Source organism: Peromyscus leucopus, chromosome 11, assembly GCF_004664715.2.
Source record: "Peromyscus leucopus breed LL Stock chromosome 11, UCI_PerLeu_2.1, whole genome shotgun sequence".
NCBI classification, from domain to species: Eukaryota; Metazoa; Chordata; class Mammalia; order Rodentia; family Cricetidae; genus Peromyscus; species Peromyscus leucopus.
Window position 1 is genome coordinate 19,643,115 of NC_051072.1, and position 260,992 is coordinate 19,904,106.

Sequence of the window (260,992 nt, forward strand, 5' to 3'; positions counted from 1 at the left end):
GATAGTGCAATTCTATCACTAAGTAATATTCACTGTGTGAGCATACCAAATTCATCCATTCACCTACTAAAGAACATCACAGCTGCTTACAAATTGTAGACATTATGAATAAAGCTTCACAAGAGAGATTTTTAAAAATCCATCTCTACATCTCCCTTTCAAAGGAGCCTAAGTTTCCAGAAAAAAATGCTTTCCAAAAAAATTTGAACCATCATAAAGAAAAAGAAACCAGTGGCTTTGCTTTCCGAGAACACACACACAGGGAATTGTCTGGGGTGAGTTTCTGACCCCCATCCACACATGCATGACCAGCTCTACACCTCTAGTTCAAGAACCACTTTTGCCTGGTGAGTGTCTGATCCCCATCCTTTATTGTGCCATCACCACACTTGTAGACCATTGCAAAAAGCCAGGTCAAAATGCAGAGAATAACGGACCACGGGGTGCTGGGTCCCAGTTGATACATCGACAACCCAACCCCTACACCTAAGGCTCAGGAAACATCTAGGGGGAAATGTAGAGACTAGTAGAGCCTGAGGATGGTTTTCTAAATATGACAGGGAAACTACACCCAGGAAATCTCACAGTATGGTCACCTAAACAATGGTGAGACCAGTTGGCATGCCAACATGGAAGGGGAACATCTCACAGAGCCTCCAACCCTAGATGAAGATCTGTAGGCCAATGAATAATTTCTGAGAGGACACCCAGTCTTCCTCAGAGGGGAGCTCCCTGATAGGTTATCCAATCCCAAACACATACTAAATGAACTCAGCAGGCTGTATTTACAAATTAATGTGTATATTTGAAACAAGAATAACTGAAGACTAAGAGGCTATAAACTTAAGAAGTGAAGGGTTATGGGTGAAGCTGAAGTGAGGAGGGAATGCTAAAAATATAGTATTCATATGAAATTTTCAAAAATTAAAAAAAAGTTTAATTATGAGAAAGTTGACTATTTATTTATATTTAAATATTATTAGAATGCCCCAGGCAACTAATTTTCTTTTTTCTCATGAAATTTATAATGATGCTGCATAAACTCTAATGACATTCTGTATTTACACACATGTTCATGTCACACACACATACACACACACACACACACACATATATATATAATTTTACTATAAATGCAAAGTTTTCTGTTTGTAAGAAGAGAAAGGTATTTTTCTCTAACATTCTACCTGTTTTTGTTTGTTTGTTTTTGGGCGGGGGAGAATAATAAAATCTACTTGATTTTGCACAATTTGCCATTTTTTTTCACAACTTACGTCAATATCTAAAATTGGAATTCAAGCTAACAACTGTGGATAATTAAATTTTCACTTAAACCCATTGATAGCCTCAATTTTTGTCGCTCAAAGAAGTTCAAACGAAGGTCTCATTATCTGTTATGGATAGCTGTCAATAAGATAACATAATTTTATCTTGTAAAGTCTTCTATTGACTTTTAACCCAATATCAGCGGCATTCGAAGCAAAAGCACTAAGCGAAGCTGACAAGTCATGGCCTGCCCAATGAACACAAAATAAAGTGAGAGAAACATAACCAGGAGTGCGGCTGGCACACACGTGCATGGTGTCTTGACTACACCAGGCCCAGGGCAGCTGCACTGCTTCTAACTGGATGCCTCATCAAACACCCGAAGCCTTTAAACTTCCACCACGTTATGCAAGCCCGGGTCCCAGGTTAGCCCTGCAGTCTAGAGAGCATTCTCCAGGCTCCCGCAATGACAAGTTGCTAGGCTCAGCCCCACTCGCCACCATGCCTTTCTGCACATGTGTCCCCTGAGCCCGGATCCAAATGCCTCCGAAAACTTTAGGTCACACTGCTTCCAGCTTAACGTCCAGGTAATTTTATTTTATTGACTTTTTTTTTTTTTTTTGAGACATGTGTAACAGTCCTGGCTGTCCTGGAACTCGCTTTATAAAGGAGGCTGGCTTCAAATTCACAGAGATCCACCTGCCTCTGCCTCCCAAGTGCTGGGATTAAAGGTGTGTGCCAGCATCACCCTCCTTGTCTGAGTGATTTTATTAATAAATCACATAGAAATCATCTTTGTCCCAAGTCCACCCAGTGGTATCACCTGATTATTATTCCAATAATTCTGAGCCTTTGTCCCCTCTTGATTTCAGAACCAAAAATTTGTCACTTGTCTACTTCCACAGCTAGTCAATGACTTTCCTGCCTAGAGTCTGAATGACTGGTTCTAAATCTCATGAATTTACCCCTGAGTGTGCCTTTAGTAGCTAATTTTCATCCCCCTGTATAAAATTCTTACACAAATATCTATCGAGGGGAATGTCTTTTGAAATATGCCTTGATTTTTTTTAACCTTAGAATTTTTACTTTTTTAATCTGCATATTCCATTCTACCTTAAAATTTTGTAATTTATACTGTGTGTGTGTGTGTGTGTGTGAGAGAGAGAGAGAGAGAGAGAGAGAGAGAGAGAGAGAGAGAGAGAGAGAGAGAGAGAGACATAGTAATGGAAGTCAGACGACGTCTTACAGAAGACAGTTCTCTCCTTCCACCAGGTGAGTCCCATAGACCAAACTCAGGTGGTTAGATCTGAGAGCAAGTACCTTTGTGTGCTAAGACATTGCTTGGCCCTTGTTAATTTTTTGAAGATAGTTTTGTAAATGTATACGTGTGTGTGTGTGTGTGTGTGTGTGTGCGCGCGCGCGCGCGCGCGCGTACCCATGGAGTAACAGGCGTCTGATATGGGTGCTGGATGCAGAACCCAGGTCGTCTAGGAGATCAATAAGCATGCCTAACCACTGAGCCATATCTCAAGCTCTGCTCCCTTGGTAGCTTTTTATGCCTATTTGTCTCTTCTTAAAGGACATATCAAATCTATTAGTGTCACAGGAATCATTTCCCTTGTGATTTCTCCTTAAACAATAAGTGAGTTTTTTAAAGACTCGTCTTGGCACAGGTAGATGCTGCCTCTACCCCTGCAGGATACATAGGAAAGTCACCAGAGTGTAGAGAAGGGCAACACAATGTTTCATTTTGTTTTATAAAGCTCAGGAGGTGCTAATGAATTAAAACATTCAATAACTTCGAGTAACAGATCGGTGAGTCGAAAGCAACGCTCGGAGAAATGGATTTTCATAATTTCTTCTCTCTGAAGTTTTATTACAAGCTTAGTCTTGGGTAAACACCATGTTCGCTCACCATCACTAATCCCTTAAATTAAGATTTTACTTAGGATTTCCTCGTATAAGAACAAAAGTGTCTCTCGGAAGAAATGACAACAGAGAGCTGTGATATAAACAAAAGAGGAATTTACACACTCTGCCAAGGAAACATCTCCCACGTGACAGACACGTTGATGCCATAACCATAGATTAAGCTGCCAGTTATGATACTACTATTGTTGGAATAGAGAAGCATGGTAGGTGAGTTCTGCACAAACACAAGGAACAAAGCCGTTCCGAAAGCCAATGACTGAGAAAACGTTCTGGGAAAACAGAAGGAAGAACTGGAGTACTTGGAGGAAACAGGCTCCAAAGCAATTTTGTGCTTTGGAAACAAACCCCTTACCCAGGAAATCAAAAGACAAATGTTCGTGCTGCATCATAAAAAACGGTAAGCAGGAAGGAGAAGTTTTGCATTTTAGTAATTAAAAGTTTTTCTACGATGCTTCATTTTGCTATTTCTTTTTTTTTTTTTGGGGGGGGGGGTGCAGAAATTCTCTCCTCGATTCAAATGCCAGTTTACAACATAAACTACAAACATTATTTACAAGAGAAACTGAAATGTTTAAAGGTTTTTTTGAAAAAATGAAAGGATATTCTTTGTATTTAAAACCTTGGCAAATCGTTCACACACTGAGTGCAAAAAATCCTACAGTTTTCCAGGTTCTCTCAGCCCACAGTCACGTCACAGACTTGATATTTACTGAGGGTTATTTTATGGTCAGCACTATGTGTTAACAAGAGAAGGAGTCAGAAGCACAGAGGTCTGAAATTAGGCCTTAGTGATAGGAATGCAAAAATTGTCCCAGAAGACACTGAATGGTCCCACTCTTCCCAAGCTTCTCACCATGGGGCTTCCTGCACAGTGTCATGGCGCTGGAAGGCTCCTGGACACCTGGGCCACAGCAAGCAGGCTGTGTCCCACTGGCCAGTCCTCCCTCATCAGACAACTGGTCAACGGCGAGACAAAAACAATCCATCCTTGAAACAGCATCACTTTGAAAAGGGAAAGACTTGCCCTTGGAACAAGTTTCATCTCCCAGCTATTTTTAACCAACTGTTAAAAGATTTTTGTCAAGATTTTTCTGACTGTCAACAAACAGATACTCACACAAACATTAAAGAACTACAGCACTTTACACTTTTCCCACTCTAAATAGCACACCGATACCGATGCGAGTCATGACACGTGACTCGGAGTGCAGGGTTGTGTCTCTGTTGCTGTGATAAATGCCATGACCAAAAGCAATGTAGGCAAGGAAAGGGAATAGGAAGGTCATTTTCCTGCCACAGACCATCGCACAGACACAGAGCATTTTCAGTTTTCTTTGTATTGTCCCAGTCTGATAGTCAAAAGAGAGTATGCGGGTCTTTATCTCCATTCCTTTAATTAATATTTAGACTGAGCAATGCTTTCTGTTTAACAGTCATTTGTAGTTTGTTAGCTAGAGTGTTTGTTTGTATTATTTGTTCGCTTTTCTGAGTGATTAAAGAATTTAGTGCATTGGAGAAGCTCAAATATTAGAAATACTTGCCACACAAACATAATATATGGTACAAGTATTTTCACATTAGCTGTCTGTATTTCACATAGTGTGTCTGTATGAGTTCACATAGAAGCCAGGGGAATATTTCAGGTGTCTTCCTGTACCCCTCTTTGCTAATTATTTTGGGGATACAGTGTGAAGGAATAGCCTAATTTCATGTTCTTCTTTAAATACCCCATTGTCCAAATAATGTCAATGATTTGAAATATGCTGCTCAAAAATGTTAAGTCCCTTATGTTGGGATGCATTCTGTCTGGTTAAGGAGCACTGACTACCTAGCTTTCTTCCAGACCATTATTCTTTCTTTCTTACTTATTTGTGTTGTTGTTGTTGTTGTTGTTTACATCCCAGCCACAGTTTTCGCTCCCTCCTCTCCTCCCAATTCCTCCCTGCTCCCCACTCCTCCTCTGTTTCTCTTCAGAAAAGGGCAGGCCTCCCATGGGTATTAACCAGCATGGCATATCAGGTGGCAGTGAGACTAGGCACCTCCTCTCCTGTTAAGGCTGGAGGTAAGAGGAAAGGGTCCCAGAAGCAGGTAACAGAGTCAGTCCCACAAGACGACCAAGCTACACAACTGTAACATACATGCACAAGGCCTAGGTCAGTCCGATGCACAAGGCCTATAGGTCAGTCCAATGCATGTTCCCTGGTTGTCGGTTCAGTCTCTGTGAGTCCCTGTGAGCCCAGGTTAGTTGATTCTATGGTTTTTCATGTGGTGTCCTCGACCTCTCAGGCTCCTACAACCCTTCCTCCCCCTCTTCCACAGGATTTCCCGAGGTCTGCCTAATGTTTGGCTGTGGGTCTCTGCATCTGTTTCTGTCTGTTGCTGGGTGAAGCCCAGCCCATTATTCTTTTCATTTCTTTTCTTTTTTTCTGGTTTTTCAAGACAAGGTTTCTCTGCATAACATTCCTGGCTATCCTGGAACTCACTTTTTTAGACCAGGATGGCCTCAGACTCAGAGTTCCACCTGCCTCTGCCTCTCGAGTACTGGGATTAAAGGCATGCGCCACCACTGTCTAGTTCAGCCCACTATGCTTAATACAGAAAATCTTTTGTCTCTTTCACTATTGTTGTGCATACCTACTTTATTAATAAGTATGTTTTCCGTACATATTTCAATATAAACATTCTGGATATTGGTTAGTATTGAATTATTATTATTTTTTTTACTAAATTAGTAAAAATGAGCATCTTCATTCTTCTCACCTAAGAATTTAGTCAAAATTCTTTCTAGATAGTCTCTACAAATGACAAAAATGTTTGCAGTGTGTGTGTGTGTATGTGTGTGTGTGTGTGTGTAAATGTCCATGTGCATGTATGCATAGGCCAGAGAACAATCTCAAGTTTCCTTCCACTTTTCTTTTGAGACAAGATGTATCATTGGCCTGGAAATGCCCAATAGGCTAGACTAGCTGGCCAGTGGATTCCAGGAATCTGCCAGTCTCTGCCTCCTACCTCACCACTGTTGGACTTACATGCACAACCCACCATCCCAACATTCTAGAAGGCTTCCTCAGGTTGACCTTGAATGTCCGTGCTTACATGGGAAGTACTGCACCAACGGAGCCACCTCCCCAGCCCAGGGACAACATTGTTTTTAAAAAGCATTCTTATAAATCCTAAGGTCACGACCCCGATTAGAGTCTCTTTGAAGTTAACTCTTGCACACAGCAGAATGTAATTATAATAGACATTGGCACTAACCCCACTTTTCACTCAAGACTTCGCTCTTAGGAGGAGGTACCGCCACCCTCTTCAGGACCCTCTGTTTTTTCTAACACTGCTTTTCCTTTTGTCCCCCGAGGGGTGGAAATGTTATACGAAATGCTGTACGCGTCAACACATCTGGTGACAGAGGCAATCAAGAGAATTGAAGACTTGGTAGCTAAGACAGGGTCGGTTTAGCATGGGTCACTGTGAGGAAGGGTCGCCTTCTCTCTGCCCAGCTGATGAGATGACCTGGTGCAGTGCGCTCAGTGAGCAACCAACAGTACAGAAAGACGGAGCTTCCTGCCCCCCTCGGTGTGGCCTCTTGGACCCTGTCTCTGAGACTATCAGCCAGGGAGACAATTAGTACCAGTTGCGTTCTAGTCCTGTGGACAACTACTCATGAGCAAAGAGACCAATTCATTTCATCCAGGCCACTGAGCAGCCACTGGATCAGAAAGACTTTTAGTCACTGCCAAAGTGAACTCCATTTGAACCACCAGACCTGATCGCGTGAGTCCATCTGTCACTGCCAGGCCAACCGGTCACCCATGCAGACATTGCACTAGATGCAACGGCCTCCAAGATGATTTATATGTTCCACTCCAAACATAGATCTCTGTCTTGGATATGGAAAACACATTACAGAAAAAGGAGGTGTGGGTAGTTTTTATGTCTCCTATCTCTTCATTCTAATTTGTCTTATTGGGTTTATCATTAGTTACTGTACACAGTTATAAAGCTCAAATCACAGATAATTCTTACTTCTCCTCTATCTCAATTTTTCTTAGCCCTTCTACTAGATTTTGCTTCACATGGATAGAAGGTAGTGGAAGGAAAAAGGATTCAGAGCTTAAACAGTGTCTTCCAACAGACGGAGCTTTTGGTATATCTGAAGGCCCAAGCGACAAGGACTTCAGCAATTGGTCTCTTTTTCTCTTCTTCGGACCTAGATAAAAGTTCAGCAAAGCAGTGTCCATCTAAAGTAGACAATAAAATATGGTGACTGTATAAAGTACTAGGCACCTTAACCTGAAGTCTCAGACACTATGTAGGGTTGGCAGAGTGTATAGTCTGGATACTGGCCATGCTTCTAAATAAGAGATGAGTTCTCAATGGGATAAATTTTCCAATCCATTCCTGAGATAGATCTGCCAGTGTTTCTTCATGGGCACTGGCTTTTATTGCCAAGCAACATAAATGAAGCTAAATAGTCCTCTAGGTAAAAGAAGAAAAAATCTGGTGTTTTGTTTTGTTGTTGGCCAGTTCTATCAGAGAGCAATTTCTGTTGTTGGGTATAAATGTTTATCATGTATCTTTATTAGCACTTCCTCAAAATAATTTTATTTTTAAAATCAAAACTAATTTTAAGGGGGGTTGAGACATGGCTGGGCAGTTAAGAGCACTCACTGCTTTTGCAGAGGGATGGAATTCAATTCCTAGCTCCCACATCTAGCAGTTGGAGAGCTCCAGCCCCAGTGGATGCACCTCTCTCTTCTGACCTCCCTGGGACTGAACTCACACTCACTCACATGTCCTTACACCTCCCCCACCCCCACCCCCACCCCCACCCCCCACACTCACACACAGACACAAAGACATAAACACTCACAGACACACACTGGCACACACACAAACACACAGAGACAACATATCCAGAGACACACACAAAGCCATATACACAGATACACACAAGGAGACACACAGACACACACTCACAGACACACACTCAAACACACATTCACACAGACACACACAGACAACACATACAGAGACACACAGACACACATGCAGAGGCACACAAACACACCACACACAGAGAGACACCCACAAAGATACACACAGAGACACAGACACACACACAGATAGCACATACAGAGGCACACAGACACATAGATACACACACAGAGAAACACATACACACAGAGAGACACACGGACACATACATACACAAATATCTTTTGAAATTTAATTTTAGCTAGGGAATTAAGAGAGATTCCTGTACTTGGTGAAAGCACCAAGAGAACTCACACTTGGTTTTCTGACCGCCCTCGAGGATGCTACAGGAGAGCAAGCATCTGGTCTGTTACCAGATGACAACATGCCCTCCAAAGAAGCCCAAATATGCATGAAAGGATCCTGTCTTCAACGTCTCCTCTTGAGCATTCAGAATTATAACTATTAAAGCTCATAGAGGAGAAGAGAAGGGACTCTCGGCTTCCCAAGCCAGAAGCACTGTGATAAATTCAGTGTGCAGCCAGAGACGATCACCAGAGACCTCATTTCTTCCATTACATTCTCAGTTTTATAACAAATCACCCATTTATTATGTTTATTTTTTCATTAGTTCATCTCAGTGGACTCCTCTGAGATAACTGTTATAACCCAATTCATCTTCCAGGAGAAAAATAATAAATAATCAGTCAGCAACAAGAAAGCTTAAATTTGTGATTAGAGTCATGAAATCCAACTCAGCCATGCTGTATTTTTTTTTAAATAAAAAAAAAAATCAAGTTCAAAGAAACTACTGCAAGTTGCCCTATGTGGGAAGAATATCTGTAAAGACTACACAAATAAACAGCACCGTGTGTAAAACTGAGGCTTCCAAAGTTTGAAAATACTGCTCCACAGGGCCTCTGTGGAGGCACGAGCAAGTTAGCAGGAAACAAGCTTGCCGTTGTATATCAGGACCACACTACACGGGCATGAAACATGGTCTTTAGTTACCATTGCTCAGAACACGGTGCAGCACCTACTGAAAAGAGCACAGGATTTATATCATAAATAACATGCAAAGCCTCAGATACAAAGCAGTGAGAGCCAGGGACTAATTTTGCCTGTTTAAAGGGAAGAATACTCAGGTCGTTCATTGTTTTTACTCTGGCTTCCTCTCCACTGGATACATCGCCAAGTTTGTGTTCCTGTCCCAAGAGGGAGATATGAACATTCCATTCCCCTCAGTGCCTGCTCAGTTCAGTTTTCATCTTCCCTGATGTAAGAATAAATGCATAAAATGGAAAGGGACTTGAATATGACACATGATTGAGAAGAATGATTTGTAACTGCCAGGCAAAAAGAGCAACACTGTACTAATATGCCAAATTAACTTCACACACTACATGAGGCGCCTTGCTTTCATGACCTAGGTTTTCAAATAAAAACTAAAGAAGGAGTTTTAGAAATTACAACTAAACCCAGGTAATGAAAATAGCATTTGAACATTAATTTCAGGTATAAAAAATAGTGTGTAGGGCCAGAGTAAGACACAAAACAGTTAAGCAAGCTTTTTGTCAGGCAAGAATAAACCAGAGTGAAACTTGTTACCAGTTGTTTATCTATGACCTATCAAGGTTAGGTCAGGTACTACATTCGGTGTCCGGTGACTAAGATGGGCAACTGGGAGAGAGAACAAAGCTGGCAAGCTCAGAACACATGTGAAGAAAAGATTGAGAGACATATTTTCCCTTCCAAACCCCAATGGGGTTGATAGTCAGCAGTGAAGGACTCAAAACACACTAGCGTCTTACCTCTCAACTAGTTCAGAAGTTCTGGGAAAGCTGAAACAATGTTTTCCTGGCCTGTGATCCCCAACACAAACCGAGATTTGCTCTGTAAAGGCTGGCTTATTAACACGAATATGAGAAGTGAGGAGTGTGGTAGTTTGAATGTAATTGGCCCCCATAAGCTCATAGGGAGTGGTATGATAGGAAGGTGTGGCTTTGTTGGAGTAGGTGTGGCCTTGTTGGAGGAAGTGTGCCATCGTGGGGGTGGACTTTGAGGTCTCCTTTGTTCAAGCTATGATCAGCGTGACACTCAGATCACTTTCTGTTGCCTTCGGATCAAGATGTAGAATTCTCAGCTACTTCTCCAGCACCATGTCTGCCTACATGCTGCCATGTCCCACCATGATGATAATGGTTTAAACCTCTGAACTGTAAGCCACCCATGAAATGTGTTCCTTTATAAGAGCTGCTGTGGTCATGGTGTCTATTCACAGCAACAGAAACCCTAACTAAGACGAGGAGAGTCTTGATACACTTGAATAATGAAGGCGCAAGACATTTTAAGTGTGAAAAGATGACCTATGGGAGTTTTAGCCACTTCAGATACAGGATTTATCTTCAGCTGTAAAGAAGGTAAACTCCTCCACATGGTAGACCTGAACTCGCTCCAAGTGAGGCAAATAAAGAGCGAGAATCTATAAGAAGCTACCCCACAGTGGTGAGAGAGATAAGAACAACCACCAAAAAAAGAGAGAAAATAGCTGTGGTGGCACACATTTATTTTTGTGAGAGTTTTCTAGCTCATCCGTATGCACATCATAGAAGAACTATCGCTTTAAAAGACCAAATATATAAGAACTACTGAGATCTTGCTGGGACATCTAGGTTTGTTCATAATGTAATAATACCCACAACATCTATGCAACTAGAGTGAGAAGAAGACGGTCTAATCACAGACATATAAATATAGATATAGTCATATAATGCCACAGAGCAGACTGAGAGAAATTCAAGCCTCAGTATCGATTGCGAATCGATGTATTGAGCTGAAAGAATATACTAGTAATCTCGCTGGCTTGTCACGAGACTTTAGATAGAGTGGTAAGTCCGGAGATACACTAGCCAATTAGTCTTGATACACATGTCGAAGCTTAGGAAATGGCCTTGAAAAAGTCTCTCAGCGAATTAATGATATGTCCACACCACACAACAGCGAAGGAGCGTGGGAAGGGAGAGATCTCCGAAGAAGCCACCACCACCAGAGTATATAACTCGACAAGAGCGCACCTGGGTGAGCAACTAAGCTGCCTGGTTGTAAGATGGTATACCTCCCAACTCTTTATCACGCGCTGCATCTCCTGTTACACCCAGTCGAATATCTCTTGCAACCACTCTCCAATCGTCTATCAGACCTTATGGGTCTCGTATTGTGGCTCCACGCTACGCTCAGCATCCTTGCTCTCAAGTTTACAGTGAAGAACCAAGACAAAGAGTCATTTATAGAGACTTTTGCTTGACCAAACCATGAGGTCGCACAAGCGTGCGATCATAACAGTACAGAGACCGACAGAGAACTTATCAGCATCAAGGCAGTTGAGAGTCACTTGTTAGAGAATGAATACCGAGATCTTGTTAATATTCAGGCTACTGAATCCTGCGCTTGCACTAGACTATGAGTGCATATGTGAGATATTAACTATACATACTCCAATAATACACTACTCATCCTTCACAATTACGTCTTACAAGAAGCTCTCTATGCTACCTGATGACACCAACAGATGTATTTATAATGTGATGAAGAACTTCTCGCCTCCATTTAACGAAGTAGCGAATGAGGTAGTCAGAACACGTCGGGGAAATGTTAAACATCAGAAATCATACTCATATTTCTGTGCATGTGTAATCTGCACTCAATTAAAAATGACATTATATCAACGAGCAAAACGGAAGCCCACTAAAATAAGCATCAACAGAAACTATCAGGAAAGTGAGCAAATGTCGTGAGCATCCAATATATCAAGTTCTCCTAATAAAGTGCGATACTAAACAATTACACTATGTACTATCCAGTTTTCAAGAGTTGCTGATCCACCACAAATCGTACTTTATGCTCCTGGACCTTTGCCGCGCTTTTGTTTATGTATACACGAACTGTTTCTGCATCAACAATATACGACCCAATCTATGTTCTCTAACACTCCTGCTAGTAGGAACAAGTACTCCAGAGAGCTTGTGCAGTACCTCAAAAGTCACATCTCTCCTATCTATACTTTTACAATTTCTGCTCTTCCAAAACCCCGCCTAGAATCATCATAGCATAGATGCTTAATTAACTGGTAGAATTACTGGTGCCGAGTCTGACCTTGACCTGAATAAGGATTTAATTAAAGAAGTGATGAGCATCTAGGCTCCTTATAGTGCTCAGGAGCCGAGTCCCAGTAATCAATATTTAGTCGGCCCACAGTGGTCCACGTGTGTATCGCGCCCTATTACATCATGAGAGTGTAGAGCCTCTTGCATCGATCTGTGCTTTAAATCTAACCCCAAACCCCTAGTCCTCAATCACCATATTTCATACTGGAAGGTCAAATCCAACTTCACACTGTCCATCATCAAGTAACTGAACTTGGATCGAAAACAATATAGCGAAGAAATAACCAAAAAATACTATTACAAAGTCAGCCAATATTCCTATAATAACATTACGAATCTCCAAGCTCCACTCTCCTAAGTCTGCACCTCTTCCTATTCTCACAATTCATGGCCCACACCCATGGTATTCGCATTTTACGAACCATATCTTTCCTACCAGCAGCTATGATTGTCGTCATTCCACCCAATGTGAGACGGATCCCCCGATGAATGATCTGTTAATATACTTCAATCTCATATGCTAATTATATCGCTCTGAGCTGAGGTGGACTAATTTAATACTCAATGGTTACAGAAAATAAATACACAAAAATAAGGAAAAGGTTAAACTGAGACAATGTAACAAAGATCACATAGACAGATTGTCACCACTAAACACGCAATATACTATGAAAGGTGAAAAACCTTGAGTGTGACGTGTAGAACCTATACCCCAAGGAGAACTCTGAAAACCTTACCTGTGTATTAACATTGACCTTGTCAATCCTTGAGCAAGTGACCAATAACAAGTCGCTCACAGACCATCAATTCCTAACCTCAACACACAATCCCTAGCTAATGAACAGCTACATAGCGATAAGAGAGATGCACAGAGTTTAGCCATTGATAATAAGCGAGTGCGATAATGAAAAGGAAGTAGCTAGGGATATTTGAATCAACTGACCAGAAACAACCTCGCAGACAACCAGCAGAGTGCTTGTAGTGCAAGATCACTGAAATGGACAAGCGTTTATGCGCTGATGTTGAGTGATAGTAAGAGATCAGCCACCTGAGAATGAGAACGCGAGCTCTAACTCAACCCACCAATAGAGACTTATTGAAAAATTCTGGAAGTGTTTCTGGGGCTCATTCAGTAAAGAGTATAATAAATTTTACTGTCCACTGTAAGCTCTCGCATCGTCTAATGGCCAACCAAAAAGGTACAGAAGAAAAATACTGAGAGCAGAATAAGCAGTTCTTAGCTCTTCCATAAAGATGATCTCCCAACGTCTAACGATGATATGGAGCGAGAGATTGCGGTGACCAGCACTGGTGATATTCTTCGAACGCACAATCACACGAAATGCTTGCCTCACACGTGTGAGAAGAGCCCCTCGAAGACTAGTTGCGAGGAAAGTGAAGTTCAATCACTTCTCCTATCTTCCGATATTAGGTATCTTTCCAGTATATCCCTCCATCTGTGCTACACATAGGCTGCTGTGTGTTCAACACCCAACATCCATGTCATTGATATTAAAAGCGTCAAGCACACACAGAACAAGCTATGTATACATTCTTCTACTCGAGCTTTCACCATTGCGGAAACCTAGTTTTTGTCTTGTTATTGTCATAAGCATCCACATGCCGCATGAAGCAATATATTATGCAGAATAGCTTCTCAATAATAAATACACATACAGAATGGCGAAGTGTATTTCCACATTGATGTAAGTGATCTTTAATCAGTTTGCACTGTGTCGTGAGACTTGCTGTTGCGCTCATGTTTTTCTCATATTATAAACCTAAGTATGCGGATAATCATATGTACTCGAGACATACTGCCAAGTATGCGTGAGTCCTAGGTTGTTTCAGAAGTACCGGGCGTGAGAAACATGGAGCACGCCCTCGTAAAGGGCCAAAAGTCTCATACCTGGTGACACACTCTATGTTCAATTCGATCGAGGTGGTAATAGAACTTGCGATTCAATCTGTTCCTTTCCCTCTCCTGTCTCAGCACAATTGTATTGAGCAGAGATGTCCACTTCCCGACTGGTACCTATATGTTAACTCCTAAAGAAGCTTCCTCCTAAGCCAGAGGCACATTATTCCGACAACTAACTCATATCATATTCCCAAGGTATACTGTGATTCCTACTAATTCGGATTCAGTGTAAATCACACATCCCTCCTCTATCTCTGAGTCACTTGGTAAGCGCTGAGATGGTATTTCTCTAATACAGCTCGGAGTTCTCAACCTCATACCATCGCATGTGACCTAAATAACTAGTTCTTCATGTTGTAGTGATTCACTGTCCCCCGACCTCCACCATTTACAATATTCATTGCATAATTTATAAATAATGCTGCATCACATTTTGGCTGAGGGTTATAAATCATAATGTAAAGTATCATGTATATTGTCATTGGAATGGTTCTTAAGGCTACCCCTGTAGTAAAGAGGGTGATTGTTTACCCCCCCATAGTTAGGATCATCAACCCACATGACATGAAGCCAACTGATACATAGCTCAGGCTAACAGATATAAGCCCTCAATTAAGACAATAAATATGTGTATTATCTGGACCCATTGGCGACCATTCCTTCTAATATGAGGCGATAGTGACGTAGAATATGATCTTATCGAACACATTTCTTGCTTAAAACACTGCGTAAGCGCGAACCCTCTGCTCCCTCGCTGTATACTTCGACCAGACCTATGCCATTATTGCACACTCCCAACTAGAGGCACAGTTTTCTCCTTCAACCTGACTAGCTAGCTCCCAAATTATCTTAACTACAGACAATTATTCACATCATGCATGACAACGTGTGCGTGCCCAGTTATTATGAAGATCATAGTATGTGAAATAACCAAAGTGTAATGCAATATTAAATCTACATTAATTTATCATATTTTCACTCTGTAATCAAGACACAATCTCACCGACATGTCATTATTTAAACACTCAATTTCATCTGATGATGTACTGCGTATAGTGTGAGCGACAAGCGACAAGTACATATCCAAATAATCTTTACATATATAAAAATTCTTGCAGCAGGTATGTAATATATATACTTTGCACAGAACTGATTTAAACTGCGTCAGCTAGTTCAGCGTACGTGAAAAGTGCTCAATAACTCCAAGACCAACGTATAGTGCTACGATGCTGCAAGTAGAGTTGACTCAACCAAACTATAGATCACTGCCACACAACACACGTCATTATGAGGGAAGTCTAGAGCGAGCTACTCAAATGCTCTATGGAGAGGAATACTATCAGTACACCTTCCAATCCGTAAAGCACGGTATAGCAAATGAATGAGCTAGAAAATATATCTGCGTTCCTCTATCAAGTGGAAAAGCAAGACATAGGGATTAGAGATATATACTAGCTCCGCTTCATACACGACCTTCCACTCACTCTCTCAAGAGCCAGAGAGGATGTGAATTTACAGTCTAAGAAATTAGTACATTAGGGAAGCACTTACACAACCTCTGTTAAGTGTACAAGACAACAACAAGTATTCTCAGTAATGTTCACGAGTGAAATTGCTGAGCAATATATAATGCCACAAGCCGAAGGCCTCTACCACGCTTGACTTGAAAGATTAGGCCGTAAACGCAGGTATTTCTCTACTAGAAGTGATTAAAAACCATGTCACATCTAATTGTATGAACGTATAGGGCTTAAGACAGTAAGAGAGGTAGTGTTGTAGAAACAAGGATCAATAATTTAAGACGACAATGGTAAATATCAGCTCATCAAATGAGCAAGTGAATGGCCCTGACAAAGGAGACGCCACAAAGCTAGAGAGCCGCCTAAAGGTGCAGGTGATGATATACACATCGATCCCCAGCTCATGACAAGGGAAGCTAGCTTATCGACAGGAAGGAAACATTTGGCAAGGAACAAAGAGAGCTGTTCAGGAAGAAGCTCCTTAAAACTGACCAGATTCATTAGCAGCGAGACACCTCCCCGTAAGAGTTACTATGATATCAAGAGCTCAGATTGCTAAAACGAGTTGCGGCTCTCAGACACAAAACCAATGCTGAACTCTGAGCAAAGAAACCACGTACTTACACAAGCTAAAGCTATATCCTAACAACCACTGCATGTTAACGACCCACACCTGACACCCTATATTCCATGTGACTCAAGATATTCGCATATCGGTGTTACTGATCCCTGCACCCCCATTAGCTAGGGTTGACTTTGGTGATTTAGGCTGTGTTCTTGAAGTTTTATCTGCTTGCCTTATGAGTATGACCTATCACTGCGTTATACGGCCTATAAAACACTCATAATATCTCATTATATTGGTTACTCAGTTAGACTTTGCGTAAGTACCAATACAAAAATTCTATCGTTTTCTCAAAGAAAAGGTAATTCCAATATGTTCATCAGTAGTTGCGTCCTAAGTCTCAGAGTAGAAGAGTAACCTATGTTCTATTGTATACATGTGTCTTCTCTTCTCACGCAGCGATATCTTATTTTACCAGTAGTTTTTGTTTAAATGAGAGTGCCCTACAATGTTAATACAGCGCTGGTGTAAAAGAATAGTTTCATGAATATCCTCATGAGAGACCACTCGACACAGTCATACACACTGAAAGTTCAAATATAGTAGCTGCAAACATAGAATAAGAGTATCTAAAATCTAAGGTAATTCTGTAATCCCAACTGAAGAGTGATCATCAATAGCGACATCAAAATACATTGCACTGAACTTGAAAATCACAATCTTGCTCCAGCACAAGCACTAAACCCAATTGCAATAATTGATCAAATAGTTGACCCACACCTTAAAACCAAGGTGATTCATATATGACCTAATACTTTATCTTCACTCTCACACTCCTTCAGTACTCAGTCCCCTCCTAAATAATACATCATGACAGACCTGTGCAGCAACCGGTTACTGATCTGTGATATAAATCTCTAAAAATCTATATATCACACGTTTTGTCATGGGTGTACAGAGAGCTAAATGAGCACAGACTATGCAACATAGAAGGCGAGTTCTGTTAAAAATTATCACACTCAACACTGGCTGCGACACCCCCTCCCACACCATAGATACTAAAGTGTATGAGGCGAAAAATCATAAGTGCAAGTTCTGGTACGTTTAGATGTACAGGTATCTTGTATCCCTCAGGTAATTATCTTGTCTCTATTTAATATTATATAGGACCATGATAATACACACAAATAGTCAAAGTTACTTTTACGTATCCTACAACTCACCAATTATGAGATGGGATGCACCAGACGCTAACAAAAACAGATTCACCTGGCAGGTTCTAGTAGAAGTGACTGAGCTCGAGCCGATACTCCTCCACTAGAATTCTCTTGAACTGGCAGAAACGACACGAATCCTGCTAGAGGAGCTGGAACGTCCACCGTATCTTTCGCTTGACAACTAACTACATATCGCACGTGTGCACTGAATATAATCCGTCTGAGCTGTTGTCTCCCCTCTATACCAATTCTAAATGGTCAGCTGTTACATTTTTGAGTTAGTTCCCTGATGAATAGATTCATAATCCATCTCACTCTCACTCCTATGTCATTCTCACTAGTTAACTGCTCAAAACTAGCGCACTAAGTGAGATCATAAGAGGTGAGGATTAAGAATGGCCGAGAATTAATACGTAAACTAAAGAGTGGGCGTTACTATCAGTGACAACAGCAGTACTGCTTGAGACTACCAGGGTCCTGCTTTTCTTACTTTAGGATTTCACAACGATTAGAGATGTACGATGGTAGTATGGAAGGGACTCTTTTCTTCTTCTTTTGAGAGCCCCCATCTCATCTGACAAGTGACATACATCAGCTACACTCTAGGTGTCCTCTCTGCTAGCCATTTACCCTCAGCTGATAAGAAGAACGTTTTTGATTGAGTCTGCTCGTCGTTTTCTCGGCTCTCTCTTATAACTCATCTCAGCGCCTTTAGCCTTCTTCTTCAGATCAGAGCACCTATCTCTCTATCTATATCTTACAGTGCCCACTGTAATTAGATATCCTATTACTCAGCGCACAGCTCGCTTCTTGCGCTCTCCTTCTCATAAAATTTAATCCTCATATGAATCTTCATCATGACAATAATTAACATGTCTAATCTACCAACAGTAGTGTAAGCAAACAAACAAACAAATAAAAAAATCCATTTTCAAACTTGTGTCCTCTAAAACAAAACAACAACAACAAAAATACTGCAGACCACAAATCATGTCTGCTCTTACTGGGCTTCGAGACTGAAAGAAAAATGAGCAAGAGATGGTGCCGGGGACCACCATCCTAACCTCATGATACAAATCTTAGAATCCTTCTGCGTGAAACAAAATCATCTCAATTCCCTAATGGTGGAATAGTGGGCAGCCCTGAATTTCCCTTCTCTGTGGCTTATCACGAAAACAGCATCACTGGGAGTCCAGAACACTAACCAGAACAAAACAATGATTGGCACTTCTCCTGGCTGAATCACACAGATCACAGGACTCATCCCGATAAACTTGCCTGCCGCAGTCATTTCTCCCCACCTCCACAGACCTCAATGTCATCAGCAAAACAAAGCAGAGCACAGAAGTAATTACCTGGCTAATTCAAACAGAAATAAATGTCCCTGGTTTGGGCTGTGTTATTGGAAGAATCCAGGCGGAAGTCTCTGCTCCCTGGATTATCTAAGCAATTACCTCAAACTTCCACTCCCTCCTCAATCCTGTCAGAGCCCATGCCCCCTTCAAATTTATAAACAATAGTATCTGTAAGCAAATGACTGAGGTAACATTTAAATCCAGCTGCCGATCCCTCCAAGGAGAAATCCATAGCATTTTATTCTACAGCCAGCTAGGCAGAGAAAGGAAATGGCTGAGAGACACAGAAAAATCCCAAGTACAAATTTGCTATAGAATTAATATCACAATTTGTCACTGATAATGAAAGTGTATAAAACAGGTCCTGACAGCATGTTATTTCTGTAGCAGATCATTCTTTATAAAATCCAAGCGAGGGTATTTTTTTTCCCTTGCAACTGTGGAAATTATTTTCCCCAAATTCATAAAGCAAAATAATATTAATATTGTGGTTAGTAGCCATCTGCTTCATGAGAATTCTGTGCAGTCATTAGTCTAAACTGATGGCATGGTGGCAAGCTGCCATGTCCCAAGAGGCCAGCCTCTGAAACTCATCAACATCTTTGAATCAGTCTCCAGTCCAACAGGGTGAACCACAAAACAGGAGAACCTATCAGGAAACTGGATACACAATCTATCCAAAATGCTATCCCACCCCAGTCTACATTCAGTGCTATGCATCCAACCAGCAGTCAGATGGAATTGCCAGCCAGCAAGGAATAAACATGTAGCATTTAGGTCGACTGCCAGATCCAACAGAGCAACCGGCGACCTGTGTTCTACTCAACAACAGTGGTTTTCACTACAAAGTCAGGAAAGGGTCAAGCTGTGAGGAGTTCACTTATCAGAAAATCTCAGTGAAGTCACTGCAACTTTTTAAAAGAGGAAAGAAAAAAAAAGGGCCACAGATGCAGCAGCATGCAGAGGGATCCAAAGGAGGTGTGAACTAAGTAATATTTTTCATGCAGTTCCCACCATAAAACTTTGCACCAACATTTTCTGGATTTGAGTGCTTCAAATCTGATTTTTTTAAAAAAAACCTCTTACCATTTTTAATAGGTTTTTCTAATGATTTTTATTCAGTAAAGCAGAGGAGTGTTGTATTTTTAAATGTCTTATCAATCCTCAGGAACTCTGTACATTTGGAATCATGGCCCATATGAATGCTAGTGGAATAAGGTACATGCCCAGAGATGCCTTAGCAAGACACATAGTAACTGCTTCAACCTGGTACATTACCATCGCATCATAATTTCCCTTTGGGGATACCTAGATGCTCCAAGCAAGGAGTTGAAAAATTGAAGATGTAGTAAGGAATGGAGAAGTCAATCTAGAAGATCGTGGTCAAAGATAGACTTGGAGTTGCTTAGAATCGTTGTTCAGATCATGGAATTCCCAGGAATCATCTTGCTTCACTGAAAATTTCATGGGAAACCTTGACAGCAGAACAGCTTGTGATGGGTTTGTGGTCTAGTCATACACATGAGAAAAGACACAATCTATAAATACCTACTAGTGTTCAGTGCAAAAGGAAACGGTGCTTTTTAAAATAAAACTTAGGTGAATGGTACACATATTTATAAACAAATGCAGAAATAAAAATTTCAACTGAAGCTACTGTCTTTATGCACACAATAAAACTTATGTGCCCTCATCCAAAGCCCTCATGGACAAACTGTCACAGATTAAAAAAAAAACATCACCAGGAAAAAACAAGGCAGTGGAGGGACATATACTATTGCGTCATTGCTTGGGCTAACGTTATGCATGCCACCAGTTATTTCAAATGAAAGCCTGAAGAAGGAATGTCATCGCTTTCATTTTAAACTGCCATGTGCTCTTATGAAGCCTTCCTCCCTGTTCAGTGGTGTCTCAGAGACACTAAAGGAGACTAAAGAGGCAAGAGGCTTCATGTTCTACCGTGGCAAAGAAACACTGTATAAAATGAGAAGGAAGTAAGGCAAATACTGAGCAAAGCTAAGCTGCCAGGGTCAGACAGGAGACAAGAAGAGCCCCCTTTCATTGTTGTGGGGAGGTGACACTCTAACGGAATAGCATCATCTTCTCTCTATCACCCATGGGTCGATCTTTTTACCCCATTTTGTTCTACACCAGGATAACTCTGCCCTTATCTGTTACCACAGAAAGGTCGTATTTTGTAAAATGAACAGCACGCCAGCAGAATCCTTAACCTCCTTTTCTATTTTCTAATAGAAATGCTTCTAATATTTTAGAAATATTATAGAAATGTATTTCTATAATAGAAATATAGTAATACATATATTTATTTACATAAATAATAAATATAATGGAAATATTTCTATTAGAAGTATTCCTAATTTCTCACCTTCACATAAGCCATAGGGCTTCTACCTGCCCAGCTGCAATTTAGTTTCTTACTCATATGTAAGAATAGAATGTGTCATCACGACCATTTCAAACCAGTGTGACACCTTGAGCCTCATTAAGTTTGAGTTGTACTTAAGATTTGAGTTCCACTCTGGCCAATTACTGGCTGTGTGACTTTGAAGAAGTAATTGAATCTCCCTGAGATATAAGCCCTTCATCAGCAAAATGAGATGGATGTTGACCTTAGAATGTTGTTCTAGGGATGACGAGAAGCAACTTATAACATGCTGATTATAGTTCTGAGTCTATGACAGGTACGTGATAGGCAGGTGACTGCAGTCATTCAAAAACTTGGGGTCGCAACTTTGATGTTTTTAAGTTAGAAGCAACCAGACTGTCAGCATATGCCTTTCAAAACCAAGAGGTAGAGATGGAGGAATTTGTACCCCATCTCCAGATTCTGGTACTAATAGTAGAAGGTAAGACATTCATGCTTCAGGGCCTATTCTGTCTAACTCCAGACTACATTTGATCTTAGACTACAGGTCAAGGAGTCATGTTCAACTTCAAGCTAAGGATTCTTGCTCAGGGCTCTTAACCTGTTTGAGTTTGCTTGCCCATGACTGAAGAAGACTATAGTAGTCAGGCAAAGCAGTAATGAACACAAAGCAGGTGATAATCTGGAGAGCGCTGTGTCACATAGGCTGTATAACACCTGTGGTAACATACTTGGAGAATAAAAGTATGTCACTGCTGATGTGCAGGTGGCTGGGGTCAATGATCCTCTCAGCAAACAGCCAACAATGCCAGAAGGCATAGAAACCAAGTTCTAAGTGTCTGTTCACTCATGTGCTTGATGAGAACATGCATGGTCCTGCATATCTATAATCCCAGCTCTTGGTTGCATAAAAAGTTCTTGGCTATCCAGGGCTATACAAAATAATATCTCATATAGACAAATTTCTAAGTGGTCTTATTAAATAAAAAATATGGAGCCAAACATAGGGGTGAAAACCTTAGAGATCAGGGAAATAGGAATAGCCGCCAGTTAACCTTACTTCACCACACCCCACATTGGGCGCCAGATATGAGGTGAACGCTGAAAAATCAGAGAAACAGAAGAAGCCACAGCTAACCTCACCTCACCAGTTCCTCGGCTGATCTTGTTTCCTCAAACTAGAAGCCTCTGTGTCCTCATACAAATGAATCTCAGCTGAACTGCTGCTAAAAGCCTAAAAGCTTGACAAACTTGGTTCCTGGTCCTCATGACTTATATACCTTTCTGCTTCCTGCCATCACTTCCTGAGATTAAAGGTATATGTCACCATGTCTGGCAGTTTCCAGTGTGGTCTTGAACTCACAGAGATCCAGATGTATCTCTGCCTTCCAAGTGATAGGATTAAAGGTGTGTGTGCCACCATTTTCTGGCCTCTATGTCTGTCTAGGTGGCTGTTCTGTTTTCTGACCCCAGATAAGTTTACTCTGGTATGCAATATATTGGGGGACACAATGTCACTACAGTCTCAAGAAAATAAATAATATAAATAAATAAGTGAAGTAATCTCAGAGATGTTAAAGGGACTGGGAAGATGGTTCGGTACATAAAATGTTTGTGGAACGTACTTTACATGTTACTATCTACATCCTCTTTTTCAAGGAAGGCAGAGTTTATTCAGATCATGTTAAGAGCGCAGGTCATCGTGGTGGGGAAGGTATGGTAGCAGGAGCTTGAGGAGGTAGATGGTCACATCCCAACTTTATGCCTTCTCTCCCCCTTTTTTAAATCCACTGAGACCAATGTGATGCCCATGTATTCACAGACGTGGGACCACACTGGAGCTACCAGAAGGCATACCCTTAAAGCAAAAAATGACTATCCTGCCCAGAAGCCACCAACTTCCAATAGCATGGTGGGCTCGTGAGTCTTTCTGTTCTGGTGTTGGAGTATTAACTGACATTATCTGTGAGGGTCTTGTGCAGGAATTCACAGCTGGTATGAGTTCATGAGTGCCATGGTCTTTTCAGGTCCAGAAGATACTGCCTCACTCCGGTCTTCCCTAACTCCCGGCTCTTAAAATCTTTCTGCCCCCTTTTCCTCAGTGTCCCACTGAAGGCTGAAAATCCCATGGGCACTTACTCTCTGCACTTTGACCAGTTGTGAGTTTCTACACTAACCACCATCCACTGTACAAAGAAAATGCCTCTGTGCCTCTTATAGACTCTGAGAGTTGTGCCAATCTACAAGTACAGAGATGCGGATTTAGAGGGCAGAGTGATACAGTGTCTATTTGGCAAAATAGCAGCAGTATGTTCAACCCTAGGGCCTATGTGCTCCCCAGCCATGGGTTCTTGGGCAGATTTACAGTCTAGGCAAGTGTTTCCTCCTGTGGAATGGGCCCTAAATCCAGTCAGCAAGCAGTTGGTTACTCCCATGACATTTGTTCGACTCTTGTACAGATGGGCATATTTTGCTGACTTTTGTAGTGCTCCGTAGGGTTCACAGATGAATAAGACTATTGATGGTCTCTCTCCCTCAGCAGCCTCTGTAGCACTTCTGGGTACTGGCCAGCAGGGAGGAAGCTTCCCAGTCAGTATGAACTTGATTTCTCCATGTCCTTTGAACAAAATATGTGGTGTCCTCAGCAAAAGGTTTTTACCATCAAGTTCTGGAGAGCAACCAAGAGCAGTGGCGACAGTCTAGATTGTTTGGTGGTAACCATAGGATATGCCTGACCAACAACATGTAGGAAGTATCCCACACCTGACACTGGGGTTTTTACTTGGCAACACATGTCTTCTGAAAAGAGCATAATCCCTTACTTATTTATCTCCATTCTTAAAGCATTGTGGTTTGTGATATCTTTGAAAGAATCCTGCTGACCTGTATTCTTAGTGGCTTATTGAACCCTCCTCCTTGGTAATTCTCTTGGAGACACACGATTGTGCTTTCCAAAGACTTCATTGGCAAAGAGATAGTAATAATCACTTTTCTCAAATCCTCAAATTTTACAGAGGTGCCAGGTCATATCACAGTTTAATAACAGTTAATAAAAGCCATTTTAAAATGTTCACTATCTCATTAACAAAAATCAGCTTTCCCTGCAGTTGTTCTTCTAGACTTTCATTCTGAATCGGTAATGGACTACAGCAACGGTTTACAGAGAAAGAGCTTGCCTTTGTCCCCCTAGTGGCCACACAAAAAATAGCAAGTGCAGATAAGATTCAATAAATGACCACAAGGGTGAAAACTTACTCCACTGTATTCCTTGTTTTACAGGTAAAGAAAATGGACTGAAAGATGAAGACTTGGTCAGTACGACACAATTTTTTAGTAAGTCATCAGCACATCGAAAGGGTTTTGTTCTATTCTCAACATTACCATGTCTGGATAAGTACTAAGAATTGGATGTAAGACTTTAACGATGTTTCTTATCAACTAATGCTCAAATGTACTTCCATTTCCTTCTTACTTCTAGAGGAATTTTTTTATATGAAACAGTTTCCTCTGGATTAAAACATTCCCTTTAGGAAAGGACTGGGGAGGCTCAAAAGAATCAGAGAGTAAACAAACCTCACATGTCTGGGAGCGTTGGCACCCAAAAGATTTGTGAGAGGCCCTCCCCAAAGTTATGAAAGCAGTGAACAGGTGTGAACGGAGAAGGCTGTGAGCAGTCGACTTGCCTTTAGGAGATCTGCCGTCCAGTTCCACTGGCAGCAAGTCATGCAGTGTGCTCCAGGGTTCCAGCTTTCGTGGGCTGTCACTTACAATGGGGTAGGCTTTTAGTGACCCATTTCTTCTCCTGTAAGTAACCTGTCACCCATACTCCTCTAAGTAATCTAAATAAAGCCCATTGGTTCACCATGGTGGACTTTGGTGACTGACATCCATATTTTGATCTATTGTGGGCTTCCTATCTGGGTTAGATGTGTGTGTCATGCCTCCCCAGGAAAAGACTCCAGCACTAGAATTGTAAGTAAATTTTCCAAGGGGTATAGGGAAGACCTCAGCTGTGACTCAGAGCTCTTCCTGACCCTCTAGGAAGGATTCCATCCTAAGGAATCAAGACTTCCCCTGAAGGTCAAGAAACGCTGAGGCAGCTGTCGAAAAGCCAGTGAGAGTCAACACACCTTTGTAGATGGTGAAGTACATGGAGTAAGTGGAAAATGGGGGTCAAGAATGGATTCTAACTCTGCTTAAAAGGAGCAGAAATGAGCTGACACTGGCTTTTCTCAGTTTTAGAGAATCCTTACGTAGGAAACATTGGAAGCAGGTGGTATACATCAACCACATAATAAAGCTAAGTTTTCTTGATTTGAAAGAAAAAGTTATGTTGCTTATTCACTGGCCCTTAAATTGAGCAAAAGTATGGTTTGGACACAATTTTTTTTTGGACAGCAAAAATATGGTTTGGAAATAAATCCATTAGAAAACTGAAACCATTATCCAGATATTTTGAGGCAAATAATATACAAGACAGTCGTGTAACACTCAAAACATGTTTATCTTAGAACCAGACATTTCAGACCTTGGCAGGTTCTAATTTTCACATCATGGCACATAGGCTCAGCAGTGAGTTCTGTAGGTCTGGAAACACCTGCAGGAGCTCACTTCAAAGTGTAGGCTTGCACCTCAGCTGCAAGTCTTTACCTTGTGTGACCTTGAGCAACGTGCCTCCCATTCCTCGCTTCCCTGATCTGAAAAGGAGGAGGTAGCGATATCTGGTGCACAGATTGTCAGAAAGACTAGATAAGGTCATGTACATAAAGAACAAGTGCCTGGTGGGCTGGAGAGATGAGTCTGCAGTTGGGAGCACTCACTGCTCATGTCTAGAGAATCTGAGTTCAGTTCTGAGCACCCACCTTGAGTGAGTTGGAACTGCCCATAACTCCAGCCCCTGGGCATCTGATGCTCTCTTCTGGACGCCTTGAGTACTTGCATTCACACGTACACATGCAACACACACATGAAATTAAAAATTAAAAAGAACAGGTTCCTTTTGAACACAGTGCATGTTACTGTTCTTATGAAAATAGTGATGTGCCCATTTTCTGTGCTTTAAGCCTATACTGAAAGCAAGAATAGACAGTGAATGAAAGAAATTTAAGGTTGAAAAATGAGAATCATTTTGTGTCCAGTTCCTCTAACTGTAGTAAGATATGGCGTTGGATTTGACATGAGTGATACTTGTTTCCTCATCTAAAAAAAATAAAAAGCTTGTATGTAAATTCATTAAAATCATGTGCATCATCAAATTTGATAAAGATGTGCAGAATTATTCATGACAAGGGTCGTCCTGAACATGACAAAATGTCTTCAGAGGTGGGACTCATCTCTGCCTCAAGTTGCTAGCATTTCTCATCTTGAACCATAGAAAATTTGAAAGCTCTCTGTGTGTTGAGCTAAAATCAACCATGCCCTTTCATCATTTGATCAGATTTAAAATGCCAATGGTAGGAAGCAGTGACATTATTTTATGTGTCACTGAGAAAAAGAAAGGACCAGCCAATTAAACCATGATGTCATACTTTCTTAGCTTACCAGTTATCACAGGCACATACAGATATTTTTGTGAGGTCAAAATATGAAAATAGGGGTGTTATAGAATCAACAAAATATGACATTGTCTAGTGGCTGAAGCTTCTGACACATTAAAACCAGTCTGAAGACTGGAAATGTAGCTCAGTGATAGACTGCTTGTCTAACATGTGTAAGGCCATAGGTTCAATACCTGGCAATGGAAGAAAAGGAAAGAAAAAGAAAAGGCCAATTTAATCATTCCATAGGACAGTTGTCCAAGGACAGGAATCCTCTCTTTTTCAGTCTTATTGCCATTAACTCGTAAGCATGATCTTAAACCTATCTCCACTTTCCATCCACTGAATCCACTCTCATTCGTCTGAATTTCTGCTTATTCGTTCATATAAACACCAAGCGTTTTCTCCAGCATCAGAGATAAAATGATAACTAAAACAAACAAATGCTGTAACTTCCATAATTCAGTGTAAATATAAATAGCAGAGGAAACAGAATATGTAAGCAATGAAGTCTAGCCAGAGCACTAAGGGTGTCTTGGGATGTGCAAGAGAAGATAAGAAACCAAGAAGAAAGGGGAGACTAAACATGGTACCCAAAGAGGTACTGAGGGTCTGTTATAGGCAGAGTACTTATACACACAATAATTTGTCTTTTTCCCATCTCTCACCTTCATCTTTGCCTTCTTTTTGACAGCCATGATACACTGCGAAATTTGATGTTCTCACTATCTATAAAATCCCAAAATATTTTTGAACATATGCTATTATATTGTCTTCCCCCACTTCAGCCTGTCATTCTTCCTAATCAAGTGTTGCTAAAATTGGGAGGTGGGTTGGTGTGAGAGGAGAAAATTTTTTTTGCTTTTTTGGAGGAAAATGTAGGGTTTTGTGTTTATTTTGGTATATACCACTTATTTAAAAGAACACACTAAGTCAGTAATGGTGATGCATGCCTTTAATCCCAGCACTTGGGAGGCAGAGGCAAGTGGATCTCTGAGCTCAAGGCCAGCCTGGTCTTCTGGGTTCCAGGACAGCCAGGGCTACATAGAGAAACCTTTATCTAGAAAAATAAACAAACAAAAAAAAAGAAGTGGAGCTTTTGCCTAGCACCTGCAAAGGCTCTGAATTTGACCCCCAACACTACAAACAGGATTAAAGTAAAAGAACATACTAGCATGTTAAATTTCTTCTTAATAGTCAGTCTGTCCTGAACAAAAGCCTGTCCCTTCATTAAAATAGTGCAGGTTTGGTTACCAGTCTACTAGACTTGAGTTGTACATATATGAATAGACAAATTTATAATCTTCAACAGGGCAGTGAATAAAATGTAAAAAAAAAAAAAAGAAGAAGAAAAAGAAATAAATCCATTCTATCGATCCTGAAATGCCCGTAGTATTAAAGGTATCTCGTGTAGGTCAATGGCATTTGCTGCTATATAGTTATCTCATTGGGAAGTCTCCTGGCTTGCTGTAATCTACCTGTGGTAATGAGTGAAATATAATGATCAAGAGGGAAATATCTTAATGCAATCAGGGATCCAATCCACTTTAGATATCATGTTGGAAGCTCTCCCAGGGCTGGGAACCTATAGAAGCGCATGCAGTTTGTATGGATTTGTTTGAGCTCACATTGAGATGTCTACAGTGCTTACAAAAATGGAAATTCCATGGAGAGTTCCTGTCTCCTTTGTTTCACTTCAATAGCCCTTAGAAGTCACTAAAATTCCCTCCTACTCTTTTAATCATGTTCCCGGCTTTCACTGACACATTGAAGTGTGTGTGCACTCAAACATACAGAGCAGGTGTGGGGGAAGGGCATTTTGTGCCTCAGTGAACTCTCCTCACCAGTATTCACCAGAGTGACGAAGCTGCAAGCAATTTGAAGTGTGCTTTTCTGAACAGGAGCACATTTAGGGTGAATTTTACCCCCGAGTGTCAGATTCCCTGCAACTGCAGTGACAGACAATTATAAGCCACCATGTGGTGATGAGAATCAAACCTGGGTCCTCTGCAAGAGCAATCAGTGCTCTTAACCACTGAGCCATCATTTCAGCCCCCAGGATTATTTATTTATATGTATCCCTATTGCAGGGATAAGATAGTCTATTAATCATTTGAAGACAGACTTAGGAGAAATCAGAACACTCTTCATCAAAATTAATACCCTGGGCTGAGGAGATGGGTCAGTGGGTAAAATACTTGATACACAGGCGCGAGAACCTGAGTTCAGATCCTTAGAATCCGTGTAAAAGCTGACTCTTGTGGTACAGCTGTAATCTCAGTGCTGAGGGGTAGAGACAGGCAGGGCTGTGTATGTCACTGGCCAGCCAGTCTAGCCAACCCTTGACTTCACATTCAGTGGGACACACTGTCTCAAAAACAAATAATTAAAGTGAAAAGCAATAGAGAAAGGTACCTGACTTTGACATCTGGCTTGCCTTCATATAAGGACACACACACACACACACACACACACACACACACACACACACACACAAAATCCCTAGTCATGGTCTCTGAAGGAGAGACTTTTTTTAAATGAAACTTTACAAAAACAGGTGGGAGACGTCAAGTAATGTTGGCTACCATGTACACATAAAACAATGACATGCCCTGACCCTATTTCAAGGTCACCAACCTATCAAAGAAAACAGGAGAATGTGCCAAGTGAGGGCTTTTCTAGATTGTCTTCCCAGCATCCAAGGACACGCCCTAAGTGTGCCTGTTCGCTTTGGTTCTAGAAAAGCCAGGGTAGCCCTCGTGAATGTGCCCTCTACTCCCTTCCCAGCCCCAGCTCCCTACCCATCTTCAAGAAATTAAACGGAGAGGGAAAACAAAGAGAGAAGCCTGTCTTGCCTTTCCAAAACAGGCAAGCTTCTGGAACTAGCCACGGGTGGTGCTGTTTGCCTTGTGGACTTCAGGGCAGAGGGGGGCAGAGAGATAAAGGGACAGCACAAAGAAAGGAAGGAGAATAACTCAAAGCAGAACGTTGATGCCTTCTCAACACCTGCTTCTAGACCTTTCCAGCGGCCCTGCAGAATCCCACTCTTGGGCTCATTACAAAACCCCATGCCATGATAAGGATTGCCACATTTTTTCAGCACTCTCTGACTAGTTTCCGTGGCTTGTCAAGGTGTTCCAGGGTGCCAAAGAGCGGTGTACCGCAGGACTTAGCAGTAGTGAGCAATGGTCAGTCCACTGCCTCTGAAAGAATGAGCTAACCCTGGGTATTTTTTTTATCAATATCATAATTGAACAATAATAGTCACTGTGTTAAATGTCAGTTGGAAGTTCCAAGAATCACATAAAGTCCTTTAGTATGATATCCTGGGGTTACAAACTCCTTAATGTCACTTAATGCTGCCACGTGAAACTGTTCAGGAGCAAGCTGATTGTCCACCCTTAATAAAATGAGGTTGTTTTAACTACCTTTGATGTGTGGCTAATGGAGTTTGAAGGGTAATACATCACAAATAATTAAGAGATTTCCTTTGTGAGATATTAACTGGTTCGATGGATAGAAAATCTATTTCACTATCATCCTTCATATAGCATAAAATCAGTTAATTTATACATCTGTCTGCTAGAGGCAATCTTACACAATGTATTTTTATTAACATACTTGCATATGCTCCTGTATTCATTTATTATCACACATGCTAATAAATTATATAGGCACACAGACTTTGTGGACACCCTGGTTGGCATATACACACCAAAGTTTTTCATCTCTTGTTCTTCCTGACTTTATTACCTTAGTCAGGGTTCTTAACCTCTACCTTGCCTTTAGCAATCTCTTTCCTCTGTCCTTTTAGGAAAAAAAAAAAATCACATCATATTGATAAAAGAATGCCATCAAATGGTCTCTAAGAATACGTTGTGAGCTGTAAAAGACTATACAGACGTACCAAGATAGTCTTTCAAATTAAGAAGTATGTAACCTGAGGGATGAGTGCATGTGAAGCAGCTGTCCGCTCCCTTAACCCTTCTCCACAGCAGTTCAAATGGCCACATGAGGGGAACATGTTCAGCCTCCTGTCTGCAAACTGAAGGCAGCTCCTCATCCCAGGGATGTCTTTTCAAGTCTTTCCACCATCCATGTGCAGAACATCTGTGCTAAGACCGTTCCACATACAATTCTTTGAAGCATCGGCTGCCTGGAAGAAATACTTTGATTTGGGCTTCATTAAAATGCCTGAACTTCTATTAGGGACACAAAAGATTTTCTAGTAAGAGCTCTCTTGGGAAGAAGACCAACCTCTAGCTAGTTAAATCACTCAGAAACCAAGTGGCTGGAATGTCTTTAGAGCACCAGGCAATGGAAATCTTGCTGAGAGCTTGCAGCATGCACAAACAGCTGGCTTGGGATGTGACTGACCTGGGGTGAAACCATTGTGGTAATTAGATTTAATTTTCTTAATCCAACAGTGCCTGGCTGCAACGTGTCTATATCTTCTATGCAGAAAAGTCGTGATTCTCCTTTAACAATGCTTTGACGTAGTTAAGATTTCTGCAGCTTAGTCCCTTCATAGAAGTCGTTTCTTGGCAAGTATAAGGATAGCCTTCCAGACAGCTATGTGAACCAAGGAGTTTAACATAGACGTTATCTGACTTCAGTAACTTCCCAGAAAGATCTCAAAACATTAAACAAGTCTTAAATACCAATATACACCTTAATCTGCAAGTGCAGTGTATCCTGGTATCAGCTCATTTAGAAAGACGGATCAACCATTGGTGAGCCTGAGAGGTTTGCATTTGAACCGCTTCTATGCTCTCGGGGACATATGGCTTCATGCTACAGCACTCTGGAGTTACCCACTCCAAAACAGAACCAGAGCTCCTGAAGCTAAAAAAAATAAATAAATAAAAACCCGTGTTCTTGAAATGAAAGAAGCAAAGACATTCATGAATCTGTCTGCTCGCGTCTGTTTATGCTATAAAGAACAGCCGTCGGTATTGTTACCTCAGGAGACCGGGGTTATTTTATTCGCGTGCATGTTGTGCGTGCTGTCTCCCCCAAACTGGCCCACAGCGCCACGCGGTACCATGTCCCCGGGAATCTTAATTGCCTGGTCTATTAGAAAAGAACATCCGACCGTTGCCGGTAATTGAACACGGTGCATTTTGATAGCATAAAAGAAAGATCAGATAGAGTCACACAAGTTCTCAGTATGTCTTAAGCCGTCCCCTAAAAAAATATATAAGAAAAAAAGAGGAAGAGGAAGCCTGGGGCTGCAGGAGTGTTCCAGAGAGCGAACTGCTCCGGACTTCAAACACTGGGAGTCATTCTGTCAAGGGGAGGGGGCGGGCGGGGGCAGGCACTGGGCCTCTGTAACAAAGTCCTCCTCTCTTTGCGCCCTCCCACTTCATTCACTTGCAAATCAGTGTGTGCCCACAAGAGCCAGCTCTCCCGAGCCATAACCTTCCCATCCCGAGAGCTGCAGTTCCAGTCACAGCAGCAAGAAGCACAGAGCGGGCGACCGTGGCGGAGGCAGGAGCATCCTGGGCTAGTTGCAGGGTGTCCCCAGGATCCGGAAGGCGAACAGAGGTGGGTTCGGTCTCCGTTGGTAATGCGGGAGCTTGTGCGTACGTTTTCTGTCTGTCTTTCCTTCTCTTTCTTCTTTATATACACATGTCTTTAAATCAGTAGCGTTGATGGAAGCCAATCAGAGGAAGAGAGCGGTCCTCTGCGCCGGGTGTGTGCGGTGCGCGGAGTTGGGAGGGATGCTCAGCTGCGAGCTGGAGTGCGGGCGGGCGCGCGGGTCGGGCTGCTTGGTGGCGCTGCTGCCCCTGCCCAGGACCAGCGCCGCTTCCCGGGGAGCCTGGGCGCCTCTTCTCCGCCGCCTGGTAAGACCGAGCCGCCTAGGGGTTTGTGGGGGGTGGCAGGGAACAGTGCGGACTAGAGGAAGCTGCCGACGTCCTCTCCGTGGGGCTGGCAGAGGCGGCCAGCCGAGCTCCAGCTTTGCAAAGTTGGCTGGTCAATTACCAAGGGCGCTAGTACGTGCAGGAGCGGTGGAGCCGTTTGGGGCTTGATTTATTTCCACCTACCCAACAATACAAGGGTCTGTGTGGTAAACGCTTGGGCCGAGTTACGTTTTTGGCTTCGAGAGTAACGCAGAAATTAATTCAGGTAGTCTGAAAACTCTGGAATGCTCCCAATAAGGAAAACTTACAGAGATGGTTTGGCTGAGAGAATGAGCTAAAGGAAACTGTTAGCTTGCATGTTCGGAGCAATGCCTGCAGGCTGCTATAGGACAGAAATGCTTAGGCTGCAAGGCAAGTCCGACACTGGACTTCGAAAATGGAGCACACTGTCCAGGGAAAAGTCATGTGGAAGACGCCGCTCTCCAGAGCTCTTCCACGGCTGTACGCGCGCACACACACACACACACACACACACACACACACATCTGGGAGAGAATGCCTTCCTCTGACTGGAAAGCAGATCTGGTGCGTCTGATTTTAGGTATCAAATGCAGGAGCGGAGTTTCCAATGCGTTCATGTGGAATTTAATCCAGCCTCCTATACTGCAGCAGAGCTGGGGTCACTTCCTCCGTAGTTATTCGCCTGCCAAGAGTTACGGTCCATCTCGAGATGGGAGATGCTGGCGAGGTCAACGTGGTACTGAGGAATGTTGTCGCTGCTGCAATAAAATCCATATTTTATGGGAAGTTACACGCAGGTCTCTGTTTGCAAGGGGCTGGTAACCTAACTTAAGTGCTACTGAGAACATTCAAGAACCAGGAAGTTTAATCATGTGGAATGTTCACACATTTCTCTCTCCCACTCATTTTTTTTTCTATGAAGACACTTTCTTAGGATAGTCACTGCAAGCTGTATCAGCCCGTGTCTCTTCACTTTCACTTACTGAAGTCACACACTGTGGACCAGAAAAGATATTTCCTTTAACAGTGTGGCTGGGGTGTACTTATGTGTCTGGGGTGGGAGATGAATGCTAATTGTGAGCTTTCTCAGTGGTTAATTATCCAGGGGGTGCAAACTCCTCCCTGTGGTGCTTACGGAGCCAGAGATGTGGCTAGTTAATGGACAACTCCTCTCAGAGAATAAGTAACAGCCATGTGAATGATGGCCAAAGCTGGCTTATTTTCCTTCTTTTCTTGCTGACGGTTTTACCTGAAACTGGAAAACCCTCGGGATTCTTCCTGCTTTTGGGGGAGTTCCGGGGGCGGATGGACAAACACCCTTCCCAATTTAGCTTGAGCGCAGTCCTTTGTGTGAGAGCCCTTGCCAGACTCTGGGTTGGGCATTTTGGAGAATCCAAAAGCCAGTTGTGACCAGAAAGGGGATATGATAAAGCAGATGGCTTCATGATGTCATGAAGAGGGCAAAGTGCATGCCAGGGGCCATATTTTCGTCGCGGCGCTAAGAAACTTAAATCCAACGGAGAACGGTGCCTCACTCCCCTTTTCCCTTCAGTGTGTTATAATTAACAAAGTGTTGGGGTGAAATAAAAGGTAGCTCTCTTCCTACCTGGTCTCATGGGTGGTGCCATACTTTGGAAGCAGAGGAAGTAATCAATGTCTTCAGGAAATACAAGGTAACAGTACATTTTGGAGAGAAAAATGCAATGATATAACTGCACTGTATTTGTCCACAATTATCTTTTGCTGCCATTAGGAGGAAGGGACAGGCTGGTGTCTTCAGAGGTATTTCCAGTCCCTCTCCTAGTTGGCTTTTATGTCAATTTATTGCAATTACATTCCTCAGTGCTAACTCTGCAAAGATAATATATGGAACAAAAGCATTTCCTATCAATTTGTCTACTGCCAAAAAACTTGTGCCTTGGCTCCTCCGCTCACCACCTTCCACCAGCTTTGCAAGGAAAAACTTGCTGTGAAACATCCTCCTCTCTCAGGGACAAAACTCTCCTGCAGAGTGCTTGAGACACTTGCTAACAGCTGGCAGGTCTAGAAATCACATCGTGAGGGATCACATGCCCCTTTACTGAAGCAACAAGTTAGAACAATGACTTTGGCCTGTCTAATTAGTGGTAATGGGACGACTGCCCCATCCAAGGATTAAAAACGGAGATAAACCGTGGAAAGCACCCACCTTCCTTGGGAATTTTTGTGTGGGCTCCCTTCCTGGCTCTACCTGCTTTGTAGTTGTGGATGACAATGTATTATTAAGGCTTCATCTTTCCAGCTCCCGCAACTTTCTTGTTTAATTGGGAGGGACCTGTAGTGGACCACTCCAGGCCTCTGCCGTGCAGTCCAATTGCAACATAGATCTTACGAGGGTAATAAGAGCTTGTCTGCTTTTTCTTCATAGACAAGTTATTCTCCAAGCAGAACCTTTATACATGTCTCAGGTCAAAACCATTGTCTGCCATTTCTCTAGTTCTCTTCATTAAAGGGACTTCTGGGGTATTTTCATCATTTTCTAAGTATCTTTCGGTTATTCAAAAGTCTACATATGGTTCCAAATCAAAGCAATAGCCAATTAATCATGAGCCTACCACTATCAAAATTATACAAGATTTTCCTTATATATTTTCCTAGAACCTTGCCAAGGCTCTGCTTCCTAAATACCATCTTACCAACTTCTAAGAATGAGCTTATAGTTATGATTACAACCACTAAAGACTCTCACCACTAAAGAAATGTTTGGGGGGAGGAAAAAACAGTAACTCATTTAGGGATCCATAAACATGCAGGTCTTGTGCTGAAAGAGAGGCATCTGAGGGCAAGAAGTCCCCATTCAAATAAACATAAGTTCCAAAGCGGTTAAGATACACATGATGCCCTTGTTCTGATTGTTATGTGTTATAATTGTTCTCTATGTTCTTTTAGGTAACTTCTTTTGAAAAAAATATTTATTACATTTTTTTTCTTTTGTGTGTGTGTGTGTGTGTGTGTGTGTGTGTGTGTGTGTGTGTGTGTTATACACACATGCCATGGCACCTGTGTAACTCTGACAGCTTGTAGGAGTAGGTTCTCTGCTTCCACCATGTGGATTCCCAGGATCAAAGGCAAGTCATTAGGCTTGGCTGCAAATGCCTTTACCCACTGAGCCATCCTACTGGCCCTAGATAACCCCCCTCTTTAAAGACTTCTCCTGGAGCTTGGAGTTAGATAAGTTCCGGAGCGGGGAGGGGGAGGTGAATCAGCTTTTTCAGCTGACAATCTTCAGCTTTCGACTTCCAATTGAAAAATCCATTCTGAAGTTTGAAATGTGTTGCAAATGAGATAACACCCTGAAGAAGCCCACGTGGCCTTGGCCTTGCTTAGTCACTGCAGCCATTCATCAGGGCCCATCAGAATTAGGGTCTCATTTATGACAATGACAAGCAATGACTCAGTCTGAATTGCATTTTTCATAGCGCCTGCACCTAACCAGTGTCTACCGAGGAGGAGCCTACCTCATTTGCTTCACACAAAGGTGAGAATGCAGATAATCAAACTTTCGGGGGCTCCACTTGTTTCTGAATAATGATTCTTTAATTCAAAGACTCAAGAACATTATGGAAATAGGTGAGCTGCAGACAAAAAGAAAGTTAAACATGCATGTCCACAGGGGAGAGGAGAGAGAGAGAGAGAGAGAGAGAGAGAGAGAGAGAGAGAGAGAGAGAGAGAGCCCATTTGTGAAAATGTTCTACAAACTAGGGAATAAATGCAGAAATGTGGGTTGATCTTGTTCTATTTTATCTTTATGTCTCCATAGGGATATCTGTCTGCATCTTAAGATAAATGGGAGATGTGGACATGTTCTTGGATATAAACAGTAATGGTTTTGTTTGAACTTGCTCTTGTAAAAATTAATTTGCCTATAGTTTTAAAAGTTCCTCTTTAGGGGAAAGGTTCCTATTTTCAAAGCAGTCCTATGAGGAACTTCAGATTTCCCCTAACTATTGAACTAACTGAATATGGTCCTTGGAACACTATCAACCACAAAGTAGGAACATAAGGAACATGGGAGAAAGTGTAAGTAATCTTTCAGAAAGTTGGTTCATTTACTAGATGAAAAACAGTCAGATTGTTTAAGCCAAAACAGTTTGGCCCGAGGGAAGCAACTTCAGCCAGTAGTCTAGCTGCTCAAGACTAGACTATTCAGGGAACTTCCAAGACTTCCAGTAAAAACACCTGCTATATGAGGATTATCTCAAGAGCACCTTCATAAATGTTTCATAGATGTGTGTGCAGAGGGCCTTGTCTCCCATCCACACAGATTTCTAGAAATCATTCCACTTTGTTTCATTAATATCTTGACATAAACACTGTTGAGTACCCAATTTCTTTAGCAGTCACACCACCTTGCTGAGATTTATAAGAAGGGTTTAATTAAAATCACAATGTTACTATTAAAATTTGATTTGCAATATTTGGCAGCATGGGTCAAAAGCTTCTAGCAGCAGATAGGCAGTGCTCTCATGGAAGAGAACAGTTTTTGAAGATGAAGATCATAATGCTAGCATGCCATGGGGTCTAATTTATCTTCACAACTCATCATTTGAGAACACACCATGTCTTTCTATAATTTCCTAAATAAGTAGGTCTGACCAAAGATGTTCAAGAAACCTAATAAGTTACAGGAATAAAAAACAGAAATGAGAAAAGTTAAGCTGAGGACATGGCCAAGACAGAAACAGATAGAGGTGAATTCCATGGATGTTGGAACACAAGAATCAAAATAGAATGAAGTGTGCCTGTTTCACAAGGGAGCTACTTCTTCCTCATAAGCATAGTGCTTTAAGCACAATTGCACCCTTAGCATGTTCATACACACTGCTGGTCTCCACTGTGGAATGCAAACCTGAAAATCAACCTTTAAAAAATTACCACCTAAAGAGATGATCATGGCTTGGTTATAAATTAACCAGATGAGTATTTTTTTTAATGTGGTCAGATATTCATCAGAATCAAGAAAGAGTTTTCTTAGTACTTTAAAGACTAGTAACTCTTCCCCTCCTCATCTCTTTATTCTCCTACAAGCCAGACAGGTGAAAATGTGTAGTCTTTGGAGGCCTGCAAGCCAAGAATAAAATAGTGATTCAGACAAAAATACTCGTTCCCCATTGTGTATGGTATAGTGAACAAAAGACTGAGAAGGTGGCTCCCCCAATACCTCCACAATTGGTATGGAGGACTTTTAAATCTACAGTGTTGTAATTTATATGTATGGGGAAGAGGATTTAAACACATATAGAAAGAGAGAGGTTCAGAATTTCTACTTATTTTATGTATTGGAATATTCTCTCTCTCTCTCTCTCTCTCTCTCTCTCTCTCTCTCTGTGTGTGTGTGTATGTGTGTGTGTGTGTGTGTGTGTGTGTGTGTGTGTGTGTGTGTGTGTGTAACACATGCATGCCTGGTGCCTGCAGAGGTCAAATAAAGACATCCAAACCCCTGGAACTGGAGTGATGGATGGCTATGAGCTGCCATGTGGGTCTGAATTCAGGTTCTCTGCCACAGCAACAGGGGCTCCTTAACGGTCGAACCACACTCTCCAGTCATTGAGTTCAGAATTTGTATGTGTCCAAGTAATTAGAACTAAGCTTTACTGAACTTTTCTATAAAGTTAGGCAATGTTTTGTTTGTTTTGTGAGTTTGTCTTTTTGAGACAGAATATCACTCTGTCACCCACGTTGTACTGGAACTCACTATATAGCCCAGGATGGTCCATAGCAACCAGCTAAACTTGGCCTATCTTGTACTAGGACTACAGGCAGGAGCCAGCGTGCCTGGCTAAAATATCAGTCCGGGGGTTTTTGTTCTGTTTGGTGGTGTGGAGTTTAAACCTAGGACCTTCTACATGTCAGGTAAATCTACCTCTGAGACATCTCCCCAGTTTTATGGTGTATTTTGCATCATAACAATCAGACAGTAAATCAAAAGGGAAATCTAATGTGTGTTTCCTCTTTACTCAGCCCTTTCTTCATTTGAATTTCCAGGGAATTTCCCTTTGAGCCAAGCACTTAATGAATGTGCTGTTAGCAAACACTTGTGATGTCTTAGAAGTGAAAGTGTGACTCTCTCTGAGAAATACTGAGCAGCCGAGGGCATGGGAATGATTGGATTATTTTGACCAGAGCAAGGCAAAGTTTAAGGCTAAGGAAAATGTTTCTAGGTTACTCGATTTTTTAAACTGCATTTGTAATCATATATTAGCATTTATAAACAGTAAAAAATCATATTTGTGTGAACATAATTATCTTCTCCTGCCATGAGAGATAGTTTCATTGGTGGAGGGAGCACTTTGAGAAAGTAGCTAAAACTGAAAACCATTCATTTCACTGATGGCAAGAAACAGCCCAATTTCATAGTACCTCTAAGCACATCTGTCCCATATCTTAACAATAACAACTCAGTATGCCCAAGGCAATTAAGATGCTGAATAGAGCTGAGTAAGAATGGATTGATAGGGTTGAGATGGTCAATTTGGTAAGGAAAGTGCTTGCTGTACACCCATGAGGACCCACATTCGATCTCCACCATCAGCACCCATATAAAAAGCTATGCATGATCGGGACTGTGATCCCAGCACTGGGAGGAGACAATCTGATCCCTAGATCTCACTGGTCAGCCAATGAAGCCTTATCAAAGAGGTCCAGATCCAAGATCTCAGTGAACAGACACAGTAATGACATCCAAGGTGGCCCTCCACCATCCCCAAGTTCACACACTGAAGGAATGTATTTCTATCCTCCCCCATGTGATAAGAGAAGTTATTTGCTTCTTCTATAAACACATTTTCATTACTTTATTACTATCACTGCATAATATTTGCTCTGAATAACTTAAGAAGTGGGGGGGGGGGTGTCTTCCATAGCCCTGGCTGGACTTAAAAGCCCCATGTATCTAGGGGCTGCCTTGAACTCCTTCTCTTCCTGCCCCTACCTCCCAAGTGATGGGGATTACAGAAGGCATGCATAAGGCCTAGCTCTGATGGATTCTTCTCAAAGTAAAATTTCATATGCTTTGTACACACATAGATCCACAAAGAGCAAAGAAAGAGAAAAAAAATAGTGTGAGAGAGGGAGAAAGAAGCCCTCTTAACAACCTGGTCATTGTATGTACTGACAGAGATGGGCCACCATTATCCTTTATTCTCTCTACCATCACTTTTAAAAAGTCATGTAGTTCATCCAGCCTCCAAAGGAAGTTTGATAATTAGACATATAATCAGATAATGTGAGGCATGAGAAGGCTCTTGGAGACTTCATCCCAGACTGGCCATTTCCATATGAGATAAGTGATAAGCAGGGAGATGCACTGTGACTTATCTGTGGATGTACTACATTCATTTTGTTCTTTAATCTCTCTCCCTCTTCTATATCTTGGGATCTAGTCACTGGATTTCATTGCTCTTTGTCATTTCTACTTAATTCTGACATTAAAAATTAAACAGGAAATACATCTATGGGATTGTTGTTTGTATTCGGTGGAGGTGCTGGCGTGGAAACTTACCGATAAAAATAAAGATACAGGCTTCTTGCAGATTTTTGTGTTTCGACATCTTTTTCAAACTATTGCAAAGAAAATATTTAATATCTCCTTCAAAGTTTTATTCCTGTTTGGGTGCTGGTGATACGCTTTGAGATTTGGTTTATTTGTAACAACCTGATGGCAGTTTTTGAATGATCCTTATCCAAATAAATGACTCTTGCAGATACTCAAAGTCAAGTGTCCATCTTTCAAAAGTAAATTTGCTGGTTAGTGATCAGATATGAAAATTAAATGGCAACCTTTTCATAAACCTCCATTCATTCTATTTTAAGAACTCTGACAATGACCTTCCTTTGGAGTTGGAATGTCAGTTCTTTCATGGGAGTGGATGTATGGATAAATTATGCTGGGTTTTACCTTGGCAAGATTAAAATCTGGCAAGCAATTCAATGTCAACTCTTCCCCCTTTTAAAAAATAAAACTGTTAATGTTCCATGAAATCCAAAAGCCTTATGACCAATGGGTTGTATAATGAATGTCTTCATATTGAAAAATGAAGCCTCGCTTGCTTCCTTCTTATATGGATGAGCAAAAAAATAAAGGCAACTTTTAATTATAGAAGAGGCAAAAAGACAAACTATACAAAACCATTGAACCAACAGGTATCCTTGGGTCCTATAATTACATCATACATGGGGATAGAGCTCAGTGGCATCGCATGTGAGCAAAGCCCTAGGTTCAATCTCTAGTCCTGGAAAAAAATAAGCCTATAGATACTAATTCTAATATTTGGAACCAAAGTGATCTTTGACTACATTAACATGTCCTCTAAAAATGTGCTTTTCCAAGTTGATGGCCAGAATGTGTCGCAAACAATTAATTTTCCCCATTTGATTATATAATGGATTGTTCAGCAAGCAATGACAAGTTTTAAATCTATGTCTAATCTAATACACAAGAGCAAACACATCTCATCTTAACAAAATAAATAATAAAAGAGATGTCTTTTTTCCATAAAAATAAACTTCATATACTTGTGGACAAACAAAAAAAAATCTCTAAAGTGTTGATTTGTATTTTAATGTATGCATTTTTACTTTTAAAAGTGACAGTTCTCTAGGGTATAATATAGCTTTCATCCATGAAAGCAAGTGTATCATGCTTTTAACTGCAGGAATAAAAAAGAATTTTATTAATCTATCATCTACCTTGTAAAATGTTTGAAACTGCTCAATTTCACATTCAAATGAAATATTCTGAGTTCTCCTTAGCAACATGTCCTAATTCAATACTGATCAGAGCAGTGTGTGGTCAGACTAAGAAATCACCAATGCAAAATGACAGAGCTCACCATGACTACTACATCGCTGATGAACCCTAATGTGGACCACATCAAGCTACTGTATCTCCTAGCAATTATCCTCAAATTAAGCTGCTTGCTTAAAAGTACCTAGTTGGGATTTTGCTAGTGTTTCATAAAGAATTAATTCTACAGGGGAGCCTTCTGATACATCAATGCCAATTTCATCCACTGACTTCACTCCTTTTATCAAAACAAGAGATGTTTGGAGCAGGTCCTGGTTAAACTAGCCGAAGGAAGTAGGACCACTTAGAGTTACTCTCCTCAAGAGAAGGAGGCTCTCCTCCATCACCCCCATATACCAAAGTACCAGCTGTGCTGCACATCTTACCAGCTGAAGGAAATGCAAACATGCCAAACACAGCTCCTAGACCTGCATTTTTTTTAAAAAAAAAAATGTATGCCATATATCTTAATCGTGTTTCCCCTCCCCCAACTCCCCCTACCTCCTAACTCCCCTAAGTTTATCTTTATGTTCTTTCTCTTTCTCTTTAGAAAACAGACACAAGCAAACAAAAACAGGAAGCACACAAGCAAATAAATTCTTCAAAAACACAAAAAGGAAATTCAAAATAAACAAGTTAAAGACCTATAAGACAAAATGCCCTAACAAAGCAAAATGAAACAAAAAGTCTACAAAAATACCATTGAGTTTGTTTTGTGTTGACCAATTTCCCCTAGGAATGGGAGCTGCCCCGAGGTGTGGTTAATATACCCAGTGACCATCCTTTGGAGAAAACTGATATTTTTTCCTTTGCCAATGATATCAATTGTGGATGCTATACTCCTAAATATCTTTAGAAAGAGCACAGTAGTTTATAAATCAAACCAACAAATGAAAACCTTGCCAGCTTTTGAATTGAATTTAAATGAACATATACTTGGTTTTTTGTTGTTGTTGTTGTTTTGTCCTGAAAAATAATGAAATCATTTCAGAGATGGCCACAAACAAGTACTGGGCAGTGTGCAGCATGAATGTTGATAATCAAAATGACCACTTTCTCCCCAAACAGAATACTAAATGGGGACAGTGGCTTTATTTAAATATGTAGATTAGAGCTACCTAGGAAAATAAAAGGCTCTCAAGCAACTCAATTTAATGTGATCTCACGAAAGAGTTTAATATGATGGACACAAAGAGGAGAAATTATTGCAAGATTGGGCTAGATGAACTGGGTACCCTAGAGCCAAGGGTGGATTCGCACCCTGATCTTCCAAGCACTAATAGACCATAGGTTGGCTTCCCCATTTGTCACTACACTAAAATGAGACTTTTAAATGACTTACTTCCTCCTTCTTTCACGATATCATGATCTTTTCATCATAGTTGATTAGAAATACCAGTCACCGAAGACAAGGGCCTAAGTTTCCCTGTTTAATAATTAAGGAACGTGTGCTAACATTCACGATGTTATGAAAAAGTGCTTTAAAACCAGGAGTGAATTTTGGACTGTGCTAAACTCAACAATTCAGAGACACAGCCACAAGGCTCTGTATGCTAAGGAGATGCTGTGCTTGTCACACACTTTCCAATTTAGGTTTTACCTGATTGACAAGTGTTCTTAGGAATGATATTCAGCTGAGAGTTTTGGGAAAATTCATTATTTGACTCTTTGCACAGCAAAAGCCCTTCTGATACAAATAGAAGATGCTCTATGGAATAGATAAATCTAGGTTGGGGGGAATGAGAAAATGGCTTTAAAATATCGCTTTCCAGTCACAAGGTCAGAATTTTAGGACAACAGCAGCAGTGGTGACCGAACAGAGTAAGGGCACACACAGGAAGTGCTTGCTGGGTGAAAATCACTCCCAAGCTACAAAAAATTCTCTCGAAGAAATGTTTTTCAGATGTATTTTCTTTAAAGCCCATTCATGCTCGTGAAAAATATCATTTGTCTAGCCTGTGCTGATGACTTGATTCTTAATAACTGACTCATTTAAAGGGAGTCTATTTCAAAGTGAACTCTGGCAATGGTATCCTGAGAGCCAGAGGGCCTGAGGTTAACAGGCTGCCTAGCCTTCAAAACGAAGCCACCTGACCTTCTCCTTCCTCCGGGCAGACTTCATACCAAAGTTGATCTTAAGCATTGTAGCCTGGAGCCTGATTAACAATTTATGCTTTCCTAAGCAGATTACAGAGTCTGTCATTTTGGTTTCTTTAATTCTTAACTTGTGTTTGGAGACAGAACATACTCCTAAGTTTATGCTTTCCATATATTTTTATATTGAGAAGTCAAACATAATTTAAATGTTGTCCTCCTGAGAATTTTTACCTTTACAATTTTAGTGTCCGTGTGTAGACTCAGATCCCCTCTGATAGACTACTTGGTGGGTACATGACGTTTTGCCTCTTGTTGAAATGACCCTGTGTTCCCTGCTTCTTAGGAAGAAAGACGACTGGAGGGAACAAAGTAGCATCATAACCACAAACTGTCACTCAGAGAGCATTCACAAAACTTTAGGCACATTCTAAAGATCATTCTAGAAATGTAAATTTGGTCTTCTCAACAAGACCCTGAAGTAAATAACCATCAGGCTCCCCGGTTTACAAGATAAAACTGGAGAACAAAACACATCTCTGCCTTGCTCCAAAGCCCCACTGCTAGTCCTTGGAAGGCAAAAAGCATTGCTGTGCTGTTTGAACTATGCATTATTGTACCCATTATGCTTTATATGTAAGAATATACATACATGTGCGCATTATGCATTCAAATAATGAGTGGGTATATAATAAATTAGATAGATGATAGGTGGTGATGATAAATGTAGGTAGATTGATTCACATGTGTGTATCTCAAATACAAAAGTAACAGGTATACAGATTATATATATACACACACACACATACACACACACACACACACACACACACACACACACACACACACACACACCACATTTATTCCTCATGACCCAGAAACATAGTAAGAAACTTCCTCCTTCCTTCTCATCCCTCAATCCCTCAGTTTGTACACTGGTCTTGTCTGTTCTAAGTTAGGTCAACTAATCATAACCCAAATCCACAGATTTCAGCCTCAAGAAATCCTTTTCACTTTAGACCCAGCTCTTCAGTTTAATTTGAATCAATCTTTTAATCACTTATCGTTGTTCCCAAGGGAAAGCTGGCAAGAGTGTTTGGAAGGTTCAGATTCATCGTTCATTAGTTAATTTATTCCATAATATTTATTGAGAGTCCCTGTGCTTGGATCTGGAGAGACAGGCAGAAATAATACAACATGCATCAGCTATGTGGGGTAAATGGGCTTTATTTCTCACTCACTATCCAAGGTCAACAGTACATGCTTCCCATGGAAAGTCTAGGATGTTATGAGTTATGTTGTTCATGCTCCCTACATTTACATCCTGGGAATACAAAATTAGCATTGAGTCTTGAGTGACGTTAACAGTGATTCTATTTGTTTTCAAGTTTGTCTTTTGACATCCTGCCCAGTTCAAAAATAACATTGCATCCATCTTCACCACCAAGACTCTAATATGTTTTAGATTTCTGACAGTATGTCTCAGAATATTTTCATAGTCTTTCTGTCTCTACTCTCTTCAGTAACTATTTAATGAACATTTTTATGCAAAGGGTGGTTGTAAGAATGATAAGCGACTCTGGTTACCGGCGATGGTTACTGCATGGAAAGGTCACGGCCATGACAAAACCCAGTATCAGTATCAGAGCTTTATTGGGGGAGGGAGACAGAAGAACCAGGCCTGGGAGAGACACACATGCAGAGAGAGAAAGAGAAAGATGGTGGGGGAAGAGAGAACAGAGCAGAGAAAGAGGGTGGGGTCTGTGTCTGGCTCTTTAAGGCACAGGTGGGCTTACAGAGCTACTCCACACATGGGCAGATTGCATGACCACATATGTAATCACCAGTACACACTGATGATGCAAGATCCCTTGTCTAGCTCCTGAACTGTGCATGTGCGGTCATGCGGCTGCAGCTCGGCAGAATCCCAACAGTGGTAGCACCATGTGCTTTGACATTAGGTTGGTTTCAGCAGGTATTCAGTATTCAAGATGACTTCTAAGTCTTTTGGGACAACTGAGTAATATATAGACTAAAATTGTGTAGGGAATGAATGGATCAGTTTTGCTTTCGGAATGGGATGGGGTGGAGACAAAATCTAACTATGTAACTCAGGCTGATCTGGTACTAAATATGCAGCCCAGGCTAGTCTTGAACTCACCATCATCTTCCTGCCTCAGCCTCTGAGTGCTGGGATTGCAATGGGCTTGAACTGGGTCTTTTAGTCAAGAAGGAGATTAGGATGACCATTGCCAAATGTGCAGTTAAATACATTGAACACAACTTGGTGCATGTTCAGCCAGAATAACTGGTACAGATGTCCTAATTGTTCACTCCCCGGGGTCCTCACTCATCCTCATTTGGTTAGATATTTCGCCAGAGAAAAGGTCATGAATCTGTTTCTTCTCAGAGCTTCCAAGCCTCCCCCAACCACCACCCTCCTATTCATTTCTCGCTGCTAGATCATGTCATTGCCTATCCTTATTCTCAGTGCAGCTGTCCCACACCCTTCTCAGAAGTCTCTGCAGGCCTATCTCAGTCAGTCTCACCTACTGTACCTTGAGAAAGAGGCCACCGGGTCATATTTCTAGCTCTTAAGATCTAGCAGTGCTTTTGACAAACAGCAAGAACTCATTAAATGTTGTTTGAAAGAACAAATGGAAACTGCTCATTATGGAACTTTGGGCTACATTTATACACTTCTACATTATTCATGTTGGTTGTTAGCTTCTTTTCTAGTAATCTGATTTCCTTCAGATGCACTGAGAGGCAGGTCCATGCCAGTCTCCTGAACTGTCCATAGAGTTACTCATCAGGATAGAAATCTCCCTCCTTTCCATCCCCACCTCTCTCCCTCCCCCTCTTCCCTCTCTCTTCTCTTTCTTGGTGCCTTTGACCAAATATCTGAAAAACAGTTATAGATCCTAAGTGAAGCATCTGATAACAGAATAATGGAATGTCTTCTCTGAAAGTTGGTATTTCATTGGTCAGCCAACACCAAGGTGTGAAATTGTTATAGTTCTTCATTTCTGTGCTCATGTTGGAAACTGGCTATATGGTTTTTCTTATAGGCACAGACTAGCATGATAAACCTTGGTTATCTTGTGGTTTATTATCTATCCATAGTCATACATTAAACCGAATCTTACAAAAGAATCTATAGGAGACTCTTGGGTGTGTGTCTTATGAACATGATCATTTTTTTTCCAATTCCTACCTCAAAGATATTTCTTGAGGTTCTATAGGAGGTTAAATATTAGCTTCTATATACTTTGTTGTAACCTTGATTGTAGCTGTACAAAAGAGACTGAATTAAACTTGTCTGATTATGTAGTCCTGTTTCATTCCTTAAGTGGCAGTCAATGCATAGAATAGGATCCTCATGAATATTGCTTGGCAGTGAATATACAGCTCAGCCCAACTCCATCTCAACATGTCAAATGTTTCATAAGGATATGAGATGAAGTGAAGGAGATTTGGATGGTTTTCCTTTATACTTCTGCTAAATGTGCTGTCCATCAACCTGAAGGCAAAGGTACATAAACAATTTTAAACTTACTAGACACTGAAGCAGAAATTAGTTTATTTTATATTCACAGACTTCCAGGATGAAATTAGGTACTAGATTCCCTTCAAGCAAATATTTCAATTGTATCTGACAGCTGTGGAAAATTTTAACTTTCAAGAAAAAGCCATAGAAACCTTGGTGCAGGGACACTGGGACAGCCATTCCTGGTGCTGGTTTTTGTCCCTTCGCCTTTCCATTGATTGACACTTTCAATTATTAGTACTTCTCATTAGCACATGTCATACAAACCCATTTAGTGAACTCTTCTCCCACACCTCACCTCCCAACTTCAGAAAAATAAGGGAGTTAAAGGATTTGGGGACGCGACTGAATTAGTGGGAAGTTGAAGAGGAGGCCAGGGAGTACCACTCTGAGCAGGGAAGACTTCAGAAAAGAGAGCTCACTCAGGCTCAGCATCTGAAGAGCTGATTATTCCCCAGTCCCTTGCGCTCTGTGTTGTCAGCCTGTGTTTCTGGGGATGATGTGAACCCTGGGTAGGAGAAAATCTTGTCTCAGACTTAAGAATAAGTCAAATCATGATTTTGATTTCCCACAGGGGAGAGTCTGAGTGGCATAGGCTCCGAGATGAGCAGCAGAAGCATAAGTCCAGCGTCATTCTGCCTCCGTCCTGCTCAATGCAGCATCCGAGTCACTCACCCAGTGATGTCCTTCAGAGTCCTGGTCTTCCTGAAGGAGTTGAGGGCAGGGAGATGTCTCACAATGAAAGGTTACGGGGAGTGCCCCTAGGTCCCACGTGACCTTCAGGTCACATGCCAACCACTCCCCAATACAGTATTAATTTCTGAGATTTTTCTAGGTGCTATTTGACTTGCGGACTAAAGATTCCACATTTGGAAATCAAGTCCTCCGTGAGTTGTGTATGTGTGTATCTGTGTTGGAAAGAGCGCTCTTGAATAAAACTAGAATTCTATGAGGAAGGAAGAAAAGGTGAGAAAGGGCTGCTGGGGTAGCCAGCAGCTCCATCTGCCACAATTTAGCCAGAACCTGCGTTTCTATATGTGAAAATGCCATCATTATGTAAGTGGGGGAATCAGCGGCAGCAGGTTTGACAAACCAGCCCACCTCCCCTTTCCCGCCGAGTGGAGGTTACCTGCAAAATGGCAATTTATAGCAACACTTGGCCATGTGAGTGATCTCTGCTCCTATCTTTTATTTTAGTCAGTGCCTGAAATGGGTTTCTGCTGTGTTTGTTTTGGGAATAGACTGACTAGAAATACATCACTGTCCAAAAGGAAAACATTTTTTTTTTCATCTAGGGATTTGAGGCTTAACTAGCTGGAAGGGAAATATAATTTCAGTTCGTTCTCATCGTCTCATCTAGAAAACAGCCTAAAGAGATTCAAAGGACACCCTGCCACGTAAGCACTTCCTTCTCTTGGGGCCTTCAGCTTGGGCTTTTGCTTTTTTCCAGCATGTTCTAGAGGGTTTTCTTAAGCGATGTTTTTGCCTTGAGCTCTGTACTAACCACTGAAGCTTTGAGAAACTTTCAAAAGGTGCCCTTTAAAAATAGCACCCGTGCCAGGAGTGTCTTTAAACCCAGGACTCAGGAGGCAGAGGCAGACCAATCTCTTAGTTCAAGGCCAGCCTAGCCTGAGGAGTGAGTTCCAGAACAGTCAGGGCTACACAGAGGGAAAAAAACCACCAGCAAACAGTATTCTTTTTTTTTTCTCTCTCTTACTATAAATATCCCAAATCCATCTTAAGAAGGCTTTTTTTCCCCTTCCACCCTTTGGGCTTTCATTTGAAAGACAAATAAGCTGAAATGTAGATGTTTATCTGAATCCAAATCGAAACACAGTGAGAAATAATTATAAAATATAAAATGAAAGGGCACTGAGTTCTGTCCCTGTTGTACTGAGTAATTCTGGGCAGAAGTGGGGTTCTCGGGTTACTCTTTGCTAATGTGTTTATAGGAAGGTAATGTATGCCACACAAAAGGGTGCTCCTGAAAGGGGTGACATCGCAAGAGAAACTCTTGATCTCATTTGAATTCCTGAGAGTCATCTCTCCGAAATAATGTGAGTTTGCTGCTGTGCAAATGTAGCTCAAACAAAATGTTCGGGCTTCGGTTTTTCAGCAAATTTTATGGCAGAGTTAAGAAACTACGCCCATCAACGGTTCTTAGTAAGTCAAAAGATGAGCTGTTTGGAAATCTGGAGATGGGAGGGGCATCTTTATCAGAGTGCTCTGAAGTCCTTTTTGTGTGACAAAGCAAGTCCTAGGTAGACTGTGTAGGTACAGGGACTACCCTGCAGATAGGAGCCCTGTGTTGTGAGGAATAACTGAGACAATGTAGGAAAGAATTTCAGCTTGGTCGGCTAGGAAGGTGGCACCGTCATTAAGGTGCATGTCATTGAAGCAGGGAGATGTGAGTCCAGATCACCCAGAAAACCCTCCACACTGGGGGAGAAGGGACAGGGGGATGGCAAGGGCTCACTTGCAAGCCAGTCTAGCCGGATTGGCTCGCTCCAGGCTTGATGAGAGACCTGCCCCATCTCAAGAATAAGGTGGAGGATGAGTGAGGAAAATAACCCAATGAACACACACACACACACACACACAGAGAGAGAGAGAAAGAGAGAGAGAGAGACAGAGAGACTTCAGCATTGTAACTAGCATCTAAGAAACACCTGTACCCCACTGTCAGCTGTTTATTTTGCTACCACGGTTACCATTGTTTTTTTTTTTTTTTTTCAAAATTTTCCAATCAATGTGGGATATTTTTTAAAAACCATTTTTCAGGCTTTTAAAAATATACCACTCCCTGGAGTGTACCATCACATTTTTTTTTTTTATGTTACAAGTGAAATGTGCCACTGGGGGCAAGATGCCCACAATTCTACTCCCTGAAATGTGTTGTGGCTGACACAGTCATGTGCCAAATGTGGCTTCAATGCAGAATTTCCTCAGAGCATCTTCTGCACTGTTCCCTGGAAATCTACGACCCAAGCTGAGCTTCTCATCTGGGCTTGCGGAGGTGTGAACCAGCCACAGCCGATGTAACACAAGAATGGAAGATGCAGATTCTGTTGTCGAGTTTGTTACCTGTGATAGTACTCTGGCCTGTACCTCTTGATCACAGTGGCAGCATAAAAAGTACATGGCATTCACCATGAGCTGAACATGCACACACACATCATCACCACCACCACCACCACCATCACCACCACCACAACCAACGCCACCATGACCACCACCACCACACCAACTTTATTACCAAAGATATCACCAACAAAGTGGAAAAGGTGCTATCATTCTAGAAATGAATACTATGGCAGTCTGGGGCTGTCTTTCTAACCCAATTCTATGGCCCTGGATAGCCTTCGCTCACTATAATGTTTATTTTTCAATATTTTTCGCTCGTTCCTTTATGATTCATTCATTCACTCCAGTCTTATTTTCAGATACTTGTTGCTTGCTCACTATGTGTATGGGGGGGGGATGGTTTTAGCAATGAACCTAATTTCTGTTCCCTCCACAAGAGCTTTATGTCTCCAGGAGAAATTCTCAAAGGGAATAAACATTCTGAATGCATCATCCTGAAATCAGAAAACACAGGAGATGATGGCTGATGGGAAAGGACGTTAGAACACAAACAGTAAAACCATAAAACGAAGGTTGCAATGCACCTATCGGAAAAATCTCGCAATAAACCCAGGTTGCAAATTTTCAAAACGTGAGGCAGGAGCGCATTTGCTGCAAAGAGGAAGGACCTAAAATTAAAACTATATCCCCCAGTCCACACTCAAGGGAATTAGCTGTTAGAAAACATACCCTTGCTCAGCTCTGCAGGTGAGGAGCGCTGGAGTGGGCGGGGCTGGTACCTTGGTGGGTAAGGAAACCAGCAGACCGTTAAAGAAGCAGTTCAGTCTGTGCAATAAACGCTGCTTAAACAGGTTTTACGCAGGATGTGAGTGTAAGTCTTTTTAACAGCCTCTAAAAGTCTCTGCTGAAAGCTGTTGAGGAAGTACTTTCCTTTCTTCCTATTGGACTGTCAGTTGGCAGATGTCTCCGGGACAGGGGCCTACTTTTTAAAACACTCTTAAATAACGTGGGTTAAAAATCACCTTTAAAACTATCTGCCAAATGGCACCTCGCCCTCTGCATCCCGCCCTCCCTAGCCCTATCTCATTTGCCAATTACTTCCTGCAGGAATCTCCCGAATTCTCTGACACCCGTGCTGACATAACATCCCTTCCTGGCAGGGAACTGCCAATTCTCATTGAAAAATGATCGCTAAACATTTCAGCACCAGCTCCGAGGAAGAGCTCCCTTCTCTGCCCATAGCACAACAGAAACCACCCTTGTTTCTCAGCATCATGGGTCCAGGCCCTCTGCATCGTACCTCCACCCCTGTGGCCGTGGTGGGTTCTGGAATAGCACAAGGAGGAGTGGGTACCGTTGAGAGTCCGTGGCCCTGGGGATTAGAAAGATGCGTAGGAAAGAATCTTTGCCAAAGGGGAGGTGGGGGAGGGGAACCTGGCCCGCAGGCTGGGAAAAAGCCAAACACACAGTGCAGCCAATTCAGAAAGAGGTCATGGGAGCATGTCAAACAACGCAGCCATTCTTGTTTTAAACATTTTTCAGGATTAAATTCTGCAGGCCATTTTCATACATCCTAAGGAGAACAAAATATCATCTACATACTTTTTAAAGGCATTAATTAAGTTTAGCCCTGACACTAAAGAGTAATGGTCTCTGACCTAAGCCCCAACCTCCAACTGGGGAATTTGGATGAGGCTAATGGCTGTCGTACAATCAGATCTGTGTCACATATTGAATATAGGTCAAAGGACGACTGCTCCCTGCAGAAAACAAAAATAACCTTTCGAAGACACCGTTTTATATTAGCATAAGCCCATATGCTTGGGCTCAGACAGGCATTCTGTTGTATCTAAGAGGAAATCATATTAGGAGAAAAGCACATTTGAAGCCAAGGTATTTGGTGATACAACTGCACTTCCTTAAGCCTTTATTTACTGTTTCGGAATAAATCTTGACCTGAAATTAATGAAACACTGTGAGCATGTCCTGATAAAGCTTTAGAAACTCATATGAATTTGAATCATTCTTTTGGCTTACTATCTAATGTTTAGCTTCAAAATGTTTAAGATACTAAAAAAAAGGGGGGGTAGGCAGGGGACATAGCAATTCTTGTTAGACCCTCCAGGAAATCCAGTCGGACTGGATCAAGTCACAGATATGAATGGCTAGATTTAATTTCTTTTATCCATTTGTTACTGTACTGCTGCTGTTCAGGAGGTCTCTCAGCCCATTTGAGATAAACCAGCAAATCTTTCCCACTGTAATTCTCATTGAGTAGTCTCTCAGAGGATGAGAACCAACTTTAATATATTTTCAACTATAATTGTAAGTAAAGTCCTTTCATAAACACCTGTCGGCTACTTAATGATGCTGTGTATATCGCTTCCTTCTTTTTTGGAACTACTTGATGAATTTTTAAAGCCTTTAAATGCATAGAATTATATCCTGAGTGAGCCATAATAAATTTGCACTGCCATAAATTCTGTTCAACCAGTACTCCAGTCTAGTTGAAAGTTGAAGCCTTGAAATAACTCATAGCATTTGATTCCTTGTTTTGACTAACCATGAGTTTAAAGATGCAGGGCAGAGAGTAGGTTATGGGCTGCCATATCTACTCAGGGAAGAGAAAATGTAAAACTAAACAGCTTGGGTACAATTCAGTTCTTAAGTGAGATAAATGGATTTAGGTCATATCAATGCTTTGACAGAGATGCCTAATATATTGAAACTCTGATAAAGTTAGGTAAATTGAGAATCTAGGTATGGTGTGCAGAAGACTCTCACTTGTCCCACAATGGGGGTTTCAGTGTTTGCATGTGTAAAGAGGTGTGTGTGTGTGTGTGTGTGTGTGTGTGTGTGTGTGTGTGTGTGTGCTGGCTCAGTGGCAACTAAGTTTAGGAATCAGTGGCCTCATCTGCATACTCACTAGTGGGTTAGCTTTATGATGTCATCCAAATCCTCCTTCTTCAGAGTCCTCCCTCCTTAAATTATTGTGAAGGTTATGAGGTTTGAGGTAAAGCCTTCACATCGTTTATAGCTTATGGTTGAGTCTCAGTATAGCTTAGCTGTTTTGATTGTTATTCCCAACCTAAACATATGTATAAGGGAAAAAAATGTGATTCTCTCAGAGTACCACATACTTTTCATGAAGACAGAAAGAGGGGGAGGCAGGAGAGGAAGAGGGGGATAGAAAGACGAGGAGGAGGAGACAGAGCCACTTATAGGAAAACTAGCCAGCTTTGTCACAGGATCAAACTCATTCCCCTGGCTCACACTGAGCAGAGATGTTCTACACACGTTCTACAAACTGTACTTCCTGACAGTGGTGGTGTTCAGGAAGACACAGTTGCTACTGTGCAGCAGGAGGGGGCTCTGACTTCCACACCATAAGCAGACAGGGTCCAACCATGTCTTCACGTTCCACCAGATACTCTCTTATGCTCTTTAAAGTATTCGGTCATGCTCACATTCAATATGCTTTTAGAACTTCTCATATACCTAACGTTAAAAAGGACTTAAATTTTTAAAAAGTAATCATTTCTGAGCTTAAGAAATTTGCAACACTATGCTAGTTTTGTAAATTAGGACATATGCAAATATCACATTATACTTCTTTGAGGGGAATTCTAATATAGAAGTCCAAAATCTCTGTCTGTCAGGTCACATCTGGCCACTGTTAAGTTTTGTATGACCCACAAGTTAAGAATGTGTTTTACATCTGTGTGCGTGTGTGATTCTGTGCACATGTGTGCGTGTATGTGTGCAGGTGATAGGACACCTGCGGGTGTTGATCTTTGAAAGCTGTCCACCTTTATTTTGAGGCATGGTCTCTCACAAGCCTGGAATTCACCACATAGAATGGGCTGGCTGACTAGCAAGTCCCAGGAACTCCCCAGCACCTTGCTCTGCTTTTTTTAAAAAATGGGTATTAGAGACTTCAATTCCTCTCCTTATATTTGCATGGCAAGCACTTTACCAACTGAACCATCTCTCCAGCCCCTGCTTTTTAATGGTTGAGAAAAATAAGAATATTACTTAATGATATTACTTAATGAATATTACTTAATGAAGATATCATACATTATAATCTTAAATGTTACATAAAATACAAACTTTAGTACCCATAAATAAAGATTTATTGAAACAAAACATTTATATATTACAAGATGGAGTCCATACCCAATACTGCTTGAGTAACCAAGAGCCAGAAACTATATAGTCCAGGAACCTAGGATAAAAGCAATTACTACCAGTCCAAAAAAATGTGATAAAATGATTCCCAATGATATTCTGCTATACTCATAGACTTGTGCCTTCTTTAGCCACCATCAGGGAAGCTTCCTCCTGAGGTAGATGGGAGTAAAAACAGAGACCCACAGCCAGACATTACACACAGAGAAATAGACATTGGAACACCCTGCCCTCCGTGAGATGTCTTCATCAAATCCCTTCCCTCAGGGCTCAGGAAACCCTGTAGAAGAGAGAGCAGAAAGAGTATAAGAGTCAGAGGGAATAACAGACACCAAAACACCAAGGCTCGCTAAATCAGCACACGCACAGTTCTCACGAGCTCACGGAGACTGAAGCAGCAAGCACAGGTCTACATGGGTCTGTACCAGGCCCTCTGCGCTTATATTGTGGCTACCAGTTTAGTGATTCCATGGGATTCCTGAGTGTGTGGATGAGTGGGTCTCTGATTCTTATGCCTTCTCTTGGGCTCTTTTTCTCCTGTTTTTCTTGCCCTACTTCAAAGTGGTAGGGTTTTTTGTTTGTTTGTTTGTTTGTTTCATACCATTATATTTTGTTTTGTTATATTTCATTATTATCTCTTAGAAGCCTGTTCTTTTCTAATAGGAGACAGAAAGGGAGTGGATCCAGATGAGAGGGGAGGTGAGGAGGAACTGAGGGGAGGAGAAGGAGGCGAACCATAATCAGGATATATTACGTGAGAAAAGAATCTCTTTTCAATGAAAGGATAAAAATCAATTAAGTGATTGCATCCCAAATTGTACATGCGTCATGAAGCCCAGATCATGTCTGTCTGATTCCTGCACTAATATAGCAAACCACAAACACACAGAGGGGTTGGAAGAGGGCATGAGCAACATCCAATTTAGGATCAGGTTTTATCCAAAAATTCATCTGGAAGTCAGATATTCACAGAAACAAGATTCACAGCTTGATTCCTGAGCTAGTCCATGATTCCTTGGCCAGCCTGTATAATTTGTTGTGACTGTAGGAATGAGAGTCTGAGATACAAAGTGCTAGGGTTTGGCGTGTCCCCCACAGCCTGCTATTGGGAGGTAGTGGGAATTCTAGGAAGCAGGGCCTAATGGAGGGGCGTTCGAACATTGGAGACAGGCTCTTGAAGGAAGTTTGGGACACTGGTCTCTTGCTCTTTCTTTTGCCTCCCAGCTTCCCTGAGGTGAACAGCTTGGCTCCACCCTGTGTTCCATCCCCACAGGCCAACCAACATGTGTAGAAACCTCTGAGACGCTGAGCCAAGACGAATCTATCATCCTGCTAAGTTGATTTAACTCAGGTATTTGTCACAGTGATAGAGAGGTGGCTAGCACCTGAGGCCTGGCAGTCGGTGGCTGTTAAGTCACAGAAACGAGGGGAAGATATTTACATAGACCTGCCCTCGGTGGAAAGACTGTAGACCTGTGTGCGGCCTTAGGGTCCTTTACCATGAATATTCTCACATTCTTCGAGGGAATAAAAGGCATTTTTATTTTCCTCTCAACACTTAGCCAAGGCCATTTGTAAGCACACAATTTAAACCCACAAAGAAAAGCAACATCTTCTTGGTTCTGTGTTAAATATGCTCAGTGTTTAGTGTGCCCTCGGTTTTCCCATCTAGTCTTACTGTCTCTTTATAGGAACATTTTTTCCCCAGATATTTAGGTTCTCTTTTTAATTGAAGAAAGAAAATAAGATCACTTCAGGCAAGGGCCCCCACCCCCATCCCCAGTCACAGAGAAGGAATGTAAGAGTCCAAGGAGAGCCAATGATCAGATTAGCACTGCTCTCAGCCTCGGTCAGACAAGCTTCTGTTTGCAGTGGGTGACAGTTAATGGACTGACTCACACCTGGTCATAGTGCTGAGTGCTAATCCCAATGGGACATCTGTATCTGCCCGCCCCCCAACCCCCCACTGCAATGTCCAGCTCCTCTGCAATGTCCCAAAAAGCTCAGGGGATATTGCAGAGGAGCCGGAAGGGAATGGGTGGGGAGGAATGCTGTGAAACACTGTCTTTTGGACATAGCATAGCTGCCGCGCCCATGAACTCACAGCATTAAGACTGGGCCCATCTACATTCTATGCCCCATCCCTCCCTGAGGAGCCATAAACAGCGAATGGTTGTAGAGGTAGAAAGAGTCAAATTCTTCAGTGGTGTAACCACTGGTGAATTACCCTTCCTCAAGTAAAATAGCCCATCACCCATGTCCATGCAAGCAACCCTAGTTAAACACAATGGACCACACAGAAACACCCAGCATGGAAGGAAAACAGGGGGATGGTACAGAAGAAGGGACTTGGTGGGCGGGGACAATGAGAGGATGTTATCAAAGTACAGTGTGTGTGTGTTGGTGTGTGTGAAATTGCGAAAGAAGAAACACATTTTCAAAAGGTAAAAATAAATTTAAAAGTTTCCAAGCCAAGAAAAAAAGAAAAGAACATTTTAACCTTAAAACCTATACCAGTAGTTTTCAGCTATTTTTGACCACAAATTACTCTAAAAAATACACTTTCCCTTACAGTCTGATGCATTATAACTAGAACAAAAAGTTAACCAAAGAAAAACCCTGCAAAGCTCCTGACATGTAAAATTCTCTCTTCTGTTATATTCTGTCCCATGGAACGATGGCTAAACTCACATCAGAATTGCTGATTTAGTCGCAGACAAATGGGTCATAGTCTACGGTTTGAAAAGCTGCATCTATGTATTTAAAGATAAACAGCTGTATACTCACAAGTGAGCTAATTGGATCAGTTATTTCAGAATTATTAATTGAGCAAGTTACGAAGGCCTATCTCAGTCCCCGTGCCAGAGGCTGAGATGCCAGGGTTTGCAGTGTGCCCTCCCTGAGCACTGAGGACCGAGAGCTGAAGGCTTTGGCAGAGAGGTAAAAGAGGCAGCCAGCGGAGAGAAGAGGCACTCTGCTCAGCTCAGCCCCAGGGGTACACAGGACACAGAACCACGTCTCAGGCTCGGTTCACCTCCATTTAACTAAGGTTCATTAGCCTGGTGATTAGCACATGGCTTCTGGGTCTGCTCTCTGGACCTAAATACTCCCCCAAATTTGAGGTTTTGCGAGTTGAAAGCACTTTATAATCCATACTCAACTTAGATCCAAAGATGATTTGAGCCTAAGTATAGTTGAAGCTAGGAGCAAGTGTTTATCAGTTTACTTAAGTAGAAAAGGTACTTTGCTGTTTTCACCAGCGTGAGCTTTTGTTCATTTGATAACTAAATTATGAAATAATGATATTATTATTATGCTACATGAGAAATTGAAGAGCATAAATAATCATGTAAATACCAACTTGAAAATACACCTGAAATGTCTTCTTGCAGCCCTTGCTATTTTAAACTCAATTATAATATATTATCCAATGAAGCAATTAGATACTTTATAAGTAGAGAAATTCACAAAGACAACACAAAGGGACACAATGCTCAATTGTTGTATTTAAAATTATAGCCAAAAGAAAACTGTGCCTGAACGAGGTTTATCTCACATGTCTCCAAGATTTATAGTTAATTAAAGTAAAACATGGGTAGGTAATTCCAACTGTACTGCAATTTCATCCATTTAACAAAGAACTTATGTTACCAGTTTGAATTACAGATTTGAGAAAGCACAGGGATTTTGCAGTTGTTTTTAAAGAAATTATGCCCATGCCTACTTATTCTGATAGAAAATCCCTTGGTGCGTTCCTCCCACTCTCTCCATCTTTTTTAAGACAGGGAACATGCCTGAGACCTCTTCTATCAGGCCCTCCTTCAATCCATGGGAGCCCAGTCCAATCTGCTTCCTAGACAGCCCCACCATCCATCTCCTTTCTCTTATCTTCTCTTTCAGACCCAGAATCCAAACCACAATTGGGTCTTGCCCACAGTCCCACAGATGCCTGGTGTGGTTCCTTCTTCCCCAGGCTCTCCTTACAGAAAGTGGCCAGAAAGATTTATCTAAATCAGAGCAAGTTTTAGAGAAGCACTCCTCAACGCCTCAGAAATACCTTGCCCTCCCAACTACCAACCCTTCCTCTCCATGTATCCTGCCCCACTGTCCCAGCCCGACAGCTAATTTTGTGTGTCAACCCAATATACTGGACAAACGTTCTTTCGAATGTTTCCATGAAGGTAAAACTGTAGATGAAATTAATATCAAAACTGATGGATTTTGAGTAAAACATTACCTTCCATGATTGGATGGGCCTCTTCCAAAAGATTAGAGAGATCACTAATGAACAGAGCACATCAAACACACACATATGTATGTATGGGTATGCACACACACACACACATAGGGATGGATGGATATGCACATACATCATGTACACACACATGTACACACACAAAGGCATGAGTGCATGCACTTGCACACACATGCACACATGTGCATACACACATGGCCCACAAAATAAAACTTACAGCAGTTTCTTAAGACTCGATCCTGCTTGTGCCTATCTCTTCAGGCTCTCTGTCTCTGTCTGTCTGTCTCTCATTCTCTCTTTCTCTCACTCTCTCTCTCTGTCTCTGTCTGTCTCTCTGTCTCTCTCACTCTCTCTGTCTCTGTCTCTCTCTGTCTCTGTCTCTCTGTGTCTGTCTGTCTCTCTCTCTTTCTCTCTCTCTCTCTCTCTCTCTCTCTCTCTCTCTCTCTCTCTCTCTGACACTGACTCACTATGCAGCGCAGGTTGTCCTGAAACTTGTGGTAATCCTCCTGCCTCAGCTATGTGAGTGCTGGAATTACTCTTGACTCCCTTCAGATCTATGTATAAGGCAATTTCTTAAAATCTCAATCTCTTTCTCTCTCTGTCTCTCCATATATATATATATATATATATTATGAATATATTAACATGTATATGTGCACATGTATACACATTTGTAAACTTCTTTAAACCTATGTATTTACTTATTCATAAATTAATTTAAATATATATATATATGTCCATAAGTTATTATGGATCTATATATAAAGAGAGACATGGATCAGGGAGGAGAGAGATGGAGATCCTTTGACAAACACTCAACCACAGCAGACCATCCACACCTCCTCTGTGACAACACCTTGGCTCTTGCTGTCACCTGTTTCTGGAACTCCCTTCTCAGGATCAGCAGAGATATGCCGCCCTCCTTCACCTCATTCATGTTGAGGTTTACAGTAGCTCCCTGTAGGTACTTCACATATCCTCTTCATCCTGAGTGACTCCTGTTCATTTGGTTATTCTTTTGCCCCTGATGGATCCCAAGTTCCAAGCAGGTAAAGATTGAGACAATGCCTGAGATATAATGAATATTCATAAGATAGTTATCAACTAAATGAATAAACAAACCATTTAAAAGTGTGTAGCTAAAGTTTGGGTGATTTCCTGTGTACTGTCCACAGTCAGAATTTGTTTAGTCTAGTATGCAATTCTCCATCTCAAATCCACACAAGGAAAAGGCAGCTAGATGATTTATGAGAATGTCAAATGCCCTCTTAACTCCCCCACACACAACCATGATACTGATACTCAAGTGTATACAAAAAAAAAGTCTTAAAAACCTCTCTTTTTGCATAGTTTATTCTAACAAGACCCTTGCAGAGATCAGAGGAAGGGTATTAGTGTTTCCTAATAAAGTATCATGGTTTAAAAAAACTGTTCTTGTATCATCCTGTAAAAACTGTTCTTGTATCTTCCCCCACTGGGGACCACCATAAGGACCTACGTTCAAAGATTATATCTACTAACCAGTTTCTTTTTGAATTAACGAGATAATATTGTCTGTATTGCCAAAAATCAAAGCAAAATACTTTTCTTTTCTTAATGTGAAAACTCAGGAAGCATGACTCACTCCAACAGATATGCTAAATCCATCTACAGAGTGTTTGGAATATTTTTACTTCCTACTCACATTATATCACGCTGCTGGGATTACCCCTTATTATTATTCTTAAGAACTGGTTTAAGTTATTAAAGGAGGGGTTCATTTTTCTGGACATTTACAGATCAATGCATCTGTTCGTTTATTTCATTTTGAGATGCCGTAGAAACCAAGGACTGAGATAAAGGGCCAGTGCACACTAGGGAACTAAACAGACTTGTGTCTGTCTGACTTTGAGATAAAATGGGAATAAACCGGTAAGTCAATCGCCAGTCTATTGTCCTGGAACTATAATGCATATTATAAAGAGATGGACCTTAGTCCTAGGGGAGAGGATGAGTAGAGGAGTATGCCCTGCTGGGGAAGTCATGAAAGGCCACCGTGAAGCAATATTGTGTCCCACACTCAAGGATGAAAAGAAAAAAGCCAAGAGAGAAACTGGGAAGGAAATATGGGGATAGCAGCACCTGTAAGGATGGAAGGGAGGAAAGTGCATCATCCAGTCGATAAAAGAAAAGGTCATTTTCCAAAAGCTGTCCTCCCCAACATCTGGATTTTGCCTTTCCTTTAGCCTTTGGCTTTGATCTCACTCTCCTGTCTGAATTCCCACTCTATGCTGGACACTGAGAGAAGACATTTAAAAAACAACAACACACAAATGAAGTTTCCTGAACAGAATTCAGATGCCCACTTGTTCACTGGGCAAGTTCAACCAAGTGGCACATTGATGAAGTCCTTTGTCAATTGTGGCTACTCCATTATTCCACATCACTCCTTGCTCACTAGTCAAGTCTCTAGCTCATGGCTATAACACTCAAGAGAGAAAAACACTTCTGATTGGACACATGGGATTGATTGCCCTTTGCCTTACATACTTAAGGCACTGATTTTGTAAGCCGAAGTCCAAAGTCTACGTTTGTCTTATGCTCAATCCCATGAATCTAAGACACTTCAGGTCTGCTTTAATTCTGACTTCAATATATTAATGCTAGCACCACTATGGCAGAAAGTCTTAGAATTAAGTGGGGAGTAAGTCTCTGGATTTTATCCACTGTTTTTCAATGACGTTTAATCAGCATTTTATTGAATATAACCCAAAGAAGAGTGTCATCAAGGGTTGACGACTCATGGAAGGAACTGGAAGAAATCAGAAACTCTGACTTGAAATCCCAGGAGAGCTTAGTGACTGTGAGCGTGGTGTGAATGCTTGTGTGATTTGCAATTGATTTCTCTCATTCGTCATTTGCATGACACCGTGAAATAATGGAATACTGTCTCTCTAATGAAAGGCATGTGTCAACAGAGTTAGACATGTTACCCAGTTAATCACCACAAATGCTGGTTGAAATATAAATGTTGGATACAGTGTTAAAGGGAAAGTTGTCGAAGAAAAAAGAGTATGCTGTGTGTGGTAGGCAAGCTTGGGTTGCAGAAAATTATAACTGAAATTAAAAATTCCAATTTGGCCATCGCTGGTCATGAGCAATGTCTAAAGTAGACAGCACCTCCCATTCTTCAAAGTTCAGTTTTCTCATCTATTAAAACAGAGATAGAAACTACTAGCTGTGTTTCTTAATTAGGGTGACTGTTGCTGTGGCAAACACCATGACCAAAAGCAACTTGAGGAGGGTTTATTTGACTTACATACCCTTAATCACAGTTCACTGAGGGAAGCCAAAGAGGGAACTCAAACCAGGCAGGAACCTGAAGGCAGGACCAAAGGCCATGGAGGGGTGATGCTTACTGCCTTGTTTTTCATGGCTTGCTCAGCCTGCTTTCTTATAGAACCCAGGACCACCAGCCCAGGGTGGCACCACTCACAATGGACTGGACTCTCCCACATCAATCACTAATTAAGAAAATGCCCTATAAGATTGCCTACAGCCCAATTTTATAGAGGTATTTTCTCAACTGGGGCTCCTTCCTCTTAAATAACTCTAGCTTGTATCAATTTAACATAAAACTCGGAGCACTGGGTTACACAGATTATGTGGCAAACAGTATATAAAAACCATGAAGGATGCTCTCTCCAACTGTGACCTCTAGGTTTACCTCCATTTACCTTTCTTTTACTTACTAGCAACTTCAATAAAACTATACAAATGCCTTTCTTCTATTCTAGTTTTAAGTACAGACAAGGCTTCCCAAACCAGATTGTCTATAAAACTCCTATCATGGAAATAAATCTTAAAATGACCCAAGGAACTTCATTCTTTTGGAATGGAAATCTTCACTACCTCTAGGGAAGTATTCCTACTTGGGATATATAGCTCCTAACACATGATATACAGTAACCAGACTCTGACAATCCTGTGAACATTCTTCAGTACCAATTTTTCTTTACTCTAAGAATGTAATCCTGCCATCTTGTAAAAGTGATTGATACAGATATAAAAGTTAGTCCTGCATATAAATCAGAGAGAATGAGTCACATAGAACTATGCTAAGTCCCTTATTTTTCTATTTGTCACACACATCAAAGTTTATGCATTTCTATTTTGCCTGGGATAATGCTATGGAAAGTTTTTAATTAAAAAAAAAAAAACTTTCCAGAAGAATATATTAGGATGAGCTTAAGATGAAAGTGTTTTCTTCTGATGATTCAGATACCAACACAATAAGTCACATACTGACTGGAAGCTGAGATCAATGCTAAGACTTTAGCTTGCTTAAACCTCTCAATATATGTAACATTTATATATATACATAGATTCGTTATGCAGGTGAGACTATGAAAATTCAGGCAAAGTAAGAAAATACTTAAGGTGGAAAAATCAGTTGCTAATGATATTGGAACCTAAATCATGAAATCTGACTAATTCTACACAACTATGATTCATACACTGCAAACAGCAAAAATAAAATAATAAAACCAACCCAATATAAATATTAGTAATTTGTTATTTTTATTATTTTGTGCATTATTCATAAATGGTCATTAGTTTTATATTTTCTTGTAAACTCATTTTATGGATGATGGACTCCTCTGCTTTTACAAAACATGCACATGCACACACCAGCACACAGTGCTTTGTGGCAGATCTTTCTTACTTCCAATGATAAACTATCTTTTAGTACCTAACAACATTGCCTCCCAGTTTCTTTCCCAGTTGACTCATATGCAAGCTCCTTGCTGCCACCTTTATCTTTTGAGCAGGGGAGATTTGCTTAGAAACTCTTTGGAAAACACCCAGATTCTAAGGACATCGTTTAGTAGTGAAGGATAAGCTTCCCTCTTAAGGCTTGCCCAATGCATTTTCATCTCCCTTTCTTGAACTGCTCTGCTCACATGGCTCTGGCTTAGTATATATTTCTCCTTGCAGAATGTGTTGTCTCAAAAATTAATTACTTTGCTGCTAATAAAATTAGGATTCCAGAAGAACTGAAGCTAGGTAACATCATCCCTCCTTCTGGGAGGCATATCTGTGCTCTCTAGTGCAGGATGAAGGATTTTTATAAATCAACTGCTTTGTGTAGATAGTTTAATAATACTCTTGTTTTGTTCTTTTTTGGTAACTCTTTGTAGAATATGCAGCTCTCAGTGTTTTAATTCTTTAAAAAAAAAAAAAACTAACTAGTGATGTTGGGGTGATTTGTCTCCTGTCTCTGTGAACCTTCACCTGATTGTGGTGGTTTTTGTTGCTGTGGGTTTCCTGTGGGTATCAATGGATGGAATCCATATTTAACTGTACAAATCCAATCACTGCTAATAAAGGAAGGAGTCAAAAGGGAAAAAAGCATCAATATTTTGATGAGTCTGTCATTGAGGGAGGCTGAAATGAGAAATTCTATAAAAGAAACTGTTTTTACTGTGGAGATGCACTTTTTTTTTCTCGAGACAGGGTTTCTTTGTGTAGCTTTGCGCCTTTTCCTGGAACTCGCTTTGGAGACCAGGCTGGCCTCGGAACTCACAGAGATCCGCCTGCCTCTGCCTCCCAAGTGCTGGGATTAAAGGCGTGTGCCACCACCGCCCGGCTCAGAGATGCATTCTTATCGAGGATGCTGGGCTGCTGCATGGGGCAGAGGTCTGGGGGAGGACTGTGAGGGCCACAAGTAGTCTAGCCAACAATGAGGAAGGAGTTAGTATTTGCTATGTGCACCCAGGACCGAGGATTTATCTCTTTCAGTCTTCACAAGGACTCTACGAGGCATGAGGCATGTGTGGTTTTCATCCCCGTGCTCCTCACAATGAGAGAAGATAAACATTGTGTGGTTAAACAAATGGTTTCAAGTTCAATGACGAGAGATAAACTCTAAGCCTTCAGAAGCAAACGTTCAGCCACTGGCACTCTCATTTTCAGCCTCAGAATATTTATGTCTCACAGCCCAGCCTTGAGCATTGCTGTGTTTTCTGTTTACTTTGGTTTTGGAGTGTGTGTGTGTGTGTGTGTGTGTGTGTGTGTGCGGTCTTGTTGTTTTGTATTATTGTTGCTCTTTTGTTTGTGCACTGCACGGAACTGAACCCAGGGTATCATGCATGCTGGGCAAATGCTGTCCTAACTATGTCAATGGTCCCTCAAAAACTGTTTGAGTCGTAATTTTAAGACAATGTTTCCCAACAAGAGGCACTGCCCTGCCCAGGAAACATTTGACAATATTTGGAGGCATCAAGGACTGTTACAGACGGGGGTTGCCACTGGCATCTAAGTGGGCAGCAGCTGAGCATGATGGGAGACACCACACGGTGCAAGGGGTAGTACGGTGTGGAGGAAGCAGCGCTGATGTGAAGCCCTGCTTCTGCGGCTGTCCAATGAAAGGTTTTTCTGGCACTCATGCCTTTATATGGCTTGATTTCAATTCCCACTGTTCTGTTTGGTGCATAAATGACTCCAGGCTTTGTGTCTGTCAGAGAGACTGCACAAAAGCAGAAAGCTAACATCATTCCTCAGAGCCTCTGGGAGTGGAGGTCATGCATCCTTTGGGCATGAGCCATGACAACGAGAGCGGCAGACACAATAAGAAAGCAGACTCTAGACTTATACTGCCCTGCCATACCCCATGTGCAAATATTCGCAACACTGTGGAGGTGCTATTTACCTCAAATTGTGGGTGAGTAACCTGAGAAGTGCAGAGGTTAAGTAACTTTCCGAAAATTGCATAGCTAATAAATATATTCTGATCCCTATGCAGACTCTGTTCAACCCACCCCAGATATAATTAGTGTGAGAGAAGTGTGGAGTCCTGGTTCTACCTTAATCCTTTCTTGAACTAAAATTGGGGTTTTCCTGGCGTAAATGAAGCACTTTTCCGCTTAAATTTTTATCAGCTTAGATTTAATTGAGTAGCCAGCCCATTTTAAAAGGGTGTGCTCAGTCCACAGAAAAATAGATCCCAGGATCTCACAACGGGTGTGTAATAGGGATGCTGATGTAGGGGTAAATGAATGATAATTTCTTCTCATTTGCTGCTGTCTTTTCTCAGATGAGGAAACCCAGGCACAGGGAGGTTGTACAACTCAACCATGTTCGAACAGGGAGTTAGGGAACATCTGTAAGCAGAGTCCAGTCGCTTCTTCCTTCCCACAGTGCCCACCTCCTCCCGGCTGCCTGGAGGAGAGCAGCTGCTTTATCCTCCTCTTGAATGAAATGCTTTTACAAATTATGTACATAAAATTCATTATCTTTGTTATTCTCAGAAATTGTTTAGGACAGAAATACGTGGTGAAAAATTAGGCTTTTGAGGAAGAAGAAAGATGAGACAATGAAATCCCACAATCCTCATTATTATGCAATCAAATCACTCTGTGAAACTAATTAAGGATGTAGAGGGGTTTTTTTTATGCCTCTCAGAATCAAATGGGGAAAAAATAAAAGCCATGATTTCATGACTTTCATAAGAACATGGTGAGGGTGTTCACACTGTGCAGTCTAGTGCCTTGGAGGTGCTCCTCAAAATAGGAGTCCCCTCCCCTGTCCAGAGGCCACTTTAACATGGGCAAGCTCCCTGGGAAGTGGGGTACATCATGCACTTAGCATGTGTGAGGCCTTGCTTTAGGGAGAGAGCATCAGAAAGGGAGAAAGGAGGAAAGGGATAGACAGAGAGAGGCAGAGAGTGGTTCCTCAAACTTCAGGGTGCAGTGGCCCCTCCTTCCCACTTTACCCCACTCGAGTCTCATCTTTCTTGCTGTGATAAATGCCCTGACCAGAACCACCATAGGAGAGGGCAGGGTTTATTGGGCTCTCATCACTGAGGCACGTGAAGAAAGGAACTCAAGCAGATCACACATCGTTTTGCATCTACAACCAAGAGTAGAGAAAAATGAATGGATCCTTTCTCCTTATCTAGTCAGGGCCATCTATCTGCCTAGAGAGTGGTGCCACCCAAAGTGGGCTGGGTCTTCCTATATCAGTGAGTGCTCAAGGCAACACACCACAGGCCAACATGATCTGGATAATTCCTCATTAAGACTCTCAAGTGATTCTAGCTTACAGCAAGTTGATAATGAAAAGTAACTGCCACATCTGCCTTTATGAAATTTAATTGGCAAAAAAGGGGGGATATTAAGATAGAGAAGCATCACATTTTCCAGAACCTGCTTGACTTTCTTCAGCACTCTGTCATCCCACACATGTGCCAACACTGTGGCTTGGGGGGGGGGGGGAAGAAAATAGCAGAAGTTTTATAGACATATTAAGCATTCATGATCTGAAAACCTGAAATCCACAATACTCCAAAATCTGAAATCCTTTCAGTTTCAACATAACATAAGTGGAAAATAACACACCATCCATCGACCTATTTTATACACAAAATTATAAAAATTTTTCCCATCTCCTAGGAGAAGGGAGTCTACCTTAGCTACCTTAGCTACATATGAGCAAGCAAAACTGGAGAGCCCTAGAAAAGACAGAGATCCAGTTGTTTGCTTCTTCCTGATCTAATACAAGCTTGGCTTAAAATAATACAGGTTTATCCTTATAAACACTTATAGATCATAAATCTCAGGTGGGGGACTCAGGAGGAACTGGAGGATTAGAGGGAGGGATGGAAATGATGGAAATATAGTACTTATGCTGGAATTCTCTAAAAAGTAGAAAAATAAAAACAAACAAAAAGTTTATGTGGCTAAAATCAACCTGCCACCTGCAAGGTAAATCCATGTCCTGGTCTTTTCCCGCTTCTATAGGCTACCTGCAATTTTTGGCTTATGGCCTCTTCCTCCACCATCAAAACCAATAGTATAGCATCTCCAGAACCTTTTTCTCTGTCTGGACTTGTTTCTCATCCTCACATCTTCTCAGATACACTGCCCTCTTAGGATGACTTATGTGATTACAGAGGTCCTCTGTGTGATTCAGGATGATCTCCCTAGCTCTCCCTGTTCTCAGTTTCATCCTCAGCATCCCTTGAGATGTGGATGATAACACAGGTTTCTAGAGACTGGGGATGACTTAATTAAGAGAGTCTTATTCCTTCCACCACAGATCCCCCAAGCTCTGGAGATGAATCAAACCCTGGGGGATAAAACCAAAGGCTAATCCCAGAGCCAGACATGGGATTCTGGTCCAGCTTAGCCAGTAACAGAATTATATGTTTTGGGGGTATTTTTGTTTGTTTGTTTGTTTGTTTGTTTGTTATCTCTCTGACTTCATTTTCTCTTCTGTAGCATGGAGAAAAATTATGCCTCACCTATAGTATATTAAGAAAAAAAAACACCTAGTATAATGACAGGTGTTCATTCCTGGTTAGTTCTTTCTTGTACTATGCTTCTCTCTCAAACTAACGAGAACTATGTGGAACTTCTAAGTTTCCCAGCTGCCCATCTCTTGACCTATGCAGTGTCCTGAGCTCCAGCTATCCTCCAAAACAGAGTGTGATCAAGCTAGAGTGAGCAATGGGATAGGGGCAAGGTCGGCACTAGAGTTGAGTGTTTGGACTCCAAATCCCATGCGTGTCTCACTTGCCCAGAGATCCTGTACTGGCTCTGGTCACCACACTGGGTAGACTTTAACTGTCTGGCCCAAATAGGCTGGTGTGTGGGAAATGGTGCACATCGCCTTTTATCTTTGTGAAGTTTGCAGATGAGCAAAGCAGAATCAGGAACCGTAGGCTGGAGGAAATATTTTCTCTCTGGAGCTGGGAGGCACCTGTTACAAGTTGTGAAAGCAGTTTGGCTGTTGCGACTCCATGGCTGCTGCCAATTTGGAAGCCCTTACAGGTCTCTAGTTCCCCAGATATTATTGGTGAAACCAATAACTGTGCTTAATTTTTTATGTAAAAAGCATTACCACTCTGAAAGAATGTGTGAGAAACCATTGACTCCCACCTAAGGATTTCTTAGTGAAGAATTTATTATGACAGAGAGATCCTTTTTGTCTATGATCACAGTGACTGCGTAAATGTTTTTCCAGGCCTTAAATCTGCAAAAGAAAGGAAGTTGCTTCTTTGTGTTTCCATTGTGGTTCCTAATTCGGATTATTAAGGAGCAGTGTAATTATGGCCAGAGGCTTTTTGCCCTTGGTGAATGACGTAAGGGACCCTGCTCTCCATTCTCCTGGCTGGTGATTAACAGGCCAATGAGTTGGATCCTGGCACAACAATTAAGATTGAGTGGTGTCATCTGTTTCATAATTAAAGTCTATCTTCCATATCCTTTGAACACTGCATTGATGTTTAATTGGCTGATCTGCTGCCTCTGGTTCTGCTGCTGGCCCCCACAATGACATCAAGATAATCATGATTCTACTCAACATAGAATACACCAGTGTGTGTGTGTGTGGGGGGGGACTTGCTTTCGCTTTGGCACAGAAAGAACCCTGAAGTTCTAATTTAGAAGCAGGACATGAGCAGCCTGGGGCCTTTCTGCTCCTCCAGGTTCTCAGGGTGTTGTTTCGAGTCTAAAATTAAAAGTTAAACTCAACACATACAGGAAAAATATCATCCCTGTCCAGTAGCTAATTCCTCCAAAGACACACGGAACTCGCTAAGGAATGGTGGATACTATATGGAGAGGCTGTTCATAGGCTTCTCTGTGCAGCATCACAATGGTTTTCAAGAAGAAAAGAAAAAAGAAGGAGAAAGAAAGCCTGGTTCATTTCATTCACTTGCCAAACAGCCTCTCTGATTATGTTAAACTCTCCTGTTAAACACCATTAAAATAAGCTTCCAATGTGTTTCTTAGCAGAGACAATGGAAGCATTGGGCTTTCTCTACTCCTACTGACTTATCTTCTTGTCTCATCTTTAAGTCACTGGCACCCAGGGATGTAGCTCTGTGGTGAAGTATTTGCCTAGCATGTGAAAGATCTTAGGTTCAATCCCTACCATGGGAAAAGGGAGATAGAGAGAAGTCTCTTCAGGTGTTTAATGCCAATGCCACAAGGTAATGTACCTTATAAAAATGGGAGAAGGAAACTTATTAGGAAAAGAAGAAATAAATCCTACATGAGAAAAATGGAATTTTAGGGCCGGAGAGGTAGCTAGGTAAATGCATCTTTTGCTTTGCGAGCATGAGGAACCCATGGAATGCTGGGCATGGTAGCACGAGTCTGTAATTCCTGTGCTCCTGTGACATACTGAGAGGAAGGAACAAGAGAGTCCCTGGAAGTCTGAAGGCCAGCTAGCTTGGTATACACAGCAACAAACAAAAGCCCCGATCCTAAACAAGACAGGCCAGGACCTACACCAATGGTTATCCTCTAATCTGATCCCTATACACCCACTGTACCATGCACTCATGTGAACTCACCCACACCAGGAGGACATACACAAAGCCTGAAGAAGAAGAAAAAAAGGAGAAGAAAGAAAAACAGAATTTTTTCAAAAAGAAAGAAATCTGGTTCATTCCATTCACTTGCCAGACAAACAGCCTTTGTATTAAATTCTTCATGTTAAACACCGTTAGAATACATTTCCAACTTGTTCCTTAACAGAACACACACACTTTTAAAACAAGAAAGAAGTAGGTTTTTTTTTTCTCAAAAAACCACAACACAGTTATTTACGATTAAAATACCATTTGCAAGATAATCCTGAGTCTGTTCTCAGTAGAACAACACGTCCATTCAGCTTAAGTCAAAATCAAAATAATGCTGAAGAGAAACTGGAGATTCGCACAAAAGACACGTAACAGCACAGTTTCTCATCCAGGATCCAAAGTATGTTAATTAATAAACAAACACCCTGGGGAGATCTCCTGAGCTGTGAGTAGAAGGATCAGCAGGAATCTTGGGCAAAAAGCTAGAAGCCATGTTAGGATGAACACCTTAAAATTTAATTTCTGAGCACATGAACAGCACAGGAAACCCAGTACACTCATTTTCAATTTCCTTCAGTCACGTGATTATCTTCATTATCATTCTTATTTGTTGATGGTGTCTTCACTTATGGCACCTCCCTGTCCTGGCCCGAAGCAGCTGCCACCTCAGTCCATCTTCAGATGACTCAAGTGTGCACTGATTTAGGGGCCAAATGTTCAAACTCTTATTAACAGATCACTCACGATACAATTAAATTAAAACACATTCATGAAGTTGACATTTTAATCAAGTTGCCATGGATCTGTATGTTGCTTTGGAAATGCAGGAAGAGTGGCCTGGAAGCCCCAGGGCTGTGTCCACTTGGTCCTTGGGAATTTCTTCCCCATTGGTACCTTCACTTGATGGTGGTTGGGGGTGGAAGATGTGGAATTCCCATCAAATATGCTTGAAAATGATTCGAGCTCATTTGGAATCTTGTGTAGATATTTCCTTTGTGGCTTAGCCATGGAGACAAATGGTGTCAATGTCCAGTTTTAGGACTCTGTGGAGGGAAAATGTTCATTTCTAAAGGAGCACAGTCTACTTGTCTTTGTCATACTTCTACAGTCATTCTGACTGGTCCTTCTGTTCCTCTAGGGTCTGTGTCTTCTCAGTTGCCCTCCAAGTCAAATGCCTTTTTCACACTTGGCGACTTCGTCATTAGCTTTTAACTTTGGCTCCTGTTCATACACTAGTTGGTTTGCAACTCTTTAATTAGAAATGGTTAATTTGACTTCTTGTCTTAAGGCAAGGAGAAAATGAGTCTTAAACAGTATTAAGCTCCCATAAATATTTCACTTCATGCTAATTCTCATGCTTCCAGCTGAGCTGTTTGAAGGTCTCAGAAAAGTGTTGATGTTCCCCTCGATTAAATATATAACTGGAAAACACTAAAATAATGATCAAAATTGCTGCCCCAGACTTTTTCTCCAAAAGTTTTATTCTGGACCTTTTGAATTTTCTTCCCTGATTGATGTCATTCAAGACAAGCACCCAGTGCCCATTCCAGGGTTAGGCAGCCCCTAACCCAGGGTTTTGAAGAAATCTTAGAGTGCCCTCCAGTGGACAGATGTTTAATTCACCCTTAACCTTTAGAAGGGACATTGGCTGCACTATCAATCCAGAACAGAAACATTCAGTTGACCCAAGTCTACAAGCAGAGAAGTTCCCTCTTTGAGTTAGAAATGCCCCAAAATTCAATAAAAGTTCTCCAGTCAAATGAATTTGTGGACTGTGGGGAGGGGATATGATTGTTTTTTTTTCTTATGCAAGTATAAGTTCCAATAAATATTTACAATATATTTTCAATTCACTTGTATAAAATGGTGTTTGTTGAATACATTGTGAAAGCAATATTTGTAATTATTGAGCTATATGCCACAGTGTTCAAGAGGTTTTTTTTATTTATATTGATTCATTTCATCTTCATCCCATTGGTATTCTAGTGCTCAGAGAAAGAAATGGAAACACAGATGTTAAACAACTTTTTAAAGGTCACAGAGCTAGAAAATCAAATAAGCATGGCTAAGTCTATACAGTAATACCTTTACATATATGTACAACTCATAATATATACACACATATATATTACAAAGAACATGTAGTAGTACATATTATAAGGAGCGTATTTGGGGAGGTGGAGAGAGAGCTCAATGGTAAAGAGAACTAGTTGCTCTTCCAGAGGCTTTGGACTCAATTCCCAACACCCACATGGCAGTTCACAACTGGCTGTAACCCCAGTTCCAAAGATCGGATTCCCTCTTATGGCCTCTGCATCACTGGACTCACATAGCACACAGAAATACATGCAGGCAAACACTCATACACATAAAATAAAAATAAATAAAAATTTTAAAAAGTAAAGAAGCATGTTTTACACCAAAAACTCTTTTATGTCATAAAAGGCATAAGAGGAAAATTGTAAGCTAAAAACACCTTAACTACCAAACTTGATTCATCACTTGTCCTTATCATTATTTACTATTACCCATTGTAGTTAGGAGTCATCTCACCTTAAACTTCCCACTGGCTACTCTACTCTTGCTTCATTCAGACCACTGCAAGTTCGGTTCCCCATGTGGCTGTTCACTTGCTGTTCACTGTACTCTGTAGACCTCCACCAGTTATCTCACAGCTGACTCAGAGACATGGTCCTAGTGTCTTCACAGAGAAATTTTTCTTGACCTGTAAAATACCGCTTCAGTCTCTGCTATCCAGAATCCTTTTACCCTGTCCATTCGGTTTTCATAGGTCTTATCTGTGATGTGAACCCACACGACCTTCCGGTCCTTCATCTTCTTACAGCCTCCTTGTGTTAGTTACCTTCTCTGTTGCTGTGATGAAACACCCTGACAAGAGCAGCTTGAGGAACTGGCTAAGAGTTTAAGGTTCAGTCCATCACAATCACGTCAAGGTGGCATGAGTTCGAAGGAGGTATTTACATCTTACCCTACTCAGGATGTACAGAGAGAGATGAATGATGTCCTCAACTCACCATCTCTTTACATAGTCTATGATCCCAGCACAGGGAATGATGCCCCCCATGGTGGAAGGGTCTCCCAATTGCAGTTACCAGGATAATTCTAACAGGCATGTTCAGAAGCCCTTCTCCCAGGCAACTTTAGTTCTCATTCTGCTGACAATTGGTAACCATCACATGTTTCTGTTAGAATATAAACCACAATAGAGAGGATATGGTGTCTGGGAAATATTAGGAAATCAAAATGTAATTCTTAGTGAATTATTGAATTATTATACTTTTCATTCTGATGGGTTTTGGATGAATTGAGATGAGGTTCAAAATCCCAAATTGCCTCTTCCCCAATGTAATTCTTTTTAAAGCATATTCTTATATTTCTATACCATATTTACATTCCTGCCATACTAATAAATTGATTTAAGGGTCTATTTTTGTCCCAGTAACCAGAGCTTAAGATACACTACTTTTTAAATATATGCAAGAAAAACAGTATGTTAAAAAATTATTTGGGCCAGGTAGTGGTTAGGAGGAAAGGCAGGCAGATCTCTGTGAGTTCAAGGCCAGCCTGGTCTACAGAGTGAGTTCCAGGACAGCCAGGGTTTCATAGAAATCCTGTCTCAAAAAGATGATTTGGAAATTCCTATGGATGAGGGTAGAACTCAAAAGTCATCTTTCTGTTGGTAGTAATGGACTGGGTCTTGACTTTAGAGCCTTATCACATATATTGCATCTGTATGTGTCCCTGGTGAGGCCATGGCCTGAGCTTCAGCCAATCTGTCAAGGGTTGGAAATGGAAAGGCATGCCTGGGAGAGCAGCACTAAAAGAGAGTTAGAAATAACTAGATGCTGTTTTTCTAGGCTCTGCCATTCAGAACCCTATAAACCAGGAAGGAGGGAGAAAGTGGATGGGGAGACCCATCCTTACTGCACCCCTGAGTTCTCACAGCAAGCCACTGACCATTCATATTCCCTAACACACACACACACACACACGCACACGCACACGCACACGCACATGCACGCACACGCACACGCACACGCATACACACACACACACACATACATACACACACATACACACACACACACACACACATACACACACACACACACACACACACACACACACACAGGCTAAACCTTATGTGTAATACCCTCCTCATGCATATAACTGGAGTTTATGTAGCCCTGTCTTCTAGGACACAGGCCTTCTTTCTTCTAAGGTCTCTATCACTATAAGGATCAGCTCAAATCCTGTATAGGCACAGAAGTGTGTATACATGTGTGCATAGAGCTATCTATGTACATAAATTTACACACACTTATTTATTCTTAGGTATCGGGGGCTACTTTGAAAAGTTATGAACATGCTCTCCTAGCCCATCTCAAAGTACCTTCTACTCAAGTGTCAAACTACCCACACACATGCAGTGTGAAGCCATCTATTTATTGTGCCCGTGACAGGAGTCTAGGCCTGTGCTTGGAAGGCTTCTCCGTGCCCATATATTTGTAAAGAAATTCTGCGTGCCACCATCAGGGCACATTCCGTTTCCCCCATTTGATTTCCACTCCTCTCCCTCTTCTGTCCCCAGTATTTTTAAGGACAGTGGAAACTAAGCACTCATCTAATTTCTCTGCAAGCAACTACCAGACTAACTGGGGGGGGGGGGGGAACAGCAAAGCGTGTGCATGGCTAGCTGCATAAACCCTTTATTTTAGGGAAACAAGCCCCCAAATGAGTCGCTTATTTATAGCAATGAAAACTAAACGAGTAATTTCTTCTTTTCAAGGAACAAATGAAAGACAAACTCATTTCCAAATGTGTTTTCTGGTTTTTTAATCCAAAATGAAAGGTCAAAAACAGATTATATTTTAATGCATGCAAGAAGCAATACTCTTGTCACATTTTAGAATATGAATCAAGAAAATGATGAAATTCAAATTTATCACAAAAGAACTTTTGCAGGGTTTTTTTGTATTTTGTTGATCAGCAGAGAATTGTAGGCATTTTGAGACACTGGTTAGCTTATTTGTATTAATTTATGCCTATTGTTTGTACTAACATGACTGATATTTGCATTTTTATTTGCTTTTAATTGCTAGAAATTTACTCCTTTTGCCATTCTTTTTTTTTTGAGTGATAAAAAACATTTGTCAGCTTTTTTGAATAAGAACCAGATGTCTGCAAATATGTAACAATTTATTATGAAGTATAAGTTTTTATTAATGGATTAAGTGTAAATAGCAATTTTATACTTTGCCAAGTGATTTTTTTATGCTCTCTATATTCAATGGGCTAAATGTAAGTAATTTTGTTTAATCACGGGAAAATTAATGGGAAAATCTGAAGACATCACTAAATAATGAGAACGTCCCTCCAATTATCCCCATTGTATTTTCTTGTTTACTAATAACCGTCTCAATCAAGGTGTCTTTCACCAAAACCAATCACTCAACTTTATTTCAGTTGTAGCTTATAATGACCCATTGAAGTATCATAAAACACTCCCCTAATTAAGAAGTGACAGGAACACACTATGAATGCCAGGGAATGTGGAGGAAACAGGAGGCAAATTTCTACACTATCTCCTCTCTAGCGGGTTCTCCGAGGTACACAGCCCTCTCCTGGCAAAGCCACGTGGCAAAACCTGGCTGTGTCCATGTCCACATGCTCCATCCTGCCGTATCATTGGACTCTCTCAAGCTTCCCTCTGGCTGGTACTACTGAGTCAATCTACTGGAACCCTAGAGAGGATCCGAAGAAAGGCTCCACTTAGAGCAGTGATTCTCAACCTGTGGCTCCTGACCCCACTGGGGTCCTGTATCGGATATCCTGCACATCAGATGTTTACATTACAGCTCATGACAGTAACAAAATTACAGTAATGAAGTAGCAACAAAATAACTTTATGGTTGGGTATCCCCACAGCATGAGGAACTGTATTAAAGGGTCACAGCATCAGGAAGGTTGAGAGCCACTGGCTTAGAGGAATTCCCCCATCCCCACCCCATCTCTGTCTTTTGTCCTCTAGTAGGATTTGAGTGTGCTAGCTATGAACCTGCTTTGAGCGGCAAAATTTTAAAAATCTGCTCCCTTGTGCAGAAACCTAGTGTCAATATTTGTACCCAACATCTGAATGGAGAAGTGGGTTCCCATGCACACGCTTCTCCTCCAAATGCCTTTCATCACAGTTACTTCCTTATTCGATGTGATTTCTGATGTTTGGGGAATACTGTGGAATCATGCTGATAAGATGGCAAAGAGCAAAATTTATCTCATTTCAGAAGGAAATCCACATAGATTTGTACACTTAAGAATACATTGCCATTTAGCCGGCTTACTTTTTTTTTTTTTTTTTTTTTAATGTGCAGGGGGGGAAAATAGCTTTTCGGGAAGAGAGGATGTTTAAGAATGAATGAACCCAGTTTGTTTATTTAAAGCTTGTGTTGTTCCGGGGAGGATTTAAAGCAGCTGAACAAGACAGGTAAGCATATGGGATGATGTCTAATAAATGGTTAGCCACTGGAGATAAGTCGTTTAGAGAGGAATAAATCAGGCACTGAGGATAGGATCCATGCTATCACAAAGCCTGAAGGAGCTCTCTGTGGTCCTTAAAGATGCTGAACGGCCTGAACAAATCTGTGCCCCCAATGGATGGAGATGTCAGACGATGGTGGGAGCCTCATGATTTCCCACCAGCCATCAGCACACTAGATTACAAGGCATGCACTTTGACCACATTCTCCATAGCTGTCTATATATTTATTGTCCAGAGCGATCATGGCTTACATCCAGGTTGGGGCAGATTTGAGGCAAGGAGATTCTAGTCCTTTGTGTCCTAACAGGAGGAGGATAATTCTTCACAAACAGTAATAAATCTGAGTGCCTCTCCATATTTAACCTCCAGCCCTCAAGTCAGCATTTTTGATAGGGTGGCTCGCAGATAATCTTACCCATGTGATTAAAAATTGACTTTTCAGTTGTGACATAGAGAGAAAAGAATGGATTTGCCCTTATCTCCCGCAGGATTTCTTTGTGTGTGAAATTGGTTTCCCATCCTCAATTCTCTGTTGCCAGACCATGTTCTTCCTCTCGTGTTTTCTTCTGGAAGACCAAACAGGAGACACAGCAGGGCAAAGTGCGCTTCTCAGTTGAAGATACTAAATCCATTTCTGACCCTTGTACACTCATGTTACAGCCCTGTGAGTTCTTTGTCCAGCTTCTTGGAACCGTGGAATCTTGGTTTCTGCATCATTCAATGGAAATTATAATGTTCAACCCTAGACAGGACTGTGTGATAGCTAAGCATCCAGAGGTCTCCAGACAGGACTGTGTGATAGCTAAGCATCCAGAGGTCTCCAGACAGGACTGTGCGATAGCTAAGCATCCAGAGGTCTCCAGACAGGACTGTGTGATAGCTAAGCATCCAGAGGTCTCCAGACAGGACTGTGTGATAGCTAAGCACCTAGAGGTCTCCAGACAGGACTGTGTGATAGCTAAGCATCCAGAGGTCTCCTGACTTCTTCTGTAATTGACTGCTAGTGCACAGACCACACTAGGTGAATGGTAATTACTTTTTCATTTTTAGACTCATTGGAAATTTGGATAAGAAAGGGTATACACTGTGAAATTCAGGCTTAAGTTCTTATATTTTCATGTTTGGTTATTTATAGGTAACAAATTAAATTTTTTATATTTCCTAAACTTTACACATAAAGTTTTTTCAGTTTTGGATATAACCATCAAACAATGGCTGCTGAAAAACATCCAAATATGAGGTATGTTTTGAAGTTTGGAAACAGGGCCCAGTGATGCCTGGCTGAAAACTGACAGGTACTCTCTGCAAAGTCTTGTTTCAAAGATAGGAAAGGCATGCACAGGAGGGAGTCTTTGTTCCCCTTCACTTCACATATCCTCTCACCCCAACCCCAAGTTAAGCTCTTGGGGTTCATCTTTCCCCTTAAAAGTATACAGAATGAACTATCATTTAAGTTCTTTATTTTCCTTGTTTATGCTGTTGTCATTCAAGACAGTTACTGTAGTTGGAAGTTTTCCTGTGTTCCAGCCACTGGCGGTTGGGACAAATCTCTCCCACTTGTGTTGCCCAAGTAAGCACACAAAGGCTTATATTATATTATAACTACTTGGCCATTAGGTCAGGCTTATTAGTGACTAGCTCTTACACTTAATTTAACCCATAATTCTTATCTATGTTTAGCCACGTGGCTTGGTACCTTTCCTCAGTTCTGTCTTGTCATCTTGCTTTCTCCGTGTCTGGCTGGTGACTCTTGACTCAGCCTTCCTCTTCTCACCTATACTGGGAAATCTGCTCGCCCCACCTATGCTTCCTGCCTGGCTTCTGGTCTATCAGCGTTTTATCAAACCAGTCTACAAAAGCATTATCCCACAGCAAGTTACTGCAAACATAGCAGTAAGAAATTAGGAGTCAACCTTGCAACTTAAAGACTGTGAGAACCTTAAATTTAAAAGTAAAAATGGATGTAAAGAAAAGGTTTTTAAATGTTTACACATGCCCCTGAAGTTTCCATCCACCACTGTTACTCCTCTGACTTACAGAATTGACTCAAGCATGAGCAGTTGAACCACTCCTCTTGATTTATTTTGCTAAATTGCTATTACTTCAACAGTGTTGTTTTCTACTATTTTCATTATATACATTAAATAAGCCAGACATGATGGCACAAACCCATAATCCCATCACTCAAGAGAACTGACACAGGTTCAAGACTAGCTGGACCACATAGACCAGGACCACCAGAGGCATGTAGCAAGATTTTGTTTCAAAAGAGGAAAGGAAGGAAGGGAGGGAGGGAGGGAGGAAGGAAGGAGGAAGAGGAAGGAAGAAAGGAAGGAAGGGGGAGGAAGGAAAGCAGACAGGCAGGCAAAAAAGAAAAGAAAGTTAAATGAACCCTAAAGCTTAACTGGGAAACTAATCTTTTATAATTGTTCAATATAGATTGTTTATATTGATTCTATGTTAAAAAAAATTAGGAGCTGAGACCTATGGATGCCTAGATATCATTCATTCTTGTGTGGGGTTAGACATGATTCTTTCCTGGCAAGTACATATATATACAAACACTCACACACACACACAAAAAAAAAATCACTGTCATTGAGAGAAAAAATAATGTTAAATTTGGACCAGAACTTATTTAAAAGTTAGACATTACTTACATTGATTGGATTTCCCAGGAATAAATTAGAATATAGTGTTAATACTTAATGTATTTACTTTCCCAAGTTCTATGAAGTCTTTTATTATAACAGTACTGTCCTCAAGAAATATAATATCATAGATGTAATTTTCCATTTTTTAGCAGCCTCATTAGAAAGCAAGGCAAACAACCAATATTAGTTTTAATAATATCTTTTACTTAAAATATACAAAATCTTTCCATATGCAATCAGCATACTTACTATGAGAAATTACTAATGAGATATTTTAGTCCTTTTGTGGATTTCCAGATCTGGTGTATATTTCATGAATGTCATGATTCACTCTAGAAATCACTCATGTTCTCAATGATCATATAAAACTGATGACCACTGGACTGGATAGCACAGCTCTGGTAATTTGGCCTCTTCTCTGTGTTATATGCATACAAGCTTTTTCCTAATCTTGTGCTTATTCACACTATATTATGTTCAGTAAGTTAAAAGCTAGTCTGATGTTTGGATCCTGTATTTACTTCTCTATATAGGTGTAAGGAGGAAAAAATGACACACTTAAGTAGCCAAATGCCAGAATACAATTTTGACCAGTAGCTAGAACGATGTTCACTCATCCTTTATAAAATAATGGGGCCTGTTAGGTCATCTATTTCAGTGTACCACAGATGTGCTGTTCGGGGAATCATAACCATCCCTCTGCAGGGCATCCAATGATAGATATATATTGAAATCTGCTAAATGTGAAAATTTGAAGAGAAACAGAATGAGAAGCATAGACTTTTATAGCTTGAAAGGTCCCTGGAGGAGATCATCACAGCCCTCTTATTTTACAGTTGAAGAAACTGAGGCCTAGGATAGCTAAGGGATTTGCCAAGGGCCACAGAACTTATTAGGACACAGAAGAGATGGAAAGTAGATCTCTTACCTCCAAGTTCAGACTCATTTTACAAATAATGAGAAATGGTTTAGTTATTGCTTGGACACTTTAGATTATTACCAAATCCATATACCTAGTCCATGCTATTTTAGTAGGTTGCATCTTCGCTTACATTTAGAAGCATTTAAAAATAAAATTTAGCTTGTTAAAAGGCATTGATATAAAATATGAATTATATAAAAGATCACTCCTGGGCATACACAGGAGCACGTATTTGCAAACGAATGGTTGATAAAACCAACTTTTAAAGCAAGGTGAATTTAGGGGTGGGCATGACTATTACAGGACATGTGACCCACAGGAACTTCTTAGCCTCGTGCACAAATGTCTGGTGATGCAAGTGAGGAATCTGGCAGGACAGCTGCACAGTGTCCACTTCAAAGCTCATTGCACTGAGGGTATAGATGAGGAGCGCCACAGAGGAGCCCACCACTCTTTGGCTCTGGATGAAATGTGTTTCCACTTTCTCCAGCCTTCACTTTATCAAGGGATGATCTCTGGCTTGTATCTCCAGTCCAAGGGGGAAGAGGCACATCATTTTTAACAGAGACAATTCTTCAAATGGTCTTTCAGATGAATGAACAGGATCTCACTGTCTCCGTCTTTTTATTCATACTGATTCATTATCTGTGACTTTTTCTGCAAACGGAGGGATGAATTGGGCCAGCAGGTCTCAAAGAGTGAGCTGATGAACACTCAATCCTCCAGGACAATCGAAGGTAAAAAGAAAGTCCCTGGACTTAGAAGTGTGTGAAAGTCTGTTCTCTGTATCACTGTTGTGAGATCTGGCACAGGCTTTAGCATATTAAAGGCTTGGAGACTGGAGGTTTAAAAAATGATTCTTCTTTTAATAAAGATTTATCCATTATTGGACCAGAGTGGTTCCCAACTCCCACCTTCCACAACCTCTGTTATCACCCCATGGAACTGAGACTCCTGTGGGATGCAGGGATGTGCTAGCCTTGCATATTGACTTCTTCTGTTTAAGACGAAGAGCAGAAAGCAATTGCACATCACCAGATGCATGAGCTCGTGTAGAGAGGCAAGGGAGTATCCCCACTGTCATGTTGTGAGCACCTTGAACTTTACTTAGAGAGAGTGTTGCAGCAGCGGTCATTTAGATCATCCCTGGAGAAAACACAATAATGAGCAAATGACACTGTCACTTTATATGCAGAGTGCAGTGGGTCACCTTGTCAAAACTGCCCTTCTCTCTTACGAAATGCTTATCTTCTCGGCCCACCAACTACAAGGAAGACAGCAATTCTTGTCCATGGATTTGAATTCATGTTTCCCATAGTCAGGAACATAATGCCAAGACTCATCCCAGTTATTCTCCATGCTAATATGGCAACATGGAACAGAAAATAGATAAAGGGGTGCATGGTAACAGCCCTCAGTTGTGTGTGATGCAGTGGAGCAGGGAAGCATGTTCTTTCATGCTTTCTCACATCTGTCCTTCATGCCTATAAATCGCACCTGGAGCAAATTCTTTAACTTTCTGATTGCCTTGTTACTTGGATAGTCCAGCTTAGCTCTATGCAGATGGAAATTCCAATCCACATGTGGTCCAAAGCTCTTTCACACCCTTGGCCTCTCCCAGCTCAGGAGACATGGATGGGGAGAGAGGTGGTTTCTCTCTTTTCTTTTCCATAGTCTCTAGCCCTAATGCTTTAGCAGGTGCAGAGAACAGGAAGACAGACAGTGCAAGAACCTGTTGTTCTCAGTGTGGTGACTCCCAACCCACCGTCACTGGCCAAAGCGGTGAATTCAAGCATTAGTTCACATGTGAACAAAGTGTGAGGTGTCAGGCATCCTGAAGTCACCCACTCGTACAGCTTCTTAGGGGGCATACATCCACCCCAACTCTCCTTCCATCTCTATCTTTGTGTATCTTTGTGGTCTGTAGTTTTTTGGATTGTCTCATCTACATTGAATATATGCATAATGGCCATGGCCAGGTGCTCATCTGGAATGTTCCATTAACCCATGGAGAAATCATACATTTAAATGGTTTTCAGTTAGGGGAATACTGGATTTTAAAGAAATCTAAATTAGAGTGGTTGGATCCTGTAGAAGTTTATCTTTAAGAAAAGCCAAAAATCTGCCTTTGGCCAGATGCAAATGAATTTCAGAAACCCTATGCCTTCTGTCCTATGGCTTTCTCCTCCTCCACAGTCATGAGCTTATTAACCTCTAGCCTCTGAGGAAAAGACTGCAGAGAATAGAATGGGGGGGGGGCGTAAGGAGAGTATAAGGGGTGTAAGAAGGTTTCTATAGCTGTGAAGAGACAACATGACCATGGTAACTCATAAAGGAAAACATTCAATCAGGGGATGGCTTATAGTTTCAGAGGCCTAGTTCATTACCATCATGGTTAGGACATCGAAACACTCATGGCACTGGGGTAGTATCGGAAAGCTACATCCTGATCAACGAGCAGAGAGAGGCAGAGCAGCATTGGGCCTGGCTTGGTCTTTTGAAACTTCAAAGCCCTGCCCCCACCCCCCCACCCCCCACCCCGCCAAGTGACACACTTCCTCCAACAAGGCCACTCCTCCCAATCCTAAACCGTCTCAGGGTTCTAGTCTCTGCTGACTAAGCATTTAAACATATGAGCCTATGGGGGCCGTTCTTACTCCAGTCATCACGGGAGATATCATAAATGTGTCCCTTGCCTCTCATTAACAGACTTTCGTCATGTGGTCACCCCTAGCTGCAAAGCAGACTGAGAGTTAGTCTACCCAAATGCCCGGAGGGCAAAGGCAAAGCAGTTCAGTGATATTGCAGTTATTGTCACAGAATGACTCCGTTCCACACCTCATGCGGCAACATGAAGTGTCATCTCAGAGTTTCCTCAAGTCTCCCTTACCCCTTTACCTAGGCACCCACCTGATTTCTCCTTGATAAACATGAATGAATGACCAATCATCCTACAACCCATGACATATTGACTTGTGATGAGCAATAGCCACAGTTTCAACACTTAATTAAATGGGTCTTGTGTTATGTCTCCCTGAAGAAGCAATTTTCCTTTATGTATTTAAGACATTTAAGCCAGCCAAGCCCAAATCTGTGGGACTAAGGAATAAATTACTTATAGACAAGACCTGTACATAATAATGAGAGGTGCCACTCTACCCATAAATGCTATTTTGGGGAAAACTGCACCCCATGCCATTCTCTAGATTAAAACATCATGTAAGATAGTAACACAACTTTCCAATGCTGTCTCTCAACTGCTGTTGTATCTCAATTCTCAACAGGTCAATCCATTTTTGTTCAGGGCCCTATGTTTTACTAGGATAGATGGTAGACATATGGACGTTTAGCAGTGACTCTTGCCATGTAAGCTCATACACGTGGTACTGTCAGAATCATGGCATGTGTGGAAGGTGCTGGGTCTGTATCCAGGACTAGTATCTATTCCAGGAGGAAAGAGAGTTGATAGAAGTGACCAGTATCCAGGTCCATGCCTGGTCCTCCCCAAAGAATGATAACATCTTTGGGTTTAAGAGACAGTCTACACCATATTTGAATATGATGCTCCAGTTCATTCTCTGCTTAAGCACGAGGCTCCCACATCCTAATTAGAATACTGGTTAACTTAATTTACCATTTCCCACTAAGTCTTAGATTGACAGACCCTTTAGGCTCACTAACGGGAGGATTTCGCCCAAATTTCCATTTTTCTCTTGATTCCCAAAAAATCTTGATTATGGCTAGTGCTCCACAGTGGTGGTGTTTGGGCCCAAGACTCACCTTAGCTCAGACCCACTGTCCATGGTCCCACCCCAAGTCAGTTCTCAGTGTAGAGTTGGAATAAAATAAGCCCAGGAACCAAAACTTCCCATGAGTTCATGATTGCTGGGATGTGAGCACTGAGACAGACATCTATGGAAGTCCCACCCTGGTAAACAGCACATCATCAGTGGGGTGAAGATGTACACCTCCATCCAAATGTGGATCCCTCGGGGTCTCTTCCTTTCCTTTAACACACCTATAATGAACATCCACAAGTCCCTTGGAGAAGGCAAGGGTCTATAAAATGACCTCAGACACCAAACCTCTTCTTCAGTCTAGAGCGATCTAGGGGATATTTCTTCAATGTAATTATTTTATTGTAATCATTGATAATTACATATTAATTGTGGTAATTAATGAGATTCATCATGATATTTCCAAACATTGATCATGTCTGCCCACCCTTCTTTTGCCCTCTCCCCCTTCCTCTCTCCCCTCCTCTTCCTGATCTCTTTTCCAGGCCACTACTAGTCCCTCTTCTACTTTCCACTATCCTGACTTAATTTCCATGTATGAGGAAAGAGGTGTAATTCTTGTTTTCTGTGCCTGGCTTATTTCACTTAGTGCAATGGCCTCCATCTTACCAATTTTCCTCCATATGATGGAATTTCATTCTTTCATTCTGAATAATAGTACTCTATGCATGTATTTTATTTATCTATTCATGTGTTGGTAGGCATCCAAGCTCACTCCATGGGGACTATCTTGAATCTGAAAACTGGTCATCGCTTAGTCTCTACATCAGGTGACTCTGCTCGCCAAATTTGGAGTTTTTCATTGCTTCGGGTCAAGAAGAAACTTAGTGGACTATTTAAGTTCTAGAATTCCCATGCTATAAAACCCACCACCAAGAATTCTTGAGGTAGTCCCTCTTTGATCATGACTGTGGCTTGGGTACCTGTTGTAATGCCTTTGGCTTCTTGAAGTCACATGTTTTACCTTGCCCTTTCCATCCTGTTGCATGCAGTCTCTATGGCAACCAAGCAGCTCATTTCAGTATGTGATTTCCATAACCATCGTCAGCCTGCTGAGAACAAATCTTTAGCATGTTTCAAGGGTGCTGGTATGAGATATAGATACAGATATAGATATATTCCCTAGGGCATCTAGAGGGTGTATAAAAAGACTAACAAGTGAGAATAAGTGAACAGGAACAAAAGATAAGTGCACTTCAACTTTCTGTACTGCAAAGTCTTTGAATTCCTTCTCCTATGAACATCTAGACTCTCAATTCAGCACAGGCCACCACTACGGATGCTTTTAAATCAACCAACCCAGCCAAGGAAATGAAAGTTAGGTGAGACGTACATGTGTGCTCAGTCTAAAATTTTGCTTCTCTCTGCCTGGTATCAGTCTTCGAATCCTTTGCTATATATTCCTCAAGCTTGCAATTCTTTTGTGTAAGTGGCTTCTGCTCCTAGGCTTGAGTCTATTCAGCCGCATGGAGCTGTGGGGTCTGCTACTAAATACAGACCCAAAGGCAGTGACGGTTGGTGACATAGGAACATGAAGAGAAAAGCACCACCCTTTTCTGACTGTCCCCACTAAGGTAATGAGACCATCTTCAATCCAGGTCATATGCACCTCAACAGACAGGAAGCGGGGCCAGCAGCACGATGAGCAATTGGACTTTAGGATATTCAGGTCATCTGAAACTTCAGCATCTCCAAATAATTCAGTGAAAAATAGCTCTTGCAGTTCATACTTGCAGCCTCCTCTCTCTTGGACTGGCACCTGAGTCTCAGGAGGGCAGATCCAAATAGCAGCACCATGCTGTGCTCAACTGTCCTTCCCTTATGATGGCTCAGGCTTCATTCCTCCTTCAAGCTTGCCCGCTTCCCCCCTGAGGATGATTCTCTCCTGAGAGGCATCATAGTGTCACAGGCTCAGACAATCTGGGCAGGCCATCCCCAAGAGTCTGCCAGACACATCTAGACCTGCTGGATCCCAGAGGTAAACAGAGCTCATGCTCAAACAGGGAGCCGTGCTGCCCATGTCTTTAAAGCAAACCTGTATTTCTTCCCACCCTCTGTTCCACAGTCAAGGATTATCACAGGAAACGTTTGCTCCCAGTCTCAATGATAGCCACCAAGCCTATAAATGCCACTTTTAAAGGAAAAGCTCACAATGTGAATTTTACACACGTTTAAAGCTCATTTCCTTTATGACAATTTCAGACCGATTTTGTGCAGACTTGTTTTATGGTCAATTCAAACTCCTTAAGTGCTGGATCACCAACACAAAGAAACTAAATGCACTGTTTCAACTTGTCTCTGACTCCTGGAGGGTTTTCATTTTATTTTTTCTCCCATCTCTACTAAGTCAGGTTTGTGTATGACTGGCTGCAGATTCCACTGAAAACTGCTTACCAGAAATGGCAGCCTGTGGTCTGTATGCTGTTCTTATCAGATCGGAATTCATGAATGGAATGAGGTCCCCAACTCCGCTAGGTCAGGGGCATAAAAAGGAAACACAGCAAGGATTCTGAAATGAAATTAGTAAGGAAATTCCTTCAGCAGGCTCAGTGTTGGCAAGTCCTCACCCTCCTTTCCAAGAGGAGAGTATTTAGATTTGATCCCTGCATGTACCTAACACAGCCTAATTTTTGAACTGAGATGGTAGCCCAACAATGAATCAAGAATGACTAACTCTTAGGGTCCAGGAATAAATAAATATTGCTCGCAGGAAATTTTAACTGACTGGGGAATAGCTTTGCATTTTTATTTCAATCTTTTTCTTACTAGAAATATCCCACCAGTTTTGACTGGGCTATCTCTCTTTCTCCTTCCTGCCATTGCTCCCCAACGCTCTCTCTTTGTCTGTCTCCTATCCACTTTACCAGATTTTTTTAGATGTGAAAAGTAATAAGGCACCATCCTCTCACTGTGATTTCCTTAAACCTCATGTCCCAGAACATGGGTGTCCAGAGAGCCGCTGGCAGGCAGAGGAGGGTATTAGGGTTTGAATTTTAAGTTGAGTAGCTATTTAATCCATCAGGATGGCAAAGTTAACAAGTGATACAAACCACCACTGTCTTTATTATAAATTGTGTGTGTGTGCGCGTGCGTGCGTGCGTGCGTGTGTGTGCGTGTGCATGTGCGTGTGCGTGTGCGTGTGCGTGTGCGTGTGTGTGTGTGTGTGTGTGTGCAAGCAAACATGCCACTGTACATATGGAGAACAGAGAATGGCTTTGTAAGTCAATTCTCTCCTGCTTTTGTATGAGTTGCAGAAATCAAACTCAGGTGAAAAGGCTTGCTAGCAGGCATTTTTTTTAAACCTGCTGCACCATCTTGCCATGCTCTTGGATTTTTATTTATAGGGAATGTTGCCTCACCAAAGAACCTTTTTTTTTTCTACATAACCAGGTTCCCCCAAATCATGCTTTTATCTTCCTTCTTGCTTAATCTTATCCTTGCACACATTTCTCAGGACCCTGAGGATGAGATCCAATCTCTCCAAAGCATACATCATTATTTCTAGAATGAAACTCCCCGGACTACAAAATAAGGATGTTGCAAACCAGAGTACATATGCTTCACTATTTAATGTTGGCATTTTCCAAGGAAAAAAAAAAGAGAAATCTGCTCTCTCCATCCCCCACCTCCATCTGATCACAGTCCATTCCTCAGCCAGACAAGGTAGTATGGAAACACCAATGATGACATTAATTCGTAAGTGGAACCTACCCTGACTGCATTTCGGATTGGGAGGAGGTGGGACAGGCAGAGACGAGGAAGCGCCATCATTACGCAATGCTTCCACTGAACCTCAAAGGCTTTTGAAAAGCTTGACGAATGGGCAGAGATCAATGTTTTCTGCTATTGTGGTGGATTTGAGACACAGTCTCTCGCGTAGTCCAGGTAAACCAGAAGCTAACATTAGATGGGAGGATGATATTAAATTCCTGATCCTTCTGCTGTGATCACAGGCTTGTGTGCTACCACCCTAGTTTAGGGCGTGCCGGGGAACCAAACCCAGGTTCTTTGGTGGACTAGAGTCACACTCTACTCACCGAGCTATTAACCCCAACTTACAGCCTCAGGACTCCTGATCTTCCTGTTGAGATCACAGGACTGTATGGCACCATCCCAATAGGAGATGCTGAGGATTTGAACCCAGGTCCTTTGATGTACTGGGTCAGCACTCTGCCCACAGAGCTACACCAGCTTATGGCGGTCTGAGTTGTCTGGTCAGGGGCTGTTCATCCCAACAATGAGCCAGATGCCCGGCAAAGCCACAATGGGAAGGTAACACTGAACATCAGACTATAAGAGAACTTGGCAGGCAGAAATGTTTTGAGCAATAAAGTAATTTAATGATTGTACTGAGTATATTGCAAATTATGTATAGGTACTTACAATAAACTCAAAGACTTGGAAAGTTTCATATTTTGCATTCTGCTGTTGTATCTCCTGATGTCATCCCTCAATATAACCTTGCAGTTTTATCTGGCTAATATAAAATCCAAAAACTAGCAAGGATCAAAAGTTATTAGTTCACCAAACCCTTATTTTAAAACAGTGGCCTGCTAATAGCTCCTACGTTTAAACACTTCCGTCTGCTTTGGCATCTACTACACAGTTACTATGTGTCAATCTTTCTGCCTGCTTTGTCATTTGTCTCCACATTGATATCCTAGTATGGGAACATGATCGCCACCAGTCTAGTGAGAATTCTGAAACTTCCAAGGGTCACTAATGGGTCCAAAGCCACACATAAGAAGTCAGCCCTTGTCTGGCTCATTCCATTGCCCATTCCCTTCACTGGGATGTCCACCTGCTTCTGTCTTGTGGCCCATTGGTTTGTGTCTTCAACATTAAGGAGGGAGGACTACCTTGGATTAAAAGACAGCCATGGATGCTGCAGTCTCTTATTGAACAAAATGAAGTGCCAGAGTCATTTCTTTATCATTCTAAGCAATGGAAATGCTGCTTGTGGAGACCACATTATACTGTATTTTAAAAACACAAGACAAAACAAAAAAAATACCACATACACACTTACAAAAGCCTTTCATTTCACTTTTAGTTAAAACAAATATTTTTGTTACCAAGAGCATTTGGAGACAGCAAATTTAAGGCACCAATGTTGTCAAGTTTATGAACAAAGTTTTGTGATGACCCCAATCTTGCCCCAAGCAGTTTGTGGGGATTATACAGAGTGTGGCTTATTCTAATTGCATTATCAAAATAAAGGGTCTCTGTAAAACTACTCTGTAGATTCTACCAGAAATGGCTAAACAACAAAGAGCTGTGAGAGGTTATTTATTTGCTAAAATATTATTCTAGAGACTTTTTTTTCCATGTGGTTCACTGTAATTTGGATTTAAACACTAAAAGCCTATCATATAAACTAAGGTGCCTAGCCAATATAAGAAATTTGTTTCAAAGGCTTGTATTAAATATGTGTGTTAAAGTATTCACTCTGGCCAAGAAAGCTTTCTTCCTAATGATATTAAAACAAGAAAAAGGATTCATTGGCATGAATACGATATTTAACTGTTCAAATTAAAAGCAGACCTCAAAGCAGTCTTTCAAAGCAAGTTTTTGATATAACTTCTGTGAACTAAAGCCATTAATGACTTGGAGGGGCGGGGGGGGGGGGAGACACCTCTCTGTCCTTTTCCCACTCATTTCCAACTATTCTGAGCCAACGTATTTCCTGCTAATCATACATATTTTATTTTCAACCTTACTAGGCACCTTAATTTAAAAAAGAAACCCACAGCAGCAGAGTACTTAACTCAGCCCGATGAAAGTCTCCTAGCTCATGCAGCTGCTACTTGAGGATGGCATCCCCTCCACATGGCTCCTTTTCATCTCTTTCCTTTAAGGGCTTGTTTTAGACTATAATTATTCTTGAGACTCCAGGTTAACACTGCCATTAAATCTTGTAGAGGTGGATGATAAATTGGAGGCTAACAAGTTGTACTGATCTTTTTCTCGGAATTCTTCTTGTTTGAACTCAACTGCCATAAAGCAACATGAAGAAATGTCTCCATTCCAGAAGTCTCCCACAGTCAGAAAGTGCACACACAATGCTGCCCAGTCATCCAGCTATTAGGAAAAAATCATAGATCCTGTCCAAAAAATAATTTCTGCTGGCCCCATGGCAGTTGATTTGGTAGAAAATTTCTAAATTAGCTGTGTCATAGTTCACAATTTTTTATGTTTGGTGGGCTTAACCATTTCAAACTGATATTAGTCACCCTACTACCTCCTAATAGGAATTCACTGAATCAGGGCTCCCTTAAAGAAAGAACAGAAAGTGGTTGTGCTCCGAAAAATAAAAAATATTTTTCAATGTAAAAAAAGTGGAATTATGTGAGGTGATGTATATGTTGATGGTCTAGACTTAACTAGCCCACATGTGTACATTTATCAGGTACATCCAAACGCCATGTTTTACATAATAAATGCGCGCTCTCTCGCTCTCTCTCTCTCTCTCTCTCTCTCTCTCTCACACACACACACACACACACACACACACACACACAAACACACACATGTTTGTTCTTTGATAATTTCATACACATAATTAGGGCATTCTGTTGACTCTCATACCTTCGTCTCCTCTATCTCATTCTCACCCCTCTCACCCCCCACCCCAGTTTCAGTTACTACATGCTTGTTTTTTTTTTTTTTTTTTTATTTTGTTTTGTGACATACTAGTTAACCACTAAGACCCTCTATGTAACCACGGGTTTGGAACCATCCATTAGAGAGCTCGCCTGTGTGTATAAAAATGCAAACAACAACTACCCCTCCTCTGGAATCCGTCAGTTGCCAGTAGTTCATCTAGGAATATCAGGGTTCCGTGAGCTCCTCCCTGGTCCATGATTGGCTATTGACCTCTTAGTCTTGTGCCACGGCCACTGAGATCGTGTTCGCAATAGCTGTGTCGTGCCCTGGTGGTAGTATTTTGCAGCCTTTATTCCTATCCTTCATCTCTTGCATTCTTGCCATCCTCTTTTGCACACTCTTCCCTGACCCTCAGAGAGAGCGGTGCTGGGGACTGAACCTAGAGCCTGGCGGATACAAGGCAATGACCACTGAGCTACCTCACAGCCCCAAATACAATTTCATTTAGGAATTTATATAAGTAATTTTGCTAAAGACCAGATGAACTTAACCACATAAAACATAAAGAAAGGTGTCCCGTTCTCTGCCATTTGGTTTTATCAGCTCACATAGACTTGCCAAACTTTATACTTGCATTCGATTTTCACCCTCTGTCCGAGACCCAGTTCTACGGCTGTCATCTGTGACTTGACTTGTAGAACAATTCACCAACATACGTTTTCATCTCATGTCACTCCACCATCATGACGCAAGTGACCGGATGATAAAGCAGGAAGAGTCCCAGACGTTGATGATGATTGTGTGTGAAGTGCCTATGTAGGGAGAAACTCTCTACCTCTTCAATAATGTGTCTATGCCTAAGCCAATGGAGAAACAAAAGTCTGTCGACATAGTTCTTGGTGTAGGGCTGAGGCCCCGTGGTTCTTCCCCATCCACTTTGACAGGTCTGTCGTTGCCCTTGTTCATTTCATGGTTATGCAGTCATGTTGGTGAGACGTTTTGGGTAGCACCTGACATTTCTAGGATGCCCCATCTCACAGCAAACTCCCTGATCCTTACAGACCTTCCACCCTACCCTGCACACCTTTTCTGCTATTCCCTGAACCTTAGGTGCTAGAGTTGTGTTGCAGATGTATCCATTGTGACTGGACTCACAGCTCTGCATTTTGATTGGTTGTGACTTCCTGTAACGGTCCTCATTTGTTGCAAAGAGAAGTTTCCTAGGTGAGGGGAACTGACATGAGTGAAGACTACATGTCAGAACTGAGAAGGCTGGAGGCAAAGCCACACTTGGAGTGTTTTGAAAGATGCAAAACACCCGGTAGCATCTCTGCTTGGGCTCCCTCTAGTTTCCTCTGATTCCTTCGGGGTCTTAAATGATGAACAAAGAGATAAACTGGGAAGGTATTAAGATACGAGTGAACCCTGCTAAGACCTGAGGGTCCTGTGCTTCCCAGAGCTGCTGATTTGGCCAGCTGTCTCTATGGAACCCAAGTGATACTTCTTGCTATGGATCTAAGGAGCAATGGCTGTCTATCAAAAAAAGAGAAGTGAAGTAGCACTATGTTGAACCCAAGCCTAAACAATGCCCTGCTTCTTTAAACAGAACCCCAGAGAATGACTGGCCATAGAAGTCAACAGTCCATGGTCAAGAATATAGATTTGATTCCAAAGTCACCTTAGACATTGTGAACCTGCTACTTCTTAGAAGAAGGGCAACACCAGTGACGGGAATTGCCTCAGTCTTGGACTCCATAATGATCACCCTAAAGGCAGACAAAGTGGATGGGGTTAAAATCTGATATCTTCATACAAACATTCAAGAAGAATGAGTTCCCTGGAATTCTACCAGGGAAGAAATGTCTAAATAAACAGGCTTTCGGAATCCAGAGTTTGAGATGATTTTAAAACCAAAGATCCTGGCACATACACCAGAAGAGAGGTGAAGTCGTGAGTCACTTGGCAAGAGGCCCAAATTGAGAAGCTTCTGCACTTTCACAAAGAAACCAGTGCACTGCTCCAGACAGCTCCTTCCCCTTTATTTCATTTCTCTCCAGGTCTTCAGCAGCACCAGCTCTTATCCCAGGTCTTCTTCCATTCTGCCCACCCCTTGGTTGCTGGGGTCCCTAGGATGGGGGCATGAACAAGGCACCTTGGACAGTGACACTCCAGTCTACCCAGGCTATGCCAAAGGGAGTGATTCCTGACACTCTTCTGATAGTTGAGCTAGGTGGCAACATTACCAATCCTAGGAGCAGAACTAACATACTCTGGTTCCGTTCCTGCCTTCATACCAAGATGTAGCTGAGATGCTAAGAGCAATGAACACACTGGCCTGGCAGTTCTGCCTTCAAAGGATTCTCAGCCTCTAAGTGTCCATCCCACACAAAAGCTGCTGGTCCTGAACCAGCAGAACACGATCGACCAAATGAAACGATGAGCAGAGGAGCTCCAAGGTAGGATAGATGGTCCAGTGAAAGCTGGAGAAGGGGTTCTTCGGCCCACATATCCTCAGACATTTGCAGGCACTTCCAGTGGTACACCAATCAGTTGTTTGAGCCCCTGGCAGAAACCTCAAGTCTTTCAGATCAACTGCTGTCAACCAAGATTCAGGAATATTCACAAGGAGAAAGACCACAGCATATATAATGAGAGCATCCTCCACACTGTAAACCACCAGCTTCAAAAGGAGTAAGGCATCCCCCCCCATGACTTCATCCAGGCCTCCTTTCCTGGCATGTAGGGTCAGTGTATAACACAGGGTGATGGCCAATGACTAAAACTATGAGAAACAGCTACCACTTGGGAACCCAAAGGAAATATTTTTACTTAGTTTCCTGGGCAAGATTGAATTGTTTCCAGATTCCATCCTGTCCCAGGAAGTACGATAGGCAACAGACCAGGTGAATCCTAAAGAACCAAAGCATTTTCATGGCAAACATCATCTTCTCCCTGCAACTATCATGTCTGGACCACACAGGAGCTGGAATTCAGACAAAGCACTAAAAATATGTCTGCAGGGGCTTACATGGGTTTCTATGCCTTCTGACAAGTTCAGAAGTTAAATGTGAAGGCAAGTAGATGGGTAGAAGATGGGAGGTGCTATATGTCTTGTCCTGCGAGTTCTTATTGTGAATCACTCGAATGTTGAGATCCCTGTTTATCTGGAACTCCCATGGAACATGAAACAAAGAAGAACAATAAAGAAATTTAAACAGCAATTCCACAAAGTCATTGGGGCAAGTGTATGAACCTTAGTCCATCCACACTGTTAGCATCTTGGCTTACTGATGACATCGACAACCTGTACATTGTCCCTATTTGTTTATAAGTAAATTCTGAGCCAATTTTTTTAAAATACAAGTAAAAATCCTGAACTCATCTTTTCATTTTTGAAAATGACACTTCAGAACTTTATCAAAATTTCAAGTCAAGCAAAATAAAGATTGTACCTAATTTTCTCAGTCAAAAATAGCTGAAGCTACATTTTCTAGAAACTTTAGTCATATCCATCACACACACACACACACACACACACACACACACACACACACACACACACAATAATAATAATTCTGGGACAAAGCCTGCATTCCAGGTCTTTACTGCTGAGTCTCTGCATCTTAATGAATGTTTGCCCATGACCCGAAGCACCAAGTACTGCACTTCTGGCATTATTTGTGGTTGGCTGTGATTCAATTAATTGGAATTTTTTGCTGTGGCTAAAGAAAATGTGAAATGGGAACTTATAACCATGGATACCTGATTTTTATTGACCGTCATCTAACACAAATTCTACATTAGTGACACAGCTGTGGCATCTTTTAAGCTTAGTGCGTCAGAAACCCTTGACTCTCAACAACATTTTTAAAGGTATCTGTGTGTGTGCGTGTATATGTGTGTATGTGTGTGTGCTCTGAGTCATTTAAAAAAAGTGCTCATTTACACAAACTTTTTACTGTGTTGTGGGGAAAAAAAAACTGAAAGCGTCACTGAAGTCCATTAAACAATTACTAATCAAATAATAATACTGGATGCTCCGAGTGAAACCAAAGCTGAGTCTGACAGCAGCTTACAGGGCTAAATTATATCTTGGCTGAGTTTTCATACTCAGGAAACTCATTTCATAATTGGTAGGTGTGCAAATGTGCTGGCACTCAAGGTTCTTATTTTATACCGAGAGAAAATACATTAGGAAAGTCTGTTTTCCCTGCCAGCTGGAAGCAATAAGAGCAGGGGCGCCAGTGGTGGGCTTATGTCTTGCACCGTGCTCTTTGGGCAGGTATGGGGTTTGTTTTTTTAAGGGAAAATACTCCTATAAGAAAGTTTTCTGCTTTGTTTTGTTAAGCGGGCTACCTTTCATGAAACTGTGGTCCTTTGTTCCTTACGTCAAGCTCCAAGACAGTAGCCTGCCTGAATGCTGTTCTCACACAGCTTTTGGTAGGCCGTGATCTCTAAAGCAGTCCTGAGCAATGGCTGTTTCCCCGTGTTTGTGGTAATGTGCTGAGAGTTTATATACGCCATACCTCAACTGCTACAGCTGCCTTAACAATACTACTATAAACCCAGTGGCTTATAGACAGCTGACATGTATAGCTCAGGGGTCTGGAGGCTGGAAGTCCAAGAATGAACCCCAGCAGGATCGTCTACTAGCGGGCTGGCTCGCTGCCTTATTAGCTGTCTCTTCACTTTCTCCTCACCCAACAGAAGCAGGTGAGGTTGCTGCCTAGGATTTCTTTGTTCAGGCACTAACCTCATTCATGAGGGCTCTACCCCCATGACTTAACGACCTCCAGACCCTTACCTCAAACACCGTCACACTCGGGATGAAGTATGACTTTTGCAGAGTCACAGACATTTAGACTCTAGTACAGTTTCTATTCAATGCAGTGCGGGCTGAGCAGAGACCACCTTTCCTGTCTTAACTGGAACAGAATTTCAAGTCAGGTTCATTTTGTAAATACACATGGGATCAGGCCAGACTAGTGGGTTAGAGAAATTCGGCAATCGGCTTCAGTAACCTGAGAACAAATTTCAGCAAGCCCGATACAGAACACCATTTCAGAAATGCTTCTGGACCAAACTGATATGAGAAGAGTTTGAAGGAAAAGAACAGTCATGGTCTTGGGTCTTGACAAATGGCCTGCTATTTAGAAACAGAGGAGCTGAAAGGGTTTAGGTAAATCTTTCTAATAATGGCATGGAGAATTAATGCACTACATGCTTTCTCTGAAAGGGTTCAGAATTAGTTTTGGGTACTTTTTCTTCTGATTTTCCATAAACTTTCTAAGGTAATGGCATATCTCAGAAAGACTGGTACCCCTTAGTGTTATAATAGCCTCTCAGCAGCTTGCCAGTCAGTATTCATCTTTCTAATACAAGTAGTCACGGCTCACATTCACAGACAGGGAAAGTGAGATCAGTATAAAGCAAAAAACAGCTAAGTGACTGAACCAGAAAGGGGCTGGCCAGATGACTCAGCCAGGAAAGGTGCTTGCTGCCAAGTCTGAGGATCTGAGGTCCACCCCTGGAACCCACCTGATAGGAGAGAATCAACTTCCAAAAGCTGTCCCCTGACCTCCACTCACACATGCTCACACTCCCACACACCAATAAATGTAAATTGAATTTTTTTTAAATAAAGAAATGAAATAAGGAGTAAAAGCTCAATGCCACCCAAATATGGTCTTTCTCTCCACATATGGTCTTTTTATTAAAAATATTTTTCTATCGTTTTAAATAATTAAAAAAGCCATATTCCTGACCTATGTGAGGAAGCAATAACTGAGCACCCTGATAGGGTACCACAGCACAAAGGAAGATGAAGGGAAAGGCACTTGATTGGACAGCTCTGGAGCAGACAGCCGCGCTGGGCAATGGCTTGGAACAGGGCTTCCAGTGGGGAAGCACTCTCCCCTGGCCTGCGCTGTCTGGCCACCCATTGTTTATAATTATACATGCGCACTGTGACAGACAGTTGTTAAATTGGAACCGGAACTCCCGTGACAACTGGAGCAGACCTTGACAAAAGATAAATGTGATTTTTCCCCCTCTTTTCCTTCTTCTTCTCTCACATATTTTAAGCATGTATTAATTAACTTGTTCTGGCAAGTGTTTAGTAAACATTGAACAGGGGCATTTCTTTCGTGGTATAATTAAAATTCTCTTTTAAAATGTTTTTGTGTGATATTTTATGCACAATTTGACTCAAGTAAACAGGGGTTCTAATTAAAGTTTCCAAATGAAGGCAATCAAAGTTGATACAGCACCCGGTATTCCATTCAAGCATATTGTCTCACTGTCTAGTGCAAGTTTAATTTGATGGTCAGCAAACATCTCCAATTAGTTACAACGTACGTCTTCACCTTCACAAGTCCCCTTCAATTTTTTTTAATCTCAAAGAACTCTTTGAATGTTGTACTGTCTCCTTAAATTGTCATGCATTATTTATTAAAATACATTTCTTCTAAGTTATTACACCAAGATATTCTAAGAAGCATCTAATTTAGAGTACGAATCCTCTGCAAATAGTGTTACATAAAACACACTGAACGAACAAAGCTTTCCAGACAGCAGTGAAGCTTTGACTGTTTGCTCCCTACACCTCTAAAAATACAGTTTTCCTTTTGGATGAGAATAGCCACAGTAGCATTTCAGTGTTAACAGGCAAGTGTCTGAAGCACATAAAAATATCTAGATCGTTATCCTTTCTGTATGCATGCGTGTGTGTGTGTGTGTGTGTGTGTGTGTGTGTGTGTGTGTGTGTGTGTGTGTGTGTGTTTTGGGAAAGGTGAGGCAAAGTGGAAAAGAGTTTATTTTGTGTATAATGCATTGATTGACCTGAAGCAAAAGATATTTTTAGGGAAGCTTTAAGCTCTCCATCTTTAAATTATTCATATTTTTTTCCTTTTAGTGATGTTGTGAACAACTCCAAGAAGCAAACCTGTAAATTCAAGAATTTTCAATAAATAATAAGTGATGGACGGGCTCTTGGGAACACTGTGTTTCTAATGATGTTTTTAATTAATGGGGGTCAAGATGGCACCTACCCATCACTTTCTCCTGTCCTCTGCTTCCATACCTTGAGCTGGCCAGGCACAGGAGAGGAAGCTCATTCACTCGGGCTCTGAACTGTCGAATCAGAGCCTGCAATCCAGAGATGCAAACCATTTCTTCTTTCATTTTTTTAAAGGCGAAATAAAGGGTAACCCAGGCTCAATGGGAGCCTGCCTAATTCCAGAGTTTACTTAGAAATCCTACTTGACTTTTACACTAAGCCGTCTTTTCCACCTGGCTTTTTTTTTTTTTTTAAGCGATAAAGAATGTAACTTTTATTCCATCTACGACTCCTTTATTTCTTCATTTATTTGTAATTTGAAAGAGAACAAGGGATGTTTTATTCACCACCTCCCCTGAAACCCCCACCTCTACTATTCTTGAGTGAAAAGTGAGGAAACAGAAGCTCAACGTGCCAAGCCTTGGCAATGTCTTGGGCCTTGTAAGTGTTAGTGGATGCTAGTGGAGGGACATGCATGGGTAAGCTGGGCCTGGTCTGCTTCTCTCCCGCTGCTAAGCTAGCCCTCTAATTTCATACTTGAGAAACAAAAGCCTAGAGATATATAAAAGCTTGCACAAGGTGTGTGTGTGTGTGTGTGTGTGAGAGAGAGAGAGAGAGAGAGAGAGAGAGAGAGAGAGAGAGAGAGAGAGAGAGAGATCTTATAAATACTGCTATAGCAACTTTTAAAAGTAATTCTCAAATTTATTCTATATATCTATGCTTTCTCATGCCAAATATTCAGGAGAATTTGAATCTTTTCTTAGCTGTTAAAGGCCATCATTGTGTGTGTCCATGTGTTTGTATCATAGTGATGTCCTTCCAGGTCTTCAGAGTCCCCATATGTTCATGCTTACTCCTTAGATCGTTATTAGCTCATGAATCTCATTCTACATGCATCTCATGCTTATAGGCTGTATGCATGCTTTCACCCCAACATCCACTTATTGTATTTAGTGTTACTATATTCCAGGCTCTGCTCTTAGCGCTGGATCATAAGTCTTCATGGCTCTCCCAAGGCCAGGCTCTGATTCTTTCCCTCCCATCTATCTCCTCTGCCTGCCTTTGCAGCTACTCCCTGAGCTTCAGTTACTCCTCCCTCTGATGTGAATAGCCCGGCCTCCAGTACCACTTGCCTTGTCTTCAATTTGATGGGGATCTAGAAAGCTCATGATAAATTTGTAGAACTTTTGCCTAAAATGAGAGTAAATAAAGCCTAGATGCCGTTTCATAAGCAAAACACAAATGGGATGGTTGATGTCTTGGTTAAGAAGAAATGTGTAGATGATTGCCAGTGTGTCCCCTTGGGCACAGTCTCCAGACCCTCTAACAGATCCTGTGTTTCTCAACTATTCAACAAGAGAAGAGGGTGGCCCCGTCTCAGCAGACTGCTGTAGGACTTACTTACTTCCCTGGCACAGCACAGATGTCTGTTTGCTTATTTAGCACGTATGCTTTGTGATGACTATTTTTGCCCCTTAGAGACCTGTGCTCGTGCTAATTTTTTAGGAAAGTCCTGAAGAGTCAATTCTAAGGTCATGGCTATATTGAGCCTGGCCTGTGACTTCCTCAGGGGGGGTTCAGGGCAAGGCCACTTTCCTCTGATGGCTCTGTTAGGGTTTAACTTCATCATAATGCTCACTGAATGATCTCTTTGAACAAGTGGCTCTACACTCTGAGCTTCACTCACAGGATCATCATGACGTACTTAGTGGGGATCTGGCACATAGTGGGTCCAGAAACAGGATATATTAAATGTTAACCAGAATGGTGTGAATGAGTTAGACATCACTGATAAAAGTAAAACGTTCATTAAAAGACTTGACATAAGAAATGATAAATTACATCAGCAAAAATAATATTGTCCACTCCCCATTATGCTTTGAACGTATGCACCTATGATGTATCAAGTTCACAGCTTACTCAGTGATACACCCAACCATGTGACTCCTTTTGTAATTTAATAAGGCTGGACCTGTTGAACTTCTCGTGCCAACGAAAATACTCTGTCTCCTGCTTGCCCATAGCTACCAGCAAATTCTCCCAGGCTGCCCTTTCATTAAGGCCTGAAGGAAGAGCAAACTCAGTGAAATCTGGAAGCCATTTACGCTGATTGATTAGTGAGTTTTGACATCTCCCAGTCTCATTTAAGTTGCATTGTCTTAAGTGGCTCCACGTCAAAAAGAGAAAAAAATTAATGTCACTGCCAGAGGAACCTAACACATAAACAGAGGGTAATATGAAAGCAAGTCTTTCATCCAGTTCTGTAGCCTTAACATATGGTCTGCTATAGAAATGTTTAAAATTCATGCCATGAACAGCTAATTAAAAGTATCAAATACTTTCTCATTTCCTTTCTTCGCATCAGTAAATCTTTCCAGAGAAAGACAGGGCTCACAAGCCTGACGGCCCCCAGGAGCCAGGCAAGGTACACGAGGGAATGTTGCAAGTGGATCCACGAGAACAAGGTGACACATGACCGCTAAACACAAGCCCTTTTGAGGGACGACGGTAAGGAGCGGTGCGGACCCTGGCAAGCAGGAAGTACTGCTGTAGAGGGCAGATCTCCACACTCCATAATAAAAGTGAAAACCACTAAGATTCAGGTTCAGCTCATTTTGAAGATTAACATGATTCTACTTTTTTGTTTACTTTTTACATTGATGAAATCTATTCTTTGATTAGGTCATACAGATATTAGTGTGTTCTGTTCGCTCTCATCCTCCAGCCACCTACCCCTAAATCTCCCCTCTGCTCCACGGATCCCCTTCTCGGGCCTTTTTGTTTTGTTTCCCACCCCCACTGATTTTAACCAGGACCACGTGTGTGGTCACAGGTTTGGAACCATCCACCGGAGTCTGGTGGACTCACCTTTTAAGTATACAACTGAAGACATTGACTATCCCAGAATCCATCATTTGCCAATAATTCATTAGGGCCTTATGAGCCCCGCCCCAATCCATGATTGGCTGTTGACAGACCCAATCTCAGCAGGCCTAGAGCAAACAACTTCAGCTGCTGTGAGATCCTTTTTGCAAGAGCTTTGCAATGCCCTGAAGATAGTATTTCTCAGTCCCTCTTCCTTGGGGCTCATCCACATGTTCTGCTCCCTCTTCCACAGTGTCACCTGAGCCATAGAAGGGGTGATAAAATGTCCTGCTTAGGGATGAGCATTTGTCTACCGTTTTTTCTAAGCATGTTGAGCAGCTATGAGCGTCTGCATTCACCCACATTTACTGGAAAGAGAAGCTTCTCTTATGAAGGATGAGAGCTGCATTTGTCTATGGGTATAAACAATATTTTTATTGCAGATCGGTACCATGTCAGTGTTGCTAAACAACAGTAATGAGTTCTTCCCAAGGGCCTATGGCCTTTTTACCATGGGTTTTTAGCTGGATTTACAGCACCAGGAATGTCTTCCCTCCTATAGAGCAGGTCTCCAATCCAATCCGAGAGCAGTTGGTGATGCCCATCATCGTCATGCCCCCTTACATCAGTGGGCATTTCTTGTCCTGTGGGTTGGCCTTGTAGTTTGTGTTTGTAACTAGGTGATGGCATTGATACCTGACTTTAAAAAGTCAACATAGAAATACTTGAGAGGCAACATATGGCCCAAGGATGGCCTACGTGTACCCTTTGCTAAGTCATCCTCTGGCTTTGAAGTCATGGCAGACATTTGAGTGTCACAGCCAAACCACACATATTCAGATGTTTACTTCATCTTCTCAGGCATCTGAGAGGTAGCTACTATGGATAGAGAAAACTGAGGTCTTCTATTTGTCCAGCTGTCATTGGGCAGAACTGAGATTTTTGACCCAGATATATGGCATAAAGAGTCTAGTCTTATTCACATTGTGATCATTTCTCTGACAATAACATAATTTAGGCAATTTTAGGCATTTTTCTACATGTAGGACAAGAAGTGGTCTTTTGATTCACATGTGTTTCTTTTGTCCTATATATCTCAAACCAAATACTCCTTGAGCCCCAACTACATATAAAACCCCATTTTATGTACTATACCACATTTGATTTTATCTTCATTAATCTAATGTGTGGAATATGATTTTAGAATGAGAGTAATACTGTTGAAATGGCTTCATCTGGAAATGCATTCATTTGCAAACAGCTTGGCATGTTATTCACAAATATAAACATTTACAAAAAAAATCAGGCATCATTTGATGCTGCTGCCATGATGATTCATTGGCACAGGGGAAGCACTACATGGTGAGAGGTGCCAAAGCTGCTTGACACATTTCAGTGGAGTTCATTACACACATGAAACGGAACCAATTTTACTCCACAGTGACTTTGACATTTACAGAAAAATGAAATGGGGGTTTAGAAATGAAGACTTCAAGTGAAATCCCTACCAAATATTTTCTGATGGTGCTGTCCTCGTGTCGACCACTTCCAGAAGGTCCTCCATGTCCAATAGATGCGTTTTTAGTCACAGCAGATGGCAACCCATTCAACCCAGTTTGTGGAGTGATTAAAAGAATTAATCTTAAACAAACTTAATTGGCTATTAAACTCTTTTTTTTATGTGTTTGTTTAGCACCACAGTTTAATTCATCCTGGTATATGTTCTACTTCCTTAACTAGCTAGATTGTAATGTACTAAGCAACACCCTGGCCCCAGTGCACCAAAGTGGGACTGGAGAACATGTTCAGAGGAGGCAGAAAGAATGCAAGAGCTAGCATATGAGGAGGTGCGCAGCAAAATGACGTCATCCAGATGTGACACAGCAGCTGTACTCATGCATTCGCTGCAGCTGTGGTTATCTGCACAGGACCTGCACAAGCCTAGGCCTGTCTCCCACTTCATGATGAACAGGGGAGGGCCCATGAGATCACTCCCCTCCCTAAGGAACCATTGATAGTGACAGTTAAGGATGTCATAACACACACACAGTGGTGTAGCCCTTGTCCCACTAAATAACCTCTCACTCACACTTGGGCAGGCGAGAGACTCTTAATTCAAGTCAGTGAATCGCACAGAAAAAAAGGCATTAAAGTAGGAGGGGGTTATTGGGAGAAGATGGGTTTTAACAGGACAGGGAGAGGGATGAGCGGGAATGAGAGGCAAAAACAACTAAATTTGTTATATTAATGTATGAAACTGCCCAAATGATAATTGTAAAAAGAATGTCATACTCCTGGAGTGCAACGGGGGCAGGAACAAAGTGAAGTAGTTATAAACAACCAGCTGTTTTCTGCTTCATTAATTATAAAGTGGAAAAGCAAAGGTAATGATGGCAGACAGGCTAAAAAGCTATGCTCATGACTGAGATGACTTAGTGTAGATTTTTAAAGCAACGTTTTCTGTGGGTAGCCTCAAGCAAAATATTGTGCTACCATACAGATACAGGTATTCAACATCATTTATCTGAAGAAATAATTTCATCATCAATTTTTTCAATTCTTTTACTATGGCCAGTGCTTAAAGAAAGTTCATAGCATTGCTTTACTGAATGTGCTTTCAATACCCAACTAAAGACCCCCACATACAAAACAATGGATGTGATGGTTTCATTTGTAAACTAGACAGAGTGTAGAAACATTATCCTGATTAGAATTAATCACCAACACTAGGGCAGATAAATGTATGCCAAGTCTGAACTTTAAAGCATTAGTGTAATTATATCGCTTTCGATATATCTAATATTATTTGTCTGTAAATAGTGTAATGGAATCAGCATCAAAACCAGATAATACAGTCAAGTCGTTCAAACTGTTAGCAAACACAAGTCACCGGAGAAGCAATTCAATCAATGGAGACATTTTCTAATTAGCATATTAATGATTTGTGAATGAAAGGTGATTCCAAAGTGCCCCAGGAAACTTGAAGACCTTGTATTTCTCCTTCTCACTCTACATATCCAATGAAACGTTTTTATATTATTAAAGTCTGAAATCTAAAGGAACTGCTTTGCTAATCAATGGAGAACATCAACTCAGGTTCTGGATTAGTCATTCATATTGGAAATTGGTAGAACCTGAATTAATGAATCCAACTTTCTAATTGGCATATATGAGTAAAACGTGGGCTTGATTAAGTAGTCTTTATTTTTAATGATGTGTTTATTTTACATGCATTGGTGTTTTGTCTGCATGTATGTCTGTGTGAGAATGTCAGATCTCCTGGAACTGGAGCTACAGACAGTTGTGAGCTGCCATGTGGGTGGTAGGAATGAACCTAGGTCCCCTGGAAGCGTAGACAGTGCTCTTAATGACTGAGCCATCTCTCCAGCCCCTTTAACTAAGCATTCTTGTGATAACTAAAGTTGTTATTGTCTTCTGGGCAAATACAGTCTCCGTATATGCAATTACTAACGTTATGGGGGGTCTCACCCTACTATACATAAACATCTTAATTGCCTTCTGCATATCACTAACATAAAACTTCTACGAGATTCAAACTGTTTCTCTGGATTAAGCACTTTCACAAACCAACTTTCAGAGATTACAATTGCCTTTAAGAAAAAAGCAAGTTTGCTCCCAAAAGAAAATCCAAAGGAGAGTCGGGGTCTTCGTAAGCTACCATTCGACTGTGATTAGACGCTTCAATTTGAGTGTTTATGGCGTTGTTTATGCGCCTGGCTGATTTGCTCTTGATGCCAACAGGCATGCAAGGAGGGGGAAGGGTGGCGCACTGGTACAGCCTCAACCTCCCCCTCCCACCATCTATCTTCTGGCTCTTTCCTGATTGAGCACCGTGCCCACAATTTTAAAATCCAGCATGAGTGCATGCCCTCCGTTCTTCGTCTTTCCAGCTGACTTCGGGAGACTACAGGGTGAGCCTCACATCCGTTAGTGTTTGCCCCGTGCTTCTCTCCTGTCTCCACTGCTCAGGGATGCCCAGCTCCCCACACTCCTGGAAGTTCTCATGGTTCCCAGCACTTCTTTGCCCGACTCCCTGACCTTCAACATCTGGAACCCCAGAGAGGGGGTTGCTGTCATTATCGCTGTTAGACAGTAAAAGACATGTGTTTGGAGTATGTTCAATTGTTTCCCACTTCATAATTTTGGATTAGGCAAAGTCTAAAATGTAAATAGCAATTGTCCTAGTTATATCAACTTCTTATCTAACACTACAATGAGAATCGTGTCAGCATGCTGATTACCAGGACCATTTGGACAAAGGCAAAACTAAGTGGAAGCTGGCCCTGGTATTTTTCACACCTGAATAAAGTAAAGATTTCTTTGTAATCTTAACATTGTAAGATGGACAGGAAGAAAAACACATACATTCTATGAACTACGTGTGGCTCCTTTAGGACTTTTGTCCATGTGCCCTTCTTTCAGTGAGCAGCAGCCACAGAGATAGGGGATGTCTGCTTTCCTTTTCCACACTCTTTTTTATTTTTTTTTTATTTTTTTAAATAATTTATTTACTTTTATTTCACTTGCATTGGTATTTTGCCTGCGTGTGTGTCTGTCTGTGTAAGGGTATCAGATCTTGGAGTTAGAGACAGTTTGTGAGCTGCCACGTGGGTGCTGAGAATTGAACCCGGGTCCCCTGCAAGAGCAGTCAGTGCTCTTAACCACTGAGCCATCTCTCCAGCCCCCTTTTCCACACTCTTAACTGTCAGAACTGAACTGAATGCCACACGAAAGTAAACAATTAGCAAATGGGTCTACCCCGTTCCTAAAGGGCTTCGATTCTTGAACTTTGAAAGAATCTGACTTGCTTGGAGGTGTTTTCTGGCTAATGCAAAAACAGTTAGTCCTAAGAGGGACTTGACCATCCTCAGACTCTCCCACTGTGTTATATTTGGATCTGTGGTTGCAATACAAATGGTATTAACAAGAATAATAATAGCTAGTATTTAGCAATACATTTTTAAGTGGCAGGAACCATTTCAGGTTCTTTGCACATAGTGACTCATTTACTCCTGAAACTGCCCCTCTCTGGAGTAGATACTAAAATAACCGCCCCTCTCTGGAGTAGATACTAAAATAACCCCGCCAACAAAAGGAAAAAAAAAAAAAAAAAAAAACTGTGGTCAAATGCAATTAGGCAGTTTTTCCAGATTCATAGGGATTAAATTACATAGAAATATACCCTTCTAAAAAACTAACATCAAATATGAGCAGATAGTTGTCATTCTCTTTTGCATATTGAGTTTTTCATTAGGTCTCAGCCTGTCAGATTGATACAAGAGCTGGATTATAGCAATACTAACATTACAGTGCACATGGAAACTGCTTAAATTTGCATTGCTTTAAAAGCTCATTACTAACTAAGGGAAAAAAATGAAATACTTGACATTTTGGTGTCTGTGGTATTAAAAAAGAACTAATATTTAATATTCAAGTGGCAACAGCTTGTAGAGTTTGCATACAACGCCCACAGGGATGAATTTTTCTTTAAAATGGCCTTTAGGAGTCAGCTTTCAGCAGCTGACACCTCCATTCTCTCCAGCCCTCTCTCCTGCCAGCACCACGGGGCACACACAGAGCAGAGCAGTAATTCTTCACTGCAGGATTTGTCTTCGCAAATAATGGCGAATGTGGGAAATTAAGAAAAATGTAATTTTCACCGAATCAACCTCAGCGTAATCTCTATTTCTAAAAATGAATAAGCATCTCTGGAGAGCTTTTCTCCACATGCTCTCTCAGTCCCTTCCCTGCTCCAACCAAGAAGAGGAGGAAGAATCTTCCCTGCCTAACGGATCCTCGGCCGGCCAATCCACACCTGTGCTGAGGCGAAGGCCTGAGGAGCGTACTGTGGCCTGACATTTCTCCAACTTGACTAATAGTCACAGTGCAAACTCTGTCACCTGTGGACCTTTCAACTTCCCCAGCCTGCTGTCAAGAAGATGCATAATAACCAAATAAAGGTTTGAAAATGCTGAATATGATGAAATAATTTTCCTCCCTCCCAACAGAATTGCTTTCAGTACCGTGTTAAATGTCTATAATTACTCAAGGCTGGGGTGAAGAAAACAACAACACAAAGTTAAAATCCTTGTCAGCTATATACATTTGTGTGATAGGATAGCAGGGGTCAAGTGGAAATGAAAATACTGGACCAATTACCGATGATGTTTATCTGTCTAGTTTAAAGAGGATGCTCCCACCCAAAAACCATCATGTTCTCATCACCAAGTTCTTGTAGTTATTGGTGCATTATTCAAGAAAATATTTGAATAGTGTGATAAATGTGTTATCTGTTGGATTCATTGGATTCTTTTTTTCAAGGAATGTAGGCCAGTTGTGGTGGGGCAGGACTGTAATGCCAGCACCCTTTGGAGGCCGAGGCAGAAGCAGAGTGTAGGGAGGAGATGTGGCATGTCTGACTTTAATTGCATACGCCATTGAATCAAACTGGACATCTTTGCCAAGAGTCTGGCTCCACGATTTTTTAAATAATAGGTTGCGTTCTTGAAAATTAATAATTGCCATGGAAAATAATTATCCACATTGTTTAATAGTTGACTTTTCTGAAAATTTCACAGTCAGTGGTCCTTGCTGTGATACTGGGATATGTTTAATGCATTTGTGAAAATCAAAACTATTTGAACAATTTGAGTGCTGATAATGCAAGTGAAATTTAGAGATCCAATTCAAGGATTTCCTAAGGAAGTTGAAATATTACTTATTTCTTACAAGTTTATTCTGTATGGAAGATGATCTACCATAGCTATCCTTTTGGTTTCAAATGAGAGAGTTCCCTAAGTATATCACAAACAGAAGTAAAATGATAAACAGCAAGTACTTGTTAGGTAGAAAGAGCAGATAGAAATCAAAGCATCATCAAATCAGGAACTCACAGCATCCAGCAAAGATGACTTGAGTAGCCTGATGGAGAAAACAAATGCAAGACCATCAAATCATGGTTTGTAAAATCCAGAAAAAAAAAAAAAAAGATTGGAGATGTTGAGGCAATCAGCTGGAGTTCCAATTGAGCTTTCTCTCCATGGATGAGCTTCCCATGGCTCAACGTCCAACTTCCTGTTTCCACTGTAGGCATTTTCCTGGCATGGGACAGACAATAGTCACCTCAGGTGGAAATGGCTTGCCTTTCTCTAAGACAAAATGTTTTTTGTTTTGGTTTTGGTTTTTGGTTTTTTGTTTGTTTGTTTGTTTGTTTTTGTTTTTGGGTGCAGTGAATTTTATTGATGGTGTTCAAGAGAGTAGGGCTCCCTAAGCCCCTCCTGTTGTTCTGGGGGTCTGGGATGGAAACTGTGAGGGAGATGCTCAGTATTGGGGGCTGAGATGGGGCAGTAACTGCTCAGCAGCCGAGGGTCTCTCTTGCTGTCCTTGCTGGGGTGGGTGGTCCAGGGCGGGCTTCTTACTCCTTGGAGGCCATGGAGGCCATGAGGTCCACCACCCTGTTGCTGTCGCCAAATTCATTGTCATACCAGGAAATGAGCTTCACAAAGTTGTCATTGAGAGCAATGCCAGCCCCAGCATCGAAGTTGGAAGAGTGGGGGTCACTGTTAAAGTCGCAGGAAACAACCTGGTCCTCAGTGTAGCCCAGGATGCCCTTTAGTGGGCCCTCCGACGCCTGCTTCACCACCTTCTTGATGTCGTCATACTTGGCAGGTTTCTGCAGGCGGCATGTCAGATCCAGGATGGACACATTGGGGGCTGCTTTTCTGGTTTCTTTCCTCCCTGCCACGGCGTTAAGGGAGCAGCCTATCCCCAGACAAGAGCTCTCCAGTGACATTCTGAGACAACTAAATTTCTAAAGCCCATTTCTCAATGAGCTCAGACAGCATATGACAATTTACCAACATAAAGTACATTACAGGGTTCTTAAATATAAATTCTATATATTTTTTATAGTGTAAATAGGTCTCATGGGTGGAGGGGGAAGGGAGGGTCAAGTTTGCAAAGCTTTGGGATTAAATACAAGCTTACTAACACCATTGTAAAAAAAAAATATATCACTTCAGAAACTTCCCTCTGCAAATCTGCATTTTGAAGAGATGGCGTATGGTGTTTTCCAACCTTATTTGACCCGGCTGATCCATCATAGCACATCTCTTCAGCCAAGAGTCTGCAGAGAGAGTTCTGCCTCGACTCATGCCTGGCACATCACAGGTGCTCAGTATATTCCAGTGAAATTTCAAAATGATCCACTTTCAATTGAATTTAAATTGTCTATGGTATTCTTTGCCTTGGACTTGCTCGTGGAGATAAATATGCAAATAGAATCAGAAACACAAAGTCGTTGCTTCTAACCAGATCTCAGCCCACATATTCCAAAGCAAATGAGTAGTGAAATGATCCATCGTGGTGTGTTGAACTATTACTTAAAGTCGGATTTGTAAGAGATATAAAAGGAAAAACAGAAAGAGCATTTCCTGCTGGGTATGTGCTTCCCCTTCTGCATGGCGCATCCTGTGTACCTAAAAGACTGTTTTCCTCGGTTCAAAATTGATAGCCAACTTTTTTTGTTGTTATTTTGCTATTCAAATTTCTGTGCTCCTTTTCCTGCCTATTTGCTCTAACACTGAATTTTAAGCTTCTCTAAAACCGCTTGATATGTTACTATTCTTTCCAGATACCTTCTGAGAGCCAAGCAAAGAACATTAAGGACGAAAGGAGGAATGAGCCTGGATCCAGTGCAGTGAAAAGAGACGCGCGCAGGAAGGGGGAACTCACTACCCAGAGACTCAAGAACCTGCCTTGCCATCAGCATGAGAACTTACCTGTGCTTCTTGCTGCTCTTTTGGGTCGGCCAGCCCTACTCAACTTTCTCAAGCCCATTATCTAAAAGGACTAGTGGCTTCCCAGCAAAGAAGAGGGCCCTGGAGCTCCCTGCAAACAGCAGGCATGAGCTGAGCCGTTCGAAAAGGAGTTGGATGTGGAATCAGTTCTTCCTCCTGGAGGAATACACAGGATCCGATTATCAGTATGTGGGCAAGGTAGGATTCCTTTGGGTGCTTTGACAGTCTAAGCTTAAGAGCCTGAAGAAGTTACTGCTAAGAAATAGACAGGGAGGGAGTAAACTATTCCCCAGTACAGTATGAATTGTTGCTTATCTGGTAAGACTTTTTTTCTCCTCGCTTGAGTAGTTGCGGGATGAAAGTGTAGCAAGAAGCTGAGAAATATTAGCTGTGCAACAGAGAGAGAGAATGCTCCGGTGGAAAACGAGCCGCCCACAACCATCCACAGAGGATTATCATAAATCCTTTAATTTTTTTTTTACTTTAGCTGGAAAAATGGGGTCCAGCTATTCTGTAAAGTAGGGTCTATTAAAAATAGAAATAGAGCGATTTTGCTGTGAGGAGAGCAAGTCCTTTTTCTCCCTTTGAAAGCAAACATTCTGAACCTGAGTCACTTTAACTATTTCTTACCTCTGCTTCTCCCTACACCCTTGGCTCTCAGAATGGAAGTCGCCTTTTCTGGGCCACACTCAGCCCCAGAGGTTAGCTATAGTAGTTACTATTACTGCAAGTGGGAGTGGTCGGTCTTATCCCAGATAACTGGCCAGAACTAAGCATCTTAAATTCTTAGGACGTAACTGTAGCAAGGCTGATGAAAGATTCATGTTACACAAAGGCGCTATTTCTAGGTAACTGTGTCTGCCCATGTTATTGACTAGAAAGTAGATTGAGGAGTGAGGTCCTGGAACTCACTCTGAGAGGCAGCATCCCTTCGACTGTCACGATAAGGAAGTGTCACCTACTCATGTCATCAGCCATCTCACTGAGGAAAATTTAACCTGGGCAAAGATGTAAAAGACAAGCCAGGGTAGCCAGTACATAGCTTGTAGATTCTGCATTTCATTAAGTGGTATGGATAAGAAAATAATTGTCCCACATCTCTGAAACTGAGAATGAACATAAAAATATAGATGATATAGTGCCCTTGCCTATGATTGATTTTAAAACACCTTCGTCAGGGTATCATGCAAATAGCATAAATTTTGCAGATTCCTAAGGCTGCATGTTCACATTTCAATCTGTGATCAAATATCCCTGAATAACTCTGAGCAAATATTCTCCTTAAGTATTTACCACTATCAATGAAGGAGGCTTAGGTTGAGGTAGCCAGGCAATGTTCCAGTGCAGTGAATTATTAATGTGGAATAAAGTCAGAGAGAAAATACCCAGAGACCTGGTGAACAGCAACAGTGATGCCCCAAGGATCTTGTCACCAATTTGCTTTGCAACTCACACCTGCTGGGACCAGGAGGAAAGAATGTTCCCTTGCTTGTACTTCATTTCCTCTGTGCAACTTGACGCCACCGTGTTCATAGAGTAATAGGGTTTTTTTTTTTAATCTTTAAAGCACTTTCACAATGCAAATAGCATTATTACCATAGAAGATTAAGCTTTAAAAAGCACCTTGTCAAAATGATTGAAATCCCCTCCCCTGCTTTTTTTTTTTTTTTTTTTTTCTTCCTTCCCAAATTGTGATACCATCTCATTTCGATAATACCGCAGATTCTTGACGTCCGGGATGGTAGCAGCAGCAATAGGGGAAAAAATGCACACGAATGTGTTTTACAGCTATAATTGTGATAGGGAAAACAGCCATGGAGGAAAGCTACAAGCTATGGACGTACATGGCCAAAGCTGCGTCACTCAACTGCCAGTTGCCATGACCCTGAATGGGTAAATGAGCCTTCCAGGCTTTGCTTTTTTCGCCTGGGAAGTGCGGACAGCTGAACCCCCCCCCCCCCCCCGCGCTGGAGTTCCAGGGGAGCACCAGTGAGATGGTCTCTATTGGCCAAGACAGTATGTGCTTAAAGTTTCTAAAATTGTTGGAAACCTTAATTTCCTTGCCCTACTAAGTCTATGTATAATGAAGTTGAACGTTAGGTGTTATCACATTGCAAAAAGCAAAATAAGGTCACTAGCAAATCTCAGTGGCCAAAAAAAGCGTGGCAATTAATGGTGAAATCCCTTCACAACCATGGCTTTCCCCACACTCATTGGATCTAGATGTCTATTGGCAGCAAAATACAAGATCCCTTCCTCACCCGTCACTGTCTTCTGCCCTTTTCTGTTGGCCCCTGCTCCTCCTTGAAGTCATAGCACTCAAGGGAATATTAGCTAGAGAGGAAAAATACCAAAGGTAAAAACTGAAGTCCTTCCAGCCAGTGCTGCTGCCAGGGACCTAAGAGTCGTTGTTCTCGAACTGTTGACATGGCGGCTTCCCAAGTCTATCTGCAGTAATGTGATACCAACCGACACATGGTTTCTTATTCTAATGAAAAGTAGAAGAAAATAAGAAGAAATTTTACAGAAAGAAAGAGGAAAAGCTGGGGAGGTAACTCAGTGGTAGAACGCTTGCCTAACATGTCAAGGTCCCAGGGTCAATCCCACTCTAGCTCCTGACCCCACCCCACCCCACCCCCCCAAAAAAAACTCCAAAAGAGAAGTAAAAGAAGGGGAGAAGCAGGATGGACCTTTGGTGTGACAACCTTTAACTTCAACTAACTAGGAAGAAAAGACAGCTGATGAGACTATTCTAGACTAATTGTGTCTGGAAACCTTAGAGGAAAAGACACTGGGCTAAGGCAGAGATTCCAAAGTTCTCTCAGGTCACAGAGCTGTTTCTCAGGCTGGCCTTGGGCAGAAACAAATATCTAATAGTCTCGTGTAGTAAATAGTTAGAATAAAATGACTCAGTAAGAATTTCTCTTCTAACAACAGCTCAGTAACCCTTTGAAAAGCTAAAACATGTAAGTTAACAAAAACTAACATTTTTACGTCATTCTTGATCACAGTCACTTAGATGGTTTTGAACAACTCAAACAGATGGGATTCCACTCCCTAGCTGCCCTTTCTACCCTGACGTTTGCACGGTAGACACTTCTGGTCACAGCCATTAAGAGGAATCTGGCACTCAGTATGACATCATCAAAAGGAATAGAGTGCCACCTTCTGTAAAACCTGTGAACTACCTTGAGCTAGTAATGGCAGATTGGTGGGCTGAGGTCAGGAGTGGCTGTGTGGACTTGATGTTTTTCCTTCTCTTTTGCTGAGGAGAGCCCTGCAGCACCCAGTCTGCCTCAGTGCGTGCTCCAGGAGGTCCCCAGGGTGAGCAGTTTGCAGACTAAAAGTTTGAGAATCGCTACTTTTAAAGATGCCTTGTACGGGTCTCTCCTCCCTGGAGATTCTGAATTAGTTGGCTTTTAATTAAGTACTAATGATTCTGACATGTTGTCAATTGCCAGAACCACAGCCCGAGGGGACACAACTGTCAGTCATGATAGCAAAAGCATCGAGTTCGGTGGTAAAGTCACATCCACAAAGGGCTGTGGGGAAATAAAGGAAAGGGGGCAGCCAGGCTTTGAGGTTAGGCAAAGCCCCCGAGAGAAGGTGAGAGTGTCTGAACCCCATATTCAAGGAAGAAAGAGAGTTAGCACTCAGTGAAGAGGGAGAGTTGCCTGGCCCTCCCAGGTAATTGCCTGTAGACGCGAAAAGGTCAAAAGTCAGAAGTCCGAAGAGTCCAAACTTTAGAGATTTGACAACCGAGAACGGGAAGTGGCCCGGATGACCCAGAAAACACAAAGTGCATGCTTTTTGTTAGAGGGGAAGGGAGTGTGTTTGACTTCCTTCAGCATCCACTTGGATGATTTCTGGCTTACGTAAACTTAATAGAAAATGGGGAAGAAAGCGTTTCGATTCTTCCTTCCTAGAAATCTCCATGCCCCTGGACCAGCTTCACGGGATCTAGCATTTCCTTATCCATAGCTGGTATCCATCTGCGATGGTTTCATGTGAGAAGAGAATGGGCCAGATTCTGGGTCAGAGGCCAGATTTTGAAGATGGAGGCATTCACTAATCAAAGACAAATGTTGTGGAGGGTTTTGGTTTGGTTTGGTTCTTTATCTCCAAATTTGGCCTGTCATTCTGCAAAAGCTTCACACATTATTCTACACAGCCCATGGCAAACCTCATCCACTTGATCTTCTGGGCTCTTCGTTAGATATCCACAAGAAATAGACTGCCAGAAGTGTCTGAAGTATGGTTCCTTTTAATAGCATGCCAGGAGGTCTGCATTTGTGGAGTTTAGTGTCTTGTGTACGTTTAGAAGTATTTTCTGTTACCTTTTGGGAAATCAGTGAATTTTCTTGGTGGAGGGCGGGGAAAGAGTTCCCAACAACAACTGATCCACTGCGTATTTTAGTATCATGAAACTTTAGGTTCTATTTGAGGCCTTTAATGGTCCTGATAGAGCTGTCTCTTGAGTCTTTCAAATTAACGTCTACCCAATTCTAGAAGCCATTCTTCTCCTGGTAATTAGACAGTAATGTTTTAACAACCCATAAAAATAAACGCCCTCAGCCATACACACCTTTAAAATTAGGGATGAGCAATTATTTGTTCCTATAATTATATGGTCCAAATTTAGTCAACACCAAGCAATATTTTATCAATAGTTTAAGGCACCAGCATCTCTCATTCCCATGTCAGTGTCACTTTCAGAGAGAGGGGAAGCCTCCTGGCACTAATTCAATGGACAATTCAGAGCATCGTTCGGCCACTTGTTGCTTCAAATAGCAGCAGTATCCAATTAAAATGAGACCAGAGCTGGTATTTTCTGAGCATCGCTTTGGTCCAGACTCTCTGCCCAGCACTTTAAATATTGCTTTACTGAACCCTGCTGTCTTCTGTCCCCACCAGAACTCAGGCCAAGGTTGGCCGATGGAATAATATTGAGAGGTGTGGTGGGAGTGGGGGGTGGGGGGGTCCTCTAGGAAAGGTTTGGGTTGTAGCAACTCTAACCTCACAAGGGAATTGATGTAGCTCATGGGAAAGTGAGTTAGCAATCACAAAGGCAGGTTCTTATAAAATGCCATCCCCATTTGCCTCCCTCGTCCGCCCACAGCTGCTTGCCCTTCCACTCTCTACGGCAAGCTGAACACCGCAGGGTCCACACCAGAGCCATGCAGAATCCCTCCTGGTCTGTTTTGTAATTCTTCCCATCCTCCAGGATTACAAGCCAAATAAACCTCTCTTTATAAACCCCCAGGTTCAGATATCCTATACAGCATCTGAAAACAGACTAAGACTGGTGTGTACAACACACTAATGCGTAGTGACTATTTATCATGGTTGTTTTATGCACTGGTCAGCCAAGGTTCAAAGAAGGCAAGCTTTTCAGCCCCCCCCCCCATCTCACAGTGTTAGAACCCTAGCAGGCAGAACCCACTGAGAGACAACCAATGGATTACATTATTCCTCCTTTCCGTATGTCCATCACTTCACCGGCCTATTTTGAAGCATAAATTTAAAAATTAAAAATAACAATTAATAAAAGAACATGCCATACTATTTGGCATCGCCTGCAGAACTAACTGGGTAAAATCCAAGTGCAGAGACTATTGTAAAGACTGCATTTTACAGGGCTCTGCAAATCCAAATTCATGTCCCTCTGTCTTGACTGTCATTTCCAGAACACATCAGTGATATTTAATATAGGTACAGTGTGTGAGCCTTTTACGGTTAGACACAATTAGCGATCTTTCTGGTCACTGTGATTTTTTTTTTCAAGGTCTTTTCTTTCCCTTGATAACCTCTAAACTTCTATTCTGGTTCAATGGCCTATGACAATCTTCTCTCCCTGACTCAGGGCAAGTGCCTTGGGCACATCTTTCTTCTCCATCATTTAAATTTAATGCTCAGCCATTTAACATTTTTATATTTCAACTCAGTATATTTAAGAGAGAGTGGCTGCATACACTCATTCATTGATTGGTCTTCCGAAAGTTTCATGGGGTCACATCCCAGCTGCCAATATTGGCAGTCATCTGCATTGGGTTTCCACTATCCAGCAACTGATTTCACATTAGTAATAAAATTTGTAAAAAGCTTCAATCTGCTATTGACTCCGAGGAACTGTCCTGTGCAGCAGCAGTCCTCTGACTTTTAAACTCTCCTCCTCTGTGCTTGGCAGCTTATGTAGAGAGCAGAAAAATTTCAATATCTGACCTTGACCATGAACCCAAAGGCAACTGTTCAGCTGTGCTGGCTGTGGAGCAGGCTGAGCATCATATAGAAAGGAAATGGCCAGGCAATCCCCAACCCTCCGACTTCCGCTCCTTGATGATGGGGAATCCAAGAGCTTCCTGCAGAATTCAATTTCTTCTTCAGAATGAAGGGATCAAGGAGAATAAAAGAGAGTTAAGAATTCTGATCCTGTCTGCTGTAGCTATTTTACCTGTGTGGCCCATCAGCTAAGCAGCTGGAGGTCACTGGCAGTCACAGACACCTCCACCCCATGCTCATAACACACATCCTCTGCTCTCTGTTTGTAAACACTGCAAAGTGTTTCTGTATTTGTTGCCTTAGCTTGGTACTATTATCACAACATGGAAACACTGGGTTTGCATCCGAGTTCCCTCTATGCCACACCGTGGGCCCTGTGCTCTGGACAAGCATATCAGGACACGGAACGCCAGCAGCTTAGCTTGCATTTCTTTTCAAGTCAGAATTCCCAATCAGGATTTCGAGTGAGTTTCACTTCCAAAAATCAAATAACAAATTCCTAGTGCAATCCATTGTCAGTACATTCTTAAATGACTGGTTTGTGACACTGGTTTCCTTCGCTTCCGTTGACATGAAGAGCCAAGGGTGGATGCTAGTTGGAACTGTAAATTGAGAGAAGCCCCAGTTCTCTGGTCAAAGGTATACTCCAACCGCCTTTTACCAAAAACTAAACAGGTTTAGGCGAGGAGTCCCTTTTGATGCCTTTCTCCAAGAGTGGTTATACTTAGATGTCAGTATGCCACCATAACTTTAAGAAGGATGATTTTTGTGTAGGTGCAGATTGCTGGTAGCAAACTTCATCTTCCTGTAAGATTTCATAAGTGAAATATAATTCTCATGAATATAGTAAAGGTTTCAGAGTTACTTCAAAACTTCATCAGGTACCAAAGAAGAGGTTAAAAATGAAATGCTGTCGTTATCATAATAGAAGGTTTTTTTTTAATTGCAACTGTTGTTCATTTATTTCTATTTAATTTTTATGCATATGGGTATTTTGCCAGCATGTATGTCTATCATGTGCATGCAGTACTCCTGATAGCCAAAAGAGGGCATCAGATCCTCAAAGCTGAAGTTACTGATAGTTGTGAGCCACTATGTGAGTGCTGGGAATTGAACCGAGGTCCTAAGAGCAGCCAATGTTCTTATCTGCTGAGCCATCTCTCCAGTCCCTTAATTGCCCCTTAATCAATAAACAAAAGTAACAGGTTTTCTCAAAGGCCAGTGTAGGGAATCAAAGTAGAAATTATAGACTTTCCAGAATAAAATGGAAAAAGTCATATAACAAAACTCTTTTCAGGGAATATACAGGTTCTTTCCATCATATTTTCGTGTGTGTGTTGTGTGTGTGTGTGTTGTGTGTGTGTGTGTGTGTGTGTGTGTGTGTGTGTGTGTGTGTGTGTAAAGAGAGAAAGTTATGGAGATTAAAGTATGTATATGAGTGAAGTGTCTCAATAACTATTGCAGGTGAGTTGGTGTCTTTCAAAGGACTTGAGAGCATTAGTGGGAGTATTGGTAAAAAACCCCAAAATGCCACTTTAGTTGTCGGATTTAAGGCTGAACCCCCGCCCCCCACACACACCTCAAAAGGAAAAGAAAAGAAAAGAGAATATTGATTAGAGATAAGGAAGCAGTTGAAAAGATAAACCCCTCTGAAGCATTTTAAAAATAAAGATGAGGAGAGAACTATTTGGCTCATTCAACTTCATCCTATTCCAGCCATTCCCTTGAGGGTGTGCGTTACTGCTGTATTCTGACTGTACTTGAGCCCAGCTGCGTCGCTGACTGTGTGGCAATACAGGGCATGATATCTAACCTCTTTCTGGTCCCATATTCTCTCAGTTGTTAAATGACAAGAGTAACAAAATTAGTGAGGCGAAGATTAAATAAATTTAGCACAGAAATGGCTTAGAAAGGCCTGGGCATGGCCTACTTACTGATAAGGACTTAAGGGGAAATCAATATGCCTGCCTTCTAAGAACAGGAAAACATGACAAAAGAGAAACAAAGGCGATCAAGAGAAACAAAGGGCTGTCCTGTGATGGACCCGAAGCCGTTACCAGAGCAACAAGGCAATAGAGATGCCACCTGCCAACAGCGAGCCAGAGTGCTAAGTACATATGGCAACATGAACTTGTTTGGTGAATGCTTTGCCTGAGGAGACTTAAATGAACAAATACCTTGACCTTACAGGGAACCAATGACAAACCACAGTATGATTCCACCAAAGAGTGACTTGGAGAAAGAATGAGTTTATAGAACTCACCTGCAGAGGATGGATGAAGGGCTGCTTAGAGTAGAGTGAGCGACCCCAAAGCACCAAAGAAGAGTCTGACCACAGTATGGGGTTCTCCTTGTAGACCTTGTCCCATAAGAATATTTATAATTTGGTCCAAAATCCATCCATTTTAGCTCTCGTTATGAGTTTCCATAATTTCAGTTGTCATGAACTGTTAAAACATGCCCAGACCTTCTTCCTTACTACTATAAAATGTTTAAAGCATCTGCCCCCTCAAAAATGATTTCCACACTTGAAGCATAGTAATGTAAGTTAACGTTTTTTATATTATAATCTCCTTATTACTGAACTGAAGTTTTATTGTGAAAACTTAGTGTTGATTTAATCTTTTAATTATCTGGATGTTTTACCTTCCTAAGAGCGAAATAATTGATGCCTGGTGGAAGAGGAACTTTGACCTTAAATTTATGGAGTACTGTTCCCTACTCAGTCACAGGCCAATCTGAAATTTCATTTCAGATATTGAATTTACACTTTTGAAACTTATATCATTGTAAACTCTGCAAAACCTCTGACTGAATGGCTTATTAATTTTTCTGTTCTCAGTAGTGCATAGCACAGACTTCTGTATTGGAGAAAGCCAAATATTAGTTGAATTAAACCACGATGTCCCCCAAAGATAAAAATCCACCTTGTTATCTCAATACTGCCTCCCACAGGTTTGGTGCTTCTCTTAAATGTACTTATTCTTTTGAGGCACTATGATTGGAATTCTAAATTTTTGTTGAAAAAAAAACTGCTCCCCAATTTTTCCCAGCTTTAGTGTAGCATAATGGACAAATAAAAATTATATCGAGGGGCCAAAGTGACTGCTCAGGGGTAAAGCCCTTGCTGTGAAAGTATAGGGATCTGAGTTCTGATCCCCAGGACTCATGTGTGTGTGTGTGTGTGTGTGTGTGTGTGTGTGTGTGTGTGTGTGTGTGTGCGTGCGTGCGTGCGTGCGAGTTTTCTCCGATGGCATCATAAAATACGTATACTATTCTGATGTGGAATACGCAGAGGTAGTTTCCATAGAAAGACCTTCATAAAAAATTTGGTTAGATGTATTTACTATCTAATGCTTCCTCAGACTTCAAAATAATTTAGTCAGCCAAATAACACAGCATAGTATCACCTACATGAACTGGGAGGAGCGAGAGCCAAAGTCTAGTATCATGGCAACAGTCACTTATACTGTGTCATGTACTTCTATAGGCAGGACAGTGAGTGTATGTTAATGTTCTCCATTCATGGACACACAGATGATAAGTAACTATGGGAAGTAATAATCATGTTAATTAGCTTGGTTGTAGTAACCATTCAGTGGATATGTACATAAAAACTGCCTATTGTATTTCTTAAGTATATATAAATTATGAGTGTCGTGTGTGTGTGTGTGTGTGTGTGTGTGTGTGTGTGTGTGTGTGTGTGTGTGTGTGTTTGTATTTGCTTGTGTGTGCATGCTGTGGCACACATGTGGAGCTCAGAGGGTACCTTTGGTTGACTTTGCTTAAGACAGGGTCTCTTGTTTGTTACCGAGGATGCCAGGCTAGCTGGCCTGTGGCCTTGCAGAGAGTCTCCCGTACCTGCTCTCCATTTCTGTAGGAGCACCATCATCATCATCATCACACACACACACACACACACACACACACACACACACACACGGAATGACACTCAAGATTACCCTATGACTTCCACATGCCCGAACACACCCACACGCTTGCACGTGCCTGCACACATGCACATACACAAAATCCTAAGAAGCTACGTTGTGCAGACAGTTCAAGAGCCGTTACCAGAGAACTCATGCAGGACCTGAGAATGTTGATGGCAATATTTCACCAAAAATGTCAGCTATGGAGAGCAGTGTGATAGCGCGGGGACAGAAAACGTCTCCACGACTAACACCAACTGCATCTTGTCACCAATATATTTAGAGTTCTCACAGGAAAAAATAATTGTTTCTAGGAAGTCACAATCTTAAATCATTCCTCCACTTGTGAGTACAATTTACAAGAGAGTAGAAAGGAAGACATGAAAAGAAAACTCTTGCCTTAAAATACGGTGATTTAAAGCATCAACATATGTCATATATGTTGTACAATGTAAGGAACTGGCTCACTTCCTTTCTTAATATAGCCTCAGGGTAGGTGGGTTTGGTTTGGTTTGGTTTGGTTTGGTTTGGTTTGGTTTGGTTTGGTTTGGTTTTGGCAGCAATGACAATGATTGGTGGAGGCAGCAGTGGAGGCAGTGGTGGTGGTGGAGGCAGTGGTGGTGGTGATGGTGTCAGTGGTGGAGGTGGTGGTGGTGATGGTGGTGGTGGAGGTAATAGTGGTGGTGGTGATGGTGGTGGTGGAGGCAATGGTGGTGGTGATGTGGTGTGGTGTGGTGGTGTGGTGGTGGTGGAGGTGTTGGTGATGGTTGTGGTAGAGGTGGTGGTGGAGGTGATGGTGGTGTGGTGTGGTAGTGGTGGAGGTGGTGGTGGTGGTGGTGATGTGGTGTGGTGGTGTGGTGGTGGTGGAGGTGGTGGTGATGGTTGTGGTAGAGGTGGTGGTGGTGGTGATGGCGGCAATGACAGTGTAGATGAGAAACGACAGCTGATATATGCTGTAGAGAGCTAACCTCCCCTCTAGAAACCGGATAAAGCATGTCACTCCTAACATGCTCGTATCCTGCATGTTCTAGCTATTCTTCCAACCATGCACTATATAAAGGGGGAAGGGGAGCCAGCTATTCACATTGGATTAAAGCTATGATCTTGGTGATTGCCTCTCCACCTGCCTTTTACAGTAAAAGAGTTTTTAAATCAAACCAAGAAAATTAAATGATGTCAGTGACGTTGAGTGGCAGTACTTTCTTCACTTTTAGCCTTGTCAAGGGTCTAGCTAGCTATTAGTTGCTTGAGCTGTAAAACGGTGATGTGACAGCCATGGGTTTGACGGCGGCGCCAACCATCAAGTAACACCTGAAGAAGGGGCCGGTGCTAGATGGAAAGGACCAGAAAAGAGAATGCAACACAGGAGAGATCATCCCCTGACAGGTTAGGAGGCATGGGGATTGTTTTTGAGCAAAGCTTCACTTCAGGAAAGTCGTAGCAACATGTGGAACAAGGAAAATAATTCCCTTCATGGTACAAGGCTCCGAAGACGGTGGGCAACTCTCCTGTGTGCCAGCATTCCCCAAATGCCCCATGTCAACACTCATTCAACTGAGAATGATTCAGCCCTTTCAGGTGTGAGGAGCTGGGATCTCAGGCAACCACAGGTCTTTGCCAACAGAACACAAACCCTGAGGCCAGAATCCACGTGATATCACAGAGTCAAATACAGTGCTCTCTGCTCATTTCACATGGTTGGGAAGATGGTAGCGTAGTAAAGACTGTTGTCGCTGTGTGGCACGCAAAGCAAGAGCACAAACTGAGAAGCTTGAGACCAGAGAAGAAAGCATTCACATTCAGGACCCCAGCGTGACAGGAGAGCTGACAGCGTGGCCATCAGACAGGACCGGTTGATCTTCACTGATCTTTCACAGCTAGAGCCCTTGAAGGGGGCAGGGCTTGCTAATCATTTATGGACTCGTAGTTCGTTCCAAAGCAAGAAAATCCAAGGAAGAGCTCAGAATCTTTCTCCCTAGAACTGCGGGGCCCCCCCCCCCCATACCTCCTTGCCTTCACGAGCAGGTTGTGAAATTCAATTTAAACAGCATTTATTGAGCACATTCAGGATGCTTGAGAGCTATGAATTTGAGGAGGAAATGATCCCTCCCTCTGGCAAACTGCTGCTTTTATAAAGATAGAGCTTTAGCGTTTTAGGTACTAAGTCAAGGTCGGCAAAGAATATAATATCCAACTTATTTCGTGCCTTTCGAGAACAATACATTTTGGGAGAAGTCCATTAGTTTCAAATATCTGGATTTTATCTATTTATGCTTTCCTATAAGGCATGTGTGTCAGAGAGAAGGAAAAATTGAGGGCAGGGTGTGTGTGTGTGTGTGTGTGTGTGTGTGTGTGTGTGTGTGCTCATGTGTCCTTAGATTTGGCAAATGGCTGGAGAGATTATACTCTGGGGCCAAAAGATAGGATTATAGCTGGTGAGGTACAGTGCCTTAGTAAATCAATTTTTGACTGGGTATCTGGCTCACAGCATGATTTACCACTGGCTTTTGAAAATGAAAATGTTAGACTAAGCAGGAGCCGAGAATAATGTCGCAGTCTGCCAAGACAAGAAAGACCTTGACTTCAGGAGCCAAGCAAAAAAGCAATAAACAATGCCTTTTTGGGGAAATAACTTCATGTGGTTAATAAACCAAACAGGCATTTGTTTAATTGATAAATCCCAAATGAACAATAACATCTATTACAGTTTGTATCATTTATGCCAATAAAATTTACAAATCACTTAGCCTGGGGCCTAAGATATTAAATGACTCCAGAATGCACACAGTCATTGTGGGTGCTGCTTTGGCAATATGGTCTAAGGAAAACAAGTATAGACTTCAGAGCCAGGCACATATGTCTTGGTAACATTCCTGGCTTTTCCCTGTAACTCTAAGTGAATCTCTTAACCACTCTGACCTCAGTTACCATTTCTGGACCAAAAGAAAAAGAGAGGAAAAAATAAAGATTATCTCCTGGAAGCAATACAAGAATTAAATGATATAACACCCAAAGGATCCCTGCCATGCCTGACACACGGCAAGTGTTCGGTGCGGGCCTCTACCTTCCTTCACTAGGATATTTAAAGGACTATGTACAGTTTAGCGCACTATGAATTCCAAAAATAGGGAATTCTTTTCTTGGTTTTTATTGCTGCTGTTACAAGTTATCATAAACTTAGTGACTTTGAGTTGTACAATGGTATCACCTTGCAGTCTTAGAGTTCAGAAGTCTGAAATGGGTTTCCCCAGACTAAACTAATGATGGCTGAAAGATGTTCCTCTGGAGATAGGAATGGTAGCTCACGTCTGTAATCTCAGCACTCACTAAACTGAAGCAGGAGGATTGCCATGAGTCAGAGGCCAGCCTGGGCTACATAGTGGGTTCTCAGCCAGTCTAGGCTATAAAGTGATACTCTGTCTCTAAACCAACAGAAAAAAATAAATGACCTTCTGGAGGGTCCAGGAGAGAATCTGTTTTCCTGACACTTCAGGACCTTGAATTTCTTTGTGTACAGCTCCCTCCTCCATCTCCAAAGTCAGCAGTCAGTTGGCACCTTCAAATTCACCCATGGCCAGGCCCCTCTACCTTCATCAAATTTCCTCTCACCTTCCTCCCTTTCCTCCACAGGGCTCTTCCTCACACTGTGCTCACCTTGATAATCCAAGATAACACCCCTCACCCCTACCTCCCCCCTCATGTCAAGATCCTTATCTTAATCACATACACAAAGTGCTTTTGCTAAGCAGAGCAACAGGTATGGGTCCTGGGAATTAGGACAAGGAAGACCAATTTCCTGTCTACCCTAACTATTATAACACGAAAGTTTTGTTCATTTAAAATTGCTTGGTTCTTTTGACGTTAAATTCAAGGTATTGGGTGTAAAAGATAAATGTCAAGGGAATTAATAAATTTCTCCTGCCTTGACTTAAAATTCTTTTGCTTTTAGCACTTCGTCAGAAATTCTCTTTCACATAACACAAGACATATTCTCGTGGTTATTAAATCTAACAGAAGACAAAAGATTGAATTGGGTGGGGTCATGCGGAACCTCAGTCAACGCAGCCCCTTACTCTGTTGTTTAACTGTACTGACATTTACAAGGTATACATTGAGAAGAAATTTGGGAAGATAGAAAGACGGACAGACAGATAGATAGATCTATAGATGACAATAGATGATAGATTGATGGAAGGATAGATGAGAGAATGGAACAATAGATTAATAGATGAAAGAGCAGTAGGTTAAGGTAAGTAGATAGGTAAGATAGATAAGATAGGATAGTTGAGTAGATAGATTGATAGATATAGATTAGATAGATGACAGGTGATAGATAGATAGATAGATAGATAGATAGATAGATAGTCTCAGTTTTATGCTTCTGTGGAACATTTGGTTAGGTATCTGCAGACATTTTTGGTTGTCATGACTTGAGAAGGTGCTACTGGAGGACTGGGGTAATAACCAAGGATGCACTATTAAGCATCCTTTAAAGACAGTACGGCACCCCAAACATTTTGTTATAGAAAGCAAAAAGACAATAGTGTTGTTGATTTGAGGAACAAGAAAGTCGATTTTTGCAACTCAACACTTAAAACAGCTGGACACAGTGATGTCCTCAGTGAATGTCCATATAACTGAATGTAAAGTTTCACAAGAGAAAAATGTTAGCAATACCCCCAAGAGAACCACTATAGTATGAACTTAATATCATTTTCCCAAAATGCAGTCAGAACAATTGCAAAACATGAATCATATCAGGTAATGCTTCAAAGGCAAACTATTTCCACTGTCATGAAAGCTAATTCTATTATTTAAATTATATAGGAAACACATTTTTTCAGGTCAGGAAGGGAATATGATATAACAGAAAAGAAACAGGATAGTCAGGCAGCTCCATCCTAAGTTTTGTCAGAAAAATTAAAAAAAAAATTAAGAATTTTCTAGATTCTCTCAGAGAATGTTTTACATATCAAAAGGTAAACCTGGGAGCTGCAGCGGTGTCTCAGTGATTAAGAATGCTAGCTGCCCTTCTAGAGGACCCAAGCTTAGGTATCCTTGTGGGGCAGTTCACAGTGGTCTGTAACTCCAGCTCCGGGGGGTTAGGTGCCCTCTTCTGCCCCTCAGCAGCCCTAGGCACACATGTAATGCACATATACACATGCCAACAAAACACTCATACACATAAAACAAACTTAAATACTTTCCAAAGAAATGTTTTAAAGAACTAGAAGAAAGAAAGCCAAAAGCCAGGAATTTACCTAAAACAGGTGTCCAATGAGACTATACTATTGAATCAGGCAGACGTTATTGTATTGCACCAAGTTTTTGACTCAATGTTCAACCTATATTGAGTTCCTAGTATTCAATGGCACTAGCACTTGAGGGATAAGGTATAAAAAAATAATAATAAAGATGCCACATCCCTTGTACATCTGAGTGCTATGAGAAAGAATGTGATCATGAAACACAAGAGAAGGAGTGTTGCTATTTTTGCTGACTTTATGGGTTTTATTACCCTAGGCACAGATGCCAAGCCGCCTCTGGTTTTCTCCCACACTCAGCCCTAAAACCATGCCACGCACTCACATGATAGTGAAGTCATTTTCTTCCCATCAGTAACCTAAGCTTCTCCAAGAAGCCTTCCTAAGCCATCAAAGGTTTTACGCGTTCTCTGGTTCCACACTACCTATTAATAGGTTCTCTGTTACCTCGTCATTCCTCACTAATAATAGTGGGACTCAAGTGTCTTATTTCTGCTTTTATTCCCTGTCTTTTACCTATGAGTCAGTGTTCCCAAGCCTAAATTGCAAGTTTATAAAAGACATGTATGAGATGGTTTTGTGTATTGCCTGATGTAAGCCTCTAGGCCAATGAATGTTTTAAAATAGTCTAGGTTGACAGTATTAAATTAGTTTATGATGGAGCAATGTCTCTGTGAATTGGAGAACTTTCTATTTCCTTCTATAACAGGGTAACACTCGCTAAATAGGGCTGCTTCTTCACCACTGATAGGTGACCTCTGAGCAACACCAAATCTATTTATCATGATCAGTGACCTCAATGCATCTGTAACTGCTCTGCACCTGTCAATAAATATAAAGCAAGTTAGTTTTTATTGCTCTGTTTTATTTGGTATTTTACTGAGGTTTAATTGATTATTGAAGGAAACTATTCAGATCCAAGGCAACATCTTGAATTATTCCTTTGGATTGCTAAGATCAGACCACATGTCTGGTGTGTAATAGTGACTGCTGAATTATCGGGCGACTTTGGGAATGTGCGCATATTCTTGATATCCAGAGTTCTCCTAAAGTCAAGAAGAAATCAGATGGGGACACTAAGATTTGTTGACTGTCTGCCACGTGCCAGAACCTCCATTCATCATCGAAGTCTAATCCAAGATGACCTTTCCAACATTCACTCATTTGTCATTTGCATCCATTACTTATTGAGGATCTATGTGCTAGTACGTTGGGTCCTGAGACTACTGAAGTGAAGGAACCAGACAGATTTCATGCTTTCTTCCCTGATATCTGATCTAGTTAAGAAAACAATTATAAAATGAGTCATTTTTAAAAAAAAAAAAAAGAATATGCTGATAGTTCGGTGGGAAATATGTCGAGAGTACATAGGAGGAGAATCCTAGACTAGCAACATAAGGAAGGCTTCCCTGGAAAGAGAAGGTTAGGCAGTCCTGGCACGTGAGTTGGATTAACCAGGTGAGAGTCTGAAATGGATTTCTGCCAAGAGAGACTGGAAAGACTTAGCTATGAAAGAGACAAATGTGTTCTCAAAAACCACATGAAGTAAAGTGTGGTAAGAAAACGCCTTGTTCAGAGAGAATGGTGGTAAATGAAGCTGATGAGAGGAGAGCAAAAGCCACCAGGTAAAGAGGAGAGTGAAAGCCGCCATGTAAAGAGGAAAGCGGAAGCCACCATGTAAAGGGCTTTGTCCCAAGGAAACAGAAGACGCTGAAGAACTGAAGTAGAATAGTGATGTCTTCCATGTTGATGTGATTGTAAAGCTGGTCTAATGACAGGAAAATAGAGAGGAAATCGTGTGTGTGTGTGTGTGTGTGTGTGTGTGTGTGTGTGTGTGTGTGTGTGTGTTTGGAGGGCAAAAATATATCAAAGAGAAATGGTGGTGGAAACAGAAAATAATTAAGTGAGTCAAGATATATGCAAGAGGTAGGCAGACAGCAGAGTTAGTGTTGAGTGCATTCCAGGATGACCTCCTGGTGGTCCTTACAGATATGAGACACACAGGAGTGGGAACGTATTTGTGGGATTGGTGATGAGGTCAGTTGGGATGTACCGAGTATGAGTGGGCTAAGAGACTTGCCAAGGAGGCAGATAACATTCTTGAAATCATCTCATCCTTGAAATACGTCTCGAGGAAATGGTCAGACACCCTGGGCATTGATAACAGTGGCTCATGGGTAATAGCTGCACACATGAAACAACAACAACAACAACAAAAGGTGACCTCACTTAGAGATAATCCATGAAATATGGAAGGAAAGGACCTGAGACACAAGCCCAAAGCCCCCAGCATTTAAGGGCCCATTAGGGGAAGAATAGCTGGCAAAGTCAATTATTATGAAAACTGTGTTGGAGGGGACAGATAGAGTCTAGCATGGCTTAATTAATTTGCTAATTAATGGGAGAGTCAAAGTTCAAACCCACATCTTTCCATTTTCAAAAATCCACCTTCTGAGTCCTTCTTATTTATAAACACAGTAGTAACTTACCAAAGGTAGATCCTTCATGAAACATTTGCACACAGTATTTTAGTAATTTTCAGAGCGACCTACTTGTGAATGAAATACCATTATTATTCCTATCATGAATGAAGGAATAGTCTTCGAGAAATTGACTGTTTCCCAAGGTTGCAAATTGAGTCCATAGCGTGAATTACACCCATTGCTTTCTTTCATGCAGTTCACCCTTTCAACCATTGTGATTATACTGCTTAAGACAAGAGTTCAGACCTCAGTGGTCATCAGTGGTACTTAGAGGGCTTCTATCCCTCCTCGTAAAATGTACAGCATCTACTCAAATACAGACAAGCAGGCACAGATTTCACTAGACAGTTCAACAAAAACAGAGCTGTCCTCACCTAGTTTTAGAAATATTTTCAAGCCGGGCGTGGTGGCACACGCCTTTAATCCCAGCACTTGGGAGGCAGAGGCAGGCAGATCTCTGTGAGTTCGAGGCCAGCCTGGGCTACCAAGTGAGTTCCAGGAAAGGCGCAAAGCTACACAGAGAAACCCTGTCTCGAAAAACCAAAAAAAAAAAAAAAAAAAAAAAAAAAAGAAATATTTTCAAAGTGGGGCATAGAAATAAATACAGCATTTGCCTAAAGTAATCATCTCTGTATATGTTTGTTTAACTTTTGATTTTCAGTCTTCAAGTACCTTTTCCCTCCAATTTTATCTGAATGAACACCAACCTGGGTGCATAGTGAAAAATCCTGTTTGAGGTTAATGAATATAATGACAAATTTGTCTGTTTTAAAATCTCTGTCTGTTTTAAAGTTCTGTATATGTAAAGTTTTTATGCAACACATAAAAACTCTCATATGGAATATATATATGACCTAACAAAGAATTCTGGACAACTTTACAAAAGTCTAACTAGCCTGCATTTTAGCATGTTACACTGATCATAATCAGAAATGTTTCTTGGTCACTATGTACAAGGAAGATTAAAAAGAATAAACAAAAGCAGAGAGATAGCTCTCCTGAGTTCCAGTCCCAGCACCCACAATGGACAGCTCACAACTGCCTGCAATTTCAATTCTGAGACAACTGCCTATAATTTCAATTTCGAGGAACCTGGCACTCTCTTCTGGCTTCCTCAGGCACCAGCACACACATGCACATACTCACCCACAGATGCACACACACACACACACACACACACACACACACACGCACACACATACTCATACACAGATGCACACACACGCACACACTCACACACAGATGCACACACATGCACATACACACAGATGCACACACATGCACATACTCACACACAGATGCACACACATGCACATACTCATACACAGATGCACACACATAAATACCATTAAAAGTAAAAATAAATCTTTTTCTTGAGAGGATCCATTAGAGGGCTTCTTAAAACACAAGTTGCTGGGGGTCCATCCTGAGTTCCTGATTCTAGCCAGGAAATCTGTGCTCCTAGATAGGTCCCAGGTCATACTCCTGCCCACTTTGAGAGCCAGTGAGAAAAATTTAAAGAATCACTGTAACAGCAGCAGATTTTTTTTTTTTTTGAAAAAGCAGAAGTTCCACGGCTAAAGTTAAGGCACTTTTCTATGTCATATTACCATATTAGATACTGATCAGGTAAGAGGTGACTCCAAAACCCCGGGTCCCACCCCTTTGTGTTCTGCTATCCCCTCGGGCTCTGTCCTCATCAGCCCTCAGGAAACCAGGTTCAACCTGGGAGGAACATTCTATAATAAGGCAGTTCCTGTTAAGCAGTAGGTACTGACAATTACATACTCATGTATTACACCATGGAAAGGTGATCAAAGGCTAGCCAGCCATGTGCCAGCCAGAACTACTAACTCGGGAAGAACCAGAGGGAGGCACTATGGTTGGGACTGCGACTGTCTCCCAAGAGCCCAGTGTTAAAGCCATGCTGTCTGACCAGCAGCGCAGTCCATGGGCATCCCAGGATAGCCAGGAATGTTTGTAGATGGCATCCCACCACACACAAAAGGTGGGACACTTGGTTAAAAGCTGGGTGGCCTGCCTGGGGGTAGAGTCTTGATGAAACGAGGTATAGTTTAAATAACTCGGATTGTTGTTGGCAGCCAGCCTCCATTGGAAGAACTCTTTCCCTTCATCCTTTTTTTGCTTCCTGACAGCTAGGAAGCAAGCAGCTTCCTCTGCCTGCTTGCCACAGATTCAAAGCAATAGAGCAAAGCAATTATGGACTGAACCATATGAAACCGTGGGCCAAAAATCAACCCTCCCTCTTGATAAGCTTATCTCAGGCAGTTTGTTCCAGAAATGCAAAGTTAGCTGGAGTTTGAAGAACAATTAGCACCCTGCCACAATTATACATGTCATCTGTGAAATAATTATCAGATGGAAATGAGCTAACTCATGCAAAGTCATTAACACTCATGTAGCAAAATATATGATAGGAAAATTCTTCACATATTTTTTATTTACCCAACCCTATAATCACTAAAATGGAATCAATTTTTATGGCTTGCCATCCTTCAGGGTTCAATTTCTTTCTAACATAAAATCTACCCATCAAATCTCCCCAGTCTTCACTATGTTAAGTGACTTTATTTACCTTGTGCGTCCTTACTTTTCTATTGCTGCCATGACCAAGGCAGCTTAAAAAGGAAAACATCTAACTGGGGGCATGTTTATAGTTTCAGAGGGTGGGTCCGTGACCATCATCCTGGGGACTAAGGCAGCAAGCACACGGGCATGGTGCTAGAGCAGTAGCTGAGAGCTTTCATCTGATCCTCAGCCACTAGGTCCAGAGAGAGAGAGAGAGAGAGAGGCTAGGCCTGGTGTGGGCTTTTGAAACCTCAAAGCCCACACCCAGGGACACACCTCCTCCAACAAGGCCACACTTCCTAATCCTTCCCAAAACAGTTCCACCAAATGGGAAACCAAGCATTCAAATATCCAAGCCTATGGGGGCCATTCTCATTCATCACCACCACAGTGCATTATATAGGAAGATGTATAAATATATACAAACATGTACAGTAATATCAAATGGGCCTTATTTTGGCATAAGTTGATGATAGACTCGTTTCCTAATTCAAAACACTATTCACGATTTTCTCAGCCTTTTGGCTAAAATCAAATGTCAAATGATTTAATGTTTAATCTGCTGCCTACCCAGGTGAGGTTCCCTCTCTACATTAGCTACTGCTTTCTACCCCAGTCCCAGTGGGCAGCGTCTATTTCCTGTAGTTGTTCTCTGGCTGTTCTGGGACACCTCAAGTGAGCAACCATTCCTTTCTTAAAAGGCCACAGTACATTCTTCCCACTTTCTGTAAAGATATTAACCATAACCCAATGTCTTGTTTCAGCCGACCATCACACATTCCCTTCCAAAAGCTCCCTTCTGACTGTCAGAGGCACTTACGTGTGCCATCTAGGGAATTGCAGGCTTTGACCCTGTTTTCCACCTTGACAGTGAGTGTGCTCAGAAGATTCAATTTGGACACTGACTCAGAGATTCAAGAAGTGACGCACAGGAAAGGGAGTGACACTCCAGCATTAGCTGGCTTCACGGACTACTAAAAATATAGACAATTAATGTTATGCCCTTGAATTTCATCCAAAATTAAGCTGTAAGTTGGTACATGCAGCTGATAAAAGGGTGTTATGTCCCCAGGGACAGCCCCTCAGGCAATGATGCTGCCACTGCCTGGTGACACCCTCCATGGGGCCGTGCAACAAAAGAGATCCCCGTATTTATTTTCCAAGACAGTACATTTGTTTTTTGGTTTTTGGTTTTTGGGTTTTTTTTAAAAAAAGAATAAAAAAGTGAGTACAGAAACGGAGTCAGGGCACCTTCTGACTGAAAATGTTATAGATATAGTAGTGAGAAATCCTGCCCGCCACAGGTGAGATAAGGCTTCTGGAGGGAAGTGGCTAATTCTTACTTGATGGTGAAACATTAAAAGTGAACCAGATGATTAAACTTAATGGAACAGGCACATTAAACTGAAATTAGTAAAAATATGCCTTGGGCAACCTACAACCTTTTATTTGTTGTTGTTTAACTTCTGTCTCTTCCAGTGGCCATGATGAATGACATCACAAAAGAAAAAATCCAATTAAAATCTAAGTGCTCAATAAACCCCTAATGTCTGCTTCTTGCCACTGCTTCCACGGGCACTGGAGTTTTCTGTTTTCTTTCTTTCCCAAGAATAGAGAAAAGCGCTGGCCCCAGGGGCGTTCGGCAGAAGGGAGGAGGGTGGGGAGAGACGAGGGGCTGATGGGGGTTTTTGCTGCCTGCACATGCACCGTCAGAGTCAGGAAACTCATGTTGGGGCCTGAGAGGAGGGAAGAGGTTAAACTGTTCTTTTATCAGGCCTTGCCTGAGTGAAGAGATACATTTTCCCACCGGTTTTCAAATATTGATAAATCAGAACTGTGATCTGCAACATAGTCCCCGTTCACACTTTCTGGCATCTCCCCCTTTGCCTCTCTATCGTCTCAGGTGTTTGTAGTATAATTCATGGAAATGGTCGCTTCTGACAGCCAAAAATAAGTTTCTGATTACTTTCACCGGAATAAATCTTGTGACCGGATGTGGTATTCGCCGACTAAGTGTGCAACAATTACACATTGAAGATGATGAAAGAAGCAGCCGAGGAGAGTCTATAATCTAGTGGAATAAAGAATATAATAAATCACATGTAAAGACAGCAGTTGCCACCAGGTAGAAGAATATTGGCTTTTCATAACAGATTTTACCTCAGAGATAGGAAGTGTTTACAAAATTGGGTTTCCACGGTCTTCAAAGTTTTCAAAGTCAGAAGAAGAGCAAAAACATGCTGATGATAAATTCCCAGCCAATGCTCATGCTTCCACTTTGGTGGCTCTTTATAATTCATGAAACACATACCATGTTTTTATTGCATGTTTAGGTGGCAATTAATGAGGTATTTGTGTATGGCCTCTAATTAGCTCTTGACAGCTGCGTGTCCCGCAGCTCTTATTATCCTCATTTTACTGAGAAGGGTCTTGGCTTGGGAGGTGCAATTGACTCTGCTGTGGTTCTACACCTGGTGAGGGACACAGTGGACGTGACCTGTGCTTAGGACTTAGCTGCGCATCCCACATGCTGCATCCTGCTGCTAACCACGATTGCCGACCATGGCGGGCCCACCACGGCCACTGACCATCGCGCCGATCACGCCTACCCAGGAGCACGCATCCAAAGGGCAGCAGGGGTGCTTGCTTTACTCATGAGTTAATAAAATGGCTTTTTAAGATCGCTCTGCAGTCATTAGAATCTGTCAATGGAGAGTTAACTTTTCCCTAGTGGCTCTTTCTCTGTCGTGGTGGTTTCAGCGTTTCCTTGGCATATCACACTGCACAAATCATAGAGTGCTCTTGTTTTACATTTCATATTGCATTTGTCTCACTTTGAAGCAATTTCCTCCCTGTTCGCATTTTATCTTCCATTATTTCTGCCAAATTGCTTTCAAAGCTACTAATTGTATGAGTAATATTCTCATTCTCAAATTCGGTGATTAACTCGGCGTAGCTGTGTGGCCTCGGACACAGTCTCTCTCGCGCCAGAAATGAGGACATTGCTCTGAACATTCTCCAGGGCACCTTCCTGCCACCGGTTTCTCATCTTTGACTCTCACTTGAGCTGGGTGTGATTTTGAAACACTACATAAATTGGAACTTTGCGTTTCCTGTTTCTCCAGTGACAGATAACTCGGGATTACAAAAGAAACTTTCTGGGAAGGCTGTCAGAGGTCATACCCCCCAAAAAAACCTTGCATTGAACACTAAAGCTTCAGATAGCCATGCTAAACAAAATCATGCCACGTAAAGTCTGAAATTCAGACTCTCATAGCCTGGCCTGTGTTAGCAGGTGACTCCAAGACAGAGGCAGATTAAGTATTTCCCAAGTACACAGGACTCTTTCCCTCTGTGCTTTGTGTAGAAAGTCCACAGAACATGTGTTTAGGAAACTGCTTAGATCATCATCTCAGTTCCCTTTGGCTTTGAAAGTCCATCTGCAGGTATTCTAGAACAGAGGTTCTCAACGTGTGAGTCACAACCCCTTTGAGGGTCCAACCACCCTTTCATGGAGGTCACCTAAGATTACCATTGGGAAACGCAGATTTAAATTACCATTTGTGTCAGTAGCAAAATTACAGTTAGGAAGTCGCAATGAAAATAATTTTATGACGGGGTTGGGGATTTAGCTCAACGGTAGAGCACTTGCCTAGCAAGCGCAAGGCCCTGGGTTCGGTCCTCAGCTCCGGAAAAAAAGAAAAGAAAGAAAAAGAAAAGAAAGAAAAAGGAAACAATTTTATGGTTGGGGGTCACCACAATATGAGGAACTGTATTAAGGGGTCATGGCATTAGGAAGGTTGAGAACCAGTGCTCTAGAAGCTCATGAAGTGTTTTTCAGAGCCCATGGATGTTTACCTATTGCAGTTACCGCTGTCAGGAAGCTCCTCCGTATGGAGACTGTAAGGAGATTCTGTCACGAACATGTCTGTAATCACGAGACCTGTGACTACAGCTGTTAGATGGTCATCCTTAACAATGGCAAAACACATTGTGAAAATCTGTGAATAGAGCTAGATTGCTAGGAGACCTAGACTTTTGCTGGGTAGGGGGAAAAGAATTTAGGAACTCAACTCCAAAAGGGAATCTTTGGGTTAGGAAACAGGAACTACTTCTCCAACCCAGAATCATCACCATCCACTCTTACAGGCCCAGACATTCACTTCAGTCTACACTTCCCTCTGGACCGTTTCACTGACAGTGAATCTTCAGCATCGCTGCTTGATTACTTTTGAGAGCTGGGGTGGGGGATCAGGTCTCACTACCTCATAAGGCAGACAGGATCCACTTTAGGCTGTCTCTGCACATCAGAAGGCCTTCTGTTTCCTACTAAAATCCCCATGCCAGATGCCATTGTCCCAAGGAACTGATGGGCTGGCTGGTGACGTGGTCTCAAGACACCGCTGAACGCAACGCTGAGGAGGTCTGGGGATGCTTTAAACTGAAATAGAGAGACAAACGGACACATATCACTTCTCTCCAGAAAACTCTCCAGAGATGGATTATAATCTCCATCGACCGATGTGATTGCCTAGCTTCCTTAATTCACCAAAAGTCAGACTATACCCATGTCTCTGATGCAAATACTGAAGTCCTTTTAAGCAGTGGGGCAGTTGGAGAATGTTTGTGTGTACACAGTGACCAAGAGAGTCTGCTCACAGGTTCTGACATCCAGAATGAAAAGATTTGTCCAGTCTAACTTACATGTTCTTGGGCTTTTAAAAATGCTTCCGTCTTTAGTTTTCCCTTCTTCAAACTAAGAAAGATTGCCAAATTTTCTACTTCTAGAAAGTTCTGTGATTAAGAAATACATTCATTAATGAGTGGTATTCTTCTATTGAAGGGTTATGTAAGCAGTTTAAAAAAACTAAACAAAACAGCTGTGCCTGCCTTTGGAAGCTATTGATAGCAAATAACAAATAGTTAAGATAGACTGCATGGTAAAAACAAAACAGTTTAGGATCACCTGCTTGACTTTTACTTTTCTTTAATTTTTTTTCCCTACACTAGTTACATTCAGACCAGGATAGAGGAGATGGATCACTTAAATATATCCTTTCAGGAGATGGAGCAGGAGATCTCTTCATTATCAATGAAAACACAGGCGACATACAGGCCACCAAGAGGCTGGACAGAGAAGAAAAACCTGTTTACATCCTTCGAGCTCAAGCTATCAACAGAAGGACCGGGAGACCTGTAGAGCCTGAGTCCGAGTTCATCATCAAGATCCATGACATCAATGACAACGAGCCAATATTCACCAAGGACGTTTATACAGCCACGGTCCCCGAGATGGCTGATGTTGGTGAGTGAGACGCACGTTCGACAGAGTGGGGTCTCCACACCCACCAAGGGAAGAACCCTGAGCCAAGCTTAGTGAACTGAAAGAATTTAGAAGCCGCATCCCAAAGCTACCATAGGTCCTTTTCCTAAGTGCACCCTATTGTCTAATGTCACCCCAGTCTTACCTTGTGACTACTGTAAGAAAATGGCATTTCCTATCATGGTAAGGGTAGGACAGCAACGAGGAGAGACTTCGAGATGAGATGGAGGCCAACTCATCTGCTTTCTCCCCCACTGTTTCTTGGACTGAAAGACAGCAGCCTTGCCTATTGCTCTCAGCCCACATCACAACAGTCTGGGGAAGGGACCAATCTTCCCAGTCAAAAATTAAAGCCCAAATTTCCAGTCCAGCCCCCAAAAATGGTGACAGGGCCAGAAAGATGACTCAGTAGGTAAAGGGACTTACCTCAGAAGCCTGATGACCTGAGTTCAATACCAGACCCATGTGAAAGCAGAAGGGGAGAACCACCTCCATAAAAATGTCCTCTGACCCCCCCCCCCCCACACACACACAGCCATGCCGTGGCACTCACAGACACAGACACACAATAATAATAAATTTGTTTAATAAGCAAAAAAAAAAATACTGGTAGTTGCATTAAGTAACTGTGAATTTAGGGGAAAGACTCTTTAAAAAGTTTTTTTTTCATATCCATAAACAGTGCAAAGACAGTAAAGACATCCATGAGATTTAATACAGAGGATGAATATTGTATGCACAAGTCCACTACCAGTTTTAAGTTTCATTTGTGTGGACTTAATCTGTTTAAGCTAGAAGACGGTAAACAGGACTTAAAGAAATGAGAAAGTTCTAGAAGCTTTAGAATACTCCATAGGACACAGTGACACACTCCAAACTACTATAGGAGAAGGTTGTTTTTATTTTCACTCTGCCAGCTTCAAAAAAGGCTGAAATTACAGAATAACTTCTCTCTGGCTGCATCAATTAGATATGAGATAGAGTAGAGCTCAGAGGTCCAAAATCTGGGAAATATTCAGTCCGGGGAAGTGATTGTAAAGCATCCATCCCCCCCCCCCAGGAAGAAATCGTCACATTATTTGAAGCCACTTCATTCTGTTAGAAAAATCGGAAGCCATCCTCAAAGCAAAGAAAGGAGTTGAGATTATTTTTAAAGAGTCTTTTTTTTTTTCCCTTGGATGGGTTGGAGGATATTTTTCTTGTAGGTGGCTTAAAAAATAAGAATGGGGGGGGGGGCAGGGGCGGGAATTAAAGCAAGATGGTTATCTTTGTCACCAACAGCACCCCCAAACAACTGTGATGCTGTGCACCCCTCTTAGAGAGTGTCACTCACTTTTGAAGCCAGGAAAGAATTAAATATACATTACACATTCTTGGGGGAAAGCCCAAAATGCATGTCTAGAGAATCATTATTGGCATAGAGAGGGGAGTCTGGAAGAATGCATATAAAGGTGACCAGACAAGAGCAAAAGGGGAAAGTGAGCTTCAGTGTCCAAAGCACCTAAATTAGAAACTGTCTCCACTAATAGCCAGCGGTGCAGCCTTGGGCAAATTACTTGATTTATCTGATCTTGATTTCTTTGATCCTCCAATTCCACATCTACCAAAAATAAATAATGAATGTCTACTCCCGAAGGATAACCATGAGGATTAAATAAGAAAACAGGCGTAAAGCCTCTCCTTCAGTAGCTGCCCCTAATGGGTGCTTAGAACACCAGATAATGACATTCCAAAGGCAAGCAGAACTTACATTAATGCAAATAAGAATTTGGGTGTTTGTTGACTTCTATTAACTCTCCCTCTAAAGTCACAGGAGGCTCTCACGCTGGCCACTTAACCTGCCAAATTGCAAGGGTGGGATTGTGTCTCATGTCTCAGTACGATACAGCGAGAGCCAGCACATCCAACCCTAGCACAATGCACTCTGTTTGTTTAATAAATGAAATGGTTAGGTATTACAAAAGCAATTTTTTAATTCTCATATTCTCTACAAGGAACTTCCCTGCCCTTCTCAAAGACAGGACAACCCCTGCTTATCTGAAAGGAATATCAAAAGGCAGCCATAGAGTACCCTTAATCACAGGGTCTTTGGGGAACTTCTCACCCTTATAACGGACATGCAAGTACACTTATGAAATTAGCATGTTCCTCAAGCAAGGTAAAGATACTTCCAAAGTTCTTAGGTAAGCGCCCCCAAAGTAAGAATGCCAGCCTAAAACAGTATTGCTTCCTTTGTACATTTAATCTTAATTGAAATTATACTGTCAGATGTTTACAGTGGGTTATCCCAACCCACTAATGTTTGGTTTGGTTTAGTTTTCTTTTTAAACATGTAGCCCAGGCTGACCTTGAGCTCATATTATAGCACAGGATGGCCTTGAACTTCTGATCCTCCAATCTACTTCCTTAAGAGATGAGATTACAGGTGTGTGTCACTATACCTGGTGTATTTGGAGTTGGGGGTTGAACCTGGAGCTTCCTACATGTACTCTACCATCAGCCCTAACTAATTCTTTATCTGGTCTAAACTACCCCTTTTAAAGGTTCAAAATCTTTCAGCCTCTTAGAATTATCAGATATTTGAAGATCCCATAATAGGAAACCTGACTTAAACTAGTTTAAACAGTGAAGATATTTGTTGGTCATAGGATCTAAAGCAAAATGAGCTTTGGAAAAATTCGATCTGGATCCTGGCTTCATGGTGATTTTCTGTCCTGTTCAGCTTTGACCCCAGGCTGGCACAGCTAAAATCACAGCAGCTGCTACAATTGTGGCTTCATGTGCCACATTGAAGTCCAAGAGAAAAGGCATCTAGGACACAGAATTTCTAGCAAAATTGCAAGTGGCCACCCACTGGACAACACCTACCAGAATTCCTGTGGACAAAGTAATTTAAGAGGCTGTCGTCTCTAGGTACCTACCTTAGTCCTAAGTAACTTGAAAGAACACTTGAAGCGAGAGTCCAGTCATATCCCATCACAGGAGATGGGTAGGACTCACCTTTACTCAAGGCTGTCCTTCTCTTTAACGTACTCCATACAGCATCCATTGATGTGAATCTGATCCCTTTCAAGTGAGGGATCAATGGCTTCCTAACAACACATATTGTACTGTGATTCTCCACTCCTTTGTCATAGAAGCTAGTATTCTAGTTGACTTTATATTGCTGTGATAAAAGACTGTGACTTTCAGGTTCCACTCTATCATCAAAGGAAACCAAGTTGGGAACCTGGAGGCAGGAATTGAAGCAGAGACCAGAAAGGAGTGATGCTCACTAGCTTGCCTTGCCTGCATGGCTAGCTTGCCTTGCTTTCTCAAACAAATCCAGAACCTCTTGCCCAGGGATAGCACAGCCCACAGTGGACTGTGCCCTTACATATCAACCATCAGTCAGGAACATGCCCCAGAAACATGCCTGCAAGCCAATCCAATGGAGGCAATTAAATTGAGGTTCCAGCTTCCAGGGAATTCTAGTTTTGCCAGGTTAACAGAAGACTAACCAGGACAACAAGATGGCTCAGCACAAAGATATTTGCTTCCAAGACTGATGAACTAAATTTGATCTTCAGGATTCACAAGATGGAAAGAAAGAATTTCTATTCATGCACAGTGGCATCTGTGAGCCATCACATGCACACAATTATAGACATACACTAAAATGTAATTTAATTATTAAATTAATTAAGATCGCGCTTTCTTCAGTGTGCACATGTATCAAGTAACATAATGAAACCTTCTTTGTTTTCAGTTACGTTTCTGTCATTACAGGCACGTTTGTGGTCCAAGTCACTGCCACTGATGCTGATGACCCAACCTATGGAAACAGTGCTAAAGTTGTCTATAGCATCCTCCAGGGACAGCCTTACTTTTCAGTGGAGTCGGAAACAGGTTAGAATACTTCCTTCATCTCCTAGTCGACGGTCTGTAATTTTAACTGGCATGCTCAGCTGACCTAGCATATTGTTTAATAAAAACAATCAGCATGATTGGATTTTCCTTGTGTTCCTCTGCCAAACTCTAGTAATTTATTTGTAAGCGTGACATCCAGATCATTTTAATAAGGAAATATGACAATGAGCCTTTCACACCACACATATAGGATAGAGTCGTTCCTTTCTTTTTCCATCTACTTTGGCGTGAAACCAAAGGAATGACCCTTCCTGAGAATGGCTAACCCTATTCACAGAAATCCTGAGTCCTCTTTTCTCTTTTTCTAGTTTCTTGATGGTGTCACGTCTCTCTGTTCTACTTCGAAGTTAGGTATAGCCATGGGACATATTTGCACAAATAAAATATGGCAGTGAAATAAGTCACTTCCAAGTAGAGTTGTACACAATCTGTCACATTCCCTTCCCCTGGTCACAGTGATCATGGAAACTCTTGTTGAAATAGGGCCTCAGCCCGGATGCCAGAGTGTCACCATGAGCAGAGATGCCTGAGTGCCTGCCCAGAGCATGAGGAAGAATTGAACCAGAGCCCTGTCACACCACGGAGATTTTTGTCTCATTCTGATGTCATGGTCTAGCCTATCCTGCCCAACACATCCCTGGTCCAACAAATCAGCTTGCCTTATAGAATATTTTTTACAGCATCTTATTTTTCTGAATTTGCCCTGCAAAGTCTAAGTGGAAAGCTGGACTCATTGCTGCCTGTCACAGATGCCAATGAAAAGAGACAGGGACTGAATCTTTAAAACTGCTTTATTCAGAGAGCTGGCAATCTGAGAAGACAGTAGATTAACATCCTTAAAAAAAAAAAAAAAAAAAAAAAAAAACTGTCTTCCATCTCATTTCCCACCAGCAGATCCTAGATCAGGGAAGGAGCATAACAAAGAAAGCCAGGCATTCTAGAGCTCAGCCCTGCCCTCTCATCGGGTGGCCAGACATGTTTCTGAGGGCTATGATGCCCAAGTTTCTCTCATTATCATCTCTTGCTGTCTCCCCTCATTTTGTGTGGATACTTGGGGCTCAGGCGCCTCTTGAAGTGCTTAGTCAAGTTAGCCGATGTCAATCTTGTTCCCCAGGGGCATCTGGGCTGAGAGGGGGTTAACTCAGAACAAACCAACCATCGACAGTGTGTGCTGGCTAAGCTATAAATAGCTTGTAGGTGCTGAGGCCCCTCCACAATATGGAGCACAAGAATGTCATATAATGCTGAATACAAAAGCACCCCATCAACCGCACCGTGCTATCTGGTGGTTTATTTTTCTGCACAAAGCATTTGTATTGTACAGTATATTCTATACATATTTTGAATCAAGTTCCTTTCATATATTTTTCAAACATTCTTTATTTTAAGCCAGAGCTTTTCTGGGTTACTATATCCAGCTAGAAATCGATGTGTTAAAAGGTGAATGAACCTGGAAAGAATCCCAAGGAGAGAGAAAATGTTGAGTTGAAAAACAATGAGAAATGAAAAATTAGAATTACCCTACTTAAAGGACAAAAGGCTAAGGTGATTTCCTGTGTTTAAATAGAGAAGAACCATTATTTGGAGAAGAGAAAGCCGCTGCTCCTTGAAGCCAAGACTATGGGAATAAAATTGACCTGTTGTCTGAGGCATTCTTGTTAAAAAGGAAGAAAAGATATTTTCAGCTTCATTAGTGGTTAAGCATGAGAATGTGAGACCGGAGAGGGTTACAAAGCCTACTCCAGTGATTTTTAAAAGGAAGTTAATTTAAGCATAAACACTCTACAGAGATTAGGCAAACTTTGAGAAGTTCTTTCAAGTCATTATCTAACTGCCTAGCAGTAGAGACAACTTTAACCTGTCTTTAAAATGTCGGCTGCTGCAGGGATTGCTGGGATGGAGTTCTCATTCTCTGTAAGCAAACCCAAATTCTCCGGGATCAAACAAGATCACAATCGGGAGAGACCTCAGGCCATTTTCCTTAGCACATAGTTTTGTGGCTTATAAAGCCCACAGAACATTCATTACGGCAGGTACTCTTGAGGAGCAATTAGCCAAGCTGATAATGTGAAACTCTGGTGTCAGCTTAGGCATATGGCTTTCTGAACCATGCTCTCAGAGTACCCCCCAGTGCTTTTAATCTAGCAGCAAGTGTGGTATGTCCTCTCATGCCACATGCCAGTTCTACCTGACAGTGTCATCCCGTGACACTTACATTGCACTACGTGTGGTCTCTTTTGCACAGGCTTTCACTTGTACTTGTTTTTACTCTCCTTGTATTACAGGCTTCTTAATGAGTCTCTCTTCCCTTGTGTGATTGTAATTTCCTTCAGTAGAAAGGCTGCATATAATCATCTTTATATCACAGTGACATCTGCATAGCGTTTTGCATATTGTGGGTGACAGTCTCCATTTGTCTGCATAAATAAATGATTCCATAAACTATGGTTAACGCCTCCCCTCCCACGCCTGAATTTTCCATTTCATATCCATAGGTATCATCAAGACAGCGTTGCTCAACATGGATCGAGAAAACAGAGAACAGTACCAAGTTGTGATTCAAGCCAAGGACATGGGCGGCCAGATGGGAGGACTGTCGGGGACCACCACCGTGAACATCACGCTGACAGATGTCAATGATAATCCACCCCGTTTCCCCCAGAGTAGGGACATTTGATTGAACAGATTTCTCTAATGTGCTTTTGTAAAATTTTGACTTTAAGAATATTTCCATGGTTGGCACTGCTGTCAAAATCGCTGGACTTAGGAAGAATTGGCACTTTTATTAACATTACTTAAATGAGATGAAAACACCACTTATGCTCAGGGAGTGTGAACATTTATGCTCTGCCATCGGTAATTAGCTGAGTGGTTCCTGATATGGCGGCTGTTGTAAAAGCAACTTCGTTGCTTTCTCTTCCCTTATTAAAATGACTACCACAGACGTAAATTTGCTTGAGCAAAGCATATGTATACAAGTATGCTGCTATTTGTTAGGAAAAAGTTGACCTTATGTTTTTATGAACTTAATCAGGCATGTAATCTCTGTTAGATGCTCACAAAGCTTTGCAAGGAAGGATTTATCATTTCCCGAGTTCTAAAAATACATCTGAAGAAGTTGCTCTGTACTTAATCCGTTTGGAGTCATAAAGAGTTTTCTACAGTATGGTTAATTGAGATACTGAAAATCATCTCAGATAACATTAACTGTCCTTATCAGGTGAAAGGAAAAAAACAAGACCCATGAATACGGCCTTTCTGTCAAAGCATCATGCTAGACTTCCACATCCAGCCACCCAAGTGGGAACTGGTTGTGATGCAATTTCCCCTTCAAAAACAGATAGATGTCTTTGTGACCATGCTCCCCTGGAAAAGTTACCTGAATCCTTAAGTAGGAAATGCAGCTGGATATGGTGACTCAGTCACACATATAATCCTACACTTGGACAGCTGTGGTGGCTTCCAGCTGGGGCTCCATAAAGAGTTCATGCCAGCCTAGGAAGACCCCATGTTTTAAAAGAAGGGAACTAAAGAGAACACTCAGCAATTGGTTTAGAGTACTAGATGCTCTTCCAGAGCATTCAGGTCCAGGTAGATCATCACAATGGCCTGTAAGTCCAGCTCCAGGAGAAATGATGCCCTCTTCTGGCCTCCGTGACCACTGGATACACATAGCATGCAAACACACAGACATACACACATACAGAGAAATGAAATAATTTTTAAAAATGTTTTGAAAAGAAGTAGAAGGAAGGAATGAGAGAAGGGAAAATGGGGGAGGGAAAGAAGGGAGGGAGAAAAAACCCACTTACTCTACTGTGGCCTTTTAAAAAAGATAACCAGCTAATATGGGCTCCCTGTAGATGGAGATCTAAATGATAAACTGGAAACAGTGTCGTCTTTTCATCCTCCAAGTATGTAATCAGCTAGATGCCAAGAACAGAATAGCTAATTATTTATGATATGGGCAGAAGAAACGTTTTGTGAGCCCTGAAATTTCTGCACAAAGGCCTAAAATGAAAATAGCATGCTCGCCAGTGCTTTGCCCTGGGGAGGACAACCCCAGGGTCTCTGCACTTGGGGCTTTGTCACATGTCCTGCTCTTTCTTTACACTGCCTGTTGCCTGCTGTGAGACCATGTGCCAAAGCAAGTAAAAAGAGAATGCAGAGCAATCTAGAGAAGTAGTTAAAACATACTTTGTTATTTTACCAACCAGGAACCCAATATTCAGGGAATTTGCACCATTGAAGACCTATTCTTCAGTGGTGCCATAGTCTGATGGGTTTTGTTTGTTTGTTTGTTTTGGGTTTTTTGAGTTTTTTTTTTTTTCCAAAAATCATGTATGAATAAATGGCAAATTATAAGAGATAAGAATAAATTTCAGAAGGCAGCTATGCTTACCACTTTACCATCAATGCTAAGATAGTTTTTGTTTTTACACACACACACACACACACACACACACACACACACACACACACACACACATTCTAAGTATGTACTGGTCTGCAAGATTGTCATATCTAAGCTGAAACTCACATATTGTCTTTAAACTAATTTTGCAACACAAGGATATTAAAAAGTATCACCTACAAAGTATCATTTTAGAGCAGAAGTAAAAATAAAAGAATGCTGACGGGTGTGGTGGTGCACACCTTTAATCAGGCACAGGCAAGCAGATTTCTGTAAGTTCGAGGCCAGCCTGGTCAACACAGTGAGACTGTCTCAAAAACAAAATTTTATATATATGTTAAATATATTTATAAAGAAAATTCTGTAATGAAATTGAGAAGGAAAGAATGAGTCAAAGGAAAAGGGTAGAGAACTTCATTGCTCAGTGTAGTTTCCCATATCCCTAACTCTGCATCTAGATCCAGCTCAGATTCTTAGTCAAATCATGGCTACTTGGCTATTTTTCCAAATTGCTGTAATTTGCTTCCACCTTCAGCTAGTAGGAGCAAGGTCAGGAAGAAGCCCTGTTAAGAACACAGAGTAATTAGCTCCAAGTCAGTCCAGGTTAGGTTTTCTATTCTTTCTGCTATATTACCTCCGCGGGGCTTCTGAAGCCCTCCTCTCCTACTTAGACTCAAACAACACCATGAACTTGGGAGCTTGTTTACAGAACAAGAAAAGAGCACTCCACTTGCAAGGAGACAGGCCAAGAAACAGAAAGAGAAGTCTGGTTAGCATGATAGTGAAGACATAAGGAGGTTAGGGCATCATTAATTATTTTGAAGAAAGCATAAGTCTGTCTTTGCCACAGTGAGGTCTTAACACTGTCTCCCCTCAGCCATGGTTGGGCTTTCTGCCCCTTCACTTATTGCCAACCAGAATCCAAATATATTATTTAAAATACCTTTATTGTCATATATTATTATACTTACTCTCTTTTCTTAATAAGAAATAAGCTATTGCTGATAGTCTATTATTATGCTCAGTTTATGTGTTAAAATTTATCAGAGATAAGTATATACTAAAAATAAACACAGAAAAAAATAGAGCACTTAACCTGAACTAAACCCTGTGTTTAGGATTTAGTACTAGTTGCAGTTAGGACTCGGCTGGGGATCTCAGAATATATCCCTAATGGGTAAGAGTGGACTGCTTATTTGGGTAGAGCATCTCCTAGTCTCTGCCTCACTTGTCTGTTTGGTGATTAATAGGTACATACCAGTTTAAGACCCCCGAGTCCTCTCCACCGGGTACACCGATTGGCAGGATCAAAGCCAGTGATGCTGACATGGGAGAAAACGCAGAGATTGAGTACAGCATCACAGACGGTGAGGGGCAAGACATGTTTGACGTCATCACCGACCAGGAAACCCAGGAAGGGATTATAACTGTCAAAAAGGTAATGGCATTGGTATGGACACTTGGTACCACTCCTGGGGTTGACGAGATGGCTCTGAATAAAGTACTCATACAAGTCCCCAGCACCCACATGAAGTCTGGGCATGGTGGCCCATGGTGGCAACGCAGGTGCTGGAGGAAAGGTGGAGAAAGGCAGACCTTGGAAGCTCCCTGGCCAGGCAGTCTGGAAGAAATAAGGTTCAGAGTGACAGAAGGCATGATGTTGATCTCTGACCTCTGGCTTCTACCTACAAATATGCAGAGTGCACATGCATACAAACACACACACACACACACACACACACACACACACAAGTAAGCATGCACATATAGAAAAGGAGAGATAAGAGGATGTAAACACAACTCCATGTTAGATTTTTTTTCAACTCCAAATACTGTTTAGCAGGAGGAAAGTAGGCTACTGATTGGTGCCTCTACAACTTTCATAGCTATCAAACAAGATAAAACTTTCAGTGTCTCATCAATGAGAGTGCTTCCCTCTGGCTCCCAAGGACAATGACAATCTCCTATGAACATTTCTTCAAATTCTTCTTTTACTCACTCTTTAAAAACACCGATTCTAATCACACTGAGATCTCTTGGGTTGACTTTTAGTAGTCAAAAATAATTTTATATATTCATTACTTCTGTACTTTCAATACATTTCTACTAAAAATCCCCTAAGTAAATAATAGAAACAAGTGGAATTCATAGAAATGCTACAAGCAATAAAATAGACAATGCCACACGTTGTTGTGGGTGCTGGTACTGCCATGGCACTTACAACAGACGCTCTTTCTGCTGTCCTAGAACCTATAGGCCAGCAGTGAATCAACAAGGAAGAAGCCACTGAATGAATGTGTACGTGCCAACTGTGAAAAGTGCTTTGAAGGAAAGATTTAGTGCAAGCGGGGGGCAAGATGACCTGAATTAGAAAGAAGGCATATGCAGAGACCCACATCTAAGCAACTGAGGAAATTTCACATGACCCCTTCAGTTACTTTCCAGAGCATGAGGGCAACAAATCTCCTCTTCACCAGCATGCTTGTGTGCTAGTTGACCGGCTGGCACCACAGAGCACTATACCAAAGTGTGGCCATGGTTAAAAACCAACAAATTGTGTGCTTCGGGGCTGAAAGTATTGATTTCGGTTAATTTTCATTGATTTCTCTTTTGTCGTGTGTAGTATAATATACCTTCTCCCTCCCTTCACCCACTGTGGCTTGCTGGTGAACATAAGCATGGTGGATGTAAATAACAAGAAAAATGTCCCTTTTAAGAATATGTCTGAATATCTGGAAGCACAATAAAACATGCCTAAGTGACACTCAGACCAATGTTTTAGACCCTGATATGATTAGGAGGCCCATTAGTGTGCATTAACCTTTTTAATTTTCTCAGTGCCTTATCAGATTCAAACTGAAATTTTGCCTAGCCGACTAAATTGCATTCGCCAACGTCTTGATTAATAGTGTTTCCAGCGAGCCTTGCCATGATATCATCTAAAACTACAAGTCAGCAGTACACATTTGGGTTCACCATGCCTTCAAAAGCAAAATCTTTTCCTAAAGGTCTTTGACAAACGGAGATCATTGCCTTCTTTGGCAAATAATTAGCCCAGTGCCCTTGTGAGGCTACCGGGGAAAGCTTTGCCTAACTCCTGCAAAAACAGCTTATTTAGTACGGACCGGCAAGACAGAGTCATGGTGCTAACCTCTGAGTCAGACTTCTGGCTCCACTCCTACTCACCTGAAGCTGTTTACAAGTACAGGTGACCATCTCCACCAGAGAAAGTTTGGTTTAGCAGGCAAGAGTGGTGCCCCAGGCATTGGCAAGTTTTAGATACCCAGCAGGTAAAGCCAGATGTGAGAACCCGAGGCAAAATGGTCTACTACATGCTGCCACTCTGCCCTCAGCAACCCCCCCTATTCAAATCCAAGGTAGTTTAAAGGAGAGGGAGGCTGAAACAGATCCCTGTGTCCAGTTCCCTTCCTGCCCCATATGCCTAGCACCTGAGTACCCACTTTTCTGTGCAGCAGACATCCAGGCTGTACTTCTATCCTGGTTGCGTCATGGCTCTTCACAGCCTATGTAATAGCTTCCCTGCTAATGCTCTATGGTACGGGAAAAATACTGATCTCAACTTCGCTTTGCTGCCTCTGCCCAACATTGCACTAACCTATGGTTATCTCTAGAAGCAGCCCGATCGCATTCATTTATCAGAGATTTGCACTAAAACGGTTTCTGCCTTGCCTCTCTGTGTGCTGCATCGCTTTCTTCTGAAGCTCTTGGATTACGAAAAGAAGAAAGTGTATACCCTCAAGGTGGAAGCCTCCAATCCCCACGTGGAACCCCGATTTCTCTACCTGGGTCCCTTCAAAGACTCAGCCACGGTGAGGATTGTGGTAGACGATGTGGATGAGCCTCCAGTCTTCAGCAAACTGGCCTACATCCTGCAAATACGAGAGGATGCTCAGATAAACACAACCATAGGCTCTGTCTCAGCTCAGGATCCTGACGCTGCCCGCAATCCCGTCAAGTAAGTGCATGTCAGCCCCATCTCTTCCCTCAGTTAAGTCCATTTTAATATCCGAATATCCACCTGCTGCTTAAAAAAATAGGAATCCTTTTTCCAGTTAGACAGCTGTGTTTTCCTGGAAAACGGTTCCAGATAGCACCTTTAACTGTCCTTGCTCACTGCATAAATACTGTGTTTAGCATCAGCGTCAACCTCAAATACACGAAAGTTGAAAACAAAAATGAAGAAGAGAGGTGCAGCAGGAGTTCGCTGCTTAAGTGAAGTGAGATAAGGTGGTGCAGCTGATTGACCTGGGCCCTTTGTAAGCTTGACGATGATTTACTAAATAGTGGAACATGGAAATAAAGCAGCCACTGAGTTTGACAGCCAACATGCTTTTCAAGTGCTGGAGAACCTATCATGTAGCACTTAGAGGCAGAATTACACTCCATTTAGATGAATAATTTCCCTCTTGCATATGTAAATAAAAACAAGAACTGTTTCGTGATATGTCTGTGAAATGCTGGAGAAATTAATAGGGTAGAATCCAAATTAATGCTCTGTAAACAAGCTCCGTCTTGCTGGTGCTTGCTGGCTCCTTAGTTATAAATCAGATGGCAAGAAACCTCATTGCTCCTTGAGACCACTGACAACTTGGGGATTCTAGAATCATATGCAAATCCTGGAATCAACCAACTCCCAGCCACCAGCCAGTAGCTCCGTAGAATAAATGAGAAAGGTGCTAAATCAGGCTGCTATGGTGTAAATCATTCTCCATAGATAAACTAAGCAGAAAAAATAAAAACTGTAGAGATTCTTGCCAGTGAGTCCGCAGACATATTCTGGTCAGGGTACCTGCCACACACACACCTTGCACATCATATGCACAAGGGAACGCAGTAGACAACTATACCAGGTCCTCACCATAGAGAGCTTACAGAGAAAAACAAAGGATAAATATGCAGTAGGTCAGGTGAAGAAATTCTAAAAATCAAATTAATGAGGAAACTGTTTAAGATGGTGTGACCAGGTTTAGCCTTCTTAGTAGAAATCTTTGCAGTAAAGATTTGAAGAAAGAAAAAAATGAAGGGATGAGCAGTGTAGAATTCTGGGGAACGACCCGCAAAAGGGGGAAAAGGAAGAAGAGGTCTAATGCTAGAGCCGACTTCCTCTGTTGTAGGAACGGCTAAGAGGTCTGCATGGCTGGGAGAAAGGAAGAGATGGAGAGTTAGGAGAGGTAAAAGAACAGAGGGAGAGGGAAGAAGGGGGAAATAAGAGAGAGAGGAAGGAGGAGGTAGAAGAGGTCGATTAGGAGGCAGCAGGGTGGTTTGCCACGGTGGATCTTGTGGGTCCTACTCGGCTTTATAGTTCATGGTAAAGCCTGAATTTTATCTAATTGAGGTGAGAAGCCATCTGGAAGCTTTGAGTAGAAGAGCTGCCTAATCCCAAACTGCACTTTTAAAGGGTCATTCTGTCTGCTATGTGGAGAACATTATTGCAGATAAAAGAATATGTCGCTCTAAGTAAATGTGCTTGAGCATCCATCCCCTTTGATGTAGTCAAATCTCATGACCCCCTCTTGTCTAAGACACACAGATGTCTGCTCTACTCTCAGGGCACACAGGGCCATGTTTTATCTCTCTACTGGAAGATCTACAACACGTTAAAGAGGGCTCAGCCCACCAGTGCAGTCCCGTGTGAGCTCCATGGACCCAGTACTTCCCCCATGTAAACGTCACATGCCTCGTGAGGGAAATGAATGACAGCTTTCACTTCCATAGCACAATAGCACACGCACTGAGGTCCTTTCACAACTGTTCCCTCACTTGGGCCTCACTCTAATAACACAGAGTGGGGCCGGCTTAGAGAGTCGGGGCGAGGTCCAATTTAAAAGTGCTAATGCTAGAAGTTAACAGACCTGAGATTCGGTTACCCCTCTTGATGGATCAACATGCTTCCAATTTGAAGGGGGAAAAAAATGTCTTCTGGAAATTTAGGCTAAACACTTTTATATTAGTGTTTGATCCAAATACCAGTTTTACCCGCTGTATTATTCTCCATGTGATGAATGGAAGTACTTAGCTCTTCAGGTTGGGTTGACTGTTCATTCTCAAGACTTTCGCTGCCAGCCTTCCCTTAGCACAGATGGATTTGACATATAAATATAGATTTAAGTCTAGAAACGTACATAGATTACATTGGTGGATCAGTGCATGTTCCAGTGATTTTCCTTATAGGATAAAATCAGTCTTGTATTAAGAAAATATGCCTATACATAGTCTGGGGTTAGTCCAGACATAAATACTGAACCACTATGTAAGACTGTTAGGTGAACAACGAATTCCCGAAATGCTGAGTTTTTGATTCAGTTACCATGTTTAATTGTTCAATCACAAAACAATTTCCTACTATAACTTTATTGCCATGTTTTTAGATACATACAAGAGAAAATATGTCACTATATAAATCTGCCATGTACAATGTCTGTATGGGGGATAGAGAGATGGCTCAGCATTCACTGCTCTTACAGAGGACTCAAGTTTGGTTCCCAATACTCACATCAGGTGGTTTATAACTGCCTGCAACTCCAGCCCCTGGAAATCCAATGCCCCCTCAGCTAAGGCTAATGAGGTCAGACCTCATTAGGTAGCCAGGCTCATGTGCCCACACACAGACACACACTCAGACACATAAATAAAAATAAGCAAAGTCTTTTTTTTTTTAAGTATACATGCAAACACAGCTTCTTTCCTGCCAAATAAATCTCTCTCACTTGAGGACACATTACAAGACAAATCATTTAATCACAAAGCACAGTGAAGTCCCAGGAGAGGAGGTCAAATGATCCACTCCAGCCATGCTGAGGCTGACTGCCTTGCTTCCTATTGGCAATGATCACAGTTAATATTTCTGGACAATAAATATCCATGATATAAACTGAAATTACTTTAGAGGAAAGAAAATAACAACAAAAAGAAAATACAGCTTTGTCTATAATCATCTCTCCTAAACAATATAGGCATTTTAGGGTTTCCATTAATTTTTAATCTCCCAATTAGGGAAGATAATATAAATTTTGGTATTTCCTTAGTAGTTAATCTCCTCTCTTTAAAATTTAAAGCTGACTTCAACTAAAAACTTCTTCACTGCTTCCCATTTATTTCAAGGCTTGATAGAAAAAAAATGTGATTATTTGTCAAACTTAAAACTATACCGGAAGGCTGAGACAAAGAGCAAAAGATGACCGCCATGTATAGCTGTGGCAGCTTACAAAAGCACAAAGCAGAATGTCCTCAGCTTAGCATTTGTCATGAGGGAAAAACGTGCTCATGGATAACTATTAAACTTCTCACAGTCTATGAGTATAGTGACTTCCCTTTTGAGAAGTAGTGATGTTATAAATAGTTATCATTCGTTATCAGAAATGAAGAAAGGTGATAAAGTAAGTTCAGTGTTTTTGCCTAAATTTTTTTCATAACTGTTGGTTCATGGCAGAAATGTCAAAACCAATAGATAATTTTTTAGGTTTGTTTGAGCCCTTCTGAGGATGAAAAGGCTGTGTTAAATACGTTGAAAGTAAAATTAAGACCCGATGGCATAATGGCCACTGTGAATTTGATTAATTTCTTCTGAAATAAGTTTGAATAGCAAGCAATAAACAAATGCCTATTTTACTTAGACAACTTCTAACTGACAAATATCAATATAAAAATATATTGTTTGTTCTATCTTGTTACTTAACCTATTTTAAATAAAAACAATTCATTGAAACAGAATTTTGAGCATTGTATATTATTGCAAACTACTTATATCTTTTCTTAGAGCATTCATAACTCTAAATATGTCAGATAGTTAGGTGATTTACTTAAATTGTATTTTTACTAAGCCAATTTTAAGCCAATATTTTTAAACCTCCTTCAATGACATAAGTTTTAAAAATGCCGTGGACATGGGGAACTATTTTTCAGAACAAACTTTAACATATCAAATCTCTTCAAATTTTTCTCTTGATGCCCCTTCATTCATAAACACACATACATACTTGGCCCCTTTACATGGCCATCCTAAAAATCAATTACAAAATCAAATAAACTTAAAAGTAGGTTGAAAGCTAGTAACAAATTTAATTTTGAAAGACACCATTTCTCCAACTCCCTAGTCTGCCGTGAGTGTTAGGGTTGAAGGTGCTGTTCATCTTTCATTTTTAAGATAGAATTCTGGGTGCCCTTTGAATTTCCACAAGCTCTCCATCAATGGATCTCTAGTCCTCACTCAGTCCTAGCATCATTCCTGTCCTTGTCGCTCTGAGGCACTTAAGTGACACTGAGCCCTGCCTCCCCTGATGTCCTTCCCCACAGTTGCTCCAGGTTGTCTGTGGTTCTGTCTCAAGCTTTAGCCTGGACCTTTCCACAGGATGTTCCTCGGGCCCTCAGTCTCTGCATGTCAAAACCAGGGCCTCAAATCTTCTTCCAGCCTTGTGTTCACACTTGTTCCAACATCTTGTGACAGCAGTGTCCAGCCATTCTCAATTCAACTAGTCATGTTTGTTCAACACAATTTGGATTATGATGCTGCCATGTATGGACCACATGGATAGATTAACATGGCGTTTAGAATAGACCCCCAATTCTTTCCTGTGACCAACCCATCCTCTGCTTAGAGTGCATTCCACCTTAATCCTATCTCCTACACCCCTTGCCTACCTTACCATCCTCACCCACACTAGGGATCTTTTGTTTCTGAAAACAGAATGATTTTTAAAATAAAGTGGATAATAGGAAAGTAGCCAATTCCCTATATAAGCACATATATTAGCATTCTGAAGATCTGAAAAAAAGCTTAGTTTAAAAATAGGATATGTGGAAAGAGATGCAGAGACTCACATTCAAACATTAGGCTGAGCTTGGGGAATCCTGCTAAGGAGAGAGGGAAGGGGGATTGTAGGAACCAGAGGGGCCAAGGACATCACAAGAAAACCCACAGAATCAATAATCAACTCACAGAGAATGGACCAACAACCAGGGAGCCTGCATGGAACTGACCTAGGCCCTCTGCACATATGTGACAGTTGTATAGCATGATCTTCTTGTAGGACTTCTAACGGTGGAAGCAGGGGCTGTCTCTGACTCTCTTTCTGGCTTTTGGGACCCTATTACTCATACTGGGTTGCCTTGCCAAGCCTTAATATATAGGGGGAAATGCTTAGTCTTACTGCAACTTGATATGCCATGTTTTGTTGATAACCATGGGAGCCCACCCTTTTCTAAATAGAAATGTCAAGTACTAGGAGGAGAGGAGAAAGGGGAAACTGTGATGGGATGTAAAACAAAAAAATAAATAAATCTTTTTTTAAAAAAAATAGAATATATGCTGGGGAAATGGTGCATGAGATGATCCATGAACGATAGAACTGGAGTAGGCTTCCAGGGCCTACATAAAGGACAGGTAGACATGGCAGCCTGACTAGAATTCCAGAACTCTGAAAGCCAAACCTGGGAATCCCTGTGGCAAGATGGCTAGCCAGAACAGCCATATCAGCAGTCTCTGGGCTCAAGTAAGAGGCCGTGTCTCAGTGAATGAGAAGGAGAGCAATTGAGAAAGTTCCCAACATCAGCCTCTGACGTCTGCATACACATGCACACACATACAGGTGTGAGCACACGCAAGCGCGCGCACACACACACACACACACACGAAGTCAAAGAAATTGAACAGTTATTATATAAACTTGCTCTAAATTACATATTAAATAAACTTGGTCTAATTGCATCTATATTAAAAAAGAAAAAGAAATTAGCAATGATTTCCAAAATCACACAACTTGCTTAGCAAGTGTACTACTCAACCTAATTGTAAATATATAATTTCTCAAAATATTTTCCTTAATGTTACAGTTACAGATGATGCTTAAAAGCCCTACAAGTAGAGAGAATTAACAGATGAGCTATTCTCGGAGTGGCTTTATGAAAAGGGAAAAATCAAGGAACGTCTCTCTAAAGTCTTCCCTGTTTTCAGGTATTCTGTGGATAGACACACAGATATGGACAGGATATTCAACATTGATTCTGGAAATGGTTCCATTTTCACATCGAAACTCCTCGACCGGGAGACCCTGCTCTGGCACAACGTCACGGTGATAGCAACAGAGATCAGTAAGTCCAGCCTTAGCAACGCCGACGCCACTGGTGGGAGGAGGTCCCCGGGGAGGGCTTGCTCAAGCATGGCCAAAGCTGTGCACCTCGTCGTGACAACCCTGCTCTATACAGGCTGAGGGAAAGAGCCCTGGGGAGAGACCTGCAATGATGTTTCTTCTAAATGTGTGTTGGTTCATCTTGACTGGAGAAGAAACCGTGAAAGTTCTGCGATTTGGAAATAAAAAAATAAGAACGCATCTCTCCGGGATGGGGAGATAACCCAGCAGGAAGAGAGCTTGTTAGGCAAGTGTGAGGAGTGGAGTTTGGATCCCCAAGGTCCACATAAAGGCTGGGTGGATATGGCAGCTGCCTGTAATCCCAGCATTCAGGAGGAGGAGACAGGGGATCTCCAGGGAAAGTTGGATATCTAGACTAGGAAAGCATTCGGCAAGAGAACCTGCCTCAATCAGCAAAGTGGTTGTGATGTAGGACGACACCCAACATAAATGTGGGGCAAGCACACACACACATGCTTTTCAAAAAAAAAAAAAAGAATATATCTTTCAAGTGAAATAGAATAAGCACAAAGTAGATACTACTTCCCAAAGGTTGTAAGTTAGAAAAATCACACAAACAGCTGGAAAAAATGGACTTTCAAATAGGAAGCAAGGGAATAGGTAGAGTCATCTATCTTCAAAATGTAGGCATTGGGTACATTTAGTCATATCAAAATACAAAAAAAAAAAACAAAAAAAAAAAAAAACAAAGTGGCTAAACCATAGCAGCCTATTGAGTATCCTAAGAAAAGTAAATGGAGCTGCATCTTCCATCAGAAAGTGGTTGGTTACTCCGTAACAATGGTGCCTTTAGTTTCTCCCACACACACACTTTTTTTTTTTTTTTTTGATATGACTAAATGTACCCATTGTGAGCCTGCTGAGTAGACTAATAATCTGTCTGTGGACATGAGTGGAGTTAATGGCCTACTAGAACAGTAAGTTTTGAAAATTAACAAAGCAGGTCACATATAATGGATGGCTGACAACCTAGTTCCTTCTTTTCTTCACTCGGTTCTCTGTTTTTTTAAGGGAAAGAAAGCATGAAATTGGGTGGGTAAGGAAGAGAACCTAGGAGTAGTCAGGGAACAGAATGCGGTTAAAATACACTGAGAATAGATAAAACAATTTCTTTAAAAATGCAGGCATTGATCAACACCTCTTTGATATTCATTCTAACCTTTTGTAGAATTTTTATTTCAAAATCTTTACCAAATTAAGGGCTACAAATTATCACTTTCCTGTAGTCTATCAAATTGAGCAATATAAAGCACCAAATAATTGATAAAATGTTTAATTATTTTATGTCACTCCTCATAAAACTCAAAGAAAAATTGTGCCAAAAAAAACATGAAATTGTTTCACTCAATGGAAATTAATGTGAACTATGAGCAGCGAGCTTTAGATAGGAGAACATAAAAGAGGATACTCTTTAAAGTAATATTTTAGTGTTTAAAATAGGCTTCTGAAGATATCCCTTTTTGTTTTTAATTTCTGACGTTCTAAACACTTTTATTTATCTCAGTTGGATGTCTGCTCTGAAAGATCCCATATCAAATGGTTTATTACAGTTCTCTTTTGTCAACATAACTCATGAGATGTGACATCGCTGAAGGAGAGTGCTTGGAATAGCAAACAGCCATTGTGGGCAAGAAGAAGTGCTGGTGTTGATAGTGATCAGAATACCTCATTAGACACTTGCTAGAGAGGAATTTGGTTTCTAGAATTTATGCCAAGGGACTGCCGTGGATGCTAGCAACAGTAAACTCTTAAAGCTATTTTTCAAAACATCATGAAATTTAGCTTTTTACTAAAGTGGTTGTTTTATGTATTATTTAGGGTTTATGCCTACGGTTTTCTGGTTGTGGGATTTAATGTTTCTCTAATATATTTGAAGCTATGGGTGATTGAGACATACCACAATTTATGTACAGCCACTTTCACTTTGAAAGGATAGTATGAGAAAAAAATAGATGCTAGAGATCGTAAGGATACTATTGTCAGAACTTGTTAACCACCTTCAACAGCTCAAAATCTGAGAACTTATATAAATAAAGTCATCTTGCTCTTACTCCCAAGTCTCTCTACTTGCACTTTCATTTCCCTAGGAACCCAGACATTTTCACATGGCTTACTCCTTTCCAGTCACATCTGAACAAATGGCCCCTCTGAGAAGGCATGCCTGGTTATCCCATTCAACAGAACAGCTCCATCTCTCTCGATCCCTTTTCTCTGCTTAATTTCGCCATCTGGTGCTTTGTACGTTCATATGTTTAGTGTGCTTATCTCCACATTAGAATAAATACCTAAAATTCACTATCTTTATTAAGTTCCTTATCTGTCCCAGCCCATATTAGGTGTCAGATGTCCAGTAAGGTTATATTAAGTGAACATTCAAATAGACATTTGAGTTTAGTGGATGAGAGAAAGAAAACGTGAGCTATCAACTCCTGACCCTCCTATCAGAAGCCTCTCCTCCAACTATGCAGGGGATTAGCGGGGAAGAATGAGAATGAAAGAGTGCATGACTCTTGTCTAAGGGGAAATGATGATCAACATATAATGCCTATTTCTTTCTTTCTGATATGCATCAGATAATCCAAAGCAAAGCAGCCGAGTGCCTCTATACATTAAAGTTCTTGACGTCAATGACAATGCCCCAGAATTTGCTGAGTTCTATGAAACCTTTGTCTGTGAAAAAGCAAAGGCAGACCAGGTGAGTTGTATTTTAAAAAGCACCTTCAGATTGGAAGCCGGATTAATTTAGATCTAATAATTGAGATGATACACACAGCAGAGGGCTTGTCTTGAATTATCTATGAAGTGGATGCCGAGGAGATTAATACCATAAATAATAACCAAGACGAATGTTTGACTTGCATAAGAGAACAAATAGTTTTTAAGAACTGGAAGTTCATCAGTCTCCAAGACTGATGTGGATTCCAAATCAGTTTAAAGTTTTCATTAAAATAGATTAGTCACAGTCTTGCTGGAATAAAATCTTTATTGGTGAACAGATAGCTTAATTTGCATATGTACTTGAAAATAATAACTAGAACATATTATCCAATTGCCTATAATTCACAGTTTTACTTATTTACATTGCCCATCTGTAAAGGGATGCAAATTCATGAATGTCTCACTGCTTCACCCATTTGTCACCCACCTGAAATAGGTCTTTGCAGCCTGTGACAGAGAAATTAGGCTACACTTTGTCAAAACAGAAGTGCCCTATGAGAGTACAGGGAAAGTGGGAAGCTGAAGCTACCGCATTTTTTACATTAATTTTCTGTTTTAGTACCCCCCCCCCAAGTTGCTAACCTATGCGCATGAGAAGACAGTGTTTTCACACAGGCTGTCCAGAGTACTTCCACTTTGTTAAGTGGCAATGCTGTCAATGAGACCATCGTTGAGACAATTTATAGTTTTGGATGACTCATCAGCAGAGCTTCTCAAACAGGGGGATTTTTTTTGCTTCCTAGGGATATCTGGCAAACGTCTGGAGACTATTCAGGTTGTCACAGCTTAGGAGGGGGCTTCTGGTATACAGTGGAGTGAGGTCAGGGTGAATACCACTTCGTTTTCGGAGTAGAACCCACAGCAAAGAAGTAGTCCTGGCGCCATGGGTTTCTAACACATCAGTTCTTAGAATAGAATGCACTGATGGATTTTTAAGAGCTATCATTTTCATTAAGTTACGGACTATAAAATTAAGTAATTTCTTGGAAAACCGTCAGAAACACTTTTGGGTCATGAAACCTTTTTGGCAACCTTCTGGTTTCTATTTCAGCTGATTCAGACCCTACGTGCTGTTGACAAGGATGACCCTTATAGTGGACACCAGTTCTCTTTCTCTTTGGCCCCGGAGGCAGCCAGTGGCTCAAACTTTACTGTACAAGACAACAAAGGTAAGTGAGCTTCCTGCCTCCCCTTTCTCCACCCCCCTCTGGGATCAGACCTTAGGCGCCATCCCTATCTATTGACTTCCATCGCCACCTATCCAGTGCATGACGTGGTACCCAAACACATTCACCATTTCGCTTTCTGCTTCCAGACAACACCGCAGGAATCCTAACTCGGAAAAATGGCTATAACAGACACGAGATGAGCACCTATCTCCTGCCTGTGGTCATTTCAGACAACGACTACCCAGTCCAAAGCAGCACTGGGACAGTGACTGTCCGAGTCTGTGCATGTGACCACCATGGGAACATGCAGTCCTGCCACGCCGAGGCCCTCATCCACCCCACGGGGCTGAGCACAGGGGCTCTGGTGGCCATCCTTCTGTGCATCGTGATCCTACTAGGTAAACTGCTTCTCCCTGCATCCTATCTCCCCTTGGTGAGGGGCACACACTGTTACTGTGACACTCTAGATTTTTCCGCCTCCCCCATTAAGGCATACAGCCTGATCTAGGTGAGTAGAGTTATATGCTGGGAATCTGTGTTGTTCAAACATGAACTCATTTTTGCTTTGGAGAATGAACAGATGTAATATGTGCCCATGTCTTTGCTTGCCCAGGATACCATTTTACCAAAAGAATATATGTCTATCATACTGAAATGCATCTCAGGGGGGATTAGAAAGTACTATATATATGCCCTGTTTCTTCTGTGTGTGGTCTGATAATTAACTTGGCAAACACTGGTAAATTTTGAAGAGTACAAGTCATGCAGCATGGAGTGTCTGATAAAGACCCCTTTTACAAAGGCAACATTTGAGATCAACAGAAAACTGGAAAACAATGATGGTGACTTTTTCTCTCTCACCCAGGGGAAAAAAAATAAAAGTGTGGCAGTGTCTTTAATGAAACAAACTTACTTTGAACTACACAATGGAATAACTACCTGCTTAGTGCTGCTTTCTGGTTACCACATATATAATGTCTATATAATTTTTGGATTGTTCATAAATAACTCCTAACATTAAGAAGTGAATCTGGATCCCAAAGGAATGAATGTAATAAAGATGAAACACAAGACCTGTGATGGCTTGGATATGGCGGCTTCGTCCGAACTGCGCATGTGTTGGAGGTGTTATCCGCAGTTGGTGCTGCATCTGAAAGGGAATTGGATCAAGAATGGCAAACTTCATCAAATGACCGAAGCACTGATGGGTTCATTGTTGAGTGGGCTGCTAGGATCTGGCCCCAGTGGAAGAAATTATGTCACCTTTGAAGGATATAGCTTGTCCCTGGACCCTTCCTCTCATCCTGTCTCTTGTCCACCATGAGTTGAGTGGACACCATGAGTTGAGTTCTACCACATGTTCCTGCCATCATGACACTTTGCCTCATCTCAGTCCCAAAAGCAGTAGCTCCAAGTGGCCATGGACTGAATCCTCTGAACCCATGAGCCAAGATATATTTTTCCCCAATTAAGTTGTTTCTCCTAGGAGTTTTCTCAAAGAAGCAAAAACCAGCACAAGGTCTAGCAATGATACAAATGATGGGTTTTTTTTTTCCTGCCGACCAACTAATTGCCAAAAAACCTGAGTTTGAAAGCTTAACAAGCCTTTAACTATTACTCAAGTAAAAAAATTCAAATATCAGCTAATGTAGCCCTTCCACAAATGAAAACAAGAGGCTGGAGAAGGGCTGCCCTTCTAAAGGACCCAAGTTATATTCCCAGTACCCACATGCCAGATCTCACAACCATCTTTGACTCCAGTTCCAAGGAATCCGACATCCTCTTCTGGCTTCCAAGGGCACCAGGCGTACATGTGGTACACAGACATCCATGGAGACAAAAGACCCATGGACAACAAGCAAGCACAATAAAACTTTTAAAAATAAAGATATTTGTATTTCCAATCCTGCCTACATGACTAAAAAGGATCAAAGTTTGACATATGCTTGTAAGCACAGAACTCAAAAGGTGGAAAAATAAAGATCAGAAGTTCAAGGTCATCTTAGGCTACCTGGTAAGTTCGTGCCAGCCTGAGATACACAAGACCCTCTCTAAAAAGCAAGAAAGAAAGCATTAACCTAGATTGCACAGGAGGAAACCCTCCTTTAATAATGAAGCCTGAATAACAACAGAGAAGCATAGAAAAGGGCCTGCATTTCCACAAGAAAGACCTTTCTCATTACTAAGCAATGTTGTCAATACAACAAAAGATGGGGAACTCAACTTCCAAACCCTGATCCTCTTCCCAAGCAAGATTTAAACAAAGTACTTTGAGATCGGAAGGTATATTGCCATGACAGTGTACGAAGACATATCAGCATCCCGAATGCTGTGCAGCTGTAACACCTGGAGGACTTGATCATTGTTCTCGGTCAAAATGGAACTGGGGGTGGGGGTAGCTATGCCTGTGGAAGGAGAGGCAGCTCTCCTCTGGTGGTCCTTCTCCTTCCTCTCTCTAGTCATCTGTCCTGCTTTTTTACATTCCTAATTGTTTTTTAAAGTTATCATACAAAGCAATGTGTTTCGTCATGATCTCTTCATACACTTGTGTCTTCATACTTGGTTCTAATTCTCTCCCTCCTCTGCTACTACACCCTTTCCCCAGCTGGTTCCCCATCTGCTTTCTTCCATATATTCAATTGCCCACCTCCTCTCTTCTCGTTAGACCCTTTCTACTTCTGTAACCGACATTCCTACATGCAGCGAAACACATACACACACACAAATACATACACATGGATATGTGCACACATAATGTTAATCTAGGTTCTCTCTGTAGAAGAAAATAGAGGAGTCATTCTGAGTTTGACTTATTTCACATAACATAATGATTTCCAGTGCCATCAATTTTCCCGCAAATGCCATGATTTCATTTTTGTTTGTGGCTGCATAAAACCCCATTGTGTATATGTATCACGTTTTCTTTACTCATCTATTTGGACATCTAGGCTGGCTGCATTTCCTGGAAATTGTGTATAGAGCAGCAATAATCATGGATATGCAAGTACCTCTGTAGCATGTAACTTAGAGACCTTCAGGCATCAATCCATGTTCTCTTCTCTGCTTTCTTCCTTCTAACTAACTCACTTTATCTTCCCCTTTCATTTTTTTTTCCAGCAATAAATTCACTGCCTCCTCATTATTCTTAATTGGCTTCAGTGCTTCCCACACCTTGTCTAGTGTTTTGGGAATTCTGTACATAACTTTTTTAAAAAAAAAAAAAATGAGTATTGGCTTAACTAGGTTCACACCATAGACTAGATGCTGGCCAAGGTGCTTCACAAATGCTTTTCTTACTCCTCGGAACTCCCTGGGGTGTATTGATCTGCGTCTTCAATATGAAAGCTGAGGCAGCAGGAGATGAAGTAAGTCATGTGGCCAAGTCACACACGTAACTGGCAGTAGAGCTCAGTTGTATGCCCAGGTCTTTCATTCCAGACTGGTGTGGTGCTCCCATACCGATCCCGAGTTTCTCTGTGAGCTTCTGGAATGCAGTGCAAAGTCCAGGCTGAAAGAGACATCAAACTTAAGCTGGGATCCCTGGAGACATTAGAGGCAAACCTGAGAGGTTGCCAGAGAAAGGAAGCCATACTGGTACCCAAGGAAATCTGGTATAAAAGTGAGGCTGGCCTAGGAGTGTAGTTTGGGGATAGGGCACTTACTCACCACACAGCAGTCCCTGGATGAATCCCAAGGCATGTAGTATTTTACTAAAAGAAAACACTAAAAGCATTCAAAGAAAAGTTTGAGGGTGTATAGGGAAGGAACTAGAGGGGAAGAGTTTGGGGTAGATTTGATCTAACATATTATATGCACGTGTAAATATTAAATTAAATGTTTTAAGCATCCCAACAACAGCTACATCTAATCCATATAGAAATTTAGAGTTTTGAAATTTTTTCACATTTAACTCATTCCTCATGACAGCACCTGGCATTGTGTTATTGCTTCTCTTTTATGGAGAGAAAAATGGTCTTTGAGGGGCCAAATTGTTAGAGCTGCTAGTTCTATAATGGGATTGGACCATGAATTTGACCACATCCTCCCCTCCCTATCCCCCTACTAAAATCTTGCTGCTGTCCTCTGGCCCCAGGAGAATGGGGGAAAGAAGAGACTAGTCACCCCAAAGCCACTTCACAGATAAACTGAACCCTTCTAAATGCTTCTGCCCCAGCCCAGTCCCCATTTATAAAAGTCAGCTTTCATCAAGATCTCCCATCAAGACATCAAATGTACACTGGGCTGATAAAAGACATAGGTAGTGATTGCCGGGGAAATGAACTGTGAACGAGCTCTGAGTACCTAGGACTTTTGATTATGCCCTCTTGTCTTCTCGCTTGTAAGAGGCTCCAATTCCAGGTGACCGCAGGACTGAAATTAAAAAATCTGAACACTTGAATCTGGAGAATTAGGGGGTGACAACTGCTTGCCGTCTCACCTCTAATGACCAAAAGAATTCGTTTGCATTCGAGTTGAATTCTTTAAGGGCAGATGGCCCGGGGTCTACCCTCTAATCCCTAACGTTACCCTTCCTTACATCACTGTTTTGCAAATCCATGCCACTTCACACTGGAAAGCAGCATAATAGCCCTAAACCCTAAAGGTCTCCATCCCCAACCCCCCAAGGTAGAGGTGAAAGCATCCCAGTGCCACTAAGGTGCCTGGGGACACAGCTCTTCTCTACTCCTCCTCTCTGCTCCTTCTGGCCCAGCTACTGAGACTCTTGTCTTTTCCTCAAATACTACAGGCACAGACCTCCCTGGGGGCCTTTCCTGTAGCTCCTTCCCCTTTGCCAGAGAGCACCTTGGATAACTCCCCATCTTTCCTGAAATGATGCAGAAGAGCACAGCCCATGGAACCAACCGAGAAGCCCTCCCCGTCCTTCTTGGCCTCCTCGGCTTTTTCTTGTTTTGCATTGCACTTAACATCCTCTACTAATTTCCTGACTCGTTCAACGTGTTGTTTATGTTCTGTCTCCATCCAACAGTCCCCATACATCTGCTTATGCTCGGAGGCAGAGCCTTTGAGCCCCATGTGATACTGGTAATGCCTAGAACTGTACCTGGCACAAAGCAGGCACCACATTATTATTGATTGAAAGAATGAATGGATACACTGGGTGGATGAGACAGTTGGAGACATCGAGAACAGAGAGGGTGGACAGTTATACAGCCACATACTTGAGAATGGCAAAATTGTATTTCCTTAGGAAAGAGACAGTCATCCCAGTGTGCTCCCAACACAGCAGGTAAGAGTGCAACCTTTTGAGTCTGGTGGACCTGGATGTGAATGCCTGCCGCATGTGGCATCTCTAGGCTTCAACTTCTTTGGTAAACTGGGGTTTTCACTATGGTTCCTACTTCATAGGATTATTATGATGATTAAGTGGGATTGAGTATGAAATGCACTTAGGGCAGTAATTGGTACATAGAACTCTCTCTCTAGGAAGCCAAGTATTAATACTATTAATGTCTGAAAGGATAACGTATAGATCCATGAGCATGCAAATCTATTCATTAGGAGGAAGATGCACTTGCCTCCTAAATCTTATTGCAAGAATTCAATTTCCATGGCTTACAAAAACTGGACCATGTAATGGGTGAAATGGTAGAGACATTGCTGGTACTTCCTATAGTAAATACCACTGGACAAACATAGGCTGGTAATGCGTTTTCTGTGCTGGATGGCTATTTCCTCTGTAAGCTGTTGCTCTGTTTTTATTTTTCCACCCATCGGTCCATTTGTAGGTAGCCGTCTCTGTACAGGCAGGCAGCTTTGTTCTACCAGCCAGCTGTGAAGAAAGATCAGAAGCCATTTAAACACAAATCTTGCTTTGCCTCTAATTTAAGCTAGAAGAAAAAAATATATATATATATCTGTAAAACAGACATTCTGGCCAACAAACTTGTGGGACATAAGTCTTTAAAAAGTGAAATCTCATATAAAAATGTTTATTTAACTCAAACACAAATCATTTGGGAAGTGTATTGCTGTCGGTCCTGTTTAATTGGTTGAGCTTGGGGCCCAGAGTAGCTTTTGGAATCTGGGTCTCTCGGGGGTTTTTATCTGTACTACTATTTCTTTGTATGTGGGAAGGTATGCAAACACTCACATCTCTGCTTGGGATTTTAAACTAATTTTACACTCTTCTCGGGTAGGGGGAAGAGGAAGGCATAGCGCAATAGTTATTTTAAATGTGGAGTTATGCAAAGCCTTCAACACTTCCCAAAGGTGCCAGCCCTTTCTGTATAACCAGTTTTGGAGCATTTTAGGTGCTTGGCATAATTTGCAATTTTATCGCACGCAGTACTTTCTCTGTGGCTCAAAAAAAAAAATTTATTATTATTATTACTTTTCCTACCTTGAAAATAGTTTGCCTTTTCAAAGAAAAAAAATAAAAAAGTGCTGACAAAATACGATGGCATTTTATCATCTGGTTAAAGTCTAACCTTCTTTACAATACTCCATCCTGGGGTCCTTATCTGATAATGGATAGAGACAAATGCGTCCTTAACACCCGGAAAACAATTGAGCCTGCGTTTTCAAGTGTAGTTTTAAAGCGGCAGGTTGGAGCGGTACTGCTTCCCCATGTTAATTGGATGGCAAATTAACTTTCCTTCTGTTTTCCGTTCTGCTTCCAGTGACAGTGGTGCTGTTCGCAGCTCTGAGGCGACAGCGCAAGAAAGAGCCTTTGATCATTTCCAAAGAGGACATCAGAGATAACATTGTCAGTTACAACGACGAAGGTGGCGGAGAGGAGGACACCCAGGCCTTTGATATCGGAACCCTGAGAAACCCCGAAGCCATGGAGGACAGCAAATCGCGCAGGGACATTGTGCCTGAAGCTCTTTTTCTACCGCGACGGACTCCAACAGCTCGCGACAACACGGATGTCAGAGATTTCATTAACCAAAGGTTAAAGGAAAATGACACAGATCCCACAGCCCCGCCCTACGACTCCTTGGCCACCTATGCCTACGAAGGCACCGGCTCTGTGGCCGACTCGCTGAGCTCGCTGGAGTCAGTGACCACAGATGGAGACCAAGATTATGACTATTTGAGTGACTGGGGCCCTCGGTTCAAAAAGCTAGCGGATATGTATGGAGGGATGGACAGTGATAAAGACTCCTAATCCGTTGCCTTTTTTTTTTCTTTTTCATTTTCCAATATGACACTGGAATATGTGAAGTGGCTATTTCTTTCTATTTATCCACTTTTCCGTGAAGGGTTCTCTGTTGTACCCGTTCCAAAAGTCAATGGCTGCAGTCCGTGCGGATCCAATGTTAGAGACTTTTTTCTAGTACACTTTTATGAGCTTCCAAGAGGCAAATTTTTATTTTTTAGTTCATGCAGTTAACCAAGTTAGCCCAGCAGGCACGCGGGGGAGGCGAGGAGGGGACAGCGTTTTTTTTCCCTTGTTCTCTTAGGGCAGGTTGGCCACATGCTCCTTACTGCTGGCCTGGACACTACTTTTGTTCATGGCCTCAGGTCAACTGAATGCTCCAGCTGTGTACGTTTCCCATGCTACTGGGAGAAGGGATCATACTTCACTGATTAAAAATATAGCTTTAGCATAAAAGAAAAACACAAAAGGAGGCAACAATTGGGGGATTGTTCTTGGTCTATCAACTCTCAAGGAGATAATTAGCTACAGAAGGGTTTGTAAGAGTGTATGTGTGTCAAAGAATTTAAGGTGGCAACTGGGGCATCCTGTCTGTGCTGGAAGAGGCGTTTCTGGCACAAACAACTACTCGTAACATCAAATCCTTCCGTGTTTTAGAATGATTTAGAAGCAAATCAAATGGTAACATTAGACCGTAACAAAAAGCGAGGCTGTATTCCTTGACACTCATGATCTGCTGCATATGAGAAACATGAAAGGTCACCCGTCGCACCAAAGGGAAAAAGAGAAATAGCTAAAAAACCATTAACAAGGAAAAGATTTGGTAAATTTCAAGGTTTTGTGCCACCTACTGTATCACCGATCCCTTAATTCTTGAACAACCAGTAAACTAATGAGAAACATGTCTAATGTCAGTTCTTGAGAGAATTTTCTGAGGCAAATGTTAACTCTTTGTCTGTAGTCGTTGTCTCTATTAATCTACTCTACCTGACAACAGTAGCGGTGTAAAGTACAATAATTCATATTCTTCAAATACTTCTTATATAATTAACTTGCCGTAGGAAGGTTAGATTAAATATCCTACCCTAGAGCTAAAGGGGAGGGTTAGACCCAGCCACATTTGAACCTAACTCCTGCCCTTTGCCTTCGGAGACATCCCATACATTAATGGCACTGAGAAGTTGGTGAAAACCTGCATTCCGTGTTTCTGAAATGCTCACGAAAGAAGAGCTGGGATTGCCTTCAGCAAAAATGCTTAAGACTCTTGTTAAAGCGACAGTCGAGTTCCAAACGTAGTCTTCTTTCCCCACTGTTTCTAAGGTGGCTTCCGTGGCAAAGCTGCCATCTTTGTCTCTGGACTGATGATAAAGTGATGGTCTCAACTAAAACAGAAAAGTAATACAAAATCCATCCAATCTATTCTTGCTCTAATTATGCAATTAGGCTCTCTTAGTCAGTTATTATCCAGGGGACCCAACTGAACCAAGCTAATCCTTCTGGCAGGTTCAAATCATTTATTTCATATGGACGTTCTAATGACTCTCCTCATTAGGATCTCACACCATGCAGTCATCAGAAATTTCCAAAGTACTGTAATGAAAACATCCTCATTTGAAAACTTTTTGAAAAGGCTCTGTATATACATAGATAATATATACTTAAGAATGTGCTGACTTCTCTTATTAGTCATAGGGATTTATTTTCAGTTAATGTTAATTTTATAGAGATAATCTTAGCATCATTTCCATTTAAGGGTAATGTTTTATCAACATATTTTCTATTTAGAAACACGCTGTTGTTTAGTTGGATTTAAATAGTTTTTGCCCAGGAAGTAAAGGTGGCACCTGTAAAACAAGAGAAATGTGGAATTTGGATTACAGTTTAAAAAAATTACAATCATATTGCCCTTTGTATTTTCTGAATGTTCTCCTGTTTGTGATGAAATGCCCTGAAGAGAAACAAGTATTTCACACTTGAGCTATTTCTACCTTTTAGGGTTTTATTTTTCTAGTTCTTCATATGCACACTCACTCACACACACACACACACACACACACACACACACACACATCACATCACATCACATACAGGAATGCAAACAAATACTACAAGATGGCTTCACTGAAATGGGTCAGTATGTATTATATTCACGGGTAAGTACTGAAAAAGATAGCCAAGGAAAACTAGTAAGAGCTACTATACAGCATGAGAACAGCACCTTGCACAATCTATTGTAAAATTAGAATTACTCTATCTTGTATCTTACATCATGTGACAAACTGAACCAAGAAACATAGTTCTTAAAAAGAAAGGTATCATCAAAAGTTGCCCTTTTGAGCTTTTGGTGTGAAATTTGGTGTTAAATTTCTAAGAGTTGACAACAGCAATTTCCAACATTTTGGGATAAAGTTGACCTCTCTCTCTGAGTGCAAGTATATATTGAAAGTAAGTTAAGCTATTTGAGATGTAATTGGCCAAAGCATTTTTATCCCATCCTGCAAACCACACATTGTGCCAAGAATAGGAGAGTATTAATACTGGAATAACTGTTTAATGTCTTATCACAAAGATTGTTGGTGATACAAATCTACAAGAAACTGCATTATTCAAACTCTGTAGGTGTTGACTCCAGATAAACACTTTCCTCTAAGAATCATCATGCAAAGAATGAGAAGCCTAGCACCATCTCTCTCTCTAGTTTTTCTTCCCACTAAAATACCAGGTCAAGAGCATCCCCATGGACAGATTTCTTCCAGTGATGAAATTTTGTTCTGGAGGGTGAAAGTAGTTTTCAGCTCAGTTTTTGTGTCTTGGTCTTAGACACAGGCAATGAGGCTGGCGGGGGGAGGGAGGGGTCCAACTTTAAAATTTGCTTTGTTGAACGTAAGGAGATTGGTTAGCATAAAGCATCGTTTCAAGAGCACTGACGCCTGTCTAACTTTTCTTAACCTCTTTTCAACAGAAACTTCCTTTAAACCTCTTACAATGCTTCCTAGAACAAGCTGAGATTTTAAAGAGTATTAAGCCATTGTGCATGAGGTTAAAACTCCCCCACTTTATATCCACTTTCTTCCGGAAATCTGAAAACATTTGTCCTCAAATAAGTAAATAAATCAAATGGGGATGAGGTGAGGACAGTCTCCTAAAACCCTAAGAGAGGAAATCTGAGCACTGTAAATACAACTTCCCTGGTTTTACATTCTGGAGGTTCGGCTAGAGAATCACTCTATTTTCAGATGGAACAAAGCTGGTGATTTCATTTTAATTCAGGATAAAAATATGTGGCTTAGTTCTCATTTCCACTTCCCAAAGTGTTATACAAGAGACTGACTCTGGAACTTAGATGCATCCAAGTTTTGAGAAGTCAAAATAACTTCCTAATGTTTCCATTATGTAATCTGTGTGCCCTGTGTTCCTACACAATGGTCTACATAGAATGCTTTATCCTGAAGTAGGTGTTCTCTTGGGGAGAATGATTTATGAAATGCCAACAGGCATTCTTAGATTCTGTAAACCTGTGCACATTAGAAACATACAACTAGAAAGAGGAGAGCTGATTCCTGGGTGCAAGCTAAATATTTGAATAAGGTGCTTGTCCTTATCAAACAAATCCCTTGTCCTCGGGAATACAGCCACCAAATAAATCCTCTCAGCCCCTGGTTACTAGGTTTGAAGCAGCATAATTGCTTTGGAAGAATACACTAAAAACTCAAAATCGCTGCCATTTTGAAGGACATCCTCTATTTAAAAAAAAAAACCAACTCATTTAGTATAATTTTAATTTTTACTTTATCTAGATGAAGTCATTTTTGAATTGTCATATTGTAGAAGTGGGCTCAAGGTACAAGGAGTTCGCTGTATTTAAATTAATACACCAACCTTCTTTATCAGATAAGAGCAGAAAGATTAATACTTGGTGTGTGAGTCTTCAGGAAGATGGGCTGCAGCCTAAGCTCTGACAAGCATGTGTCTTTTCTAGAGAATGGAATTACACGGTGGTCTCATCAGAGTTCAGAGACTATCATGGTTGCAGTGTTTTAAATCTTCCTTTGACGTCTTCATGGAATAATTTTCAAAAGGGATAATTCTCTACTAAAAATACCAGACCCCGACTATATTCAATGCAAAGAACAATACTCTCTTAGAAAGCCAATGCATTGGCTCACACACTTGTTTAAAGTTAATATAGAAATAGCTCATTTTCAAAGCCAGTAGTTTATGGTCTCTGCATCCTCAATTTAATTTAAGCATTGCCGAGACAATCTTTAATCTCCCTGTTTTGTAATACCTTACTTATGATGCATTCTCGTTTTTTTAATTTGGGGGGAATGTTAGCCTGACAGAGCCAGCAGACAAAAGCGTTAAAGGATGTCAAAAGGAAACAAACACTATTACCCGCCATATTTCAGAAGGGACTGAGGCACTTAGCCGAGGAGACACCAGGTTATTAGATTAATTTCAAAAGATCTTTTACAAGTTGCTTGATTCCACTGGGGGGGGAAAAAAAACATGAACCACAAACTCAAATTTGCTTCCAAATGAGGTTATTTGACAAATGAGGCATGGACTCAGTGTCGTAGAAGAAAGCATCCCGCTGTAATGAGAGCTTGGTCTTTCTTGTGAGGCTATGCTATTTATGTAAATATATCTGAGGCACCTTCTGTAACCTTTTCGTTTTCTATGATCTATTAGTTTAGTGTTTATTAAAAAACAACCACCCATATGTAAAATCACTCAGCACTCACGGGGAATGCTTGCGCAGCAAATGTCTAATAGATCTGCTCAGAAGAACACAGGAACCCTGTAGACCCACTGTGCTGCTCTGTTTGAGGTTATTTTCACTGCTTTGCAAGGAGTTCACATCAGAATGGGCCTTGTAATAAACGCTGTGTGCGTCTGTGGTCATACCAAGCTCAGGCAGTTTGGCATTCTCCTCCTGTGACTTGTGATTCCTGAACCAAGAAAATAAAGGCTTCTGGTACCGACTGTACTTAATTAAAAAATAATTCAAGTATAAATTGAAGTTTAAGCCACGCTTGAAGACCGACTGGCTGGAGTCCTCTGTTTGTATCTTCAGCAAGAGGAGAGGGTGGATGGAAACAATCGGGCTGGCTTCCTCCAGGTCGACAGACCTTTGTAATCTCACACCTTATGTGGCCAAGTTTTCTGTGTTAGAAGAATGAGGTGGAAAGAGTGACCCTCTAGCTCAGTGTGGCTGGGCCTTATGTGTAGTCAAATGACAGATAACACACTCCTTGACATGGCTCCTTTTATTTGGTTTTCTTTTCTTAGTCTTATAAATTTGAAAAGAATGCAACTTTAAAAGTGATTTCTCACGAAGAGTAAATATGCCTTTTGCAAATCAATTTTTGTAACGTTATTTATATGATATTACTTAATAAACTGTTTTTTTCTAACTTGCTTTTTTTTTCCCCCAATTCTCTCAACTATTGTTTGTCATCATGGAGGTTTTCGTTTGTTTTGTTTTGTTTTGTTTTTTAGCATATTTGACATACTTTAACTTTCCGAATCCAGTATTTCAACTTCCTGGATAGCTGAGTAAGCCTAATGAGTTATGTAGAAAGTAGCTCGAGAACCGTCATTTCTCCCAGGCAGCCATCTAGAGCAGTAGTACTGTCCTGTGCATCACACTGCTGGGACACCACGAATTCTGCTGTTATTTATAGCGTCACTGTATTGAGAAGGTTGCTTGTCCACACAGTAATTGCTTCAGATTTAAAAAAAAGTGACAGTGCTATGTTTGTGTTCCTTCCAAACCTACATCCTTCATTTCATTCCTCCAGAAACAATGGTCTGTGGGTCTACCACTTAAAAAAAAGAAAGAAAGAAAGAAAGAAAAAAGCAAAAGCCAGCTTGGAGCAAAATGAGAATAAAATCCAACATCCTGATCTGTGGAGCAAATGAGATGTTTTCAGGCCATTTGGAGCGGCAACGCTTCGCATCTTATTCTTTTTTAAGCTGCCTCCTATTTCTGCGGAGGCTGTTTGATAATTATTTTTGACTAGTAGAATTCATAGCTGTGCCAAGGAGATTTTTCACTTATTCATTTGTTGGTTCCTAGTATATTCGGTTAAGAACACACAGTCTGTTGTGGAAAGTTCAACAGTAAGCCAGACCAGAATATCTTCCCTCCTCTCGGGAAGAGAGGGGTATTAGTTACCTTTCTGTTTTTGTGATAAAACACCATGACCAAAGGCAACTTAGGGAAGAAAGAGTTTCTTTTGGCTTATAGTTCTAGGGAGAGAGAGGCCATTGTGGTAGGCGAGGCGTGACAGCACGTGACCAGAGCAAAAAGCCAAGACCTCACATCTTCAGCTGGAAACAGGAAGTGGAGAGAAAACCAGAAGCGGGGCAAGGCTACAAACCGTCAAGGCCCGCCCCCCATGCCATACTTCCTCCATCCAGGCTCCACCTCTAAAGGCTCTGCAACCTCCCTAAACGGGGCCACCCAACTGGGGACCAAGGGTTCAAACATGTGACCCTATTATAGACACCTCTCATTCAAACCACCACAAGAGATAAGAAATCAAACAGACGAACAGGGAAAAGAAAAAAGGAATGGGTGCCTGAGCATTAGAATTGGTCTCAGCTGAGGACCCTGAAGGGGACTGGGCTTTGCAAACTCAAGCGGCATCAGAAGATATGGATGCCGTAGAAACTCACTATTGTTTGGTTTTCCTTGTGCTTGTTATTTTTCGAAGGTAATGTACTCAAAAACAGAAGCCTGCAGGAGGAAAGGAGGCTGTTAGAAATAAACTTTTTGAAGGCTAGGAATATTGCATATTAGTACACTCTGTGCTCTAGAGCCAAGTTTCTTCCTGCTCAAGCACTCTCATCTTGCCCCCCAACTCTGTACTACTCTCAGAACTGTGGCACCCCTAAGGATAGACAGAGCCAACAGAGACTGAAGGATGCTGCCATAATTCCCTAACCCAACATGGTAAGACAGGCCGGAAGCATAAGGTAACATCTTCAAGAAACAGTTCATGAGCCTAGGCAGACATTTAAGTAAGATGAGCCCTTTCTATTCGTCATAATAAACCACTCTCCGTTATACTTTTATTTAAGATTAGGGGAAAACAACCCTGTTTGTCACAACAACAACAAAAAAAAATCTGAAGTCTCCATAATATTGATATCTTACTCTTGAGACTTGAGAGCAGCTGGGCCCTTCCTCCCACTTCTACTGATGTCCTGGGGAGCACACTGCCTCCAAGGTATCCCTGGCAGGCAGAACTCAGCCACACGGCCCCAAACTATGTAGGAAGAGGCTAGGGTACATACACTAGCACATATGTAGCTGCTGGGCACTAAGAATCTTTGCCATCTATAACTTCAATTCCTGTCAATCTCACACTGTCTTTCCCAAAGCCTCCCCCCAATTTCAATCACTATAATAAAGCACATCCCACAATAAATAATGTAGGTATCATCAAAAGAGAAAGTCAGAAATCATTTAGAAGTGCAACCTTTGTTTCAGGTTAAAAACCAGGGTAGGCATTACTAATCAATTGTCACATTCATTGATTTCCTAAGACCTTGGACTCCCACATAGGAATACCCTAAGAAGCCATCACCAATAAAGTAATGTTGGCCAATGTTCTATCTCAAACCTAAGAGATGAACTTCCTTAATGAAGACTGTGTTCTCTTTCACACTAAGTTTTGTTGATTAGCCACTTTGGACATTTGGGAAGAGCCTTCTGTTCTTGGGGTTTTCAAAATTTGCAATAGGTTAAGAAGCTAAAAGACTTAGCCTGCTCTTACAATTGGCTCTCATCTTCTTTCAGGAGTTGGAATCGGCGAGCCTTGTTCACACAGTTCTGATATTAACTGCTACACTTGGATGCTCATTCTGCAGCAATCGTGGGCACACCTACTCTTGAGGCACAGATCAATGTGACAAGGCACAGCACTAGACAAAACAGACATATACCCTTCATCAAGGCTGATGTGACTTACTGTCCCATTACTAATAATAGTTTGCCCCACTAAACAATTTATATGGAATGACACCATGATTCTTTATAGTGCTTCTCTAGGTTTCATATTCCCGAATTCAATACTTTTTCCAAATATGCTATGAATAGATATGGCTCTTTAAAAGAAGTAGATCATCTCCTACTTCTCTCTATAATATACTTATTCCTTTTTTTAAAATGTCTCCCTTGACATATTAGATCATCTTTATTGCTTCCTAAGCCATTTAGTCTCAAAAACCTAACTTTTAAAGGCGAACATGTCTTGTTTGCACATTGGCAAAAAACTGCCTTCATACAGTCAGTCAAGGATAGGTTTTATTAAAGCTTTTAACTTTGCTTAGCTGCCTAATAATGCCTTACTTTTATACAGCACTTTAGAAATAACTATCATTTATATTACTTAATAAAGTAACTGTACATTAGACTGTGTCATTCCTATTTTATGAACAAAGTACGTAGGGCCATTTGCCTGTAGGTCCCCATCACAAGAATTCTACTTAAACTCACTTTTTTTAAAATGCAGACTCTGCAATCCTGCCACTGAACCCCACATTTTCTCCACTGTATGCATGTCCATTTGAGTGAATATTTATTGGGGAGAAGGGGAAGTTTCTCTTTATTCAAATTCTAAGCTTGATGGCGGCTGCGGCCCCAAAGTCATTACTCTCCATGAGATGAGCCCAAATGCTCTGTGGGAAGAAAGAAAGCCTGAAAAGCAAATTTCTGTCTATTAACCCCAATTACCCAAGTAATTCTTATTATAAAATTGGAACAGTGCTATTAAGAAAAAATATCCCCAAGAAATATCAAATTCCACCAGATCTGCAAAACCTCTAACTGTTTATATGAGTATAATCATGCAACGTTGATACTTTGCGTATGAATTGTACTGAACCCCTGTCAAGTAGCAATGCCCTATAAGACGTGAGGAGAGGAATTAGCACTTTCTGTCTCTCCTTCAGCAATTCAGATGCTGTGAATAAAGTACGAGGTGTTATAGTTCAGCTCTTGAACATCCCACAAAGGCCTATGGGCCAATGGCTTAAACCCCTGCCCATTGCACTATTAAGAGGTAACCTTTAGCTGGTGGCACCTAGTGGGACAAAGTTAGGCCATTGGAAAAATGCCCTTGAAGGAGCTATTGGGACCCTGGATTTATCATCCCCCTCTTTTCTACTTGGCTACCAGGAGATGAATAGGCCTCCTTAACAACAAACCCTCTGCTATGATATACCAGGCCATCCTAGGCCCGTAGCAAGAGGGCTAAGTGACATGAGCTAAAACATTGAAAACAAATGCAAAAATAAGTCTTTTCCCTTAAGTTGGTTATCTCAGTATCACATGACTTTTTCTGGGGAGATGTGAGCAAATATCTATTAAGCCCAGATGGGACACTACTGACAGTCCCAAGTAACTAATCTACTCAAGTCTAGCTGGTAAACCAAAGACTTTAAATTCTTTCCATAAAATAAGAGAATCTCCTTCCCTCTCAGAAAATGTTAACCACTCATATATCCTTGGGAAGGAACCTCATGATCTTAAGATACCTCCTAAGCCTCCCCAATTTCCACGAGAAAGTATAAATAGGTCCAATCTTGTAGGGGTCTCCTGATGCTCATACCTGCTCTGATTTCAATGATTTCAAGATACAAATAGCCACAGTGTACCCAGAGACAGAGTTTGCAATACTCAGGTATTTTGTTATAGTGAATAAACACTGTCTATCACAGATACGAAGGAAGAAGTAATATTAGCTAGTCATTGGCTCCACTGATAGGCTTCAGTCCAATAGTGTGGCATCTGAGATACCCATAGAAAGTCCAATTGATCCATCAGGTGGGTATAGTCATGGCAAGTTATCAGCTACAAATCTTTGAGTATAAATTAAAAAAAATATTTTTTACTATTTTTCTTTAATTGGGTTTCATTTTCTATTTTTCAATCCCACTTCCTGTGAGCAGCAGAAACTCAGCGATGGCTGTTCACTGATATGACAGCAAAATTCTTAGCGGTTGAGACAATGTCAACAGTTGGGTGAGACATCACCAACTTAAAGTAAATCACCTAAGAAAGAAGGAGGAGCAGATGGGTATCCTGTGCTGGATAGTTTTATGTCAACTTGACACAAGCTAAAGCCATCTGAGAAGAGGGGGCCTCAGTTAAGAAAATGCCTCCAAGCTACACAACTGCCACCCATAAGCAGAGGGTCTAGGTCAGTCCTATGCAGGCTCTGTTTGTGCGTCCCCTAGAATTGGGATCAGGACCTGTCCCTGGCACAGGAGCTGGCATTTTGGAAGCTATTCCCCATGCTGAGATGCCTCCCCAAGCCTTGATGCAGGGGGAGGAGCTTGGTCCTGCCTCCACTTGATATACCATGCTTTGTTGACTCCCATGGGAGGCCCGCCCCTTTCTGAATGGAGGAGGAGAGGATGGGGTGGAGACAGATGGGAGGTGGGAGGAAAGAATGGAGAGAGAGGAGCACGGGGAAACTGTGGTTGGTATGTAAAACAAATGAAAAAAATTAATGAAAGAAGGAAGGAAGGAAGGAAGGAAGGAAGGAAGGAAGGAAGGAAGGAAGGAAGGAAGGAAAAGAAAATACTTCCATAAGAAGATCTGGCTGTAGGCAAGCCTGTAGGGCATGTTCTCAATTAGTGACTGATGGGAGGATCCAGTCCACTATGGGAGTGCCATCCCTGGGCTGGTGGTCTTGGGTTGTATAAGAAAGCAGGCTGAGCAAGCCGTGGGGAGCAAGCCAACAAGCAGCACCCCTGCCTGGCCTCTGCATCAGCTCCTGCCTCCAGGTTCCTGCCCTGCTTCAGTTCCTGTCCTGACTTCCTTCAGTGATGAACAGTGATATGGAGGTGTAAGCCAAGGAAACCCTTTCCTCCCCAGTTTGCTTTTGGTCATGGTGCTCTATCACAGCAATAGTGACCCTAACTTGGACACTGAGAGAATATGGTAATTCTCTGTTTTAACCCTCCCTGTCTGTCCTTTCATTCACCGCAAAATGAGGAGACAGAAGTGTATTGATCGCATTTTTATGTCTTTGTCCTCATTTCTCATTCTCAGAAGGTCAGGGTGAAAAGCTTGACAAAGACACCTGGTTCTCCCATGACTTACAGCTTCGCAGAGATTCAGAAAGAGCTGGAAATTATCTCAGAATGTCACAGTTTCCAACCTAAAGCTAATTTATTACCTTAGAGTTTTCTGTTACCGCCTTGAGCATTGTAGAAAAGCATCCACTTGTGATATCCAAAAAATTAAGTAATAGATTAAAAATTGACTTGATCATCAATGATTTCTGAATACTTATTCTGTGATGAATACTTTACTACCTAGTTTATGTGTTAGGCATAATATTCTTCCTTATTATAAATCAAAAAGAACATGACAAAGTATTTTCTGACTTATTAATATATTATATAAAAATTCTGAGATGTCATAAAATCACAACTGGATATATATTTAACAAATACTTTATGTCGAAAATAATAAATATGTTCCATGCAGACTACTTGCCTCAGTTTGAATCCACCAACATCTATCATCTTTCAAAACAATTTGGTAACCAGGGCATTGTAGTACACACCTTTAACACCAGCACTGGGGATATGGAGGCAGATGGAGTTCTGAGAGTTCACAGTCAGCTTGGTCTACTTTATATGGCCCAGGACATCCAGAGCTATATAGAAAGACTTTTTGTCAAATAAATAGATAAAATTGGTGAGGGTCAGGGAAATGTCTCGGGAGGTAAAAAGCACCTGGGCCAAACCTGATGATCTGAACTTGATCTCCAGACCCCACAGGATGGAAGAAGAGATCTAGTTCCCTCAGGATCCCTCTGACCAACATGCATGTACCATGACAGGCATGTATACATGGACATGGGGAATGGAGAACCTTTATTCGTGGTTGGTAGGAGTATAAAGTTGTGCAGGAAACCATTGTGGAGACTTCCCAAAAAAGCTAGAAATAGAACTACCATTTGATCCAGCCACACCCTTCCTGGGCATACACCCAAAGGATCCTATATCTTAATACAGAGATATTTGATCAGCCATGTTCACTGCTGTTCTATTCACAATATCTATGAAACAGAAACAACCTAGACATACATCAGCCGATGAATGGATAATGAAAATGTGGTACATTTACACAATGGAATATTATTCAGCTGTGAAATTATGAAATTTGCAAGTATTGCGTGGGGCTGAAAATAGTCCCTCATGGCTAGTGAGGGAACCCAGGCCCAGAAAGGCAAACATCACATGTTCTCTTTCAAATGTAGATCCTCAGTCGAGCTTTTGATCTTTAGATATGTGTGTTTAGATTGGAGCAGCTGCAGAAGGAAAGAAACTAAAATGCCCCCGAGTAGGAGTGAGATTTAAAGGGGTGGAAGGAGATAGTAAAACACGTGTTGTGAAGGGAAAGTGGAAAAACATGAGGCAGGAAGGGTTGGGTGGGGAAGAAGATGTGAGAGAGGGAAGAGGAGAAGGTATGAGGAGAAATAACACTAAAGTCCTCTGGGAAAGCCATATGAATTCCCTACTATTTCATTTTACCCCAAACACAAAGAGTTTAAAAGGAATTACACTATACAGGGAGATTATGCCTCCCCAAGATTCCATAGACGATCAACAAAAACAAAAAATCAGTACCAGGGGTGACTTACTATGCTAGTAACAAACTATAGTCACCTTGGGGTCACCTGGGAAGAGGGAGCAGAAGTTGAAGAATTGCCTCCATGAGATTGGCCTGTGGGCATTTTCTTGATGAACAACTCAGGTGGGTGGTGTCACATCTGGACAGATTGCCCTGTATTATATAACAAAGCAAGATGAAAACCAGAGGGGAGCAAGGCAGTAATCAGGGTTCCTCTTCAGTTCCTGCCTCCAGGTTCCTGCTTTGTATTCCTGCCCTGACTTCCCCTTGGAGTGTAAGATAAAAAAAAAAAAAAAAAAACAAAGCAAAACAACAAAACCCTTTCTTACCCAAGTTGTTTTTGATTGTAGTATCTATCATAGCAACAGAGGAAAAACTAGGACAGTTAGCTCCCTGTAAGTTGTTGGTCAAAGGGTCCCAGAAACCCATTCAAAACAATTAAAGCCACTGTGACTGCTTCTGGTTACCCACCAGAAATTGATGGCAAGACCCTATTGCTGGGAAACTAAGACATGAAACTAGTGCAAACATGAAAGCTCCATTTCTATTGGTTAGATTTCATAGAGACAGAAGGTTCTAAGCAGAATGATATGGGATGCCCTTCTGTATGCTGCAAACATATATGGCTTTTACTGGTTGATAGATAAGACTGCTTTGGCCTATGGCAGGGCAGAATATAGCTAGGCAGGAAAGCCAAACTGAATACGGGGAGAAGGAGGGGTGGAGTCAAGAGAGACACCAGCAGTGGCCAGAGGAGTAAGATGCCAGAGCATTATCAGCAATCCACGGGCCACATGACAATACATAGATTAATAGAAATGGGTTAATTGTAAGTGCTAACTAATAATAGCCTGAGCCATCGGCCAAACATTTATAATTAATGATATTAAGCCTCTGAATGATTATTTTATAAGCAGTTGTGGGACCAGGCAAGACACAGCATCCAGCTATAGCACAATGCTTGGGAGGAAAAATAATCACGAATCTTATCAGTTTTGAGCTCTAATGATGATTGGCTTGGCAAGACATGCTCTAATGTGCAATAGTGGCATGGATTAGTTATGGGAGCAACCAAGGGTTTTCTGATTGGATTTAATGTCTGCTCCACAAGACAGAAGTCATGCTTGGTACTGTTAGCTGAGCCAAGAACACATGGCTGAGTAAGTCAAAAACCCTGAGAACCTACTACCATTACTCTGCTAAATAGTACCAACAGCCCTCCAAATACTTATCTTTACCTATAGATTGGTGCATCTCTCAACTTCCATTGGAGAAGCCTTTTATTTTTGCAGTAAATGATAATTAATACCATGATGCACAACTGGCCAAGGTGCAGTGAATAAGAGACTGCAGCATGGGACTGGAAAGATGGCCCAGCAGTTAAGAGCAAGTAGTGCTTTCTCAGAGGACCAGAGTTCAGTTCCCAGCACCCACCTCAGGTAACTCAAAACCACCTGTAAGTCTAATTCCAGGGGATCCAACACCCTCTTTTGAACTCCATGGGCGGGCACACACACACACACACACACACACACACACACACACACACACACTAAAAATAAATCTAAAAAGAGTGCTCGCCTTTAAATGGGACATCTATATCATACCTCTTCTGTCAAGGCTCAGCAATTATTGTAGGAAAACAGACATGCCTTAGTTACTTTTTTAGTGCTGTGATGAAACACTATAACCATTGCAACTTATAAAAGGAAGCATTTAATTAGACTTACAATTTCACGAGTTTAGATGGCAGAACAAAGGAGCAGTGGAGAGTTTACATCCTGATCGCTAAACAAAAGGCAGAGAGAGATCACAGGGAATTGCAGAATTCTTTTGAAAACAAAAAGTCCACCCAAATAACATACTTCCTCCAACAAGGCCACCCCTCCTGAACCTTCCCAACCATTTCCATCAACTGGGGACCAAGTATTCAAATATATGAGCCTATGGTGACTGTTCTCAATCAAACCATCGCTCTCCACACCTTGGCCCCCATAAACTTGTGGACATATCATAATGCAAAATGCATTTAGTCCAACTTCAAAAATCTCCATGGTCTTCCATAATCTCAACACAGTTTGAAAGTCCAAAGTCTCATCTGAGATTCACAGCCATCTCTTAATTGTAACCCCTGTAAAATTAAAAATCAAATTACATGCTTCCAACATACAATGGCAAAAAAAAATATTCATTATAATTCCAAAAAGGAGGAGTGGGGACATAGTAAGGAAATACTGGACCCAGACTACAAATCCCATAGCTCCATGTTTGATGTTAAAAAGCTTAAGTGGCTTCACCCCTCTGGCTTGACTGCCTGTAAGATACATATTTCTCTTGGACTGGCTCCACATCTTATATGCAGCTCTCACCCTATGACTCTGGCACCTTTAACATCTTAGGTTCTCCAACATAATCTAGGCTTCCCTTGTCTACATTTTGAAAATAGTTTTTTATACAATATATTCTGATTATGGTTTTTCCCTCCCCCTACTCCTTCTTATTCCTCCTCCCCTCCCCTCCCATCCAGAGCCACAACATCCTTTCTGTCTCTTCTTATAAAACCAACAGATTGAGCATTTCTTGGGTATATGCCCAGGAGTGGTATAGCTGGATCTTGGGGGAGATTGATTCCCAATTTTCTAAGAAAGCGCCATATTGATTTCCAAAGTGGTTGTACAAGCTTGCATTCCCACCAGCAGTGGAGGAGAGTTCCCCTAGTTCCACATCCTCTCCAGCATAAAGTGTCTTCAGTGTTTTTGATCTTAGCCGCTCTGACAGGCGTAAGGTGGTATCTCAGAGTTGTCTTGATTTGCATTTCCCTGATGATTAGGGAAGTTGAGCAATTCCTTAAATGTCTTTCAGCCATTTGGGTTTCCTCTGTTGAGAATTCTCTGTTTAGTTCTAAAGCCCATTTCTCAATTGGACTGTTGGTCCTTTTGATGTCTAATTTCTTGAGTTCCTTATATATTCTCGATATCAGTCCTCTGTCAGATGTGGGGTTGGTGAAGATCTTTTCCCATTCTGTAGGCTGTCGCTTTGCCTTGTTGACATATCCTTTGCTCTACAAAAGCTTCTCAGTTTCAAGAGGTCCCATTGATTGATTATTTGTCTCAGTGTCTGCACTACTGGTGTTATATTTAGGAAGTGATCTCCTATGCCAATGCGTTCAAGACTATTTCCTACTTTCTCTTCTAGCAGGTTCAGAGTAGCTGGATTTATGTTGAGGTCTTTGATCCACTTGGACTTAAATTTTGTGCACGGTGACAGATATGGATCTATTTGCAGCCTTCTACACGCTGATATCCAGTTATGCCAGCACCATTTGTTGAAGATGCTTTCTTTTTTCCATTGTACACTTTTGGCTTCTTTGTCAAAAATTATATGTCCATAGGTGTGTGGGTTAATGTCAGGGTCTTCAATTCGATTCCATTGGTCCACATGTCGGTTTTTATGCCAATACCAGGCTGTTTTTATTACTGTAGCTCTATAGTAGAGCTTGAAGTCAGGGATTGTGATGCCTCCAGAAGTTGTTTTATTGTACAGGTTTCTTTTAGCTATCCTGGGTTTTTTGTTTTTCCATATGAAGTTGAGTATTGTTCTTTCCAGGTCTGTAAAGAATTGTGTTGGTATTTTGATGGGGATTGCATTGAATCTGTAAATTGCTTTTGGTAAGATTGCCATTTTTACTATGTTAACCCTGCCAGCACTTGCTCAGCTATGTTCCTATCAGCATTGTTTGTAATAGCCAAAACCTGGAAACAACCTAGATGCCCTTCAACTGAAGAATGGATAAATAAATTGTGGCACATATACACAATGGAATACTACTCAGCAGAGAAAAACAATGACATCATACGGTTTGCAGGCAAATGGATGGATCTAGAAAAAATCATCCTGAGTGAGGTAACCCAGACTCAGAAAGACAAATATGGTATGTACTCACTCATAGGAAGATGCTAGATGTGGAACAAGGATGACTGGACTGCTACTCACATCACCAGTGAGGCTACCTGGAAAACGGGACCCCAAAAAAAGACACGGAGAAATGGACGAGATCTACATGAACAGCCTGGTCATGAGTGGGAACAATGAAGGGCGACGGTCGAGGGAAAGAGAGTGGGAGATCCTAGCTGGATCAAGAAAAGAGAGGGAGAAAAAGGAATAGGAGACCATGGTAAATGAAGACCACATGAGAAGGTGAGAAGGGGAGGAAGCAGAGAGCTAGGGAGACCCACGGAGATCCACAAAGATACCCCCGCAAAAGACTGCTGGCAATGGTCGCAAGATGGCAGGAACTGACCTACTCTGGTGATGGGATGGCCAGACACCCAGATAGTGGTGCCATAAACCCCATCCAAGGACTGAGGAATCTGAATGCAGACATCCATGGCTGGGCCCCTGGTGGAGCACTGGGAGTCTAATTAGTGAGAAAGAAGAGGGTTTATATGAGCGAGAATTGTTGAAGCCAAGGTTGGATAAAGCCCCGGGACAAATAACCAAATGAATGGAAGCACAGGATCTATGAACCAAAGGCTGAGGGGCCCCCAACTGGATCAGACCCCCTGAATGCGTGAGACAGTCATTTGGCTTGTTCTGTTTGGGAGGCAGCTGTGCATTGGTGCCAGGTCCTGGGCTCGTTGCATGAGTTGGCTGTTTGAATCCTGGGACTTATGCAGGGACACTTGGCTCGGTCTGGGAGGCGGGGAATGGACCTGCCTGGAATGAGTCTACCAAGTCAACCCCGGTCCTCGGGGGAGACCTTGATCTGGAGGAGGTGGGAATGGGGGTGGACTGGGGGGAGGGGTGGGCGAGAGGGGGAGAACAGGGGAATCTGTGGTTATTATGTTGAACTGAATGGTGTTGTAAAATAATAATAATAATAATAAAGGAATTGAAAAAAAAAAGAAAACCAACAGAAATCTAAGGAATAATAATAAAATTAAGTCAAAACAAATTGGAACAGGACAAAACAACCAAACAAGAAAAAGAGCCAAAGAAAACCACAAGCCACATACACAGACACGGGGACATACCCAAGCTTCACTTTCGCAGCTTCACTCAATTGTGGTGGGTAGCCATTCCAGCTGTGGTCTGGAAGTTCCAACCCCCATTGAGGTTTTGGTAACTATCATGCCCACAAGGTGGGGCCAGAGGAGGGCCTGAAGACCCGAGATAGAGATGTGCCGTGCTCTCTTGCTGCTGGGATCCCGGATGCTAGAGGTGGACTGAGGAGAGTTCTCCAGAGAACATCGCCGAACTACTGCTGCGTCTTTCCTAAAACCCTCAACCGGCCTATTCTTTCATTTGTAAGTTACGCCATTAAATAAATCTCCTTTTAACTACGTGGAGTGGCCTTAATAATTTCACCAATACTCAATAGTCTCTCAAGACCTCCAGGCAGGGACTCCTCTACCACACACCCAGCTGTGGCAGCTCTCTTTAATAGAAAAGGAAGATCCCAGCCCTTTCTTTTGCAGTCCTGTTTTAAGATGCTCTCTTCCCTAGCTCCAACCTTCCACATGCCACACCCTGTCTTTTGGGTGGACGGTGTGGAATAGAGGATGAAGGAGAGCATTTTCATTTTGCCCTTAACCTAGGAATTCAGCAGATACATAATAGAAAAACTAAATATTTGTTGTCGATAATGTTTACATAGCAATATCAGAGCCCTCTTTAGCAAAATAGAAATAATTAGGATAGTAAAATCAATAATTTTATCTTTCAGATATAGGCAAAAACTTCTGATTGTTAATATGGTCAGGAATCTAAGGAAATGTTTCATATAGGCCTATCATGAAACCTTTCTATATGCATAGTTGTAATTTATGAAAGGCCTCTCACAAGAATGTTTCTCATGTATCTACCAAAAAAAAAAAAAAAGCCTCCTTTGTGGATTTTCCAGTTTCTCATTAACCAGAAGCTACAGGGGTTTCTTGTGTATCTTGTAGAGTACATGCCAGTGGGAAGTTCCAATAGGAAGAACAGTCATCAGCAATAACTTGTGTTTTTTTTAAACTGTGAAAATGTTAGTGTAAATCATGTTCTTCATGATAATCATCTGATAAAGCTGTTTACTTGAAAATTCAGAAGTTGTGAAGTTGCTAGACTCCTTACTGCAGGTTGACTTTGGAAGCATAAATGGCCAAGGGAAGCAAAACCTGAAACGAATGAACATCTTAGGCGTGGAATGCAATCTGACCCAAGTCATTGCTTCAAATCCGTCACTAGTCCTTTATCTTGTGGATAAGATGGAAGTTCAGAAGTACATGTCTGATTTACACATCCGAATCTGCTAGCTAGATTACTATGCATTCAAAACTAAAATAGTCTTACTTTGTCAGTCAGTGTGCGTCATGATGTTTCCATACATTGACAATGCAGTATGTGTGTATTTATTTTAGTGCCTTAATATATTTTTGATGTGGTATTTTGCTAATGGTTAAATGAACTGTTCTCTTAAAATGCTGTTCATTGAAAGGGTTTGTTAAATGATTTACACTTGTTATAAAATAGTACATGTGAAAAAAAAAAAAAAAAAAAAAAAAAAAAAAAGAAAAGGAAGATCCCACAACCCCTGTATTCATGGACCCATCATGAATAAAGTCACATGGACAAACGATGGCAAGTTTGACTGCCAACTTGGGGTGAACCCTTGAATCACATCCTTAGCAGTTTTGACTTGTTGCTGCTGATTAGGAACAGAAAATTCCTTAGGCCTTTTCTTTTTACAAGCTGGAAGTTTATCTGGGTGGTGTTTTGCCCAAATGGCACCCTCCCTTTATTTCATTCCAGGTCAGGCCTCTTTTCAATCTTCTTGTCCCTTTCAACACAAGCCTTTGGCTCCAACATTAAATTTCCTGGTACACACACCCCTCATTAAACTGTATACTCTCTATTTCTTTTTGCTACATTTGCTCTTTTTCATTATAGACCTGCATATGATTATTAATAACTATGGGACAGAGTCAATATTAGGCTGTCTTGAGATCTTCTCTGCCAAGGAAATTAGTCCATTACTTTTCAATTTATCCTCAGGAAGATTCCTAGGACAAGGGCAGGAGCAGCCTCATATCAAAAGAATCATCTCTAGTCCAGTTGCTAACATTGTCCCCTTCTGAAATCTCCTGATCTGGGCCCCCATAGTTAGCATTTCTCTCACACTATTGCCTTTCAAGCTCAAATTAAGATGACCTAGTGAACCCTGCTTATAGCATTCAACTGCTTTCCTAATCCAAAATCTTCCACAACCCTCCAAAAACTGCACAATCAGGCCTGTCACCACAACTGTCCACTCCCTGGTACCAAATTCTGTCTTAGTTACTTTTCTATTACTGTGAAAAACAAAAACAAAAACACTTTGACCAAGGCAACCTGTTAAAGAGTTCAATTTGGCTATGGTTTCAGAGAGTTAGAGTCCATGATGGCAAAGCAAAGAGCTGAGAGCTCACATCTGAATCCACAACCTTGAGGTAGAAAGAGCATTGGGAATGGCAGTGGTCTTTTGAAACTTCAAAGCCATACCCTCAGTGACACATCCTCCAACAAGGCCACACCTCCTAATCCTTCCAAAACAGTTCCGCGAACAGGGGACCAAGTATTGAAATGGCCTGTGGGGGCGATTCTCATTCAAACCACCCCAGAGCAGAAAGATTATAGGAGCTAAAGCTTGAGTCAAATTGCTATAAACAGGGTTTTCTGCACATGACAGTGTTTGCACAAAAGAACTCTCAGCGACTGTGGTTTCAGGCATAAGATAAAGCCAGCTAAAATTCCAGGAGGGATGGAGGAGGAGCTACTAAAGTCCCACCCTTACTGAAGAGCTATTGGCAGATGATGGCAAGGCAATCTGGGAGGAGATGGAAGGGAGGGAGTAGGGGGTGGATCTGATCAAAACACATTAACGCAAAAATTCTCAATCAAAAATATACTTAGCCTAATAATAATAATAGTAATAATAATAATAATTTGGTGAAAGTGAAAAGTTCAAAGGATGGGCTGCTGGGTAAGAGAAGGTAGAGGGGAAGGTTGACCTCAGCATCAGGACTTGAGCACCTCAAGGAAGCAAATTTACATCCTTTAATATGCAAATTCTTTTATGAATACCAGAAAAAAGTCAGGGTTATTTTTTGCACACCACCAGCCTTAGACATTACTCACGTTGGAGGCCCCATATACACTATAGTAGACATATTAAAATCTACCCTTTTGTAAATTTTTGTCATTTTCTGTTTTCTTTTTTTACTCTTGATGCTGTGAATAGAAACCTCATGCCTAGCTTGCACTGAGCACATTGACTCTACCATTGAGGTATGTCCCTAGCCCTGTTTGCTTACTCATGTGGTTGGTTGGTATTAATATAGTATTTGCAGAGCAGTAGCACCTCTTCAGAGGAAATAGATAGTGAACACTGTGTCTAATACAGTCCAAGACAGCACAAACAAGAAAAGAAGGCACTGCATTTAGAACAAATTCCATAGACTCTTACTGCACACCTGAATCTGAGATAGAAACAAAACCATTGAGCCAACAGAAGCCAAGGTGTGCCCTAGGAATTGTGGGTAAATCATTTGACTAAGAAAGATAGTTCCTTACTGAGGGCCTGCCCCAAAAAATCAAAAAGAGAAAGAAGTTTCCAGAGCTGATCAGTAAGTTCTCATATTTTTGCACATACCCTCCAAGATTTCCACACTTGTAGCTCTCCTGAAAAGGTGGCAAGCTTCCAATTAAATTTCCAAAGACCATACAAATATGTTCATGTAAAACCCTGGTGAGGCCTCCCACTGCCTACTCTTGTTTTGGGGTTTGTTTGGAATTTTTTTTCCAGAACTTTTCTGGCTACTTTCCCTGCATGTGTCAGTCAATAGGTAACTAACTGAAACCCCTCCAGAGTTGACTCACCAGCACCACTTAGCATCTGCTTCTACATCTCTTATTCTCTGAGCCTCAGCTGGGGAACTCCCCCTCTCCCAGGACCCAATCAGAGTTCTACTTCAATTAGCTTAATTGGAAGAAGACACAACTAAATCTCCAATTAAAGTTCTAAACTAGCTATTAGAATAGTCTATTTTTGTCTTTTCGGAGTAAGCTTTCCTAATAGTCATTTTTTAAAAGTTAAGCTTCCTTAAAGGAGAGAAGGTGGCTATTATCAGATCAATTACTACCTTCGACCACACCTCATCAGAAACTAGGGTCATTCATTCCACATAGGTGATTTGTAAGTAAGCCATTTACTTGGGTTTTTTTTATTAACTTTAATTTTTCTAAAGTTAATGTACATAGTTTCAAATGTCAAATAGTTCTTAGAAGTTTATAGTGAAGGGAGGGGCTGGCAAGACAGCTCATCAGATAAAAGCACTTGTCGCAAAAGCATCGTGACCCGAGTTCAATCCCTGGATCCTATGTAAAGGTAGAAGAGAACCAATTGCACAAAGTTGTCCTCTGCTCTCTACGTGCGTGCATGCATGCACTCACCACACACATACAATACAAACTCCCCATGTCATCCTACTCCCTTACACAGAAACAATCTCCATCAACAATTCCAGACTTCCGTTAGTCAGAATGTCACCATTTTGTAATTTCAAAAGTGGTTAACAACAATCTCTGAAAGGTCAACCTGAAGCTACTGTTTCTTGGGTTTATAGTTTTAAATACCGTGTATTGACTTTCCGCTATCAAGAGCGATGACTTAGATTTACTAGACCGGCCCTCCAACACACATACTCAGTTCTTTCCCTCCATCTTTCTAAGATAGCTATAGCACATTTGGCAGTTCTATTTAAGGCTTATGTTACTATCTCTGCGTAAACATTCTGACACAGTACTACAAATTCACCCCCTTTCTTACTCAACCTTTCTTTTTCCTGAAATTAGTGTACCTCTTTAAAAAATACTTCTTAATCGTCTACATCCCTGCCCTACTCTCAAATGTATATGGTAATTACAATACCAAGTAAGAAATTGCCCATCTCTGTGATGTCATGATGATATTTTTAAATTAAGTGCATTTCTGTGAGGAAAGTTTAGTCAGAATGATAACATCTGTAGTGTCTCTTCACAGATCATCCACTAGGAAGAGGTGACAGCGGTAAACGCAGAGGCTAATGGGATACAAGGTACTCAGTGATGCATGAGTGACAGGTCGATGGACCACCAGAATAGCCTTAGTGTGGGGGTAGCACTGTTTCTCTATGGCTCATCCTACTCTCATTTATCCATCTCCATGGGGTCTTTCCTTCCATTTTTTTTTCAGGTTGTCATGTGTGTTTACTCTTTTTTTTTTAATATATATATATTTTTTACAATACCATTCAGTTCTACATATCAGCCACGGGTTCCCCTATTCTCCCCCCATCCCACCCCCTCCCCTTACCCCCAGTCTACCCCCCATTCCCACCTCCTCCAGGACAAGTCCTCCCCCGAGGATTGCGATCAACCTGGTAGACTCAGTCCAGGCCGGTCCAGTCCCTTCCTCCCAGACTGAGCCAAGTGTCCCTGCATACGCTCTAGGTTTCAAACAGCCAGTGTGTTTATTCTTTAGCTGCTATGTTTTGGTCCTACAGTTAAGAACTTAACCTATGAGAGCGGGACGTCTGTCTTCGGGTCGTAGCGATTGAGGTGTTGGTCACCCGGGAGCGAAATAAAAATGGGTGATGTTGAGAAAGGCAAGAAGATTTTTGTTCAGAAGTGTGCCCAGTGCCACACTGTGGAGAAGGGAGGAAAGCATAAGACTGGACCAAACCTCCATGGTCTGTTTGGGAGGAAGACTGGTCAGGCTGCTGGATTCTCGTACACAGATGCCAACAAGAACAAAGGCATCACCTGGGGAGAGAATACCCTGATGGAGTATTTGGAGAATCCCAAAAAGTACATCCCTGGAACAAAAATGATCTTCGCTGGAATTAAGAAGAAGGGAGAAAGGGCAGACCTAATAGCTTATCTTAAAAAGGCTACTAATGAGTAATTCCACTGCCTTATTTATTACAAAACAAATGTCTCATGGCTTTTAATGTGTACCATAATTTAATTCATACATCAAAATTCAGATCATGAATGGCTAACAATGTTTTTGTTGGGACGGTCCTGATTTAAGTAAAAATGACTTATAGTAAAGTGGATATGATCTTTCTAAAAAATAACAATTCCAGTCACTATCACAGCTCTCCCTTTCTCAAGATCGGATTGGACTTACTAAAGTTATACTTTCCACAAAGATGGGGGTGTCACCTCAAAGCTGTTGAATGGTTTTATGTTTAAATTTATATAATGGGGAATATGGATATGTTTAAACACTGGGAAAATTCTGTCACTCTCAGAAACAAGAAGACTCACCTGTGTTTCAGTTTGTATTCTCTGGCCTGTTACAGGCAATGGAATGCCAGGAAGCAACTGTCTATTCTTGACTTGATGATGTCATTTTAATTAGAATTCCCTGTCAAAGGATGCTGCCTTTCACCATTGAAAGGCACTTACTGTGACCTATGTATAATATCAAATAAAGAGTATTTAGCACTTCTTAAAAAAAAAGAAGAAGAAGAACTTAACCTATTAAAATGGAATTACATAAATCATTTTTAAAATTGTCCATGTGGAGCTGGCTACTGTTCCCTTTTCTTTTCTTGGGAATTAATTTTTTTCTTTGACAATTTCATGCACACACACACACACACACACACACACACACACACACACACAATTCTGATTATTCTTCTCTCCAACACCTCCTTTGTCTCCCTCCCATCCCCAACAAACTCCTATCCTTACTGGTCCCTTTCCCAGATTCATGACTTTTTGTTTGGTTTGGTGACATCTTTAGTTTAACCAGGGCCATTTGTATGAGCACTGATTTAGAACTATCCATTGGAGCCTGGTGAGGCCACCAGTGGGTGTACAACTAAATGTAATGACAAAGGAGGCAGAAACATACATTGGGAAAAAGATATCCTAGGCAAGAAATGATCCTTATCTACCTCAGAAGACCTAAATAAGATTCATATATTTCACCCACAAAAATTCTGGGAACAGAAAGGCTGAGGCAGAGAGATGCTGCCAGCTGCCACCATGAGAAGATGTTAAGATACTGATAAGCCACAAGCCACATGGCAACTTATAGACTAATAGAAATGGGTTAATTAAGATATAAAAACAGCTAGCTAGAAGCCTGAGCCATTAGGCCAAACAGTTTAAATAATAAAAGCGTCTGTGTGTTTATTTTATAAGTGGGCTGCCGGGGCTTGGCGGACCCAGAGAGAAGCTCTCCAGCTACACACACACATAAAATAAAATAAATATATTTTTTTTAAAATGGGGCCATGGAAATACAAGGCCTTGCCATCATCTGAAAAACATTCCATACAAATGAACTTGTGGGACTTCTGTCACAATGCATTGAAATGCTTCAAATAAAGATTTAAAAAAAAGATTCATATGTTTCACCTTGTACAAAAATCAACTCAGAAAGGATCAAAGACTTTAAACACTGAAACTCCTAGACAGACAAAGAGAGAGTTGAGACAAAAGCTGAGTTGGGCAAGAACTTTCTGAACAGAACATCAATGGCACAAAAATTAGCCCTAAGTACCAACAGATGGAACTACATGAGATTAAAAAGTTATGGCTGGGCATGGTAGTTTTTTAATCCCAACACTCAGGAGGCAGAGACAGATGGATCTCTGTATGAGGCCAGCCTGGTCTACATAGCAAGTTCTAAAAATTCATATTAAGATCCTATTCTAAACTTTTTCTGCACAGTAAAGAAAACTAACAGCAGAAAAAAAAAAAAAACAGGCCATCAAATGGGAGAAAATCTTTACTACTTGTAGTTCTTCAGACCAGGGGCTGATATTCAGAATTTATAAAGAATTGCAGAAACTAAATATCAAGGATATAAAACTGCCACTCAAAAAGCGGGCTAATGAATTGAATAGGCAGTTTTGAAAAAAGAAACAAGTGGTATTGTGTAGCGGTTTCTTCCAAAATTGAAAGATTCCATCCTGCAGAAAAGCTCCTTAAGACAGAAAGTAACCAACTCAAAATAGCTTCAGGAAGTCCCTGAAACTAACTAATCATTAGCCACATCCCTCCAGAAGAGTCAACAGTAAAGATTGCTGAGAGTCACCCTTAGACACTGCAAACCACAAAGCAATGGACTGAGCCAAGCAGCCTGAATGAAGCAGAAGCCATCTGAGCTTCCCGGAAGAGGTTTAGACCAACTAAGGTACTAAGGACACTCTCCAACCTGTTGAGCTTCCTGTGGTCTGTGCAGTGGGCTCCAGCCTCCCAGCTTTATGAGCTGTCATTCATGCTAGGTTAGACTTTGATAATACAGCTGTCTATGAATCATTTATGCACCTGTAAGTAACCCCTCGCCCATATTCTTGTAAGTAGCCCCAATAAAACTCATTGTTTCACCAAGTTCGACTTTGACGGTATCCATACTTTGATCTGTCATGGGCTCCCTATCTGGGATGAGTAGATGTGTGTGTGTGTGTGTGTGTGTGTGTGTGTGTGTGTGTGTGTGTGTGTGTGTGTGTTGCATCTCCCTAGGAAAAGTCTCTTACACAACAGATGGCCAATAACTATTTTTAAAAGGTCAACTTCTCTAAATACCATCTCACCCCAGTCAGAATGGCCATTATCTGGAAAAATGGTCACAAATGCTAGAGAAGACATGGGGAATATAGCCATTATGGAAATCAGTTTGGGGATTCCTTATGAAGTTAAAAGTAGAGCTACCATATGACCTAGATACTCCACTCCTAGCATATCCTCAGAGAACCCCATACCCCACCACAGAAATATTTGTACCTCCAAGTTTATTGCTGCTTTATTCACTACAGCAAGGAAATGGAACCAACCTAGTTACCGATCAACAGATGAATGGATGATGAAAATCTGATACACACATAAAATGTATCCATTTCCTTGGCCATTCTCCTTATTTGATAGGATTTTAGTGTGATTTCTGAAGAACTTAAGCAAATTCATGCAACCTATCCAACAGGTCATCCAAAATAATGCCTTTTTCATTATCTTCAATTCAGTGGCATGAATAAGCATTATTATAATGAGTACTCAGCACTACAATGGTGGGTTGTGTCTTACTGTCTAGCAGAAAAGAAGATGCTTGAATATACAGTTGTGAACAAAAGAACTGTTGTGATATGCCAAGCTGTGGACACATGTCAAGGCTTCTAAATGAAATAAATGATCATGCTAAACAATAAAAATGAACTGACCAGGAGAATAAGAAAGGGCATCTATGTAGAATGAACAGCCTACCAGATGGCCTGAAACTTGAAGAGACCATGGTATGCTAGAGAATTGAAAATGTCTGGTGTGAGTGGAGAGTAGTGTGGTGAGGGGGAAGGGTGCTGGAGTGAGAAGGGAGCTGAAGGGCATGCTCATGAAGTGCAGTGTGAGACACAAGATGGGGTGTGGGCTTTATAATGGAAGCCATTGTGTGATCTGAACACAGGAAGCAATGATATGGTAAGACGTTCTGTTGAGAGACAACTCTGGTTCCAGAATGAAGAAAGGCTGAGAAGACCTCTGATGAGCAGAGGGTGAGAGCAGGGATGGTGTGGTCCTTCTAACGGGAAATAAGACAGGTTGGCAGGCACTAGCACAGTGTAACAGAGATCTGGTCTTTATGTCCATGGATCTATGAGAGATTTTGAACCATTTTGCTGGTGGACTGGGCTGAGAACAATTCCCACATTTCTAGACTGAGCACATATCAGCCAGATACCAAAGAAAAGAAAAAGTTTGAAGGAAAGATAGTCTTCAATTCAAACATGCTCATTCTCAGACACTGTGTGACATTTAAAAAGAAAAGCCAGGCAGTAGTTAAATACATAGAACTAAAGTTTAATATAATCAATTTAAGGTATAGATGTGATTTTGAGGGACAGAATCTTAGTCACTGTTCTATTGCTGTGAAGAGACACCACGACCATGCAACTCTTATAAAAGGAAAGCATTTAATTGGGGCTGGCTTACAGTGTCAGAGGTCTAGTCCATCATTATCATGGCAGGAGACATAGCAGCACCCAGGAAGAAATGGTGCTGGAGCAGGAGCTGAGAATTCTACATCTGGATCCACAGGCCAGAGGGAAAGAGAGACTCTGGGCTTGGAAGGGGCTTTTTGAAACCTCAAAGCCCACCCTCCAGCAGCACACTTCCTCCAACCAAGGCCACACCTCCTAATCCTTTCAGATAGTAACGCTCCCTGGTGACCAAGTATTCAAATCTATGAGCCTATGAGGGCTGTTTCTCATTCAAACCACCACAGACAGCAACACATAGATGGCCATTTGAGGTGAAGAATGAGATTGAGCAGAGAAAGCATGAGAGCGTGTAGGGGAAAGGAAGAAGACACAGTATCAGAGAGATGGTAGTCATGAAAGAAGCAGAAGCAAAGAATGGGCTATGACAGAGAGATTTTCCCAAAAAACTAGAAGGAAAACAAGAAAAATGGCCGGGCGGTGGTGGCGCACGCCTTTAATCCCAGCACTCGGGAGGCAGAGCCAGGCGGATCTCTGTGAGTTCGAGGCCAGCCTGGGCTACCAAGTGAGTCCCAGGAAAGGTGCAAAGCTACACAGAGAAACCCTGTCTCAAAAAAACCAAAAAAAAAAAAAAAAAAAAAAAAAAAAAAAGAAAGAAAAATGGACAGGTCCAATATGGGGGAAAGAGTCACAGAAAAGGTGATGGGAAGTTGGCCAAGTGGGGTTGGGAGAGCAACTTAAACACACAAGTTTCCAATGGACATAGAGAAATGGAGGGCATGGAAGAGCCTGGCTACATATGGCATTATGGTTGGGTTACTGAGGCTAAAGATGCAAGATCAGTGAGGTTTGCCAGCCATAGTCAGAAAATAAGAAGCAGGAAGAAGAAGGATGGAGAAGAGAATGTGTAGGACACACCCTCAAAGATGACCCCTCAATTTGGGGTCACCAAGTTCTGGGGTGCCGGTGGGAGGATGAGTGTAGATACCACTGTAGAAAACAGGAGAAAGATGCTGAGCACAGATGGGCCCAGCTACAATGGTTCATCAGGTTTTTTCCATCTTGTGATGGCATGAAAGGTTTTCACTCAGCAGAAATCAAAGTCGGAATTTTGCATTCAGATTTCTTCTTAGCTAGTAACCTGTGACTCAGTCTTCTCCCACAAAACTGGGTGGCAGCATCAAGCCATGGGCCCTGGATGACTACCAGAGTGTGATGGAGGAACCTCTATATTCAGTGTGCAGAGCTGCTAAGCTATGATGGTTAGTGTTAGATATGTTAAATGTGTTCTTTCCTAGGGACCTGCTTGATGTTCAAGTCTATGAATTTGTAATAGCCCCCATCTCTGTGCTACTGTGAGTAAAGTTTGATCACCCCTTTTGTCCAAAAACCTAAAGGATATAAGGCCACTCATCTTTCCATCAAACTTGAAAATTACATAGAAAATGTAAGGAAATGGTTATGCTGCGTTTTATGGAATAACTCTATGATGGATTCAGCAGTTTTAAAAAATTCACCCTCTAGTGAATCTAGCTCACAGTTCAGAAGATGTTTCTTCAGAGATAAAAAGCCTTTTAACATTTCTCTTAAGCAGCCATTTGATTATTCTTATGCTGCTGTATTAAAGGCAATTAACGACATTCTTTTGTGGTTGGTGATGGTTTTTGGGTTTTGTTTTGGTTTTGGTTTTTCAAGACAGGGTTTCTCTGTGTAGTTTTGCGCCTTTCCTGGAACTCACTTTGTAGACCAGGCTGGCCTCAAATTCACAGAGATCCGCCTGCCTCTGCCTCCCGAGTAGTGGGTTTAAAGGTGTGCGCCACCACCGCCCAGCTAATTAACGACATTCTTAAAGCATGAGCAGGTTCTGATACCTGCAACCCCCCACACACCACCATCTGATTGTGAGATTCTAATGTTGCATTGCATTGACACCTCTTAGTGTTAGAGCTGTACAGTGGCTTCAGAAAACAGATGACCTCCAAATTCAAGGTGGGCTGGTGTCGCTGCACTTGGCAAAACTTGAAGGCATTCATGTTTCTGTCATTGACCCTCAACCAAATTTGACTTAGGTCTACTTTTTTGAACACAAAAGTCTTTCTTCAAACCCTCTCTTTTTATCCATGAGTAATACATATCTGCTGGGGATGCCTGCTCATGGTACCAATGTTTATAAGGAACAGTTTTCATCTCCATTCACAATAATCAGCCCTCTTTGTTTTGATTTTGTTGGTAAAGCCCTCTAGGAAATGGCACTCGTGTGGTAAATACAGTAAGCCATACATCTGTATGGTCCATCACTATACCTGCTGTTATATACACAGTGGGCTCCCAACAAATGTTTACTGAATACCGGAATAAGTCAATTTATCTATCTCTGAAAAAAATACTCTTTAATATCTATCCTTTGGGAATGTCAAGCTGTGGCTGAAGCAATCAGGTGGAACGGTTGTAATCTTTTCCTAAGCTTTTGTACCTTAAGTTTTACATAAGCATGCATTCCCTTTCAGATAACAAGTGCATAAAATGTCTCTGTTGTGCTTGTAATGAGTCTCCATATTAGAGTCTCGGTGTAGAGCCACCACAGGCATCAACCTTGAAATCCCTAGGTGCAATATTGGATGGTGTCTCAGGGAAAGACATTAGGGGTGTGTGTGTGTGTGTGTGTGTGTGTGTGTGTGTGTAATACTGCAGCTGGTTTCTGAATCGGGAGGAAAAGGTTGAATACCTGAGGGATAAGTGTTCTACACACAGAGAAAGACAATACCTGTCTCTTCTGAATACATGCTAATGGGGGGAAGGATGGCGCTGAGCAAGCAGCGTGTGCTGAGCAAGCAGCGTGTGTAGGATATTAGCGTGGACCATGAAAAGTTGCTGCACCATCAAAACAGATGGGTTGGGGAAAGGCTCATCCAGCAGGTCTGAAAAACAGCCACAATTTTTGCAAAACATCGGCATTTTTTTTTTAAGTTTTGAAATTAAAATGCCTTCTGAATGTTTAGTTTGTTGTCAAAAGGCAACATTGTTTTCCGAGTTCTGCTACTTAAGTAGAGTGGTATTTTGTTAGGATGAGGGAATAACAAAAAGCAGGAGCTGAAATTCAGCACTGGGAAGCTCCAGGCAGGGAAAGAAAAATAAATCAATCACTGATTTAGAGGGAAAGAACGCTTTTCAAATGAGGGTTAATGAGACAAATAACTTTTCACCTGTACAAACTCTTTTGTTTTAAATGTACTCTCATCCTCCGAAACACCCCAGACATTTCATGTGAGTTTGGCTTTCAACTTCCTCCAGCGCTTACTCTTTTGTTTCTGGACACATTAATTCCGGTATTTCTCAAAGTATTTTTTTGTGCACCTTCAGCGCACACGGTTCTCTGCAATGCTTTGCAGAGATAAAAAAGAAAGTTGGGTTTTGCTTGTCCTAGAAGAGCCATGAAATATTTTCATGCTGAGAATGGTTCAGCATTGTTCATTAAAAATGCTTGTTTATACTCTCAACTGCTAGAATAAAAAAAAAAAAATTACTTGATTCTCCTAACTACCAATAAATAGATGGATGCCTTTCTAACTAGTCTCTTATGTGGCTGAAGCTAATAAACCCCTAAGGAGAAATTAATAGGCTACCTTTCCACTTTACAGAATTGGATACATTAAATCATGATTCTAAGTATTTCAAAGTCTTTAACTCTGCATAATTTTGCATGGAGTGGGGGGAAAAAGGCTACATAAAAGCTATTCTTTCCCACTTGAGATGAAAATTTAAATTTAGAGTAATTGTCTAAATTGGTCATGTCCCTCCCCTAGCATTTGAATTACTAACTCATGTAATTAGAGGAAAATTACTGAAAAACTAAATATTTAAGCACTTTATTGACATAAAAATAGCATTTAGTATAGATATGTATATATAATTATATTTTGACATGTGATCTCTTGATTATTAGCTTCTTGTTTGTCTATTTTCTATGGAAGAAATCTTTCTTATTTTATAGTTTTCTAGTTTGGAAGTAAACAATATACCTTAAATATATTGCTAATATACCTTAAATATATTCCTATAGCATTGTTTTGTTCTATCTTTCACAATATTTAATTTTCTAAAATTACGTTAGCAGCCAATCTGCAATAAATATTTTTCTCAACTATCAAAATAAATTATAGTTAAATACCATGTGTGATGATCAGAGTTCATCATCCTTTCAAAATATAATACCAAGTAATATAATAAAATATATAGAAGATAAAGGGCATAAAAACCTAAACTTAAAAATGTAATTAACATTTAGCTTTGTCGGTGAAATACTTAGTTTTCTTAAGGCTGGAAACCTATCTCAATGGCAGAATGACTGCCTACCATGTACAGGGGCCTAGCACTGTATAAACTTGTGGAGGTACATGGCTATACCCCAGAGCTCTCAGCACTCAGGAGGATCAGGAGCTCAAGGTCATCCTTAGCTATCTAGCAAGTACAAGACCAGCCTAAGAGCCTGTCTCAAGGATGTTGTAAGTTGTTGTTTGGTTCTTTTCTTTGGAGGCCCACCACTCAGCTCCCAAATAAATCACACACAGAAGCTTAGTCTTAATTATCAGTGCCTGGCCTCAGCTTGGCTTTGTTCTGGTCAGCTTTCCTTATCTTAAATTATCCTATCTACCTTTTGCCTCTGGGCTTTTCCTGTTCTCTAACTTTGGTAAATCTTATTCTTACTCCGTGGGTTGCTGTGTAGCTGGGTGGCTGGCTCCTGGAGTCCTCCTCCTTCTCTGGCTCCTAGATCTTAGATCCCAATCCCAGTTTTCTCCTTCTATATAAACTCTGCCTGCCAGTCCCGCCTATCCTTTCTCCTACCTTGCTGTTGGCCAGTTCTTTATTAGACTGTCAGGTGTTTTAGACTGGAACAGTAACACAGTTTCACAGAGTTAAACAAATGCAACATAAACAAAGTAACACAAACAATAATATTTGACCACACAAGGAAAACAAAGAGTAAGACTTTAAAATGTTTGCCACTGGCTGAAGACACAACATATAGAACACTGGCTACAATGGAGTATTGCAGGATATTTTTTTACACTGTGTGAAGATGTGCCTCACCTGCCTAAGGCACATGATTGGTTTAGTAAAGAGCTGAATGGCCAATAGCTAGGCAGGAGGGGAAGGTGGGACTCCTGAGCAGAGATGGGAACTGTGGGAAGAAGAGAGACAGATTTTGCCAGCCAAACATGGAGGAAGTTGGACATACAGAATGGAAGAGAGTTAAAAAGCCACGTGGCAGAATGCAGATTAATAGAAACAGGTTAATTTAAGTTATAAGAGCTAGTTGGGAACAAACCTAAGCTAAGGCCAAGCTTTCATAATGAATAGTAAGACTCCATGTCATTATTTGGGGGCTGGCAGTCCAAAGAAAGTCCAATAAGAAAGACCTGCAAAAATCAGTGTATCATGGACATTTGTAGAGACATCTGCCAACCCTGGGTCCATCCCACACCAGTATGATTCAGGTATGTTAACCATGAGTGCTTAGACAAATGACTTATATGGATCAAGGAATTCTTCTTCCTATTAATTATGTCCCCAAATAAGCTTTAATAAAAAAAAAAAAGATAATGAATGGTAGAGTACCATGCTCAAATACCAAGATGCTGCTCAGTGAGAAAGTCCATCCTATCCTTTCACTTTTGACATGGAGAAACTGCCTGACCAAGGAGTAGAAGTTGGCCATGGTGAATCAGGTCCAATGTAACTCAGGTGTGACAAACACTACTCGATTCTAAAGCAGTAATAATAGCTCTATAAGAAACACTGCCCACTCTCCAATGTCCTCTCAGTAAGAAACAACCCAATATAGGATTTCACATTGGATCACTTTCCTGGCCATCCCCTGGCCACTGGTATAGTGTGAAACTTCCACCTGTGGCATGGATGGAGTGAGTTCTTCTGCTGGATAGTTTTACGTTAACTTGACACAAGTTAATGTCATCTGAGAGGAGAGAAGCCCTCCATAAGATCCAACTATAGAGCATTTCCTAAGTGATTGATGAGGAAGGCCCAGCCTATTGTGGGTGATGCCATCCCTGGGCTAGTGGTCCTGGGTTCTATAAGAAAGCAGGCTGAGCAAGCCATGAATAGCAAGCCAATAAGCAGAACCCCTCCATGGCCTCTGCATCAGCTCCTGCCTCCATGTTGCTGCCCTGCTTGAGGTCCTGCCCTCACTGCCTTTGATGATGACTTGTTATAGGAAACTGTGAGCAAAATAACCCCTTTTATCCTCAAGTTCCTTTGGTCATGGTGTTTCATAACAGCAATAGCAACCCTAACTAAGACCATTCTGGTGCCTGATAGTTGGCCAGCAGAGAAAAATGATTGCTTTAGGGTGAAGAACCACCATCTCCTGAAATAAAAGGCCAGGGTAGGGCATGAGCAGCCAAGTTTATTCACACTTCCATCTCTTAAGAAGTGTTCTGCTTCATGGATGTTTGGGAAGATACTCTCCTAAGAGAAAAGCTTCTCCCATCCAAAGGGTCTTGCCCTAGCAAAACAGACATGAGACAGGTAAGATGGGCCTTTTCCCCGTGGCCCAATGTTAAGTATTGGGAGAATGCCAGTTAAAATAACCAGCAGTGCTAATGACAAGTTCTTTTGGCAAACACTCACTCTTGCGTTTGTTTTCCTGTAAATAAGCAAAGACATTTGGGGGAAGGGCAATATGACTGCTTCACTGGTGACTTTTAGACACTCCCACCTGCCCTGGGTGCTTGAGCAAAAGAACTGCCAGTCAAAGGAGCAGACAGATTATCCTTACTGCAGCTCCAGTCATTTTGAATGCCCCCATGCCATAAGGAAATTATGTAATGGCCTCCGCGGCTTCCCCTGCAGGTGCGGCTCCATCACACTGCTCTTGCGGCTTCGGGTACCATTTGCTCTTCCGACACTGAAGCGGCTGCTGTTCTCCTCCTACCTGCCACCGCTAACCATCTATGCTACTAATTCTTTCTTCACTTTGAAGTTCAGCCCTCTCCACTAAAGGCGGGCAAGAGAAGACCGCCCGACGGAAGCCTTTCCCTGGGCTCATGGCCTAACATCAAGGAAGAGAGGACTGAAGGATGGCTCCCCTCCAGTTCACCCCATGAGCTGAGCAGCCTGCTTCTATGGCCCAGAGAAGGGCGGCAGGTGACGGGCGCAGGAGCGGCAGAGCTGAGTGATGAGCGGGCGGAGCCGTGAGTTCAGCATGGTGACCAGCTGTCGGACAGATGAGAATCCGCAGTGGCCAACAGCCGGGCGGCAGCGGCCGGAGTGAGGGCGGCAATAGCTGTCTCCTGAATGCTGGCATCTGTGACAGCAGCCATAACGACAAGATCCAGCTAAACAGGTCCGGCAAGAAAGCAAGCAAGGAAAAGAGAAAGAGCAGAAATCACGAGAAGGTGCAGAACTGAAGCTCAAGTAGAGGGCTGTCAGGTGTCAGAGAAGAGAAACTGCAGGCACTGAATACTAAAAGAGTTTCAGAGTCTCTAGGAAAGTGGTTCTCAACCTGTGGGTCACGACCCCTCTGGGTCAAATGACCCTTTTACAGGGATCACCTGTCTTAGGGTTTCAATTGCTGTGAAGAGACCATGACCATGGCAACTCTTCTAAAGAAAAACATTTAATGGGGTGGCGGCTTACGGTTCAGAGGTTCAGTCCATTATCATCATGGTGGGACATGGTGGCATGCAGGCAGACATGGTGCTGGAAAAGGAGCTGAGAGTTTTACATCTTGATATCCAGGCAACAGAAAGTGAACTGAGTCACTGGCGACCTCAAAGCCCGCCCCCACACTTCCTCCAACAAAGCCACACCTCCTAATAGTGCCACTCCCAATGAGCTTATGGGGGCCAATTACATTCAAACCACCACATCACCTAGGACCATTTTGAAAACACAATATTTACATTATGATTTACAACAGTAGCAAAATTACAGTTATAAACTAATTTTACGGTGGGAGGCAGGGATCACCACAACGTGAGGAACTGTATTAAAGGGTTGCAGCATTAGGAAGGTTGAGAACCACTGCTCTAGGACCAAGGCTCTCAGACACCTGTGAGAATTGCTAACACTGTGCAGCTGAGAGCCCGGCTACCTGAAGCCTGTATGAACCTGGTAACACCAGCCCTCACCACCTGTCGCTGCTCCTGTCCTGCAGTGCCCTTCCTCTCTTCTGTCAGGTGCCGAGGGTATCGATACAAACGCTACCACAGACCAACACGTGGAGAGCTTCTCTTTGTTCACTCGTGATTTCTTAATATTTTATTAAGCCTCTGAGGATTTCAAACACGCAGAGAATGTATTTTGATCATAGTCACCTCCCACTCCTCACACATCCCGCTCTACCCCCACCCCCTCCCATGTCCTCTTTTTTTTTTTTTTTTTTAATAACCCACCGAGTCCAGTTTGTACCTGCCCATATACCCGTAGGTTTGGGGCGATCCACTGGCCCAAATTCTTAGCAAAAACGACTCTCCCTCCTCTAGAAGCCATCAATCTTTAATAGCTCTTCAGCTGGTCCCAGAACGTGATGTGGTTTGGTCTTCACCAGACATGTGCAGGCAACCACAGCTGCCGTGAGTTCAACAGCAAAGTGGTCCTGGTGTGTCCAGAGAAGCCTGTTTTACTCTGCTCCCCACCAGCTTCTGCTTCTTACAATGTTTCTGCTTCCCTCCATAGTGACGGTCCCTGAGCCGTGGTTAGGGGTGGTAATATGGATGTCTCATTTGAGATTGAGCCCGCCACAGTCACTGATACTCTGCCCTTTGAGCAGTTGTGAGTTTCTACCTTAATCCCTATCTTAGTTGGGGTTTGTATTGCTATGAAGAGACACCATGACACTGGCAACTCGTATAAAGAGAAAACATTCCCTTGTGGTGGCTTAGAGTTCAGAGGTTTAGTCCATCAACGCCATGGTGGGAAGCAAGGCAGCATGCAGGCAGACACGGTGCTGGAGAAGGAGCTAAGCATTCTTACATCTTACGACTCTCAGGCAACAGGAGGTGGTCTATCTCACTGGGCATGGCTTGAGCATATATGAGGCCTCACAGCCCACCTCCACAGTGACACACTTCCTCCAGCAAGGTCATCCCTACTCCAATGAAGCCACACCTCCTAATGGTGACACTCCTTTTGGGGAAGCATTTTCTTTCAACCCACCACAATCCCCATCCACTACACAAAGGAAATTTTCTGATAGGTCTGAGAGTGGCCTTAACCTATACAACCCATGTTTTTATCAGGTGAATCGGAAGGACCCTAGATAGCTGGCTAGCACCAGAGTTAACAGCCTTTTCTGTCTCACATTGCCACTTCACAGGCCCCAAATACAGCAGCTTCAGGTCATTTAACACTAGTAGAAAAGAACCACCACCCTTTGCACTAACCTTTTATGCCTCATACCAGATGCCACTGTGGAACTGGACAAATCTCTCCTACCTACCAATCCCCAAATAACCATTCAGAGGCTTGTATTAATTATAAATGTGTGGCTGATGGCTCAGGCTTATTACTAGCTAGCTCTTACATCTTAAATTAACCCATTTCTATTAATAGATGTATTGCCATGTGGCCGTGGTGTTACCTATCTGCTGGCATCTCTCAGACTCTGCCCTTTTTCTCCTGTATCTCTGCCTAGATTTCCCACCTGTCTCTATCCTGCCTTGCCACAGGCCAAAGCAGCTTTCTTTATCAACCAATGAGAGGAACACTTATTCACAGCATACAGACAGACATTCCACAGCACCACTGAATGAAATACGTTGCCATTCCTGACATTTTACTTCCATCATGTCAAGACTGTATCTAACTGATCTCTACAAATTCAAATTTCAGTGAGAAGAGATCATAGGACCATCTCAATGAGACAATTCTTAATTTCCTATGCAAATTATCTCATCTCTTCTCCAAAGACTAAGACAAAGATTAATGCCAAGTTATACTTTGGACCCTAGACTGGACCCCTCCTGATACAGAATTACATAAACAGTTCTAAACCTAGGATCTTTGACCTCTAGAAAATAGTTGTCACCGTCTTTCAGTGATAATGGAGATAAAAAAGTCCCTATATTGTCCAATGATCTAAGAATGAAAAGGATTCTGGGAGTGAAATGTTGGTGTCTACATACTTCAATGTTTCCTGGGAGAAATCATGATTGAATTGACTTTTAAGGATGAATGTTAATTTTGCAGACACCGCTGACAGTCGTGTTTTGAGGAAAGAGTGATGACAATAGGGTCTCATTGGAGTAGAGGCAAGTGAGTCAGGATGACAAAAGCCAGCCGTAAGCTTGGGAGGACTCTGAGTCGAAAATAAATGACAAGGTGTTTGAGTTTTCTTCTAACGGCTTATAACATGTCCTCGAAGGGGCTGAAGTAGACAAGTGACATAATCAAATTGAGGATCCAGAAATTCAAAGCAAGAGCAATGTACACAATTAAGTCTGGCATGGAAACAGTGGGCTGTTGTAGAGATTTAATCAAGATGAAATGTGAATTTCTAAATAAGATCATTTGATGAGAATACAAAACAGGAAAGTGGGGGGGGGGGGCTGATGGAGCAACTACCAGCTCCATCTGGCTAGTGATGATTAGGATGGTGTACGTGCTTAGAGGAAGAGTTGTTTTATGGTTAGGGACATGACTCAGTGGATAAAGCATTTGCTTCACAAGTGTGAGGACCAGAATTCAGATCCCTAGAACTCACGGAGTAGTGGCCTGTCTGTAATCCTAATACTTGCACTCTGTAATCCTAATACTTGCACTCATGATGCAGAGACAGGGATCCCCAGGAAAGGATGGAAAGCCATGATAGACAGGATTGATGAGCTCTGGGTTCAGCAAAAAATCCTGCCTCAATAGAGTGTAGATCAATTGAGGAAGGCATCTTATATCAACTTTGGACAAACACATAAACACACAAACACACCCACACACACCACATATACATAAATCTAAAAGGTAAGAATTGTTTTATTATAGGTTAGCCAGTGGTTTAAAAATAATTTCTAATGTTTTATGATCCTTTTCTACCCCAAATTTATCATCTAGCATTTCTGTGAACTATGTTAAGCTACTGAGCACTGCTTATGTATTACTTTTCTATCACTGTGGTAAAATTACCACAGACTTGGTTACTTTTAAAACAACTTCAGGAAAACTGTGAGCTGATGCTGGAGATGGTGGATGGCATCCATGTTCTCACTGCTATAGTCTCCAAGAAATAAGCCAAGGATAGTTAGTTGCTACAAAGGGGCTGGTGATAAAGAAAAACAAACCAACCAAAAAAAAAAAACAAAAAAAAAAACCTAGTTTCAGGAGCAAATAAAGAAATGAAACTTCCTTAATAGATTTTTTAATACTATTTTTATATTTTGATTATGGTTTCCCCTCCCCCTGCTTTTTCCAGTTCCCCTCCCATCAGGATTCACACCCGTTCTGTCTCTCCTTAGAAAAATAAGAAGCATCTGAAGAATAAAATAAGATAAATCAAAAACAAACAAATGGAAATATGACAAAATAACCAAACACGAAAACAAGGCAAAGATAAAGCACAAGAAATGCACATGGGTGCAGACACGCGAGCGCACACTCAGGAATCCCATAAAAATCCAAAACCAGAATCCATACTATATACACAAAGAACCTGTAAGGTAAAAAAGAAGAAAATAGTGCCCTGACTTAACCTTAGGAGACAAAGAAGCACCAAAGATGCCATTGAGTTAGTTTTTGTATTGGCCATCTACTGCTGGGCATGGGGACTTACCCATGTTTCCCCAGTGAGACTCCCCTGGAGAAAATTAATTTTTCTTTGCAAGTGGCTATCAATTGGAGATTGCTTTGGGGTTAGGGATGGGAGCATGTGTCCACTTCCCCTCTCAGCTCTAGGACCTCATCTGGTGTAGAGCCAGGCAGGCCCTGTGCATGTTGCCACAGTCTCCGTGAATTCACATGGGCACCAGCCCTGCTGGGCCTTGAAGACCTGGATTCCTTGGTGTCCTCCATCCCCTCTTCTACACTCCTTTTGCCTCCTATTCCACAGAGCTCCCTGGCCCCTGAGGGGAGGGACTTGATGAAGAAATCTCTTTTACGGCTAAGTGCTCCAAGGTCTCTCATTCTCTGCATGTTGTGAGTCTCAATATTTGTTTCCATCTGCTGCCCGGGGAAGCGTCTCTGATGATGACTGAGAAAGGCACTGATCTATGAATATAGAGGAATGTCATTAGGAATCATTTTATTGCTACATTCCTTCAGCACAGTAGTTCTCAATCTTCCTAATGCTGTGGCCCTTTAATACAATTTCTCATGTGTGGTGACCCCCAATCATGAAGTTATTCTGTTGCGATGGGTGAATACCCTAACTGTCGTCACAGAGCTTTTCTCCAATGACTGATGGAAGCAGATGCAAAGATCCACAAACAAACACCAGGCAGAGCTCCAGAAGTCCAGTCGAAGAGAGAGAAGAGGGATTCCATGAGTAAGTGCATCAGGATCATGATGGAGAAACCTGCAGAGACAACCAAACCAAACTAGAGGAAACTTATGAAAGTTTGGAGCTGTGGAGCCTCCATGGGACTGGACTAGGCCCTCTGCATGGCAAGACAGTTGTGTGGCTTGATCTGCTTGGGGGACCCCCTAGCAGTAGGATCAGAATCCATCTCTGATGCATGAATGGGCTTTTGGAGCCCACTATCTATGATGAGACACCTCGTGCAGACTTGAGGCAGGGGGAAGGGCTTGGACTTGTCTCTACTAGATGTGCCTCCCCATGGGAGGCCTTGACTTCTTGTTGGGGGGGAGATTGGGGGTAGGTGGGAGGGGAAGGCTGAGGAGGGGGACAGGAAAAGGGAAGAGGGGGATCTTTGGTGTATAAAGTGAACGAAAAACATTTTCTTAATAAAAAAATTATTCTGTTGCTACATCATCACTATAATTTTGCTACTGTTGTGAATTGTAACATAAATACCTGATACGCAGGATGTCTGATATGTGATCCCCAAAGGGGTTGCAACCCACAGGTTGAGAACCACTTTAGCAGAACAGTGTTATTTGGTTTTTTACCTAGGTCCCTGGCCTGTCTAGTCTCGGGTTCTTAGCCACCCAAGCGGCATTGAGTATGGCTCTCTCTGTAGAGTGGGCCTTAACTCATATCAGATCTTGGTTGGTTACTCCCACAAGCTCTGTGCCGTCATTGCACCAGCGTATCTTGCTGGCAGGTCACTCTTGTAGACTAAAGGGTTTGTAGCTGGGTTATTATTTACCTTTCCCCTTAGATCGCATGCAGAGAACCTTCTAGTACTGTGAATACTACTCCATAGGGGTGAAGGCTCTGGGCAGGTAGATATCAGCTCAACTTCTCCACGTTCAATAGTTATTGTAGGTGCTGTTTTCAGTAATGGGGCCATAACATCAGTTTGTGGGGACATTCCAATAGCAGTGAACAACAGGCACACATACATGGACATGTGTCACACAAATACACACAGAGAACAGTGAAGTACCGTTCAGTGTGCAAAATACAAATTAGATATTAAGTGGCATCTGTTTTTATGCCTGTCCATGTATGTGTGCATGTATGCATCTACGTAAGTGAATGTGTAACTTAGTGCGTCCGTAGAAGTCAAAGAACAACCTTGGATGTCAGTTCTCACTGCCAACCTTATTTAAGACAGTGTCTGTTGCACACAGTTGGCTGACTGACCCACAAGCTTCCAGGGATTCCCCTGTATCCACCTCTCATCTCACCATAAGAGAACAGAGACCATGTTGCTATGTCTGGCTTGACATGGGTGCTGGGGACTTTTAAGCCTTTCTCTTTTTATTTTACCTTGGCCCAGACTCCCCTGTCTTCTCACATATTTTTAACCCCTCTTGTGTTTACTTTTCCTTCTGTCTTTTTCTCTGTTGCTGTAATACACCTTGGTAGTGTTACTCACCTTTATTTTCTTCCCGTTCCAGCCCTTAGTAATAAATATCTTAGTACATATCATACTATAATTGTTCCATTGCAGAGGTTAAGTGGAGGAATCCTACCCACTGAAGAGAAAAAATAAGTGTACCTGTGAAGCACCAGAAACACTAGATAGTATATTAAATAAGCCAACAAGAAATAGAAAATAAACAAACATTACAAAAACAGCAAAATGACAGGAATTAGTATATACCTTTCAACAGGACTCTAAATTTTAGTTACTGGTCTCAATTCTCTAATTGAAAGACACAGACTAGCACATTAAAAACAACCCACCTATTTGTTACCTACAAAGAATACTCCTCAGTGGCAAAGACAAATAGAACCTTAGGATAAAATATGCAAAAAGACCTTCCAAGTAAATGAAATTTGAAAGCAAGCAGGGGTAGCCATGTTAATATCAGACAAAATAGACTTCAAACCAAATTCATTCAAGGGAAAAAAATGTCCCTTCATATTGATTAAATAATCCATGAAAGGGATATTAACATTCTGCACTTGCATGAACTAAGTATAAAAATAATTTTATAAAAATAGACTAGATAAAATTGCATAGGTGTAGTTCAGCACAATAATAAATTACTGACTTCCATACCACACTATCACTAATGGATAGATCATCCAGACCAAAAAAAAAATAATAATAACAAGAAAAATCAGAGTTCAATCACATAGATTTAATGGACTGAACAGCTATCTACAGAATATTCCATCTAAACATTTCAGAACATACATTTTTTTAGAAGCACCTAGAACTTTCCCTAGGTTACATTTAGGACACAAAAAAAGTCTTGGGACAGTGACATGGCTCAATTCGTAAAGACACTTAGCAAGACTGACAATCCAGTGGTTCAAGCCTCAGGCTCACATAATGGAAGGAGAGAACTGACTCCTATAAGCTGTGCTCTGACAGGCACGTGTGCCATATCATACACACACACACACACACACACACACATACACACACACACACAATAATAATAATAATAATAATAATAATAATAATAAATAAAAACAAAATTCTTTTAAAGGAATTCTTAACAAATATAAGAAATTTTAAATAAATTCTTATATCTAGTTGCAATGAAATTCAACTAGAACTCAACAGCAAAATAACTACAGAACATCCACAAACTCATAGAAATGTTGACTGATGAGTCACTGGAAAAATCAGAATGGAGATTTAAAAATTCCTAGAATTGAATGAAAATACAAATGCAAATGTAAAATAAAAATATAATGAAAAAATGTAAAAAAATAAATAAAAGAACATTCAGAATAAAATAGAAGTAGTTCTAAGTGTTTATAGCTACAAATGCCTGCATTAAAATATCAAAGAAATCCCAAATAAATAACTTAATAATGTACCTCAAAGTATTAGGAAAACAAGAATAAAGTGAAAGCAAAATCAGTAGATAAGAAGAAATAGTAAAGATCGGAACAAGAAACAATGAACTGCAAATGGAAGAACAAAACAAAGAATTGATGAAACAGAGGGTATTGATTCTTTGAGATTGCCAAGCCTTAGCAAACTAACCAAAGAGAGAGAAGCCAAAATTAACAAAATTAAAGGCAATCGGGTGGCTGTTATAACAAATTCTAACAAAATCCATATTGAAAACCTATATTTCAACAAGTTTGGAATTCCAAAAGAAATGGGTATATTTCCAAGCATATAGATGACCTAGCAAAATTAAATCAAGAGGCTATAGCAAAATAAACTGATCTATAGCAAGCAATGATATTAGAAGTCTCCCGTTAAAAATTAAAAAGCCCCAGATCAGATGGATTCACTGCTGAATTCTACCAGATCTTTAAAAAAGAATTAACATCAATGATCCTCAAACTAGTACATATGATAAAACAGCAAAGAACTATACCACACTCATTTTACAAAGCTAGTATTACCCTCATACCAAAAGTGGATAAGGACACAGCCACAGAGGAACATCATGGGCGAGTTTTCCCTTTAAATATGAATACAAAAACTCTCAGTAAAATACTTGTAATTGGAATTCAACTGCAGAGCAAAAAACCATTCACCATGACCATGTGGACTTCCTGGTAGAGACACAAGGAGGATTCGATGTTTGCAAATCAGTAAGATGTGACATTAATAGAGTCATGGACACATCATCACGTGTAACATGAATCTTAAAAGTTCTTATTAATAAAAACAAACCTGGAGCCAGGTACTGGAGTCAACACTGGAAGATCAGAGAAGCAGAACAAGCCACAGCCACCTCACCTCGCCAGTTCCTCAGCTGATCCTGTTTCCTCAGACTGGAAGCTTCTGTGTCCCTGTCCAAATGGATCTCAGCTGAACTGCTTCTCAAAAGTCTGAGAGCTTAACCAGGCAAAAGTTTAACCAGATCTAGTTCCTGGTCCTCACGCCTTATATATCTTTCTGCTTTCTGTCATCACTTCCTGGGATTAAAGGCTCTTGTTACCATGCCTGGCTGTTTCCAGTGTGGCTTTGAACTCACAGAGATCCGGATGGATCTCTGCCTCTGGAATGCTAGGATTAAAGGTGTGAGTGCCACCATTTTCTGGCCTCTATATCTAGTGGCTGTTCTGTTCTCTGACCCCAGATAAGTTTATTAGGGTGCACAATATTTGGGGGAACACAATACCACCACAATCATGTGATCATCTCAATCAATGCAGAAAAGTCACTCCGTGAAGTCCACCCTTCCTTCATGATTAAAAAACCCTAGGAACAGAAGTAAAATGCCAACATAATACATGCTATATATAACAAACGCCACCACAAAACTTAGACCTGATGAGTACTTTCAGCGAAGCATCAAGATTTAAAAAAAAAAACCAGAAAAATTAATAGTTCTGTTATGTTTCACTAAGAATGCTGAGAAAGAAAAAGCAGGAAGATAATCCTATTATTAATAGCTTTTTTTAATGCCTAGGAATAAACCTAACCAAGGAAATGAAAGATTTCTGCAATGAAAATCTTCAAACACTCCTCCCTTTGTGGGAATGGGATTTATCTACCTCCTATTTCTTGTGTGTATCCATGGTAAATGCATGGGTGGTGTATATGTATGTGCATTGAAAGTAAGTTTGTATGGGTATGTGCAGACAGGTCAGCGCTGGGTGGTGTTCACCTTAGTATTGAGACGGGGCTGTTTCCCTGAGCCTGGCGTTTACCTATTAATGAGGCTGCCCAATGAGCTCCGAGGACTCGTCACTACCACCTCTCCCCCACAACCCCTAGACACCGCCACCCGACTCCCCACCCCGCTTTCACTACAGACTGGGGCTACATCCGTGCTGCCACACTCAGTTTTCACACAGGTGCTGAAGATTCTAACTCGGGGCTTCAGGCTTCTCGAGCAGGCACGTGACTAACCGAGCCATCTCCCTGAGTCCCCACTTTTAATGTTCCACCTTGCAGAGTCACTCTCGGATGCGTCTTGGTTTTCCTTACCGAGTTGTTTTTGAACAATATGAAGTAAGAGGCAGTTTTTCCCCTAACGTTAGAAAGGGTGCCTTCCTCCACTTACACTTGCCAGACTGATAATACCTTTCACTTGGTATTTTATGCTTTTAATACTTTTTTATATTTTTCTGTGTGATCTGGGTTTCTCGGTTTTGTTTTGTGTGTAGCTTTATGTTTGCAATAAATTTCTAGTTTTAAATTTTATGCTTTTGAATAATACATTTAATCTACGTTTAAAATTTATTAATCAACTTTAAACAGTGCCTATAAACTTTCTTAAGGAAGACGAGGAAAATATCTTATGTACCCATTCTTTCAGATTTACACAACCCCCCCCCCATATATACTGGTGAGGTTTGTTATATGGCTATGTTAAATTATCCTGGTATTATCTTTATGTGCTAAAATAATGTACTTAAACATTCATCGGTTGAGTTATCAGTACTATAATTTCTCAAACGCCACCATGAAAGACAGAGAAACAGGGAAATGTACATTGCCTCCCCTCCGCAATTCCTGGGGACCTCACAACTGCTGTGGTGAGGTCCTTATTTCTATGCTGTTACAATTTATAACCTTCGAATTCTCATCTAAACTCCTCATTTCCTGTTGCTCAGTCTTGGTGCTGTATCTAAATCATTTCAGTACCCACATCAGTATTCAAATTTCCTATTCCTGTACTCTTAGTTTTTATCAGCCCCTATCACTTACTTAGCTAGATTCCATAACCAAATAGATATTTTTTGCCAAAAAACTAATGTGTACGACATTTCTGATTCATTTTGTGTGCCAAAAAAATAATTTGTTTTCTCTATGATATTTAACAGAGTATGAAGATCCCAGAGCACTCTTTATTTCCCTAAAGACTTTGCAACAGTTGCCATGTCATTTCCCAGCATTCTTGCTATGAAATTTAATGCTGATTTAACTTTTCCACAATCAAGGTGACTTTGCTTACTTACTCAGCAAGTACTAAAGAGATGTCTACTGTGTAACTAGTACTATTTTAACGACAAAGTCTATAATCAGATTCCTTTTTGTCCTCTATTCTGAGACAGGGTCTCATGCAGCCCAGCCATTGTAACCAAGGTGACCTTGAACTTCAGATTCTTCTGCCTCCACCTCTCAGGATTACCGGCGTGCACCACTATACCAGAAATAGAATATTTACATGGTACCAGGAATTAAACCCAGGGCTTTAGGCATGCTGAGCAAACAATCCATCAGCTGACCTACATTCTCATCCTCCACACACCATCCACCTATATTCCAATTTCCTTATTTTTGATACCCAACCGCACTTTCATAACAATTACCTTAAGACATAAGGACATGGTACTCACCCCCAGTTCACAGAATCAAGTCTTCTTTTTGGCAGTTTAAAAAACAACATTGAAATATTTTAGGAGGTGCTTACAAGTTCCATTATTTTCTGTTTGAAGTTCAGGTCTGGTTTAATTCATCTTCTGATATACACCATCTCCTTTCCTTTTATTTTCACTTTTTTTCTCCAAAACATCTGAAGTCATCTTCAAAGTTCAAAGTGTTTCTCTAAAATATCTAGTCTCTCTAAAACTCCAAGGTATCTCTAAAGCTCCAGAATCTCTCTAAATCTCCAACAATGTAAAGAACTCAGCATTCAGTGTCTGGGATTTCTCTCATGATTCTCTAGGCTCCAACACACACACATCTTGTCGTCAGGAATCAAGCTGGCTCCAATCCACAACTGCTGCTGTCATTGCCGGTCACCCCATTAGACTGGCATCTCCAAAATGCTTGGGTCACGCTGCACCTTCACCAACAGCCTCTCCTGGAATCTGTTCAGGAATGCTGACTCTATCACATGATACCAAGTCTCAAATTATCCGCATGACCCCTTCAACCCTGGGGCTTCTTCAGCTAAGACTACACCTTCATCAATGGTCTTTCCAGTCTCCCAAGTGCTAAGCCTCAGCCGCTCTCCATGACCCCTTCAGAACCAGTACTACCTGGAAAAGACTCTTTCACATTACCAAGTAATGTTGCCAGCCCAAGGTACAGCCTTGGACCCTTCTGGACCATAACTTCTGTGTCCTGGCCCTGAGGAAATATTTCCAAGAAGATTTTGCCTCAGTGATGCTGGTCTCTTCTTAATCACTGCTAATTTCTCAGTTCCAGCTAACCAGCATCAATTATCCCAACAAATCAAAGGTGTCACTGTAGTGTTTCTTAATTCACAATATCAAACAGACCCCCCAAATGGTATCTAAGGGGCTCTCAAACTCCCCTCTGAAATTTCACAAGCCAGGCCTCCTCCACCTGCACTGCTCTCAGCATTATCTTCTTAGTTCCCATGATAGCTCATTACACTCTAAACACTCAATGGCTTGTCCGTCTCAAAGTTCCAAAATCCTGTCACAGTCCTTTCCCCAAACAGGGTCAAGTCTGTCAAAGCAATACCCCACTCCTGGTACTAATGTCTATATTAGTTAGGGTTTCTAGTTCTGTTGTAAAACACCATGACTAAAATCCACTTGGGTAGGAAAAGGTTTATTTCAGCTCATAGTCCCACATCACAGTACATCATGGAACAAGCCCGTAAACAGCACCCCTCCATGGCCTCTGCATCAGCTCCTAACTCTGGGTTCCGGTCCTGTTTGAGTTCCTGACCTGACTTCCTTCAGCAATGGACTATGACATGAAACTGTAAGCTGAAAATAAATCCTTCCCTCCCAAAGTTGATTTTGATGATGGGGATTTATCATAGTAACAGAAACACTAAGATGGGCCTCCTTTTTGGAATGAGCACAGAGATCAGTGGCCTATGCTCAGGTTGACTGTGAAGAGACCTGTCATTTATAATCATTTGATCAAAGCTGACTCCCTGAGTACAGCAGGTCTTGGAAACTCAGAGTGTAGACTTGGCCTTGGATTCCAAGCCTGAAACTGACGAGTAAGCTTGGGGTAAAAATAGTGCCCTCATCACAGGTAACTATGAGAATGATCTGGATTGGTACATGTAATCAGTCCCTGGCACCGAATAAGCACTTGGCAACCAATGGCTATCGTTATTGTCAACATTGTAATTAACAGTGTCATTATTCCACAATATGCTTCCAGTGTGCTTCTGCAAAGTTAATGTCTTTTCCTCCTTCTATTCCCGTCTGGTCTGCCGGGTGGAATGTGGACCTAATGGTTTCTAGTTAAGGGACAACAGGGAAAGTCCTCTGAGCCGTGCCTATTATTGGAGAACAGCCCTGTGCATGTGGACGGTCCAGCCTGTATCCATTTTTGGCATCCTCTGGAATCGGGGCCAAATGGCCCTATATTTAGAAACAATTCTTCATAGTGAGGACTCGTGTCTGTCTCCTGGCTTCATTAAAGATAGACTCTTTTTGTTAGGGCCGTGTTGCTTTCAGCTGGTATTAGCGACCAGAGCTCAGCACAGTTATCTTTACGCTGCTATCTTCAAGCAAAAGCTCTTAATACTTTTAAATCCAGGAATATTTTTAAATAAGTGAGAGACTGGTAAGCGCCTCTCTTTCTCCACTGAAGCTTAAATATGAAGACATTATAAGAAGGATTTAGGAGTTTTTAATGCACTGTTCATAAAAGGATAGTTTAAACCTTAAAATCAGTTCCTAGAGGAGATTATTAAATCTTATTCCACTCTTGTACTTGTGACTAAATATTTTCTTTATTTAGAAAATGGTTTTGCATGTGAAACAGAAATATGATGATAATACGAAGTCTTGGTAAATAAATTTCAGTTTGTTACTTAAAGTGTCTATGAAATTTTAACTGAGAATAAATATATTTTATGGCTTGTATAAATATATTTATATATGCATGTTAATGTAGATATTTAAAATATATGTTTTTCAAATAATATAAACTTGTTTCAACAAATCTTACCCATAGTTTTACTTTGTGAATTTGATTTTTCTTCAAATGCTTATCTTATTTATTATATTAGGGGACTAATATAACAAAGTCAGTTCAATTGTATCTTTTATTTTCATAAGTGATGATTGTGATGTTTCTTCACATTTGTAAGTAAACCGAAACTATGTTTGTAAATTATTTTAGTACTTTTTAAAACAACCTCTTGAGAGAGAATGTATCATTAGGCCCACTTCACAGGTAAGGAAACTGGGGCTTAAAGGGTTAATCACATTCCTGTCATAACCAGGAAGGGATTTACCAAGTCACATCAGCCCAAAGCCCATCATCCTGGACCTGGGAGACCCCCTCTTCTGACACTTCCTCCCTAACAATGTAGACAGAACAATAGTTACTTTACCAAAGCCAAAAAAAATTAACTCAGGAAATTTATCCAAGGTCACCTAGTTCCAAAGAGAAAGAGAAACTTAACACATATATCATTTTCATCACAGCTCTTGAAAGTTGGGAAACTGAACTTCTGTGTCCCAGAACACAGAGCAAGTGAGGAACTTCTAATCAATATTTCTCAATTGGTTTATAATTCACTGAAACCTATTTTCCCTGGCCTAAGCAGTAGAAGCAAAACACTCAGAAATGCTCTTGTTCCATGGGTTGCTAAATCTTCCAAAGCTTCCAGTGAATCTCCAAAACAAATGATCACTTGGCTATTAAGCAGGGGGGAAAGGAATTGCTCTGCACAACAGCACATATAAACTGAATTTTTGAGGTATAATAAATACTTTCTCCTTGAAGGTGGTTCTTTTCCTTTTTTAAAAAAATTCAGGTTGCTGAAGTAAGTCAAAAGAGACAAATATAGCTCTTTGCTCCTCTGCGTTGGAGGTTAATCATAAAATGCATCTTTGTTTTAAAATCCCATGAATGTCAGAATAGGAAGCCATCTAGCATCAGTTCATAAATGGGCTATTCTGTTTGAATCTCTGACAAATGATTCTCTGTTTTTGCTTCTCTTTGTTGAGAAAGAGACAGTGGCCTTCTGGGACGGCTCTTTAAGTTATTTCCATGAGATTTATGTGGCACAGTGAGTTTTCAAAGACAAATCAATATATCCAAGTAGAGCATTCTAATATAATCACACTGATCAAGAAGAGTGTGCTGTCCCCACAGATCTGTCATCTCTCCTCTCCCTGTGTGAAGCTGCCTAAAGTTTTTATGTTCCTGAAACAAAGCTCTGGATGACATTCTTCACTCATGTTTGATAGTAACAGAATTCCACGCAGTCAGTCATCCCTGAGTTGCAAACTTTCTCGAAGGAAACCATTCAAGTTGGAGGTTGACATGAGAAATGTCAGATGGAAAGCAAAGCTAATGAAGAAACATGAACCTGGATTATGCCCTTAGCACTAGTTGTGAACCCAAATTTACACACAAAGCGAACCTGTAAAAGTTTGTTAAATCCTAAAACCTGAAGAGTTTATTTGTAATTTCTAATTACTGTAGGAACGGTGATTTCATTTCTCCATGCTGTTCTGAAGGAAGAGTTATTAATATCATGATTATTAGGGGTTGAGTTCTCCAACCCTCTCCAGTTCCAGATGTGTAGTCCCAGCAACCTGCCCCCAACTGGTATCTTCCCATCGAGTATCGCTGTCTCACTCCATCTTTAAAGACATTAAGCAGCACCTGGTTAAAATTTTCCTAATGCATGGCATGGAAGAATAGAGTGAAAATGGTGTGATGGTTAGCTTACACTTCAACTTGACACAACCTAGACTCACCTGGGAAGAGACTCTTAATGAAGAATTGTCTACATTGGGTTAGCCTGTGGGAATTTCTGGGGGCAGGGGACGTTGTACTAATAAAATTAACTGATGCAGGAAGACCCAGCCCACTATGGGTGGCATGATTCCCTAGGCAGGGCCCCCTGAACTGTATAATAATGGAGAAATCAAGCTGAGCACAAGCAAGCAAGTGAGCATACATCTATTTATTTTTCTCTGCCTTTGACTGTGGGTATGAAGTGACTAGCTATTTGAAGTTCTTACCTTGATTTCCTCACAATGATGGGCTACAACCTGGAATTGTAAACTTGAAACAAACACTCCCCTAAGTTGGTTTTTTTTTTTTTATCACAGCAGCCGATACATATCAGAGGGGGGCATATGTTTCTCAAAATTGCAGATGAGGATATCTTTAAGCAAATGGGCAAGGTGGGAACTATTGACAGAATTTTTAAAAATCAGAAAAACTATCCTTTCTATATTAGGTGAAGTGATAGCAACTCCACCACCATCACCAATTCATGCATCAAAGTCCTAAATCCCAGTATTGCAGAATGTGAGTGCATTTGGAAACTGGGTCATTAAAATGGTCACTACATTAAAAAGACATCATTTATAGGGTAGAAATTTACAAGAAAATGAATTAAGGGCAAAGCCATGCCCAGACAGGAGATTATGTGAAGACATAAGGAGATCCTGGACATCTACAATCTATACAGAGAGCTCTCAGAAGAAAACAATAGTGCCGACACATTGATATCAGATTTCTGACCTTCAGAGTTTGCTTAGCTTTTCCGTCTATGCCATTTTGTTATGGCTGCCTAAGTAAACATATACATGTCATCAGAGTTCAGAATCGGTTAACAAACAAGAAAGATACGTTCGAAGCTTGAGCTGTGTTATTGATAAGTAGGTGTGAGAACATGACTTTTGACCAGCAATCGATAGGACTGACACTGCATTCATAACCTCAAAGCAGCAGGCCTACCCTGGAAGGATATTGTAAGAAAGAACTCCTAGGACCAGCTAACGGATCTGACATGTCTACAAGGACCCAAAACAGTCAGGAAGGAAGAGAACTCCCCCAGGGAAGGAAGAGTGGTAGGAGGGGAGGTAGTGTGTTCTGCTGCCTTATTTGTCTTTCTCCATTTCTTTATTCAGGGTAGGAGTATAAATCTCAAAAATGGGAAATAAGTGTCTCCCTGCTCCTATAATTCTATCTTTAGTGGATCTCAAGTTTCATTAGCATGCCCTTCATAGAGACATGAGGTCAACTCTGGTCATCATCACTCAGACATGTCATAGACAACTAAAGTGACATAGTGAGTTCTCACTTTCTTGCCTTCATTGTGACTATATTTCTATAGTTATTTTCTTAGATATCACTGTCTAATCTTGGACCAGATAGTCATCTAATGTATTAGTTTCTTTTCTGCTGCTGTGACAAAACACCATGGCCAAGGCAACTTAGAGGAGAAAGAGTTCATTTGGGCTTACAGTTCCAGAGGGCTAGAGTCCATGACGGTGGGGAAGCAGGGCAGCAAGTTGCAGCTAAAGCAGCTGGAGTAGCCAGCTGAGTGCTCAAATACCGATCCACAAAGTGGAGAGAGCAACTAGAAATAACGGGAGTCTCTAAATTCTCAAAAGCCATCTCTGGTGACAGAATTCCTCCAACAAAGCCACACCACCTAAATCTCCCCCCAAAAAAGTGTCACCAACTGGGGACAAAGCGTTCAAATGACCAAGAATAGGGGGGAGCTGGGCGGCGGTGGTGCACACCTTTAATCCCAGCATTCAAGAGGCAGAGGTAGGAGGATCTTTGTGAGTTTGAGGCCAACCTGGTCTACACATTGAGTTCCAGGATTCCAGGATAGGCTCCAAAGCTACACAGAGAAACCTTGTCTGGAAGAGAGAGAGAGAGAGAGAGAGAGAGAGAGAGAGAGAGAGAGAGAGAGAGAGAGAGAGAGAGAGAGAGAGAGAAGAAAAGAATATGGGGAACATTTCAAATCACTATGTCTGATTTTCTGCTTCCTTCTTCTGGGTTCTTCCTCTTTAATGGCTCACTGGTCTGTCTACCACATTCAAGTCCCATCATTTATACTATTTCCAGTTCCCCTGGATCCCAGCCCCATCTTCTTTATTCCCTGTCATGGTTTAGATATAGTTTGCTCCTGTAAGGATTCATGTCTTGGAAGCCTGGTGCCCAATGTAACAGTAGTGAAGCCTTTCACAAAGAGGACCTACTAGAATGAGTCTGGCTCATGAACACCCTAATGAAAGAACTAATTCTGATTTTGAAGAATGTCATAGGTCTCATAGGAATGGACCAGTTCCCATGAAAGTCAAGTTGTTATCAAAGAGTGAGCCTGTCTCATACTTCCCCTCCCTCTTGTTTCCTTTCTCTCCATGTGACTCTCATACACACTTCCACCTGGAAGCCCTTACTAGAAGCTGACATTTTGGGACCTCTAGCACTTTGAGTTAAACATAAACTCCAATTTGATCACAATACTCAATAAATTAAAATTCTTCCAACTTGCGAGAACTAGGGAGATGAACCAGTAGGTAAAGCACTTGTAATGTAAACCTGAGAACCTGAGTTCAAATCCCCGAGGCTCATATAAACCTGGGTATAGTTACATGTGTCCACAGTCCCAGTGTTCCTGTAGCAAGAATAGGGTGTGGGAATTAGGGGATCCCCAGAACCCCAAAAGACATTTGCCTGAGGATACATTGGTGGACAAGAAAAGAGTGACTGTCTCAAACAAGGTGAAAGGTGAGTGCTAATGCTTATACTGCAGAGTCTTGGAAGCATCCTCACTGGCAGGGGACTTCACCCCCATATCTCCTAAGAGAAAAGCCTTGGAAGGAAAGGTCCTGAGCTACCTTTGACCTTCTTATCCATTCTTGGGAGAAGAAAAATTAAATAAATGCCCTAATATATCACACTCTTCTCTTAGCATCTGCTGCCTAAAGAGGAGATGTCTGACTTAGTTACTTGTTCTGTTGCTATGATAAAATACCACGACAAAAGCAACCTAAAAGAGAGGGGGTTCACAGTTCAAGGGTACAGTCTATCATGGCAGGGAAGATATGGCGGCAAGAGTTGAGGCAGCCAGTCACATTGGATCCGGTGAGGTAGAGTTGGATGACTACTTGTGTGCTCAGCTCACTTTCTTCTTTTGATACAGTCCAGGATCCATCCCAAGGAGCGGTGCCACCCACAATGGATCTGTCTTCATGCTTTGATTAACCTGATAAAGACAATCCTCCACAGGCATGTCCAGAGGTCCACGTCCCAGATGATTGTAGAGGTCATCCAGACTATCACAGAGTCATAAACTCAGCATAAAGAGTCCTGTGAGAGGCAGCTGGAGTCCCAAGCTCTGATTGTAAATCAATGAATATTTTAAAATGTCAGGGGCAAGTGAAGAAAGTTAATGTGGCCATCACACTAAACCTTATTCTCCTACAGGTTTATTGGTGTTTAAAATATATTTTTGATCTGCATCTACCCCAATCTACAGTTTCAATTCTGGTCCTGCATAGAGAAAATGAATGGCAAGCTAACCCCTTCCGTCCCAACACTCCTGAAGGTCTACAATTCTACCTCTGTGTTATAGATCTGCAGTGTTAGGAGCTTAGGCATAGGCATGGTAGAAGAGTTCACAGTTAACTATTTTGCTCAGAAGAAATGGATAATAACCAAAGGAATTAGCCTCTTCTTGCCAAGCAACCAAGGATCAGCCTCCCCAAGGCAGGCAAACAGCACCTCTATTGTGGAGTTTGACACGCTCCAGCACACCTTGTGCTTATTGAGTGCCTCCTTACTTATTGCTTATCACCTGACATCAGAATTCCATGTCACGACTCACAGCCCTCCTTTAACTCTTTATAACCAACCTGTTACCATGGAGATTCCATTATTACCGTCTTCTGCTTGCAAACTTGCTGCCCTACCTTACAGCTTTTCATTGGATACTATAATAGTTTCCTAACTGGCTTCTGGTTTTGACTCTCTCCAATTTTTTTCCAGTTCATAGCTGAAAGATTATTGTTTCCAAAGGGTATAATGGATTATATCTTTCCTCACTTTAAAAACTGCCAGCGAGTCCCAATTATCTTCTCAATTAAGTAGGCTACTTCCTGTTAGCATTCAAGGAAAGAGGAAAACCCTTCACCTCCCCTGCTCACCTGTGTCTGCATTTTACCCTGTCACTGTGCTAGATTAACTGCTGTCCCCCTAACAACCCCACCCTTGGTTCCCCCCCCCCCTGGTTTTACTGACATGTTCCTACTTAACAATACATCCTTTCCCTTTCTCCAATGGATTTTTGAAGGAGGGGTAAAAATCAGTGAAGTTCAATTATTTCACGACTTTTCTTCTTTTTCCAACCCTGACAAAAGGTTGAGTCCTTTTTTTATTGGTGGGGATGGGGAGGGGGAACAACAAAATATAAGAATCCTTTGAGCTTTCAAGATTGAGCCCGTCAATATCTTACCACAGAAAAGAGAGCCTCCCTCCCCGGCTTCCCTGGGGACCAGTCGCATAGCCATTGCAAGGTACACGTTGGTTGCTTTTGCTCTTTTGGGGAGTCTGCCAGCCAGGTCCCAAAAAAATTCCACACGGAGGCTTATTCTTAATCATGAAAGCCCGGCCTTAGCTTGACTTGTTTCTTGCCAGCTTTTCTTAACTTTAAATTATCCCATCTACCTTTTGCCTCTGGGCTTTTCCCATTCTCTTACTTCTGTAAATCTCCGTGGCTTGCTGTGTACCTGGGTGGCTGGCCTCTGGAGTCCTCCTCCTTCTCTGGCTGCTAGCTCCCTCTCTGAGATTTCTTCCTCTACACATTCTTTCTGCCTGCCAGTCCTGCCTGCCTTTCCTTCTCCTCCCTCACTATTGGCTTTTCAGCTCTTTATTAGACCATCAGGTGTTTTAGACAGGCACAGCAACACAGCTTCACAGAGTTAAACAAATGCAACATAAACAGAAGTTACACACCTTAAAATAATATTCTACAATACATGCTCCTGTAAATTACTTCTCTTCTATGCTCCTATAAGCAAATCTAAAGAAACATCAAAACCAAAAGGAAGACATAGAAGTAGAAAGGACAAGTAGAGAAGAGAAAGGGATTGGCAGGAAGGGGTGGGACAAGCAAGAGTAACGGAGTAAATAATACCAAAATATATTATGTGCATGTATGCAGATGTCATAATGAAACCCATTATCATGTGTAATTAATATGTGTTAATGAAAAAATAATTTTAAAATCAAACTTTGTGCTTTTCTCGCAGTATTTATTTAACTGTATTATTGCGACTCACCTCTTCCCTCCAAGAACCCCTAAATGTTTCCTTGACCAACTGCTCCTTTCCCGTTCCCCCATCCCGGTACTAACCAGACCTGCTTAGCTTCTGAGATCAGATGCATTCAGGGAGGTGTGGCCACAGACTTTCCTATTCTCGGCCATCAGTGTTAAGATGATTTATTCCCCCTTTGTCTTCAAGTAGAGCATTTTCCAAGTGGCCTCCTCTTCTCTTTCCCTGAGTCTTGGTATTTTGTGTAGGGAAGAAGATGTAAGACTCTATAAGGCCCATGGGACATAAGGAAGATTGGTTGGGGCTTTAAGAGAGTCTCCCTTATCTTGGAAAAGACCTCACGAAGACAAAGTCCGTCTTCCTCGGATGGTGTGGTGAGGATGTGAGAGCCGGACTGCGGGAGTCATTTTGCTGCTGTGGAAGGAGACAATGCAAAGACAGATCTGGCACAAAGCAGAGGGACCCAGCTAGACCCATTGTGGAGAAATTGTGCTGTTTTGAGCCTTTGAGTTGTCATCCTTGCATCTGACCCTAATTTTGTTCTTCCCAATCTAAGTCTGATGTTTGGACACCAGTGACCAATTGTCCACCTTCACACTAGACATACATTATCTTTTCAGTGGGTCAAGTGTAAGCCTGCTATAATGTATCTCATAGAACCTACATGGTAGCCTTTTAATAGATATCTTTAGATGGGATTGATCTGTGCAGAGGGAAAAAAAAACATTTTCAGGAATTAGATTTTTTTTTAAATAAAATAGAATAAATGCTCACTAAAGGGTAGCTGAGCTGGGATGGGAACACTGATGTTTAATAGAGGCACACTGCATCAAGCAGATTCAGTGTGGCAAATAGCCTTTCAATCCAGTTTCCTTAAGCAAGAGGGTTCAGAAAAACAACCAGCCGGAGCATTCTCTGGGGGCAGAAAATTCATGAAGTCACAGTGGAGACAGTGGGCACTTTGTCTTACTCCCGAGTTTAGAGGAAATACTCTCAAATTCGTTCCACTTACTATAGTGCTGGCCACAGGTTTATCGTCTATAATCTTTATTATGTTGAAGTATGTTCTGTCTATATGTGTTCTGCAGAGAAACAGGTGGGCTGGAGAGTAGCAACCAAAATTAAGTATTGTGAAAAATGCCATAAGGAAACCTGTTCCTTTGTATGCAGATCGAAAATTTAAATTAAATTTAAAAAAAATAATTAGCAGCCCTGGCATTTTATCGTCTAGGCCATTTTCATATTTAATTAAAATGGTCTGTCCCATGGAGCCAAATTAACTTCTTTGAATAACAAAATTGTAAGGGTTCTAAATCCAGGAAAGGCAGTCTTCTCTAAAGTGCTGAGGGCCCAGGGCCATCTCCAAGGTTACAAAATACATCAGAGGCAGAACAGAATGTTCTGATGAAGGAGAAGGCTAACTATTAAGTAATTCTGGAGCAGGTGAACCCAAGTTTGAGGAAGTAGAAGAGCATCGATTGCAACACTAGATCTCTGTTCCTGAGTAATACATCATTATAAACAATACATCATTTCAGACAATTTCCATGTAACAGTCACAGTACGGCGGGTTGTAAGTTTGATGTGCCATGGCTACACTTTCTGATCAGGGATCCAAGGTTGTCTGGAGGTTCTAAAGTCTTTGAAAGTGGATGGGGGAACAGGGGAGATGCATTATGGGTACATACCAGTGGAGTGTTCTCTACTTCCAAACCATTCAGGCTGGTGGCAGATTTCAGTGCCTTACGATTGTAGAACTGAGGTCCCTCTTCCCTCTTGAGAGTCGGTCAGAACTGCTCCCAGCAACTCAAGGCCCCCCATGTTTCTTGGTCTGTGGTCTTTTCCATCTTCAAGCCAGCCACGATGATAACGCTTCCTGGTTTGAATGGCTGACTTCCTCTGTATTTGAGCTCCAGAATCAGATTAGAGGAACACCTGTGATTCAGGCAATACCTACCCATTTAATTTCCCACTCTAATGTCAATTGTCTTGAGATTTTAATTAGATACAACAAAATTCCTGCACACCGCACCTTGGTTAATACTGAGTTACATGACTGGAAGAAGGTGCGTGCACCTTGGGAGACCAATTCCCTGGGGCCTCCTTGGAGTACCACCTATCACACCTACAGAGAGAAGCAGAATCCAGTCTGCAGCACAGAGCCATCCAGCTCTCTTGAGAAAAGAACAGTACATGGAACATTGGCTTTCACCATCTGCCCCTCCTGTTTTATCCTCAGTATGCTATGGAAAGCAAGTCCTAGTTCCTTCTCTACATTTTCTATCAGTACCTAACTCAATTATCTCAGGCTGCCATAACAACATGAAATTATCCCTCAGTAGCCACAGAAATTGGTGCCAGGACCCCTGTGGATCCCAACAGCCAGAAACACTTGCATCTATTATATAAGATGGCATGTTTTTTTTTCCATATACCCCATATGCAACTTCCTACAGAAGTTAAATAATCTCTAGATAATGGATTTAATTTAATTTAACAGAAATTGTTGCTCTCTATTGTGCATGGACTGGTAGAAAGGAGTCTTTACCTGTTCAGTTGGAATACAGTGTTTTTACATTTGCTAATCCTAGTTAGTTGAATCCATGAACGGGGAGGCCACACGCGCAAATGGCTAGCTGTGCCAAAGACTGCATGGATGAAATGACAGAAACGTATTCCTTACTACATCAGAGGCCGCAAGGGGAGCAGTTATAGTGGTCATGACTTCATCTCCCAAAGGCCTCATCTCCAAATACCATGCTGCTGGAGTCAAGGTCTCAGTATAGGAAGGAGGACACAATTCAGTCCACAATAATTTAAAACTCCAGTAACAAAAATGCACTCTTCATCCCAGGAACAATCAGCATGCTAAGAGCAAAGATGTTACCCCAATTGGAAAAACAACCGAAGTTCCCTCTCCTCTCTCTGCCCTGCCCCTAAGCTATGCTACTGTCCATAAACAGCGCTCACAGAGTTTTCTGATATGTGTTTCTCAATTTAATTCCTAAATGAACGCTCCCGAAAGAAGGTTCCTGGTGCCTCAGTCTCAAGCATCGCCTTCCAGTTAGGATTACCCTTAATCCAGTCCTCCGAGTTGAAGCTGCCCACACTGACATCCCTCAGGTCCTGCCATGCCCGATTAGCCATAAGAGAGCTTGAAAATTACAGCACCTTTAACATCATGACTCTGGGTATTAGTTCCCTATTGCTGCTGTAACAAATTAACACCAGCTCCGTGGCTCGAGCTGGTAGGGCTCCATTCTTTGTGAAGTCTCTGGCCCTTTCTTCCTTGCCTTCCCAGCGTGAGGAGCTGTCTATCTCCATCCTTGCCTGGCGGCTCCCTCTGTGAGCATCACTTTCACCTCTGTTCCCACTGCCATGTGGCTCTTTCTGACCGCCACACTTCTCACTTAGAAGGATTCTGTGGTTTGCACCCGGCTCACCTGGTAATGTGGAATGATCCTCCCAATGAACAATCCTTTCTGTAACCTCATCTGCCTTTGAAGGTAACTATTAATGGAGGGAGGGAGGAGGGATGTGGGAGGACATTCTACTACTACTCACCCATCTTAGTTGTTTTTCAGATCACTGGGATAAAATACCTAACAGGAATAACTTAAGGAGGAAGGATTTATTTGAGCTTGAAGTATCAGAGGGATTTTAGTGCATTCAGGGAAGGAGGGCATGGGGGCAGGAATAGCTCCATTTGTGGGAATGGGAGCATGCAGGGATCAGGAAGCAGAGAAGGCAGGGTAAAACTAGAAGTAGTTATAACATTCACAGGCCTATGCTAGTGACCTGCTTCTGCCAACTAGGCCCTATGCCCCCGGGTTTCTATCACCTCCCAAAGGGACACCAGCAGCAGAGGACCAAGTATAAAAAGCCATGAATCTACGTGGGACATTTTTGACTCACACCATAGCATTGTGCTCCTGGGCCTCAAAACCTCATGGCCATCTCATAAAGTAAAATGAATTGGGTCTGTTTTTGAGCATCCCATAGTCCAATAGTCCCGACACTGTTCAGAGTCCTAATCCAAAGGTCTCTCCTGAAGCTCAGGGTTAAACACTTAATTGCGAACCCCTTTTTTAAAAAAATTAAATCAAGTTGTATACTTTCAAAACATAATGAGATCAAGTAAATATCCTCATTCTAGAAGGAGGGAGTCAGGGTGATTCCCTTGACAAAAACAAGATCAAAACCCAGTAGAGTAAACATGACATCCTAAAACCATGTCCAATATCTAGGACACGTGGAGTTGAGTGTGAATTCCAACCATCTGGGGAAGCTCTGACTCTCTTAATTGTAGCACACATGGGACCTCTCTTGGGCCAGCTCCACTCAGTGCTTGCATTCTTGCTTAGCCAACATCCCACATCCCTGGCGTCTCCTAAATCCAGGGGCCCCTGCTCCTTACCACTCCATGCTTCAGCCTCTCAGCGCCTCCCTGCAGGAACCTGGCCCCGCGACACATTCCTGGCCTCACCAGCTTTTTCTAAAACCCGTGTGCAAGCCTCCATGGTCTTTTCGCTCTTACTTCCTGAATACCTGCAAAGACAACATCGCATAGATGATGCCAAGTTCTGGTGCCGGCTCAAGAAGTCGCCAGACTTCCTGGGACCAGCTTCTGAGAAGAACCTGCCTGGCCAACCCTAAGAAAGCGTTTCTTTGTTGCCCATTTTCAGCGAGATGTCTTGGAGGAAAGATATCTCGTTGTAGGCACTGTCTCTGTCTTCAGGCACTCTTCTCTATGAATGTTTTTCAAATGATTTACATGTCCCGTCTCGTCCCCCAAGCCTTCCATGAAAGGGCTCTTTCCATCAAGCAACGGTTCTAGTCTCACATTGCCAAATGAATACTCTTTGATGGCATTGGTATTTTTAATGATTATAGCTTCTTTGGCTGCACTTGTTTTGTCCACGACCTTAAACAAGATCGAATTTCTCTCCCCCTCCCCCCAAAAAAGCTGTCCATGTTTTGTATATTTCTGCCCCCATTCCTGCTCTGTACCGTCACTGTAAATCTGACTAAGAAGAGCAATTAACAACCACATCACCACAGCCTGCATCATACACTAAGGTGCAACTTCCCCAGCCAAATAAATTACTCCTTACTATTCTACTCAGGAACACTCAGAATTTCAGGACACAGGCTGAACATAACTAGATCTTTTACCTGGATGAGACATGAGCGGTCTCTAATCCAATTCCCAACAAAGCCCCCGCACCTTAGAGAAACCTCATGAGCAGTTTCTGTCTGCATTTCTATTGGTATTCTGGCATTCTGAATTTCTGTCAGAACGCCCGTTCATCCCTATTTACAGAGTAGAGACACCCTAAACAATAGGAGGCAGCCTTTGCTAGCTAGACAGTCAACAGAGATTAGTCTCTCAAACCTATAAACAACTTCAAAAGTTAGAAACAACAACAAAAAAAAAAGAAAATCAAGCAATCAATAGATGAGCTAATGCTCTGAACAGACAAAACAACGAAAGAAAAATAAAGCAAAGCAAAATGGCTTTCAAATTCCGTCTCATCCCAGTCAGAATCTCTGTCACCAAGAAAACAAGCGACCACAAAGCAACAAAGATGTAAGCAAAGAGGAACACAGGTCATGGGCTTGTGAACTGGACCAGCCACTGTGGAAGCCAGTGTGGCGGTTCCTTCCTAAAAACACTAAAAGCAGACCTACCGCAGGCCCAGCTGTACCACTCCTGGGAACACACCCTAAGGATACTTGCACATTCATGTTTATCACTGCACCGTTCACAACGGTCAAGACACAGAGCCAGGCAAGATGTCCATCAACAGATGAGTGAAGAAAATGTGGTGCATATGCACAATGGAATCTGATTTGGCTGTAACAAATAATAGAATTATTACATTTGAAAGAGAAATGGATGGAGCCAGAGATCATCTTGTTAAGCAAAGTATGCCAGACTAGGATGAATGGCATGCCTTCTCTCATATGTAGAATTGGGGTTCAAATAACATACAAATGTGTGCACACACACACACAGGACAATAAAGAAGGGGGACTGGGGGAGAGGGAAGGAGAAGAGGAAAACACTTGAAGTGAGCAAAGTGTCCAGCTAGAGGGACAGTGGAAAGACAGAGGTGGACTGTAAGATGAGAATGCCATGTGTGTCTGAAAAGGTATCCATGAGACCCATTTCACTGTGCGCTAGCCAAAAAGTGAGTAGAAAGCTCTGTCTATAGCATTTCAGGGCCTACAGCTCCAAAGTTCTGCCACATTTCTCCCACGAACCACCTCCAAAGGCCTGTGATTTACATGTCACCACAGGGACTCTACTTCTCGGTACCAATCTTCAGTACTGATCTGTTTTCAAAGAGCTGTGACAAAATACCAAACAGACACAACTCGAGGGAAGGAAGCCTTATTTGGGCTCACGGATTCAGAGATTTGGTTCCTTGTGGTGAGAGGAAGGTGCTGCCTGGAGCAGCTCTCTCTGTGGCAGTAGGTAGGCACAGTGGCATCCTCGTCACAGGAAGCAGAGAAAGCAACTGAGAACCCAAATAAGGTATAGCCTTTAAAAGCCCTCTAATGACCTATTACTACAAGTTAGGCATGACATCTCAAAGATTCTATAATCTCCCAAAAGAGCACTACCAGCTGGGTACCAAGTTTAAACACGGGCCTGTAGGGGACATTTTAACTTAAATCATAGCATGACTACACTCTTTTATTTCATCCATGTGTGCATGTTGTGTGCACACACTTGTCTGTGTAGATATGCACACACATGAAGGCCAGAGGTTGATGCCTGGCTTTATCTGTCTCTGAGATGCAGGGTCTCTCTCTGAACCTGGAGCTGTGCTGGAGAAGAGCAAGTACAGGGACCCTCTCGTCTCTGTTCCTCCACAGAGCTGGGGTGGCAGGCACACTCCAACAACCATTCACAGCTTTTTCACTCAGTTCTGGGGATTTGAACTCAGGTTCCCATGCTTGCATGGGGAGGTCTCTTAACCAAGGCTTCATTCATCTCCACAGACCCTTACTCCTTTTCTTCTTCTTTTCCCATTATAATAATTTTTGTGTCTAGTTTGAGTTATCATCTGGATCAATGCCAGATTGTGATAGTGTGCGAATGTTCTGCATATATACACAGCACGTGAAAGGAGACAGTCTCTCCCATCACTCTCCAGTCCATCCTCCCTTGCACTCTTGCCGTGTCTCCCAAGGCACCATCATATCCAGACACAATTTCCCCTAAAGAGAACTGTGCATATTTTTACTTGTAAATTCACTTTGAGTTCAGGATAACTGTGAGCCTCCAAGTGGTTGACTATTGCTATGGAAAATAAAACCCAGTCGCCATCCATTACGCTACATCTTGTGCACACATTTTATCTGAGTGCTTCACAATTGTTGTTTATTAACCATTTAATCTTGCTCGCATTATCCCATTGATATATTTTGCTCAGGAAATGGAGTGCCTCTCAGGTGAAGACAAAAATCCATTATGATTAAACAGAAAATTTCTCTCCCATCACAAGCTTTTCCCCTTAGTGCTGAGGTTTTCAGAAAAGAGTTCAAGTTGACAGCAGACAGTTAGGTGTGTTTGCTTTGGGAACTAAGCAGTCCATTCGAGTGGTTCACCCAGAACAAAAGAACCATCTTCTTCAGAAAGGCGTTCTGACACTCCATTGAGCTAGATGACTGCTGGAACTTTTTAAATGATAGGTTTTCCAACTCTGCCCATCAAGGCTTCAAAAATCCTAGGGTTGAATTTCAACCAAAGCACCCTGTAGTAGGCATAAAATAGGTGTGTGGAGTTTGATTTTGATTAAGCCTCTGTCCTCATTGTCACCTGTGAATAAGCCCTCTCCTGGGTGGCCAGATGAATGGCCAGAAAGCAAAGGCCAGTTTTCAGGTGCTGCATTCTAGCAAAAGCAATCTACCCCCAAAGCTTCCAGAAGGCTGTTATTGGGAAAGCAAAATTGCACTGTGAGAGGTCAGGGGCTCCTATTCACCTCTCTGTGGCCACATGAAGAGACTTTCTCTTTGGTGGGACCATAATATAGTATAGAGCAGCGGGATCACACTTTTGGTACCACCAGTTGAAATCAATTTTAGAAAATAAATCGCCAGTTCACTCTGCCCATTTTAAGAGTCCCGCAAATACTTTTAGGAAATGTCAGGCTGAAATGTTTAACTAACCCCACTAATTGCCTCTACCATCCCTAAACCAACTAGAACTGATTTGTCACCCATAATATATATATATAACCCTCACTCACCTCTCCAGACTTTCAGAGAATGAACTCAGTAAGATGTTGAAAATGTTACTTCACACAGGCAGAATGAAGCACTAATTGGGGCATGCCATTCATGTCACTTCCCAGAGTGGACTGCTGTTCATTTTGGTCCCATCAACCTGAGAAGATAATGAAGGCTGTTGCCCAGATTTTTTGTACAAAGGTCACCTAGACCAAAAAAAGAAAGAAAAGACAGAAAGGAAGGATCTCAGTGTCCTATGCTTGACAACACCGTGAGGATTTGCTGGGCTGTTTCCTTGACCTCTGCAAAGACAAGTCCTTTGTTCTGGAAATCTTATATTCAAACAGGAGACAAATGACTTCAGATTTCACTCACAACTGCCTGCCCTCTGCCTGTCAGCCCACTGCAGAGAAGCAGATGCGGGGTGGGGTTGTATCCCAGACTGTTACCTTCCAATGTGGTCCAAGACCCAAAAGCTAAGTGAGAAAAAGATGACTGGGAAATTAGAGTTCAAGATAAACCCAGGGGTGTGTGTGTGTGTGTGTGTGTGTGTGTGTGTGTGTGTGTGTGTGCACACTTTCACGTGTGTGAGTTCATGTGGGTTTTAAGAATCATTCTTACAGGGCTGGAGAGATGGTACGGTGGTTAAAAGCACTTACTGCTTTTCCCCGAGGACCCAGTTTCAATCCCCAGCACCCACATGGTGGGTCACATCCTGCTGCTGCTATGATCCCAGGGGACCCAAGGCCTTCTTCTGGGCTCCAATGGCACAGCGTGCACATGGTGCACATGCCGGCAAAACACCCATTCACATAAAAAATAAATTAGAATTTTTTGAAAGAACCATTCCTGCTACATATAAAAAAAAAAAAATGTCCAAGACTGGGAAAGCTGTTCAATAGTTTAAACACTGGCCGGGCAGTGGTGGCGCACACCTTTAATCCCAGCACTCGGGAGGCAGAGGCAGGCAGATCTTTGTGAGTTCGAGGCCAGCCTGGTCTACAGAGCGAGATCCAGGAAAGGCACAAAACTACACAGAGAAACCCTGTCTCAAAAAACCAATATATATATTAAACACTTGCCATGCAAACAGGAGGTCCAGAGTTCAGACCCCCCCAAACTTCCATAGACGTTGGGAGGATGTGGTGGCCCACCTGTAATTCCAGTAACTGAAGAAAGAGGCAGGAGATTCCTAACGTTTGCTTCAAATTCAGTTGAGAACTCCTGCCTCAGTGAGTAAGGTGGAAAGCAATTGAATAGATTCCTGACTTTAACATTAGACCTACACACACACACACACACACACACACACACACACACACACACACATGCACACGCACCCCACACATGTGCATCGACCCACATCAAACACACATACAAATGCACACACCTCACACATACATAACGGGAGGAATATTAAAATTTCACACTTATCACTCCAAGTCTCCAACTGCTATGGGCAGCCTTGCACACAGCCTCTCTCTCTAAGTAGCTGATCTGAAAAATCCTCCCTGCACTAGCTTGCTGCTGTCCTTGTTTGTTTTTTTTTCCCATGGTATCTATTTCCTCTTATTTGGGTCTGGGGATTCTTACAGGGGTCTGCTTGGCTGCATTTTAGTGCACAGGGCTTTCAGAATGCTTACTGAGGGGCACTTTTGACTTCAAACACCTGTTTTCTATTAGCGTATACCACTTGAGCATACAAACACACCCAGAATGGTGATTTTTTTTTCCAGGCTCACTTATATAAAAGTAACACAGGAATGCTGTAAGAAAAACAGCCAAGAGTACGAAGAATACAATGGAAAGAAGTTTCCTACTTGCTTACCATCAATGCCTTGCCTAAGAAATGCCTTAACTGCTTCTGGTTTTAATCCGTATGCTTGTTACTTTTAAAATATTAAATAATAAAGCATAGGAGATTTCCAAATGTATCAAATTTATATTTAGCCTATTGTCTCCCAGAAATGAAAGATGAGGATTTAATTAACTTATTCAGCCATTCTCTTCTCTCCACCTCCTCTTCCTTTTTATTTGATGTATTATCATTTTTATTTCTTTGCTTGTTTATCTTTAATTACTTTAAATAATATACTTATGCCTCACTGTCTTAGTGTAGCAGGTTCAATTTTCTTGAGCCATGTTCTTGGGAGTAAAAAGGATTAACTTCCTTTATTTTCTGTAACGAAAAGACCACATTTCATTCGCTGGCAGAAACCTTAATCATCGTCAATCCCGGGCAAACTGGATCATTTTACGTCTGAACTCTGCAAAGTCATACTTAATTCTCCCTTTCCCTCTCACTTTCCCTGGGCAGGCAGGCTGTCTTGCAGACTCACAGGAGTTGATGCGCTGGAGTGGACAGGTTCTTAGGACATGCCTGACCTTTGTCCCAGATAGCATCTTCCAGGGTCATCAGCATTTCTGTTGATGCCCACAGTGCTATTACGGTGCTGTCCTGAACGCTGCCTGTCCATGCATTTGTGCAGTGACATTTATGTAGTGTCCTGGTAAGAGCCGCTCCCCCCCCCCTTTAGGAGCTGGAGAAATGGCTTCCTGGGCAAAGTGCTTGTGGCACAAGCATCAGCACCTGAGTTCAGATCCCCAGTGCCCAAGTAAGACACCAGGTGCGGCAGCCCACTCTCGTGATCCCAGTGTTAGGAGGTCCCTGGCACTCACTGGCTTGCCAGTGTATCTAATTGGTAAACTGTAGATTCAAGCAGAGACACTGTCTCAAAAAAATTAAGGTGGGAAAACATAAAGAAAAACACGTGGCCTCGACCTCTGCCTCCACATGTTCACACACAGGCAAGTGTACCCTCAAACACATGTAACATGCACGCACATACACAAGATCCCCTTTAAATTTACTAGACCTTCAATGACCCTATTCTAATGCATGAACCGTGTTTTGATTCCTTTCCTGTGGCTACAGAGACAGAAACCTGAGCAGAACTGTTTCAGGCCTCCTGTGCCTTGGGGGGCCACAATTCCCATTTGCCACCCACGGCACCAGTTTGTTGGGAGGTGAGGACCTGTCTGTGAGGCTTGCCATCTAGTTGGCTGCCTTCCAGAAAGGAGCACGCTGCCTCTTAGTACTCTTCCCTCTCTCAGACCTACCCCTTCCACTTCAGGATTGGGGTGGGACGGGGCAGAGTTCAGGGGGCCTCCCAAGCACTTACTGTGCCTCTCATGCCCCAACTTTCTGACCTCTCTCTTCACTTCAGACAAATCCTACTTTTGTGCACTGAATTTTTTTTTTAAGCTCCATGACACATTTTTTTTTTCCTTTTGCAAAATCGAAAGGCTATATGAGTTTTAAGACAATAAGTTTCAGGAGCACATTCAGAAATTCAAAAGCCAAGAATGTTACTGAAGCACGTAGTTATGTCCACCCTCCTCTATAGAGTAAACCCAGAATGCCTTAACCTAGCATTCTGTGTTTAAGAGAACACACCCCTAGGATTGTAAAACAAATGCTCAGGTAGGTGGGGAGTTCCAAGCTATTGCCGTAGGCAGATTCTAATAACAGACATCAGTACCTCTTATCCTACTCTACCAAGCCAGGCTATTAAGGATCGCTTGCAATCCTTCCTCCTTTAAATTATTAATTGTTAGGGGAATTCTGACGCCCAGCCCCCTGGCCAATTGTAAGAAGCGGCTTGGCCCAACGAGAGGGGTGTTGCTATTTGAAATCTGAGGGGGAAAAAACACCACTAATGTGGTAAGGATAGTAGAACAGAAAGATGAAAGCCCGAAGTGTTCCCATGTAAGAACTCTCCTATCCCCAGATGTTTCCTCCTATGAGAAAACAAATGTCCAACTTGCTCAAATCCATGTTATTTTTGTTCTGTTTTGTTTTGTTTGTTTGTTTTCAAAACAGGGTTTCTCTATGTAGTTTTTGTTTCTGTTCTGGAGCTTGCTCTGTAGACCAGGCTGGCCTCGAACTCAGAGATCCATCTGGCTCTGCCTCCCGAGTGCTGGGATCAAAGGCATGCGCCACCACCACCACCACCACCCAGCCAAGTCCATGTTATTGATATTCTCTGTTCCTTGCAACTGAGTGTATCTTAGTTGATACGGCTGACCCTATTCCCACTTTTCCATGTGACTGACATCTGCCCTTTGAGGAGAGTTCTTCCTATTTTATCTTATGACTGACGGTGTTCTTTCATATTTAACAGCAAAACCCAGGGTGGTAAGTAAGGCTCCCCTCTACTGTTGTGTAGGTACCCCAAAAAAGTTCCTCCTGAGAGAATTCTGGATGGGAATGTCAACACAATTTTGCTTTATCATGTTTCCTTTAGAAGACTTTAGAGCAGTGATTCTCGACCTTCCTAAGACTGTGACCCTTTAATACAGTTTCTCGTGGTGTGGTGATTCCCCCGAGCATAAAATTATTTTCATTACTACTCTATAACTATAATTTTTCTACTGTTATGAATCATAATGTAAATATCTGATATGAAGGATATCTGATATGCGACCTTTATGAAAGGGCCATTCATCGCCAAGGGGGCCGAAACCCATAGGTCAAAAACTTTAGCAGGAAGTACCTATGCAGCTACAGGTCTAACATGGACACTAACTCACAGCTGGAAGCTTTACTATCTTCTTTTCTGGGCTTACATTTGTTTTGGAAAACAGCCCTCTGTTTTTGTCAAGTGGTTAAACAGATGTGGCTCCCTTGCTTTGGCTTATGGGTAAGACCAAACTTCTTGTTCTGCATACAGAGCTGTGGGACCCACCCAAGTAGCTTCTCCTTTTGTTTATCTTGAGTTAGTGGCCCTTGTCATAAAACCACTAGTGCCATTAGGAAGGTCCCACCTTCTTGACTTTATCCAATCCTGACTACTTTTCAGGGTCTCACCCTCAAATACCATTAACTTGAACTTGAGAATTGGGTTTCTAACACTTGAACTTTGGGGGCAGCACAGTCCAACCATAGTACCTTTGGATCCCGGTGGGTTTGAAGGGTTATTAAAAAGCAAATGTATGCTCAACCTGCCATTTTCAAATTAAAATATATTTGTTCGTTTGTTTTGAGTTCAGGTCTCACTATGTAGACCAGCTGACCCCAAACTCATAGAAATCCACCTGCCTCTACCACCCCAATACTGGGATTAAAGGCTTGTGGCACCACACCCATCTCAAAGCATGTGCTTTTGAGGGCTTATTCGATTAGACTCTGTAAGCCATTTCTCTGAGAAGACACCACATATTAACTAGTAATATTCAACTTAAGGAGAAGGATGCAAAATCAAAATCAAAGATTCAACTTAACAGTGTTCTAGATGTTTGACAGCATGGGTTGGGAGCATTTGGTGACATCTGTCTTATTTCATGGCTTTGGAAAGAATTTGGAAATGGTTTTGCCAGGAAAGCTCGGATAAACTCAAGAAGGAAAACCCAAGCCATATAACAAGAATGATCATAATATTTTAAATTAATCTCAAAAGGCTAATCCCACGATGTGGTATCTTCTTAGCTTTTAATCCAGTAATAGACTTTCCTGTCTGCCTATAAAATAACACTTGAACGTGCAGAGGAGGGATGGAATTAAAGATGTCTATGGAATTTACAAATCCAGTCCTTCTGGTTGGAGCAGAGTCTGACAAGTGGGTCCTCTGACAGCTTTTCCCTTCATTAGCAATGTTACTAAAGCAGCCTGAACAACAAGACTGATTTTAGAGAAAACTAATCTCTAAATTTGAATTCTCATGATACTGAGAAGAGATGTAAGAACCTTCTGAATAATTACATTTGTTCCCAGAACTGTAATCTGTGTAGTACCCCAGCCTCCAATCTTCTCTTCGCAAACGTAACTAGGAAGGAGATTGGGAGCTGGATGAAGGTCCCGGGGCACAGCAGTCAGAGAATGTCACAGGCTCTGCAGCAAAACTCCATAGGACATGTCAGCAGACAAGCAGGGCGGTGCCTGGAACTGTGTGAGTCGCTTTGCTGCTTGATCTAGTGAGGTACTTGAGACCCAGACAAGGACTTTCAAGGTCCAGCAGATGCTTGCCTCAACCTCATCCTAACTGTAGAGTGAGGCTTGGAGTCATCCTCTGCTGATCCAGCCTCTGGGTGGGGACTTAGGGTCCCTACTTCTTTTTTTTTTATTCTATGTATTTTAATCTTATTACTTTTAAGGCTTTTGAGAAAGAATATATTTACACTTTATCAGCTTATAAACATTATTAGTCACACAGTGGATTGTGTAATGCAGATATGATGTTTTATTATTTATTTACTTTTATTTACAACTGTATCAGATGAAATAGGTTGAGACTTCCCCTTAGTTGCTGATATTTTTTTAATTTTTTATTTTATAATTTAATTTAATTTTACATGTCAGCCACGGATTCCCTTTTCTTCCCCCCTTCCCTCCTCCCTTCCCCCCAGCCCATCCCCTATTCCCATCTACTCCAGGGCAAAGACTCCCCTGGGGATTGAGTTCAACCTGGTAGATTCAGTCCAGGCAGGTCTAGTCCCCTCCTCCCAGGCTAAGCCAAGTGTCCCTGTATAAGGCCCAGGTTTCAAACAGCCAACTTATGTGCTGAGGACAGGTCCTGGTCCCACTGCCTGGATGCTTCCCAAGCAGATCAAGCTAATCAACTGTCTCACTTATCCAGAGGGCCTGATCCAGTTGGGGGCTCCTCAGCTATTGGTTCATAGTTCATGTGTTTCCATTTGTTTGGCTATTTGTCCCTGTGCTTTATCCAACCTTGGTCTCAACAATTCTTGCTCATACAAACCCTCCTCTTTCTCACCAATTGGACTCCTGGAGCTCCACCTGGGGCCTGGCCTTGGATCTTTGCATCCGGTTCCCTCAGTCCTACTTCTTTCAATGGGAGCCTAAGAAGTAACTTATCCCTGACTACAGTAGCTGCCAGCAGTCTTAGCCATGACTGTTCTACCATCCATGGCAACTGCCTTCTGCAGAAACCCAACATTTCTGCTCACTGCTATGCTTCAAACCTTGTATCAAACCTGCCCAACATAGGGCCATTTCATGTTCAATTTCTGACTTCCATAAATGCCTCCATTCATAGCAAGTAGAGTTTTAACAAAACTCCTGTGAGGATTGGGGAAATGCAATGCTAAGTAAAGATTTTATTTTTATATATAACCAGCTTCTTAGAGTGTTTCCAGTGTGAACTATTTTAAAGCTCTCCAGGCAAGAGAGCAACTGCTCATTTGCAAGGTTGTGCCGGGCACTTATTTCCCTATAGTCACTTGATGGTACATATTTATCTTATTACTCTTTAATGGATAATAAGACATATCTAAAGAGAACAGACCACATAGCGGGAAATCCTGCATGTGGTTGTCACAGAGCAACCTGGGTGGAAAATAACTGGCTATTAGTGAAATGCTAAACTGGAAAATAAGCACCTAAGCATCACGCTTGTCCTGTAACAGAGAACAACACTAAACCTTTTCAGCCTAATCCATCTAAAACCACAAAGGTATTCAGAACAAGGACGGTGACCACTAGAGTTTGTAAGGCTGTCTGCCTTTAATCTAGGTGAAGAGTTTTTTACAAAGGCTTCCATTTCTTGGGTTGTTTTGTTTTGTTTGTTTGTTGGGTTTTTTTTTTCTTTTTGTTTATCTGTTGGATGGTTGGAAGATGAACATTGTAAGTTAATTTTTTTACAACCAATGATTGTTTTTCAAAAATACTGGGCGTTTCTGTGTGTGTGTGTGTACCTGTGTGTGGCTCTGTCTCCTTTTACATTTGAGTTTCTTTATCTGCCTCTCTGTCTCTCTCTGTATGTGGGGTATGTGTGTGAGTGTGCCTGTACTCTCTGCAAAGGAAAGAGCTGGCTGAAGTTCACGGCCCTGCTTACGCATGGTCAAGATGGCAATCGCACATTCCTGGAAGGTCTTTGCTAACTATTGCTTTGGTTGCCTTTTCACACCCGTGATTCAAACTGTTCAGTCAGCTAAAATGGATAACAAGTGACCTGGTGCAAATTACAGGAATTTGCAGGACAAGCTCCAGAAAGCACTCAGCCAAATGCCCGTGTACTTCTATTAGACAAGCTGCGGAATTCTTCTGGGAACAGGCCAGAGGCCCCTCTGACAGTGAGCATCTCTGATTCAGGGCATCTTTAAGCATCGTGAAGGAAAGTGAGAGCATTACTTGAGAAGTGAGTCACTTCCAGGGCTGAAGAGTGGTTGTTTTTAATTTATCTATCGACCTTCAGTCATGATGAGTAATAATCCTATGGAAGAACCAGTTCTCCACTAGAATGTCAATAACCGAAGCAGAGTGAGTGGTTTGTGGGTTTCCTCACAGGACTCGAGAACACCAGATTGCAAATGGCAAACTGAAACTGCCCACGGCCCTTTCCCAATCCTGACGGCGCAGGCTTTGTGTGCGCTCTGCTTTTCTCTGGTAAGCACACGAAAATACAGCTCGTAGACATGTTGTTGATTTATAAGACGAGGAAGACTGTCTGTCTCTGACTGCTCTCCATCTTCCATAATTGAATTTCTGCTTCTGTTAAACACAGCAAAGGGCAGGAGGAAACGGAAGTTTTCTGAACACTCAGCTGTGCCCATCTGATGGCCAAGCCTTTACGAATTTTATCACATTTCATTCATATGCCACACTGGGAGATGTTAGTATTATTACGTCAATTTTATGAACAACATTTTAAAAAGTTTTCCAAAGTCACAATAGATTTTGTATAATCTACCCAGCTTCAAAGACCACAATCCTTCCATGACCTGAACCAATTTGTAGTATTATCTAAACCATGAGGCATGGTGGCTTTTCTTCTACACCCTCCTTCAAGATGAAGCCTCCCCTGATTGTACATTTGCAGACTACTGTGTGTTACATCAAGCCACAAACAATAAAAAAGAAAGAAAGAAAAACCCAACCCATTGTCTTGCTTCTTTGGTATTGTAGATTGAATTTAAGATGAGTTCTCACTCTACTTCTGAGATAACCTGAAGTAATTTACAAGCTGAAGCACCATGTAAAAATATGACATTTACATCAGAAATAGAACTGTGCCCATCAAAAGGACCTAATCCATTCACTCAGTCATCAGCAAATAGGTATTAGTCAGGCCCTTCTCTAGGAGTCATCACAGGACCAAGATGAACTCAATATTACACATAAATAAATTCTAAGTAGTTCACAGGCAATTAGGAAAAAGCCAAAACGTGTTCTGTTATAAAATTTGAATTTTATAATAAGTTAAAGCCATAAATTTCACATGAAAAATGGAAGATTTATTCAACAAAAAAAATCAAGTAGATTAGTCATGTGGATCTTTCTAGAAAGGGCACCGAGTAAACCCTGCAGAGAAAATCAAAACTGCCATTTTGAAAAGTACAAGGCTCGCCGTTCAAATGGGCGATTCTCCTATCGATCTTCCATATACTTAAGCTTTATAGGAATTAAAGTCTTGGTCATCAAACATCACGGATCAATATCTGGCACACAGAAGCATTTCAGAACCATCTGACAGTACCACAAGTTTCCAGTCTCCACACTACACTGGAAAATTACCTTTACACCGGAAATCTGTTTTTCAAAAATGAACTCCATGGAAGATGGTACCAGTCATGTGCTTCCTTAAAATGCTACAGCCTGCTTGCAAAAGTCAGGCGCAGATTAGGTTTAAAATATTCAGCATGAAACACATGTGCTCGATTTTGTTTGGTAATTACCCAGTGCCTCAGATAAGACGGGCCCTGATACTTCCTCCCACTGGAGCCTGATTGGAACTGAGAGGGGACGGGACGTAAGGAGCAGTTCCTCGCCAAAGTGTGAGGAGATACTGCACTCTAACAGTAATGCAGTCGTAAGATGGGCTCTGTAGTGCTAGCCGGAAATGTCCGTCTCATGACTCTTGTCTTCTTAAAACACAGTCATCACACTGAAACCTCCTCCACTTGATATTCTGCACGCATTTGACATTTTGAGAGCCCCGCTATTCCTTAGATGTTGTCCGTCCCTGCTTTTAGGGTGTGAGTGCTCCGGTGATTACCCACTTTCCTCCTGGGCCACGCCTCTCTCTCTTGCCCTGGCTTCTCTCAGCAATATACCTGGGCTTTTAACACCCCAGTGCCCCCACCGAAAGGACACATTTGACCCCTCTTCTGAGGAAACAATCATTCCCACTGTTACCGAAATTTCCCTACGAAAACTCTTTCACAGACCCAGGGCTCAAGCCTGTCACCTGAGCTTTCCAGTGGCTTGACAGATTTTTAACCCTCTCTCTCATCAGCGTCTCGAATACACCCTGACAGAAACAAAATACCTTTTCCTTGCCCTGTGCCTCACCTTATACACGGTGGCCCCCAAAGCAGCACCACCATTTTCCTTCCTATGCAGCTAAATGATTTGATTGCCACATGCTGTTAGCTTTAAGTCACAGCTTCCAGGGAGGTATTTTAACCCTACTTCAGCTGAGAACCATTTTTTTAAAGCGATGCATAATTCTGAAATTTAAGTTTTTCAGCTAAATGGAAAGTAAGGCAGGAACATTTGTTTCTCATATTTACATGGCTGCCAGTCAAATAAAAAGTGAAAGTAAACCAAAAGTTTGAAATCAAATGAAATGAATGATTAGGGAAGAGATATCATGTGTCAAAATGGGGAAGGCAGGTGTCTTAGTTAGGGTTTCTATTGCTGTGAAGAGACACCATGATCACAGCAACTCTTATATAGGAAAACATTTCATTGTGGTGGCTTACAGTTCAGAGGTTTAGTCATTATCATTATGGTGGGAAGCAAGGCAGCATGCAGGCAGACATGGTGCTAGAGAAGCAGCTGAGAGTTCTTGCATCTTGACTCACAGGCAACAGGAAATGGTCTGTCTCACTGGGCGTGGCTTGAGCATAGATGAGATCTCAAAGCACATCTCCGCATTTCCTTCAACAAATCACACCTACTCCAACAAGGCCACATCTCCTAATAGCATCCCTTCCTTTGAGAGCCATTTTCTTTCAAACCACCACAGAAAGGGAAAGAGACAAAGATTTGGAATGATACTAAGAAGGTGTGTGTATATTGGTTAAAAAAAAAATAAGGAAGGCTTTAAATGCATTAATGTTTCTTCTGTTTATGAACTGCCATGGTTTAGCAAATGTCAATGACAAGAAAAGCCCGAGTGTCGTAGAGGAGGGAGTCTTTATTCCAGAAGATACTGTGAGTGTTTCTGTGCAGAACCACGCTTCTCCTTTGGAGATATGTGCTCAGCCAGGTCTACACTCCTAGCCTTTCAGCCAGCATGCAACACCATGTAGACTCCTGGCATATAGGGAAAAGTATCTGCCCACCAGAGAGGAGCCTGGGAAAGAAACTAACACAAGAACCCAGGGAGGGGGGTAAGGAGGGCAGAGGCACACAGAAGGAGGGCAAAACTGAGATGGTATTGTCTTTGAGTGAATATCTAAGAGCTGACGGTGTGGCCGTGTAACACGCTGCTCTATCAGCACCACTGAGCCCTGAAACCCTCTTTTGAACTCATTCCCCGACCCCCAGTCACTGTTGTAAGTAGAGGGAGAAAGTGTTTTCCCAATGACTACTGTCAGAGGGCTTTCATATCAAGTGTCTGTTTCCCTTGGTTCCAATTAGTTCACATAAAAATTATTTAAAGTTTACGATTGGAGCATCACACATTAGTGTGACATCTAATGACACACTGGGTGGAGAAACTCTAGTATAAATATCATCTATCAAATTCCCATTGTTTCTCACCAGGATAAAAATGGGTGGCAGTGGTGGTGATGTTGGAGTAGGGAAGGGTTGTTCTAGAAAGAAGTGGGTGAAAGAGCAGAACCAGTCTCAGGCAGCCAACTGGGAAAGCTGAAGGTATGTGACCCTATGACCTCTTAGTTGGTGACCAGAATGGCCATCTGCTAATGCATCTTGGCAAATGAAATGGGAACTAAGCGTAGTGGCTGGCATAGGGGGCACTGCATTCACAGTAACAACAGATGAGGAAAAGCTGGTTTCTGTTGAGTGTGAGGCTACACACGCTCCAGATCTCCAGGAGAAAAGTTCCCACGCACAGTGGAGATGTCAAGAGTTGCCAAGGCGGTGGTGTGTTCTTGCTGCTGGGACTGACGGGTGTGGCTTGCTGTCTATGGCTGTACCGGGTCATGGTTATCTTTCTGATATTCTTAGCCAGACAGCTCAATGTCTCTCACCTTCCAAAGTAGAAATCCCTCTCCTTTCCATATATATTTTTTGGGGGGAGGGGGGACCAGGGTCTTCTATGTATCCCAGGCTGTCCTGAAACTCACTATGTGGACCAGGCTGGCCTTGAACTCACAGAGATCCACCTGCCTGTGCCTCCCAAGCACTGGGATTAAAGGTGTGTGCCATGACGCCCAGCCCCTCTCCACATTGTCTAAGGCAAGTTTTAATGACTGTACCTGCTCATTAAGCGGTGTGACCTCAATTTCTGATTTCTAAATCTTTATCAGAACTTGATGTTGAAGCACTGGACAAAACACAGTTTATGAGCATCTTATTTAACTGCACCTGCTGTGAGGATTCTGTCTGATGTGTCTCTTAGGTAGGCTGAAAATATGTTTAGCAGGTATGTTGTTTTGAATGAGAATTGCCACCCTAGGCTCATCTTTGCATACTTGGTCCCTGGTAGACCTGTTTGGAAAGAATTTGGAGGCGTGGCTTTGCTGGAGAAGGTATGTCCCTTAGGTCGAGCTTTGAGGTTTCAAAATCCCATGCCATTCCCAGTTTAGCTCTCTCTTCCTGAGCTCCCAGGAAACTCTTCTATCAGCTGCCTTGTATCTCTTCATAGCAAGAGAAAGGTAAGTAAGACAGAAGTTCGTGTCCAGCAGTGAGATATTACCGTGATGGGCCTGATCATGCTGGGGTTTTGTTGTTGTTGCTTGTCTGTTTTTTAAGTAATGTGGAAGACTTTAGAACTCTGGATTAGAATAATGGCTAAATGTCGTTAAGTGGGGCGTAGTGAGCTCTTCCAGTAGGAGCTTGGAAGACAATGGTGCTAAGAGCAGTGGAGGCCCAGCTTAAGAGTTTTCAGAGGGGGAAAATATTAGCTACTGGGCTAGAGACCGTTCTTGTGACAATTTGGCAAAGAATGTGGCTGCTTTCTGCCTTTGTCCTAAGAATCTGCTTAAGGCAAAACTGAAAAGTTTGAGACTAATTTCATGGACAGAGGCGATTTCAGGACAGTCCAGTAGTGACTCTGTCATACTGTTATCAGTAATCACTCTCATGCAGGTCTGCAACAAGAAAGAACAAGCAGGGCAGAAACAACAAACGGTCAGTGTGAGGATAAGAAGAGCACCAGGGGACGGACTGTCGGAGACAGCGCTTGTGCTGAAAGAGCCAAGGGGAGGGAGGCCTGACGCCCTGGCCATGTCTCAGCAGGACTGTGTTCCTTCCACTGTCGTTAGCACTGAAGACTTTCTTAAAACCCTGAATAAAATCCAGGGGATTTTGTTGGGGATGGAGAGGTGGCTGGCCCAGTGGTTAAAAGCACTTGTTGCTCTTGCAAAGGACACAGGTTCTATTCCCAGCACCCGCATGGTAGCTCACAACCATTCATGACTCCAGCTCCAGGGGATCCAACGTTTTCTCTGGACTTCTGTGAGTAACAGGCACCAGGCACATGCAGTGCACATACATACAAACATATATACATACATACATGGTGGCAAGATGTTCATATACATAAAATAGACATCAAAATTTAAAAAAAAAAAACTTCAAGCTGTCTTGAAAATACCTTTTACCAGCTTCTCCACTGGAATTATTTAGTGAACATTCATTCACATAAACAATGATTGCCAACATTTAAAACCATATATATATATATATATATATATATATATATATATATATATATATTTGTGGTTGTTGGAATAAGAATGGCCCCCATAAGCTCATATAGTTGAATGCTTAGTCACCAGGGAGTAGAACTCCGATAGGATTAGACCTTGTTGGAGGAAATGTGTCATTTGGGGTGGGCTTTGAAGTTTCAAAAGCCCAAGCCAGGGCCAATGTCACCCTCCCTCTCTCTGACTGTGGATCAGGATGCAGCTCTCAGCTATTGCTCAAATGTCTGCCTGCATACTTCGATGCTCCCTGCCGTGATGATAATGAACTACACCTTGGAAACTGTAAGCAAGTCCCCAATGCTTTCTTTCTAAGAGTTGACTTGGGCACGTTGTCTCTTCACAGCAATAGAACACTGACTAAGACAATACCCACGCTCCAAGTTTGCTTGCAACTTTACCTTCTTCAAACTCATACAGAAAAGCATGTCCACGATCTGGCAATAAGCCACTCCTAAACAAAACAGGCCCACTTTGTGAAGTTTAAAGATACTATATCATCAGCCCACACCGTGATGCCATACTTGCCCACAGTCTCCTGGGTTATCCAGGTAGAACACACACTGACTGAATGCCCCAACTGCAGTAATGCTCCCTGCTCACTGTGTCTTTCTGGAAAGGAATGACAATCCCATTATCCCAGATGATGTCAGTGTTGTTCTTGACATGTGGGAACAGAGTGTAGGTTTGCCGAGCCCTGGCCCACTCCAAGAGAAAGAACAAATCACAGAGGACTGGCTGGGGTGAAGAGCGGCCAGGTCTTCCCCCTTGCCGCCGCACCTTCTCACACAGACCCTGCCTGTGACGGTCAGACCTTGCCTGTGACGGTCTTTGAGAATCTAAATAAAGGCATGTGTCCTTGTGGTAGGCAAGTCCTTTCAGATCTCCCAGCTGGATGCTTGGAAATAGAGCTGCTGCGTTTGCACAGAGCCTGTGCTCCTAACAGCCTGCTCCCAATAACTGCTACAGAGAGAGCAGGCATCAGCACAGGCGCTCCTAAGAGACCAGGGGTTCAACGATGGGCATTCTGGCTGAAGACTGTCGTGTGAATGTCTCCTCCCAAAGTCATGGTGAGATTTAACCACCACGGTGTCAAGAGGAAGAATCTTTGAGAGATGATGAAGTCATGAGAATTGATGCCTCCATTGCAATGTTCAGAGAGGTGGGGCACTGATATAAGAGATGACTTTGACCCAAGTTTCCTCTTCGTCTTGCAAATGCTTCTTGCCTTTCTAAAACATTGTGTCACAACCCAAATGCCTTTGCCTGCTGAAAAAAGTTCTTGGACTTTGCAAGTCTTTAGAACCAGACCAGATAAAATTTTATTGTTTGTGAATTATCCAGTCTGTGGTGTTATAGCAGAAGATGCACTAAGACACTAGAAGATTCTGCAATGGCTTTACTGAATGTCTGTTACGTGGACAGCACTCTAAAAGGGACCCACCAGAACCACCTTCTACCCTGCCTTCATTTCTTCCCTTCCATTCTCCCTCCCTCTGTTCCTTTCTTCTTCCCTTCCCTCTCTTAGAGGGCACTTTTAGTTGTCTTCTCATTATCTCTTTCAGGTGGTTCCTGTAAGAAATTTCTTGAGCCAGGCTAGGGAGATAGCTCAGCGGTTAAGACCACTGGCTGCTCTTCTAGAGGTCCTGAGTTCAATCCCCAGCAACCATTTAGTGGCTCACACTCATCCTCAGTAATGAGATCTGGTGCCCTCTTCTGGCCTGCAGGCAGACATACAGGCAGAGCACTGTATGCATAATAAATAAATAAATAAATTAATTAATTAATTAATCTTTAAAAAAGAAATTTCTTGAATTTTAATCCATTTTCTCATTGATGTAGGTTGTTATTGTTTGAATATAAAAGGCTCCCCATAAATGTAGGGGTTTTTTTATGTTTGATTCCCAGTTGGCATTGCTGTGTTTGGAGGTCACAAATATTAAGAATCAGGGCCCATCTAGAAGAAGTAGGTCACTGGAAGTAGACAGTATTCTTGACTGCTTCCTGTCTGCCATGATGGGAACAGCTGTCTTCTGCCACATTCTCTCTCTGCTATGCTTTTCTGCTAAGGTACCCAGGTCCAAGCAACCATGGATTGACTCCTCTGAGGCTGTGAGCCCAAAGGAATCTTTCCTTCCTTTTTTCTGTCAGGTATTTTGGTTACCATGATGCTAAATTGCCTAGTTCACTGGCTGAATCTGATCCTCAGATAAACTTACACTAGTTGTCCCTAACATTGGACAAACTGTCTTCAAGACTTACACAACTTGGCTGGGCAGTGGTGGCACACGCCTTTCATCCCAGCACTTGGGAGGCAGAGCCAGGTGGATCTCTGTGAGTTTGAAACCAGCCTGGTCTACAGAGGGAGATCCAGGACAGGCACCAAAACTACACAGAGATACCCTGTCTCGAAAGAAAAAAAAAAAAAAAAAAAAAAGACAACACACCTCACAGTCTATCCATGGGCCTTGTGGTGATTGCTGGCATCATGGTGAGAAGCCTGCCCTACATTGCCCACCGCCACCGTCATCTTGCTTCTCTCTGGGCTTTGCCTCATCTCTCACTTGGGACTCAGTGCTCCTCTTATTTATCTTTCTCCCTGCAAAGGTCTACTATTCAGTCTAGTCCTTATGTAGCTTCCAGAAATAGGCATCACTACCCTGTTCACACCACCAACTATTTGCCATCATGTAAAGGTCAGCCTATTGCTTAAGGATGCTTCAGGGATGCCCAATCATTTTTCTTCCCAAACTCATTCCCTTCCTCAGCCACAGGGGCTGTCTTGGCATACTGCATGTTGCCCCCCAATCTTAATAAAACCAATTCTGCTAGCTAATGGCCATCTCCCTTTGGTGGCACGGTGGTTTTTTGTTTTGTTTTGTTTTGGTTTGGTTTGTTTTTTTAGCATGTACAAGGCCCTAGGTTTGATCCCTAGTGCTATTTTTTTTTTAAAGTGGGCATTGCCTAGAGTGGGCTGTCAGCTTTAGAAACCAAAAATAAATTTTACCATTAGCTAAATTCATGAATATGATTTTAAAAAATGATTGTTTACTGTTCTATGAAAAGAGATTCTTGTAATAAGGACAAGACTACATGGAGCACCTATAATCAGTATTTCAGAAAATCCCAAAGGAATGTTATCTTAAAAGCAAAAGAATATTTGGTGGGTATAGAAAGAAAATAATTAGATTAATTGAATCTCTAATAACATCATTTATTAATTCACTTACTCATCTAATTGGGTGTCTCTCCAGGTTCTCTGATGCAGGCCTCTGCCCAAGCCATGTCTTTGGCCAGGGAAAGCAGATTATTAATGAGCTGTATAAAACTCCCTCTTCTTTGATTAAGCTTGATAGTGTCAGCACAATCCCATTTGTTAAGAACCTAAGATTAACTAACCTTGCTTTTCCCGATTATTTTCTTTACATGTTATATGTTTATATATTCCATCTCATTAGAGTACAGTCTCCTGGGCCAGAGGTCTAGCTCATTAATTAATATGCTCTTGCATGTCTATTCCTGACCGGTAATATATTGGCATCCATACAAGAACTGCCCTTCCTTTCAGCTCTTCCCAGACTATAAATTGTGGCTTCCTCACTATCCTCCTTCCGCCACTTGCCCCCTTGTAGAGAGAGGTCCGATCCTAACAATCCTGCTATACTTTAACCAAGAAGGCATCCTACTCAACTTGGCACAGTGTACCTAATGCCTGCACATCTGCTTCTCCGAAGTTGCCCCATACTGCAAGAACCAAATAAGACCCGGGTTCCTCCATGCCATCCCCCCTGAGAACCCTTCCTGGGTAGAACTCCCATCCGTAGTGCCATGCACCTGTCTCTTTGCCGATGCTGTCTGAGCATCTCTTTAACCTTGTAGTCGGTGACTATTGAGTCTCATCAGCACTTTTTAAAGCAAGGGTTTTGCATTAAACATTAACCGTAGAGATAAGCTTTATATACTTTGCTACCTTCTCCAGGAGCCCCTCGACAGGGCCATCTGTCATCGTAATCTCGCTCCTGTTAGAAGAGTCCTCCCGTGGTTCTCACTCACTGTGGGCCTTTCTGCCAGAGTCCAGCCGTAAATCCTGTTGGTTCTCGAACCCCCTGCCTCCTGGCTGACACTTGTATTGCTCACATTCTCTGGTAGTCCTTGACTTCTTGGCAGCTCTATGGACCTGCATAACCATATAATCCCCAAGGAGCTCTCTGACCTCCCACCTAGCAACTTCAACCCTAGGCTTACCATCTTCTCTCTAGCAATAGCTCTACTCAAAATAAAACTCACATTTTCTCCTCAGTCTCAGCTGGAAAAGGGTTATCTCGGAGACCCCAGAAGCATAATGATCTCGCCTGTTGAATATGAAGTCACTGGGTCCTCCTCCAATCAGACAAATTATCCCCACACCCTGTCCCACTCCCCTTTACTCTCCCTGGCTCAGGTATCTTAGACTGACCTCAAACTTGCAAGGTAATGAAGAATGATGACTTGAACTTTTCATTCTCCTGCCTGTACCTCTCAAGTTCTGGGATTACAGGCGAGTGGCACCTGTTTTTGTCCAATGCTGGGGGTGAAACCCAAGGCTTCCTATATCCCAGGCAAACACTCTGCCAGCTGAGATACATCTCCAGCCCTCAGCTCCATTTTCTTACAGAAGTGGGATCTGTGAAAAGACTTCTGAATTCTGGCTCCCAGCACCCGAGGATCATGTCAGTACTGCGACAGCAAGAATCTTCTAAGATCAAGGCCATGGAGTTCAGATCAAGGATGTCCTGGTTATAGGTCCAGACTATAAGATGCAAACAGAATCATGGCATTTTCAAGGAATGAGTGCTCTGCCATTCAGGACTAGGAGTGACTTCCATGGCCCTGATTGCCACATATCCATCCTCTGAAAGAGGCTGAAACCTGCATTATTGGTTTTGGAAGTCCGTGTCACGTACCTCCTACTTCTATCAATTCCAGCAGCCACATCTGAGGTCATGGGTGCTGCGGTGGGACTCACATAGTGGAAGCTTGATCTTCATGCATCTTGTGGTATGTCGATAAGACTTTTATAAGAGGTGGGGCTTAGTGGAAGGTGATTAGGCCATTGGGGATGCCACGCTCCCAAACAGATTAGTACTGTCTCCACAGAGTGAATCATGCCTGGTAGGAATGAAATTGGTATTTGTGAGAGCAAGTTGCTACAAAAGAGTAAGCCTGGCACCTCCCTGGTTCATGCTTCCTCGATCACATACATGTTCCTCTGCGTGCTTCTGAACTGGCCACTTCTGCTTCTCCACCGTGTCGTGACTACAGCAAGGGGTTTGTCAGGCCACCAGTGCCATGCTGATGCACCTTGTCGCTTCCATAATCATAAACCAAATAATCCTCTTTTCTTGATACATAATTCTGCATCAGCCTTTTTTGTTATAACAACACCAAAGTGACTAATACAATGGGCAAGCAGAAGGTAAATCAACTCAAAGATGGAGGAAGAAAGTTAGTGAAGGATGCGTAAATCCTGTTGGGAGCTTGTTTCCTATAGCTTCACATATCTCAGAGAATACTGTCAATCAAGTCGGCCCTCTAAACAGTTCTTTCTAGAACCTGCTGCCATTGACTCAATGGAAATAGGCCCTGGTTTAGGTGCAGCTGTGGGGCAGTTTCCCAGAATGCATCTCTCCTCTTTGCTAAGACCAGCTGAAACTCAAAGATGAAGCTTCCAATAGGATAGTCTGCAAAGATGTTCTTGCCTTTTGCATGGGTCTCTGCTACAGCAGACTTGTTTTCTCAGCCTTTACAAATTCTAGTTGGCAAGGTGTGACCCCCTGCTATGGGATTTACCAACTACTCTTTCTCCCCACTAGTCAGATGAGCCTTGGGGGAGAATTTGACATTCATCAAGCACAGAACCTTAGGATCATAGATGTGAATAGGTGAGTAGATGATATGGTCACCTGTGATGCCACTGAGATGGTATCCTGCTATCCTTGACAATCCTTGACAACAGAATTCATGGTTTTGAAAGTCTGCTATTTCACTTAAAACATGACAAACTGTTAAAAAACCAAAACAACAACAACAAACAAACAAAAACAAAAAAAACAAACAAACAAAAAAACCTTTCCTGGAGTCTCAGAGCAGTAAGAGACAAAGTTGATGCTTGCCTTGGTTATTAGGTAAATGGCCCCTCTGCAATATCACCTCCATAAAGACCAATAACCTTTTGTTGTTGTTGTTGTTATTTGAAGTCAATTTTAATAAAACCTTCTAGACAGAGCATCCATTTCCACATATCTTGAAACAAAGAACAGGAAAACTTATCGACACACCTTCATTCCTAGTCTTTAGTGACTGAACAGAAATAGTGGTTTTCTTCCAGCCGTGGTTGTCATACTTCTATCCCGATTTAATTCACACATCTTCATAACTGAACTCCTGTCCTCCAGGCCTTCGCAAAGAGTGAAGGCAAAGAGGAGACAGAGAAACCTTAGTCTGCCTGCATTGTCTCTTCTGTTGTTGCAGTTGGTATTTATTTGGGACAAGATTGCCCTGCGTAGCCCAGGCAGGCCTTGAACTCCTGAGGGCTGGGATCCCCGGCACATGCTGCCAACATTCCCTGCACCGATTTCTTTTCACTGACTTGTTTCCCCAGAAATATAAGCAAATGCATAAAGCTTGGCTTGCAGATTGCCATAGAATCTCTGGTTTCCAGCCATTACCCATGGTGCTCTGACTTCTGGGTTTGCTGGTACAAGGCTGTTCTTGCATGAAAACATGAATGTGGATCCTGACATTCCTTGGTTCTTTCCGGCTATCCTCCTTGATGGAAATTCTAGTGCCAGTGGCTTCATACCAGTCATGTGTGCAAGCCTCTCTCTCTCTCCCTCTCTCTCTCTCTCTCTCTCTCTCTCTTCCCCTCCCCCTCCCCCTCCTCCCCTCCCTCTCTCCCTCTCCCTCTCCCTCTCTCCCTCTTTCCCTCCCTCTCTATTTTTAGTCTGCCTTAAGTACAAACCTGTTTTTCTTCAAATGGCAACATCAACTTCCTGCTAAAATATTATTTGATTTTGAGCTTACAAATACATTCTGTGATCAAATTTAAAAGATACCATGTGTGCCCTGGAAAACAGTATTGAGTCCGTTCTTGATTCAGAATTGTTATCATGAACGTACAACATTTGAGTTTTATGAAACAATACAGTTCCAAGTCTAGAATTTGAATAACTCCAGACGCCTGGCTCCAAACAAAATGTCTCCAGCTATCTTGAGACATTCTCTTTATTTATTTGTTTTAGCCCATGCTTGCCATCCAAAGAGCAGGAGAAACTTGACTCCAACACTTGTAGAAAAGGCCTGGTCAAGAATTGTCAGCAAGTCTGCTGCTGGAGCTAAGGGCTGTTTCTGTGGCGGCCTTTCTGGAGTGGAGTCGTTATCACTCAACTTCTGGGTCAGGGCTGCATTTTGCAGAATGGAAGATATCAAATGGGGTAAGTGGGAAGCTACACTCTTTAGTAAGCCCGCAACATCTCCAGGGACAAAAAGAGCTTTCCTTTACTGACAATAGCCATGACTCCTAAAAGCCACCATCTCCTTGAGACCTTTCTTTTGAAGGACACTCACATTTCCAGTGATCTAGTGACTGATAGCTTGGCAGAACAAAAATAACACGAATGAAAAGGACAAGGACACCACGTATAGCCATGGCTACTTCATCTGAAGGAGATTTCTGCCAGCGGATTGTAGCCCAGAGCCTCTGCGTATGTGTGCAGCACTGCGTAGTCTGGGTCTGTGATGCTAGGTCTGGGAAATCCCCCCCCTTACACTTCTTTTTGCTTTTGCTTAGTTTTCTGCATTGTGTTCATCGCTGTCCCTGTCCTCAAATGTTTTCCATTCCAATTAGAGGCCAGGATTCCACTTAGGGTTCCCTAGTGAACTCTGTGGCTTCGTGTCTAAAATACTAGGACTAAGGTTAGCTGTCCTCATAGCCAGCCATTTGAGGTCCAAATTCCTACAAATCACGTTCCATCATGAGCATACCTTCCTGACGCACAGACCCTCAGTTAATTGATTACAAGACCAAACTAAAATCGTTTTTGGCAGATGTTGTCCAAAATGCAATTAATTAGTACCCAATTATCTCATTAAAACAGATAAATTTATTTAGAGACCAGAGTATATCTAATTCACACAGTCAATATCAAATGACTCTGATAAAAAACTGTGCTATTCATGAGAATATTATTCAGGCTTTATATGGTCATTGAGCAGAACTACTAACAAGTGCTCTCATAGTTTACAGGCCAGAGCTTCTCATGCTCTATGATGTAAAAGCTTCAAGGCTCAATCAATCATTTCTTCAAGTACTAGACAAACTGCAGAATTATTTCCTAAGGATGAGCTCAGCTTTCTGTACCTTGGCCCATGCAGTGGTCAAATGACTATCATTCCAAGTAGGCAGCTACTCACATTTTATTAAATAGAATTCAGTTGCCATCAATCTGGGTTTTCCCCCCAAAAGAACAAAGTTCCATCGTCAATTGACACATTCTCTCTTAAATATAAGACTCTGTCTGAAAACCGTTAACATCAAACTGTCAACTGGCCAATTCTTGTCAAAATTTCAGATTAAAAAAAAGGGGGGGGTGATGTTGATGGATAGCTACTTAAAAATATATGTAATGCTTTTACATGTGCTCCGGTGGTACCTAAAGCCTATTGCTTGTTCAAACTCAACATCAGATACACAGCGCTGGACCAATTGCTGTTTCCCTCCCCCCTTCCCCCCCCCATTACACTGCAGGGGGTAAGGCCTAGACGTCGATCCAGAGACACTAGAAGAAAAGCCCTAGACATCAGATGGCACATTTACTTTTGGAATGTGGCCTGAAGGCATTGCCTTCTTGGTCACTCAATGTGTCCCCAGCAACCCTACTGTACAACACACTTTGGAACCCATGCAAACATAACCTATAGCCATCCAGAGAGACAGGATGGTGCCACTTACTGTGGGCTGCAATAAAGGGCAAGTTCCTCCAGTCCGGGTGGCCATATGATGATACCTGGTGGAGCTCCTTAACGCAGTACTTTATGGAACTATTAAAAAGACCAGGGGGGAACAATATACTTTATACCATGCAGTAAACTCAAATGTCACTTCCTTATGATGACTTGTAACTCTGGACAACAGAGTTGTGGTGTCCGTTACCAGATCCGAATCACAGGCCGGTGGAACTCTGGGGAGAGGTTGTTTTCTTCCCCTCTTGCCTTGTTCCACTCCTGCTAACAAGTGTGTTCCACACTGTTCTTACCCCACTCGTGTCCGACTTGGAATGTTTTGGTAAAGAGCACTACTCTGAAGATTCTGCTGTGCCCTTGCTCAAGTTCACTGCCCAGGCAGCCTTCAGCCATGGTACACCCCTACTTGCGGACATCATCACAAGTTGGAGGGCAATAGGCTGCCTTTCTTCGCTCAGTGGCTCCAAGCCATACCTGCCACGAAGGCTGACTCTGCTTATCCATATCAGAGATAACAGCAGACTTGAATTCCGCTCCTTTTGCACTGAAAACCAACACACTGCTCAGCACTGAGGCAGTCCCGGGCTCACTCAACAGTGAACAGCTCAGCAAGGCCCCAGCAAAACAGCGCTCCTCAAGGCTTTGGTTCAGAATCCCTGACCTTGTCTCAGACCACTGTGTGATCTCAGGCAAGGAAGGTAACTTTGCTGTGTTCTGACATCTAGAAAGAACACTAACTGTGGTAAAGCTGCAGGAAAGACTCCGAAAGTCTGTTTCTAGGAAGCGGGAGGGGAAGACAGGGAGAAGAGATGGAAAGACAGATACGCATTCTTTCAATAAAGAATGAAAAGTCACACCTTTCATTTTTTTTTCCTTTGCCTCTCAGCACACTTGGAGACACATTTGCTATTCGGTTTGAATGGGAAAGTAGACACAATCTTCTTGCCAATAATTTTGAATGTTTGTTTGTGCCTACTTTCACCTCTTCTTGTATCCTCATTTTTACATTGTATTTATAGTTCATTATTCTGTGTGGATTTTTTCTTATGTGGGTTTTGGGCTTTGCCTGAGGTTTGAAGAATGTCTCAAATCTTTTATGGAATGAGATGTGGTATGTATAAATGTGTGCATTTGGCGATGCTGTCCTGAGCATTTTTATGATACAATATAACAATATAATCTTATAAAGTTATCTTGTCTTCCTTAATACTCCCAGTGACCCTGTGAGACAGACATTATGAACTCCATTCCTAAGATAAGACAACCCAGCTTCGTGAACAGCCTTTCCCCATGGCCAGAATTTGATATGCATGTCCTGTCTTGAATCCCAATCCACAGCTTTTCCTTCTCTAACTGACTTGGCCTCTTCAGAGTCATTAGCCATGCAGGTTTGCTACTGGCCTGACAAATAACACCAGTGACAAGAGCCTATCTGCACCATTCACCTGCTACGTGGCAGGCATTTTATATGCACTGTCTTATTTAGGGCTCCCCATAAGCCAATGATGTGGTGACTACATTACCCTTTATAAGCCATCCGCTATACAGAGGCAAGTGCCCCACAGGCACACGTAAGAGAGGACTGGGGATTTGAACCCAGATTAGTGCAACCTCCCAAGTTCTTGCTCTCGGCCGGCACCCAGCAAGGGCATCGGCTCTGTCATCAAGTGACACTTCCTGAGGGTAGTGTTCAAAAACCTTTGGGTTTGTGTGATGTCACTGTGTGGCCTCGATTGAAGCAGACAGTAGCAGCAGGCTGTCCCCACTTCCCTGACCTCTTCCCAGAAGGAAAGCTACCCCAAGCGGGCAGCGGGATCGCCTTCACCACTAACCTGCTGTGGTTCATTAAAGCCTCAGGCCTTTATGATCCCCTTCGGGTCTGTGCGAAAGGGTCACAATCCCAGGCTTTGTGTCCCAATTCATGTTTCCCTTTATGTTCAACCTGAGCTCTGTGGTTTTCTTAACATTCTCTTTGCTGCCTGCTTTAAGATTTGGACATAGGCAAGACTACCAAAACTCACATAGTAGTACCGGCCATTTAAAAGCACGGAGACTGCGTGGGGGAAGTCTAATTATTGCCTTGAAGTCTATTCTTTTTATCTTTGAGATTTATTCGGCTTTTAGACCCTTTTTACCTTAAGATATGCTTTTAGGTTACAACAAACAAGGCTGGCTATTTCTGAAAATATTCAAACAAGGACTTCCATTTCTTTTTCATCTTTGTATGCGCACCACTTCTTTTCATGTTAACGGGACCGCAGGATTGCTGCTTTCTGGGCTGGCCATCTACTTTGTTGGTCAAGACTCAGAGTCTCTTTGTTACTTTCCCGAGCTCCTGACAGTCTGCGTTCCTTCCCGGTGACTGACCTCAGGCAGTAACACCATGACTTCTCGAAGCCTTGGTTTTGTTTGTGTTCTCTTTATTCATAAAAATGAAGAAAAACATTATTCTATCTCTCGGGTTGTTCTGAAGATTCGATGAGGCAACGTGTGTTAAATGCCTTGAAAACCATACGCTGTCATGAAAACTCTGACTCGCCCCCATGGTCCCTGGTGCCAACTTCAGATAAAGGGCAGGGGTTTAAGGAACGTGCCGTGTAAATTACAAAGGCGTCTGGGCCTGCAGCCTCATTATCTGGAAGAAAAGCAGAGAATTCTGTAAGTCCGTCCTGTTGTCTGCCCATCAGGGATCATGGACTGATCCTGCATCTGAGGCTTTGATGACTGGCATTTTTATCCCCTGTCCTACCACGTCTTCAGAGGTGGGAAAGAACCACAATACACTTTGAATGCAGCTTGCTTCCTGGTGGCATTTTTCAATCTCAAAGCAGAGGTCAGGAAGCTATGGCCCATGGATGGAATCTAGCCTTATCATCTACTTGTTATCATCCCAAGCCAAGAATGTTTTCTACCTTCTAAAAGAGTTGAAAAGCAATCAAAATAATACTTTTAATATGTGAAAGTTATATGGAATTCTAATGCCAATGTCTATAAAATTTTCATCATGGCCTATCTGGGCTTTCAAAGTCAGCTGAGTCCCATCTTCAAGCAGTCATTCAGCACCTGCATATAAGGCATTCTAAGTCCTCAGTGTGAGGCTGCCATGCTGCCTAAGGGGTTTAATCGGTGTTGAGAACTTAACAGAGAGATGATGATCTAAACACAAAGGCAGCTTCGGCTTGGGGAATGGATAGAGCAGAGGGGTCCATCTTGGGGGTTCCATCAGGATAGGAATGACCAAAGGGGGAAAAGTGACAGGGATGGGAAATACAAAATGTCAGAGGTGGAAGAATATCATTTCTCTCGGCACCGTGACCCAGATACGACTAGACCTGTGCAGTGGCAGTTCTCTTTAGGGCCATTCCGGTCATTGATGTCAACACTTACCTTTATTCTTGCGGTTTGTATGATTGAGCAATCAATAGTTTTCTGATGCGATCTCCAGAGAGTCAGGAGGGATACAGCGCCGTGGGGGGGGGGGTGCACTTTATGATCCTTAACCTCCGGTTGGACTTTGCTCCACCCCACAGCTGTGCTTCATGGTGCTCATGCTCCAGTGCTCCCAGCTCTGAGAACCAGCAGGCTCTGGCAGCCTCCGGCTCTCACACCTTCCCTCTGGGTTTTTTTTTTTTTTTTTTTTTCTCTCCCCTTTGCATGATTTTGCTTTGCCTGGGCCAAATTCACACCCCCACCCGTACGACTTAACTTTGCCTTGCAATTCGCCTCCTAGGAGAGAGGGGTCATAAATAATATATGAGGTTTCCCGGACCCTGCAAACATTGGGGAGTGAACTGGTGCTCTGAAAGCCTTTGTTAGTGGTTTGGGAGTATTGGCAAGTCCTTCAGTCTGTTGATGGATTTCTTACCTATAAGAATGGAAGCGAGGCGGAGAAAAATAGAATCCTAGGAGAAATCAAAGTCAAAGAATAATTTCCTTGGCAACTGCCAGGACCCAGGTACAAGGAGTTGACCCAGAAGTAAATGACGGTACCAGCCCAGAACACAAAACCGAAAACCAAAACAACCCCCACGAGTGCACGTCAAGGTTCGCCAATCACGGTCAGGGTTTCACCTCATCTGCAGCTTACATCTGCTCTTTGTTATACTGTATTCAGGCATCTACTCAGCTTCTCAGTGTGGCCAAGCCCAGAGATGACCCAAAAGACTAAAGTAGAAGGGTGAACAGATCAGCACTCTCTCTCGGCAGCTGATGGCCAGGATGAGTTCCAAGGAGCAACTTTTTGGACTAGGGCAGACCCATTCTTGTGGATCCTAGGAGAGCCAGTCAGAGGAAGTGGCCAACAGTCACAGGTGGAGAGAACCAAGGACACAATACCACTGATGGCTTTCTAACAAGTGCTCTTTCTGGGGAATGTTCCATTTTTAAGCAAATGAAAGCTTATTTCTGCCACCAAGTCCTTTAAGCAGAACTGACTTCTCAGTGGGTAAAATAACACTGATTAGCACAGCACTCCAGAGAGGCCTCCAGGGTCGGATTTCACATCCCCTTTGGACTTTGTCTGCAGGCAGTTAAGCATTCAGGAGAAAATCCCTTCTCTTTATGTGGCTTCTTTAACTGCATCATTTGTGAGACAATTTTTAAGAGTCAAATACAACAGACTGCCACGCTGGTATTCCTCTTCTCTGAGACTCTAGAAGTTCCCAGCTGATCTTTTCATATGGCTGATTTTTCCACACCCCCCGAGTCACTACCATTCAATTAAAAAATAAATAAACAAAAAGAGGGAGAAGGGGGGAAAGGTCCCTTGTGTTACTCAGCAAGACTTAGGTGATTTGTAAGTTTCTAAAAATCCTTCCAGCCCTGCTTATTTTGACAAAACTACTTAACACTTCAAGCAATGAACTACAGGGCATAAAAGTATAATCTGCAGAGAAAACCTTAATCCTCTGTAGTAACCCATTTGAATCTCCTCAAACACATTTCCATGTGGAGGCCTGGAGAATTAAGTCAATTGTTTGATCTCAGAAGAAAGGCAATTAGGGCTCTCTCTTGATCTTTCCAGCTGAATTCTAGTCAGGGGCAGCCACTGTTCTCCACAGCTGCACGAGACCCCTATTACTGCAATAAAAGAGGTGAGCATTGGACCCGCCACCATTACGTCTCACTGCATTTTCATTAGGAGCTGTTTTATCGGAGAGTTTCAAATCACGACGGGCTAATATGCAGCATACAAATGATTAGCTAGCCGGATTTAAAAAAAAAAAAAAAAACAACAACACCCCACTTCATTTAAAACTTTCTCCTAATATGAAGTGAAAGAACTTTCATGGGCGCCTACTGGAGTCATGGGACAGTTGGCTTCACTTACCGTGGGATTGCTGGCACAAATGGGGGAGGGGTTCCCTTCCAAGGGATGTCTCTGAGCCCCAGATTTGTGAGTCAGCAGTAAGAACCTATCTGGGGTGGCCGCAAGGGAAAACGGTCTGGGGTTTGATTTAGAATTAAACTCAGAACAGTTCCCTAAGTAGTAAACAGCAGCCGTTTGGTGACAATTGAGTTAGAAATAAAAGATGTGTTACCCAAGATGACGTAAGATTAAATAAAGGTGGAGCGTACTGGAGAGGGGGCTGAGGCTGAAGATCACGGGCGTTGGTGGGAAAAGCCTGTCCCAAGCCTCCAGCTCACGCTGTCGCCAAACACGAAGCTTCCATTACTGGTTTCTGAGGCCGTTACTGTCTTGGAGCTCCCAGAGCTGACATCTGATTTGTCCACTTCCTGGGAGCTTCTGCCTTGGGACAAGCCAGGGCAGGCAAAAGGCACTCTACCTCTGCCTGGATTCCCTGGGGGCTGCTGGGGCTCAGTCTGAGAATCTAGTTCCTGCTGGATCCAAGTGCAGGAGATCCTGAGAGGGCGGGCACAGTCCAGTGGACCCCAAGGTCATTCTCCTCACCTCAGTCTCAAGATGTCCTTCAGGAAGATGGTGTAAAGGAAGCTACCTTATTGCTGGAGGGAGCCGAGGCTCGCGGGACAACAGCCAAGAGGAGCCCAGCTATGTTTATTCACTGAACAGTGATGAGAGCCCACAGGAGCAGAGTCTGGAGTGCTAGAAGCCATTGCTTCCAAGGTAGATTCACGGTGGTCCTGCTCATCAGGAGCTGTGGACCAGTGAGGGAAGGTGGGTAAGCCAAGGCATAGTGACAATAAAGATTTGGGCCATCCCTTTAATCCTGGCACTTGGCAGAGGCAGCTGGATCTCTTAAGTTCCAGGACACCCAGGGCTAGTAAGATGGGGGTGGGAGAGAGAGGGAGGGACACACACACACACACACACACACACACACACACGCACGCACGCACGCACGCACGCACGCACGCACGCACGCACACACAGAATGAGTATGGATGAGAATAGAATGGACCAGGAAGAGCCTAATGGACACTTCATTTGAGGCCCAGGAAATGGCTGACTGGAGTTAGTAGCTGAGCTGAGGCCAAAGGTAAGAAATGATTAGTAGAGATGACCTTCTTAGGGCAGTCAAGGCCCTGGAGGGAAGAGAAGAGATAATGCTGTAGGTTGGACAGTCTGTAGGTGGGACTGTGTAAAAGGCTGACGCCCCCTGCCCACATCCCATTCCCATGCCACTGTAAGAAACTTTTATTCTAGAGGCCATAAGGGAGCCCATGAGATATCAAATCGCCACAAACTTTGCATCTTAAAACACCTGTAGCTTTCCTATCTGACATAAAACTAACCATCCCAATCATCTATTGCCAAAAAGAATGAAATAAATGGCACTATTGAAGTAATAATTGGGGAAGGAGTGTTTCTAAAATACACATTTGTCAAATGTTTCCAATCTCCCTCTAAACCAAGGCTTCAGACCCAAGCTAGAGCATACAGAGAAGTAGCAAATAATGTGAGAGGAGACCAACATGTTACGACCCAGATATAAAACACCGTGTGTTGACGTGGTTCTTCAACTGGTCAGGAAAAAGGGGATAAAGGACTCCTCTAGGTCAAAAGTCCCTTAAGTGTCTATAAAAAACACGAATGTACACACATCATGAACCTTATCTGAATCCTTCCTTGAACCAGCCAACTGCACATGTGGTTATTACAAGTTTTTAAAAACGTGTTGGCAATTTTACAGTGTCACAATACTATTTTGGTTAAATAAAATATTTGACTTGAAAAAAGTCTTTTTGTCCACTGGGTAGAATCCACGTAGTGGGACAGGCCATCCCTCCTGATCAGACTGAACCCCAACCTTCTGAAAGGAACAGGTCATTCTCGCCTGGTCCTGGGTGGCCCCCGACACACACTGGCATTTCCTCTCCTAAACAGTGAGCCCCCTCAGGACAAGGGCTTGCCCTGTAACCTTATGCCCAGGATGTGGTATATGCTACAAATGCTAGTAAACCTTTAATGCAGTGTGCTCTGAAAACCCCTAATCTGTAAGTAGGACTGCTTCACGGCTGTCAATCTTAACATCTCTTCATCTGTACACAGGGGAAGTTCTGAGTCATAAGTAAGCGTCAGTGCAAGAAGCCTGTGAGCGAACAAGTTCTTTTCATACGGCTGGGCTGATGAACAATTAATTGCATCTAAGTGCTGATGCATTACTCAAGGCAACATTAGGTGCATGCAGGAGTGGACAAGTCCCAAGTTTCAGCTGTGGTACACAGATAAGTGTTTCTCACACACATTCGGCATCTCCTGCTCACTACCCCAGACTTATAAACCCAACTGCAAACTCCAGGCTGGGCTGCACTCCCTTCATCCCCTCCCAGTCTCTAGAGTTGAGTCCCTTCATCTCTATACACAGCATCAAATGATCTTCTCAACCAGCCCCAAGCGACCTTCCGATTCAGTGACCACCAGGACTGACTTTCAGTTGAGTTCCTGCCCGGACTTAGCCCTCAGCAGAACTGGAAGCATGACACTGGGTTGGGGTGGAGAGAAGGCAGGACTGGAGTCTGTGGTCACGGTAGCCAGTCTGCTGTGATGTGCCCGCAAGTCCCCATGACGGGAGCTATGCTGGCATTTTAGACCTCACTTCTCCCATGTTCAAGGCCCTTCACTTTCGGAAACAGAAAAGGGCCAGAGGACAAGTCCCAATAAAGATTTTTGACTCACATACTAAATTTGGCATTATTTTGGAACATTTAAGATTCATGAAAATGCTTATTTAAAATTTAAAAAATATTTTTGGTTGTGAGCCTAGCCTTTAACGGCTGAGCTATCCCTCCAGCCCAAGTGAGTTCCAGAAAAGACGCAAAGTTGCACAGAGAAACCCTGTCTCGGGAAAAAAAAAATTTAAAAAATAAATAAATAAATAAAAGAACGGGCTGCAGGATGACCAAGGTCCATCCCTAGAGCCACATGGTGGAGTTGTCTTAACCCAAACATGTGTCATAAGCCACCACTGTCATGACTGTCAAGGCCACCCAGGAGTCCCGCATTGCTCACTTCCTGTCCTGCTGTCCACTGAATATGTAACCTAAATATAATGCTCAGGCGTGACTGCACCAATGGCCCGGGAGACGTGCTATAAACAACCGGCTCCAGGTGAGCTCCTCTCCCTCCCCAGCGCTGGCCTGCTATCCTGTCCTCAGCCTCCCTGGTAGGGGAGACACCAGGACGACCTTTTTCTCACAGGCACAAGCCCGAGGGAGGCCACCTCTCTGCTCTGGAGGGTGCAAAGCAAGAACACGTGATAGACTTTTTACATCCTACACATCTTTCGGTATTTCAGCTAAAGACGATACATCCACACAGCCATCGACAATAACGTGTTCAACACCCCAAGCCAGATCCTTTCAAACAGCATCCCATGGACTAAATGCTTGGGTGAGCTGTACCCGTGAACCTACACAGGTCTGAGACGATATACAAATTCTGTGGGTGATGGAACCATGAGGGGTTTACTTTCTTGCTTGTGCTTACTAATATTTTCAAAGGAACAATTCTTTCTACTGCTAAAATACATTTTAGAACGTTCAATAAGGTATCATTACATAGATAAGAAACATTTCCAGGTTCCCCCAACAGTTCTCTCCTGTTCTCGTCTTAATTCAATGATATCCTTTCAGGGAGACTTCCTCTACCACCCCA

The 260,992-nt window shown here is 41.9% G+C and overlaps 3 protein-coding genes and 1 long non-coding RNA gene across 9 annotated transcripts; 2 read left to right on the forward strand and 2 right to left on the reverse strand.

Annotated features, from left to right (window-relative positions):
• Positions 1-32,176: 32,176 nt before the first annotated feature.
• Cdh6 (cadherin 6) lies at positions 32,177-169,710 on the forward strand. Of its 6 annotated transcripts, XM_037209376.1 has the most exons (13): positions 32,177-32,386; positions 36,183-36,241; positions 109,186-109,549; positions 134,909-135,203; positions 138,990-139,109; positions 141,626-141,793; positions 144,795-144,982; positions 147,267-147,520; positions 153,515-153,651; positions 156,284-156,405; positions 157,480-157,597; positions 157,744-157,995; positions 164,239-169,710. In XM_037209376.1, the coding sequence occupies exons 3-13, from the start codon at positions 109,322-109,324 to the stop codon at positions 164,727-164,729; spliced, it is 2,373 nt and encodes a 790-aa protein (XP_037065271.1). In that variant the 5' UTR covers positions 32,177-32,386; positions 36,183-36,241; positions 109,186-109,321; the 3' UTR covers positions 164,730-169,710. The 6 variants fall into 6 exon arrangements, with proteins under 6 accessions (XP_037065271.1, XP_028740224.1, XP_028740230.1 ...); XM_028884391.2 differs by lacking the exon at positions 36,183-36,241; XM_028884397.2 differs by lacking the exon at positions 36,183-36,241 and having other exon boundaries at positions 157,744-158,105; positions 164,239-164,321.
• LOC114703558 (glyceraldehyde-3-phosphate dehydrogenase-like) lies at positions 107,770-108,345 on the reverse strand. Its single transcript, XM_037209582.1, has one exon. The coding sequence runs from the start codon at positions 108,343-108,345 to the stop codon at positions 107,968-107,970; it is 378 nt and encodes a 125-aa protein (XP_037065477.1). The 3' UTR covers positions 107,770-107,967.
• Positions 169,711-187,979: 18,269 nt separating the features above from the next.
• On the forward strand, positions 187,980-188,387 carry LOC114703574 (cytochrome c, somatic-like). Its single transcript, XM_037209378.1, has one exon. It carries the CDS (start codon positions 188,030-188,032, stop codon positions 188,345-188,347), a length of 318 nt encoding a protein of 105 aa, XP_037065273.1. The 5' UTR covers positions 187,980-188,029; the 3' UTR covers positions 188,348-188,387.
• A 65,619-nt stretch (positions 188,388-254,006) lies between these two features.
• On the reverse strand, positions 254,007-255,559 carry LOC119088709. The gene is made up of 2 exons (XR_005092404.1): positions 255,304-255,559; positions 254,007-254,551 (listed from the first exon to the last, which is right to left on the reverse strand). It is a non-coding gene; the product is annotated as an uncharacterized LOC119088709 (long non-coding RNA).
• Positions 255,560-260,992: the final 5,433 nt, after the last annotated feature.

Excerpts from the sequence above, each read along its gene's own strand:
- LOC114703574 (XM_037209378.1), top strand. The coding sequence starts at position 188,030 with ATGGGTGATGTTGAGAAAGGCAAGAAGATTTTTGTTCAGAAGTGTGCC.
- Cdh6 (XM_037209376.1), top strand. The coding sequence starts at position 109,322 with ATGAGAACTTACCTGTGCTTCTTGCTGCTCTTTTGGGTCGGCCAGCCC. Across the intron at positions 139,110-141,625 it reads TTCAGTGGAGTCGGAAACAG|GTATCATCAAGACAGCGTTG; the intron begins GTTAGAATACTT and ends TCATATCCATAG. Across the intron at positions 144,983-147,266 it reads GGATTATAACTGTCAAAAAG|CTCTTGGATTACGAAAAGAA; the intron begins GTAATGGCATTG and ends TTTCTTCTGAAG.
- LOC114703558 (XM_037209582.1), bottom strand. The coding sequence starts at position 108,345 with ATGTCACTGGAGAGCTCTTGTCTGGGGATAGGCTGCTCCCTTAACGCC.